Below are 264,886 nucleotides of genomic sequence, written 5' to 3'. Positions count from 1 at the left end.
CAGGTGGTGTCACATTGTTTGTTTGTGGGTGGTTGTCTCCTGTGTCTGTGTTTGTTTGCACCATACAGGACTGTTTCGTTCGTTCGTCGTTTTGTTTTGTAGTAAGTACTTGTTCGTTCGTTCTTCGTGTTTCATGTAAGTTCGTGGTCCAAGTCTGTCTACATTCGGTTTGTTATTTTGTTTAGTTGTCAAGTATAGTTCGTTTTGTCTTGTTAAATAAATTCATTATGTCAAATCACAAAGCTGCATTTTGGTTCGATCCCTGCTCCTCCTCTTCGGATGTAGAGGACGAGGAACGCCGTTACAGAACCACCCACCAATCCAGAACCAAGCAGCGTTTGTTCGAGCAGTGGAATACACAGGAATACTGGACTTGGGAGGACGAGCTGGATGGAAAAGGTCCATGGGCACAGCCGGGAGAATATAGCCGTCCCAAACCTGAGCTGGAGGCAGCTAAAGCAGAGAGGCGGCGATATGAGGAGGCAGCACGGAAGCAAGGCTGGAAGCCGGAGAATCAAGCCATAAACCGCAGATATGAAGGTACGCGGCTAGCAAGGAAGCCTGAGAAGAAACCCCAAAAATTTCTTGGGGGGGGGGGGGGGCGCTGGGAGGTGGTGGGCCAAGAGGTAGTGGGCCAAGGGCAGGTAGGAGACCTGCGCCCACTTCCCAGGCTAACCGTGGAGAGCGGGAGTACGGGCAGACGCCGTGTTACGCAGTAGAGCGCACGGTGTCTCCTGTACGTGTGCATAGCCCGGTGCGGGTTATTCCACCTCCCCGCACTGGTAGGGCTAGATTGGGCATTGAGCCAGGTGTCATGAAGCCGGCTCTACATATCTGGCCACCAGTGCGTCTCCTTGGGCCGGCTTACATGGCACCAGCCTTACGCATGGTGTCCCCGGTTCGCCTACATAGGCCGGTGCGGGTTATTCCACCTCCCCGCACTGGGTGGGCGACGGGGAGCATTCAACCAGGTAAGGTTGGGCAGGCTCAATGCTCAAGGGAGCCAGTACGCCTGCACGGTCCGGTATTTCCCGCGCTACCTCCCCGCCCCAGCCCAGTACCACCAGTGCCTACACCACGCACCAGGCTTCCAGTGCGTTTTCAGAGCTCTGTTCCTCCTCCACGCACTCTTCCTATGGTGCGTGTCTCCAGCCCAGTGCCTCCAGTTCCGGCACCACGCACTAAGCCACCTGTGCGTCTCCAGAGCCCTGTACACACTGTTCCTTCTCCCCGTACTCGTCCTGATGTGCGTGCCCTCAGCCCGGTGCCACCAGTGCCGGTACCACGCACCAGGCAAATAGTACGCTTTAGGAGTCCAGTGTGCCCTGTCCCTGCTCCCCGCACTAGCATGAAGGTGCGTGTCCTTAGCCCGGTGCCTACAGTTCCGGCACCACGCACCAGGTCTACAGTGCGCCTTATCCGGCCAGAGCCATCCGTCTCCCCAGCGCCATCTGAGCCATCCGTCTCCCCAGCGCCATCTGAGCCATCCGTCTCCCCAGCGCCATCTGAGCCATCCGTCTCCCCAGCGCCATCTGAGCCATCCGTCTCCCCAGCGCCGTCTGAGCCATCCGTCTGCCCAGTGCCGTCTGAGCCATCCGTCTGTCCCGAGCCATTAGAGCCGCCCGTCTGTCCCGAGCCGTCAGAGCCGATAGTCAGTCAGGAGCCGCTAGAGCCATTCGTCAGACAGGATCTGCCAGAGCCGCCAACCAGACAGGATCTGCCAGAGCCGCTAACCAGACAGGATCTGCCAGAGCCGCCAACCATACAGGATCTGCCAGAGCCGCCAACCAGACAGGATCTGCCAGAGCCGCCAACCAGACAGGATCTGCCAGAGCCGCCAGTGAGCCATGAGCGTCCAGAGCCGCCAGTGAGCCATGAGCGTCCAGAGCCATCAGCCAGCCATGAGCGTCCAGAGCCGTCAGCCAGCCATGAGCGTCCAGAGCCGTCAGCCAGCCATGAGCGTCCAGAGCCGTCAGCCAGCCATGAGCGTCCAGAGCCGTCAGCCAGCCATGAGCGTCCAGAGCCGTCAGCCAGCCATGAGCGTCCAGAGCCGTCAGCCAGCCATGAGCGTCCAGAGCCGTCAGCCTGCCATGAGCGTCCAGAGCCGTCAGCCTGCCATGAGCGTCCAGAGCCGTCAGCCTGCCATGAGCGTCCAGAGGCGTCAGCCTGCCATGAGCGTCCAGAGCCGTCAGTCAGCCATGAGCTGCCCCTCAGCCCGAAGCTGCTATTTATCCAGAACTGCCTCTCAGTCTAGAGCTGTCTCTCTGTCCGGAGCTGCCCTTCAGTCCGGAGTTGCCCCTCTATCCTGAGCTACCTCTCTATCCTGAGCTACCTCTCTATCCTGAGCTATCCCTCTGTCCTGAGCTACCTCTCTGTCCTGAGCTACCTTGTCCCGGAGCTGTCCTTTATCTTGGTGTTGCCCCTTAAATTAGGTGGGGGAAATAAGAGGGTGGTCAGTCTAAGGGGGAGACGTAAGCTGGGATTGACTATGGTGGGGTGGGGACCTCGCCCAGAGCCTGAGCCACCACCGTGGTCAGATGCCCACCCAGACCCTCCCCTAGACTTTTGGTGGTGCGTTCGGAGTACGCACCTTGAGGGGGGGGTTATGTCACGTTCCTGACCTGTTTTCTGTTAGTTTGTGTATGTGTTAGCTGGTCAGGACGTGAGTTTGGGTGGGCAGTCTATGTTTTCTGTTTCTATGTTGGTTAATGGGTACCTAATATGGTTCTCAATTAGAGGCAGGTGGTTTTCATCTCCTCTGATTGAGAATCATATTAAGGTAGGTGGTGTCACATTGTTTGTTTGTGGGTGGTTGTCTCCTGTGTCTGTGTTTGTTTGCACCATACGGGACTGTTTCGTTCGTTCGTCGTTTTGTTTTGTAGTAAGTACTTGTTCGTTCGTTCTTCGTGTTTCATGTAAGTTCGTGGTCCAAGTCTGTCTACATTCGGTTTGTTATTTTGTTTAGTTGTCAAGTATAGTTCGTTTTGTCTTGTTAAATAAATTCATTATGTCAAATCACAAAGCTGCATTTTGGTTCGATCCCTGCTCCTCCTCTTCATCCGAAGAGGAGGAGGAACGCCGTTACAGCTAGTGAGTTAAAAAAACAAAAATAAATCTAAAATACCCTGAACACAGTCGGGAAAGTTTAGGGAATAATAACTATTGATATGGCGACAAACGGCACCGTTTCTTCCTGTAATATGGAGCTAGAGGATTTTAATAAAGCCATGGAGGCGTTGAAATAAGCGCACCAGCATTCTACCAATTCGGCTCGAATATGGGGAAAGAATTGCAAATGGGATAAAATTGGGCAACATTTTCCTGCTGACGGAGAATTTAAATCAAATAAAGAATTCATGGAGGCAATTACGACTTGGCACAAAGACATAAAACCAGAATCAAAAGCTCAATATACCAGCGTTTTGATTTCAGCATTCTATCAGCAACATCACGATAAACCTGGAATGAGTACCAGTACCCTGCCACAGAAAGACTGGGAACGGGAGTGTATTGATAGAATTTGCACTTCTGTTTTGATGGCAGGTTTGAACCCTGTGATCATAATGGTAATTGCGGGGGTAGTGGATTTAATTCAAGAGGATGTTTCGAGAGTGGAATATAACACCGCTCACTTCGCAGACGTGCGATGGCTTAATAAGGCCACAGGGAAAAGCACTAACTATAGTTTCAATGACCAAGATAAGACAAAGAAACGTAGCGGAAAAGCATCAAAGCATAGAGAGACAGAGTCCTGTTTTAGGTGTGGGGCTATTGGTCATTGGAAAAGGGAGTGTAAAGTGGGTATGGAGCCTGCTGTATTCGGAGAAAATGCTGCCAGGCAAGCATTTGCATCGATTTCAAAAGAGCAACAACAAATCCTCCAGAAAGTGCAGGAATGGAACTTTCACCTAGCGGTGTATAGTCTCTGTTCGATCGATAAGAGGTTCATAGAGATTACAGTTTATATGTGAAGGAAGACATGAGATCACGTCTTACCTAACTTTTTAGCAGAGGCCAGGGATCAAATATTGCGGATTCCTTACGATGAGAAATTGGCTAAATTTGCCACAGGAATACATATTTTGGGTTGAAGAATCTAGGCGAAATGCCAGGGGAATGGATTCTAAAGGTAACACATTTAAATTATATGGCCAAACACTCCTTGCAAACCTGAAGGCATAGAGTCAGGTGAAGAGAGAGCGGGAATTGTCATGGTCTTAGACTTTGGTTTTCATGCATATATAATTATACATAGCTTATCACATTGTTAACACTGTTATGTTTTGTGTGTCATTTTGTTGCTTTCCAAGTCTTATGCTATCACTCTCTTAGGAACCAGAAGGAGGTGGAGAAACAAAAAGCGCTCCAACTGACACGGAACAAGATAGCAGATTCAGCTGGAATGCCATTTTGTTGTGTGATGAGAGATGTAAATAAAATTGTGTATTGTGTGATCATAGAACAGAGGCCATAAGTCTCTGAGTTTGTAAACCTCACGGTGAATGTTTGTTATCATTGTTTGTTCGTTTCTAATCATATTTTTTTTACTTTTTATTAATGTGTTATTATCATTGTTTGTTCATATATAATCATGTTTTATTTATTTTTTTCCACTGTCACTGATTTGAATATCCCCAGGCAGGGCAGACAGAGAAGAGGCATAGTCATAGATCATGTGCAGATCATACTGTACATGGTAGTTCTTCCCCATCATACCTACATTGACCTGTCACCTGCTGAGAACACGAATCTCACAGCAGCACAGAGGATTTCACCACTACAGTGGAAATACCCTTATCACTGACAGCACCAAACTGATATAGGAAAAACATATTTCCCCCTTGACAGGCCTTACGATCCCATATTGACTGTTTAAATGGAGAGGAAGAATAAACTGCTGTGTTTCATTTGCATAATTGGGCCTCATAAATGTGTTGGGGAAAGGGGAGGCCGCAGCAGTGCCAGTGGCTCATCTGAAATAGATGTGAGGCGCTAGCACGGTGACGGTGAAGGGCTCCTGAATGCTTCCTGTCCTCTGGGGCTAGACCTGTCAAACCAGCCCTGCCAGTACCAACACGCTGGCCTCAGCCCTGCCCGTCCAGCCACATCCATCCCACCACCCTGGGCCCAGCCCGGTGCTGGCAAAGTCACAGCCTAGAGGTTCCAGGCCTCTAATTGATTTCTACCCACCTGTGTTGTCGGTGCTTTCCAGAGACATGTCTCGAAAATTGAGTCTCCCTTTAAAACGATGTCGAGCCAAGCATTTTTCCTCTCTCTACCCGCCCTGGTTGTGTAAGTAATGTGCCCACAGTCAGATCAACGAGCACTGGCTGCTGCTGCCACACCAAAAGGATCTTCCTCTGTCACTGTGCCGGCCCGGTAGCATAGGCAGATATTCCCCTGGGAGAGAGTAACATGCAGGTAATCTCTGAAGAGACAGACACAGAATACTGTTCATCAGAGTGGCCGAGTTCATATCCACAATACACCTCTGATAGGAACAAATATACATATCAAATATGCATCATACATTTAGGCTACCACTCTCTAATCTACTAATATACATTCAGTGCCTTCAGAAAGTATTCATACCCCTTGACTTATTGCACATCTTGTTATGTTACAACTTGAATTCAAAATGGATTAATCCGATTTTTTTCTCAACCACCTACACACAATACCTAATAATGACAAAATGAAAACAAAACATTTGAGCAATTAAAAAAAAAATTACAATACAGAAATATCCCCACACCCCTGAGTCAATACTTTGTAGAATCACCTTTGGCAGCAATTACAGCTGTGAGTCTTTCTGGGTAAGTCTCTAAGAGCTTTCCACACCTGGAATGTGCAACATTTGCCATAATGTTTTCAAAATTGTTTAAGCTCTGTCAAATTGGTTGTCCATCATTGCTAGACAACCATTTACAGGTCTTGCCATTGTTAGGTGCCTCCTAAGAAGAGGTATGTGCAGGAGTCAGGAGCAGGAGAGCAAGGAATTCCAGTTGGCACAGTCGTTTATTATAAGTCCCAACACAACAACAACAGGTGGGGAAAATCACGAAACACACGGAGGAGAAACCTCTACTCCTAATACAGTACCAACGGTACAATGACTGTGAGGGAAAAAAAACCTGTTGCGCAAACACGCACCCCTAACAGAGCTAACACAGCAAAATAATCCCGCACAAAGACTAGCAGGCAGCGGAGGTTAATAAACCCACTGAAATTAACTAATCAGACACAGTTGATAACAAAAACAGACACAAATGAAAAGGAAAAATGGATCGGTGGCAGCTAGTAGGTCGGCAACGACGACCGCCGAGCACCGCCCGAACAGGGAGAGGAGCCACCTTCGGTGGAAGTCGTGACAGCCATATATTTCCTATGAGATTTAAGTCAAAACTGTAACTCAGCCACTCAGGAACATGCAGTATCTTCTTGGTAAGCAACTCCAGTATAGATTTGGCCTTGTGTTTTAGGTTATTGTCCTGCTGAAAGATGAATTCATCTCCTAGTGTCTGGTGGAAAGCAGGATTTTGCCTGTACTTAGCTCCTTTCCATTTATTTTATATCCTGAAAAACTCCCCAGTCCTTAACGATTACAAGCATACCCATAACGTGATGCAGCCACCACTATGCTTGAAAATATGGAGAGTGGTACTTTGTGGAGAGTGCCCCAAACATAACACTTTGTATTCAGGACAAAAAGTGAATTGCATTGCCACATGTTTTGCAGTGTTACTTTAGTGACTTGTTGCAAACAGGATGCATGTTTTGGAGTATTTGTATTCTGTACAGGCTTCCTTCTTTTTACTCGGTCTACTAGGTTAGTATTGTGGCATAACTACAATGTTGTTGTAGTTACTCCTATCACAGCCATCAAACTCTGAAACTGTTTTAAAGTCACCATTGGCCTCATGGTGAAATCCCTGAGCGATTTCTTCCTCTCCAACAACTGAGTTAGGAAGGATGCCTGTATCTTTGTAGTGACTGGGTGTATTGATACACCATTCAAAGTGTAATTAATAACTCCCCCATGCACAAAGGGATATTCAATGTCTGCTTTTCTTGCCCATCTACCAATAGGTGCCCGTCTTTGCGAGGCATTGGAAAACCTTCCTGGTCTTTGTGGTTGAATCTGTGTTTGAAATTCACTGCTCGGCAAAGGGACCTTACAGATAAGTGTATGTGTGGGGTACAGAGATGTGAGAGTCCTTCAAATATCATGTAAAAAAAATAGTCGATGCAACTTATTATGTTACTTGCTAAGCACATTTTTACTCCTGAACATATTTAGGCTTGCCATAACAAAATCAATACTTATTGACTCAAGACATTCCAGCCTTTCATTTTTTATTAATTTGTAAAAATTTCGAAAAACATAGTTACACTTTGACATTATGGGATATTGTGTGTAGGCGAGTGATAAAAAAATCTAAATGTAATCAATTTTACATTCAGGCTGTAACACAACAAATGTGTAAAAAGTCAAGGGGTGTGAATACTTTCTGAAGGCACTGGATACATTGATATGCATTACAATTCTGGACCATAATCTTATACATTTTCTGAACAACAAGACAGGTCTTCTGTACACAAATATAGTGAGCCATATGCACACAATGTGTATTCAATACAAATTCAATACAATGTGAACTCAGATTTTATAGGCTTATTGTTGGATGTGTAGTATGATTTATAACATACTCGTGTTCTTTCACCCTTCACTCACCCAGCTGTTTAAACAGCAGGACTAGTACATGTCACAGTTAATGTATGTAGTATGCTCCTTATTTGATATAAAAAGGAGGAGAATTAGGAGGACACCGATATGACTAATTACTTTACTGAAATCTCTGACTCACTTTCATTTTTTCTAGCTTTTGTTCATCAGAGGTAACCTGCCACCAACAGGCCAGAGCAGTCAGGTTGATTGACATTCTGACTGATTAACTTGAAAACTAAGTGTTTGCTTTTTTCACCTGTTTTTGGCTGAGTAAAAGCTCATTAAAAGACAGAAACTAACCTCTGCACAATAGCACAGCAACAATAATAATTTCACAGATGTATTCGACCCTGTTAGGCATATCAAATTAGTCCCCAAGAAGTCTGCAGGCTGGTGCTGTGTAGGCTGGGTGATATCTCAGCCAACCCTCTGCTGAGAAACTATACAGAATGTCAGGTATTTCAGTCCAAACATAGAACCAGACCTGGGCTCAAATACTATTTTAAATCTTTCAAATATTTTAAACATTTGCTGTTTGGGTGGGATTTTTACTTTTGGGACTTGTCTATTGTTTCCATTGAAACAGGCAAGGTCAATCAAACACAGCTAAAATATTCAAAATGATTTCAAATAGTATTTGAAACCAGGTCTGCACAAAACCTGATGTGCATGTATTTGACTTGCTCATAAATGTATTCTAACATACCGGTGTGACTGTTTATTTTCACTTCGTCAGCAGCAAACTAAATATATTACTCTCAGTTTCACAGAAATGTTGCGCTGTCAGTAGCCTGTTTAGCAGATATGAATTTGTTATTCATGCTGTTATTTAGGTTAAAACCCAGCTAGCACATTTGGTTCCTTGGAAGTTGTGGGAACTTATGTTTTTGGTTTCCTATGGTGTGGGAATGAAGCCATATATTTCCTGACCGGTAAAACGGAACGTTTTTTAAACCTCCTGAGAACAGACGTTAAAATTCCGCCTGGACACGCCATCATGAGGCCTCAAATAGTGACCCGAGTTACTTCCCTGACGACACAGACGGCTTCATCAACAACAACAGGTAATGTGTGTTACATGGAAAGTTGTATTAAAAAATACCCGGCTTGATAAACTACACTGAACAAAAAATATGAACGCAACATGTAAAGTGTTGTTTCATGAGCTGAAATAAAAGATCCCAGAAATGTTCCATATGCACAAAAAGCTTAATTCTCTCAAATTTGTGCATAAACTTGTTTACATCCCTGACAGGCATATCAAGAAGCAGATTAAACAGCATGTTCAGAACACAGGGGCACCTTATGCTGGGGACAATAAAAGGCCACTCTAAAATGTGCAGTTTTGTCACACAACACAATGCCACAGATGTCTCAAGATTTGAGGGAGCATGCAATTTGCATGCTGACAGCAGGAATGTCCACCAGAGCTGTTGCCGGAGAATTGAATGTTCATTTCTCTACCATACGCCTCCAACGTTGTTTTAGAGAATTTGGCAGTGCGTCCAACCAGCCTAATAACCGCAGCTCACGTATAACCACCCGAGCCCAGGACCTCCACATCCGGCTTCTTCAGCTGCGGGATCGTCTGAGACCAGCCACTCAGACAGCTGATGAAACTGTGGGGTTGACTTCAGTGGGCCAATGCTCATCTTCTATGGTCACTGGCACGCTGGAGAAGTGTGCTCTTCACGGATTAATCTCGGTTACAACTGTACCGGCCAGATGGCAGACAACGTGTATGGCATCGTGTGGACGAGCGGTTTTCTGATGTCAACGTTGTGAACAGAGTGCCCCATGGTGGTGGTGGGGTTATGGTATGGGCAGGCATAAGCTACGGACAATGAACACAATTGCATTTTATCGATGGCAACTTGAATGCACAGAGATACCGTGACGAGATCCCAAAGCCCATTGTCGTTCCAGTCATCCACCACCATCACCTCATGTTTCAGCATGATAATGCACAGCCCCATGTCGCAAGGATCTGTACACCATTCCTAGAAGCTGAAAATGTCCCAGTTCTTCCATGGCCTGCATATTTACCAAACATGTCACCCATTGAGTGTGTTTGGGATGTTCTGGATTGACGTATACAACAGCGTGTTCCAGTTCTCGTCAATATCCAGCAACTTCGTACAGCCATTAAAGAGGAGTGTGACAACATTCCACAGGCCACAATTTACAGCCTGATCAACTCTATACGAAGGAGATGTGTCGCGTTGCATTAGGCAAATGGTGATCACACCAGATACTGACTGGTTTTCTGATCCACCCCCCCTACTTTTTTTTAAGGTATCTGTGACCAACAGATGCATATCTATATTCCCAGTCATGTGAAATCCATAGATTAGGGCCTAATTTATTTATTTAAATTGACTGATTTCCTTAAATGAACTGTAACTCAGTAAAATCTTTGAAATTGTTGCATGTTGTGTTTATATTTTTGTTCAGTACAGTAGGCTAATTCCCCAGCCAAGCAGATACAACTGGTAGTCGTTTTTGTTGTGAAGTGCATTAGCAAAAAGCTTGGTCCTTTCTTTAGAACAAAATGCAATTTACCACTTGACTGTCTATTATATCACCCTGTCACAGGCCCTCCCAGTCAACACCACCTCATAAGATGGCCTGCTGCAGTTGTCCAGTTTGCAGCCGAACATGCATCATAGAGAAGACCAGCAAGAGAGCCCTCATCAGCATCATGCAGACATGCCCTTGCTGTGAGCATCACTATGAATGGAACAGTCAGTCACATGTTGGCAAGTATCCGGCCAGCAACCTTCACCTGTCAGCGGCAACGGCTTTCCCCAGCTCATCATTTGTACAAATACAGAAGGTAGCCCACTTCATTACTTTTATACATTTTATAACCCAATTATGAAACCTAATTGATATAAACTGACATTATTTGTTGCTTATTTTCTACTTCTTAAATGCATGTAGTGTCCAGAGCATAACCTAGCCTGGTGGAACCAGCCTGATCGGTGCGTTCACCATTCTATTTGAATTCACATATTATGATATCTGAAGTGAAATAGAAAGGTGAATGCAGCAATCAGGTTGGTTCCACCAGGCTATTCATAACCACCATTGATAATGTAATCAATGTTCTGTGTGTGTGTGTGTGTGTGTTTTGTGTGTGACCGACCAGTATCTTTGATGAGGGGCCAGGAGCTGATGATCTACTCTCCCATGCCTGACGACCATCATTGGGGCTCTGGCAAAGACCTCACCTCCAGCCTCACCTCTTACCTGCTCACCAATGGTCGTCGATGGGGAGACCAGAATTAGGTAGGTTTAGTCTGACCTGTTCAAACTTCAACATAGTATATTTTTGTTTGTCAGATATCACCTATGCTAACTGCCATTGGTAGTAGAACAGGGACTGTACTGTGTATGTGTTCACAGATGCATCTATGGAGCCAGCACTGGAGTCCTGCCCAAATGACAGGCTTGATACTGACGTCTCTTAATGGAGAGAGACCTGGTGCTCAACACATCCACAACATTACAGCAGAAATGTCCAGTATTTGTAACACACTTTTCATTCCATGTGTCAATGATTAACTCTGCCTATTTCTACAGATGGAGAGGACTGTATATGTTTTTGCAGATGCCAGTCTTGGTTGTTTGATGGGGAGGACCATAATTGGGTAGGTTTTATCTGACCTGTTCAAACTTCAACATATGACCTGTTTGTATGTTAGATATTACCTCTCCTAACTGCCATTGGTATTATAACAGTGACTATATGTGTATGTGTTCACAGAAACACATATGGAGCCAGCATGTGGAGACTTGCAAGATGATTTGATGAAGTCCACGCTGACAGACGGGCTTGATACTGATGGCTCTGAATGGCGAGAGACCTGGCACTCGGCATAAATGTTTAACTTGTCACAACATTTACTTGTATTGTCTTTTTTAATTATTGAATGGTATCAGTCAATATGGGGAGGGAGAAACCCTGTGTATTCTGCACCAAAATCAGGAAACTCCTGTTGTATACGGAACACAACATTGGAAGGTATGACCACTCTGACATGTTTGCCAAGGTAGCCCCATTACCACCAGACAACATGTTGATTGGCACTGTATCTGTATCGGCTGGGCATGACAAGGAAAGGTGAAAGGTGCGCATTGTTATATTAGCAGAACATTGCTTCTATGGTATGATGTAAGTGGTTGTTTATTCAACACGGACCTGTTGCTACATTTGAAAGTTAGCAAAACACTTAGTTTAGAATATCTACATAAATTCAGCCATTGCATTCTTTTCATATTACTCTGTAGGCTACTGACCTATTCAAAGCTTCCTCCGTCATCTCACCATACATCTCTGCCTGTAGTTATTGAAGTCAACCTGCAGGAGGTTTGTTTGTTATGATTGAGTGGAGGGAAACAGCTGCCGGAAAGGTCTGACAGATAGGTGTGTCTTGGTGATGGCAAGGACACACCCCCAAGAAACACAGACATCAAACCACACCCCCAAGCCAACTCACATTTGGCTTCTGTCATGGCCGCCAGCATTTCTTGAGAAGCAATCCAAGAAATGAGGCCAAATCAGCAGGTGCAGTTACCCTTTAAATACCCAGTACAACACCCCATGGCAAAATGGATAGAATTTCAGGAAATTACCTTCCAGACCAGAGTCCGGAATATAAATATACATTCAGTGGACAGTTTATTAGGTACACCACCCAGTTCACGAAAATGGTTCACTCCTACAGACAGTGAGTCACGTGGCTGTGGCTTGCTATATAAAGCAGGCAGAGAGGCATCAAGGCATTCAGTTACTGTTCAATTGAATGTTAGATTGGGCAAAACAAGTGACCTAAGCGACTTTGAGCGTGGCATGATCGTCGGTGCCTGCCAGGCACGCTGGTTCCAGTACCTCAGAAATGGCCGGCCTCCGTGGCTTTTCACGCACAATAGGGTGTAGGGTTTACCGAAAATGGTTTGACAAACACAAAACATCCAGTCAGTGGTAGGGTGAAAACATTTAGTTGATGAGAGGTCGAAGGAGAATGGCAAAAATCATGCAAGCTAACAGACGGGACGCAAACAGGCAAATAACGGCTCTGTATAACAGTGGTATGCAGAACGGCATCTCGCAATGCACAACTCGTCGGTCCTTGTAAAGGATGGGTTATTATAGCAGACGACTACAACGGGTTCCTCTTCTATCAGCTAAAAACAAGAAGTTGATCCTGTGGGCACGTGATCACCAACTCTGGACAATTAAGGAGTGGAAAAACAAAGCCTGGTCCGATGAAATCCGGTTCCTGTTTCGTAATGCTGTAGGCAGTGTCAGGATTTGGCTTAAGAGTCCATGGCCCCATCCTGCCTGGTGTAAACGGTACAGGCTGGTGGCGGTGGTGTAATGGTGTGGGGAAGGTTTTCCTGGCACACGTTGGGTTCCTTGAGTATATACATAGTGTTCAATGACTATGTACATAGGGCAGCAGTCTAATAGGCTGATCACAACGCCCGCGTCGCGTGCGCGAGCGTTGCAAAATAAATGTAGAAATCTATGTTATTCAATTATTGCACCCACACTGCTCGCGCGCGTCAACGAGCGTCTGCGTTGCCAAGTGCTAAAATAGAACTCCTTTCTATTTCTGACGCAGATCACGCTGCAAGTCCTGCCTCTCCCATCTCCTCATTGGTTTATAGAAGCAGGTACCCACGTGCCATCTCCTCATTGGTTATACCTACGTGGGTGATTGAAAAACGAACTGTGTTGCCGGTCAGTGTACTATGAAAGTTTAGATGCCAATCACCATTTAAGTTCAAAGATGAAAAAGCCTGGGAGGAGGAGATGACTAGAAACGATTCGGTTGACCGTTTTATGTGTGGATTAATTGTCGGAGTAGGGGACCTTGTGCATTTCAGGTAAAATAACAAATCAATGTTTATATCCCAGGACAAATTTGCTAAGCAACAGCAAGCTAGCTAAATAGGACAAATTAGCTAGCAAGTGCAAGCTAACTAGCTAAATTGCCATACATGTTTAATGCTTTTCGACCTGTACCCAAATGAATGTAATTGGTTCAGAGTTTGTTTTGATATTTGAACCTGCGTGTCGTGATCGCATTTGGTGTAGGGGGACAAAATAAATGTATGCAAGAGACGCACGTGCGCAGCCGGTTTGGGTTCCGTGTAAGGTTCAGAGTACTGGGCGGAGGCCGGCTAGTGATGACTGTTTTAACAGTCAAATCTGTTCTATGTGTGTTATTTATATGCTTGCCGTGCTTATGTTAAATTTTTGCATCTTTTTCTTTCGGTTTTGTACACCAGCTTCAAACAGCTGAAAATGCTACATTTTTGGTTATGAAAAATATATTTCACAGTGGTTTAGATGGTACAAGGATTCTCTACACTATACTTGCTGGTTGTCACAAACTGAAATTAGGAGAACTATTAGAATTTTAGCAACCAGGAAATGGTGGAGCAATTTTTGCATAGTGCATCTTTAAAAAGATAATAGAAAGAGTTTTGTTGATGCTGAGAATGGTATATGTTTTTAAATAACATTCTCTGAACATAACTGAAGTTCTCTTGTGGTTTTTATGGAATATTTTCTTAACGTCAAATTTGAGAACATGACTTTAAATAGAACCATGAGGAAACGTTATGCTGAAATAATACAATTCCCACAGTGTTACGATTTTCTTCCTGGGGTGAAAGAGAGGACCAAAATGCAGCGTAGCCAGTGCTCAACATGTTTAATATAACAACAAGTGAACACTACAAACAACAAACAAAATAACAAACCGTGAAAACCGAGACAGTCCTATCTGGTGCAGAACAAACACAGAGACAGGAAACAAACAGCCACAAAATCCCAACACAAAACAAGCCTCCTATATATGATTCTCAATCAGGGACAACGATTACCATCTGCCTCTGATTGAGAACCATATTAGGCTGGACATAGAAACAGACAAACTAGACACACAACATAGAATTCCCACCCAGCTCACGTCCTGACCAACACTAAACAAGCAAAACACATAATAACTCTGGTCAGGACGTTACAGTACCCCCCTCCTGAGGTGCGGACTCCGAACGCACCCCTACAACTCAAGAGGAGGGTCTGGGTGGGCATCTGTCCGCGGTGGCGGCTCCGGCGGTGGACGAGGACACCACTCCACCACTGTCTTTGTCCCCCTCAGCGTCCTTTGAGTGGCGACCCTCGCCCACGACCTTGGCCTAAGAATCCTCCCCAAGGCCCCCACATGATTTTGGAGGTAGCTCAGGACAGAGAGGTAGCTCAGGACAGAGTGGCAGCTCCGGACTGAGTGGCAGCTCATGACTGTAGGGCAGCTCATGACTGTAGGGCAGCTCATGACTGTAGGGCAGCTCATGACTGTAGGGCAGCTCATGACTGTAGGGCAGCTCATGACTGTAGGGCAGCTCATGACTGTAGGGCAGCTCATGACTGTAGGGCAGCTCATGACTGTAGGGCAGCTCATGACTGGCTGACGGCTCTGGACGCTCATGGCTGACTGACGGCTCCGGCAGATCCTGTCTGGTTGGCGGCTCTGGCAGATCCTGTCTGGTTGGCGGCTCTGGCAGATCCTGTCTGGTTGGTGGCCCTGGCAGATCCTGTCTGGTTGGTGGCCCTGGCAGATCCTGTCTGGTTGGTGCCCCTGGCAGATCCTGACTGACGAATGGCTCTGACGGCTCGGAACAGACGGGCGGCTCTAACGGCTCGGGACAGACGGATGGCTCAGACGGCGCTGGGGAGACGGGCAGTTCAGGCGCCGCTGGGCAGACGGGCAGTTCAGGCGCCACTGGGCAGACGGCAGACTCTGGCCGGCTGAGACGCACTATAGGCCTGATGCGTGGTGCCGGAACTGGATGTACCGGGCTGAGGGCACGCACCTCAGGGCGAGTGCGGGGAGCAGGAACAGGGCACACTGGACTCTCGAGGAGCACTATAGGCCTGATGCGTGGTGCCGGAACTGGATGTACCGGGCTGAGGGCACGCACCTCAGGGCGAGTGCGGGGAGAAGGAACAGTGCGTACAGGGCTCTGGAGACACACAGGAGGCTTGATGCGTGGTGCCGGAACTGGAGGCACTGGACTGGAGACACGCACCACAGGGAGAGTGCGTGGAGGAGGAACAGGGCTCTGGAGACGCACTGGAAGCCTGGTGCGTGGTGTAGGCACTGGTGGTACTGGGCTGGGGCGGTGAAGGAGGACACGCGCTCTTGAGCACCGAGCCTCCCCAACCTTACCAGGTTGAATGGTCCCCGTAGCCCTGCCAGTGCGGCGAGGTGGAATAGCCCGCACTGGGCTATGCAGGCGAACCGGGGACACCACCTGTAAGGCTGGTGCCATGCACGCCGGCCCGAGGAGACGTACTGGAGGCCAGATATGTTGGGCCGGCTTCATGGCACCCGGCTCGATGCCCAACCTAGCCCTCCCAGTGCGGCAAGGTGGAATAGCCCGCACTGGGCTAAGTACGCATACTGGGGACACCGTGCGCTCCACCGCATAACACGGTGTCTGACCAGTACGACGCCCTCTCACTCCACGGTAAGCCCGGGGAGTTGGCTCGGGTTTCCAACCCGGCTTCGCCACCCTCCCCTTTAGTTCCCCCCCAAGAAATTTTTGTGTGAGCCTCTCGGGCTTCCGTGCTAGTCGCGTACCCTCATACCTCCGGTTCCTCTCTCCGGTTGCCTTTGCTCTCCTCGCTGCCTCCAGCTGTTCCCATGGGAGGCGATCCTTTCCAGCCAGGATCTCCTCCCATGTGTAGCAACCCTTGCCGTTTAAGACCTCTTCCCATGTCCATTCCTCTGTCTGTCTCTGCTGCCCGTTGCCACGCTGCTTGGTCCTGGTTTGGTGGGTGTTTCTGTTACGATTTTCTTCCTGGGGTGAAAGAGAGGACCAAAATGCAGCGTAGCCAGTGCTCAACATGTTTAATATAATAACAAGTGAACACTACAAACAACAAACAAAATAACAAACCGTGAAAACCGAGACAGTCCTATCTGGTGCAGAACAAACACAGAGACAGGAAACAAACACCCACAAAATCCCAACACAAAACAAGCCTCCTATATATGATTCTCAATCAGGGACAACGATTACCATCTGCCTCTGATTGAGAACCATATTAGGCTGGACATAGAAACAGACAAACTAGACACACAACATAGAATTCCCACCCAGCTCACGTCCTGACCAACACTAAACAAGCAAAACACATAATAACTCTGGTCAGGACGTTACACACAGAAGAACATTGTTTCTTAATGTTTTTTTTTTAGAACATTCCCAATGTCAAACCAGTTGGCGAACGTTCCTGGAACATAACCTACATTTATTTTAAATGTAACCATGTTTGAACTTTTAAGAAACGTTCTGTTAAAGTAATGAAATTCCAAGAAAATAAAGTTTTTTGAAAAGTACCTAAATGGGCTAAGGATGTTCCAAAGCCAAGCAACTATCTTGTACCATTCCCAGAAAGTTGTGGGAAGATTGTATGCAAAATAACCATAGAACAACCGCGCTCTCACCAAGATGTAAGAGGTTCTCAGAATGTTATGTGCTAGCTGGGAAGCCTTGTCAGTATCAGCTGTGTTAAATTAAATGCAAATCACTGTCTGATATGTTTTATGGCTTTTATCTCTCACCGGGAACTCTCAATCCCTCTCCGCCCCCTCTATCTCGCAGTTTCCCTCTCCCTCTCTATATCTATTCTTTATCTAAATCACCATCTGTTTCTGGGATGATAATGGAACAATGTAATGCATTCACCATTGTTGCAGACTTCTAATACCTCTCCTGGTTTCTGTGTGTTGCAGACTTATTCAGCTGAATTGTGAGAAGAGAGAAAAACACGTGAGTGGAGGAAGAGGACAACCCTGAACATCCCCTGGCCCCCTTCTGAAACGCACACACACTCGCAATCATCGCGGACTGCTCGCACTCTCACACTAACTGTGGATGGACCGCAGCTCTAGAAAAAAAACACTACAAGCCTGAAAAGGGAGGACACTGATGCCCATGACCCCACACCTATCCTCCAGTCTGTCCTCAGGAACCCTGCCTCTCCTCTAAGTTCAGTGTGACCAGACAGAGAGAGCAGACAACATGGCTCCAAGCCCCCTCCTCTGGCCCCCGCTGGGATGGCTGTGTGTGGGGCTGCTTTTGCCCCTGGTGCGGGGCGGGGAGTGCCCGCGGCTGTGTGTGTGTGAGGTGCGCCCCTGGTTCACCCCCCAGTCCACCTACAGGGAGGCGGCCACGGTGGACTGCAACGACCTGCGGCTGACACACATCCCCTCTAACCTGTCTTCTGACACCCAGGTGCTGCTGCTCCAGAGCAACTCCATCGCCCACACCAGCGGGGAGCTAGAAGCCCTGTTCAACCTGACGGAGCTGGACCTGTCCCAGAACAACTTCAGCACAATGGAGGCTGTGGGCCTGGCCAACATGAACCAGCTTACCACCCTTCACCTGGAGGAGAACCAGATTAGCCAGCTTCCTGACCACTGCCTGCAGGACCTCAGCAACTTACAGGAGCTCTACATCAACCACAACCAGATCAGCACCATCGCCCCTGGGGCGTTCTCCGGTCTGCATAGCCTGCTGCGCCTCCACCTCAACTCCAACAGGCTCCGGGTTATCGACAACCGCTGGTTCGAGGCAACGCCCAACCTGGAGATCCTGATGATCGGAGAGAACCCTCTCATTGGCATCCTGGACATGAACTTCAAGCCCCTGGGGAGCCTGAGGAGCCTGGTCCTGGCCTGCATGGACCTCACTGACATTCCTGGGAATGCTCTGGTGGGCCTGGATAACCTGGAGAGCCTATCCTTCTACGACAACAAGCTGGTCCGGGTGCCCCAGCTGGCCCTGCAGAAAGTGCCCAACCTGAAGTTCCTGGACCTGAACAAGAACCCAGTGCACAAGATCCATGAGGGAGACTTCAGGAACATGCTGCGTCTGAAGGAGCTTGGTATCAACAACATGGCTGACCTGGTATCCATCGACCGTTACGCCCTGGACAACCTGCCTGAGCTGACCAAGCTGGAGGCCACTAACAACCCCAAGCTGTCCTACGTGCACCGGACGGCCTTCAGGGACGTGTCCTCCCTGGAGAGCCTGATGCTAAACAACAATGCCCTCAACTCTGTCTACCAGCACACCGTGGAGGCGCTGCCCAACCTCCGCGAGATCAGCCTGCACAGCAACCCACTGCGCTGCGACTGTGTCATCCAGTGGATGAGCTCCAACAGGACCAGCGTGCGCTTCATGGAGCCCCTGGCTATGCTGTGTACCTCGCCGCCCGAGCTCCGGGGCCAGCGAGTCAGAGAGGTGAAGCTGCAGGACTCCCCAGAGCAGTGCCTGCCCTTCATCTCCCACGACACCTTCCCCAGCCACCTGAGCCTTGAGCTGGGCATGAGTGTCAGCCTGGACTGCAGGGCTATGGCTGAGCCTGAGCCAGAGATATACTGGGTGTCTCCTATGGGGAGCAAGATAACGGTGGACACGGTGTCGGAGCGTTACCACCTGAGCAGTGAGGGCACCCTGCGACTGTCCCACGTCCAGGTGGAGGACTCAGGTCGCTACACCTGCGTAGCCCAGAACACAGAGGGCGCCGACACACGCGTCACCACCATCCGCGTCAATGGCACCCTGGTGGACAGCGCCGAGGTGATGAAGATCTACGTCAAGCAGACCGAGTCCCACTCCATTCTGGTCTCCTGGAAGATCAACTCCAACGTCATGACCTCCAACCTCAAGTGGGCATCGGCCACCATGAAGATTGACAACCCCCACATCACCTACACTGCACGCGTGCCCGTCGACGTGCACGAGTACAACCTGACCCACCTGCAGCCGGCCACCGAGTACGAGGTGTGCCTCACTGTGTCCAACATTCACCTGCAGACCCACAAGTCGTGCGTCAACGTGACCACGCGCAGCGTCACCTTCACCCTGGACGTGTTGGACCAGAGACCTAGCGCCGCCCTGCTAGCCGTCATGGCCACCATGCTGGCCTTCCTCAGCCTGGCTACTGTGGGGGTGTACGTGGCCCGGCGCTGGAAGAGGAAGAACTACCACCACTCCCTGAAGAAGTACATGCAGAAGACCTCCTCCATCCCCCTCAATGAGCTCTACCCGCCCCTCATCAACCTATGGGAGGCAGACAGTGAGAAGGACAAGGAGGGCGGTACAGAGAGCAAGCCCTCCCCCGTGGACACCACACGCAGCTACTACATGTGGTGAAGCGGGCCTGGCACAGGCCACCCCTCCACCAGCACACACAGACACACTTTTGCCATTTTGGTGCAAAAGTCGTATAAAAGTCATAAAACATTTTTTTTTGTATTTTTCAGCTTTGCTAACACATGGCAGAGTGATAAAGGACAGGATTTTTATTAGTATAGCGTATGCCCTTTGTTTGACTCTCTCTTTTTCTCTTTTATCGTTTGGACTAGTCCAAGATGGCAGCTGTGTCTAGCTTCCGGATTGTCTTAGTTGCTGCATTTTATTTCTGTGATGCGTTTTTGAAGGACAGCTTTTTGTCTTGTTGATGCAGCAGCAGGTACTATTAGTCGAGGTAAAGGTTCCTCTGGCAATGTTGTTAGGGATTGCACTGCTCATTCTCTCTTTTTGTAAAACAGGTGATCTGTTGTGCACTGAGTTGTAAAGGAGTTTGTATGGACTTCAATTAAAGCTGACTAAGGGGATTAGACTTCGTATACTGTCTACTGAATAACTCTAGCGATTGTACGGTAATGTTGTATCAACTATCATTTTAAACTTTTTTTTGGAATTAGTTTGCTGATAAATGTGCTGTAAAGCTAGAAATGTGAATGTTTGATAACATAACTAGGTACAGTAGAAGCTTTTTTATTTACTCTGAATTATTTATTTCTTATTTGCTCAAATCTGTTGCTGACCACTAACTTTTGTTGTGATTTTAACATGCAAAATGTTGTATATGAGGAAGAAGTTTAAATAAATAACATGTTTGTTTGTTTTATATAAATGTCTCTCAATCAGTTGTTGCATATTTATTTCAACTGTTATAGTAATTTCTCAGTAGAAATTATATTGTGCAGCCCATGACCTGTTACTATACCTCTGTTTGACCTCTGATCACTTGGCTCTGGTTATTTTTCCGTGAGGACATGGTTCCACTTCACCTCCAATGTGCTTCAGCAGAATATTAGCAGTATCTTAGCATGGAGCTCACGGCTCAGACTCACACTGTGCAGCAGAGCCCACTCCCCTGAGTCTAATCAGCCGTACAGAGCGCACTGTCAGCTTAACCCCCCTCTCAGTCTGCTCTACGTGTGTGTGCGTGAGTGAGTGCATGTGTGCACACTATATCAGAGTGAGAGAGAATAAACATGTTATTCCACTATATTACCCCATTACACATCATCAATCAGTGTTTCACTAGTGAAGGAACTGGGCTAATATCATACAACATGCCACCTTCACTCCACTACTGTTCCCTCCTGGTCTGACTAAATCACTCCTCTCACAACGCCCACATTATGAACATGCTGAGAGAAACAGCTATTAATATGCCAGGGGAGATCTCAGAGAGAATAGTAGTTTACCTGTAGAGAGGATGTGAGGGGGAGGTGAGGAAGGGTCTGAAGATGGATATGATCAGATTGAGGGTAGCAGGAGGTTGTAGATGTGGTGGGTTGTTGATGTAGGCCTGTGTCCTGTGTACTATGCACTAGTGGCACACCATCAATCCCCTTCTGTCTGTTTATAGGTGTCTTATTGCTCTGTGAGTTTCATACAAGCAGTAGATGAGGAGGCAATGTGTTAAGCGAGGGGTCATTACTTGACGGTGCAAGAAGAATAGCCAACACTGCTCTGATCTAAATGAAAGAGACCAGTGCAGCTCTTGATAATATCTTTCATACACCGTATCAAATAGACTTCTGAGTCTGTGCTGCTCTCTAGTGGGTGTTACAAGACAGCTCTAGTGGGCACTAAGAATTGACCATGAGAACTAATGTGCGACTGGGGATGTTTTAAGGCCTCAGAAATCCCTAAAATGGAAAACTTGACTAGGAGTGATTTTTCAGAACAACAATGAAGATTATTCAATAAATACAAATGATATTTAACAGCAGATATAAAGTTCTTACATGTTTATTTTTTTGGAATGGTTCCATCTGGGACGGTATGAGTAGGAGTCTGTTGATAACTCTGCTCTACTGATACATTAAGTTTTCTGTTTGTTTTTGTCACAGAATGGTGTAATAAAAGTTTTCCACACAGAAGAGGGAAACATATGACAGGAAAATATTGTGATGACGTTTACATAATTTATTCCCAAAGAAGGCAAACAGTGTGGATTTGATGTGTAAATTTGCACACAAACAACAGGTAATAGAACAGTTCATATCTTGCCCTTCTCATTTAAAACATCCTTTTTGTGTTCAATTAGATTAGAGAAAATATTACATGATACTCATAGTTATATAGCAATACAGAGACTCAAGGAGTGTAAACAAAAAGCTGTAATATACACACATCATGCAAAAATGTATAGAGGAAAGTGGGAATGAGTGGTAAATACTGCCACTGCAGTCCCATCACACTAAATCTATTAGTGACCATAAATGGCCCCAATATGACACAGTAACCTAAAAATACATAACACAACATCATTTTGGCCCCACAAAAATAACAAGTTAAAAAAGCTTTATAAGGCATTCATCATTTCTTCATAAGAACTGCATAGATGCTTAAATTATTTAAACTGTCACACTACATAGGGTGATATTAAGTCCTGACATCTGGTGCTTTTACAAATATGGCATAAACGTTTTAAATTGTATTGCATTTGCTTGACATTTGATTATGAATGAGACAAATACTGAATGAGACAAATATTGAATGAGACAAATCTTTCCCCCCTAAAATAGTTAATTTGAGTTCAAAAAAGAAAAAAAGGAAAATGGTTAATGGTTTGTTAATTGAGTATCCTTAAACATCTAATGTAACCTGCCTGACTGATTTTGTTAATCAGTTCCAGAGTTGTTTAAGCTCTGAACTTTTTTCTGAGCATCTAAGAAGGACAGGCGATGATCCCCAAGAAACGGTTCATCAGCCTCACAAGCAGTGAGGTTTTTGATCAGATTCTCTCTATCAACATTTAGGAGCAGGCCTTCTGGCAGGTGGAGCGCCAGGGTCACATGGTCCCACATGTACCATGTATTGTAAACATGACCATCTGTTTCTACTATTTTGTCCATGGCGTTTATGGTTAACCCAACTTTTTGTGTTGCTGACATGGCTTGTGCTCGCCAGACAATGTGTCCTTTTCCTTCCCCCTCTACATCGTTTTCCTTGTAACCACAGACAGCGTCATCACTACCATCACCAAGACATGGGTACTCCTCAAACTCATCCACACTTGGAGAGTGAACAAGCACAGAGTACATTATCTCCTGTTTGTAGACAGAGGTTTCATACACTTTCAGGACAGGCTTTTCTCCACCACATATCTGCTCTCTGTACATCTTCAGGAGATCAGACAGACTGAGAGTGAACCTGAAGTTCCCATAACGCGATTCCTGCTTAAAGGCAGGTGACGTGGTGAACTGATTCAGGAAGGAACCTATCTTTCTTTGCATCTCTCTCTGCTCTGGTGTTCTGTCTGGGAAGATCTTCTCCAGGTAACGGTCTTCTGCTGCTCTGATATCATCATGCTCGATGGCTAGGCTCCACCACAGGAGACTCCTATCCCCACCCCTAAATCCATTTGAATCCAAGATTTCATCGATTTTAGATTCATTGGTGACATGGGCCACTTTGGATATGTGAAACTCGGGTTCTTCTGGGTACTGTGGAATGGGATTATGAAGGTACCCATTTCTATTGAGGATCGCCTCATTTTTCAGTGTGGTGATATTCTTATGCTCTCCACTGAAAATAATCTATTTTTTATTTCTTCGATTAGTACGCTCCATTTCCCTAAGAAAGAAATAACACATTTATAAAAATTACATTCTGTACTCTCTTCTCTGAGGCTACAAATAAGGCCTCTCTCACACACACATGCACACTCATACATGCACACACACACTCACTCTTGAATTCGATTTTCATTGCTACCATGATACCATGATCTATGTTCTTACTGTCATCTAGACCCCTTGCAAGCTGGTGTAGGATTGGTATGGCACATTGACAATCTGTGCAAACCGCTTCAATTTCATCTAGGCAACAAGACCTGCCCGTATGCAGAAGTTGCTGGCGTACTTATCACCCTGCAAACTGAGGTGAAACACGACTTGTCAGAACATGCAATCTGCATTGACTCAAACTATGCCAGACTCACCTTCTTATGCCACTTGCCATTTTGGAAACAAAAGCACTTGACTACTTCAAGGGGCAAAGAAGTGAAGAACAAAGAGCTCATTCTAGCTTGTGACGACCTAGTAACCAAACATGACATACAGGTGTATTGGAAGAAAGTCGTGGAGACAAACTTGGCAACGACCATGCCGATAGCATGGCGAAATCTGATCGCTGGTGACCCCATGGTGTCTGTGGTCACGTGTAGCCATGTAGCAACGTGGGAAACGTCTTCGCGCTAACATAACGTGTCGCTAACCCATTCATTCCAGAATGGTGATCTGGTAGCAATGCAACACCAAGATGAGACCCTCGCCACTTTGGTGGCCTTCTTGTCTGATCACACAGTGACCGAGCTGGCTTTGGAAGGCTCACAGACTTGTGTTCACTGTACGCAACTAAACAACACCTCGCACTTGTAGATGACCTATTGGTATTTGTTTCGGAAACCGATGCCACACAAAGATGAGTGGTTCCCAAAACACATAGGGGGATAATGATAGCTCATGCCCACGATGAGCCATGCGGAGGCCAAATGGGGGTCAAGGCGACATGCGAAGCATTGCGACAGGTGGAACAAGACGTGGTCAGAACCACACGAGATTGTGTTCAAGCTGTCACCTGTGGCTTTTCAAATCAGAATCAGCAAAGGTCGACAAAACATCACATTCAACTAGGTCCAAAGGAACCAAATCAAGTTGTACACTCCCCCCATGGCAATAGAAGGGGGCCAGTCAGTCCCAAATATTGAAGCCTAGCAAATCCGAGGTACTAAATTAAAAAAATATAATAATAATTTTCAAGTACCCTCAGCTGATCCCTTCCAGGAGATCAGTATGTTGCACCTAATCATCTTTTATTTTCTTCCCAGCTACAAGACATACGTTCGTTGTCACTGTTGATATTGTCCTGCGTTTTGCTGTTCGAAATAGGAAAATCTGCTAAATTAGTTCTGTGAAAACGTTTTTATTTAACAAAAAAAATGACTGAAAAAAACAATATCTCTAATTATGTGTTTTTGTAGGATGGCGTTCCTTTGGCTGATCCTGACACTCTGCACCCTGGTCAAAACCAACCCAGCAGATGTACTCACGAGCGGACCCATACGGGAATCTCCACGATGATCCAGGACTTCTTATAACCAACTGCAGGGTACACACGCAGAGGGTCTATGCCCGCCTAGATGCAGAGAACGTGTACTGCCAACACATTTTGCCGTCAACGCAGTCAGCCTAGCCACAGTAAAAATAAACATTAGGGAGATTACTGAAGAGATGTAATTTATCCAGCAACAGATGAAATCACAGGCACTCAGGTTGCAGCATGTCTCTCCAGGACACTTTTCTGGTTGTAAACACACATGCTACTCTCCTGAACAAAAACCTCCTGCTGGTAGGAAAACTAGTAGAGGTCATGAACCATGACTATGCCCATGTCCAATTGGTTTGATTATTGTTGGAGGATTTTCTCTGTGAAGTTAGCTCTTCTATGGACCACTTGGCAATGAATAGAATCCCCTCATATCTAGTGCCCCTCTCCATGGTGGACAACATATTAACCTCAGCTACCACAACCACGATAAGGCCATTACAGTGACACCTGGCCTATAGTCTGGGGTCTGCAATTCCAATACACGTTGATGTTAATCGTAATGAAGTGGGATTTTTACTGACGCTGCCGATTGTTGAACTGGAGAATATCTATAGGTTGAAAACGGTTCTAAACATAGGATTTTGGTGCAACAACACCCATGTGAAAATCACCACACCCCAAGTTATAGCTTATCAGGAACACAATCCAGATTTCTATCTCACCCCTAACCTGTTAATGTGTACTCTAACCAAAGACGTCCACCACCTTTGCCCTAGCAAATCATTCGTCAGGGATAACACTGAGCACCTTTGTGGCCTTAAGCCTATCACCAGCGAAGAACTCTGTAGAGTGTTAAAGATCAGATGATATTTACTAGAAGAGAGAGACCAAGTTGAGACGCTAGACCAGGTGGATAAGGTATGATATTTAAGGCAGTTTAATAAGTTGCAAAGATATCTGACAACACGTGCACGGGCTCGTCCATTTAGCTCAGAGGGAGCTAGCAGGAGGAGCCCCGACTCATATTGTGCAATACATTTTATACAGTGAAATGACGTAGTTAGATTCTAGTAGTTCTGCTCTCCTGACTGGTCGCTGTGAGTGGAGGGCGGTCCCCTTCAGGCTGATATCAATGTTCCATTGGTTCTCAGTAGTGTTCTTTGTCCTTGGAACTCCCGCCTGAAACAGGGGTTTGTGTGTGTGTGTGTGTATATGCATGCGCATGCTCGTTGAGTGCCATGCCGGTCTGGGTTGTCTCTTGTATTGACAAGATGTTGAAGCAGACACCAGCAACTGGCGCCTGAGGTCAGAGCGCCCCCCTGAGGTCAGAGCGCCCCCCTGCCTTATCAGTGCTCATAAATGGTTTGTGTCAGCCATCTCTCTCTGTGTGTGTGTGGGAGTAAGGTTAGTATCTGGCACAGGCAGAACTGGTTCATCTGTGGGGTGCAGCAAAGTGTTACAACCACGTCTGCTTTAATAATGAAGGCATTATAACAATATTATAGCTAACAAGAGCCAAACTAACAGCAAGAGATGAGGTCACCACCACACAAGTGAAGGTATTAGGGAATCAATGGCTGGTTAACATCCCGTTTACGTTCGCTAGGTCCCGAGTGGAGGTTTTCCTCTGCGAGATCCAGGAGTGACAATACAGGGGAGGATAGGTTCCATATTAGGATAGGTCCCTAGTGGGGGTATTGCCCTGCGAGATCTGTAGAATGGACAAAAGTCCCAGTGAGTTTTTGTAAGAGGAGAGTTCTAGAAGCTAGTGAGTTAAAAAAACAAAAATAAATCTAAAATACCCTGAACACAGTCGGGAAAGTTTAGGGAATAATAACTATTGATATGGCGACAAACGGCACCGTTTCTTCCTGTAATATGGAGCTAGAGGATTTTAATAAAGCCATGGAGGCGTTGAAAGAAGCGCACCAGCATTCTACCAATTCGGCTCGAATATGAGGAAAAAAATTGCAAATGGGATAAAATTGGGCAACATTTTCCTGCTGACGGAGAATTCAAATCAAATAAAGAATTCAGGGAGGCAATTACGACTTGGCACAAAGACATAAAACCAGAATCAAAAGCTCAATATACCAGCGTTTTGATTTCAGCATTCTATCAGCAACATCACGATAAACCTGGAATGAGTACCAGTACCCTGCCACAAAAAGACTGGGAACGGGAGTGTATTGATAGAATTTGCACTTCTGCTTTAATGGCAGGTTTGAACCCTGTGATCATAATGGTAATTGCGGGGGTAGTGGATTTAATTCAAGAGGATGTTTTGAGAGTGGAATATAACACCGCTCACTTCGCAGACGTGCGATGGCTTAATAAGGCCACAGGGAAAAGCACTAACTATAGTTTCAATGACCAAGATAAGACAAAGAAACGTAGCGGAAAAGCATCAAAGCATAGAGAGACAGAGTCCTGTTTTAGGTGTGAGGCTATTGGTCATTGGAAAAGGGAGTGTAAAGTGGGTATGGAGCCTGCTGTATTCGGAGAAAATGCTGCCAGGCAAGCATTTGCATCGATTTCAAAAGAGCAACAACAAATCCTCCAGAAAGTGCAGGAATGGAACTTTCACCTAGCGGTGTATAGTCTCTGTTCGATCGATAAGAGGTTCATAGAGATTACAGTTTATGTGTGAAGGAAGACATATGAGATCACGTCTTACCTAACTTTTTAATAGAGGCCAGGGATCAAATATTGCGGATTCCTTACGATGAGAAATTGGCTAAATTTGCCACAGGAATACATATTTTGGGTTGAAGAATCTAGGCGAAATGCCAGGGGAATGGATTCTAAAGGTAACACATTTAAATTATATGGCCAAACACTCCTTGCAAACCTGAAGGCATAGAGTCAGGTGAAGAGAGAGCGGGAATTGTCATGGTCTTAGACTTTGGTTTTCATGCATATATAATTATACATAGCTTATCACATTGTTAACACTGTTATGTTTTGTGTGTCATTTTGTTGCTTTCCAAGTCTTATGCTATCACTCTCTAGGAACCAGAAGGAGGTGGAGAAACAAAAAGCGCTCCAGCTGACACGGAACAAGATAGCAGATTCAGCTGGAATGCCATTTTGTTGTGTGATGAGAGATGTAAATAAAATTGTGTATTGTGTGATCATAGAACAGAGGCCATAAGTCTCTGAGTTTGTAAACCTCACGGTGAATGTTTGTTAACATTGTTTGTTCGTTTCTAATCATACATTTTTTTTTACTTTTTATTAATGTGTTATTATCATTGTTTGTTCATATATAATCATGTTTTATTATTTTTTGTTCATGTTTTGTTATCATTGTTTGTTAATTTATAAGTAATTTCATAGCTTATGTAAATTGAACATTAGGAAGCTATTGTTCAACAGGGTTCTGAGAATTGGGTTCTGAGAATATGAAATGTTACTCATTCATGTCACTGATGGAGTGCTAAGGTTGAGGGTCTACACCAGAAGCTAAGGGTTATAGGAGGAAGGTATATAGTGGGTGCAACTAAGCTTGGAATGCGTTGAGTGCAGGGAAGCGATTACAAGTGGCAGGCATCGATAAGGGGAGATTCGTGGAGATCTTAGAAACAAACAAATGTCACTGAGGGAGAGAGGGTAATGTATAACGTTTACATTATGTCAGGATATGTTATTGTTAGCCATCAGGGTTCCTCTGGGAGGAGAAGAGACACAGTGTGGTATCAATAACATGACAGCCTTGAGTTGCAGAGGAGTGAGCACTTTGGGGTAGAGGTCAGGTCAGATGAAGTGAGGAAGAACAGATATCACTAAGGTTCTGTCTAGCAACATGGATGCATTGACTGTTCGGTTGGGTAGGAGGAGACTCAGCATAGGAGAAAGGGTTAAATATCAGTGCACGTGTGAAATGTTTTTTTGTTGTCTGAATTACAGCTGTAACGACCCTTTGGGAAGAATTAAGCTTGGTTAAGCTTCTCTAGTGTCCGTGAGTTATTTACTCTGAAAAATTAGAACCTAACAATAAAAAGTAGAAGATGATAAATAACATTAATCGCAATGGTTAGCCTATGCAAATTAATAGGAATACATTTAGCTTAATTGGTAATAAATACGACGTGGGGGAAAATTGAGATCCTAGTCAGGCTTTGTTTGTCAATTCCAGATTAAATATAGGTCTTCATGTGTATCAAATCTGTAGGCAATTGTGGGCTAAATCAATGAGAAACAGCTTAAATGTTCAGGCTTCATCATGATCAGTGCTCAAAACAGGCTGGGGTGTTTTCGGTTCCGTTTAGTCTAAGCATATGCGTAAGAATGCAACTGCACTGAAATTAATAGTCTGATTCAATGGGATTCTCCTGAATAATAAATGTTTTTATCTGTTAAGGTGTTTGTTTGGTCGACGCATAGATCCATACCGATTCTAACTTAGGTATTTTGCATTAGACATAGCTCTATATTGCAGAGCATTTAATAAACCAACCACATTTTCCTGTGATGTTTAGTCTGCGCAAGACCTTCGATAGACTAGTAGACTGCGAAATAATCGTGGAGTTTATCATTGTTATAGCCTAGATCGCTTTATAAAATCTGGACCGTTGCTTTTCCAATGGCTAAGCAAACAAGTGGTAGCATATGCTTTTGGCACGTCTCTATAATAAGGTCTATATCCTCACATACCCCCTAAATTCGAACCCTACTTTTAACCATGACTCATCTCCACAGAAATGGGGTGGCAGGTAGCCTAGTGGTTAGAACATTGGACTAGTAACCAAAAGGTTGCAAGATCGAATATATTATTAACATATTATAATCTGTGTGGTTTGAGCCCTGAATACGGATTGGCTGAAAACTGTGGTATATCAGATCGTATACCACGGGTATGACAAAACAAATATTTTTACTGTTTTAATTAGTGGGGCGGGAGGTAACCTAGTGGTTAGAGCATTGGAGTAGTGACCGAAAGGTTGCAAGATCGAATCCTTGAGCTGACAAGGTAAAAATGTGTTGTTCTGCCCCTGAACAAGGCAGTTAACCCACTGTTCCTAGGCCGTCATTGAAAATAAGAATTGTTCTTAACTGACTTGCCTACTTAAATAAAGGTAAAAAATTACATTGCTATTTTATAATAGCAATAAGGCACCTCAGGGTTTTGTGGTATATGGCCAATATACCATGGCTCATGGCTCGTGGTTGTATCCAGGCACTCCATGTCGCGCCATGAGTAAGAACAGCCTTTAGCAGTGGTATATTGGCACGGGCAAAAATCTGTTGTTCTGCCCCTGAACAAGGCAGTTAACCCACTGTTCCTAGGCCGTCATTGAAAATAAGAATTTGTTCTTTAACTGACTTGCCTAGTTAAATAAAGGTACATTTTTTTTACAAATAAATGTATAGACGAAGGATTGCATGGCAGTGATTGTGTCTGTTTATCCGGTAAACTGGGAATTGGGGGGAAAACGAGGTCAAATCATGACATCAGTGATTTTTCAGGTCAGAGAAAGATACCAGAGATTCCGAGTTGGATGACTGTTCAAAGAAAACTAAAATCCCAGTCTGAGCTCGCTTTTTCAGAATTCCCAGTTGTCTTGAACGCACTAAAGTCAGAGATTGCCGACTTCCGAGTTGTTTTGAATGAGCCACTAGAGACCTAGGCTACCTCCAACAAAGAAAAGGAAAGGGGGATACCTAGTCAGTTGTACAATTGAATGCATTCAACTGAAATGTGTCTTCCGCATTTAACCCAACCCCTCTGAATCAGAGAGGTGCGGGGGGCTGCTTTAATCGAAATCCACTTATTCGTCGCCTGGGGAACAGTGGGTTAAATGCCTGGCTCCGGCAAAACAACAAAAAAAGTTTATATTGTCAGCTTTGGGATTCAATCTAGCAACCTTTCGGTTTCCGGTCCAACGCTCTAACCACTATGCTACCAAGAAACCCTTGTGTTTGTATTGATGCAAGAAATAGGCATATCTACGCAGTAATGGTGGCTGTGATATCAACTAGCCTAATAATTTTTTGCATTGAGGTGATATGCCTATTTGAGCTAAATCGACAAATGAAATTGATGATCTAAACAGACACTTAAACTAACACGTAACACATGTAGACGTTTTTAAGGCGTTCATGGTAAGATCATTCATAATAAACTTACACGCAAACTGACACGTTACGTGACCACCATGTGAACACTACGTGTACCTGCGTCGGCAGTTTGACGCCTTAGAAACAAACTTGTCTCCATTGACAGTCCATGTTAATTCATGTCGTTATTTTATGGCGCTAGGAAGATGTTAGGTGACTTGGTGAGAGGTATCAGTAGCTTCACGAGGCTTAATGGATCACCCCCCATATGTCCTCCTGGCGGATGCACCACAACCCAGCTCCGACAGCAGTGGAGGATCATCGGCACTGTCAAGCAGGAACATCAGAGTCTACCAACAACAAACCATGGAACGAATGACAATGAGGAGGAGGATCACTATACTTCTCAGGGATCACGCCATTACAGACTTCCACAAAGACCCGGACCAGGTGAGGGTAGTGATGTGGAAACAAAGCTTCCTGAAGCATTGAGCATTTCCTTTGATGAACACAGTGTACACTAGTGGCACCCACTGGTCAAAATAATTTAGAACAGCCAAATTATTATAGATAACGTTGCACATGCGATAGCATGTGCACAGGGTAGCCTTTTGTCTTCTACCGAAACCAACACCAAACCAATCAGGTGGTTGTTCGACAAAACAAAACTTTGATCATGTGCTTCTGATAAAGTGATACAAGCATCGGCACACTGTTTCGAAGCAAACTTCTGAGTGATTTTGACGCATGACTCAGAGCTCAGATATAAAACATAACATCACTAGGCGAGGGTGGTATGGGGGGTGGCACGATGTAAGGACATCAACATCTTAACCACCCTCTGATCCGCCCAGACCAAGACCATCCCCAGACCCGTCCTACAGCCTTCAGCATCCAGCCTCACCGCCGCATCGCTCCTCCTCCATGCCACCGCCCACGCCTCCAGCACCAGCCAAGGCCGATGGACACATTCACTACCCCCACCCCCCCCTTTCTCTCTCCATTTCTCGTGTAAGTGCCCTTGTGTACCTGATTGTAAGTCAGTGTCCAACCTTATCAGTGCAGCCCAGACCAGCGCAGCCCAGACCCCACCCCAGACCAGCGCAGCCCAGACCCCACCCCGTGCTCAGAATTTACAAATGCCAAGAGCGGTCTGACACTCCAGATTGAATTAACAAACACACCCAATTGTATATTTAAATACTCCATATTTAGGCGAATTTCGTACGACATCCGGGAACTTTTGGCATACTAACTATATCCATACTATGACCAATAAGCATACTACATACTCAAATTACATCACAAATAGTATGATTAGAATGAGTATTCGAACACAGCTAGTGTCTTTTGGGACCGTCTCTCGGGCACTACTTTCCAGCAGTTTTGTTAACAACGGTGAGGGCAGGCGGGAGCGAAGGACACTGGAATTCGGTACACATCAGGCGGGAGGCGGGATACGTAGCTAGCTAGCTAGGACATCAGTAGACAGTGTTCTTCTGATATAGAAATTATATAAGTTAAGGGCTAAAAGTTAAAACAACCACTCAATGTATTGTGACATCTGTGAAACTGAGATCAGGAAGGGGGTCTCCTCACCTAGGGAGGGAAAGAGCCGTTAGGCTTGTGGTAGATTAGGAAACATGTTGAAGAATATGATAAGCAATGACCAGTTAGAGAATACTTCTACAAAAGCATTAATTTATTGAGTTAACGCCATATAATAGAAATGGACATTTAACATGTGTGTGTGTGTGTGTGTGTGTATTCAAAGTAAATTAGAGAAATATTAACAATTCTAGGATGGAACATGTCTGTAAGGATTTGACCTTATAGACTAGACTGTGTCCCGAGAAGAGAAGTAAGTCAGGCACTGGGTACATGTAGAGGAACCCGGTTAGACCGAAGGAGCTATCGAAGTTGAACATTGTGACAGAGTTAGATGAGAGGGGCATTTATAACGTGTATGTCATGACCAAATGTGAGGTATAAAAGGCTATGTGCATTGTATGATTTTTAGAACTCTCGTGAATAAACATTTGGACTATTGTAAGCTGGGACTCTGTCTGTTTCATTTAACCAGAATCTTACAAACTCTGGGTTGCAGACCGAGTAGTTTAATTGAAGTTCAGTTTTAAGAACATTGAGAACAAAATTCTCGTAACATCTTCGCACCCGCCTGTCGGGCACTGCTTTCCCACAGTTCTGTTAATGCAGAGGGCAGGTGTTCGGCAGGCGGAAGCGAAGGACACTGCGTGCTAGCTAGCTATCATGAAGGACTCCGGTACACAGCAGGCGGGAGTGACACCGGTAGCTAGCTAGCTAGGACACAGGTAGATAGTGTCCTTCACCCCTGAAAAACTTGGATAATACTATTTCCCTTTTGACCCACATTTTAATTGCTTAGACAATCAAGGGAAATCCAGAATATCAAAAGTCTCACACAAGCATGAAGATGGCGCGCTCGAGTGGGGGTGTTCATGCAGGAACCAATGCGATGCTTGAGGAGGGCGTTCTTGCAGGAACCAATGGGATGCTCGAAGGGGGGCCTGAATGTGAATGCCCACATTCAGGAGCGCCCCGAATTGCGGGCCGCAATCACACACTATTGGAGAGTTTTGCATCTGCATAGCACACGTGTACATGGAGCTAAATATAAATGAATCCCATTTCATTCTGAAATAAAACATTAAAAAAATTAAAAGAGGATGTTCAATTCCATTGATCACAGAAAGGCACAGACACAACAATTGAGAACTATTTAAATAGTGGCAAACTTCTACTGTCTAACAGAGTGGCTACGTAATGAGAGCATAATAAACAACAGTGTATTTTCACAATAGGTGATGGCAATTTTTGACGAATAATGTTAAATGCATTTGGTTCATTTGAATTATAATTGTACCAGATATTCTGTTCACTTGGATATAAAGAGCATAGGAAATATGTGAGTTTTTGTCTTTATTTCATAGCAAGAACAGGGGACTTGACTAAAGTTTACATAATAAGAGTTCTACTAAATCAATCTGTGAAAGGTCTTCATACCAAAACAATGTCACCTCACACATGTTCCTTTTGAATATTTATTCATTCACATTTTTTAAATATTTTACAACAAAATATATTCCATAAATCTCCAATTGTCACGCGGTAATCCTGCATTTCATGAACAACACTGACATCACTGGCTGTATGAAGAGGTGCACTTGATTTGTTTCGCCTGGCGGGCAAGGTAGGCAGAGTTAGCGCCCTAGACTAGAGCCAATGGGGAATGGTACAAAAAGGGAAAAGTCAGACTACCCATGTCAGGGTCAAGGGTGAAAGGTTACGGCTGCTCCTGGGAGACACAGCGGAACCCTAGGTTAGAGGCAGAGCTGTCAGGGGTGTTCTGACTCCGTGCTGCACACCTGTACCTGTAACAGTATGACTGGAGTGGCAGAGATAGAGAGAGAGAAACAGAAACAGAAAATCATACGTCAATGTACATTAGATTGATAGCAATGTGCATTAGATTGAAAGCATCCAAGACACAAAGAATACATATTTTTAAAGTGCTCATTTTGGAAAGTAGTGTTTCCTTTAGCATTCACCAATCCAGAGTTACGGCAAATCAGTGAATACTCCATAGAATATAGAACATAGGATGGGAAGGATGTACAGTACCAATCAAAAGTTTGGACACACCTACTCATTTGAGAATTTTTCTTTTCTTTTTACTATTTTCTACATTGTAGAATAATAGTGAAGACATCAAAACTTTTAAATAACTCATATGGAATCATGTAGTAACCAAAAAAGTGTTACACAAATCAAAATATATTTTACATTTGAGATTCTTCAAAGTAGCCACCCTTTGCCTTGATGACAGCTTTGCGCACACTTCAAATCAAATCAAATCAAATTGTATTTGTCACATACACATGGTTAGCAGATGTTAATGCGAGTGTAGCGAAATGCTTGTGCTTCTAGTTCCGACAATGCAGTAATAACCAACAAGTAATCTAACCTAACAATTCCACAACTACTACTTTATACACACAAGTGTAAAGGGATAAAGAATATGTACATAAAGATATATGAATGAGTGATGGTACAGAACGGCATAGGCAAGATGCAGTAGATGTATAGAGTACAGTATATACATATGAGATGAGTAATGTAGGGTATGTAAACATAAAGTGGCATAGTTTAAAGTGGCTAGTGATACATGTATTACATAAAGATGGCAAGATGCAGTAGATGATATAGAGTACAGTATATACATATACATATGAGATGAGTAATGTAGGGTATGTAAACATTATATTAAGTGGCATTGTTTAAAGTGGCTAGTGGTACATTTTTACATAATTTCCATCAATTCCTATTATTAAAGTGGCTGGAGTTGAGTCAGTATGTTGGCAGCGGCCGCTAAATGTTAGTGGTGGCTGTTTAACAGTCTGATGGCCTTGAGATAGAAGCTGTTTTTCAGTCTCTCGGCCCCTGCTTTGATGCACCTGTACTGACCTCGCATTCTCTCAACCAGTTTCATGAGGTAGTCACCTGGAATGCATTTCAATTAACAGGTGTGCCTTGTTAAAAGTTAATTTGTGGATTTTCTTTTCTTCTTAATGCGTTTGACCCAATCAGTTGTGTTGTGACAAGGTAGGGGTGGTATTTAAGAACAGCTCAAATAAGCAAAGAGAAACGACAGTCCATCATTACTTTAAGACATGAAGGTCAGTCAATCCGGAAAATGTCAAGAACTTTGAACGTTTCTTCAAGTGCAGTCGCAAAAAACATCAAGCGCTATGATGAAACGGTCTCTCATGAGGACCGCCACAGGAAAGGAAGACCCAGAGTTACCTCTGCTGCAGAGGATGAGTTCATTAGAGTTGCCAGCCTCAAAAATTGCAACCCAAATAAATTCTTAACAGAGTTCAAGTAACAGACACATGTCAAGACTGTGTGAATCACGCCTTCATGGTCGAATTGCTGCAAAGAAACCACTACTAAAGGACAGCAATAATAAGAAGAGACTTGCTTTGGCCAAGAAACACGAGCAATAGACATTAGACCGGTGGAAATTTGTCCTTTGGTCTGATGAGTCCATATTTGAGATTTTTGGTTCCAACCTCTGTGTATTTGTGAGACGCAGAGTAGGTGAACGGATGATCTCCTTGAAGCATGGAAGAGGAGGTGTGATGGTGCTTTGCTGGTGGCACGGTCTGTGATTTATTTAGAATTCAAGGCACACTTGACCAGCATGGCTACCACAGGACTCTGCAGCGATACGCCATACCATCTGGTTTGCGCTTGGTAGGACTATCATTTGTTTTTCAACAGGACAATGTGACCCAACACACCTCCAGGGTGTGTAAGGGATATTTGACCAAGAAGGAAAGTGATGGGGTGCTGCATCAGATGACCTGGCCTCCACAATCACCCGACCTCAACCCAATTGAGATGGTTTGGGATGAGTTTGACCGGCAGAGTGAAGAAAAAGCAGCCAACAAGTGCCCAGCATATGTGGGAACTCCTTCAAGACTGTTGGAAAAACATTCCAGGTGAAGCTGGTTGAGAGAATGCCAAGAGTGTTCAAAGCTGTCATCAAGACAAAAGGCTACTTAAAGCATCAAAATTATAAAATATATTTTGATTTGTTTAACACTTTCTTTGTTACTACATGATTCCATATGTGCTATTTCATAGTTTTGATGTCTTCACTATTATTCTACAATGTAGAAATTTTTAAAAATTAAGAAAAACCTTTGAATGAGAAGGTGTCCAAACTTTTGACTGGTACTGTATTTTGAAGTATTTAAACAGGGCCAACGTTTGTTTTACAATCACAAAGCCCGTTAGATTGAAGTCCTTTCCTCCTTCACATGACCCCCTCAGATGAAACAAACGCAGGTTGGTGCTTGGGAATCGTTTTGCATGCTGTCAATCGCAACACCAAGGCAACCAGAGGAGGCGGGGCTAATAGCTCAGTATACTGTGGAAGACAGCATATTGGGCCTCCCAGAGGATCACCTAGCAACTGTACTAGGAAAAGTAGAAGTATGTTTTTCCCCTTAAATCATTTCCCCCTTTGCTGTTAAGCAGGCGGAGGTTGTATACAGCTCCCTTTTGTTACAAATTACAACAGTACGTTGTGTAATTCAAGCTGCAAGACTCTCTCTCTAGCTGTGGTATCCGAGTCAGGCTATTCTACATGGGCATAGAAGTCAAACACACACCTACACACCAGAGCCGGTCTCTGAACCACCCACACACAGACAACACACCCCTCCATACAGAAAGGCCCACTGTACTTTTTTTGTGTGTGGGTAGATCAGCTTTAATATTGCAAATAGATTGTGGTTTCCATCAATGTAATTGTCTGCATCATTTCCAAACACCCATACATTTTTTTTGTAAATATATATATATTTTTGTATATATCTTATTTATCATTTCCCCTAACCCTACCACCCCTCCCCTAATTGGAGTAAACAAATGGACAAAAAAACTTAGGCTTCTACTTCCAGCTTATACATACTATATACATTTTACAGACACAGTATATTTTACAATAGTAATCTTATTCCCACTCCCATCTCTGAAGACCATCCAGTTTTGATTTCAATTTGCCATATGTTTTTCAACTATGCTTCGATATTTCACAACATTTCTGAACCTTTCTATTCTCATAGTTTTTACATATTGTAAATGAAAGATTTTTTTTTGATATGAGTATTATTATATTATTGATCGATTGACTATGACTTTTTAAAACCCCCCAGCAGTGCTATTTATAGAGTTACCTCTAGATAAATGTTGTAATTCTTCAGCCATTCCTTAACCTGCAACCAAAAACAAGCTACATATTGAACGAACCAAAACAAATGATTTAAGGATTCGGTCTCTTTGCAGCAAAATCTGCAGAGCTGGGATGGTTGTATCCCACTGTACTTGATTGCACTAGGCTAAAGCAGTGGTTCCCAAACTGTGGGAGGTGCGAGGTGTCGGCAAGTGGGGCTTGCCCCACAGTTTGGGAACCACTGCTTTTTTCCGAGACCGGCTAGGCTCTAGTATGTAGGTGTGTGTTTGACTTCTATAGGTGTAATTTTGAAATTGGTTAGTGCACCATTAGTTTTCCTCTTGTCATGTCAGTCATTGGATACCTTAGAGAGCAATTTATAACTTGTCAGAAATGTACAGATCAACTAGCCCATGTCAGCTAATTTTTTTTAGTTATGTTTTTTAGCCAGTAGATTTTGTTATAATGTTTGAGTCACTCAAATATCACATGAATACACATTAGACCTGGGAAAATGTATAGAATTGCAAGAAAATGAGCTTTAAACCTGCTAAATGTTCTATCCGCCATCAAAAGGGGTGTGAACAGTTTGTGTCATGAACAGTGCTTGTGGCCATAGAAATAGTAATTGCATGAAGGTTACCTTATGGCACATGTAGGAGCCTCCTTTCTTCACTCGGTCTGTGCCTGATGGTGGACCTGCCTGCAAAAGGGAGGAGAGAAAATATCAAAAAATCAAGAGGAAATCCTCACAGATGTGACATAAAAAGTGTGTGTGTATTACCGGGTTGTGCCGTTCATCTGTGGTGTGGTGTACAGTCCACCAGTCAGATGTCCACTCCCATGCATTCCCTACCATGTTGTACAGGCCATAGCCATTTGCAGGAAATGACTTCACCTGCAGACATAGAAAGATATGAGATAGATACTTTCACATTCTACACCATCAAATTGATCAGAAATACAGTGTAGACATGGTTAATGTTGTAAATGACTATTCTAGCTGGAAACGGCAGATTTTTTACGGAATATCTACACAGGCGTACAGAGAGCCTGTAATCAAACCCACAAATGCTGATGCTCCAGATACTCAACTAGTCTAAAGAAGGCTAGTTCTATTGCTTCTTTAATCAGAACAAGTTTCCAGCTGTACTAACATAATTGCAAAAGGGTTTTCTAATGATCTATTAGCCTTTTAAAATGATCAACTTGGATTAGCTAACACAACGTGCCATTGGAAGTGATGGTTGTTGATAATGGGCCTCTGTATGCCTATGTAGAATATGTAGATATTCCATAAAAAGAAATCAGCCATTTCCAGCTACAATAGTCATTTACAACATTAACAATGTCTACACTGTATTTCTGATTAATTTGATGTTATTTTAATGGACAAAAAATGTGCTTTTCTTTCAAAGACAAGGACATTTCTACGTTTTTAACGGTAGTGTATACGTCATAGAAAGTGTAACCCTGAAAGACCTGTAAAAGAATGGAGACGATAAATCTCAGCAGCCATTGAAGTGAGACAAATCATATCAAATAGTATAATTTCACTATTACTATGCAATTCATGAATGTTCTCAATGTTATTCATGTGATCTAGAGCAGCTGTGAGCTGCTGGTGTTGTGACATTCTTAACTTGATTATCTCTCTAATCTCCAATGACACACAGTTCCTGTTGGTAAGCAGTGGCTGAATCAGAGATCAACTTCCTGTTTCATCACAATGGATTGTGGGTAAGGGCCACCCTGCCTCCCTAACATGGGAGTAAACAGACTCACCTGAGCCCTTTGTTTTCACAGTCAAGTCAGACCAATTTTACATACTGTATTTAAGTCACATTCTTTCTCATTCTCTGTCTCGGTCTCTCTCTCTCTCAGTAACTGTCTCTCCCCATCTCTTACTGGTGAGGTTTTGGTGTACCCGTCCTCTTCTGAGTTGTGTGTGGGGAACTTTCCCTGCCAGAGGTTGGCGTAGTGCTGTCCTTTAGGTTTCAGTTTGTTCCCCCACGGGTAAAGTCTGAAATACAGGAACATATGATCAGGGCAGTGGATAAAGATAGGCACTACTAGAACTGTGCAAGGATTAAAAGGTGTACTGTAGGAATTGTGGCACATAACATATTATAATCTGTGTGGTTTGAGCCCTGAATACGGATTGGCTGAAAACTGTGGTATATCAGATCGTATACCACGGGTATGACAAAACAAATATTTTTACTGTTTTAATTAGTGAGGTGGCAGGTAACCAAGAGCGTTGGACTAGTGACCGAAAGGTTGCAAGATCGAATCCCCGAGCTGACAAGGTAAAAATCTGTCGTTCTGCCCCTGAACAAGGCAGTTAACCCACTGTTCCTAGGCCGTCATTGAACATAATAATTTGTTCTTAACCGACTTGCCTACATAAATAAAGGTAAACATTAAAAAAATTACATTGGTAACTATTTTATAATAGCAATAAGGCACCTCAGGGTTTTGTGGTATATGGCCAATATACCATGGCTCATGGCTGTATCCAGGCACTACATGACGCGCCATGAGTAAGAACAGCCTTTAGCCATGGTATATTGGCCATACACCACACCCCCCCAGGCCTTATTGCTTCAATATACTTAATCTTAATTTATATATATATTAGTAGTGGGGTTGTTCCCTCCCTCACACACACATTACACTACCTGTCCTGTAGGCCTCCTCTGCAGGCGTACTCCCACTCAGCCTCTGTGGGTAGTCTCTTGTGGGCCCAGGAGCAGTAGGCCACAGCGTCCTGCCATGACACATGCAGCACAGGGTGGTCCAGCCTGCTAACACAACCAGGTTATGGTTAATAATAACATCATAAGACATGGTAATTTAGTAGTATAGCAACACATACTGTATACTTTGTACATTTGGCTCAAGCAGGAACCAAACACACAACTTCAACATGAGTCATAAGAACCATCAGTTTATTAACAGACCTCTACACATCTGTGACATACAGATACTGGTAGACACTGGATCTCATTAGAATGAGCCAGTATAGCGATGTAACTCCTACCTGTCTGTGATGCTGGAGTCGGGGCCCTCAGGGTGCCTCCAGTCTGCTTCTCTGACAGGCAACCACCAGGGGGCAGCAGCCACCTGACAACCAGGAAGTCACAACAGCCGCTATGTCACACAGGTAGACAGAACACAACTTATCAGGAACTGATGTCATGGTGGTCAGGCCGAGTGTGCACTGGCGCACACACAAACAAAAACGCACAAACACACAGTCTAATAGTTGAGTGTGAAGGGGGGGGGGGGGGTAGTGCTACATTCCTAAGCAAGCAGTGTTTGTTTACACACTCTTTCGCCACCTCTAAAACACCCTCCTCTCCCAGTCCCCGCTTCAACTGAATCTGCACCCCATGTCTATAGTCCACCAACAGTCTACACATAACATATATATCTCTCCCTCCCCCGTCTCTCTCTCTCACTCCCCCCAAACTAGTTCAGAGAAATAGAAAGTTTGAATCAACATTGTGTGTGTGAAATGTTAACCCACTACACCACACCAGCCCAAAAGGCAGTGTTAGAGAATGGATACTTAAAGGAAACCAGACAGGTGCCACTTTGGCCTGCTCTGTGGCTGTTGCTCTGCATTTTAAAGCTCTGCCATCATACAGGGGTGTTTGTTTTCTTCATTTGACTCCCAAACAAAACAGTGTTTTTTACACAACTAAAAATAACAGTGTAAGATGTTGGTGTCTTGACTGGAAAAAGGTGTCAACAGCCTTCAAAAACACATGTGCTTTTCTAAGCCAATTCGCCAGTCACACTAAACAACTCAGCTTTGGGAGTACATCACAACAGGTTTGAATAAAACATGGAATAAATAATTGAATCCAACCTAATGCACAGGGATCTGTATAGTAATACTGAGGTAAAAGATACAGAGAAAAAAGCAGGAAGTTCAAACAGCAGTCCAAGTTCCAGAAGGAAAACAAAGCGTGTGAAGTAGTAACCTTGTTCTCTCAATCACCATGTTAACCAGTGAGCACATCCATCTGTGACTGATTACATACTAATGTGTGTGCCCCAATATCCTCCATCCCATGAGGACAACAGTAATTAACTTCCCGTTTTCAGAGTAAGACGTGTGCGCATAGGAAGTTGTTTGTAAAGACATATCATGTTTACAGTTGGCTATGTTGAAATCATACTGTAATTTAATTTGATGACATTGAATTCCAGTACGATGTGTGTGTGTGTGTGTGAGAACCTTTAACAGTTACTGGAATTATATCAAATAAAATCTTATTTGTCACATGCGCCGAATACAACAGGTGTAGACCTTACAGTGAAATGCTTACTTACAAGCCCTTAACCAACATTCAGTTTTAAGAAAATACAAATAATTAAAGAGCAGCAGTAAATAACAATAGGGGGGCTATATACAGGGGCTACCGGTACAGAGTCAATGTGACTCTGTTTAGAAGCCTCTTGGAACTAGACTTGGCGCTCTAGTACCGCTTGCCGTGTGGTAGCAGAGAGAACAGTCTATGACTATGGTGGCTGGAGTCTGACAATTTCTGGGCCTTCCTCTGACACCGCCTGGTATAGAGGTCCTGGATGGCAGGAAGCTTGGCCCCGGTGATGTACTGGGCCGTACGCACTACCCTCTGTAGTGCCTTGCGGTCGGAGGCTGAGCAGTTGCCATACCAGGCAGTGATGCAACCCGTTAGGATGCTCTCGATGGTACAGCTGTAAAACCTTTTGAGAATCTGAGGACCAATCATAGTGATTCCCTCTCGTATACTCCATGTTGAGAGAGTTCCACTATACAGCCTAAATGACCTGTACTACCCCAGGGAGAATTACTTGGCTGTCTGCTGTGGAGCGGAGTGAACGCTGCTCAATAATTAAACCAGAGGGCAGTCCCCTCTCTATACAGGCTTCAAAGCATCATCAAAGGAGACTGATAAATTGGGGGTCTATTGGAATGTCATCAGATGACAGAATGAGAAACCACAACATTGCCTCTCCATGGGCCGTAGACTAACTTTAGACACATGCTCATTGATGCAAAAAATTGGAGTAATGCAGATGGAACTCAAGTTAGGGCCCTGTGTGTGCAGGACTGAAACAGCTATGAAAACAAGAAGTAGGCTATACTAGCCTGGATGCCCGTATTTTCTTTAGCCAATTCCTGTATCGCTTTTGTCTAGGAAGAGGCATTGTTGAATGCAGAAACAGTCACGCTAGCACCTAGGTTAGATGTAAACAACACTTAAAGAAGTTTACAATAGAACATTGAATGCAGCCGTCAATTTCATCAGCATGATGGATGCACAATACATATCCCTTGCCTTGGGAGAATTAAATGTATCTTCCTATCTTTTTTGCTCTGAAGGGTACTTACTGCCTGGGATATCTGGCTTTTGACCTCCTCACTCAACACCCCCTCGAACACAAACGAATCTCCAAACCTCTCTGCCTGTAGGAACACAGAGTGGGGAGAGAGAAGTGAAAGCATCTTATAACAATAAATCAGAGAAGGGAGCAATCACTTCTATAGAGTGGCATCTGTCAGCATGGCTGTCTCAGAGTAAACCACAATTCCACATGTGTGAGGCAATGTATGTTTTCATGTTTGTAATTCATTTGTAACACTCCTGACACTACTTCTGTCTTTGACCAGCAGGTCTCCATTCAGAAAAAGAGACACTTGATATCAATAAGACTAATCTCAATAAAGTCAGTTACATTTTAAAAACCTACCTCAGTGATGTAGCCCGTGGCATTGATGAAGCTCTGGAAGTGGCGGTTGCTGACCTCATGAGCGTCCATGTAGAAATGGTCCAGGTGCACCCTCCTCTGGGGACCCTCCCCGTCCTGGGGGATGCCAGGGTTGTCTGTACCCATCAGGAACTCCCCTCCTGGGATCAGGACCATCTACAGGCACACAACAGGACCATCAGACAACAGACACACACATCTACAAACAACAGACACATCAGGACCATCACACACACACACACACATCAGGACCATCAACAGACACACACCAGGACCATCAACAGACACACACCAGGACCATCAACAGACAACAGACACACACCAGGACCATCAACAGACAACAGATACACATCAGGACCATCAACAGACAACATACACACATCTGGACCATCAACAGACACACACCAGGACCATCAACAGACACACACCAGGACCTACAACAGACACACACCAGGACCATCAACAGACACACACCAGGACCTACAACAGACACACACCAGGACCATCAACAGATACACACCAGGACCATCAACATACACACATCAGGACCATCAACAGACAACATACACACATCTGGACCATCAACAGACACACACCAGGACCATCAACAGACAACAGACACACACCAGGACCATCAACAGACACACATCAGTACCATCAACAGACAATAGATACGCATCAGGACCATCAACAGACAACATAAACACATCTGGACCATCAACAGACACACATCTGGACCATCAACAGACACACAACAGACACACACCAGGAACCATCAACAGACACACATCTGAACCATCAACAGACACACACCAGGACCATCAATAGACACACACCGGGACCATCAACAGAAACACACCAGGACCATCAACAGACAACAGACGCACACCAGGACCATCAACAGACACGCACCTGGGTAATCAACAGACACACATCTGGACAATCAGACACACACACACATCTGAACCATCAACAGACACACACCAGGACCATCAACAGACACACACCAGGACCATCAACAGACACGCACCAGGACCATCAACAGACAACAGACACACACCAGGACCATCAACAGACAACAAACACACATCAGGACCATCAACAGACACACACCAGGACCATCAACAGGCACACATCTGAACCATCAACAGACACACACCCGGTCCCATCAATAGACACACACCGGGACCATCAACAGACAACAGACACACACCAGGACCATCAACAGGCACACACCGGGACCATCAACAGACAACAGACACACACCAGGATCATCGACAGACACACACCAGGACCATCAACAGACACACACCAGGACCATCAACAGACAACAAACACACACCAGGACCATCAACAGACACACACCAGGACCATCAACAGACAACAGATACACATCAGGACCATCAACAGACAACATACACACATCTGGAACATCAACAGACACACATCTGAACCATCAACAGACACACACCAGGACCATCAACAGACACACACCGGGACCATCAATAGACACAAACAGGGACCATCAACAGACAACAAACACACACCAGGACCATCAACAGACAACAGACACACACCAGGACCATCAACAGACAACAGACACGCACCTGGATAATCAACAGACACACATCTGGACCATCAGACACACACACACAGCTTTGGTGGGGGTGAGGGCCACAAAAAATCTAACTCATCATGAGCGGCCGCAGTTGCTCGCAGGTCTGCATACCCACATTCACCCCCAGTCTTGACAGCGGATATCTTTTTTTTGGGGGGGGGGGGATTTCGTGCAATTCAACACATTCTGCCATGATGTTGCAGTTTTAAAGCAAGTTTGCTGCAATTCTACACATTTTGCCATTGGACGGAGAGTTCTTATAGGAGACCTTATAATTGGTGTTCTATGAGTCAATATCAGTCAGTTAACATGACCTTTATAAATTAGCTGATGACTCTTATATAACAAAATGTAAATTATCTCCTAACCCTGTGTTTACTACAGACCTTATTTTCGGCGTTAATCTAAAAACCCTACAAAAACGCCAGCCATTTCCTCATAGGCTTTGTCCAAAGAACCATTGTGGAGTTAGTGCCTACATAAAGAGGCCATTAGTATTTAACGTGAACGCTTGATATAATACCTGACTACGAGTATCAGATTCTTCTCCATTCGTCTGACTGTCTGTATGCCTTTCATTTGACTTTTTCGAGTATTTGACAGCAGGGTTTTCTGTTATTATGGAGCTTTCCTTCTCGATATCCACAACCGCATCTCTCTTCAGGTTGTGGCAGCCACAGCTCGAGCTCTCTACCGCCAGCGGAACGATCGTCTCAGGTTCTGCGCCGACGGAGAGTTCTGGCTTGCTTTGAACACACAGCACATCATCTTTGACATTCAGGGAAAATAAGAAAAACGCACAATAAAGCAACATTGTTGCACCATTCAGCTCAAAACCACTTGTTTGTGGACAGAGCCATGCTTCCGCATTATCAGTCACGTGATCAGTCAGCTGATAACTGTAAGGTTGCAACTCCATACCATAAACATGTAGGCTATCATTTCAGCATACTCATTATTTACAATGCGTGTCATAATGTTTGTGTATAGTTTTTGATTTAAATTTTAATTGCACTTCCTCCAGCAGTGTCTAAAGTTAGGATAAGTTTCTTTAAATAACGCGCAATGCTCACCACACTTTGGGAGTTGTAGTCATAAATATGCTTTCTGTTTTGTTAAGTATTCGAAGGAATAATTCAAGAAACATCATTTCCCAGAAACCAGTACTGGTATATAATTTTCTGAGGGGCTACAGACCTTCACGCGGGGACGAGCGCTCATGTAGCGAACGAACGGAAGGCAAGGTGATTGGATTGAGCTGTCAAAAAAATCGGACTCTACTCGCCGACTGAATCTCCGTGCTATGGATTAGTTGAAAGCGGCATATCGCTGCCATGCTCTCCCGTTGACCCAGCCAACCTCTTACCACAGCGAAGGTAAAGTTGACCACAACTCTGTACAGTTTGCGGGAGCATCCCCGCCTCTTAAATATGTATTGCTTGTGGCGAGGGAAGAAGCGCAACAATGTATCTGCCCTCCTCATGAACGGCCGGTCATGATTTTCTGCACCGACGCTGATTAAACTATTTTTTTCCCTCCCGAGCTGAGAAACACGGTTTTGACAGTCTGATATGAAATATAATATAATTGAACAATTGAAGCAACGCAAGTGTTCAAACTGTAGGCTACTCGTCTCATAGATGTGCTGAAGCTCAGTAAAGTTCAAGTGATTTCATACACTATCCCATTTTGAAAGAAGACAGAAATATGGATTTGTGCTGGCAGTTTGCCCAGTGGCTTGGGCATCATGTTGATTAACATAACAGTAACGTTATATCTATGTCGTGCACTACTGTTGTCTACTAAATCTTAGGCAATGTGGTTTTGAGGTAATATGATGGGGTGAATTGTTCACCATGTTTTTGTTTTTCTTTGAGTATGTTTCTAAGATGACTGCTCTGAAAATAGGCCTTGAGGTCAGCCTCATTATACTCACTCTTGGGGGATGTTGCAGTGTAGGCAAATAATACGTATGTGTGTAGGCTACTAGATTCGCACAGTAGGAACTCTGTAGACTGAAATGTCACCAATGTGAGTCGGGACTCAGTACGTGCAGTATGTTCCAGGGGTTTTTCTCTACCTCCACATAAACAGGAAAAACTCTAGGCCCCATTGACAGCCTATAGTTAGAGTCTGGAGTTCTTCCTGGACAGGTCAAATCAACACATACATGTGTTTAGCAGATGTTATTGCGTGCGTGTTATTGCGTGTGTAGAGAAATGCTTGTGTTTCTAGAGAAATGCTTGTGTTTCTAGAGAAATGTGTGTCTTTCTAGCGAAATGCTTGTGTTTCTAGAGAAATGCTTGTGTTTCTAGAGAAATGTGTGTCTTTCTAGCGAAATGCTTGTGTTTCTAGCGAAATGCTTGTGTTTCTAGCTCCAACAGTGCAGTAATATCTAACAATACACACAATCGAAAGTAAAATAATGGAATTAAGAATATATAAATATTTGGATGAGCAATGTCAGAGTGGCAGACTAAGATGCAGTAGAATAGCATAGAATACAGTATATACATATGAGATGAGTAATGCAGAATATGTATACGTTATTAAAGTGACTAGTGTTCCAATTATTAAAGTTATCAGTGATTTCAGGTCTATGTATATAGGCAGCAGCCTCTAATGTGATGGCTATTTAACAGTCTGATGGCATTGAGATGGATGTTTTTCAGTCTCTCTGTCTCAGCTTTGATGCACCTGTACTGACTTCGCCTTCTGGATCATAGCGGGGTGAACAGGCAGTGGCTCGGGTGGTTGTTGTCCTTGATGATCTTTTTGGCCTTCCTGTGACATCGTGTCCTGGAGGGCAGGTAGTTTGTACCCGGTGATGAGTTGGGCAGACCGCACCAGCCTGCAAATCCTCCTGCTACCTCTCTCTGGGATTTCTCCTCAGCTAACAACAAACGTTCCCACAAATTTAGAGAACATTCCCTTAAGTCTCATTAGGTAGCTAATTAATGTTGGCATATGAATGTTCCTGTGATGTGCAAGGAATGTTTCCAACAGACCATTCCCTGAGTGTCAAATATAACTTACCCAGAACATGGTTACCATGTTCTCAGAATTTAAGATAAGAATATTGTAGACGTGTTTCATGGGAGTGTTACAAGAACATTAATGCGTCCAGTTTTCTGTGGTCAGTAGCCTCAGTTTCCAGGCTTCCTCACTGTTCGTGATGTACTAGACGTGGGGGCATGGTAAGGAGGACTGGCTCTTAAGGGTATTAACACAGCATAGGACACAGCTTTACTCCCTGGGCACTGTAACACCTGCAGTACAATAACCATGCACTGCTAGGGTCTAGGCCATGTGTCATCCCAAGATGTCATACATTGTATTCTAACCACTGACCAGATTTGGGGTAACTTCCTTTACAATTCAGTCCAAGTCCAATAGAAAGTAATGGGCTGTTTTCACTTACTTCCCTGAATTGAAAGGGGATTGAATCCAACCCTGATTGTAATCCAGCCTGGGTCAGTGTTACAATAACACACAGTGACACCTTTGAATTTGTTGAACTGACGGGTCTGTCACTCCCTCCACCATCTAGCCCAGAGCAGGTCTAATAACCACAGGTGCATGGCCTTCCTGTTTCTCTCTCTGCCTCTCCTAATCATTAACTGTTTACCCCTCACCCACACACACACCAGGCTAGAGCATCAGATAGTGCCTGGCCCCATGCAAATCCTCCTGCTACCTCTCTCTCTGGGATTTCTCCTCAGCTAACAACAAACTTTCCCACAACTTTAGAGAATGTTCCCTTAAGGGTCTCATTAGGTAATTAACTAATGTTATCATAGGAATGTTCCTGTGATGTGCAATGAATGTTTCCAAGAGAGTATTTCCTGAGTGTCAAATGGAATATACCCAGAACATGGTTACAATGTTCTCAGAATATAAGATATTCATGTTCTAGACACACTTCATGGTAACGTTGAAGAACGTGCATGTGTTCAGTTTTCTGTGGATTAGGAGAATATTCCATCAACGTCAAACTAAACATACACAGAACATGGTTGCCATGTTCTCAGAATAAGATAATGTTCTAGACACTTTTCATGGGAAGGTTGCTGTGTATCAGTTGTCAGGATGTCGCCTGATGGTCCCCCCCCCCAAAAAAAATAAGTTGAATTACACGCATTGTTACGGTTGCTGAGTCAATCAAGGTCCTGATTGGTGGACCACTTATCCATTCATATCTTTTTGTCTTTTTGCAAGGTTAGGGATATCCACACACAGTGCTTTTAACATACATATTTGACATTGTGAATGTATTTATTTTTACTCCCTTTTTCAATCTTGTCTCATCGCTGCAACAGGCAAAGGTTGAGTCATGCCTCCTCCGAAACATGACCCACCAAACTTAACACACACCCGCCAGCCACACCAATGTGTCAGAGGCAACACCATTCAACTGACAACCGAGGTCAGCTTGCAGGTGCCCGGTCCACCACAAGGAGTCACTAGAGCACAATGAGCCAAGTTAAGCCCCCCCAGCCAGCCAGACCCTCCCCTAACCTGGACAATTGTGCGCCGCCCTATAGGATTCCGGCTGGTTATGATACAGCCCAGGTCTGTAGTGACGCCTCTAGCACTGCGATGCAGTGCCTTAGACCGCTGCGCCACTCGGGAGGCCCACATTGTGCATTTTCATAGTAATTATTATTCAACATGGCCTCACCTGGGATTTGATCTCACAACCTATTGATTCACTGTACTCCAATCATCCCGCTATGCCACCATGTCAGGTTTCGGTTAATCTGACTATTCTCATTATTTATTTGATTTACCTATTTCAGCAATTTTAAGAGCTTTCAGTATAGTTGTATAATGTTGGTGGGGCATGTTAACCTGTTTTTAATGATACTCTTGAATCACTATGATCAAATATATATATTTTTTTTCTTCAGTATACTTTTAACAGAGCTGAGATTTACTTTAAAGTGCATTCACCCTATTGCTTACTCCTATCAAGTGGTTTCATCGACATGAGGGGTTAGGGTTTCTTTTGGCCATGGCTGAAATATATTGGCCTAATAAGCACATGCCATAGAGAGATCCCTTATTGGGCATTCTTCATCATTGGTGCTGGTGGCCTTGGTTCAAGACCTGCTAGGGTAATCACCCTACTCTCACATTTTTAGCAATATACTATAAGTAAGTTAATGTCATTATTTGGAAACAGTTACAACACACCAGTCTGATACAGTTGAAGTTGGAAGTTTACATACACTTAGGTTGGACTCATTAAAACTCATTTTTCAACCCCTTCACACATTTCTTGTTAACAAACTATCATTTTGGCAAGTCGGTTAGGACATCTACTTCGTGCATGACACAAGTAATTTTTCCAGCAATTGTTTACAGACAGATTATTCCACTTATAATTCACTGTATCACAATTCCAGTGGGTCAGAAGTTTACATACACTAAGTTGACTGTGCCTTTAAACAGCTTGGAAAATTCCAGAAAATTATGTCATTGCTTTAGAGGCTTCTGATAGGCTAATTGACATAATTTGAGTCTATTGGAGGTGTACCTGTGGATGTTTTTCAAGGCCTACCTTCAAACTCAGTGCCTCATGGGAAAATCAAAAGAAATTAGCCAAGACCTCAAGAAAAAAAATTGTAGACCACAAGTCTGGTTCATCCTTGGGAGCAATTTCCAAATGCCTGAAGGTACCACGTTCATCTGTACAAACAATAGTACGCAAGTATAAGAACCATGGGAACACACAGCCGTCATACCTCTCAGGAAGGAGACGCGTTCTGTCCCCTAGAGATGAACATACTTTGGTGCGAAAAGTGCAAATTAATCCCAGAACAACATCAAAGGACCTTGTGAAGATGCTGGAGGAAACAGGTACAAAAGTATCTATATCCACAGTAAAACGAGTCCTATATTGACAGAACCTGAAAGGCTACTCAGCAAGGAAGAAGCCACTGCTCCAAAATCACCATAAAAAAGCCAGACTACGGTTTGCAACTGCACATGGGGACAAAGGTCATACTTTTTAGAGAAATGTCCTCTGGTCTGATTAAACAAAAATATAACTGTTTGGCCACAATGACCATCGTTACGTTTTGAGGAAAAAGGGGGATGCTTGCAAGCCGAAGAACACCATCGCAACCGTGAAGCACGGTCGTGGCAGCATCATGTTGTGGGGGTGCTTTGCTGCAGGAGGGACTGGTGCACTTCACAAAATAGATGGCATCATGAGGGAGGACAATTATGTGGATCTATTGAAGCAACATCTCAAGACATCAGTCAATAAGTTTGGTCGCAAATGTGTATTCCAAATGGACAATGACCCCAAGCATACTTCCAAAGTTGTGGCAAAATGGCTTAAGGACAACAAAGTCAAGGTATTGGAGTGGCCATCACAAAGCCCTGACCTCAATCATATAGAAAATTGGTGGGCAGAACTGAAAAAGCGTGTGCCAGCAAAAATGTGAGAGTAGAGTGATTTCCCCTAGCAGGTCTCAAACCCAGGCCACCAGCACCAATGACCAACACCCTAACCACTTTCCCAATAAAGGATAGGCTGTGCTTATTGGGCTAGTATAGTTATGCCCTGTCCTGTCCAGAAGAAGCACTACCCCCTCCTCCCTAGGTGCTTGTGTAGATCTGAAACAACTTGATAGGTGTAAGGTTGTAAGCAATAAGGTGAATGCACTTGGAAGTACATCTCAGCTTTGTTAAAAGTACACTGAAAAAAAACAACTTTTATTTATCATAGTGATTCAGGAGTATCATTAAAACAGGTTAACATGTTCCACCAACATGAGACAACTATACTGAAAGCCCTTTAATTGCTGAAATAAGTAAATCAATCAAATATGAGAATAGTCAGATTAAACGAGACATGACACTGACATGGTGGCGTAGCAGGAAGATCGGCGTACCGTGAACCAGGAGGTTGTCAGTTTTTAAATGCAGGTGAGGACTGTTGAATAATAATTACTGTATAAATGATCATGCACAATGTATTCATGTAGGTCAAATATGTAAATCGAAACACTATGTTCAAAGCTCTGTGTGAGTATCTCTATCCTTGCTAACAGACAAAGCTATGAATGGATCAGTTGTTCACCAATCAGGGCCTCAATTGGCTGGACAATAGTAACAAGGTGTGATGTTTAGTGAAACATATGGGAAGAAGCTTTGGGACCATCAGGCGACGTCCTGACAACCTATATATATATATATATCACAGCAAATTGGCCAGTCTTACCTAGTGTTGATTTGTCAGTGTAACATTTCAATTGTTGATTCAGCAGTTAAATTTAACTCTAAGACATTATCACTCAGTGGTGTAAAAGAACCCCATTGTTGGTGTTAATAACACGTGTTGAGTGTGAAAGTGCCATTGTGTCAGTTTTACTCTGTGGAGAGTAAAACATTCCCATCAAAACCATGGCCATCATTATCAAATTTGCCAGCATGCTGTATGTACTGCAAGTTAGACATTTTTAGGGTTGTTTTTAATATCTGTGTTTTTGCATTTACATTGATTGATTCATCTTATGTTACACAAATATAAATAACAAACATTTTTCAAATCTAGTCTAATCAGTTAGTTAGATTTATTGCACCCATTACTGAAATGTTTCCAACTGTTGGATGTCCTAACTCTGTCTGGATTCCAATAGGAATTATACATCACTTTGCAACCCTGCTTAATGTGTAAATCAGGAGGTTCCTAACACCGCCGTGTTAGGGTAAAACTTGGTCATCAAAGTAAGGCCTTATGATATATTTAATGTATTGTCCTAAAGAGTTTTAATAATGCATTTAATCTCCAGTAAGAACTCACTTGGTGAAGTCCACAGGACTGAAACTTCTTCTTCGGGTTTTATGGCGGACTACAACCCAAAAATGTGTAATGCAGCCACCAACTGGACAGGGTTGAGAAAAAAAATTACAAAGAAAAATCAAATCTCCATATTTCTCTTCTCAGCTCTAGGGCCTGAGAGAGTGGTACAGATTGTGACAATACTCCATGCAACTCCTCTGCCGAGAAGTTTTTCAGTCCCAGGAAACCCTCCGCTGCATCCACAATGATATCTATTTTTCTGTACTTCGTCTCCACCTTGGCAGTGCCATTAATCTCCATAGCTATAAAGGCCACAAAGTCCACCTTCTTAACCTCCTATAATATCTGTGTCCTACTGGTAAAAGGCAACACGTGAAGTCCTATCCACCACCATGGATTCTTTGGGAGCACCATTTGAACCCTCAACCCTTTTAACAGCTGATGCATAAGAAATGCTCTGGACAGCCCTTGCTTTGGCAGAACTGAAAATGAACAAGTTCAACAAGCATGTCTCTGTCACGAACAAGTACATGTCATGGGTGGTAACTCTGCAATTGACTCAAAGGCGCACTTGGAAATGATATTGGGGCCGTGGTTTCATGTTGTTATGGCCACCCGTGAGTGGAAGTGTTGTACCAGTTTAAGTGGTCTATGGTTATGTTAACTGAAGTTTGAGCCTGTCTACTGTCAGTCCTGAAGTCTTTGTAAATGATTACATAAGAGCATTTGGCAGTAAAGACTTGTACCTATTGTTGCAATGTCCTTAATTTAACATTAGTGATATTGTGAAGTGATATGGACCTCTTTACATAATTGTAAAAAATACTATGTGAGGTGTTATTGCATAACACCATTGGTGTAAACTATATACACTTCCTAGTGTTCAAAATTCTATATGAGGTGTTCTTGCATAACACAGTGTTAATTCCCAAACACTGGCAAAGTGTAACAGCGTCAGCACTAAGCACAGTGTTAATTTAACACTGAAAAGTGTGGACCCATATAGACACTGATCAAGTGTTAAATTTAACACTGTCATAAACCAGGTTTCCATCCAACCTTTTTATGCGAGTAAAGTACATGTCGGATAAAAAATGTCATGACCGGCCTGATGGAAACAGAAGACTTTTCGCTAAATTTTCCAAATGTCGACAAAACAAAATATTCTAGGCAAGGTGGGATCTTTTTGTCGGTAAAATTAATTATGTGAGAAATGTTGGTGGAAATACTTATATGCAAATATTGATATATAGTAATCATCATATCGAAATAATAAACTTGGAGTCACACGATGACGTGTGGTCCTTCAACTACGACTGGTCAGGAAATCATGCTGTTTATTAGGCTACAGAGGAAATAAGTTCTGATGAACTTCGCAGGGTGGTGAAAGTGCAAGGTTATGAGTTTGTTGCTTCTTTCCAATACATATCGAGGGTTTTATTTTGATGACATGATAATCTGTGCTTGGCTGCTGTTTGACAAATAAAAATATTCTTAATCGTTTGTCCATAATAATAATCTCATCATTTTGGCTATATATTTGAGCTCTAGGCTGGAGTGCATGTGCCAATACCAGAATGGGCACACTTGCTATATAACACACTTTTTTTGTGAGAAAATCATCAGTAGAGTGAAAATGCAATAGAAACCCATTTAATTTGTATCTTTTTATATGGTACATGGGAATTTAACCTCAAGTTATTCTTATGTGCACTACGTCATTACTCACAGCCTTTTATCTGCAACAAGTCAGTTTGATGGGAAAATGTGCATATTATTTTTATGCGGATTTTAGAATATTTACATGAAAATCAGTTGTCAATTGGATGAAAACCTAGCTAGTGTTGATTTAACACTGGAGAATTTTCTGTGCAGAAATGTTCTTGAAATGTGTCTATTTTTAATATCTTATGTTCTGAGAACATGGTAACCATGTTCTGTGCATATTTGTCGGGAATATTCTCCTAACCCACAGAAAATTGGACACGAATGTTCTTGCATTGTTCTCATGAAACGTGTCATGAACAATATCTTATGTTCTGTGTATGTTTGGCGGGACGTTGATGGACTTCTCTCCTAACCCACAGAACTGGACACGTGAATGTTATTCAAAGTCCCATGAAATGTGTCTAGAACATTCAAATTGTACATTCTGAGAACATGTTCTGGGTCTGTTGTGTTTGACATTAAGGGAATGTTTTCCTAACTCTAATGCCAAAACATGCTAAAAAGGTTCCCAGAAGGTTTTTACAAACATATATAGAATGTTCCGCTAACTAATGGAAAACTGGAAACTCAAACATTAGGGGAACATTACGGGTTAACATTACAAAAATGTTCTCTCTGCCTAAAATTGTTAGCTGGGAAGACATAACAGAAATTAAGACTCACAAATATCACTCTTTGGGTCCTGGATTATTCCTGACCGTGTGACCTGCCCAGTTCAGAAATGTTTTTTTTCTTCTCCATTTAAAAAGAAAAATGTGTGTTGTGATTGTATTTGTAGCAGTACTTCTCCTTGCCTCTCCTCTCCTCCAGGTGTGGCCCTGTGTGTGTGAGACATGTCTGATAAGATGTCCAGTTTCCTACACATCGGGGACATCTGCTCCCTGTATGCAGAGGGCTCCACCAACGGCTTCATCAGCACTCTGGGGTGAGTTCATTTCACCTATCCCTTTTATCCTTTAGCTATTATCACTGATTGGCAAACATGGATACCATCTATTGTAGTCATTTTAGATGGTGCCTATATCTTTCCCATTCATTTGGGATGGAGGAATCACTGAAATGTGGCTACAGGAACATTAGATCATTTATAATTTACTAATAATTTACTAATTCATATCTAATCTAAGTCAACACAATTTTTCACTTTGAGCACCTGCCCCTCCAAAGGTCTGTGCACGGCCCTGAGTGATCAAATCAAATTGTATTTGTCACATGAGCCGAATACAACAGGTGTAGACATTACAGTGAAATGCTTACTTACAAGCCCCTAACCAACAATGCAGTTGGAATAAGAGATTAAAGTAACAAGTAATTAAAGAGCAGCAGTAAAATAACAATAGCGAGACTATATACAGGGGGGTACCGATACAGAATCAATGTGCAGGGGTACCGGTTAGTTGTAGTATGTACATGTAGGTAGAGTTACTTTAATAACTATGCATAGCTGACAACTGAGAGTAGGAGTGGTGTAAATGTCTAGTAAATGACTAGACATTTAGGAGTCTTATGGCTTAGGGGTAGAAGCTGTTTAGAAGCCTCTTGGACCTAGACTTGGCGCTCTGGTACCCCTTGCCGTGCGATAGCAGTGAGAACAGTCTATGACTCGGGTGGCTGGAGTCTTTGACAATTTTTAGGACCTTCCTCTGGGTTTCTGGGATGATGCTGTTGATGTGAGCCATGACCAGCCTTTCAAAGCCCTTCATGGCTACAGACGTGAGTGCTACGGGTCGGTAGTCATTTAGGCAGGTTACCTTCGTGTTCTTGGGCATAGGGGCTATTGTGGTCTGCTTAAAAACATGTTGGTATTACAGACTCAGAGAGGTTGAAAATGTCAGTGAAGACACTTGCCAGTTGGTCAGCGCATGCTGGTAAAACGTCTGGCCTTGTGAATGTTTACCTGTTTAAAGGTCTTTCTCACATCGGCTGCGGAGAGCGTGAACACACAGTCATCCGGAACAGCTGGTGCTGTCATGCATGTTTCCGTGTTATTTGCCTCGAAGCGAGCACAGTTGTTTAGCTTGTGTCACTGGGCAGCTCTCGGCTGTGCTTCCCTTTGTAGTCTGTAATGGTTTGCAAGCCCTGCCACATTCAATGAGCGTCATAGCCGGTGTAGTACGATTCGATGTTAGTCCTGTATTGATGCTTTGCCTGTTTGATGGTTCTTCGACGGGCATAGCGGGATTTCTTATAAGCTTCCGGGTTAAAGTCCCACTCCTTGAAAGCGGCAGCTCTAGCCTTTAGCTCAGTGCGGATGCTGCCTGTAATCCATGGCTTCTTGTTGGGGTATGTACGTACGGTCGCTGTGGGGATGACGTCATCGATGCACTTATTGATGAAGCCTATGACTGTGGTGTAATGCTCAATGCCATCGGCGGAATCCGGGAACACATTCCAGTCTGTGCTAGCAAAACAGTCCTGTAGCTTAGCATCTGCTTCATCTGACCACTTTTTTTCCTGACCGCGGATGCCGTTCAAAAGCAGTCCCCTGATCTATTCAGCAGATGCCATGGGACTTGAACTTGTCTGGGCATTAGGCCAGTTCTGAGTTCTGAAAATGTCTGACAGACTTTCATTTGGGAGGGAACTATCCCTTTAAGGGTGAATTCATAGCTTCATCTAAACTTGAGAAGGTCATAAAGGTACTGCCATCAAAGCTCTGCAGTGCATATATAAAGGACTTTTGTCTGTGGTGGATGTGGTGTGTGTGAGTCCCCATATTAAAATGAGTGTGTTTGAGAGACTGTGTGTCAGTTAACCTCTTGGGGAAGTTTATTGTGGCTGGGAGGTACTGGCACGAAGGGTGTGTGTCAGGTGGAGGGGTCTTTACTTTGCTGCTCAGGGGCCCCTCTGCCTTTGGCCATCTGTGGGCCACTGATAGAGAGTGGTTTGGAAGAGTTTGATAAATGACATTCCCACTTTTCCCAAAGCACAGGGCTGGGAGAACTAAGCCCTTTGAAGTGGAAGTGGAGGTCTGGTCCTGGCTTGCTCCATGACCATGATAGTATGTATAATTTACTGGGAGACTGGGACAAATTAGAAGTAAGTGGGAAGCAATGAACACAATGATAAGATGTTTGTGTGTGTATGGGCACCAGCATGCTTGTGCATGTGGACGAGAGAGAGAAAAAGTACATTGGACCATAATACCAGTGATTATCGACCGCGAGAATGAATGGTTCTAGTCAAGGAGCAATTGAAGCCTGGAAAAATATGCTTGACTCTGTAAATAATCATCTCAGCTAAAGCCCAACACGTACAAATAACAATTTATACAGCCTAACACATACAAACAATTGGATTGGATGGAGACATCTTGGCTGGTTGGGGGAGTGGGATGGGAGGTTGGAGGTGTAGACACTACTTTTTTTCCCCTCTTGTATATATTCAATATATTATCACTTAACTTTATGATCAACACACACACACACAACTTCTCCATAACATCAATCCCACCCGACTTCTAGAGGCTCGGTATCCCTGGAACCCCCTGCTGCTCATGAAAAATGGATCAGACTGAGTCACAGCAGAAAGAGACATCACTGCCTCCACTGAGTTGTTTTACTATTCTTGTGGGGACCAAACAATTGATTCCCGTTCAAAAATTTTCCTTAAGCCTAACCCTAATGTGAATTGTAACCCTAACCTTAAACCTAACCCCTAAGCCTAAAATATCCTTTCCCCTTGTGCAGTGTGGCACAGCTCCTTCACATAGAGTTGATCAGGCTATTGATTTTGGCCTGTGGAATATTGTCCCACTCCTCTTCAATGGCTGCGCGAAGTTGCTGGATATTGGCGGGAACTGGAACATACTGTTAAACACGTAGATCCAGAGCATCCCAAACATGCTCAATGGGTGACATGTCTAGTGAGTATGCAGACCATGGAAGAACTAGGACATTTTTAGCTTCCAGAAATTGTTACAGATCGTCGAGACATGGCCACGCATTATCAAGCCGAAACATGAGGTGATGGCAGAGGATGAATGGTACGACAATCGGCCTCCAGGATCTCTTCACAGTATCTCTGTGAAATCATATTGCCATTTATAAATGAAATTGTGTTCATTGTCCGTAGCTTATGCCTGCCCATACCATAACCCCACCGCCACCATGGGGCACTCTGTTCACAACGCTGACATCAGCAAATCGCTCGTCCACATGATGCCATACACGTGGTCTGCGGTTGTGAGGCCGGTTGGACGTACTGCCAAATTCTCTAAACGACATTGTAGGCAGTTTATGATAGAGAAATTCATATTATATTCTCTGGAAAAGCTCTGGTGGACATTCCTGCAGTCAACATGCCAATTGCATGCACCCTCAACTTCAGACATCTGTGGCATTATGTTGTGACAAAACTGCACATTTTAGTGGCTTTTTATTGTCCCCAGCACAAGCACAATTACACAACTGTGAAATGATCATGATGATTAATCAGATTCTTGATATGCGACACCTGTCAGGTTGATGGATTATCTTGGCAAATGAGAAATGCTTTTTGTCATATGGAACATTTCTGGTATATTTTATTTCAGTACATTAAACATGGGACCAACACTACATGTTGCTTTTATATTTTTGTTGAGTGTACTTTTTACTCCATACATTTTTCCTGTACAGGACAGGAAAATGGTCCTCATCGAGAGAACATCCCTGGTCATCCCTAATGCCTCTGATCCGGCGGACTCACTAAACACATGCTTCATTTGTAAATTATATCTGAGTGCTGACTATCCGTAAATTAAAAAACAAGAAAATTGTGCCATCTGGTTTGCCTAATATAAGAAACATATAATACAACATATAATACAACTTCAAACGTCAAAGAATTGGAGCTTCAGGCTTTAACATGACCTACACATCTACAGAGCTGGGAACCTAATGCTGCAGCTTATGGAGAAATTCCTTTTCAAATTCACCATCCGTGTGCTCTTTAGGGATAGGATGGTAGGGAGAGCGGTGAGGGTATTGACATAGACCCTCTTTTCTTACAGGTTACTATTATACAATAACTCCTGAAATGAACCCTAAACACACAGGTCATGCTCTGATACCATGTCATTATGACAAATGCACACGGTTGACATCACTTGCCCTCTCCAAGAACCATCTGGTGCACTCACGCACACACACACACACTGCAGTAATCACACTCAAAAACCATGATGCATACATACATGCATGCAATCACACTCAAACACCAAGATGCATACATACAACACACCATTAGAAGTGTGGACCCAACAGATGTCCTTCTCCAACTCTCACAAACTGTAGTAGAAAGCCTGAGGGGACAAATCAAAAGTTAGAATTTGAACAATGCAGTATGATTCCAGGGCTTTAGTCTGAGAATCCTCTTGTCTTTTAGGATGCCTGTTCTCTTGTCCTGACGAGCAGCTGTTAAAGTAGGAGGAATGTACAGTAACTGGAATTGGACAGTAACGAGGGTCAGACAATCACATTTTAATCAGTTCTCCACAAGATAAACATGTTTACTGTCAGTGTCTGTGTGTGATAAATCTTGCTCACATTGATCTAACAAACCCAGGCTGCACATTAAGTAAACGTCATTCAGAATGCTCAGTATAGCTATGCTGTATAATGCTCTGCAGAGATTGACACGGTAGACAGGAGCCTCGGTGTGTTGTCATGTTCAGAGAGGTTTATCCCTGGTGCAGACAGACAGGTCCATGTGTAATACGACTGATCATGTGTGTGGACACTCCACGAGTCCACATGAACACAACTAGGATGGATGTGGGATCTGGCTGGAGTCCAGGCGATCTTTATTCCGAGCCAGTAAAAAGCTAAATTTGTCACCGACAGGAATGCTAGCTTGTCCACCCACTGGCAGCAGCCAACTAATCCTAACACTCATTTCTTCATCATTGTGTGGACTGTGGAAGAGCACCGGCGAATCAAGAAACATCACAGTGAAATCACAAGTATGTGATTGGTTTAACAATAGTGACTAAGGGAGTCAGGATAAACAGTGCTCTGTAGTTGAACGTTTTGAAAACAGTGTACTTTTTATGGGGTCCAATGGTGCTTTATTGCAGGATCTCGTGCTGACAATGTGCTTAGATCAAATCAAAATGTGTTTGTCACATGCGCCCAATACAACAAGTGTAGACCTTACCGTGAAATGCTTACTTGCAAGCCCTTAACCTGTAATTAAGGTAGTAGTTGTGGAATTGTTAGGTTAGATTACTTGTTGGTTATTACTGCATTGTCGGAACTAGAAGCACAAGCATTTCGCTACACTCGCATTAACATCTGCTAACCATGTGTATGTGACAAATAAAATTTGATTTGATTTGTAAACTTCTGACCCACTGGAATTGTGATACAGTGAAATAATCTGTCTGTAAACAATTGTTGGAAAGATTACTTGTCATGCACAAAGGAGATGTCCTTACTGACTTGCCAAAACTATAGTTTGTTATCATGAAATGTGTGGAGTGGTTGAAAAATGAGTTTTAATGAATCCAACCTAAGTGTATGTAAACTTCCGACTTCAACTCTGTCTGTCTGTCTTTCGCCCGCATGGTGCACAAAGAGATTGCCATGCAGTTCTCCAGCTGTATCCACTGAAAGCGCGCAAGGTTCAAGGCACAGAGCCGCGCACAGAAGACAGACCTAGCCCATGGGGAAGGGGGGGGGCCCACCGCGCCACACTGGGTAGCACAGGGCAACACTTTAAGGGGCATTGCACTAATAATGGCGCTGACTAGGGAAATGTTCCCGCTGTTCTTAGTGCCAGTCTGCACGTTCAAACTAAAACAATGTAGCTAATAATGGCATCTTTATGCTTTCATTAATAAAATAATGATACAAATATTATTTAAAAATGCCGACATTTATTTAGTTATGGATCCATAATGAATTACTATGGGAGTAAATATCACTGATTTACAAAAATATCCTCCATATGTAATTATTGGCGGAGAGTCATGTCATATTTTTCGATGTAGTGTAGGCCTATCGTAGGCAACATGAGTTTCACTGGTGTTGAGTAATGTGCTTTTAAAAGTGGTGTAGGTCTTATTTATTTAAAGAGCATTTTGAGGTTAGAAGCAATAGGATTTGAAGCAATAGCCTACAACTATTTTACTGGTCTTGATAAATCAATGAGATTTTTATTTTGACTGAATCTCCGTTTGGGTATTGGTTACACTACAATTCGGGTGTAGAAATGTTATGCTCTTAGTGCAACCTTTATTTAACTAGAAAAGTTAGTTAAGAACAAATCATTTTTTACAAGGACCGCCTACTCCTTCCTCCCCATTGGGGAATTGAATCCCGGTCTCCCGCGTGCCCGCATGACACAGGGATTCTTTAGCAAAATAGCCCAGTACTGTAGCCTACTGCCGACCATCACATTGTGCAGCGCCATATTTTCCATTCCATCCTAACGGAAACCCAGAGTTTTTTTAATTTATTTTTTCTTGGAATGGAAACACCATAATATTAAGCAAATTTAATTAAGCAAAATTTCTTAATCCGTCCCATATACTATGTTCTTACAAAAACATTTTTAAATTCTCTAGTACAGCCACTATTGAAGGCTATCAAATGCTTCTCAAAGATGCCATCTGGTGGTAAAACTAGCACTAACTAGCATTAATGGTAAGTGGTTGGCACTTAAATAACGTGTCATGGAATTATGCGGCACCATGCAAGCTGTGCCGCATTACGCTGCAACTTTTAAAGGACGGACCACTGTAACTGGTGTATTTTAACACCAATAAACCCACCCGTTTTTAAGAATGAATTTAGTATATATCAGTCTAGCAAACCAGGCAACTAAAAGCAACTTTCTGAACTATGTTTTGGTTCGTTTCTAGCTTGTTACCTGCATTCCAGTTCAATTAATGACCATATCTTATAGCTGACAACGTCTTGACTTGTATTCGTATTACAGGAAAATAAACTCGCAACAGGATCATTATTTGCAAGTTAATGGCGAGCTAAGTATAGAAAATAGCTTACGGTTGTGAGTGGGAATAAATAAAAGCAGGGCATTCTACCAGAGAATTTTAGAACTTGGACACTGTCTTGTTGTCCTAACGTTATATCCTAATTTGACTTTAGTGCAGGTCATGTTTTTCTTCACATTACCATCTCTGGTAAACACACACTATATAAAATATACGTTTATTTGTCACATGCACAGGATACAGAAGGTGTAAACGGACAGTGAAATGGTTACTTGCATATTGTAGTCTTTTGTTTAGACATGTAGATGGCTAAACAATGAACCATAATCCCAACTCATAATGTTACTACCCTACATGAATCTGCAGGTAGCCAAAACTAACCAACAAGGTTCAATGTTAGCTAGCTAGCTAACATTAGACTAATAACTAGCAATGCAAATGACTAGCAATGCAAATGCCTCTGAGATACGAATAATATTACTACACTGATCATACACGTAAAGTTAGCTAGCTAACAGTACGCTTTAACTTGCAATGAAAACAACTTTCTGAGAAAATTAGAAATGTATAATATCTGAAAATGTAGCTAGCTAGACTCTTACCTGTATGCATGGATGAACGCTTCTCTGTCACGGATGCCATGGTTGCCCTTAGTTTAAAGATGTAATCCAAAGACAGGTGTTTTATACAACCGCTTTCTGTGTGTTCTCTTTTTGACTCCCTCCGCATATTTGCAATCAAAAACCAGAATTTTCTCCTTAGCTATCATACTCTGCTTCCACTGGACATTCCACTGATTTCAAAACTCGGTCCTCCATAAAGTGGAGCGGATTAGCGACACTTTTGCAGTTCTTTGTGATATCTTTCAAAAAAGCTGCGTTAGAAAGGATTACCTACACATACTGAGAAGTTATAGACAAGTGTGCTACATGGCAGACCAATCCAAACTCAACTTTTGGCATGTCCAGCCCATCCATTATCTCAGCCAATCATGGCTAGCGGGAAAGTTCCTGTCTTTTTTCCGTGGCTAAACTAACTAGGCTCGTAATTTTACTATTTTATTCATATTTACAAGTTTGTTATTAAGGCATGAAAATTCACATTTTCCAGAAGACATTTCTACCAAAAAACACATTTTGATAAAAAATACATGTTTACCTTCAAATGCCTCTCCTGTGAAGTAGTGAGGTGCGACATACACCTAGTTTCCTGAAATGAGACACATTTGTTTAGAGCCAGGGGGTTATATATTAAAAATAAAGAGAGCTGTGTGAGTGCACATTTGAATGTGTGCATGAACATTTCTAGTATATTGAAATGGTTTATGTTCATTGGCATGTTAAGGGTGTGTGGACTATCTGTGTTTCTGACTTGTCCATGATTGACATCCATCATTATCTCTTCTCTCCACAGGCTGGTAGATGACCGCTGTGTGGTACAGCCCGACACAGGGGACCTAAACAACCCCCCAAAAAAGTTCAGAGGTAAGAGAATGGTTTACTCCCCTCTCATTCTACTATAGCAGTTTACGCAGCACCACGTCACCTCAGTAAATCCAGCCTGTTTACACAGTGTTTTCCACTGGAGATGTATCTTCTTGTATTACACTGCGTTTCTCTGGTGATAGCGCCAGTATCCCTCCCTGTCCACATAGATTTCAAAAAGGGCTGCTCTCTTTGACACTGTTGTGTGTGTGTGTGTGTTGTGTATCATCTTGTCTATGTTTCCTGCTCAGATGTGATTCTGTGAGAATAGGAACATATTGAGGCTCATGAAGGGAGATGTGTCTCTGGCTGTTGGGTTATTTCTATCCCCATAACAGGAAGTACAACTGAACTCACAACCTTTAAGTCTCAGGTCAGGGGTCGTTATCAACCATGGAACATTTTTGGCCTACAAACATGATGTGCAATGTGAGTGTGTCAGGCTGTGACTGTAGCCTGTGTGTCTTTTATACCACAGGTGGGTTTAATCCTGAATGCTGATTGGTTAAAACAGCATTCCAGCCGGTGTCTATTCCACATGTTACCACCGGCTAAATCTATGATGTTAAAATGTATATTTACTCTGATCCATCTGACTGTGCAATCCAGTGCCTCGTCAGCCCAGCCAGGCAATTTTATAAACTTGATCTCCGATTTTTTTTAAAGTATCTAGACATTATTTCACATTTCTGTCGGGGCGAGACAGGCAGGCAGGCAGCATTTCTCAGCCAGTCAAAATCATGAATCAGCTGGCATCGTTTTCTTGGATATATGTGGACTGATTCAGGAAACTAGGCGTATGTCGCAAGTCACGAATTCACAGGAGAGCCGTTTTGAACATAATTGTTTTAAATCAAAATGCGGTTTTTGCAGAAATGCCTTCTCGAACATTTGAACTTTCATATGCCTTAATAACAAACTTTTATGCCATCTGTAAATACGAATAAAGTTGTTAACTTAAGAGCGTAGTTGGTTTAGCCAAAGAAAAAGCAGGAACGTTCCCGCTAGCCATAATTGGCCGAGATAATGAGTGGCTGGACATGCCGAGAGATGAGTTTCAGATTGTTCTGCGGTGTAGCATCTTGTGTCTACAAAATGAGCTGCTCATTATGCGTAGATAATCCTTTCTACTGCATTTTTTTTCTAAAGATATAACGTTAGCCATGGAGAACTGCAAATATGCTGCTACTGCTCTCAATAACATTGCTGCCCTGAATTTATCAAGCGCTATCGACAAAGGTCAGTGTGAAAAAGTTGTGATGAGCTTCTTTCTGGAGGACGATCGTGCCATGCTGACTCTCTCTGACTCTGAAAATGAATCAGACGATGAGGAAATAAAACATTTTCATTGAAGAATACATTGTAGAGTCTTCTGATGACGGTGATGGGGAAGAAACGGCGATCAACAGTGTTGTCACGGAAGAAGTTGACAGAGTTTTGAAATCAGTGGAACACAACAGGCCAAACAAACTGCAAACTAAACGGAAATGACACAGGATGTCTTATTTAATGAAAGGGGTTGCAGTCTGCCGTGAAGCTTTCATCCATGTATACGGGTAAGAATCTAGCTACAGTTTCAGATATTATACGTTTCTAATTTTGTCATAAAGTTGTTTTCATTGCAAGTTAAGGCTTGCTGTTAGCTAGCCAGCTGGAGTTCGATGGCTGGCTTGCTAGCTAACGTTAACATTGAACCTAACATATTTGGTAAACTTTAGCTATGACAATTGGTTTGTATTGCTAGTAACGTTACTTTATGGATTGAGATTATAGTTCATTGTTTAGCTAGCTAACATTAACGTGACATGTCTAAACCAAAGACCCCAAGTTAAAACTTGCTGTTAGCTAGTTAACGTTAGCTGAGGTTAGATTGCTGGCTTGCTAGCTAACATTCATTTATGTGTATGAATTGTGTGTAACGTAAGTGATGTTTTCTCAGAATGCCATTTCACATTGCTAGTTATAGCCTAATGTTAGCTAGCTAACATTGAACCTATTTGGTTACCTTTAGGTATCTATGACAATCGGTTTGTATTGCTAGCTAAAGCTTGCAGTTAGCTAGCCAGCTGACGTTAGATGGCTAGCTATCTATCTAACGTTACGTGTATGAAGTGTGTGTAGCGATGTTATCTCAGAATGCCATTTCTCATCTATTGTATAATAATGCTCAAAATTTGTCTTTCAACATCAGTAGAACCAGCCTTACTCTTCTCCACCAGTCATACAAGGAGAACGGTCTAATGCCTTCCATCAAAAAGAGAGCTGGCCCAAGCAAGCAAAGGCAGCAGCGCAGGTATCAACTACATGCACCATTTCTTCACCAACTACAGAGTTGGGGAACAGCGTGTGTACCTGAATTGTGATAACTGCAGTGGCCAATACCAGAACAAGTTTGTGCTCTGGTATTGTGCCTGGTATGCACAAGCTCCACCAGTCTGGACCTTCACTACCTGATCACAGGCCACACCAAGTTTGCCCCCGACTAGTGCTTCGGCCTCATCAAGCATTGCTTCAGAAAGACCAAAGTGGACACGGCTAGACAAACTTATTTTTTGGAGAAGATCAGGGAGTTTTGCGACAGAGGCTATGGACATCACATACCCTACACCAAAGTCAAGGGCAGAACCAAAACAGGCTCTCCGAAATATAGATTCCCTTGTTCATGCATGGTTCGGACGAACCAGTCATCAGCAGTATCTGCAGTGCCTCTATTCAAAGGACTCTCTCCTAACACACACGCCATACGTTGCTGCTACTATTATTATTATTTTTTATCCTGCTGCTCAGCCACTTTACCCCTGATTGTATGCATATAACCACCTCGTCTATCACTGATATCGTTATTGATCTTGTTCTTGTACATACTGTATTTTATTTTGACACTATTTCTGATATTGCTACTATGCAAGTAACCATTTGTCTGTATCGTTTGCACCTTCTGTAGAGACCCATCCACTTAGCAAGACTTAGCAAAATATTGATATATAAAAGTAATATTGATATGTGTGGTCGTAACATGATTTTGTTACATACCACAACAATATCATGTGACTGTATCAATTGTTCACCACATAAATATATGGCGCATGCATCTGTTTATGTACTGTACATGTGCACCTCACTCAAGTTTCAACTCAGGTTGCACAGCCTTACCTTGTGTATGGAATACTATGTGATAGGTGCGTGTGTAACAGTATATAAAGTATGCTAATGTACTGGTGTGAAGGCATTTGGGCAGTGGTCAAAAGTACTTAAGTAATACTTTAAAGTACTACTTAACTATCTTTTGGGGTTATCTGTACATTACTTTGCTATTGATATTTTTGACAACTTTTACTTCACTACATTCTGAAAGAAATGTACTTTTTACTCCATACATTTTCCCTGATACCTAAAAGTACATTTTGACATTAAAATTGTCCAATTTACACACTTATCAAGAGAACATCCATACTGCATCTGATCTGGCAGACTCACTAAACACACATGCTTCGTTTGTAAATTTTGTGTGTTGGATTGTGCCCCTGGCTATCCTAAAAAAAATTAAAGAGAATAATTGTGCTGTCTGATTTAATATAAGAAATTTGAAATGATTTATACTTTTACTCAAGTATGACAATTAAGTACTTTTTCCACCACTGGATGTGGCTGGGGGTTATAGCATTTCTTTAACATGATCCATCAATTTAGACAAGTGTCTCTGGGTAAGCATCATCTAATATTTATAAAATATTTTTATCTGGATACATTCAGTTTACCTGGAATTTTTCCTTGTTGTAGGCTACTACCACTTTTAATCTTAATTCTTTACTACACTACTCACTGTTTAGCACATGACCCCATGTGAATCCTTAAAGAGAAGGGCTGGCTTAAGAGGGTGTGAACAATACTGAATGGGCGTAGACAAAGGAGAGCTCTGCAGTAGTCACCAAAACATTCAAAGGCCCTTTTTAATCAAAAGTGAGTTTACAAGTGTATCACCCCTCAAAGCAGAATTACTTTCCCATTGTTCCTCAAAAATGCTGTGTATGATATACCATTTTGTAGCTCTGAGTCTCTACTTTTATCCAATGTTAAAAATAAAAATGTTACATTTTGCTACATAGGACTGGATCCAGGTGGTGAGTCAAATATACAAAGGTTTGAAGTGATTGTGTTACCTTAGTTGTTGGCTAGCTCCTCCGAACAAAAGTGTCCTGACGAGAGAGTACATTTTTCTATGCCATGTGAAATCGCACCTCTTTATCTCATTGTAATGGGGGCATCCAAATAAAGGTCACTAGAAAACAGCTTATGCAAATGCAGCTACTGCTGTTATTCTGGCTGCACTGTTTGAAGTGACTGTAATTTGGTTAGCTAGCAAGCAAGGGATAAGAACGTTGCCAGCTAGTATGGCTATGGAACAGTTAGAACAAACAACTGGGTCGTGTCCGTAGATAAAGAACAAAAAGACTGAATGACTGGGTCGCGTCTCTGGCAACATATAGAACAAACGACTAGCCGGCTTGTGTAGAAACCATAGATTAGTATTTCACATCCGTTATATCAGGACTATATTTTGTGGAAGGATGAAATAGTATGAATACATTTATCAAAATAACGTTTTTAATGGAAATATGTCAATCATTATTTGAATAAATATGTTGGTAACCCGTTGTATTGGCACGGTTTGCCGGTCCTCGACTTGATCTTGGTTCTAACAACACCGATGCCAATATTCTCCCAACACCGGCTTCCTATAGGGCATTATCACTTACATGTACACCACAAAATCTGTCTAATAAAATACAGTATGTTCATCATTTTAGTCTGGATTTAGTTGGATGTTCCATCTATTTATTTTAGGTTTTAGCATTCGGCTGTGTTAGTGTCTAATTATTGCAGAGGAGGTGAGAAAAGTATGATGTAACTCTGCAGTAATCAAAGGATTGTATAAGTAAGTGTCGCCCCGAGAGGAGTTAATGAGGATGTTTCAGCATGGCTGTAAGGCATTGAGACTAACAAGCATTCCACTCATACTGGGAGTTAGTTGCTACATTACATGATGTGGTTTAATGCGAGTGGGGCTCTGTCTATCGTACATTGTGACCATTAGCTGCAGTCTAGAGATTTGTAGTGTATTTATAACCCATAAAGCTTGGGTCTCCTCAGAGTACACTGAATGACAATTGTGTCTTTGATGTCCCAGGGAAGTTCTCTGAGTTTATCTCCTCCTAGGAGACTGTTACCAACACAAACCCAAGCCAGCTTCTGTCTATCTGTCTGTACAGTAAAGTAAGTGTTTTTTTTGTGTGTGTGTTAGTCTGTATGTGGAGTCAAGTTATCTTTGTGCATGCTTGTGTCTGTGTGTGCACTCCCACTAAGTGGTCAAAGTGGCCATGGTAACCCCTCCTGCATGGACTCATCTACTGGTGGTGATGACATGTGTTGGCGACACTTGTTATCATGAGAGAGAGGGAGAGAGAGAGAGACCAAACAAACAACACAAAGAGTTATCTATCCAAAACTGAATGTATGGGTAAGCCACTTCTTCAATCTTTCTGGCCCTATAAGAAAGAACATACAGCAAAAACATATACATGATCAAATACAAATCTTAGAATCAAATATTAAAGACTATCAGAACCCACTGGACTCTCCAATTTATATTGAATGAAATACAGGACAAAATACAAACCCTCCAACCCAAAAAGGCCTGTGGTGTTGATGGTATCCTCAATGAAATGATAAAATATACAGACCACAAATTCCAATTGGCTATACTTAAACTCTTAAATATCGTCCTTAGCTCTGGCATCTTCCACAATATTTGTAACCAAGGACTGGTCACCCCAAGCCACAAAAGTGGAGACATTTGACCCCAATAACTACCGTGGGTTATGCGTCAACAACAACCGTGGGAAAATCCTCTGCATTATTATTATTAACAGCAGACTCGTACATTTCCTCCATGAAAACAATGTACTGAGAAAATGTCAAATTGCCTTTTTACCAAATTACCGTACAACAGACCACATATTCACCCTGCACACTCTGAACAAAGGCAACGTTGATTTCAAAAAAGCTTTTGACTCAATTTGGCATGAGGGTCTGCTATACAAATTGATGGAAAGTGGTGTTGGGGGGGAAACATACAAGATTATAAAATCCATGTACACAAACAAGTGTGCAGTTAAAATTGCCAACAAACACACACATTTTCTTTCCACAGGGCCGTGGGGTGAGACAGGGATGCAGCTTAAGCCCCACCTCTTCAACATACAGTTGAAGTCGGAAGTTTACATACACTTAGGTTGGAGTCATTAAAAATCGTTTTTCAACCACTCCACAAATTTCTTGTTAACAAACTATAGTTTTGGCAAGTCGGTTTGGACATTTACTTTGTGCATGACACAAGTCATTTTTCCAACAATTGTTTACAGACAGATTATTTCACTTATAATTCACTGTATCACAATTAGAGATCCACCGATTTGATTAGGGCCAATATCAAGTTTTCATAACAATCTGCATTTTTGGACACGTTTATGGCCGATTTACATTGGCAGGCTGACTATATGTTACGCGAGTGCAGCAAGGAGCCAAGGTAAGTTGCTAGCTAGCATTAAACTTATCTTATAAAAAACAATCAATCTTAACATAATCACCAGTTAACTACACATGGTTGATGATATTACTAGTTTATCTAGCTTGTCCTGCGTTGCATACAATCAATGCGGTGCCTGTTAATTTATCATTGAATCACAGCCTACTTCGCCAAACGGGTGATGATTTAACAAGTGCATTCGCGAAAAAAGCACTGTCGTTGCACCAATGTGTACTTAACCATAAACATCAATGCCTTTCTTAAAATCAATACAGTATATATTTTTAAACCTGCATATTTAGTTAATATTGCCTGCTAACATGAATTTCTTTTAAATAGGGAAATTGTGTCACTTCTCTTGCAATCTGTGCAAGCAGAGTCAGGGTATATGCAGCAGTTTGGGCTGCCTGGCTCGTTGTGAACTGTGTGAAGACCATTTCTTCCTAACAAAGACCGTAATTTATTTGCCAGAATTGTACATAATTATGACATAACATTGAAGGTTGTGCAATGTAACAGCAATATTTAGTCTTAGGGATGCCACCCGTTAGATAAAATACGGAACGGTTCCGTGTTTCACTGAAAGAATAAACGATTTGTTTTCAAAATGATAGTTTCCGGATTTTACCATATTAATGACCTAAGGCTCGTATTTCTGTGTGTTATTATATTATAATTAAGTCTATGATTTGATAGAGCAGTCTGACTGAGTGGGGATAGGAAGCAGCAAGCTCATAAGCATTCATTCAAACAGCACTTTCCTGCATTTGCCAGCAGCTCTTCGCTGTGCTTCAAACATTGCGCTGTTTCTGACTATCAACTCACGAGATTAGGTTGGCATACTATAGTGCCTAATAAGAACATCCAATAATCAAAGGTATATGAAATACAAATGGTATAGAGAGAAGTAGTCCTATAATTCCTATAATAACTACAATCTAAAACGTCTTACCTGGGAATATTGAAGACTCGTGTTAAAAGGAACCACCAGCTTTCATATGTTCTCATGTTCTGAGCAAGGAACTTAAACGTTAGCTTTTTTACATGGCAAATATTGCACTTTTACTTTCTTCTCCGACACTTTCTTTTTGCATTATTTAAACCAAATTGAACATGTTTCATTATTTATTTGAGACTAAATTGATTATATTAAGTTCAAATAAGTGTTCATTCAGTATTGTTGTAATTGGCATTATTACAAATTATTTATATATATAAAAAAATCGGCCTATTTTAATCGGTATCATCTTTTTTTGGTCAATAATTGATATCGGCGTTGAAAAGTCATAATCGGTCGACCTCTAATCACAATTCCAGTGGGTCAGAAGTTTACATACACTAAGTTGACTGTGCCTTTTAAACAGCTTGGAAAATTCCAGAAAATGATGTCATGGCTTAGAAGTTTCTGATAGGCTATTTGACATAATTTGAGCCATTTGGAGGTGTATCTGTGAATGCATTTCAAGGCCTACCTTCAAACTCAGTGCCTCTTTGCTTGACATCATGGGAAAATCAAAAGAAATTAGCCAAGACCTCAAACAAATTGTAGACCTCCACAAGTCTGGTTCATCCTTGGGAGCAATTTCCAAATGCCTGAAGGCACCACGTTCATCTGTACAAACAATAGTACGCAAGTATAAACACCATGGGACCATGCAGCCGTCATACCGCTCAGGAAGGAGACGATTTCTGTCTCTTAGAGATTAACGTACTTTGGTGCGAAAAGTTTTAATCAATCCCAGAACAACAGCAAAGGACCTTGTGAACATGTTGGAGGAAACGGGTACAAAAGTATCTATATCCACAGTAAAGCGAGTCCTATATCGACATAACCTGAAAGGCCGCTCAGCAAGGAAGAAGCCACTGCTCCAAAACCACCATTAAAAATAGCCAGACTATGGTTTGCAACTGCACACGGGGAAAGAGATCGTACTTTCTGCCCATAATGACCATCGTTATGTTTGGAGGAAAAAGGGGGAGCCTTGCAAGCTGAAGAACACCATCCCAACCGTGAAGCACGGGGGTGGCAGCATCATGTTGTGGGGGTGCTTTGCTGCAGGAGGGACTGGTGCACTTCACAAAATAGATGGCATCATAAGAAAGGAAAATTGTGGATATATTGAAGCAATATCTCAAGACATCAGTCAGGAAGTTAAAGCTTGGTCACAAATGGGTCTTCCAAATGGACAATGACCCCAAGCGTACTTCCAAAATGGCTTAAGGACAACAATGTCAAGGTATTGGAGTGTCCATCACAAAGCCCTGACCTCAATCCAATAGAAAATTTGTGGTCAGAACTGAAAAAGTGTGTGTGACCAAGGAGGCATACAAACCTGACTCAGTTACACCAGCTCTGTCAAGGAATGGGCCAAAAGTCACCCAACTTATTGTGGGACGCTTGTGGAAGGCTACCCGACACGTTTGACCCAAGTTAAACAATTTAAAGGCAATGCTACCAAATACTAATTGAGTGTATGTAGACTTCTGACCCACTGGGAATTTGATGAAAGAAATAAAAGCTGAAATCATTCTCTCTACAATTTTTCTGACTTCTCACATTCTTAAAATAAAGTGGTGATCCTAACTGACCTAAAACAGGGAATTTGTACAAGTATTAAATGTCAGGAAATGTGAAAAACTGAGTTTAAATGTATTTGGCTAAGGTGTATGTAAACTTCCGACTTCAACTGTATATCAACGAATTGGCGAGGGCACTAGAACAGTCTGCAGCACCTGGCCTCACCCTAGAATCTGAAGTCAAATGTCTACTGTTTGCTGATTATCTGGTTCTTCTGTCCCCAACCAAGGAGGGCCCACAGCAGCACCTAGATCTTCTGCACAGATCTGTCAGACCTGGGCCCTGACAGTAAATCTCAGTAAGACAAAAATACTGGTGTTCCAAAAAAGGCCCAATTGCCAGGACCACAAATAACAATTCCATCTAGACACCGTTGCCCTAGATCATACAAGCGATACATACCTCGGCCTAAACATCTGCACCACACGTAACTTCCACAAAGGGACTTCTATGCCATCAAAAGGAACATAAAATTCGACATACCGATTAGGATCTGGCTAAAAATCCTTGAATCTGTTATAGAACCCATTGCCCTTTATGGTTGTGAGGTCTGGGGTCCGCTCACCAACCAAGAATTCACAAAGTGGGACAAACACCAAATTGAGAATCTGCATGCAGAATTCTGCAAAAAATATCCTCTGTGTACAACGTAAAACACCAAGTAATGCATGCAGAACAGAATTAGGCCGATACCCGCTAATTCTCAAAATCCTGAAAAGAGACGTTAAATTCTACTATTACGATTCCTGAACTTCACATAACAAAGCCATCACATACAGAGAGATGAACCTGTAGAAGAGTCCCCTAATCAAGCTGGTCCAGGGGTTCTGTTCACAAACACAAACAGACCCCACAGAGCCCCAGGACAGCAACACGATTAGATCCAACCAAATCATGAGAAAACAAAAGGATAATTACTCGACACATTGGAAAGAATTAACAAAAAAACTGAGCAAAGTAGAATGCTATTTGGCCCTAAACAGAGAGTAAACAGTGGCAGAATACCTGACCACTGTGACTGACCCAAACTTAAGGAAAGCTTTGACTATATACAGACTCAGTGAGCATAGCCTTGCTATTGAGAAAGGCAGACCTGGCTCTCGAGAAGACAGGCTATGTGCACACTGCCCACAAAATTAGGTGTTAACTGAGCTGCACTTCCTAACCTTCTGCCAAATGTATGTCCATATTAGAGACACATATTTCCCTCATATTACAGACCCACAAAGAATTTGAAAACAAATCCAATTTTGATAAACTCCCTTATTTACTGGGTGAAATACCACAGTGTGCCATCACAGCAGCAAGATTTGTGACCTGTTGCCACAAGAAAAGGGCAACCAGTGAAGAACAAACACCATTGTAAATACAACCCATATTTATGTTTATTCATTTTCCCTTTCCCTATTTGCACATAATATAACATTTGAAATATCTTTTATTCTTTTGGAACTTTTGTTAGTGTAATGTTTACTGTTAATTTTTATTTATTTCACTTTTGTTTATTATATACAGTGGGGAGAACAAGTATTTGATACACTGACAATTTTGCAGGTTTTCCTACTTACAAAGCATGTAGAGGTCTGTAATTTTTATCATAGGTACACTTCAACTGTGAGAGAAGGAATCTAAAACAAAAATCCAGAAAATCACATTGTATGATTTTTAAGTAATTAATTTGCATTTTATTGCATGACATAAGTATTTGATACATCAGAAAAGCAGAACTGAATATTTGGTACAGAAACCTTAGTTTGCAATTACAGAGATCATACGTTTCCTGTAGTTCTTGACCAGGTTTGCACACACTGCAGCAGGGATTTTGGCCCACTCCTCCATACAGACCTTCTCCAGATCCTTCAGGTTTCGGGGCTGTCGCTGGGCAATACGGACTTTCGGCTCCCTCCAAAGATTTTCTATTGGGTTCAGGTCTGGAGACTGGCTAGGCCACTCCAGGACCTTGAGATGCTTCTTACGGAGCCACTCCTTAGTTGCCCTGGCTGTGTGTTTCGGGTCGTTGTCATGCTGGAAGACCCAGCCACGACCCATCTTCAATGCTCTTACTGAGGGAAGGAGGTTGTTGGTCAAGATCTCGCGATACATGGCCCCATCCATCCTCCCCTCAATACGGTGCAGTCGTCCTGTCCCCTTTGCAGAAAAGCATCCCCAAAGAATGATGTTTCCACCTCCATGCTTCACGGTTGGGATGGTGTTCTTGGGGTTGTACTCATCCTTCTATTCCTCCAAACACGGCGAGTGGAGTTTAGAGCAAAAAGCTCTATTTTTGTCTCATCAGACCACATGACCTTCTCCCATTCCTCCTCTGGATCATCCAGATGGTCATTGGCAAACTTCAGACGGGCCTGGACATGCGCTGGCTTGAGCAGGGGGACCTTGCGTGCGCTGCAGGATTTTAATCCATGACGGCGTAGTGTGTTACTAATGGTTTTCTTTGAGACTGTGGTCCCAGCTCTCTTCAGGTCATTGACCAGGTCCTGCCGTGTAGTTCTGGGCTGATCCCTCACATTCCTCATGATCATTGATGCCCCACGAGGTGAGATCTTGCATGGAGCCCCAGACCGAGGGTGATTGACCGTCATCTTGAACTTCTTCCATTTTCTAATAATTGTGCCAACAGTTGTTGCCTTCTCACCAAGCTGCTTGGCTATTGTCCTGTAGCCCATCCCAGCCTTGTACAGGTCTACAATTTATCCCTGATGTCCTTACACAGCTCTCTGGTCTTGGCCATTGTGGAGAGGTTGGAGTCTGTTTGATTGAGTGTGTGGACAGGTGTCTTTTATACAGGTAACGAGTTCAAACAGGTGCAGTTAATACAGGTAATGAGTGGAGAACAGGAGGGCTTCTTAAAGAAAAACTAACAGGTCTGTGAGAGCCGGAATTCTTACTGGTTGGTAGGTGATCAAATACTTATGTCATGCAATAAAATGCAAATTAATTACTTAAAAATCATACAATGTGATTTTCTGGATTTTTGTTTTAGATTCCGTCTCTCACAGTTGAAGTGTACCTATGATAAAAATGACAGACCTCTACATGCTTTGTAAGTAGGAAAACCTGCAAAATCGGCAGTGTATCAAATACTTGTTCTCCCCACTGTACTTCACTTGCTTTGGAAATGTGAACATATGTTTCCCATGCCATTAAAGCCCTTAAATTGAATTTAGAGGCATAGAGAGGGGTGTTGGCATGCTCCTGTGATGGCTGTGGGCTATAGTGGCTCCCTCAAAGTTTTTGAATAGGATTCATTTAAAGACTGTAGCCCAATTCCATTTCTCCTCTCTTCTTTATGAAACACATTTGCTCACTTACCCTTACAGATTGGAAAGCATTGTATTACCGTGTTTTATTTGTGGGTTTTCTACACCAATCCAATGTTTGCCAATCCTTGAGGGTGAGGGAATGAGTGCACTCACTTCAGGAAGAATTGGCTTGTGTGTCATGTAAGGCTTCAACCAGTGCTGTGACCTGATGTAGCCTGTATTCCAACAGTAAGTGCATTGTTGTTGTAGAATAATATATGGTAGTCAGGAGAGATGTAGCCTGCTTGTCTAACGCTACTGTGACCCCAAAACTGATTTAATTATTATACTCTCATTTCCATTCTGTCTCTACCTTGGCATGACCTATTTATTTATGGGCTTATTATATATTTTTTTCAGATGTTAAAATTAACAAGAGACGGTTTCTTCCTATTGTTTTTAACATTAGCCAAATACCTAAAACCGCTGTATACCCTCTGTGGGAGATACTGTACTTCCTTTTTTCTCCCCAAACGTCGAGTTGGGAAGTGCTTATTTAAGACTTCCTTGGGGAGGTATCGTGTGTCTGCCGGATGGCCTCCGGTGTAGGATGGTGTTACCCTGAGACAGACACTGATCTTAGGTCAGTTTCACATTTCCCCTTCTTAATGGTTATGGTTAGGATTTGAAGAAGGTGAGCTGATCCTAGATTTCTGCTGAAGGGGAACTTCTGCACTCCCCACTTCTGTGTCATTTTTTGGAGAGTTCTTCCTCAGAGAAAATAATAGTAAAAAGTAAATGGTGTGTTGTGAGGGATGCAGCGTTGTTGCTCTGAGAGACGGTGGAGATAATCCTCCTTACTTTAGCCTGCTGCTGGCTGAGGGCCAGACTAGCCCTGGCCACCAGGCCTCACTGCCGAGGTATGCATACCATTTCCTCCCAATGTAAGCAGAAGCACTTTACACGCACTCCCTCACCTAAGTGCACACACACATTCACGCACGCACACACGTATGTAGGCAAACACACACCACACAAGTGCACACATCTGCAAGCATGGCGCACACACACAGTTAGAGACACACAGACTCTAATGTGTGCAAGGGCATTCATTTGACACACACTCATGCACTTACACAAACATACACCCATGTCATAATCTCCCGGGTGGCGCAGTGGTCTAGGGCACTGCATCGCAGTGCTAGCTGCGCCACCAGAGTCTCTGGGTTCGCGCCCAGGCGCGAACCCAAATGACTAAAATGTAAAATGTAAATGTCATACATTATGCCCATGTTCGCTGCAGCTCAGCAAACCATACACGCTCTGGTCCTGAAACGGCTGGGCTACTACATCTCAAAGTGACCATGTTAGAACTCCTTTTCCTCCTCTTCCATAACTGCTAAGAACTTCAGCCAGGCGTGATTGCAGGGTTGTGTGTTTTGGAACAAATTAGGTGTGGGATTGTTGTGTTGACAGACACATCTTTATTCCATTTAAGTTGCAGACTAAACTACATTCCATCATGTGACAAACCCATCTCATACTGTTCAGTTTTCCTTTACTCAGTGAATGGTCTGTGCTGTGTAGACCTAGGTCTGTAGCAGTTCAAAATGTTGTTGTTGCCTGAGATGACCCATCCATTCCTCTCGTGAACACAGTTATAATGTCCAACTTTGTTGCAGTATATTAAGCTAGCTCCATTCCACAATGATCTCTCTCAAAACTCTCATTACCGTCTCCTAAGGAGAAACGTGTTCTCTACATCAGGACAGACTCTGTTTCTAACGTAATTGACAATGAACAAGATTAGAAACTTTTTGTTCCACCTAAAATACCAGAGAAGGGCCAGAGCCTTCTCTTTGTGTGCTTTTTTTTAATAGAAGTTATTAAGTGCCATTTTTAAAACATTTGTTGGTGAACAACAATGTGAGAGCATGTGGAAGACATTAGTGGGATCAGTGTCCGTGGCTGGTTTTGTCTGTTTCACTCTCCTCCCTTCATCCTGCTTTCTTCCTAGTCACAGCTAAAGTTGTTTACATGGATGTGTACTAGGTCATTAAGCAGCTCTTCACAGGCTCAAACCAGACATTTAGAATACAGGGCCTAGCTACCAGGTGTGTTGTGGTAATGTCTTCAGCATATGATTTTCACCTGGCAGTGAGGTAAAGGAGAGGTTAGGCAAGGGAAGGAAGCTATTGAATAGCTTCAAGACTCATCCATTGCCTGAGAATAAAACAAATATGGATACCGCCTAACCCTAGTATACACATTAGTTGTTACTAAGGCACAATAGGGTAAATCCATTTGAATTTAATCACTTTTTGACAGCACCCTTTTTGATTTGAACAAAACCTTCCATACATATTTTCCCACTGTAGTACTGCTCAGAAAGTGACTTTCTGGACCTGAATGCCATAACATTCAAGAGATAAAGGTTACATTTAATCAAAGTCTACTAGAGGACAAGTTATTTTTAACTAAGACAAAATAATTTATAACTGAATTTTTCCAGTACAATATACAGTGCATTTGGAAAGTATTCTGACCCCTTGAGTTTTTTCACATTTTGTTACGTTACAGCCTCATTCTAAAATGTATTAAATCGTTTTTTCCCCTCATCAATCTACACCCAATACCCCATGATAAAAACGTAAAAACAGGTTTCTTGAAATGTTTGCAAATATATTAAAAATACAAAACTAATATGACATTTACATAAGTATTCCGACCCTTTAAATCAGCTCTGGCTGGGCTTCTCAAGGACATGAACCCTTTCATACGTGTGATAGTTCTACAGTGGTCTCTGAAGCGTATGATCACACCCGTGTGATTAGAACACTTATTTAAAATGCTTATTTAGAACGGACAGTTTCAAATGACGCAACAATCATCAATTGAGCTGGCCACACTTTTTTCAGAAACTATTTACACAAACACGGTCCTTACAAAGTTAAGTCCAGAATATGAGCAGTTTATTTTTGGATGCGATGTTCACAGAAGTATCTATAGCATAACACAATCATCTAAACCGAAAAAAATGTAGGCTACATTTGTTCTAGCGCTAACTGAGGAAAGATTGACACAACCAAAGCGGTCATATTTTCTAACTCTCGGCTGACATAAACTACAATATGAATTAGCTAATAGCAATTACTATGTATAATTAATCACATCACGGGTGAGCTCACCATTGATCGAAATAGAGTAAAACACTTTCTAGAAATCGAAAGTAATCCGACGATGATTAGTTTCAGCGTGCAGCCATGCTTTTTTTCCTCACAGCAACCAAAGATAATAAGAGAAGACAAGATGAGTTTGGTCTGTTTATAGTATGCATGTTGAAGGGTGTGTCATCTACCATCGTTCACATCCCACCATTCACTTCCTGAAGTTCTCAAAAAATTTGTGAACCCTTACTCTCCTCATTTTGTTATAGCATCTTTGGTCTGACAGAAGATCATGTGAAACCCAGAATGCATTGTATGTCAACAAATATGGCTCCACACATAGCTGGAACTAGCTTAGCTCATAATAATCAGTACAACCTTCAAAAAAGTATTTTACACACATACAGTCGTGGCCAAAAGTTTTGAGAATGACACAAATATAAATTTTCACAAAGTCTTCTGCCTCAGTTTGTATGATGTCAATTTGCATATACTCCAGAATGTTATGAAGTGATCAGATGAATTGCAATTAATTGCTAAATCCCTCTTTGCCATGCAAATGAACTGAATCCCTCAAAAACATTTCCACTGCATTTCAGCCCTGCCACAAAAGGACCAGCTGACTTCATGTCAGTGATTCTCTCGTTAACTTCTCTAGGATAGGGGCAGCATTCGGAATTTTGGATGAAAAGCATGCCCAAATTAAACTGCCTGCTACTCATGCCCAGAACCTAAGATATGCATATTATTAGTAGATTTGGATAGAAAACACTCTGACGTTTCTAAAACTGTTTGAATCATGTCCGTGACTATAACATAACTTATTTGGCAGGCGAAACCCCGAGGACAAACACATTTTTTGAGGTCTCTCTTTTCAATGGGTTTTAATTGGGAATCCAAATTTCTAAGGGACCTTCTTGCAGTTCCTATCGCTTCCACTGGATGTCAACAGTCTTTAGAAATTGGTTGAGGTTTTTCCTTTGAGAAATGAAGAAGTAGCACTGTTCAGAATGAGGCTCGAGGGAAGTGTACTCTGTTACGAGGCGCGTGACCTGAAAGCTAGCTACACTTTGTTTTCCTCCGGTATTGAACACAGATCATCCCTTCAATTTTATCGATTATTTACGTTAAAAAATACCTAAAGTTGTATTACAAAAGTAGTTTGAAATGTTTGGACAAAGCTTACAGGTAACTTTTGTAGTCATGTTGCGCGAGTTGGAACCGGTGTTTTTCTGGATCAAACGCGCAAAATAAATTGACATTTTGGATATATATCGACAGAATTAATCGAACAAAAGGACAATTTGTGATGTTTATGGGACATATTCATATTGGAGTGCCAACAGATGAAGCTCGTCAAAAGTAAGGAATGAATTATGTCTTTATTTCTGCGTTTTGTGTCGCGCCTGGGGGGTTGAAATATGATGGTCTGTGTTTGTTTGCTTGGGTGCTATCCTCAGATAATAGCATCGTTTGCTTTCGCCGTAAAGCATTTTTGAAATCTGACACGTTGGCTGGATTCACAACAAGTGTAACTTTATTGTGGTATAATGAATGTGTGATTTTATGAAAGTTACATTTTTATAGTAATTTATTTGAATTTGGCGCTCTGCATTTTCACTGGATGTTGGCCAGTTGGGACGCTAGCATCCCACATATCCCAGAGAGGTTAACACAGGTGTGAATGTTGACGAGGACAAGGCTGGAGATCACTCTGTCATGCTGATTGAGTTCAAATAACAGACTGGAAGCTTCAAAAGGAGGGTGGTGCTTGGAATCATTGTTCTTCCTCTGTCAATCATGGTTACCTGCAAGGAAACACGTGCCGTCATCATTGCTATGCACAAAAGGACTTCACAGGCAAGGATATTGCTGCCAGTAAGATTGCACCTAAATCAACCATTTATCGGATCATCAAGAATTTCAAGGAGCGCGGTTCAATTGTTTTGAAGAAGGCTTCAGGGCGCCCAAGAAAGTCTAGCAAGCGCCAGGACCGTCTCCTAAAGTTGATTCAGCTGCGGGATCGGGGCACCACCAGTACAGAGCTTGCTCAGGAATGGCAGCAGGCAGGTGAGAGTGCATCTGCACGCACAGTGAGGCAAAGACTTTTGGAGGATGGCCTGGTGTCAAGAAGGGCAGCAAAGAAGCCACTTCTCTCCAGGAAAAACATCAGGGACAGACTGATATTCTGCAAAAGTTACAGGGATTGGACTGCTGAGAACTGGGGTAAAGTCATTTTCTCTGAATCCCCTTTCCGATTGTTTGGGGTATCCGGAAAAAAGCTTGTCCGGAGAAGACAAGGTGAGTGCTACCATCAGTCCTGTGTCATGCCAACAGTAAAGCATCCTGAGAACATTCATGTGTGGGGTTGCTTCTCAGCCAAGGGAGTTGGCTCACTCAGAATTTTGCCTAAGAACACAGCCATGAATAAAGAATGGTACCAACACATCCTCTGAGAGCAACTTCTCCCAATCATCCAGGAACAGTTTGGTGACGAACAATGCCTTTTCCAGCATGATGGAGCACCTTGCCATAAGGCAAAAGTGATAACTAAGTGGCTCGGGGAACAAAACATCGATATTTTGGGTCCATGGCCAGGAAACTCCCCACACCTTAATCCCATTGAGAACTTGTGGTCAATCCTCAAGAGGCGGGTGGACAAACAAAAACCCACAAATTCTGACAATCTCCACGCATTGATTATGCAAGAATGGGCTGCCATCAGTCAGGATGTGGCCCAGAAGTTAATTGACAGCATGCCAGGGCGGATTGCAGAGGTCTTGAAATAGAAGGGTCACCACTGCAAATATTGACTCTTTGCATCAACTTCATGTAATTGTAAATAAAAGCCTTTGACACTTATGAAATGCTTGTAATTATACTTCAGTATTCCATAGTAACATCTGACAAAAATATCTAAAAACACTGAAGCAGCAAACTTTGTGGAAATTAATATTTCTCATTCTCAATTTTTGCCCACGACTGTACTATGTGCCCATTTACAATCTATGCAAGAATCCTGATGCATGATTCATCACCGGAAATTGAAAAACGTGAATAAAACAGTAAATTTATCAATAATTACCACAAAACATTTTCTGATAGTGATTTATTGATACAAATGGTGCGTGCAGGCAGTCAATCACGTAACCTCTCACTCCCACTCTGAGCCATTCAGTGTTGTTGTTTATGTATGTAGCTAGTGAGCTAAGCTGTAGCATTAGCAATGTCTTTCAAAAGGAGACAACTCACAAATGTGGAAATTCTGGAGATGAAATTTTTTTCTGACAATGAGTCAGTCAGGAATCAGATTCTGACAGTGAGGCGCTGCCCCCCAGCCATTGAGAACCCTGAATCGGGGGACCCCTTGTCCACTGACAAAGTCCTAGTCCCCTTTGAAGATGGTGGTGATGGAGGCAGACCGACAGTGGATGAAGTACAGGAGTTCTGTGGTAGCTGGAAGGCTGCCAGCCATTTCACCCCTCCTGCCCCTGCTGTTTGCTTTGATGAGTCCCAGTCTGGAGTGCAACTGCCCTTGCCATTTCCATCTGAGGCAGAGTGCTTCAAGTTGTTTCTGACAGAGGAGCTGGTGGGAGACATAGCAGAGACCTATTGCTATACCTTGGAGCTACAGGAGAAGAGAGAGCCAGGAGTGGGGGGGGGGGACCACAATTAGTGAAATGTATACCTTCTTGGTGACAGTCCTTCTCATGGGGATAGTAAAGAAGAACTTCCTAAGGATCTGTGCTCCAGTATTCTCTATGTTTGCAACTCCTTCCTTTGCGACTCCCTTCTTTGCCACCCTCTTTTCCCAAGATGGCTTCCTAGTTCTGCTGCGATGACTGCATTTCATCAACAATGCTACTGCCATCCTAAAATGACCCGTTATACAAAATAAGACATGTCAACAGCTGGCAGTAAAGTGGCATGACAAACGAGACATCCATGTCCTCTCCGCTGTCCATACAGCAACCATGTTAGCGACAGGGAAGGTGGACCACCTGATGGGAGAGAGAGAAATCAAACCAGACTGCGTGCTTGACTATAACCTCAAAATGGGGGCAGTGGATAAGGCGGACATCATAAACAGCTTTGTGGAATCCACTCAGAAAACGACCAAGTGGTATAAGAAGATGTTTTTCAAGGGTATCTTCAAAATACAACAAGCCAATACTTCTGATGCAATTAGCATTGTTTTACAGAGCCAATAGAATAATGTACTTAGCTACATAAGCACGATTGAATATAACACCACCATAAAGGTTATGAAATGAGTAACGTTACCTCGTGTGTCCGCGGTTATAAGGAATATACACAAATATATTATGCTCCATACACACAGTGAGCTACAGTAGAAACGGTATAACACGACATACAGAAACTATTGTAACGTAATAAGACTTACACTTACTTTGAAAGAAAGGCGGTCTGGATTTGAACATGGGTGTCTGTAGTGACGCCTCTAGCACTGAGATGCTGTGCCTTAGACAGCTGCGCCACTTGGGAGGCATAAGGCCAGGGTACCTTCAAAATACAATACATGCTGATACTTCTCTGATGCAATTAACATTGTTTTCCATAGCTAATAGAAGAATGTAGCTAGCTACCTAAGCATTGAGAATAACACCGTAAAGGTTATGAAATGAGTAACGTTACCTCGTGTGTCCGCGGTTATAAGGAATATACGCAAAAATATTATGCTACAGTAGAAACGACATAACACGACATGCAGAAACTAATATAACATAATAAGGCACTTACTTTGATAGAAACGCATACATTTCCAAAGTTATTATTGGTAACAAAAACAACTTTGACTGCGATGCAGGCAACAGACGGAAAATGTGAACACGTGTGTGCAGGACGGGAGATGAGCAAATGTCTGCAGACTTGAACTGCACAAATAATTGGGAAGTGTTTGGGGTATTTTGTCCAGGGCAGAAATGTCCAAAAATGTCATTGGTCCACAAAAGTAAAAATGACTACTTTTATGTGAATGAATGAGGCGGAACACACCTCAATTCAAACTGTTCTTAAAAAATAAAAAACTTGTTAGAAAATAATTTGAAATTGACAAGTTGAAAACAGCCTATAAATAAAAACAGGCTGCGTGCTTTGGTTTGAGGGCAGCGTGGATGAAATGTACTGTTGCGTAACAATCACATTCTGGAATGGAGAGAACGTTCTAACATCACGTGCATAAAAAAACTCACGCTGGGGCGACCGTTAGAGATATTTGGAACTCACGCATGAAAAGGTTAAGAGACTTGTTCTGAAGCTACCCCTGCGTTGTCTTGGCTGTGCGCCTAGGGTCGTTGTCCTGTTGGAAGGTGAACCTTCGCCCCAGTGTGAGGTCCTTAGCGCTCTGGAGTAGGTTTTCATCTAGGATCTCTCTGTACTTTGCTCCGTTCATCTTTCCTTCGATCTTGTCTAGTCTCCTAGTCCCTTGATGCTGCCATCACTATGCTTTGCCATCACAGACATGATGTTTGGCATTCAGGCCAAAGAGTTCAATCTTGGTTTCATCAGACCAGAGAATCTTGTCTTTAGGTGCCTTTTGGCAAACTCCAAGCGGGCTGTCATGTGCCTTTTACTGAGGAGTGGCTTCTGTCTGGCCACTCTACCATGAAGGCCTGATTGGTGGAATGCTGACGATATGGTTGTCCTTCTGGAAGGGTCTCCCATCACCACAGAGGAACTCTGGAGCTCTGTCAGTGACCTTTGGCCTCATGGCTTGGTTTTTGCTCTGACATGCACTGTCAACTGTGGAACCTTTTATATAGACCGGTGTGTGCCTTTCCAATCAATCGAATTTACCCCAGGTGGACGCCAATCAATTTGTAGAAACATCTCATGGATGATCAATGGAAACAGGATGCACCTGAGCTATGCAAACATTTATAAAAATCTGTTTTCGCTTTGTCATTATGGGGAATTGTGTGGATTGAATACTTTTTAGAATAAGGCTTTAACATAACAAAATGTGGAAAAATGCAATGGGTCTGAATACTTTCTGAATGCACTGTAGGTTCAGAAAATCCCCTTATTGTTTGGGATACCTTTTAAATGTACTTTCAGAGATCTTTAAATATTCATCAATAATAAAAAAGGAGTTTCTGTCTAAAGAGACAGGACTAACAATTGAAATAAATAAACTAATAGTACAGGTAGATCGCAATAAAAATAATACTACAGAGATACAAAATAAGTTAAAGAAAAAACTAAAAGAACTGGAGGAACTGTTTCAAGAACGATCTAATGTATTCTATTGCAAAAATAAAGTGAACTGTATGGAATATTGAGAAAAATGCAGCAAATTCTTCCTCAATCTCCAACACAGGAACATAAAAAATAATTTGCACAAACCCATTACTAAAGATGGAGTCATCTATGATTCTCTGAATTATATTTTAAAAGAGGAAGCTAAAAATTTTAAGCAGATGTTTTCACCCTCTGAATCAAAACAAATCAACAAAAGAAATGTCACAGGTGCCAAATATAGACCTTACAGTGAAATGCTTACTTACAAGCCCTTAACCAACAATGCAGTTTTAAGAAAAATAAGTGTTAAGTAAAAAAAAATATGTAATAAATAAAAGTAACAAATAATTAAAGGGCAGCAGTAAAGTAACAATAGCGAGGCTAGATACAGGGGCTACCGGTACAGAGTCAATGTGCGGGGGCACCGGTTAGTCGAGGTAATATGTCAATTTAGGTAGAGTTAAAGTGACTATGCATAAATAGACAGAGAATAGCAGCAGTGTACAATAGGGGGGGGGGCAATGCAAATGGTCTGGGTAACCATTTGATTAGCTGTTCAGGAGTTTTATGGCTTGGGGGTAGAAGCTGTTAAGAATCCTTTTGGACCTAGACTTTGCACTCCGGTACCGCTTGCCGTGCGGTAGCAGAGAGAAGAGTCTATGAACAATTTTTAGGGCCTTCCTCTGACACCATCTGGTATAGAGGTCCTGGATGGCAGGAAGCTTGGCCCCAGTGATGTACTGGGCCGTTCGCACTACCCTCTAGTGCCTTGCGGTCAGAGGCCAAGCAGTTGCCATACCAGGCAGTGATGCAACAAGTCAGGATGCTCTCTGGTGCAGCTGTAGAACCTTTTGAGGACTTGAGGGGTAATCGGTTTTGTCGACTGTCTTGGTGTGCTTGGACCGTAATAGTTTGTTGGTGATGTGGACACCAAGGAACTTGAAGCTCTCTACCTGCTCCACCACAGCCCCGTCGGTGGTGGCAGAAACAAAATAAGTAAAAAAAAACAAAAAAAATGCACAATTGGTTAGGGGATCGTAAAATGCCAGCCATCCTCTCCGGCGCCATTCTTGTTGATGATGATTACTGTAAGGAATTCTTTCCAAATAATTCCAAATATTGAAAATTAACAAATCAGAAATAGAATTGTGGTCAGATTTTCCAAATGTAGGGCAAGGGAGAGCTTTGTATTAGTCTCTGTCTGTGGAGCAAAGGTGGTCTAGAGTTGGAAAAAAAGTATATATATATATTTTTTTTTTCGCCACTGGTTACACATGTGACATGTTGGTAGAAATTAGGTAAAACGGATTTAAGTTTTCCTGCATTAAAGTCCCCGGCCGCTAGTGGTGCCGCCTCTGGATGAGCATTTTCCTGTTTGCTTATGGCCCTATACAGGTCATTGAGTGCTGTTTGTGGTGGTATATAGACAGCTACGAAAAATATAGACAAACTCTCTTGGTAAATAGTGTGGTCGACAGCTTATCATGAGATACTCTACCTCAGGTGAGCAAAACCCTCGAGACTTCTTTAGATATCGTGCACCAGCTGTTGTTTACAAATATACATAGACCATTGTCTTACCAGAGGCTACTGTTCTATCCTGCCGATACAGTGGATAACCCGCCAGCTGTATGTTATTTATGTCATCGTTCAGCCACGACTCTGTGAAACATAAGATATTACAGTTTTTAATGTCCCGTTGGTAGGTTAAGCGTGCTTGTAGTTCATCTATTTTATTATCCAATGATTGTACGTTGGCTAATAGGATCAACGGGGAAGGCAAATATCTGTGATATCTCTGTCTCTTTCTCCTGCGAATGACGGGGATGAGGCCCTTGTCGGGTGTCTGGAGTAAATCCCTCTCGTCCGACTCATTAAAGAAAAGTCTTCCTTCAATACGAAGTGAGTAATCGCTGTCCTGATACCTAGAAGTTATTTTCAGTAAGAGACGGTGGCAGAAACGTTATGTACAAAATAAGTTACAAAAACCGCAACAACAAAAAAACGCACAATTGGTTCGGGGATTGTAAAACGCCAGCCATCCTCTCCGGCGCCATTCTTGTTGATGATGATTACTGTAAGGAATTCTTTCCAAATAATACAAAATATTGAAAATTAACAAATGTACAAGATCAGTGTGAATGTCAAATTACAGAGGAATAACTTTTTGAGGCTATTAAATCCGTTGTCTGGAAAAACCCCAGGGCTTGATGGCAACCCTTTTTTAAATATACTCAAAGCTACATTTAATAGCTTGTTTTAACTACCCTTATAGAAATAGTAGTCTGTCAGGTACTCAGCAGGAAGGTCTGATGTCACTATTATTAAAACAAGACCCAGATGGCAAATATAAAGATCCAGTCTATCTAAAAAGTAAAATAAAAACTGGAGGTCTCTTACAATGTTGTGATGCAAAAATACTAGCAAAATGCATAGCACTTTTTTTTTACCAGGTATTGTTCATCCTGATCAGGCAAGTTTTTTTACATGGACGATACATTGGAGATAATATACGACAACCACTAGAAATAATAGAACAACATGAAACATCTAAGAAGCCAGGCCTAGTATTTATAGTGGATTTTGGAAAGGCCTTTGATAAAGTAAGACTGGATTTTATTTATAAATGCCTGGATATTTTCCATTTCGGTGATTCTCTTATGAAATGGGTAAACGTAATGTATAGCAACCCCAGGTGTAAAATAGTGTCTATTTCTGAGTTAATTGTCAAAAGGATATAAACAAGGGTGTCCGCTGTCACCATATCTATTCGTTATGGCCATCGAAATGCTAGCTATTAAAATCAGAATATTATAAGATTAGAAATCAAAGGTGTCCATGTATGCCGATAACTCAAGTTTATATATTAAAAGTTTTACTTGAACCCTACTTGGGTCTCAAATAGATTACTAAGAACAGCTCATCCATTGTTGAAAAATTGCCTTTTTGCCTTTGTGCAGATTGCCAAGACTAATTTTCGATTAATTGAAAATGAAACATTTTTCAAAGTATCTCTCTTTTTCAAACAAGCATTGCAGAGCTAGTTACAATTTCAATTACATCCCCCTGAAAAGAAGCAACACATATTAATCCTGAACACAAATGTGTTTGTCTATAAAATACCTGTATTTATGGAAAAGATGTTTGAAAAGGGTATTTTGTTTTTAAATGATATTGTAAATTGGAATGGTAGAGTTATTTCTTTCATGGAGTTATCAGAATTGTATGGGAAGGTCTGCTCAATCCAAGATTACAACCAATAGCATTACCCCAAATATGGAGGAGGCTGGTGGCAGCGGGAGAAGGTAGTGAACTGGTCTGTCTGCCCAATATAAAGGATCAAAACTACCGGATGAATACATTTAGCATAAATAGGAAAGTATACCAGTTTCATTTGAGGACCAGGATGTTGACAGCTGTGCCATACAGATTGCAAATTAGATGGGAAGAGATTTTTGATCTACCAATTCCATGGTACAGGCTGTATGAGTTGATTCAAGACTTTCAGCTGAAATGATTGTACAGAATGAAATTTAAATTTTTCTCGTGGGGGGGAGGGGTCAGACGGTTGAGGGGCAGTTCTCGGGGAATTGTGAGGCGGCATCTTGGAGGGCTGGTGTCCTGGTGGTTGGGAGCTTGGGCCGGTGGCTGATAAGGTTACTGGTTCGCGTCCCCATTCTTGATTGACCTTGAGGGAGATCTGTCGACGTGCACTTGAGCAGAGTGTTGACCCTGGTTGATTCTGTGGGTCGCTCTGGATGGTAGTCTGTTAGATGATTGAATGTGATGTAGATAAAAAAACATTAAAATAAAAGGGAGAAAGGTGCTCAAAGTTGACCCATTTTGCATACTCCACCATTCCATGAGACATCCATGTCATCATACTGGAAAAAGTAAATGGTTTAAATTGATATCATTACCTTGGTATATGGTGTGTATTATTTATTTATATATATATATATATATATATATATATATATATATATATATACAGTGGGGAGAACAAGTATTTGATACACTGCCGATTTTGCAGGTTTTCCTACTTACAAAGCATGTAGAGGTCTGTAATTTTTATCATAGGTACACTTCAACTGTGAGAGACGGAATCTAAAACAAAAATCCAGAAAATCACATTGTATGATTTTTAAATAATTAATTTGCATTTTATTGCATGACATAAGTATTTGATCACCTACCAACCAGTAAGAATTCCGGCTCTCACAGACCTGTTAGTTTTTCTTTAAGAAGCCCTCCTGTTCTCCACTCATTACCTGTATTAACTGCACCTGTTTGAACTCGTTACCTGTATAAAAGACACCTGTCCACACACAATCAAACAGATTCCAACCTCTCCACAATGGCCAAGACCAGAGAGCTGTGTAAGGACATCAGGGATAAAATTGTAGACCTGCACAAGGCTGGGATGGGCTACAGGACAATAGGCAAGCAGCTTGGTGAGAAGGAAACAACTGTTGGCGCAATTATTAGAAAATGGAAGAAGTTCAAGATGACGGTCAATCACCCTCGGTCTGGGGCTCCATGCAAGATTTCACCTCGTGGGGCATCAATGATCATGAGGAAGGTGAGGGATCAGCCCAGAACTACACGGCAGGACCTGGTCAATGACCTGAAGAGAGCTGGGACCACAGTCTCAAAGAAAACCATTAGTAACACACTACGCCGTCATGGATTAAAATCCTGCAGCGCACGCAAGGTCCCCCTGCTTAAGCCAGTGCATGTCCAGGCCTGTCTGAAGTTTGCCAATGACCATCTGGATGATCCAGAGGAGGAATGGGAGAAGGTCATGTGGTCTGATGAGACAAAAATAGAGCTTTTTGGTCTAACTCCACTCGCCGTGTTTGGAGGAAGAAGAAGTATGAGTACAACCCCAAGAACACCATCCCAACCGTGAAGCATGGAGGTGGAAACATCATTCTTTGGGGATGCTTTTCTGCAAAGGGGACAGGACGACTGCACCGTATTGAGGGGAGGATGAATGGGGCCATGTATCGCGAGATCTTGGCCAACAACCTCCTTCCCTCAGTAAGAGCATTGAAGATGGGTCGTGGCTGGGTCTTCCAGCATGACAACGACACGAAGCACACAGCCATGGCAACTAAGGAGTGGCTCCGTAAGAAGCATCTCAAGGTCCTGGAGTGGCCTAGCCAGTCTCCAGACCTGAACCCAATAGAAAATCTTTGGAGGGAGCTGAAAGTCCGTATTGCCCAGCGACAGCCCCGAAACCTGAAGGATCTGGAGAAGATCTGTAGGGAGGAGTGGGCCAAAATCCCTGCTGCAGTGTGTGCAAACCTAGTCAAGAACTACAGGAAACGTATGATCTCTGTAATTGCAAACAAAGGTTTCTGTACCAAATATTAAGTTCTGCTTTTCTGATGTATCAAATACTTATGTCATGCAATAAAATGCAAATTAATTACTTAAAAATCATACAATGTGATTTTCTGGATTTTTGTTTTAGATTCCGTCTCTCATAGTTGAAGTGTACCTATGATAATAATTACAGACCTCTACATGCTTTGTAAGTAGGAAAACCTGCAAAATCGGCAGTGTATCAAATACTTGTTCTCCCCACTGTATATACACACACACACACATACACTGTTTGGTGCCCAAGCCTAGCTCTCTCTCTCTGTCATCTGGTGGTCAAACCAAGACTGAAAACAGTATAGACCTATCTCTGTCTCTGTGTGTCTCGCTCTCTCGCTCTCACACTCTCTCCCTCTGTGTGTGTGTGTCTAAGGCCATGTTTATTTAGGAGTGCTGTTTGATGTGGAGATCTGAGGTGTGCATGTGTCGCTGGTTTGGTTCTTTCAGTTTTCATGACAGAGGAACAGCTTGAAGCCGACACAGTTTAACACATATATTGGGTGGTAATGAGAGGGGAAGAGCAGCGTTGTCTGTCTGTGGTTGTCATGGTTTTAGTGGGATGCCTCGCAGCCTGTCTTTCCGAGCAACACATTTGAGCTCTGTTGCAGCGCTTCAGGGGCCTTTGAGCCCCGATTAGGGGGGAAAAAATTGAGGGGAAAAAACTACTTAGTGTGGTCGTCTAGCAAGCTCCACTTTGGTCTACATTACGATTCCTTGACTGAGCTCATGAATTGAGTCGGTGGGTCATAGTCCTGTTTTGTGATGCGTATACAGTATTTCCTTCTAATAAAGCGCAGAGCTCCAGCTAAGATCAGGAATGCCAAACAATGTTTCAAATCATTAAATGCTCTAGTTTACCAGGTCACCCTCTGAGCAATCTCTCCGCGCCTTTTCCCAGAGTCCGAGGGGGAATTCTGAGAAGGAGCGTACACAGAATTCCCTGATGTCTCCCACAGCTGACTGACTGAGGAGCAAACTGGAGAGAACGTTCACCACAGGCTGTTTACCTGTCAGACACACAGAGAGAGAGAGAGATATTGTATGTGTGTTTACCAGGGTTTCCGTTAGCCGTTAATTGCCAGCTTTTGAAAAATAATGCTTTTTATTAAGTGATGGAAATACCAGTCGAGGTAAATACATTTGACCGTCATGCTTATCGGTCTAATAAGTTAATTTGCATAATTTAGTGGAATTAAATTGTCCTGTGTATTTTCGTTAGTCGTCATGTATCTTATTTATCCAACACCGCTATCACATGCGCACAGCATAGCCTATTTTGATCAGGATTTCTCCTGCAGCTCCTCAGCTGGTTGCTGCTGGAGTAAAATGTGCTTTTATAAGACCATTTATTGCGCAACAATTCTAAATGCAATTGCGTGTTAACTGTTTTGGTGCATGATTAAAAAGAGCCACTTTTTATTTCTCAACTGGTAATTGAATCGCACCTCCATTCACCATTCAAGTGCAGGCAACAGGCTATCAGCGCATCACCCACCACAATGTGAGCTGGAGGCAGCATACATTTTGAAAATGTACTTAATTGTTTGAGACCTGAGTGTTTTATTTCATATTATGAAGCATGTCTTACCTTGCATCAAAGTAACCTATTGGCAAAATCTGACCATGGAAAACGTGGAGGCATTTATTTTATAAAGACCTCATAGGCGATGTGTGAGTTTTAAGTTTTGGAAAACGTACAATTTCTATCACCATTTCTACCATTCTGCGTGCCAGTTAGGATTTTCGTATGCGCATTTTTGTGGAACAGTTTCATTTAAATAATAACGTTCTCGTTTCTCAAAATCATTGTCACGTGGTTAATCATAAAATTCAGAATTAAAATGATAAAAATATAAAAGTTAAGTCAATTAATGCGAGATCACCAGCCTCATTGATACACCGTGATTTATTGGTGGCTAGAGAAACGAGTGCATGGTTGGAAAGATTGGAAAGATTTTTATAATAGCTTACTGTGAGGAACTATAGTTGTAATATATTATAATTCTCAATGGATGGTTAAAAAAACACTTTTCTACATTTCAGCGCAGCAGGCCAGGTACTTCTATGCGTGCTCAGGTGCACACGATTCCTCAACATTATCAGGACAGAAACCAGACACATGCTCATTGCTCACATGGAGCACTCCAAACAAAAGACAATGAACAAATTGACAAATCTCATAAATTACAGTTATAAAATAAATCAGAACTTGTTTCTCACAAGTGTAGCAGATTGTTAACTCTGCAAACAACGTTTCCACTTCAAGAATGAGAATGGTAAAAGATGAATTAATACAAGCACTAACAGAAATTAATGTAACCAAATGACAGGAATTAACAGTATATTTACTACTGGTGACATATGTAATGGGGAAGTGATGAAAATTAAAGGGCAAACAATTCACACAATACAACAATGAATGTGCAAGAATTGGCCGGAGACAGCTGACCCATTCTGGAGAGAGACTTGCCACACACCCCTCCCCTTCTTGTCTCAAAATTTTATTATGCTCAAGGCACATTATCTTCACACATTTTAGATGCTTTTCAATGACCGTCACAACTCAATAATCAGCTAGGCCTATTGCAACGCTCGCTGCCCATATTGCAGGCTTCCCAAATAGGCACAAGCCTATGAGCTTGTGATTTGAAACAATCCACAGCTATTTTTTTTTAAAGAAGCTAATGACCCTTGGTTCCTCTGTGGCTAAGTCATGCTTTCTGGTGAAGTATTTTTATTTTTTTGTATAGACAGGAGTAATCATATCATTTTGGCAAATTGATTTCCATTTCCTTCCGTATTGGAACAACCACTATGCCATTTCTCTCCTTTTGTATTGGTTTTCATATCAACTTTCTTTCATTGCCCAGTAGCCAAAGGCACAATCCTAGTCATATTAGCAACCCATCCTAGTTGTTGCACCTTTAGATTCCCCTGCTTTCTTCATTTCTAACAGAGATTTTCATCGGTCCTCTATCAGGTGTGCTGTTTAGAAGGGTGTTTCCCAGGTGTGCTGTTTAGAAGGGTGTTTTCCGAGGTGTGCTGTTTAGAAGGGTGTTTTCCCAGGTGCGCTGTTTAGAATGGTGTTTTCCCAGGTGTGCTGTTTAGAAGGGTGTTTTCCGAGGTGCGCTGTTTAGAAGGGTGTTTTCCGAGGTGCGCTGTTTAGAATGGTGTTTTCCGAGGTGCGCTGTTTAGAAGGGTGTTTTCCGAGGTGCGCTGTTTAGAAGGGTGTTTTCCGAGGTGCGCTGTTTAGAAGGGTGTTTTCCGAGGTGCGCTGTTTAGAAGGGTGTTTCCCAGGTGTGCTGTTTAGAAGGGTGTTTCCCAGGTGTGCTGTTTAGAAGGGTGTTTTCCGAGGTGCGCTGTTTAGAAGGGTGTTTTCCGAGGTGCGCTGTTTAGAATGGTGTTTTCCCAGGTGCGCTGTTTAGAATGGTGTTTTCCCAGGTGCGCTGTTTAGAATGGTGTTTTCCGAGGTGCGCTGTTTAGAATGGCGTTTTCCCAGGTGCGCTGTTTAGAATGGCGTTTTCCCAGGTGCGCTGTTTAGAATGGCGTTTTCCCAGGTGCGCTGTTTAGAATGGCGTTTTCCCAGGTGCGCTGTTTAGAATGGCGTTTTCCCAGGTGCGCTGTTTAGAATGGCGTTTTCCCAGGTGCGCTGTTTAGAATGGCGTTTTCCCAGGTGCGCTGTTTAGAATGGCGTTTTCCCTGGTGCGCTGTTTAGAATGGCGTTTTCCCGCAAATTGCATTTTGGCAAATGTTTCGAATGTGGGTGGACATCCTAATGGGTTATGCACCCAATGCATATGGGTCTGGTAAATTTCTCAGTTGGACAGTAAATGCAAATCTTCCTAGTCAAGTTGTCCGGCATAACATTTTCCCTAACGGAATCCCTGGTGTGTTTGTACAATATGTCTGTGTGTGTGTGTCCAGTTACCACTTAGGTATTTGTATGTCATGTAAACAGACAAGACTGTCTGTGTTAATATAAGCTACTTGTTTTGTGTTAAAGGAGTTGTATTTCTCAGTCGGTCTGTCTGCTCCCCTGTGGTATCCTGCATTCCTCTGCCGTTTGACTCCATTTTGACTCCTAGTTTGATCTGATCCTGGTGGACGTTTTTTTCTTTCTTTCTGCCCCATAGCCAGAGATGGAACATCTTTTTTCGACGGACACACACACACGCGCACACACACGCTACACATTACAAAGGGCCGCTCTGTCCAGAGAATTGTGCTCTAAGGGAATAGATCAAAGCTCCTCCCTCTATGTTCACTCTCTACTTTCTTTTCTTTCTCTCTCACACTCCCTCCCTATGTTTTCCTTTTGCGCTCTTTCTGTCTTTCTCCACAACCACTTCCTCTTATTTGTTTGTCTGACCCTGTTTTTGGACTGCATGGTGTAAACCATATCAGAGAGAAAAGGGGGCAGAAACAGCTATTAGCTTGAGGAGAGCTTAGAGGAAGAGAGGGAGGGGAGGGTTGAGGAGAGTTGGAGTCCCCACCTCTCTCTTCCCACTCCCCTGCTCTGGCTAGCCTTATTTGGTCACTTTACTGCTGCTACGACTGGAGAGAGAGAAAGCGGGAGGATGACACATTGTTCTTTTTTCAAATTTCCCTTTGAGGAGAGAGAGAGCTCTCATATAATCTGAGGTCAAAGAAGAAACCAGGCCTGAGAGACAGGGGGCGTGGGTGGCCCGTATGGTGGCATAGCACGCAACCCAGCATCCCCCATAAGGTGGGGGTGTCCCCAACCGTTTTCTTTTTTTTACGGTATTGAAAATCAGACTGTCAGTATTTCAAAATACCCCGGTATACGGTATAAAAGCCTAGTTTGGGATTTTCACTCTATATAGACTTCTGAATACAAGTTCCGTATGAAGTTGGCCCCGATAAATGGGATTTGGTACTGACCATAGATACTTTGTACTGTTATGAGCTGAGGTGCAGTACAAAGAAGTGTAAGTTATATCATATCTACAGTATGTAATATCTCCAGTATGCAAATACATTTTTATGGACTCTACTGGTTATAATACCCCTATCTAGCGGAAAGGATTGACGTACTAAGTACTTGTGTATTTTGGGTTCATCAGTGGAGCCCTTTGTCACTGCAACAGTACAGTACGTTTGAACAGTTTGTTGATTAGGTATTCCAGAAGAGGAACTCTGCTTGGTTGGGTTAACTGAAACCACATGCAAATCTGAGGAGCTGTTTCTCTCAGCCTGCTTCCTATCGTGGCTATGGAAATGAAAGGTAGAATCACAGTACTATCAGGACTGGCCTGTTGTATGGCGTTATGTACAGTGACTGATCACTGCCTGTCATATCTCAGGATACACTACAGTACTCAAATCAAATTGTACTAGTCACATGCTTCGTAAACAACAGGTGTAGACTAACAGTGAAATGCTGACTTAAGGGCCCTTCCCAACAATGCAGAGAAAGAGAACATTTTTTAATTGAAAAACAGAAAAATAACACATTTTAATAAATACACGATGCGTAACGATAACTTTGCAATATACACAGGATAGCAGTACCAAGTCGATGTGCAGGGGTATGAGGTAATTTAAGTAGATACAGTTGAAGTTGGAAGTTTACATACACTTAGGTTGGAGTCATTAAAACTTGTTTTTCAACCACTCCACAAATGTCTTGTTAACAAACTATAGTTTTGGCAAGTCGATTAGAACATCTACTTTGTGCATGACACAACACCATGGGACCACGCAGAGACAACAAAGTCAAGGTATTGGAGTGGCCATCACAAAGCCCTGACCTCAATCCTATAGAAAATATGTGGGCAGAACTGAAAAAGCATGTGTGAGTAAGGAGGCCTACAAACCTGACTCAGTTACACCAGCTCTGTCAGGAGGAATGGGCCAAAATTCACCCAACTTATTGTGGGAAGCTTGTAGAAGGCTACCCAAAACATTTGACCCAAGTTAAACAATTTAAAGGCAATGCTACCAAATACTTATTGAGTACATGTAAACTTCTGACCCACTGGGAATGTGATGAAAGAAATAAAAGCTGAAATAAATCATTCTCTCTACTATTTTTCTGACATTTCACATTCTTAAAGTAAAGTGGTGATCCTAACTGACCTAAGACAGGGAATTTTTACTAGGATTAAATGTCAAGAATTGTGAAAAACTGAGTTTAAATGTATTTGGCTAAGGTGTATGTAAACTTCCGACTTCAACTGTATGTAGATATAGGTGGGGATAAAGTGACAAGGCAAGAATATAGACAATAAACAGTAATAGCAATGCATGTGTTGAGTCAAAAGAGTTGTGTGGTCCGGGTAGCTATTGTTTAACTATTTAACTAACTATTTAGCAGTCTTATGGCTTGGGGGTAGAAGCTGTTTAGTGTCTTGTTGGTTCCAGACTTGGTTCATCGGTACTGCTTGCCGTACGGTAGCATAGAGAACAGTTATGATTTGGGTGGCTGGAGTTTTTGACATTTGTAAAGGCCTACCTCTGACACCGCCTCGTGTATAGGTCCTGGAAGGCAGGAAGTCTTCTTGGGTATGACACTACAAGCTTGGCACAACTGAATTGGGGGAGTTTCTCTTATTCCTCTCTGCAGATCCTCTCAAGCTCTGTCAGGTTGAATGGGGAGCGTTGCTGCACAGTTATTTTCAGGTCTCTCCAGAGATATTTGATTGGTTTTAAGTTCGGGCTCTGGCTGGGCCACTCAAGGACATTCAGAGACTTGTCCCGAAGCCACTCTTGCGTTGTCTTGGCTGTGTGCTTAGGGTCGTTGTCCTGTTGGAAGGTGAATCTTTGCCCCAGTCTGAGGTCCTGAGCTCTCTGGAGCAGGTTTTCATCAAGGATCTGTCTGTACTTTGCTCCATTCATCTTTCACTCAATACTGACTAGTCTCCCAGTCCCTTCTGCTGAAAAACATTCCCACAGCATGATGCTGCCACCACCATGCTTCACCATAGGGAGGGTGCCAAGTTTTCTCCAGACGCTTGGCATTCAGGCCAATCAGACCTGAGAATCTTGTTTCTCACTATTCTGAGTCTTTAGGTGCTTTTTGGCAAACTCCAAGCGGGTTGTCACGGTGACTTTTACTGAGGAGTGACTTCTGTCTGGCCACTTTACCATAAAAGCCTGATTGGTGGAGTGCCGCAGAGATGGTTGTCCTTCTGGAAGTTTTTTTTAAATCTCCACGTAGGACCTCTGGAGCTCTGTCAGAGTGACCATCGGATTCTTGGTCACCTCCCTGACCAAGGTCCTTCTCCCCGATTGCTCAGTTTAGCCGGGCGGCCAGCTTTAGGAGACTTGGTGGTTCCAAACTTCTTCCATTTAAGAATGATAGAGGCCACTATGTTCTTGGGGACCTTCAATGCTGCAGACATTTTTTGTTACCCTTCCCCAGATCTGTGCCTTGACGCAATCCTGTCTCGGAGCTCTACAGACAATTCCTTCGACCTCATGGCTTGGTTTTTTCTCTGACACACACTGTCAGCTGTGGGACCTGATATTTATATACAGGTGTATGTGCCTTTCCAAATCATGTCCAATCAATTGAATTTAACACATACGGAATCGAATCAAGTTGTAGAAACATCTCAAGGATGGTCAATGGAAACAGGATGCACCTGAGCTCAATTTCGAGTCTCATAGCAAAGAGTCTGAATACTTATGTAAATAAGGTTTTTCTGTTTAATACATTTGCAAAAATGTCTAAACCTTTTTCACTTTGTCATTATGGGGTATTGTGTGTAGATTGCTAAGGACATATTATTTTTTTATCCATTTTAGAATAAGGCTGTAATGTATCAAAATGTAGAAGTCAAGGGGTCTGAATACTTTCCGAGGGCACTGTATATACACACACACACACACACACACACACACACACACACACACACACACACACACACACACTGTGTTTACATGCTTATCACTGACAACTATGAGACAGCCTATAGGGAGGAGGTCAGAGATTTATGGTGCCAGGAGAACAACCTCTCCCTCAACGTGATCAAGACAAAGGAGCCGATCGTGGACAACAGGAAAGGAGGGCCGAGCACGTCCCCATTACATCGATGGGGCTGTAGTGGAGCAGCTTGAGAGCTTCAAGTTCCTTGGTGTCGTTCACATCACCAACAATCTATCATGGTCGAAACACACTAAGACAGTCATGAAAAGGGCACGACAACACCAATTCCCCATCAGGAGACTGAAAAGATTTGGCATGGGTCCTCAGGTCCTCAAGAAGTTCTACAGCTGCACCATCGAGAGCATCCTGACTGGTTGCATCACCTCCTGGTATGGCAACTGCTCGGCATCCGACCGCAAGGCGCTATAATGGGTAGTGCGTACGGCCCAGTATATCACTGGGGCTAAGCTTCCTGCCATCCAGGACCTCTATACCAGGCAGTGTCAGAGGAAGGGCCTAAAAATGGTCAGACTCCAGCCACTCTAGTCATAGACTGTTCTCTCTGCTATCGCACGGCAAGCGCTACCAGAGCACCCAAGTCTAGGTCCAAAAGGCTCCTTAACAGCTTTTACCCCCAAGCTATAAGACTGCTGAACAGTTAATCAAATGGCTACCCGGACTATTTGCATTGTCCTCCCCCCTTTTTTTTTTTTTTTTTTTTTAACATTGCTGATACTCGCTGTTTATTATTTATGCATAGTCACTTTACCCCTCCCTACATATTACCTCAATTACCTTGACTAACCTGTACTCCAGCACATTGACTCGGTACCGGTACCCCCTGTATATAACCTCGTTATTGTTATTTTACTGTTACTTTTTTACTGTAATTTTACTGTTATTATTTTGTTTTTGTTACTTTTCCCCCTTTTTCTCCCCAATTATGTGATATTCAATTGCAATCAAATTACGATCTTGTCTCATCGCTGAAATTCCCCAACGGGCTCAGGAGAGGCGAATGTCGAGTCATGCGTCCTCCGAAACATGATCGCCAAACCGCCCTCCTTAACACCCGCCCACTTAACCCAGCTGCACCAATGTGTCGGTGGAAACACTGTTCAACTGACGACGCCCGGCCCACAACAAGGAGTCGCTAGAGCGCGAAGAGTCAAACCCTCCCCTAACCCAGATGAGGCCCTCCCCCGCCCTCCTTTCGGAAAAGCTGACCACAACTCCATTTTGTTGCTTCCAGCCTACAGACAGAAACTAAAACAAGAAGCTCCCGCGCTCAGGTCTGTTCAACGCTGGTCCGACCAATCTGATTCCACACTTCAAGACTGCTTCGATCACGTGGATTGGGATATGTTCCGCATTGCGTCCAACAACAACATTGACGAATACGCTGATTCAGTGAGCGAGTTCATTAGAAAGTGCATCGGCGACGTTATACCCACAGCAACGATTAAAACATTCCCAAACCAGAAACCGTGGATTGTTGGCAACATTCGCGCGAAACTGAAAGCGCAAACCACTGCTTTTAACCAGGGCAAGGTGACCGGAAACATGACCGAATACAAACAGTGTAGCTATTCCCTACGCAAGGCAATCAAACAAGCTAAGTGTCAGTATAGAGACAAAGTAGAGTCACAATTCAACGGCCCAGACACAAGAGGTATGTGGCAGGGTCTACAGTCAATCACGAATTACAAAAAGAAAACCAGCCCCGTCGCGGACCAGGATGTCTTGCTCCCAGACAGACTAAATAGCTTTTTTGCTCGCTTTGAGGACAATACAGTGCCACTGACACGGCCCGCTACCAAAACCTGCAGGCTCTCCTTCACTGCAGCTGAGGTGAGTAAAACATTTAAACGTGTTAACCCTCGCAAGGCTGCAGGCCCGAACGGCATTCCCAGCCGCATCCTCAGAGCATGCGCAGACCAGCTGGCTGGTGTGTTTACGGACATATTCAATCAATCCTTATCCCAGTCTGCTGTTCCCACATGCTTCAAGAGGGCCACCATTGTTCCTGTTCCCAAGAAAGCTAAGGTAACTGAGCTAAACGACTACTTCCGTCATCATGAAGTGCTTTGAGAGACTAGTCAAGGACCATATCACCTCCACCCTAGACCCACTCCAATTTGCTTACCGCCCCAATAGGTCCACAGACGACGCAATCGCAACCACACTGCACACTGCCCTAACCCATCTGGACAAGAGGAATACCTATGTGAGAATGCTGTTCATCGACTACAGCTCAGCATTTAACACCATAGTACCCTCCAAACTCGTCATCAAGCTCGAGACCCTGGGTCTCAGCCTCGCCCTGTGCAACTGGGTACTGGACTTTCTGACGGGCCCTACCCCGCTGATCCTCAACACTGGGGCCCCACAAGGGTGCGTTCTGAGCCCTCTCCTGTACTCCCTGTTCACCCACGACTGCGTGGCCATGCACGCCTCCAACTCAATCATCAAGTTTGCGGACGACACTACAGTGGTATGCTTGATTACCAACAACGACGAGATGGCCTACAGGGAGGAGGTGAGGGCCCTCGGAGTGTGGTGACAGGAAAATAACCTCACACTCAACGTCAACAAAACAAAGGAGATGATTGTGTACTTCAGGAAACAGCAGAGGGAGCACCCCCCTATCCACATCGACAGGACAGTAATGGAGAGGGTAGTAAGTTTTAAGTTCCTCGGCGTACACATCACGGACAAACTGAATTGGTCCACCCACACAGACAGCGTTGTGAAGAAGGCGCAGCAGCGCCTCTTCAACCTCAGGAGGCTGAAGAAATTCGGCTTGTCACCAAAAGCACTCACAGACTTCTACAGATGCACAATCGAGAGCATCCTGTCAGGCGGTGATACAGCCCGGTAAGGCAACTGCTCCGCCCACAACCGTAAGGCTCTCCAGAGGGTAGTGAGGTCTGCACAACGCATCACCGGGGGTAAACTACCTGCCCTCCAGGACACCTACACCACCCGATGTCACAGGAAGGCCATAAAGATCATCAAGGACAACAACCACCCGAGCCACTGCCTGTTCACCCCGCTATCATCCAGAAGGCGAGGTCAGTACAGGTGCATCAAAGCAGGGACCGAGAGACTGAAAAGCAGCCTCTATCTCAGACTGTTAAACAGCCACCACTAACATTGAGTGGCTGCTGCCAACATACTGACTCAACTCCAGCCACTTTAATAATGGAAATTGATGGAAATTGATGTAAAAATGTATCACTAGCCACTTTAAACAATGCCACTTAATATAATGTTTACATACCCTATATTACTCATCTCATATGTATATGTATATACTGTACTATATATCATCTACTGCATCTTGCCATCTTTATGTAATACATGTATCACTAGCCACTTTAAACTATGCCACTTTATGTTTATATACTCTACATTACTCATCTCATATGTATATACTGTACTCTATACCATCTACTGTATCTTACCGTTCTGTACCATCAGTCATTCATATATCTTTATGTACATATTCTTTATCCCTTTACACTTGTGTGTATAAGGTAGTAGTTGTGGAATTGTTAGGTTAGATTACTCGTTGCTAAGTACTGCATTGTCGGAACTAGAAGCACAAGCATTTCGCATTAACATCTGCTAACTATGTGTATGTGACAAATAAAATTTGATTTGATATGACGTTAAGCCAATTGTGCTTCGCCCTATGGGACTCCCGGTCACGGCCAGTTGTGACACAGACTGGTATTGAACCCAGGTCTGTAGTGACACCTCAAGCACTTAGACCGCTGCGCCACTTGGGATGCCTTTACTTATTTTGTAAATATTTTCTTAACTCTTTAAAAAAAAAATTTTACTGCATTGTTGGTTAAGGGGCTTGTAAGTAAGCAGTTCACGGTAAAGTCTACACCTGTTGATTTGATTACCCTATCCATATTTCCTCCACTAATGGAGGAAATACACACGTCACATCCTCTCTTGATCTGAGCTCAAAAGATTTATCTGGATATTAACCTGATTTTAAACTGTGTGTGTGTTTTAGCATGTAACTTTGGGAGAATGATGATGCAAGTGTTTTGTGCACGTATGGCTTTGTCGGTGTGTGCATCATTAGGCACCTCACTTAGCATTGTGTATTTATTTACATCGATCAATTGGAAGTTCATCCTTAGTTATTGTTTCAGCAACTTCAATATAGCTGCATTGACAACACCTCAATCCTAACCATCCTTCACCTCTGAAACTGTTATTCATTATCTACTTACAAACACACACACACAGCCAACTCCTATGTACAGTGGGGAGAACAAGTATTTGATACACTGCCGATTTTGCAGGTTTTCCTACTTACAAAGCATGTAGAGGTCTGTAATTTTTATCATAGGTACACTTCAACTGTGAGACACGGAATCTAAAACAAAAATCCAGAAAATCACATTGTATGATTTTTAAGTAATTAATTTGCATTTTATTGCATGACATAAGTATTTGATACATCAGAAAAGCAGAACTTAATATTTGGTACAGAAACCTTTGTTTGCAATTACAGAGATCATACGTTTCCTGGAGTTCTTGACCAGGTTTGCACACACTGCAGCAGGGATTTTGTCCCACTCCTCCATACAGACCTTCTCCAGATCCTTCAGGTTTCGGGGCTGTCGCTGGGCAATACGGACTTTCAGCGCCCTCCAAAGATTTTCTATTGGGTTCAGGTCTGGAGACTGGCTAGGCCACTCCAGGACCTTGAGATGCTTCTTACGGAGCCACTCCTTAGTTTCCCTGGCTGTGTGTTTCGGGTCGTTGTCATGCTGGAAGACCCAGCCACGACCCATCTTCAATGCTCTTACTGAGGGAAGGAGGTCGTTGGCCAAGATCTCGCGATACATGGCCCCATCCATCCTCCCCTCAATACGGTGCAGTCGTCCTGTCCCCTTTGCAGAAAAGCATCCCCAAAGAATGATGTTTCCACCTCCACGCTTCACGGTTGGGATGGTGTTCTTGGGGTTGTACTCATCCTTCTTCTTCCTCCAAACACGTCGAGTGGAGTTTAGACCAAAAAGCTCAATTTTTGTCTCATCAGACCACATGACCTTCTCCCATTCTTCCTCTGGATCATCCAGATGGTCATTGGCAAACTTCAGACGGGCCTGGACATGCCCTGGCTTGAGCAGGGGGACCTTGCGTGCGCTGCAGTATTTTAATCCATGACGGCATAGTGTGTTACTAATGGTTTTCTTTGAGACTGTGGTCCCAGCTCTCTTCAGGTCATTGACCAGGTCCTGCCGTGTAGTTCTGGGCTGATCCCTCACCTTCTTCATGATCATTGATGCCCCACGAGGTGAGATCTTGCATGGAGCCCCAGACCGAGGATGATTGACCGTCAGCTTGAACTTCTTCCATTTTCTAATAATTGCGCCAACAGTTGTTGCCTTCTCACCAAGCTGCTTGCCTATTGTCATGTAGCCCATCCCAGCCTTGTGCAGGTCTACAATTTTATCCCTGATGTCCTTACACAGCTCTCTGGTCTTGGCCATTGTGGAGAGGTTGGAGTCTGTTTGATTGAGCGTGTGGACAGGTGTCTTTTATACAGGTAACGAGTTCAAACAGGTGCAGTTAATACAGGTAATGAGTGGAGAACAGGAGGGCTTCTTAAAGAAAAACTAACAGGTCTGTGAGAGCCGGAATTCTTACTGGTTGGAAGGTGATCAAATACTTATGTCTTGCAATAAAATGCAAATTAATTACTTAAAAATCATACAATGTGATTTTCTGGATTTTTGTTTTAGATTCCGTCTCTCACAGTTGAAGTGTACCTATGATAAAAATTACAGACCTCTACATGCTTTGTAAGTAGGAAAACCTGCAAAATCGGCAGTGTATCAAATACTTGTTCTCCCCACTGTATATAAAGACATGAAACATTTATTTTGTGCAGTTTTTCACACTTTGCATTCATACTGTATTCTTCACATATTGTAGCTCACTTATATATCTACTGCTGTACATATCATTCTGAGTATATACACTGAGTGTACAAACCATTAAGAACACCGTGCTAATATTGAATTACACCCCCTTTTGCCCACAGAACAGCCTCAATTCGACAGGGCATGGACTCTACAAGGTGTTGAAAGCGTTCCAACAGGGATGCTGGCCCATGTTGACTCCAATTTTTCCCGCAGTGTTGTAAAGTTGTCTGGATGTCCTTTGGGTGGTGGACCATTCTTGATACACATGGGAATCTATTGAGCATTAAAAAACCAGCAGCAATGCAATTCTTGACAGGCGCCTGGCACGTACTACCATACCCCATTCAAAGGCACTTAAATATTTTGTCTTGCCCATTCTCCCTCTGAATGGCGTACACACACACACAATCCATGTCTCAAGGCTTAAAAATCCTTATTTAACCGGTCTCCTCCCCTTCATCTACACTGTCACATGAAGAAGGGATCATAGCTTTTACCTGGATTCGCCTGGTCAATCTGTCATGAAAAGTTCCTAATGTTTTGTATACTCTGTAGTTTTGGTGGATATACGCATAGATTGCAGTTAGATTACTGATAGTGTTATTTGTGTTAACTGGATTCATACTGACATTCGTGATTTCTTGTTTTGAACTATTATTTGTGTACTTGTTTGACATTTTTGCTGCAATTAGTAACAAAACGCATTTCACTGGGCCCGCTATAACATCTGCTAAACTGTGTACGTGACCAATACACTTTGATTTGATTTGTCTCTCTGTTCAGACTGTCTGTTCAGGTTGTGTCCAATGAATCGGTACTCTGCTCAGAAACAGTTCTGGAAGGCAGCGAAACCTGGAGGAAACAGCACCACGGACACGGTCCTCCTCAACAAACTCCATGTGAGTGACTCCTCCACCTGACCCCTATACAACTGTCTTAACATATTACTGTATTAAATTATTGATTATATACATTATTCAGTGGTATAATGACTCGTCATCTCATATCCAACGGAATGAAGAAGAGTAACAATAGATGAGCCCTCTGTGGATAACTAATTTAAACTAAACTCTAAACTAGCAATACTTTTAAAATCCAATACAGCTACATTACATTAGTAAAGCACTTACACTCATAGTTTTTCTTTGACTGTGGTAATCCCTCGTACAAATGTGAAATACTACATCCTGCAGTTCCCTTTAACAGACTTGTCTAGTTTGACAGGTACAGTAGCAGTCTTGGCCTCACCACCACTGTTTGAGGAGCTCTCTTAGAGAGGATAGGTTTTCTGTCCCCACACTCGTTTGAGGGTATTCTTATGGAGGATTATATATTTGCTGAGGTAATGTTCAGGTCCTTTTATAGACATTTCTGAAGCATACTTTAGTTTCGCTACTCCCGTCCCACATTTCTCTCTCTCTCCTAAAACAAAACCATTTAAAGCCTTCTGGAATCTAACTACAGTCATAAAATGATAGATTCAAATCTCTCCTGTGTTACCATGGTGATGTGATGTTTTAGGTTCTAGCATTCCAGTTGACGCTTGCAGGCAACTGCACATGCCGTTGCTACATTCTTTTTATTTGAGATTTCTGTCATAGATTTCTGTCATATTCCCTCCTACACAAGTCCATATGTATAATTATTTGTGCAAAAGCAGCAGCAATGTTGGTAGTAGCAATAATAATGGTCTGTAACTCTTCACTCTTTCCTTCACTTATGTAGCATGCAGCAGATTTGGAAAAGAAGCAAAACGATTCGGAAAATAAAAAGTTGCTCGGAACGGTGATTCAGTATGGGAACGTCATTCAGGTGTGTGTGTGTGTGTGTGTGTGTGTGTGTGTGTGTGTGTGTGTGTGTGTGTGTGTGTGTGTGTACATATTCATGGTCTGCAAGACCGATGTCTGGCTTGTACTCACGGCTGAAAGTCACTTCATCAATGAAGCCAATTCATGTCATAATGAGTAACCGTCTCAACACATTCAGTTACAGCTCACGTCTCATATTCCAAATTTGAGGCCAATAATGTCATCGTAGCCCACATATTTCTATGGGGTTTTAAAGTGAGGAAAGCATTTTGAGGCTTTCCATCCAATATATTTTGCTGGTTCTTGGTGAGGAGAGACTGGGAGCCCTGGAGGCATCCATGTGGTTTCTGTGTGTTTATAAATAGAACAGTAACGTGGGAGGATCTAGATAGTGTTTTTCTAGCTTCAGAATTGAGCATATTCTTTTCTCAGTCATAACCATTCAGTCGTAGACTGCTCTGAGAGACTAAAATGTTTTGCATGCTCATAAGGGCAGAGAAAGCCCACACAACACAAGAATAAATCATATGATGATGATGAAGTGCACAAGCAAAACTGTTCAGTATGTTTATCACAAAAATGACAGACATAAGTTATTGTATCGTATAATATTGTATGTTTGCTGTTTTCCCCCAGCTCCTCCATTTGAAGAGTAACAAGTACTTGACTGTGAACAAGCGTCTCCCAGCGCTGCTGGAGAAGAACGCCATGAGAGTGATGCTGGACACGGCCGGGAACGAAGGCTCCTGGTTCTACATTCAACCCTTCTACAAGTTGCGCTCCATAGGAGACAGTGTGAGTTCTATATGGTTCTAAAGCTCCACTTCATAGGAGATAGCGTGAGTTCTACTGTATCTATATCATGGTTCTACAAGCTGCGGTCCATAGGAGACCGTGTGAGTTCTATCTACAGTATATGGTTCTACTAGTTCTGCTCCATAGGTGTTAGTGTGACACATAGTGTGACACATAGTGTGAGTTCTATCTATTTAAGCAATAAGGCCAGAGGGTATATGGCCAATATACCACGGCTCAGGGCTGTTCTTACGCACGACGCAACACAGAGTTCCTGGATACAGCCCTTAGCCGTGGTATATTGGCCATATACCACAAACCCTGAGGTGTCATACCCATGGTATACGGTCTGATATACCACGGCTGTCAGCCAATCAGCATTCAGGGCTCGATCCACCCAGTTTATAAATGTTTATTTATATACATCGATCCCTTCTACAAGCTGCGCTCTATAGGAGACAGTGTGAGTTACACCTATGGAAATTGTCACATACTGTATGTAGGAATCGCTTGAATCTTATGGGGTAAGTCAACTTAAACAAGTCCTCAGACTGAGTGAATCAAATGTGTAAGGAAATCTAATATGGTCACAGATAGGGCTGTTATGGTGACCGTATTACTGCCACACCGGTGGTCACGAGTCATGACCGCAGTCAAATTCCACGTAATCATTTAGTCACGGTAACTGGTAACTAGGCTTCTCCAAGCTCTGATGTTGCTGATGGTCATTAGTAGCCTCCCAAGCTTGCTAACTGCCTGGTACTCAGCACTCTATTGTCCCTCTAATCACTCTAACTTCAATGCAAATGTTTTCGAAAATCTAATCAAACACTTCATGAGAGCCCGTGTTGCGCAACATTTCTATGCAATTGCGTGAGATAAAACAGTTTTGATGGCCTCTATAAGAAAGAGGATCCCATCAGCTTTCTATAGGCTAGGGCTACTATATTTATTTCTCAACTTTCCTGATAGTAAGCACATTGCTTCTCTTTACAATGGGAGTATAGCCTACCTGGCTGGCATGAAAATGAACCACCGGAAAATACGTCCTCCATTCGCTATTTAAGTCCATAGATGTATTTTTTGCCCCTATTTCGAGACAAGGGTGTGATAATGGTCCATTCTAAATAAAAACAAATTTCACATACAGTGGGGAGAACAAGTATTTGAAACACTGCCGATTTTGCAGGTTTTCCTACTTACAAAGCATGTAGAGGTCTGTAATCTTTATCATAGGTACACTTCAACTGTGAGAGACGGAATCTAAAACAAAAATCCAGAGAATCACATTGTATGAATTTTAAGTAATAAAAAATCAGGCCCGTCTGAAGTTTGGGGAAGACAATTGTTTCCATAAAAAATTGCACCTTTATAATAAAGCATTACATGCATAATCACATTTTTGTTCATTTTTGAGAATGGTGTTTACCCGCTAACTTCTCTAGGGTAGGGGGCAGCATTGGGAATTTTGGATGAAAAGCGTGCCCAAATTAAACTGCCTGCTACTCAGCCATAAAAGCCAGAATATGCATATAATTAGTAGATTTGGATAGAAAACACTCTGAAGTTTCTAAAACTGTTTGAATGATGTCTGTGAGTATAACAGAACTCATCTGGCAGGCAAAAACCTGAGAAAAAATCCAACCAGGAAGTGGGAAATCTGAGGTTTGTAGTTTTTCAACTCTTTGCCTATCGAATACACAGTGTCTATGGGGTCATATTGCACTTCCTACGGCTTTCACTAGATGTCAACAGTCTTTAGAACCTTGTTTGATGCTTCTACTGTGAAGTGGGGGCGAATGAGAGGGGATTGAGTCAGAGGTCTGCCAGAGAGCCACGAGCTGACCATGCGCGTTCACGTGATAGTTAGCTTGCGTTCCATTGCATTTCTGAAGACAAAGGAATTCTCCGGTTGGAACATTATTGAAGATTTATGTTAAAAACATCCTAAAGATTGATTCTATACTTCGTTTGACATGTTTCTAAAATTCCATGCTTAACAGTTGTATCTTTTAGCAATGTTTATGTGGAGTATTTCTGTAAATTGATGTGGCTCTCTGCAAAATCACCGGATGTTTTGGAACTACTGAACATAACGCGCCAATTTAAACTCAGATTTTTGGATATAAATATGAACTTTACCGAACAAAACATACATGTATTGTGTAACATGAAGTCCTATGAGTGTCATCTGATGAAGATCATCAAAGGTTAGTGATACATTTTTATCTGTATTTCTGCTTTTAAAGACTCCTCTCTTTGGCTGGAAAAATGGCTGTTTTTCTGTGACTAGGTACTGACCTAACATAATCGTTTGGTGTGCTTTCGTCGTAAAGCCTTTTTGAAATCGGACACTGTGGTGGGATTAACAACAAATGTATCTTTAAAATGGTATCTTTAAAATGGTGTGAAATACTTGTATGACTGCTTGCATGATGACAGGTTTCTCACACGACTGCATCAGCCTCATTGGTTTTAAAATGTTTTATGGATGCTCGTGGTTGTATTAATTTGGGATCTATTGCATCAAACAACTGTCCCAGACTATGTTTGGAACATTTCTTCCTCGCACAGAAGGACGAGAAAGTAATAATAATAATATATTGACATAGGCTAGTACTTTTGCTGTTTGTTAGGCCTACTCATCTTGTTGGCTGACGAAAAGTAAATGTGGATAATTCATCCAACATCTTCAATATGTGCCTCGGAATTCAATAAGGACGTGCGCAGTTGCCTCCACGATATGTCTGTCTTCACTTGTAGCCTGTGAGAAGGACCCGATCACGTGATGGGCATTGGCTAATAAGAATTAAGATATCTGAGAGAGCCATGCGAGTGAGAGGTGCTTTGGCGTGCACAGCTGATAATTATTATATTCAACCCAAGTGCACAACGGTAACTGGCCACAAAAGGCATGTCTTTTTTTAGGGGGCGTTACGCCCACACAAAGGGGATGCCGCCGGGAAATTGGAGGCATTATCAAGTGCTTGTCCAATTGTGAATGAGAGACTGATGAAGTGTGTACAGCCTGTGAAAAAAAACAAAGCAGAGCTCATGCCTTTCATGCAACTTTTTTCAAATCATCATTAGTCGCATCATGCAGCCTTAGAACGTATTAAATATCAAAACATATAGCCCAACATTTGTATCACCACTAAAGTTGCATAAATAACTGTAAATTAAGCATTTAGGAGGACCTGTTTCTTTATTAACCGCTCAACACAGAATAGACACGTGCACACTCCCTCAAATCGTTTGGAGAAAATGTTCTTTCTATTTTATTCAGCTATGTTCAATTATATTATTCATATTATAAAATAATGCCATGGAATTCTAAGCAAATCTTTTCTGCTACATAAACTAGTGTATCCCACAACCATAAGGCATAGCCAGATCAGGACCTAACATAAGGACAACCAGAGTATGCTATTCTGTTCTTCTGAAATAGACTACATTTTCTTTATATCATGTTTCTTTAGACCTGTCTAAAATAAAGATTAGATGTATTGTGATGGTGTAGGCTATAGTAAATGGATTTATTAGACTTTTTAAAATGTAGATGTTCCAAAGGTCTGCATCAGTGGCTTGTAGGCTATGCCTGGAAACCAGGAGATGCTAAATGTGTTTGTTAATTAACGGTTATTTGCTTGACAATCCCCAGCTGACAAAACTTCATGACCGCCACAGCTCCAGATTTTTTTTTGTAAATGTTTTGTTTTTTTGCAACACGCAGCTTGCAAAACCCTATGACAAAACGTTTGCACAGTGGCACAGCACATTAATGTCAGTTTTGGGTTGGCGGAATCAAGTAGGCGGGAGGCAGTAGCAAGAAAAATGTTTTCTGTCCAAGATGGTGGCTGTGCATGTGCTAAAAAACACCATTTTACTTTGCTAATAATGAAATAAATATGCATGTTTTCTGAATGATACACACAGTTTGTGTGTGTAATTCTCCACAACTAACTAGGTATTCATTTTGTAGCTTAAGTAGCTATGTTTGCAAAGTTTGTTTACCAGGTTCGCTAGCCTACCAGTTAGCTAGCTAGCTGGCTAAAAGTACTAAATGGTGCATCTAACTACACTGAACAAAAATCTAAACGCAACATGCAAAAGTTTCAAAGATTTTACTGAGTTACAGTTCATATAAGGAAATCAGTCAATATTAAATAAGTTCATTCGGCCCTAATCGTTGGATTTCACATGACTGGTAATACAGATATGCATCTGTTGGTCACAGATACCTTAAAAGAAAAGGTAGGGGTGTGGATCAGAAAACCAGTCAATATCTGGTGTGACCACCATTTGCCTCATGCAGCGCGACACATCTCCTTCGCATCAAGTTGATCAGGCTGTTGATTGTGTCCTGTGGAATGTTGTCCCACTCCTCTTCAATGGCTGTGCGAAGTTGCTGGATATTGGTGGGAACTGGAACACGCTGTTGTACACGTCGATCCAGAGAATCCCAAACATTCTCAATGTTTGACATGTCTGGTGAGTATGCAGGCCATGGAAACTGGGACATTTTCAGCTTCCAGGAATTGTGCACAGATCTTTGCGACATTGGGCCGTGCATTATCATGCTGAAACATGAGGAGATGGCGGAGGATGAATGGCAGGATTGGCCTCAGGTTCTCGTCACGGTATCTCTGTGCATTCAAATTGCCATCGATAAAATCTGATTGTGTTCGTTGTCCTTAGCTTATGCCTGCCTATACCATAATCCCACTGCCACCATGGGGTACTCTGTTCACAAAGTTGATATCAACAATCTGCTTGCACACACAACCCCATACACGCTGTCTGCCATCTGCCCGGTACAGTTGAAACCGGGATTCATCTGTGAAGAGCAAACTTCTCCAGTGTGGCAGTGGCCATCGAAAGTGAGCATTTGTCCATTGACGTCGGTTACGAACTGCGGTCAAGTCAAGACTCTGTTGAGGACGACGAACATGCAGATGAGCTTCCCTGAGACCGTTTCTGACAGTTTTTGCAGAAGTTCTTAGGTTGTGCAAACCCACAGTTTCATCAGCTGTCCAGGTGGCTGGTCTCAGACGATCCTGCAGGTGAAGAAGCCGGATATGGACATATGGTAGAGAAATAAAAAATTAATTCTCCGGCAACAGCTCTGGTGGACATTCCTATAGTCTGCATGACAATTGCACGCTCCCTCAAAACTTAACATTGTGTTGTGTGACAATACTGCATTTTAGAGTGGCCTTTTATTGTCCCCAGCACAAGGTGCACTTGTGTAATGATCATGCTGTTTAATCAGCTTCTTGATATGCCACTCCTGTCAGGTTGATGGATTATCTTGGAAAAGGAAAAATGCTCACAAACAGGGATGTAAACAAATTTTTGAACAAAATTTGAGAGAAATAAGCTTTTTGTGCATATGGAACATTTCTGGGATCTTATTTCAGCTCATGAAACATGGTACCAACACTTTACATGTTGCGTTTTATATTTTTGTTTAGTGTTGTAAGTACACTTACTGATATGGAATAATTGCTGATGATCGTTGGTTTTACCTTTTTTTTGGTTGTTTTGTGAGCTAACATTAGCTTGATTTAGACTTTTTAGCACTCTACTTTTCTGGAGAGTCACACTAGGTATTCCACGAGGCTCATCATCGAGTTGTTATGGATGGATCTCTTTCTCAGGTAACTCTGCCTTCCCTGCCTTCACATTAGCGCTGGTACCTACAACAGGTCTTGCACTCGTCTACATTTGGCTCAGCCAATCACACTGCACGTTCTAAACTACAGCTCCTGAACATTTATATCTTGCCCCAATATCTCCTAGGTTTATTATATTCGCCTCCCGCACTGCGCCTCACTTATTTTTGGTGATAAGTAGCTCGCCCGCCAGTTGCTCAGTTGTGTTCCAGCCACCTGAGCTATATATCAGTTTGCAACAGTCGCTCTCAGTGGATTAAAGCAGCAGAGGCTGGGAGTCATTCTACAACCACAACACATATGACTGAGCCCAAGGACCAGGTGACCGCAAGTGGAGCCATGACTCGGTTGTTCTAGTAGTAATACATCTAATGAATAGCCCCTGTGGATGAATGATTTAGTTTGTGATTCTGAGCTTCACATAGTATCCTGTATTTGACTGTGGACAGACACATGCAAATAAGTCTTGTTAATGTTTCTTAGCAGCTGACGTGAGTGTGTGTCTCTGTGGGCACATAACGTATGAATAAGTGTGTGCACACGTGGAATAAATGCATACTAAATTGTAGTGTGTGTATGTTTCATTGCAGGTGGTGATAGGGGACAAAGTGGTCCTGAACCCAGTGAATGCTGGCCAGCCCCTACATGCCAGCACCCATCAGCTAGTGGACAACCCAGGATGTAACGAGGTTAGACCCTTACCCTGTCTGCAGCTCATCTCTATGTTTTATAGATGGCTGTGTGGGAGTGTACTGTATGTAGAGTATTTATAGGAGTCTGTGTAGTGTGTACTGTTATTGGGCCCCTCCTACCATATTAGACAATACCCCACTGTGCCATGGTCCTCCACATTTGCATCAATTATTTCTAGGATTTGCGTTAAGCTCTAGCCTACAGCTCATTCTGTGAGAATGGTGTGCTGCTCTGTAGTTATTAGAGTACCAGTGATAATGTGTTTCTGTTATTAAAGGATTAAACTGGTAATCCTGTGGAACTCTTTTTGCCTGTTTTGTGTTTCAGGTGAACTCGGTCAACTGTAACACCAGCTGGAAGATTGTGCTGTTCATGAAATGGAGTGACAATCAGGAGATCATTCTAAAAGGGGTTGGTTTTATCACAGTTCTCAACCAATCAGGCCTGGTTTTCACAGTTGACTTTTCCTTGATTTGCCTTGATTTGGACCATCATCCAATCAATATGAATGAGAAAATAATGGTTCAACGAACCTGGTATCCCAGTTGAAGACAAAACACTGTTAATTGTTAGCCAAACAATCTAGCCCAAGGCAGAATGACACTTCCCTAGCAGTCTCTATGGTAACAACCTTCCTGTCTGTTTGTTGCCAGGGCGACGTGGTGCGCCTGTTCCATGCGGAACAGGAGAAGTTCCTCACCTGTGACGACCACCGTAAAAAACAATATGTCTTCCTGCGCACCACCGGACGTCAGTCGGCTACCTCGGCAACCAGCAGCAAAGCCTTATGGGAGGTGGAGGTGTGGAGGAAGTGCACATGGAAATAGAATTTGTAGAAGGCCCCTCAGATCATGGCAATTTGACTGCTCCCTCGCAACTGCCAATTTATGGTCACTAAAAGTTACATTTGACTTTAAAGATTATATGGTCTGACAAGTTGTTAAAATGTGCATGTACACAAATCCAGCGTGAGATATGACATGTGACTGATGCCTGTGTTTCTCCTCATGATAGGTGGTGCAGCATGATCCATGTCGAGGCGGAGCTGGCTACTGGAACAGTCTGTTCAGGTTCAAACACCTGGCCACTGGACACTACCTGGCTGCAGAGGTCAGTAACACTGCCTTTACAACACGCACGCACACACACACACACACACACACACACACACACACACCCCCTTGCGGTACCTACAAGACAGGTCAAAATCAAATTGATCTTTAATTTTTACCAGGGAAGTCATCTCTAGCTTGCTCCTTATATGTATGTACTCTTGTGTGTGTTTTCCAGGTGAACCCTGACTATGAGGAGGAGTGCCTGGAGTCCCGCTCCTCAGTAAGTCACATTGTCCTGTTCTGGTAGCAGTGGGCTCTGAAGGGTGTAGAGGAATGATGAATACTGTGGATCATCTGAACCAGTCGTTCCCAGATACAGTATTCTGCTGTGACCGTGTTTTCCTGTGTCCCACTGAATGAACCAACCCAACGTCTTCAGTCACAACCCAACGTCTTCAGTCACCGTTGACACAATGTGAAATGAATCAGCCACATACCACTAGTGTGTCCCAGGAAACAATGATCATTGTAACTCTTCTAACTTGTGTACCTCCGCTTGAACACCATGTCACAGTAACGAGCACTTCCCCAGTACCACGATTAGATGGCGGTGTCTGCATAGAGAAGTCTGATGGAACTGGGCTGATAACTTTGCCTGGCTACCCAAACTCCTTGCTCTAGCCAATCGCTACGCCACACCCATGGACCTTGTTTTTTTTATCCACAATGAGCCTGGATCTGAGTACCTTGCCGCCTATTTCTATAAAGCAAACATATTCTAACCGTTCTGATTGGTCCCAGAAACCGATGGGTTGGGCTAGAGCCAAAGCACACGTGGGTAAAGCCACAGAGTTTCTAAACCCAGGGGCGCAACATCGCAAGACTTCTGGGAAGACTTTGTTTTGTACAACACCACTCATTTTGACGTCACCAAAAACAAATTCAACGATGGCAGTCTCAGGCTGAAGTATGTAGCGAACATAGAGCAGCGGAAGAATTCAGTTTGAGTCGTCAGGCAACTGTTACCTGCCTTTAGCCAACAGATGGCAGTCTACCACTAGGAATGATCTCAATTGCACAATTGTCTCTACAAAACACAGGACTATATAGTAAGTACTGATGCACTAGTCACATTAGTCCGCGTTTACACAGGCATCTCAATTCGTATCTTTTTTCACTAATTGGTCTATTGACCAATCAGATTAGATCTGAAAAAAAGATATGTCAAAAGATCGGATGTGATTGGTCAAAAGACCAATTAGTGGAAAAAAGTTAAATGCAGCCTTTTGTCAACACATGGTAGAACAAGCTTGTATGACTATCAGAGCAGGGAGCTGAGGGCTGTCTCCATGCCTGGAGGTGTGTGTCTGTCCCTGGCTCTATGGGGATGGACATACAGTTGAAGTCGGAAGTTTACATACACCTTAGCCAAATACATTTCAACTCAGTTTTTCACAATTCCTGACATTTAATTCTAGTCAATATTCCCTGTCTTAGGTCAGTTAGGATCACCACTTTATTTTAAGAATGTGAAATGTCAGAATAATAGTAGAGAATGATTTATTTCAGCTTTTACATTCCCAGTGGGTCAGAAGTTTACATACACTCAATTAGTATTTGGTAGCATTGCCTTTAAATTGTTTAACTGGGTCAAACGTTTCGGGTAGCATTCTACAAGCTTCCCACAATAAGTTGGGTGAATTTTGGCCCATTCCTCCTGACAGAGCTGGTGTAACTGAGTCAGGTTTGTAGGCCTCCTTGCTCGCACACACTTTTTCAGTTCTGCCCACAACTCTTCTATAGGATTGAGGTCAGGGCTTTGTTATGGCCACTCTAATACCTTGACTTTGTTGTCCTTAAGCCATTTTGCCACAACTTTGGAAGTATGCTTGGGGTCATTGTTCATTTGGAAGACCCATTTGCGACCAAGCTTTAACTTCCTGACTGATGTCTTGAGATGTTGCTTCAATATATCCACATAATTTTCCTGCCTCATGATGCCATCTATTTTGTGAAGTGCACCAGTCCCTCCTGCAGCAAAGCACACCCACAACATGATGCTGCCACTCCCGTGCTTCACAGTTGGGATGGTGTTCTTCGGCTTGCAAGGCTCTTCCTTTTTCCTCCAAACATAACAATGGTGATTATGGCCAAACAGTTATATTTTTGTTTCATCAGACCAGAGGACATTTCTCCAAAAAGTACGATCTTTGTCCCCGTGTGCAGTTGCAAACCATAGTCTGGCTATTTTTATGGCGGTTTTGGAGCAGTGGCTTCTTCCTTGCTGAGCGGCCTTTCAGGTTATGTCGATATAGGACTCTTTTTACTGTGGATATAGATACTTTTGTACCTGTTTCCTCTCAAGGTCCTTTGCTGTTGCATTTTTCGCACCAAAGTACGTTCATCTCTAGGAGACAGAACGCGTCTCCTTCCTGAGCGGTATGGCGGCTGCATGGTCCCATGGTGTTTATACTTGCGTACTATTTTAATGACTCCAACCTAAGTGTATGTAAACTTACAACTTCAACTGTATACCGAAGCTGAGCCAAGTTATACTGCGCTGGCCTGGTTATGAATCCACCATGTAGTTGCTTGATAGGATGACGTAAAAAGAAAATCCCCAAGCCAGAACAGTGCGGTTCGGGTCAATACCATAAAGTCAAAAGGGTAATGCGTTACTAGACAATCATCCACTCAACAATAGTGACCATCTGAACACAGCGGAAGACCCAAACTTATAAAAGAGCTGCAGTTTAACCAGATAATTATACTAAATTACTTATTACTCTAATTACTGAAATTAATATTTATACATAATTGTTGATATTTGAGTGATAATACTGATTTGATACTTCACAATACACTAAGATGTCTCTTTTGGCCTGTAAAACTTCATACAATTAGTAGGTCATGAGGTTTAGTGCAGTATATTGAATTAAGCCTATAGAGTTCTATTGGCCTAAATTAGATAAAAAAAACAAGAAATTGGATCAAATTGATGTTCTCACATTGTGGTGAATGAAAAGATCCCTTTGAGTTGTGATTCTCTTATCTTTTTCAGTCAGTTCCTGCCCAGGATTTGAGCTTTAGGTCATTGTCTAGGAATTTCACAGGAAGCTGACCCATGTGTGTGTGAACTGACCTTTTAACGTTTCTATTACTAAAACTTAACCCATATACAGTGAGTATACCAAACATTAGGAACACCTTCCTAATATTGAGCCCCCTCCCCCCTCAGAACAGTCTCAATTTGTCTGGGCATGGACGCTACAAGATGTTGAAAGCATTCCATAGGGATGCCGGCCCATGTTGACTGCTGGCCCATGTTGACTCCAATGCTTCCCACAGTTGTGTCAAGTTGGCTGGATGTCCTTTGGGTGGTGGACGATTCTTGAAACACACGTTGCAGTTCTTGACACAAACTGGTACGCCTGGCGCCTACTACCATACCTTATTCAAAGGCACATACATTTTTTGTCTTACCCATTTGTCCTCTGAATGGTACACAATCCATGTCTCAATTGTCTCAAGGCTTGAAAATCCTTATTTAACCTGTGTCCTCCCCTTCATCTACATTGATTTGAAGTGGATTTAACAACTGACATCGACAAGGGATCATAGCTTTCACCTGGTCAGTGTATTTCATGGAAAGAGCAGGTGTTCTTAATGTTTTGTATACTCAGTGTATATTGATGGTCTATCAATTATTTTAATCGTCATAATCATTGATCCTGGTCTTCAGGGCCCATGTCTATGTTGCTCTGCAGTGATCTGACAAGACTGTGTTTCCATGTTGTGTCTCCAGCTGGACTCTGAGCAGGTCGACCTCCGCGCCCGCCTCAGGAACCCCCAGGAGAAGGTCATGTATACCCTGGTGTCTGTCCCTGAAGGCAATGACATCTCCTCCATTTTTGAGCTGGACCCTACCACTTTGAGAGGGGGGGACTCCCTGGTACCCAGGTAGGACTTTGAGCTGGAGCCTACCATGCTAAGAAGGGGGGATTTCCTGGTGCCCAGATAGGACTTTAGGGCCACTTAGTCTGCCGCTAAGCAGCCCCTGCAGTTCACATTGTGCGAAAAGACCCTATTACTCATAATACTTTCAGAGGAATTTACCATTTTTCTAATAAGAAACCTCTCTTTTTACTACGTCCATGAGAATTTGTTGATTTTAAAATACATCCTGTGTTGTTGTCATGTGCAAAGGGGAGTGACCATGCTGTATTTGTCTGGGTTGGGGTCAATTTGAGGTGAAGTTAGTCAATTAAGGAATTAAACTGAAATTCCAATTCAATAATTGAAACATTTTCTGATGACTGTGTGTCTGGAAAGTCCTAAAAAAACAATGACTATATAGCCCACTGTTGATGCAGATCAGATTCTAATGAAAATGTTGCAATATGAAAAGTAAACAGTCATGTTCCTCCCCCTGGAAGGACACACACACACACACACACACACACACACACACACACACACACACACACATATATATATGTATATATATATATATATATATACTGCTCAAAAAAATAAAGGGAACACTAAAATAACACATCCTAGATCTGAATGAATGAAATATTCTTATTAAATACTTTTTTCTTTACATAGTTGAATGTGCTGACAACAAAATCACACAAAAATTAACAATGGAAATCAAATTTATCAACCCATGGAGGTCTGGATTTGGAGTCACTCAAAATTAAAGTGGAAAACCACACTACAGGCTGATCCAACTTTGATGTAATGTCCGTAAAACAAGTCAAAATGAGGCTCTGTAGTGTGTGTGGCCTCCACGTGCCTGTATGACCTCCCTACAATGCCTGGGCATGCTCCTGATGAGGTGGCGGATGGTCTCCTGAGGGATCTCCTCCCAGACCTGGACTAAAGCATCCGCCAACTCCTGGACAGTCTGTGGTGCAACGTGGCGTTGGTGGATGGAGCGAGACATGATGTCCCAGATGTGCTCAATTGGATTCAGGTCTGGGGAACGGGGGGACCAGTCCATAGCATCAATGCCTTCCTCTTGCAGGAACTGCTGACACACTCCAGCCACATGAGGTCTAGCATTGTCTTGCATTTGGAGGAACCCAGGGCCAACCGCACCAGCATATGGTCTCACAAGAGGTCTGAGGATCTCATCTCGGTACCTAATGGCAGTCAGGCTACCTCTGGCGAGCACATGGAGGGCTGTGCGGCCCCCCAAAGAAATGCCACCCCACACCATGACTGACCCACCGCCAAACCGGTCATGCTGGAGGATGTTGCAGGCAGCAGAACGTTCTCCACGGCTCCAGACTCTGTCACGTCTGTCACATGTGCTCAGTGTGAACCTGCTTTCATCTGTGAAGAGCACAGGGTGCCAGTGGCGAATTTGCCAATCTTGGTGTTCTCTGGCAAATGCCAAACGTCCTGCACGGTGTTGGGCTGTAAGCACAACCCCCACCTGTGGACGTCGGGCCCTCATACCACCCTCATGGAGTCTGTTTCTGACCGTTTGAGCAGACACATGCACATTTGTGGCCTGCTGGAGGTCATTTTGCAGGGCTCTGGCAGTGCTCCTCCTGCTCCTCCTTGCACAAAGGCGGAGGTAGCGGTCCTGCTGCTGGGTTGTTGCCCTCCTACGGCCTCCTCCACGTCTCCTGATGTACTGGCCTGTCTCCTGGTAGCGCCTCCATGCTCTGGACACTACGCTGACAGACACAGCAAACCTTCTTGCCACAGCTCGCATTGATGTGCCATCCTGGATGAGCTGCACTACCTGAGCCACTTGTGTGGGTTGTAGACTCCGTCTCATGCTACCACTAGAGTGAAAGCACCGCCAACATTCTAAAGTGACCAAAACATCAGCTAGGAAGCATAGGAACTGAGAAGTGGTTTGTGGTCACCACCTGCAGAACCACTCCTTTATTGGGGGTGTCTTGCTAATTGCCTATAATTTCCACCTGTTGTCTATTCCATTTGCACAACAGCATGTGAAATTTATTGTCAATCAGTGTTGCTTCCTAAGTGGACAGTTTGATTTCACAGAAGTGTGATTGACTTGGAGTTACATTGTGTTGTTTAAGTGTTCCCTTTATTTTTTTGAGCAGTGTATATATATCTATCTATACAGTACCAGTCAAAAGTTTGGATTTTCTTTATTTTCTACATTATAGAATATTAGTGATGACATCAAAACTATAGCATAACACATATGGAATCATGTAGTAACCAAAAAGTGTTTTATATGATTTTCCAACTGTCTTGAAGGAGTTTCCACATATGCTGAGCACTTGTTGGCTGCTTTTCCACTCTGTAGTCCAACTCATCCCAAACCATCTCAGTTGGGTTGAGTTTAGGTGATTGTGAAGGCCAGGTCATCTGATGCAGTACTCCATCACTCTCCTTCTTGGTCAAATAGCCCTTACACAGCCTGGAGGTGTATTGGGTCATTGTCCTGTTGAAAAACAAATGATAGTTCCACTAAGCACAAACCAGATGGGATGGCGTATCGCTGCAGAATGCTGCAGTAGCCATGCTAGTTAAGTGTGCCTTGAATTCTAAATAAATCACTGACAGTCACCAGCAAAGCACCATCACACCTCCTCTTCCATGTTTCACGGTAGGAACCACTCATGCGGAGATCATCCGTTCACCTACTCTGTGTCTCACAAAGACATGACGGTTGGACTCATCAGACCAAAGGACAGATTTGCACCGGTCTAATGTCCATTGCTCGTGTTTCTTGGCCCAAGCAAGTCTCTTCTTATCATTGGTGTCATTTAGTAGTGGTTTCTTTGCAGCAATTCGACCATGAAGGCCTGATTCGCGCAATCTCCTCTGAACAGTTGATGTTGAGATGTGTCTGTTACTTGAATTCTGTGAAGCATTTATTTGTGCTGTAATCTGAGGTGCAGTTAACTCTAATGAATTTATGTTCTGCAGCAGAGGTAACTCTGGGTCTTCCTTTCCTATGTCGGTCCTCATGAGAGCCAGTTTCATCATAGTGCTTGAAGTAATGATGGACTGTTGTTTCTCTTTGCTTATTTGAGCTGTTCTTGCCATAATATGGACTTGGTCTTTTACCAAATAGGGCTATCTTCTGTATACCACCCCTACCTTGTTACAACACAACTGATTGGCTCAAATGCATTGAGAAGGAAAGAAATTCCACAAATGAACTTTTATCGAGGCACACCTGTTAATTTTAATGCATTCCAGGTGACTACCTCATGAAGCTGGTTGAGAGAATGCCAAGAGTGTGCAAAGCTGTCATCAAGGCAAAGGGTGGCTACTTTGAAGAATCTCAAATATAAAATATAATTTTGATTTCTACAATGTAGAAAATAGTAAAAATAAAGAAAAACCCTTGAATGAGTAGGTGTGTCCAAACTTTTGACTGGTCGTGTGTGTAATCTTTAGATTTGTGTGGTGTTTGTTCGTTATCAGACACATTTAGTTGATTTCAAGTGGAATTCCCCCATTAAAACACATTTCTGTTCTCACTTTCAGTGGAAAGGGTGAGTGGGCTGTGTTAGGGTCATGGAGTGTTCAGAATCTGTTGACATAGGACAGGTCTGAGCCTGTGTTTTGGAGAGGGTAGGGAGGGTTTCCGTCTTGGGAGAGTAGGTGAGGGAGTTTCATGAGGTCATGAAGCAATAAAGTGTGTGCATGTGCGTGTCTGTGTCTTGTTTTTGACTTCCAAGCTGACTACAGTAGGGAGGGTTTGACTTGCAGTAACCAGTGTTACTGTTTCATGTTGGTTGTGAGGGTGCAAGGACTGGTGACTTTGATGAAGGAGAAGATGTTTGGTTTTATTTTTGTTGAGATTTATTCAGATACTGTAAGATGTTTGGTTTACAGTAACCACTATTATTATGATATCCCTCTCTGTACTGGAATACATCAGAAAATATAAATTTTTCAATATTTAATCAGAGGCACATGTCTGTTCCCCTGTTTGGTATGGGACTTCTTAGTATGTGCTATAGTGGGCCTAGCCCAATAATGACATTATTTCTTGACTCACAATGCTCATTGTGTGTGTGTGTGTGTGCACCCAGGAACTCGTATGTGAGGCTCAGACACTTGTGCACCAACACATGGGTCCACAGCACTAACCACCCCATCGACAAGGAAGAGGAGAAACCGGTCATGTTACGTGTGAGTGACAGCTCAACCAGCCAATCTCCATTTAAGACCAGACAGTTTGAGACCTTACCAATAGTCTGTCAAATCCAATCTTTAACTACTTTATATCATGTTTTCTGTGTGTCCCACTTAAAACTGTCCAACACAAACATTGCTCAATAATATAATAATACCCTCACATTAGATCTGACCACCGGATGCACAAATGATTCATTTTCTATTTGTGAGTTTTACTTACTAGAATTCACTTAATTTTACAATCCTAATTAACTCATCAGTTTCTCAGAATGTTGTTATTTTTTAGATCGGCACATCTGCACTGAAAGAAGACAAAGAGGCGTTTGCCATCGTACCCGTCTCGCCCGCTGAAGTCAGAGATCTTGACTTTGCCAATGATGCCAGTAAAGTTTTGGCGTCCATCGCAGGCAAACTGGAGAAGGGCACCATCACTCAGAACGAGAGGAGGTACACGGCAGCCATTTTGGTGCTCACTATGTATTCTTTACCTCTTCAATGTAGGCACCAAACCATTCCAGAATGGAATGTCCTTGGAACTCTGGGTATCAACATGGCCCTCATTAAGAATTCTAAATCTCAAAGAATCTTCCTGTGTGCTCCTGAGTGGCGCAGCACTGCATCTCAGGTCTCAAGGCTTCACTACAGACCCTTGTTTGATTCCAGGCTGTATTACAACTGGCCGTAATTGGGAGGGAGTCCCATAGGGCGGCGCACAATTGGCCCAGCGTCGTCCGGGTTAGGGTTTGGCCGGGGTAGGCTGTCATTATAAATAAGAATTTGTTCTTAACTGACTTGCCTAATTAAATAAAGGTTAAATAAAAAAATGACTTCCTGTGTGTCCTCCAGGGCGGTGACCAAGCTTCTGGAGGACCTGGTGTTCTTCGTGGTGGACATCCCCAATAATGGCCAAGATGTTTTGGAAATCATGGTCAACAAGCCCAACCGAGAGAGACAGAAACTCATGAGGGAACAGAATATCCTCAAACAGGTAGAGGACAATGTCATTCATAAGGGAAAACTAGAACGTCCACAGACTGAAGGGGTGAAAAAGGCTTAGGCCGCCTACTTAATTCCTTTTCAATGTGGATCCATTGTGGATCCACAAGTTCCTTTGTCTTCTATTAACCTCTGTTGAAGTTCAACAAAGTATAACAAACTGTCATACTTCGCCAAACATTTTTCCAAACAAATGTATTTTCTTAACCTGATGGACTATCATCCAATGGGTGGAATTTCTCTCCAGATCTTCAAGCTACTGCAGGCTCCATTCACAGACAGCGGGGATGGGCCCATGCTGCGATTGGAGGAGCTGGCTGACCAGCGCCACGCCCCTTTCAGGCACATCTGCCGCCTGTGTTACCGTGTGTTACGCCACTCCCAACAGGACTACCGCAAGAACCAGGTACGCAGCGCGGTAACTGTCAGGCCTACTGGTCTGGGCCTACGACAGCCACACAAGCACACACATGACAGTTCACATGACTGGCCTGGTCCCAAGACAACCACTACCCCAACCTTATCCCTAGCCCCTTAACCTAACCCATACTCTTTCAGTGTTTGCTGATCTGAAGATACTAAATGAGCGTGTAAGCAGTATGATGGATGTTCCCCTAATTCAATTGGAAGCCTGAGTGGAGCTATATCCATTTGGCTTATATACACCAACAGTATCTGGTTCGATTAGACCTGCAGACCCTAGTGGGCTTTAGTAGAGGAATGGCATAGGGGTTGTTTTCACATGGTGTTCTGGACCGTGTGTTCCAGCAGACAGGGACTTAACCTATAGCCAAAATATCAAGCCACAGCACTTATACAATTAGCCTAAACTGTATGATGGCATTTAGCTGTAATTGAATGTGCTGTTCAGTCAGTGTGTCAAGTATTCTCAAATCTAATTTTATTAGTCACATGCACCGAATACAACAGGTGTAGATCTTACAGTGAAATGCTTAATTACGAGCCCCTAACCGACAGTGCAGTTTCAAAAGATACGGATAAGAATAAGAGATAAAAGTAACAAGTAATTAAACAGCAGCAGTAAAAAATAACAATATATACAGGGGTGTGCCAGTACAGAGTCAATGTGCGGGGGCACTGGTTAGTTGAGGTAGTATGTAGATGTAGGTAGAGTTAATTAAAGTGACTATGCATAGATGACAACAGAGAGTGGCAGTGGTGAGGGGAGGGGGGGGCGATGCGAATCGTCTGGGTAGCCATTTGACTAGATGTTCAGGAGTCTTATGGCTTGGGGGTAGAAGCTGTTTAGAAGCCTCTTGGACCTAGACTTGGCGCTCCGGTACCGCTTGCCGTGTGGTAGCAGAGAGAACAGTCTATGACTAGGGTGGCTGGAGTCTTTGACAATTTTTAGGGCCTTCCTCTGACACCGCCTGGTATAGAGGACCTGGATGGCAGGAAGCTTTGCCCCAGTGATGTACTGGGCCATTCGCACTACCCTCTGTAGTGCCTTGCAGTCAGAGGCAGAGCAGTTGCCATACCAGGTGGTGATGCAACCAGTCAGGATGCTCACGATGGTGCAGCTGTAGAACCTTTTGAGGATCTGAAGACCCATGACAATTTTTTTTTGTCTCCTGAGGGGGAATAGGTTTTGTCATGCCCTCTTCACGACTGTCATGGTGTGCTTGGACCATGTTAGTTTGTTGGTGATGTGGACACCAAGAAACTTGAAGCACTCAAACGGCTCCACTGCAACCCCGTCGACGAGAATGGGGGCGTGCTCAGTCCTCTTTTTCCTGTAGTCCACAATCATCTCCTTACTCACATTCTGCCTTCATCAAACTTTCAGCAGCACAACGCTCCCTTCCGGGCCACAAGACACGCACCCTCACTCACACACACACACACACACGCACACGCACGCACACACACACTCACGACCACATTCCTACAGAAACATGCATTGTCCGAACACACAGACAGGCAGTCCACTGTCACATACTGTGTGTAATTGTTGGAGTGGTGGCTGGATTCAACTGAAGGAGGAAGCTGCCTGGTGCCTGTGGACAGCCTCTGTTCTCCCAGTCTCAGATTTGTATTTATTTGTATTTATTATGGATCCCCATTAGCTGCTGCCAAGGCAGCGTATGTTATCATGTGTGTGTATGCATGTGTCTGTGACTATGTTTGTGTTGCTTCACTGTCCCCGCTGTTCCATAAGGTGTATTTTTATGCGTTTTTAAAAATCTGATTCTACTGCTTGCATAGAGTTCCATGTAGTCATGGCTCTATGTAGTACTGTGCGCCTCCCATAGTCTGTTCTGGACTTGGGGACTGTGAAGAGACCTCTGGTGGGATGTCTTGTACGGTATGCATAGTGTCTGAGCTGTATGCTAGTCGTTTACACAGACAGCTCAGTGCTTTCAACATGTCAATACCTCTCACAAATACAAGTAGTGAACTTTGAGCCAGGAGAGATTGACATGCATATTATTGTTTCCTCTCTGTGTACCTGCCCTGTTCTGAGGCAATTGCAATTTTCCTAAGTCCCTCTTTGTGGCACCTGACCACACGACTAAACAGTAGTCCAGGTGTGACAAAACTAGAGCCTGTAGGACCTGCTTGTCGATAGTGCTGCTAAGAAGGTAGAGCAGCGCTTTATACTGGACAGACTTCTCCCCATCTTAAACTTCTTAGGGCTGTGATCCCGTTAATGGGATCGATATGACAACAGCCAGTAAATGGGCAGGGCGCCAAATTCAAAACAACAGAAATCTCATAATTATAATTCCTCAAACATACAAGTATTTCACACCATTTTAAAGATACACTTCTTGTTAATCCCACCACAGTGTCCGATTTCAAATAGGCTTTTCGGCGAAAGCACCACAAACGATTATGTTAGGTCAGAGCCAAGTCACCGAACAACACAGCCATTTTTCCAGCCAAAGAGAGGAGTCACAAAAATCAGAAATAGAGATAGAATGAATCACTAACCTTTGATGATCTTCATCAGATGACACTCATAGGACTTCATGTTACACAATACATGTATGTTTTGTTCGATAAAGTTCATATTTATATAAAAAAATCTCAGTATACATTGCCGCGTTATGTTCAGTAGTTCCAAAAACATCCGGTGATTTTGCAGAGAGTCACATCAATTTACAGAAATACTCATCATAAATGTCGATGAAAATACAAGTGTTATACATGGAACTTTAGATACACTTCTCCTTAATGCAACCGCTGTGTCAGATTAAAAAAAATCTTTACGGAAAAAGCAAACCATGCAATAATCTGAGTACGGCGCTCAGAGCCCAAAACACACAATAAATGTTTGTTTTGTTCGATAATTTCCATCATTTATGTACAAATAGCTCCTTTTGTTATCACGTTCAGTTCACAAATCAAAAATCATGACGCGTGTTCACTAGGAGCAGACGAAAAGTCAAAGTTCTGTTACAGTCCGTAGAAACATGTCAAACGAAGTATAGAATCAATCTTTAGGATGTTTCTAACATAAATCTTCAATAATGTTCCAACCGGAGAATTCCTTTGTCTGTAGAAATGCAATGGAACAGAGCTCGCTCTCACGTGAACGAGCGTCACGAGCTCATGGCATTCTGCCAGACACCTGGCTCAAACAGCCCTTATGAGCCCCCACTTCACAGTAGAAGCATCAAACAAGGTTCTAAAGACTGTTGACATCTGGTGGAAGCCTTAGGAAGTGCAACATGACCAATATCCCACTGTATCTTCAATAGGGAATGAGTTGAAAAACGACCAACCTCAGATTTCCCACTTCCTGGTTGGATTCTTTCTCAGGTGTTTGCCTGCCATATGAGTTCTGTTATACTCACAGACATCATTCAAACAGTTTTAGAAACTTCAGAGTGTTTTCTATCCAAATATACTAATAAATATATATTAGCAACTGGGACTGAGTAGCAGGCAGTTTACTCTGGGCACCTCTGGGCACCTTATTCATCCAAGCTACTCAATACTGCCCCCAGCCATAAGAAGTTTTAACTGCTGTTGTATCAATATGTTTTGATCATGACAGTTTACAATCCAGGGTTACTCCAAGCAGTTTAGTCACCTCAACTTGCTCAATTTCCACATTATTAAAAAAAATATTTAGTTGAGGTTTAGGGTTTCGTGAATGATCTGTCCCAAATACAATGCTTTTAATTTGAAATATTTAGGACTAATTTATTCCTTGCTACCCAGTCTGAAACTAACTGCAGCTCTTTGTTAACGAAGTGTTGCAGTCATTTCAGTTGCTTTAGTAGCCGAAGTGTATAGCTTTGAGTCATCCGCTTATATAGACACATTGGCTTTACTCAAAGCTAGTGGGATGTCGTTTAGTAAAGATAGAACAAAGGGGCCTAGACAGCTGCCCTGGGGAATTCCTGATTCTACTTCTACTTGACCTTTTTTGGAGATGCTTCCATTAAAGAACACCCTCTGTGTTCTGTGTTCGACTCTTTATCCACCATATAGCAGGGGTGTAAAGCCATAACACATACTTTTTTTCCAGCAGCAGGCTATGATCGATAATGTCAAAAGCCGCACTAAAGTCTAACAAAACAGCCCCACAATCTTTTTATCAATTTCTCTCAGCCAATCATCAATCATTTGTGTAAGTGCTGTGCTTATTGAATGTCCTTCCCTATAAGCGTGCTGGTAGTCTGTTAATTTGTTTACTATTGAAGATATTGCAAATAGGAGTGGTGATATTGTCTGCTATTATCCTCAGTAATTTTCCTTCCAAGTTGTCAGACCCCGGTGGCTTGTCATTGTTGATAGACAACATTACTTTTTTCACCTCTTCCACACTTACTTTACGGATTCAAAATTACAATTCTTGTCTTTCATAATTTGGTCAGAAATACTTGAATGTGTAGTGTCAGCTTTTTTTACTGGCACGTCATGTTTGCTAATCTTGCCGATGAAAAAATTATTAAAGTAGGAAATATCAGTCGGTTTTGTAATGAAGGAACCATCTGATATGATGACTGATGCAGCTGAGTTTGTCTTTTTCTCCCCAAATGTCATTAAAGGTGCTCCAAAGCTTTTAACCTCTTGGCGCACGGATCCCTTTAACGGGATCATTTTCGTAAACAACCGCCAAATAAAAAAAATAAAAAAATATTTATTTATTTTCATGAAATCACAAGTGAAATATACCAAAACACAGCTTAGCTTGTTGTTAATCCACCTATCGTGTCAGATTGTGAAAATATGCTTTACAGTGAAAGCAATCCAAGCGTTTGTGAGTTTATCGATCACTAGACAAAACATTACGAACAGCTAGCAGCAATGTAGATTGGTCACGAAAGTCCGAAAAGCAATCAAATTAATCGCTGACCTTTGATGATCTTCGGATGTTTGCAATCACAAGACTTCCAGTTACACAATAAATGTTCCTTTTGTTCGATAAATATTATTTTTATATCCAAAAGCCTCCATTTGGGTTGTGCGTTCAGAAATCAACAGGATCCAGCAGTCATGAAGGGAAGACGAAAATTCCAAATAGTATCCGTAAAGTTTGTAGAAACATGTCAAACGTTTTTATAATCAATCCTCAGGTTGTTTTAAACATAACTAATCGATCATATTTCAACCGGGCGGTAAACTATCAATACTAGAGAGAAAGAATGAACTAATCAAAGGACACCTGGCCATCCACTGACGCGTTTTGATAAATCTCGCTCATTTTTCAGAATAAAAACTTGAAACTATGTCAAAAGCCTGTTCACAACATGTGGAAGCCATTGGGGAAGGAATCTGGTTGATATCCCTTTAAATTGAGGATAGGCAGGCAATGGAACAGGGATTTTTCAAAATATGAGCCACTTCCGGGTTGGATTTCCTCAGGTTTTCGCCTGCAAAATCAGTTCTGTTATACTCACAGACAATATTTTGACAGTTTTGGAAACTATAGAGTGTTTTCTATCCTAATCTGTCAATTATATGCATATTCTCGCTTCTGGGCCTGAGAAATAGGCCGTTTACATTGGGAACATTATTTTTCCAAACATAAAAATTCTGCCTCCTAGCGTCAAGAAGTTAACTATCATTCTTTATGTCATTTATCTTTGTTTCATAGTGTCTTTTCTTCTTTTTATTCAGTTTAGTCACATGATTTCTCAATTTGTAGTATGTTTGCCAATCGGTTGTGCAGCCAGACATAATTTCCATTCCTTTTGCCTCATCCCTCTCAACCATACAATTTTTCAATTCCTCATCAATCCACAGGGATTTAATAGTTTTTATGGTCATTTTCTTAATGGGTGCATGCTTATTAGTAACTGGGATAAGCAATTTGATAAATGTGTCAAGTGCAACATCTGTTTGCTCCTCATTACACACCAGGGATCAACACATGTTCTTTGCATCAACAACATAGGAACCACTACAACACTTATTGTATGATCTCTTATAGACAATATTAGGCCCAGCCTTTGGAACTTTGGTTTTCCTACATATGGCTACTATATTGTGATCACTAGATCTGATGGATCTGGATACTGCTTTCAAGCTAATTTCTGCAGCATTAGTAAAGATGTGATTAATATATGTTGACGATTTCATTCCTGTGCTGTTTAACTACCTTGGTAGGTTGACTAATAACCTGAACCAGGTTGCAGGCACTAGTTGCAATTTGAAGCTTTTTCTCAGATGAATGGCCTGGAGGCCTTTGATATGGCCACACTAATACTGTGTCTCTGTAGTCTGACGTTACACTGGCCAGTTGAACAAATCCAGGAAAATTTGGAAGACATTTGGGAATTACCCATGGGAATTTGGGGAATCTTATATTTTATCTACCTTTTTTAAATCCACCAACATGTCATTAGTTTTGCCTGTGTTACAGTAAATGTGTTGTTGTTGAAGTAATGAGTGGGAATTATAGGTAAGTAATACTGAGGCAACAATACAGAAACTATTTTGTGTGTAACTTTTTTTAAACTAGGCAAGTCAGTTAAGAACAAATTCTTATTTACTATGACGGCCTACACCGGCCAAACCCAGATGACGCTGGGCCAATTGTGCGCCACCCTATGGGGACTCCACAGCCGGTTGTGATACAGCCTGGATTCGAACCAGGCTGTTTGTAGTGAAGCACAGAGCTGCAGTGCCTTAGACCTCTGCGCCACTCGGGAGCCCTGAACTAAACTCAGCAAAAAAATAAACGTCCTCTCATTGTCAACTGTGTTTATTTTCAGCAAACTTAACATGTGTAAAAATTTGTATGAACATAACAAGATTCAACAACTGAGACATAAACTGAACAAGTTCCACAGACATGTGACTAACATAAATGGAATAGTGTGTCCCTGAACAAAGGTGGGGGTCAAAATCAAAAGTAACAGTCAGTATTTGGTGTGGCCACCAGCTGCTTTAAGTACTGCAGTGCATCTCCTCCTCATGGACTGCACCAGATTTGCCCGTTCTTACTGTGATGTTACCCCACTCTTCCACCAAGGCACCTGCAAGTTCCTAGACATTCCTGGAGGGAATTGCTCTAGCTCTCACCCTACGATCCAACAGGTCCCAGATGTGCTCAATGACCCCTGTGAGACAAAACCGTGACTCGTCAGTGAAGAGCACTTTTGGGACCACCGACAGTGGGTTTGTGCCCATAGGCGGCGTTGTTGCTGGCGTTGTTGCCGGTGAGGACCTGCCTTACAACAGGCCTACAAGCCTGTCCAGCCTCTCTCAGCCTATTGCGGACAGTCTGAGCATTGATGGAGGGATTGTGGACAGGTGTCTTTTATACTGATAACAAGTTCAAACAGGTGCCATTAATACAGGTAACGAGCGGAGGACAGAGGAGCCTCTTAAAGAAGAAGTTACATGTCTGTGAGAGCCAGAAATCTTGCTTGTTTGTAGGTGACCAAATACTTATTTTCCACCATAATTTGCAAATAAATTCATAAAAAATCCTACAATGTGATTTTCTGGATTTTTTTCTCTCATTTTGTCTGTCATAGTTGAAGTGTACCTATGATGAAAATTACAGGCCTCTCTCATCTTTTTAAGTGGGAGAACTTGCACAATTGGTGGCTGACTAAATACTTTTTTGCCCCACTGTACATTAGTGAGTGCATACATTTTCATATGAGTAGCCCCAGTGGAAATCAAACCCACAACCCTGGTGTTGCTAGCGCCATGCACTTACCAACTGAGACATAAAGGACCGCAGTCCCAATGTTGTGATAATGTTTGACTATGATCAGAGCCTGTGTTTGTCCCACAGGAGTATATAGCCAAGCAGTTCCGCTTCATGCAGAAGCAGATAGGTTATGATGTCCTGGCTGAGGACACTATCACAGCTCTGCTCCACAACAACCGCAAGCTGCTGGAGAAACACATCACCGCTGCAGAGATAGACACCTTTGTCAGCCTCGTCAGGAAGAACCGGGAGCCCAGGTCAGTGTGTGTGTTTGGTTTTACTATCCTTGTGGGGGACCAGAAGTCCTCACAAGGATACTTCCCCATAGCGAAAAAGGCTATTTTAGGCTTAGGGGTTAGGGTTCCAAATTCTCTAAAACAACGTTGGAGGCAACTTATGGTAGAGAAATTAACATTACATTTTCTGGAAACAACTCTGGTGGTTGCTCCCTCAAAACTTGAGACATCTGTGGCATTGTGTTGTGTGACAAAACTGCACATTTTAGAGTTGCCTTTTATTGTCCCCAGCACAAGGTGCACCTGTGTAATGATCATGCTGTTTAATCAGCTTCTTAATAGGCCACACCTTTCAGGTGGATGGATTCTCTTGGCAAAGGAGAATGCTTACTAACAGGGATGTAAACAAATTTGTGCACAAATTTGGGGATCTTTTATTTCAGCTCATGAAACATGGGACCAACACTTTACATGTTACGTTTATATTTTTGTTCAGTTAGGAGTTAGGTTATGGGGTTAGGGAAAATAGGATTTTAAATGGGAATAAATTGTTTGGTCCCCACAAAGATGGTAAAACAAACATGTGGGGGTGGCTGTGTGACGGAATGTGTTAGTCGTTTGCCACATCAAGGGAGTAAAGACGTGTGGACCACAGGAAGTTGGTGGCACCTTAATTGGACAGGACGGGCTTGTGGTAATGGCTGGCGCAGAATAAGTGAAATGGTATCAAATCCATGGTTTCCATGTGGTTGATGCCATTCCATGTGCTCCGTTCCAGCTATTATTATGAGCCATCCTCCCCTCAGCAGCCTCCTGTGGTGTGGAGTGTATTGTAAGCTGCTCGAGGGCAGATGCTATGTTTTCATGTGTCATTTAATTGTGACGTGTTTGGGGAATTTTTCATTGGGGACATCATGGGTCTATAGAAATGTGTTTTTGTGCACTTGTGAATGTCGTTGTCCATATGAAAGGAGCAGTTGACATTGAATGGTGTGTGTATTCCAGGTTCCTGGACTATCTGTCAGACCTGTGTGTGTCTATGAACAAATCCATCCCGGTGACACAGGAGCTCATCTGTAACGCAGTCCTGGACCCCACCAACGGAGACATCCTTATAGAGACCAAGTAAGCCCTCTCCTCTCTTTTATACGAGATTTCAATTAATCAATATCTTTAAAATCTAAGTTCCCCTAAACATTTAACAATAATAGTCAATGGTTGTCTAGGTCTATGGTCTGTTACAGGCTGTTCTAGTATGGCAGATAAATAGCTCTTCAGTGTACTGAAGAGTAGTACTGCTCTCTTTATTGAAGTGTATTCAGTAGGAGCCCTTTCAGTCATACAGATCAAGCTGTTCAAGGTGACTGCATGATGGAGTGTTTACTCCTGGTGGATCCTCATGCTTGTCCTAATGGACATGCCTATCTAGTACAACATGTAGCCATTCAGTAAACATCTGTTCTTTCAGACAGAAAATGCTTTGATTGCAATGCACTTAATATCTCCATGTGTCCATTACAAAATTATATAGTAAGCACTACACGATCGAGGGATACTACAATGTGTAGTATTCTACACTATACTACAAAATTCTATAGTAAGTAGTACATATGATCGAGGGATACTACAGAGTGTAGCATAGTATTCTGCTGTATGCTACAGTTTACTACAGAATACTATATAATTCTATAGTCAACTGTAATATTTGTTTATGACGGAAGGCTTGCATTCATTTATACCTATGTGTTTTGTTCTCAGTGCTACACAAACACAAGAGGCAGTTTTACTCCTTGTGTTCTCAGAAATCCATGTGATGCTGTTTGGTTCAACCACACTGTGTGTTCAAATAGCTATAAATGTGTCAGTCACGTGTATAGCCACGCTAACATGTTTGTATGTACCTCTGGGATGGTCAACCGGCTGTGCGCAGGAATTTGTTCTAGCCCAGCTCCAAGACATCTGATTTAACTAATCTGCCATTTCTCTTCAATTTGGACCACTGTTAGCTGAATCAGGTGTGTTAGAGCAAGACTGGTGTTGTCCAGGTTTGAGATCAGATATTGTTTCCACCCCTGAATGGTCAAGGGTATGATTGTTGATAGTCTACTCTGATCCTAAATCTGTGGAGTAATACAGATTTGTCTCCTCCCCAGACTGGTGCTGTCCAGGTTTGAGATCGAGGGAGCGTCCATCGGGGAGAATTCTGTGGAGTCTGAGGAGGACGAAGAGGAGGTGTGGCTGTTCTGGAAGGACCGTAGCAAGGAGATCAGAAGTAAGAGCATCAGAGAGCTGGCCCAAGACGCCAAGGAGGGCGCCAAGGAGGACCAAGAGGTGGTCAGCTACTACAGGTCAGAAACACCACCAGGCTTTCTCTCATCTTTACTGTGTTATCTGTAAAAGATGAATAACTTCTGTCTCTGTTGATACTCGTGTGTGTATATGCTTGGTTTCCTCCTTGCTTTTGGAAATGGGGGTGGGTCCTACACATTGGGAGTGGATGAGGTGCGTACCCACCCCCCTCATCCCTTACACATGACTACTTGGAAAAGGTCCGATAAATTAAATCAATTATAGTCCACTTTATTCTGCAACTAATGACATTAATTGATTAATATAAAGTACCAGGAAGTAGAGAGAACCAGGCGGCGTCACTAACCTTGAAACTTTAATTTTCTGTTTGTTCCTGGTCTCTGTGTATCTTAATGTCTATGTCCCTCTCTCTCTCGCAGGTACCAGCTGAACCTGTTTGCGAGGATGTGTCTGGACCGTCAGTACCTGGCCATCAATAAGATCTCTGGCCAGTTGGACGTGGATCTGATCCTGCGCTGCATGTCTGACGAGGATCTGCCTTACGACCTGCGCGCCTCCTTCTGCCGCATGATGCTGCACATGCATGTGGACCGCGACCCCCAGGAACAGGTCACGCCCGTCAAGTATGCCCGCCTCTGGTCCGAGATCCCCTCCGAGATCGCCATTGACGAGTGAGTGGCAGGGCCGACGGCCTATCAGGGTTGAGGAAAGGAGTTAGTGACATGTTCAATGGCCAATCAGAAAATACATTAGTGCAATGTATACAGTTTGTAGTGAAGGTTTGAAAACAATGTGCCATAGCCTTGTCTGTCTTACATGTACATTTTTTGAACTTAGGTAAAACAAAACAAAATATTCTTAGTGGAGTATTTAGAGAAGCATTAACATGGTAAGAGTTAGTCGTAAGTACTCACCTGTCCCCTACCTGTGATCTGTGTCCCTCTGGTCCCAGCTATGACAATGACGGGACGTCCAAGGATGAGATCAAGGAGTGTTTTGCCCTGACCATGGAGTTTGTCGAGAACTATCTTAGAGACGTGGTGTGTCAGAGCTTCCCATTCGCCGACAAGGAGAAGAACAAACTCACCTTCGAGGTCAGTCCCATCTGGAAGCTCAGTCCCTATTGGTCAAATCAATATGAGACCCAGTCCATATTGGTCAAAGGCAAAAAGCAGTATTAGGCTCAGTCACTATTGATCTAATCTGTATTAAATTCACTTCCTATTGGTAAAAGAAGAATGAGTTTCAGTATGACATGGATTTACTAAGCACTAGCTTTGTTCTCTCTTCCCGTCTCTTTTTGTCCATTCCCAGGTAGTGAATCTATCTAGGAATCTCATCTACTTTGGCTTCTACAACTTCAGTGACCTGCTGAGGCTGACCAAGATCCTGCTGGCCATCCTGGACTGTGTCCACGTCAGCACCATTTTCCCCATCAACAAGCTGGAGAAGGGAGACGATACTAAAGGTAGGACACAGTAACACACTGCCCCGCAGAGGGGTGAAGGTCCATACATCAGTGGGGCTTTAGTAGGGTTGAAACTTTTCTAAAGTTCCCAGGTTTTCCCCAGAAATTCTGCTTGACTTCTGGGATTTTGGAACCCTAGGCTTGAGCATTATTCACCCCATGGCCAACAAAGGACAGAGCAATTGTGCTCTCACATACATGATGGTTGACGCAATCATGTGTGCTTCTAGGCAGTAACGTGATGCGCTCCATCCACGGGGTGGGGGAGCTGATGACTCAGGTAGTGCTCAGAGGAGGGGGGTTCCTGCCCACCACTCCCATCAACCCACCCGACGGGGACCAGGTCAAGACCCAGACAGAGCCAGAGAAACAGGACATCCTGGTCATGGACACCAAGCTCAAGATCATAGAGATACTACAGGTAGAAAGGCCCACACACATGCAGTACACTGTATATACAGTACAGTACTGTATATACCCGTACACCCATTTGCAAACGCCCTTCCCCCAAACTTGGTTACTCTCCTTAACCCCAACCACTCATCCATAACCCCCAATGCTTATCCTAATATGATCCCTCTACAGTACAATAGTCTTACTTATTCAGTATGTGTCATGTTCCTCTCTGTCTCTCTGCAGTTCATTCTGAATGTGCGTCTGGACTACCGGATCTCCTGTTTGCTGTGTATCTTTAAGAGGGAGTTTGATGAGAGCAACTCCCAGTCAGATCTGTCTATAGCAGGAACCCATGAGGGACCAAACAACATGCCAGGTGGGAGGAGAGCTCAGGTCATGGCACCCATCACTTGGCATGTCACCTCTTTGTGTGTTACTAAGGTCACTCTGAATTGTTTTCTCAGGAGCTCTGGACTTTGAGCACATAGAGGAGCAGGCAGAGGGGATATTTGGTGGAAGGTAACTGTTGTGATACACTAAACCTGCAGCAGTTTAGTTATTGTTTGATACTTGACCGTGTGCGCGTGTGTGCGTTTGCCTCTGTGTGTGCATGTGCGTTCGTTTTACATATGTTTGCTTGTGTGTCCACATCCAGTGAGGAGAACACCCCGTTAGACCTGGATGACCACGGTGGTAGGACCTTCCTGAGGGTCCTTCTCCACCTGACCATGCACGATTACCCTCCCCTGGTGTCCCGAGCCCTCCACCTGCTCTTCAGACACTTCAGTCAGAGACAGGAGGTCCTACAGGCCTTCAAACAGGTACACTCCTACTACCCACCCACTGTATATACTAGTGATGCGTGGGTCAGCTGTTTTCTGACCTGCAGTTTTTTTTAAACTAATTAAACAGACCTTCACTTGCCTAATGTAATATTATAGAAACCATGACCTACATCTCATTCAAAGTTGCCAATTCCAAATGCATGAGTAGATTGTATAAACATTTCTCAGAAAGACTAGGGTTGAGTTTATCTGCATCACAAAAGCATAACCATTAGCTGTAATTATATGCCCTTATTATAATGCACTTATTGTATGTCTGTCAGAATATGAATGCCTGCTAAATGACTACAATGACAAATGTACTGTTGTCTTGTCATACATGCAGAATAATAATACATATTCACTTTCCTAGAAGTTACTGTACTCATTGTCCATATTTTCCATTACAGTATGTGGTCTACCCATGACCCATCACTCACACTTACGTAATATCCTTAGAATTATACAATTATCCAAGTACCACTTAGGCTTTTAGTTTAGCTTGACCAGGAAATGGCTGCATGACTTGACCAGGAAAACCTGCAGTTATAACCTCCGAGGGCCCAGAGTTTGTCCTAGTCAAGGCACATGGTCAGTAAAACTATTGTTCGACTCTAATCATAAACAACCATCCCACACCTGGTATCCTCTATACTGGTGTCCTACTGGTCTGTTGTCCATGCATCCAGGTCCAGTTGCTGGTGACCAGTAAGGATGTAGAGAACTACAAGCAGATCAAGTCAGACCTGGACCAGCTACGCTCCATTGTGGAGAAGTCTGAGCTGTGGGTCTACAAGAGACAGGGGCCAGATGAGGGCATGGACGCTGGGGAGGGCTCTGCAGAGTCTCAACACAAGAAGGTACAGTAGTAGGCATCCACAGACCAGGAGTTAGCCACCTAGCGCTTAACTCTCTGCAGTGGTGTATAGTACTTAAGTAAAAATACTTCAAAGTACTACTTAAGTAGTTTTTTGGGGTATCTGTACTTTACTATTTATGTTGTTTGATAACTGTACTTTTACTTCACTACATTCCGAAAGAAAATAATGTACTTTTTAATCCATATATTTACCCTGACACACAAAAGTACTTGTTACATTTTGAATGCTTAGCAGGACAGGAAAATGGTCCAATTCACACAATTATCAAGAGAACATCCCTGGTTATCTCTACTTCCTCTGATCTGGTAGACTCACTAAACACAAATGCTTAGTTTGTAAATTATGTCTGAGTGTTAGTGTGCCCCTGGCTATCCGTAAATAAATAAACACGCAAATTGTCGCAAATTGCCTTTCACTTTGACTTTAGTAATTTTCTATTAAGGTATCTTTACTTTTACTCAAGTATGACAATTGGGTACTTTTTTTACCGCTGGCTCTCTGTGTTAAACTATGGCAATATAGCTTTATTGTTAGCTAAGCTCGCTATCCTTTGTGAGAGATGCATTGGCTAATGGTCTTGTTCTGTTTGTTCGTTAGGGTGACTCCAACTCGGGTGGCTCAGACAAGCCAAAGAAACCAGAGAGCACCAGGAGCTACAACTACAGAGTGGTGAAGGAGGTGAAGTCTAAACAGTCTTTTCAACTTTTCAGTATACTGTATTATCTCTGGGATGGATAGGGCTATGGTTAAAGGGATACTGCAAGATTCTGGCAATACCTTTTTACTTACCCAGAGTCAGATGAACTCGTGGATACCATTGTTATGTCTCTGTGTGCAGTATGAAGAAAGTTAGAGGAAGTTTTGCGAGCCAAGTAAGTAGAACAACGGCTAAATTGCCCAGAATCTTGCAGTTTCCCTTTTTACCCCCTTTTCTCCCCAATTTTCGTGGTATCCAATTGCTAGTAATTACTATATTGTCTCATCGCTACAACTCCCGTACGGGCTCGGGAGAGACGAAGGTCGAAAGCCATGCGTCCTCCGAAACACAACCCAACCAAGCCGCACTGCTTCTTAACACAGCGCGCCTCCAACCCGGAAGCCAGCCGCACCAATGCGTCGGAGGAAACACCATGCACCTGGCTCCCTTGGCTAGCACGCACTGCACCCGGCCCGCCACAGGAGTCGCTGGTGCGCGATGAGACAAGGATATCCCTACCGGCCAAACCCTCCCTAACCCGGACGACGCTAGGCCAATTGTGCGTCGCCCCACGGACCTCCCGGTCGCGGCCAGCTGCAACAGAGCCTGGGCGCGAACCCAGAGTCTCTGGTGGCGCAGCTAGCGCTGCGATGCAGTGCCCTAGACCACTGCGCCACCCGGGAGGCCCTTGCAGTTTCCCTTTTAACATAGTTGAGCTAGACCCTCTCTCTCCACTTGTTTGTCTCCCCCGTGTGTGTGTATGTGTGTAGATTCTGCTGCGTCTCAGCAGGCTGTGTGTTCAGGAGGGTCTGTCAGGCAGGAAGAGTAAGAAGCAGCAGCAGAGACTCCTCAGGAACATGGGAGCTCACACCGTGGTGCTGGAGCTACTACAGATCCCCTACGAGAAGGTACTGCTGTTTGTGTGTGTGTGTGTGTGTCTGTGTGTACTCGCAATCCTTTCATCCTCTGTGTTATCTCCAGGGGGAGGACGTGCGTATGCAGGAGATCATGAAGCTGGCCCACCAGTTCCTGCAGAACTTCTGTGCAGGGAACCAGCAGAACCAGGCTCTGCTCCACAAACACATCAACTTGTTCCTCAATCCAGGGGTGAGACAGACCGCACTGACCCACCATGACCTCACCACTGTTATTACTTTAACCATGGCATTAGCACTGTCTTCCTCTAATAAAATAAAACGTTTATGTACATCAAGATTTCTGAAGATGTACCAATTCAATGTTGATTCAGAATTAACTCTTTCTCTATCTTTTGTATCTCCCTCCCTCCCTCCATCTCTCTCTTTCCTTCCCCCTCCTTTCTCTCTCGCCTATCAGATCCTAGAGGCTGTCACCATGCAACATATCTTCATGAATAACTTCCAGCTGTGCAGTGAGATCAACGAGCGCGTGGTACAGCACTTTGTCCACTGCATCGAGACGCACGGCCGCAACGTCCAGTACCTCAAGTTCCTGCAGACCATCGTCAAGGCCGAGAGCAAGTTCATCAAAAAGTGTCAAGACATCGTCATGGCTGAGGTAACTATCTCATCATCACCCTGTTGTCTCATTGCCAATTTTTTATTCTGCCCAGCCAATCGTATGACACATTTGTCATTGAATCAAATCATAACCACACAATGAAATCATATTGTATCCTACACAGTTTGTTGTATTTTTCGATCCCTTTCCACACATAAAATACCCGGCATTCAACTGTTCCATAGTCTATTTCGTTCCATTGACTTAGTATATGTTTCTTCTCTGTCCCTTTCTTCCCCTAGCTGGTGAACGCTGGCGAGGACGTGCTGGTATTCTACAACGACCGTGCGTCCTTCCAGACCCTGGTCACAATGATGCGGTCGGAGCGAGACCGTATGGATCAGAACAGTCCTCTGATGTACCACATCCACCTGGTAGAGCTGCTGGCTGTCTGCACTGAGGGAAAGAATGTCTACACTGAGATCAAATGTAACTCTCTGCTGCCTCTGGACGACATAGTGAGGGTGGTCACCCACGAGGACTGTATCCCTGAGGTGAGCTGAGGAGATTCAGGATGGAAGATGCAGAGTTTAGGGCTAGGGAGAAGGGTGGGGCTTAAGGAGTTAGGGTTAGACTTGAAGGTGTAGAGCAGAGGGCTGTGGATCCTCAAGTCTTCACAGGCCTGCCATTCATCATCTAGCCGTCCCCATAATGGCCTGTCTGCCCTTGTTCCCGTCTCACTCTTATGGACAAGTCATTGTCCACTATCTGTCATCTTTTCGGTCTTAGACAGTAGTGAGCCCTACTCTACAGGGACAACCTCAGAACAACCATGGCCCCTAGTTGACTAATCTAACAGGCCCCAATCACTGTGCCCTGCCCTGAGGTAGAGTCACATCAGGATGTATTCATCATCATTGTAAATCAACTCCTTGAGCTATGGACAGGGTGTAATGAGTGTGCTCAACGCTGTCCTCTCCAGGTGAAGATAGCCTACATCAACTTCCTGAACCACTGCTACGTGGACACGGAGGTGGAGATGAAGGAGATCTACACCAGCAACCACATGTGGAAGCTCTTTGAGAACTTCCTGGTGGACATCTGCAGGGTGAGAGACTTATACAAGACAGGAGCTGTGTTTGAATACTCCCCATACTAACTGTGCTATTTGTGATGTGAATTGAGTATATATTATGCTTACTGGTCATAGTATGTTGTACTAAATTCTCCAAAATATTAAGTATATACGCAGAGGACACTATTTCCGTACTTTAGGGCCCTTGATGCAATTCTTCAGGAAATGGGAATGATATCACATTGTTTTCAGGTTTCAAGAAAATGGTGGAAAATATGCCACCGAAGTCCAACAATAGCGGATACTAATTATGACAAATGCTAACAATGTTGAGCAATGTAATAAAGTAATTACTTTTCAAATAAGTTACCTTACATGTTATGTTGGCTGACAATTTGTTAGCTACGCTGTCCTTATGAACCACATAGCATATCATTACAGCAGTATGTACCGGTATGTTAGCTAGCTACCTAAAGTTAGTTGGCTACTTATACATCAAACTTGCCAGTATATTAACTATAGGCTATCTAACTAACTACCCAATGTTTATTGATTTGATTATTCCTGTCATTCTTAGGTTAGCTAAATGGTCTAGTCGTTGTGCGTTCTCAATGGACATTCGGGTGCTTTCGTAAGTAATTAATTTACGAGTAATCAACACTGGTTGAATATGGCCGGTGTCAGTTAAGTCGGCAAAAAAGCGTAATTAAATTGTTGCCAGCAACACAGTTAGTCACCAACGCTCTGGATAACACGGAAACTGCCTAACCAGCTCTGCTAGGGCGAGTACAATGGTCAGATTGGTCACTCTCATTTGTGTCTGGAAGTAGCTAGCAAGCTAGCCAACGTTAGCTTGGGTGCTTGACTGCCAGTGTAAGGTCAGATCGCTCAAATCAACCATACTCCTCGGCCCGAGTGTCCAGTGTCCGCTCCGAGAGCGAAACGCTCTGAATATACAAATGGACAATCTGACAACGCTCTGAATTTAAGAGCACACTCTGGCACTCCATATTGAATTTAAGAAAAAAATGTCTAACTATTTAAAAAAAAATAACATCATAAATATTCCCTTACCTTTGATGATCTTTCATCAGAATGCAGTGCCAGGAATCCTAGTTCCACAATAAATTGTTGTTTTGTTTTAGAATGTCCATTTCTTCTGTCGAATTAGCAACTTTGGCTAGCATGGTGTTGCTCACGTGTCCATGAAGATTTTATGCATGAACGAAAAATTCAAAAAGTCATAATAATAGTCGAATAAACTGGTCAAACTCAGTTGATAATCCATCTTTAGGATGTTTTTCAGAAATATATCCAATAACGTCCCAGACGGAGCATTTCTTCGTGTCTACCTAACGCATTGCAGAAAACGATATGACAAACCCAAGTGCGTAGCCAGGTACTACCAATATGGCTGACCTCTCACTCCAACGACTCCCATCCGGTCCCAGAGAAGGCTAGAGACTTCATTCCACGTTTTACTGCCTGTTGACATCTAGTGGAAGGCGTATGAAGTGCATACAGATCCATAAATAAAAGACAATTGAATAGACAATGCCTTTCACAGAGACCCATTTCAGAATTTTCACTTCCTGTTTGGAAGTTTGCTTGCCAAATGAGTTCTGTTTTACTCGCAGATATAATTCAAACAGTTTTAGAAACTTCAGAGTGTTTTCTATCCAATAGTAATAATAATATGCATATCATATGATCTAGGACAGAGTACGAGGCCGTTTAAATTGGGCACGATTTTATCCAGAAGTGAAAATGGCGCCCCCTATTTCCAAGAGGTTAAGTTTAATGCTAGCTAGCAACTTACCTTGGCTTCTTGCTGCCCTCGCGTAACAGGTAGTCAGCCTGCCACGCAGGCTCCTCGTGGAGTGCAATGTAAGGCAGGTGGTTAGAGCGTTGCACTAGTAACCGGAAGGTTGTAAAAACGAATCCCCGAGCTGACAAGGTAAAAATCTGTCATTCTGCCCCTGAACAAGGCAGTTAACCCACCGTTCCTATTGAAAATAGGAATTGAAAATAAGAATGCGTTCTTAACTAACTTGCCTAGTTAAATACAGTTGTAAAAAAAAAAAAAAAAATACCGATTACCGATTGTTATGAAAACTTGAAATCGGCCCTAATTAATCGGCCATTCCGATTAATCGATCGATCTCTAACGTCAAGCGTAAAAAATAGAACCAAGTTCTATTTTAGCGCCTGCCTACGCAGATGCTCGTTGACGCGCGCAAGCAGTTTGGATGAAATGATTGTGTAAATTTATTTGATTGTGTGAATTTATTCTTCACACGCAAAGTGCTTCACACGGGTGGCGTGGTCAGCATGTTAGGTGGCCCATCCAAGACTTTTCTAAGTAGAAATAACCAGGCAAGAGTTATACGTCTGAATGACTGATGAGAATGGATCAGAGATTCAATCAAACTTTTTATAAAAAATATTAAGGAAATTTAGCACAATAGCATAATTATTAGCATAAATACAGTTTATCCTCCCTATACTAAACTATAATATACTTGTAATAAATCCGCCCCTTCTGAAAACTCATTGTTCCTTCACTATACTATACAAAGGCCTGGATTTCCTACAGTATTCAGAATGTATAGATGTCATAAGTGCAGTACAACTGCAGGTGAAACGGGAATGAGTTGTGTTCACCTTGTGACCTCTGCAGGTGTCCAACAACACGAGTGACCGCAAACATGCCGACACGGTCTTGGAGAGCTATGTGACCGAGACGGTCATGAGCATCGTGACCACCTTCTTCAGCTCACCCTTCTCCGACCAGAGCACCAGCCTGCAGGTAACCAACGGCCACCCACATCCCTACCCAGAAAAGAGAGGGACGTTCTGTCAGAGGAACCAAGGTCTTTCGGAGAAAGCCAGTACAACCTTCCTTCCTCTCAGTTTTCACAATCTCATTTGCCATTTATGTTATCTTTCTATCTTGGAACATGGAGTTTGTCATAATCCCGTAGAGCTAGCCTTAGAGGGCTGTAGCCTACTCCTGTCACAGTCTATAATGATTGTTATCATGGTGTCACTGAGTGATGTTTTCCTGTTGTACACGGGAGTCATAACCTTGGTAGAGAGCATTTAGGACAGGGACAGTGGTGGACATCTTGAAACATGGAGATCAGACTGGGACAGGGAGAGGTTGAATATATCTGCAAACACTCCAGCCAGCTGGTATGCACATGCTCTTGAGGATGCGGCCGGGGATACCATAGGGGTCGGCTGCCTTGTGAGTATTTACATGCTTGAAGGTCTTACTCACGTTTGCCACAGTCCTCTTCAGTAGCAGGGGCTCTCGTAGGAGGATCGGTGTTGATTAGCTCGAAGCGAGCATAAAAAGTGTTTTGCTCGTCTTGGATAGAGGCATCGTGTTCTCCACGCAGCTGGTTTTCCTTTTAGAATCCCCAATGGTTTGAAGTTCTTGCCACATGCATCTTGCGTCGAGGCCATTGAAGTGTGATTCCACTTTGTCCTTGTACTGTCTTTTTGCGTCCTTGATTGATTTCCAGATTGCGGCCACCATGTTGTTTCACAGGGCTAGGTGGAGGTATGATTTGTAATGGTGGAGCCTTAATAGTTAGTGTGAGTCGGAAGCATCCATGTCAAGTATACAATAACATGGTTATATAAACCTTATAGTATAATCTAGTTAATCAGTTTTTTATAACTCAATTATTCTACCTCTCACTCCCCACTCCCCTCTGCCCTCTCCCCTCCTCTCCTCTCCCTCCTAACCCTCCTCAGACCAGGCAGCCAGTGTTTGTACAGCAGTTACAGGCAGTGTTCAGAGTGTACCACTGTAACTGGTTGGTCCCAATCCAGAAGGGCTCAGTGGAGAGCTGTATCAAGGTGCTGTCTGACGTGGGTAAGATGTACAACACATTCATTACATTAACCCCCAACACTACTGTAGCTCCGATTTACATCTCCAACAAAGACCCCTCAAAATAACCTGGCTTCTATTAACTACTCTACTGTATGTATAGATTTGACCAACTGTATAACACTTTATATATTGGGGTTGTCAAAGAAATCCAACTTGATGTTAGCCATTTGTTGGTCATTTGTTAGTCAAATTCCCTGATGAGGCAGTGCTATTATGATTGGGATGTACTCTGGAGATGAGTGTTGTATAACATCTTCCTTGGTTGTGTGTACAGTGCCAGTCAAACGTTTCGACACACCTACTCATTCATTGTAGAATAATATTGAAGACATCAAAACTATGAAATGACACCAAAAAGTGTTTAAAAAATCTAAATATATTTTAAAGTAGCCACCATTTGCCTTGATGACAGCTTTGCACACTCTTGGCATTCTCTCAACCAGTTTCACCTGGAATGTTTTTCCAACAATCTTGAAGGAGTTCCCACATATGCTGAGCACTTGTTGGCTGCTTTTCCTTCACTCTGCGGTCCAACTCATCCCAATTGTAAAGGGAAAGTGGGATACCTATTCAGTTGTACAACTGAATGCCTTCAACTGAAATGTGTATTCCGCATTTAACCCAACTTAACCCTCTGAATCAGAGAGGTGCGGGGGTCTGCCTTAAATCGAAATCCACATCTTCAGTGCCCGGGGAACAGTAGGTTCACTGCCTTGCTCAGGGGCAGAACGACAGATTTATTTCCCCTTGTTAGCTCGGGGATTCGATCCAGCAACCTTTCGGTTACTGGCCCAATGCTCTAACCACTAGGCTGCCTGCTACGAATTGGGTTGAGGTCGGGTGATTGTGGAGGCCAGGTCATCTGATGCAGCACTCCCTCACTCTCCTTCTTGGACAAATAGCCCTTACACATCCTGGAGGTGTGTTGGGTCATTGTCCTGTTGAAAAACAAATGATTGTCCCACTAAGCACAAACCAGATGGGATGGCGTATCGCTGCAGAATGCTGTGGTAGCCATGCTGGTTAAGTATGCTTTGAATTCTAAATACATAATCGACAGTGTTACCAGCAAAGCACCATCACACCTTCTCCATGCTTCACGGTGGGAACCACACATGCGGAGATCATCCGTTCACCTACTCTGCATCTCACAAAGACACGGCGGTTGGAACCAAAAATCTCACATTTAGATTATCAGACAAAGGACAGAGTTCCACCGGTCTAATGTCCTTTGCTCATATCTCTTGGCCCAAGCAAGTCTCTTCTTCTTATTGGTGTCCTTTAATAGTGGTTTATTTACAGCAATTCAAGCATGAACGCCTGATTCACGCAGTCTCCTCTGAGCATTTGATGTTGATGTGTCTGTTACTTGAATTCTGTGAAGCATTTATTTGGGCTGCAATCTGAGGTGCAGTTAACTCTAATGAACGTATCCTCTGCAGCAGAGGTAACTCTGGGTCTTCCTTTCCTGTGGCGGTCCTCATGAGAGCCCGTTTCATCATAGCGCTTGATGGGTTTTTGCGACTGCACTTGAAGAAACTTTCAAGGTTCTTGAAATGTTCCGTATTAACTGACCTTCATGTCTTAAAGTAATGATGGACTGTCGTTTCCCTTAGCTTATTTGAGCTGTTCTTGCCATAATATGGACTTGGTCTTTTTCCAAATAGGGCTATCTTCTGTATACCTCCCCTATGTTGTCACAACACAACTGATACCTCCCTATGTCAACACAACACAACACAAGGCACACCTGTTAATTGAAATGCATTCCAGGTGACTACCTCATGAAGCTGGTTGAGAGAATGCCAGAGTGTGCAAAGGTTGGCTACTTTGAAGAATCTCAAATATATATATATAAAATATATTTTGATTTGTTTGACACTTTTTTGGTTACTACATGGTTCCATGTGTGTTATTTCATCGTTTTGATGTCCTCACTATTATTCTACAATGTAGAAAATAGTAGAAATGAAGAAAAACCCTTGTATGAGTAGGCGTGTCCAAACTTTTGACTGGTACTGAATGTGATAGCTAAAGGGCGGGCCATAGCCATCCCAGTGGATCTGGACAGCCAGGTGAACAACCTGTTTGTGAAGTCCAACAACATCGTTCAGAAGACAGCCATGTCCTGGAGAATGTCTGCCCGTAACGCTGCACGCAGAGACTCAGTACTGACCACCTCCCGAGACTACAGGAACATCATCGAGAGACTGCAGGTGGGTACACTGTTTGTGAGTCTGTCTGTGGAACGAGGCTAGGGAAATGTAATCCCTCCTAAATTCATAGATATTGCTCTACACGTGCAAGGACTGACAGACCATGACATCCAAGCGATCATTTTGAAGCTATACATTGTTTGTTTACATTCTTGTTGTTTGTGATTAATAAAACCTTATATTTTGGATTATGATAAAGACAGACAGTTGTGTTAAGCTCATTAGCCCTTTATAAGTTATATTCTTCAAGAATCAGTGAGTGAAAAAAGAATTGAAATGAAAGTTATCAACTTCACAAATCCCAGACCAGCTTAAATTTTTTGTACCTCAGTGTGTTAAAGAGGTAGTGCGAGATTTTGGCAATTAAGCCTTTCTCTACTTACCCAGAGTCAGATGGGCAGTTGTGAACTAGCACAATTGCTAGCTATGGCTCACAAAATGACCTACACCTTCCTTCAAACTTCAGTCAAAGACACACAAAAGGTATGAGTTTCTGACTCTAGGTAAGTACAAAAAGGGCTTCTTTGGCAAAATCTTGTACTATCCCTTTACCACATTGAGGCACAAAAAGTTAAAGCTACAGTCTGGGATTTGTGAAGTTGGTAACTGTCATTTAAATTCTTTATATTTACTCATTGATTCTTGAATAATATAACTTATAAATGCCTCGTAAGCTTAGTACAACAGTCTTTATCATTAATTACCAAAATCTTGCACTATCCCTTTAACTCGCTCCCTTTTTCTCTGCCCCTCTTTCTCTCTCCCCCCTTTCCCTCCCTGTCCCTTTGTCTCTGTAGGACATAGTGTCAGCTCTAGAAGACCGCCTGCGTCCGTTGGTCCAGGCTGAGCTGTCTGTCCTAGTGGATGTACTGCATCGGCCCGAGCTACTCTTCCCTGAGAACACTGACTCCCGCAGGAAGTGTGAGAGTGGCGGCTTCATCTGCAAGTACGTGTGTTCACACTAACAATCCCACCCCACGCTAAACAACGTATACAGTGTATGGGATAGTATGTAGCAGAGGTGGGACCAAGTCATTGTTTTACAAGTCACAAGTAAGTCTCAAGTCTTAGCACTCAAGTCCCAAGACAAGTCCCAAGTCAAGACAGGCAAGTCCGAGTCAAGTCTAAAGTGAAGACGGTCAAGTCTCAAGTCTTTAACTTTGAGTTTCGAGTCCTAAACAAGTCATTATGTGCTTTTTCTCACCTTTATTTAACCAGGTAGGCTAGTTGAGAACAAGTTCTCATTTACAATTGCGACCTGGCCAAGATAAAGCAAAGCAGTTCGACACATACAACAAAACAGAGTTACACATGGAATAAACAAACATACAGTCAATAATACAGTAGAAAAGGTCTGTATACAGTGTGTGCAAATGAGGTAAGATAAGGGAGGTAAGGCAATAAATAGGCCATGGTGGCGAAGTAATTACAATATAGCAATTAAACACTGGAATGATAGATGTGCAGGAGATGAATGTGCTATGCGTGCTCTTCACCAAATGTAATACCATTTCATAATTCTAACAAGAGTAATAGTTAGTATATTACATTTAAGCAAATCATGAATGCTTTTAAAAATATCTATATATTTATTACTTTACAAATAAATGTTATATTTCTATGGAAATACATGGGTAGCCATGAGAAAGACACCCCCCCCCCCCCCAATAGTGATCGACTATTGAGGATCGCTATGGGGTGCAATCGGCGATGTAGGCTTGTACACAATCGCCCAACCTTGTTTTAGGAACGTCAGGCAGGATTTAGGCTACCAACCGCCTAGCCATTTGTAGCTCAATCTTGGGTGCAATGATCACGTTCCCACACTGACTGACTGTGTGGAGGCTCATTGATTTAACTTTACGCTAGCCAACATGATACACTAGTAAAGTAATAAAATATATAGCTGTCTGCTATATTAGCCACGACTTATTGTTTTTTGTGCAGCTTCAAATGTCGAATGTGGAAATGTGGACTTCAGTGCACAACACATCAGCTGTCTGTGACCAGGTGAAAAACATTTCTAAGCCAAACCTTCATGTCATAACTGCTAACTGCTACACATAGCCTACTTTGTTACCATATTATCGAACATCATAGTCAACATAGAATAGAAGTAACGCATTAGTAAACCCGCTACAATTACAGTACAGTGTACAGTCAGCAAGCAGTTTAGCAGTTACACCGGCGGGCCCCGGTGGCAATAAACTATTAAAACCAAAAGCTTCCTTGACTTGGAAGGGTTCTCGTGTTGGATAGCCATAGCCAGCTAGCTAACATAGCATCCTTCTCTGTTTGAGCCGGGTGTTTTGAGGAGGCGAAACTAGCTAGTGAAAAGTAAAATACTACGAAATATAGCTCTATCTCTCTCCCTCTCCCTTTCTCTCTTGCTTCTCCTTCAAATTTGAAGAAATGTATTTGTTGAAAACTGTTCAACTGTTGTCTTTCTCTCTCTCTGAGTCAACTACTCACCACATTGTATGAACTGCAGTGCTAGCTAGCTGTATCGTAAGCTTTCAGTTCTAGATTTATTCTCTGATCCTTGATTGGGTGGACAAAATGTCAGTTCATGCTGCAAGAGCTCTAATACAGTTGAAGTCGGAAGTTTACATACACTTAGGTTGGAGTCATTAAAACTTGTTTTTCAACCACTCCTCAAATTTCTTGTTAACAAACTATAGTTTTGGCAAGTCGGTTAGGACATCTACTTTGTGCATGACACAAGTAATTTTTTCAACAATTGTTTACAGACAGATTATTTCACTTATAATTCACTGTATCACAATTCCAGTGGGTCAGAAGTTTACATACACTAACATGCTGACCAGACCGGACACGTCGCGTGCGCGAGCGTCGCAAAATAAATTTAGAAATCCATGTTATTCAATTATTGCACCCACACTGCTCGCTCGCGCCAACGAGTGTCTGCGGGCTAAAATTGAAGTCATTCCTATTTCTGACGCAGATCGCGCTGAAAGTCCTGCCTCTCCCATCTCCTCATTGGTTTATAGAAGCAGGTACCCACGTGCCATCTCCTCATTGGTTATACCCACGTGGGTGATTGAAAGATGAACTTTGTTGCCGGTTGTCGTGGTAATACAATGAAAGTTTAGATGCGATCACCATATAAGTTCTAAGATGAAAAAGCCTGGATGGAGAAGAGATGACTAGAAACGATTCTGTTGGCCGTTTTATGTGTGGATTTATTGTCGGAGTAGAGGTCCTTGTGCATTTCAGGTAAAATAACAACTCAATGTTTATATCCCAGGACAAATTAGCTAGCAACAGCAAGCTAGCTAAATAGTACAAATTAAAGTTAGCTAGCAAGTGCAAGCTAACTAGCTAAATTGCCATACATGTTTAATGCTTTTCGACCTGTCCCCAAATTAATGTCATTGGTTCAGAGTTTGTTTTGATATTTTAACCTGCGTGTCGTGATCGCGTTTGGTGTGGGGGGGCAAAATACATTTATGCACGATAGTGCACGATGGCGCACGCGCGCAGCTGGTTTGGGTTCCGTGTAAGTTGACTGTGCCTTTAAACAGCTTGGAAAATTCCAGAAAATGATGTCATGGCTTTAGAAGCTTCTGATAGGCTAATTGACATCATTTGAGTCAATTGGTGTACCTGTGCATGTATTTCAAGATCTACCTTCAAACTCAGTGCCTCTTTGCTTGACATAATGGGAAAATCAAAAGAAATCAGCCAAGACCTCAGAAAAAAAATTGTAGACCTCCAAGTCTGGTTCATCCTTGGGAGCAATTTCCAAATGCCTGAAGGTACCACATTCATCTGTACAAACAATAGTACGCAAATATAAACACCATGGGACCACGCAGCCCTACCACCATATCGCTCAGGAAGGAGACTCGTTCTGTCTCCTAGAGAGTAATGTACTTTGGTGCGAAAAGTTCAAATCAATCCCAGAACAACAGCAAAGGACCTTGTGAAGATGCTGGAGGAAACAGGTACAAAAGTATCTATATCCACAGTAAAAAGAGTACTATATCGACATAACCTGAAAGGCTGCTCAGCAAGGAAGAAGCCACTGCTCCAAAACCGCCATAAAAAAAGCCAGACTACGGTTTGCAACTGCACATGGGGACAAAGATTACTTTTTGGAGAAATGTCCTCTGGTCTGATTAAACAAAAATAGAACTGTTTGGCCATAGTCACCATTGTTATGTTTAGAGGAAAAAGGGGGAGGCTTGTGTATGTAAACTTCCGACTTCAACTATACACACACACACACACACACTTCCGTTCAAAAGTTTGGGGTCACTTAGAAATTTGCTTTTTTGAAAGAAAAGCATATTTTTTGTCCATTTAAAATAACATCAACTTGATTAGAAATGCAGTGTAAACATTGTTAATGTTGTAAATTACTATTGTAGCTGGAATCTGCTGATTAAAAAAATATATAAAAAAAATAAAAAAACATTTAATGGAATATCTATGTAGCCGTACAGAGGCCCATTATCAGCAAATCATCAAATCAAATTTTATTTGTCAAATACACATGGTTAGCAGATGTTAATGCGAGTGTAGCAAAATGCTTGTGCTTCTAGTTCCGACAATGCAGTAATAACCAACGAGTAATCTAACCTAACAATTCCACAACTACTACATTATACACACAAGTGTAAAGGGATAAAGAATATGTACATAAAGATATATGAATGAGTGATGGTACAGAACGGCATAGGCAAGATGCAGTAGATGGTATCGAGTACAGTATATACATATGAGATGAGTAATGTAGGGTATGTCAACATATAAAAGTGCATAGTTTAAAGTGGCTAGTGATACATGTATTACATAAAGATGGCAAGATGCAGTAGATGATATAGAGTACAGTATATACAGTGAGGAGAACAAGTATTTGATACACTGCAGATTTTGCATGTTTTCCTACTTACAAAGCATGTAGAGGTCTGTAATTTTTTTTATCATAGTCACTTCAACTGTGAGAGACGGAATCTAAAACAAAAATCCAGAAAATCACATTGTATGATTTTTAAGTAATTAATTTGCATTTTATTGCATGACATAAGTATTTGATCACCTACCAACCAGTAAGAATTCCGGCTCTCACAGACCTGTTAGTTTTTCTTTAAGAAGCCCTCCTGTTCTCCACTCATTACCTGTATTAACTGCACCTGTTTGAACTCGTTACCTGTATAAAAGACACCTGTCCACACACTCAATCAAACAGACTCCAACCTCTCCACAATGGCCAAGACCAGAGAGCTGTGTAAGGACATCAGGCATAAAATTGTAGACCTGCACAAGGCTGGGATGGGCTACAGGACAATAGGCAAACAGCTGGGTGAGAAGGCAACAACTGTTGGCGCAATTATTAGAAAATGGAAGAAGTTGAAGGTCAATCACCCTCGGTCTGGGGCTCCATGCAAGATCTCACCTCGTGGGGCATCAATGATCATGAGGAAGGTGAGGGATCAGCCCAGAACTACACGGCAGGACCTGGTCAATGACCTGAAGAGAGCTGGGACCACGGTCTCAAAGAAAACCATTAGTAACACACAACGCTGTCATGGATTAAAATCCTGCAGCGCACGCAAGGTCCCCCTGCTCAAAGCCAGCGCATGTCCAGGCCCGTCTGAAGTTTGCCAATGACCATCTGGATGATCCAGAGGAGGAATGGGAGAAGGTCATGTTGTCTGATGAGACAAAAATAGAGCTTTTTGGTCTAAACTCCACTCGCTGTGTTTGGAGGAAGAAGGATGAGTACAACCCCAAGAACACCATCCCAAACGTGAAGCATGGAGGTGGAAACATCATTCTTTGGGGATGCTTTTCTGCAAAGGGGACAGGACGACTGCACCGTATTGAGGGGAGGATGGATGGGGCCATGTATCGCGAGATCTTGGCCAACAACCTCCTTCCCTCAGTAAGAGCATTGAAGATGGGTCGTGGCTGGGTCTTCCAGGATGACAACGACCCGAAACACACAGCCAGGGCAACTAAGGAGTGGCTCCGTAAGAAGCATCTCAAGGTCCTGGAATGGCCTAGCCAGTCTCCAGACCTGAACCCAATAGAAAATCTTTGGAGGGAGCTGAAAGTCCGTATTGCCAAGCGACAGCCCCGAAACCTGAAGGATCTGGAGAAGGTCTGTATGGAGGAGTGGGCCAAAATCCCTGCTGCAGTGTGTGCAAACCTGGTCAAGAACTACAGGAAACGTATGATCTCTGTAATTGCAAACAAAGGTTTCTGTACCAAATATTAAGTTCTGCTTTTCTGATGTATCAAATACTTATGTCATGCAATAAAATGCAAATTAATTACTTAAAAATCATACAATGTGATTTTCTGGATTTTTGTTTTGGATTCCGTCTCTCACAGTTGAAGTGTACCTATGATAAAAATTACAGACCTCTACATGCTTTGTAAGTAGGAAAACCTGCAAAATCAGCAGTGTATCAAATACTTGTTCTCCCCACTGTACATATACATTATATTAAGTGGCATTGTTTAAAGTGGCTAGTGATACATTTTTGATCAATTTCCATCAATTCCATTATTAAAGTGAGCTGGAGTTGAGTCAGTATTTTGGCAGCAGCCACTCGATGTTAGTGGTGGCTGTTTAACAGTCTGATGGCCTTGAGATAGAAGCTGTGTTTCAGTCTCTCGGTCCCTGCTTTGATGCACCTGTACTGACCTCGCCTTCTGGATGATAGCGAGGTGAACAGGCAGTGGCTCGGGTGGTTGTTGTCCTTGATGATCTTTATGGCCTTCCTGTGACATCGGGTGGTGTAGGTGTCCTGGAGGGACAGCAACCATTACTCCTGTGTTCCAATTGCACGCTAATCCAAGTTTATCATTTTAAAAGGCTAATTGATCATTATAAAACCCTTTTGCAATTATGTTAGCACAGCTGAAAACTGTTGTGCTGATTAAATAAGCAAAAAACTGGCATTCTTTAGACTCGTTGAGTATCTGGGGCGTCATTATTTGTGGGTTCGATTACAGGCTCAAAATGGCCAGAAACAAATAACTTTCTTCTAAAACTCATCAGTCTATTCTTGTTCTGAGAAATGAAGGCTATTCCATGCGAGAAATTGCCAAGAAACTGAAGATCTCGTACAAGGCTGTGTACTACTCCCTTCACAGAACAGCGCAAACTGGTCCTAACCAGAATAGAAAGAGGAGTGCGAGGCCCCGGTGCACGTCTGAGCAAGAGGACAAGTACATTAGTGTCTAGTTTGAGAAACCGATGCCTCACAAGTCCTCAACTGGCAGCTTCATTAAATAGTACCCGCAAAACACCAGTCTCAACGTCAACAGTGAAGAGGCGACTCCGGGATGCTGGGCTTCAAGGTAGAGTTGCAAAGAAAAAGCCATATCTCAGACTGGCCAACGAAAAGAAAAGATTAAGATGGGCAAAAGAACACACACTGGATAGAGGAATTCTGCCTCGAAGGCCAGGATCCCGGAGTCACCTCTTCACTAGACCCTGCCACATCTCGTGCCTGAGCCGTTGAATTGTTACTCCACTTTGTCCCTGTACCGGCATATTATTTTTTTTGATTGCCTTGCAGCGGGACTAACTATAAACTAACTGTTTATATTCAGCCATGTACACATGTACCCAGCTGTGACGATAACTGACAATAATTATTTTGGGAGGTAATTTGGCCAGCATTTGATTGTAAGGAATTCTAGATCAGGTGAGCAGAAGGACTTGAGTTCCTCTCTGTTATGATTACACCATGAGTCGTTAATCATGAAGCATACAACCACGCCCTTCCTCTTCCCAGAGAGGTGTTTATCTCTTACTCTCTTAGGCTGATACAGAGAAACTCATCCATGCTTGACTACTGTAATGCTCTCCTGTCTGGTCTACCCAAGAAAGCCATTGGTCAATTGCAAAACATACAGAATGCTGCAGCACGGGTACTGACCAAGACCAGACGGAGAGCGCACATTACACCGGTTTTAAAGTCTCTGCACTGGCTGCCTATGAGTTTTAGAATTAATTTTAAGATTCTTCTATTGGTTTTCAAATGAATCCATGATTGTGCACCCCGATACATATCAGACATCCTTTTAAGTTATGTAACCAAGAGGTCCCTCACGTCCTCTGGCACTGGCCTTTTAACTATCCCAAAGTCTAGGACCAAGAGGCATGGAGAGGCCTCTTTTTTTAGTTACTATGCCCCTTGCCTCTGGACTACCCTGCCAGAACCTGTGGGGGGCTGAAGCTGTGGACATATTTAAAGGGATCTTAAAACAAACCTTTTTAGCTTCACTTTTCCTTAGGATGCTTTTTTTAGTCTTTCAGTTTTAAATTGTTATTCTTTTGTTTTTTATCCTCATGTTTGTTGTGTAGTAAATATTTGTTTTTATTTTCATTTTTTGTATTTGTTTTTTTCCTGTGAAGCACATTGTGTTGCATTCATGTCTGAAATGTGCTGTATAAATAAAGCTTGATTTAATAACGGGATGCAATTTGGATACCCAAGCTATAGGCTTCTGTAGCTATGCGCAAATGACAGTTATAGCGCCAAACCTACCAAGTTGATTTATGATTTCTAGATTTTTAATTATATGCCCGGACTTTTCACTGTGTTTTCTACAATTTGTATCGTGTTAAATATTTGCCACTATAGGTAGCCACCGTCAGTTATACCCACATACATGTATAACTGTCACTGACTTTAGTGTTAGTTTCTTTAAATATTTTGTTTAAATCAAATCAAAGTTTATTTGTCACGTGCGCCAAATACAACAGGTGTAGGCCTTACAGTGGAATGCTTACTTACAGGCTCTAACCAACAGTGCAATTTATATATTTTTTAAAGGTATTAGGTGAACAATAGGGAAGTACAGAAATAAAAACAACAGTAAAAAGACAGTGAAAAATAACAGTAGACTCGCTACTTGTTTACCTGTCACGTTTGTGTGGTTGTTCCTGAGGATCGCTAGCAATAGTGGATCATATTAGGCCAACGTATTACAAGTTGGGACATGTAGCCTATTTGAATCATTATGGAACACAGACAATACATAGCAGTTTAAACCTGGAGCCTGGGCCACGCTTCATGACGAATGGACCGCTGTCATCAAAGTTCTATGATTAGTTAGGATTATTATGGTAGGTTTATAGGACTACTGTTCAACCCCTATTGTACATTATTCTCACCTTCCAATATTTCATGAATTGAATATTGTAACTTTTAGGATGAATCAAACCAATATATTTCATGTGTAAAGGCTTTCTAAACTTTTAATTTGTATTGTTCATAAATACTTTATGAGCCCTAAATAATATACAAGATCAGACTATTTTTGTATCTACCAATTGGTGCTTAAAATGAGACCAATATGTATGTATTTACATGGCTTTCTTTCTTGGTCCCTAATATTCTGAACTGTCTGTCGAGAAAATTCTAATTAAATTGGATAAAAGTACTGAAAACGCAATTGCATGAAAACTCCAGCAGATAATCTGTTGGCCAGCAAGTGGGAGGATTTTCAGCGGTTAAATAAATTCTATTCAATGCGCGCAAGGGAACCATGCCTGAAATGCTTGTTACGCACCTACATACAATGCCTTTGGAAAGTATTCAGACCCCTTGACTTTTTCCACATTTTGTTACGTTACAGCCTTGTCCTAAAATGGATTAAGTAAAACAAAATCTACACTCAATATCCCATATATGACAAAGCGAAAACAGGTTTTTAGAAATGTTTGCACATTTATTAAATGTAAAAAACAGATACCTTATTTCCACAAGTATTCAGACCCTTTGCTATTTGCCTTGAAATTGAGCTCAGGTGCATCCTCTTTCCATTGATCATCCTTTAGATGTTTCTACAACTTGATTAGAGTCCACCTGTGGTAAATTCAACTGATTGGACATGATTTGGAAAGGCACGCACCTGTCTGTATATGGTCCCACAGTTGACAGTGTATTTCAGAGCAAAAACCAAGCCATGAGGTCGAAGGAATTGTCCGTAGAGCTCCGAGACAGGATTGTGTTGAAGCACAGATCTGGGGGAGGGTACCAAAACATTTCTGCAGCATTGAAGGTCCTCAAGAACACATTGGCCTCGATCATTCTTCAATGGAAGAAGTTTAGAACCACCAAGACTCTTCCTAGAGCTGGCCGCCCGGCCAAACTGAGCAATCGGGGAGAAGGGTCTTGGTCAGGGAGGTGGCCAAGAACCCGATGGTCACTCTGACAGAGCTCTAGAGTTCTGGTCTGTTGAAAGCAAGATAGGCCAAAGAGTTCAGAGTGCCAACGTCACGTCTGGAGGGGACCTGGTGGTGGCAGCTTCTTGCTGTGGGGATCTTTTTCAGTGGCAGGGACTGGGAGACTAGTCAGGATCGAGGGAAAGATGAATGTAGCAAAGTACAGAGAGATCCTTGATGAAAACCTGCTCCAGAGCGCTCAGGACCTCAGACTGGGGCGAAGGTTCACCATCCAACAGGACAGTGGCTTCGGGACAAGTCTCTGAATGTCCTTGAGTGGCCCAGCCAGAAACCGGACCTGAACCCAATCGCACATCTCTGGAGAGACTTGAAAATAGCTGTGCAGCAACGCTCCCCATCCAACCTGACAGAGCTTGAGATGATCTGCAGAGAAGAATGGGAGAAACTCCCCAAATACAGGTGTGCCAAGCTTGTAGCGTCATACCCAAGAAGACTTGAGGCTGTAATCGCTGCCAAAAATGCTTCAACAAAGTACTGAGTAAATAGTCTGAATACTTATGTGAGTGTGATATTTAAGTTTTTGCTTTGTCATTATGGGGTTTAGCTTGATGAGGGGGGGGACTATTGATTCAATTTTAGCATAAGTCTGTAACAATGTGGAAAATGTCAAGGGGTCTGAATACTTTCCGAATGCAAGTCTGAATTCCAACTACTGAGAAGTGTGTAGGAAAGGCTCACATTTCCTAAGTCTGAATCGGGCCCAATATGGTTGCTGTGGTGGATAAAGTAAAAAGATTATGCAAAGTTTTCACATTACTGTACCCATGGCATTACATATGAGAACTAGTAATTATTAAATTAATAGGGTCTTTGTGACTGTACCGTCATTCTCCTTCCTGATCCCCTCCGTCTGGTACTTGGTGATGTCAGCTCCACTTTCAGATCAACCAACTGGCTCTTGTAGAAGGATAGTTCAGTCTGTGTTGCTCAGCTGCTCTCCCTGCTTCAACACGATGACCCACAGGTTGTGCACAGTGTCTCTGAGGTCTTCCAGTTTAGTCCAGATGTCAGGTTGGGTGGTGGTCTGTGTGTCGGTCTCTCCCTGAACCCAGACACACAGCGGCAACACCAGTGGAACTACAGACGCCCTCATTCTGACAGTACCAACACCGTCTAGTGTACCTTCTAGTGTCAAATTGATTTCAGCTCATGAAACGTAGGACCAGCACTTTACATGTTGCATTTTCTATTTTTGTTCAGTATAGTTGGGTGTGGCCAAGGCCTTCAAAAAGAGAACATTTGTGGATAAGATTATTGGTCATGGGAAACGTGAAGCTGTTTTTTATCTTAAGTTATGTGTCTGCGTGAATTTCTATTTCCACTTGACAGACTTCATCTGAAAAGAAACAAAATTAAGTGTTTACTTGCAATGACTAATATGTGATTGTTTTCCAATAAAAAACCTAGTTGAATGCACTGACTAAGTCGCTCTGGTTAAATGACTTAAATGAAAATGTGTGTACAACACCCACCACCCCACCTTACAGTGAGCCCCAAACCCACCCATCCAGTCAATCCTTGTGAACTCAACCCCACCATGACCCCATGGTTAGTGACCCCACGGTGACCTTTGACACTGTATCTCCCCAGGCTGATCAAACACACCAAGCAGCTTCTGGAGGAGAATGAAGAGAGGCTGTGTATCAAGGTCCTGCAGACCCTCCGAGAGATGATGACCAAAGACAGAGGATACGGAGAGAAGGTAGGACACGAGTCACAACACAACACACCTTACCTTACCTCCATCAGCAGCCCCGAACCTCGAATACCACTGCTTCTCTCCATCACAGTATAGTGGTGTCGATGACCAACCTAGTTTCTACCCTTCTCTTTTTAGGATCGCTCACATTGTACAACTCATCAACCATCTTTTTATTATGATGTGATACGGAATGATATGGATCTACATGATGAGTACACACACACAGACACACACACACACTGAGCTGGTCCAGGCTAGACTGACCTCATGAATACTTGGCTGGACACTAACTCACCAGCACGGTCCAATGAAAGCATTCATGTCTGAGGTCAAGCAGGGAGATATAACCCCCGATCTTCCTAGAAAGGGAATTGGCTCAGAATGGATGGATCTCGCCTTTACTATTATACCAATTCTTTCCGTTGTGTGTCAAACACCCTTTACTAATGAACGTATTTTCTAAAGTATTAAATGTGTACTAAGATGCACATCACATGAGTGCTTTAAAGACACTCTTTATATACCGTCTGACTAAAGTTTGTGTATGCTTCCTAATGTTGTGGTGTGCCCTGTTCACACTGATACAGCAGCAGCCTGTATCCTCCCTATGCTAACCAATGGCTGACAGTACCTCCGTCATTACGTAAGAGCAGTCATAGCTTTTAGGAGGTATAGTTGATTCGGGGCAGCAGATAGCCTAGTGGTTAGAGAGGTGGCCCAGTAACCGAAAGGTTGCTAGATTGAATCCCCGAGCTGACAATGTAAAAAAATGAATCTGTCGTTCTGCCCCTGAACAAGGCAGTTAACTCGCTGTATCTAGGCCGTCATTGTAAATAAGAATTTGTTCTTAACTGACTTGTCTAGTTAAATAAAAAAATAAAAATCTAAATTGTAAAGCCTTCAAAAGAGATCAGTAGGTTAAGATTATTGGTCGTGGGAAGTGTGAACCTGCTGTTTATCATGTGTCTGCGTGAATTTCTATTTTCAACTTCCCCTGAATAGAAAAGTCCAATAAAGAGTTAATGAGCACAAGGGTCTACTTGCTAAGACTGTGACATTTCATTTTTTTTGTTCCATCTAATGATGTGGTGTGCCCTGCTCACACTGACACAGCAGCCTGCATCCTCTCTATGCTAATCCATGGCTAACCCTCCACCCCTCTCTTCTCTTTCAGCTCAGGGCCTTTGATGATGAGATGGATATGCCTGAGGTTGTCCCTCTTTTTCTTCTACTTCTCTCTCCCTCTTTCAGTTGTTCTGTGAATATGCCTTGTTCTCTTAAATGTAGGTCTGTGATTGTAGTTGTGGCTGTATGTGGTGGTGAAATGTGTCTGTAGGTAGTACGCCTGGGGTTGTAGTGGTAGTTTTGGGTTGCTTTCTCTGTCACCCTCTCTCCCGCTCATCCACCCGCTCTCCTCACCCTCCCAATCAGTAAGTACAGGTGTGGGTGGGTGGGTGTGTGCGCGCTCCCATACGTGCACGTGTGTGCGCTTTACCCAGTAGTGTTGTGCTGTTCCAGGGTGAGTCCCATGCTGGTAGGGCAGGCTGCCAGTATGTGTGTCCCAGTCAGTCTCTCTAAGGGCTGTGGAATGTGTGCACTAGTTCCATTTTGGAACATCCCTCCCTATTTCACTAGAAGGATGAATGGAGCTTTCAGGAAGAGCTTTAGTCAATGATATTGCAGCACCATGCTGTCATGGACAGGACCAGGAGTTCTTTCTGTTCTGGTCAAGTGTGCAGAGAAAATCCCTGGCCCTAGTCATGGACCACTAAGATGAGAGTGTGAGTTTGATAGAATATTCTGACACTTTCTGTTTGACCTGAATGCATTTGTGACCAGAAATGTTGGCTTCTCATATGTGTGCCATTTATTTATCTTCTCTTCCTCTCTCTCTTTCCCTATGCATTCTTCTTTCTCTCCATTCTCTACTTTCTATGTGCAGTCTGAGCTCATGGCTGTTTTAGGGTGTTTCCCCTGCCTTTCCCCAGGGTGTCAGTAGGAGGCACTGTAACAGTGTATCTAGGACTAGGAAGGTGTGTGTATGTGTGTGTGTGTGGCTGCGTCCTAGTTTTCCCTGCCTGTGAGCTGCACGATCCCTGGGCCGCTGCCAGCTCTGGGGCGGTGGTTACATAAGAACCGGGTCGGCTTTTTTACCTTTTTCCTGGAACCCAGCCTGCCTCTCTCTCCCTTCCTCTCTCCTTGATTCTATCCCTCTCTCTCATTGCTTCTCTCTCTCTCTCCTTGCTTCTCTCCCGCTCTCTCTCTCCTGCCCTCCACTGATGTGTGACCTTCAGAGGTAATTGCCAATAACAGTGTGGAGGAGCTGTATACCCAAAGACGCAGGCTGTGCATTCGCCGGAGGGGGCCAAGAGGGGATATGGGGGGGCTATATGGGGTACAGGGTTGAGGGGGGGTATATATCTGTCTACAGCCCTCCCTATCCACACCGGTTTGATGCCCCTCCCTCCTCACCGCTAGCTCTGATGTAATAACGGCAGTATGAGGAAAACAAGCCAGCCAACCTCGCCCACCTTCCCTTCTCTCGCTAATACCTCTCCCTCTTTCTCACTGTTTCCTTCTCTCTCTCCTTCCTTTTCCCCTCTATTTATCTTTCTCTGTCTCTTTCTCTCACTTTTTCTCAGTATCTCTCTCCTTCTTTCTCTCACACTCGGTACAGTACTGCAGACACTTACACTGTGTGTAGTCTAAGTGGAGTTGGCAGAGGTTGTTTCCGTGGGGTGTTAGTGTTGGAAGAGACTCCCCACACAGCACAGTGCAGACACACACTCCTCTCTGTGATTAAGCAAGAGGAATATATGTGGGTTAAAATGTAGCTTGTCTTTAATGCACATGAACATTATATGTGTGAGCTGCTCTAGAATATCTATGTTATGTATTCTTAATTCTGGTAGGACCGGCAACTCACAGGGGGACCATGTCTGTTCTAACCGAGCACTAACTAACTCAATTCAACACATCATGGGCTTGATGATAAGTTGATTAGGTGAAGCTGAATCATGTGTGTTGGTGTTGGGCCAGAACAAAAATGTTCTCATTCTGGTTCCCCACTGGTTCGCCACTAAATAAGCGTGTATTTTTGGTTCTGATGGGGTGCGACAGTTGAACTAATAGAGGCATCCATAAGTGATATTCTTCTAGAATCAATGGGTATCAAATGGATAAAAAATACAAATGGATGTAATAAATAATAAAAATGGATGTAGCCATCTCAGATTTCCTCTTAACACCTGGGCCCATGATTTAAAGAGGAAGGCGGCAAATCAGTGAGAGGGACTTAGTTCAGGAGGGTGTAGCATCACAAAACCGTCAGATATAAATGTTTTAGAGCAGATATGATACTCTGTCATGTAGAATATGTAATTGTGTCAGCTCTATACATTACATATCTGCAACATTCTGAACTGTGATTTTAGCTGAATAGATCCTTTATAGATGACTGTGACTATGTGCAATAGTAGTTCCGGTCACTTGTTGACACTCACCTGACACTTGGTTGGTATTGGCCTTGGCTCAAGAGCTTGGTTGGACTAGATGGATTTCATTTTACATCTGAGAAAAGTCTGAGAAAAGCAGGTTAGTTGCAGCGATAATGACAGAGAGCAACAGACATTTTATTAAGTTTCCTCAATGTCTTTATTGTGTTTGGAGAACTTTGGACAGTGGGCAGCCAAGCGGCAAACCCCAAGATCCATTTCAGTCAGCAACGGGTCTAAATATGACTGTCTCCCTCCGCCTGCTAAAACACAAACACATGGACATGCACAGCACACACACCAAAAAAACACCTAAAAGGGGAATGTTTTTGCATGTGTTTTCTCTTAACGTGGAATCTGGAGATGTGACAGACAGCAGGGGCTTGCCGCGGGGAGATTCCAGCTCAGTGGAACGATTGTTGGGGAGGATGTGGTGAGCATGAGGGGTTGTTGTGCGGTCGCTGTGGTCGGACCATGGGCGTTGGGGAGAGAGCGCAGATATGCTCTGATCAGCAGGCTGTGTGACGGTGGCTGTCTGGCTTTGATGTGGTCATACATTTTGAAGGAAACAGTATGATTATGTAAACTTAACTTTTTAAGTTAGATTTAAATATTCTTAAGTCTTTAAGTGATGTGTAAAAGGTAACAATCACTGAAAGTTTTAAGGTGACACAAACATGCTAGTCTCTATACAGACACATACCAGATATTCTCAGGCTTATCTACCCTATATTGGATATACAGTAGGAAAACAGTACACTATTCCAACCCTACACACACACACAGGCAGGGAAAACTAGGACACAGCCACACACATACACACACACACACACACACACAACCTACACACACAACCTCTCTAATGTAGCCAGTTATAGGCCTGCCCTCAGCCGCCCTTTATTCCCTCCTTCCCTGTCTGACCTTGTTTCAGGGGGGCCATGGTTGTGCTGGCAGAACCCTGTGTTGTGATTTGTCGTGTTATTCTCTCTCTCTCTCTCTCTTGTTATGGTGACAGATGGGGTTTCTAAGCTCCTGTGTGTCACTGAGCTCCATTATGTAACTCCCTCTCTCTCTCTCGCTCCCCTCCACCCCTCCCCCATCCACACCTCCGCTCCCCTTCTAGTGTATCTGCATCTTACGTAATTAACATGATTGCATGGGAGCGTGATCGGACTCCAAACAGTTGTAGCTAGCTAACAGGTATCCTGTACATCCCACTATGTGCCCGCACCTCTCCAAAAGGCCAAGGATCCACATGAAAGAGAAGAGAACCATGGATTACTTTTATTTGTGCTGTCATTTGTACAGTAGTATTGTACTTTGCTGACTGTAACGTTAGTCTGCAATTCGTTATATGCAGTGGTTCCAGAGTGAATTGTTGATTCTCTCCCCCACCCTCCATTTACTTCCTGATTGATAGTCATCATCGTCGCTGCTGACCCCTCCCTTTGCTTTGACCCCTCCATAACCTTCACACCACCCCGCTCTAACCAGTCAATGGCATGGCACAACCCTATAGCTGCCCTTTGCAAGTCAATCATTTATAAAATCATTAATAATCTGTTATAAACCCTGTGTCTTTCTATGTTGGCCGTACCAATGCTGCATGAGGAATAACCCTGTGTTTGTTTCTGTTGGCCCGCTATGCTGTGCTAACCCACCTCACTGCACCAGCAGCTGGATCTCAACCAGCCACAGAAAATACTGGATGACCAGAGGAGGGTAGGTACTAATCCTGACTGTAACATGAGCACAACCATAAACCCTTAACCCCAATTTATAACCTTAATAAACTACTGGTGGATCCTAGCATGAACATGAGCATAACATCAGAAAAGGGTAGGTACTACTGGTACTACTGGCCAGGAACGTAACTCTAACCTAACAGAAGCTCACACACATTCTACGATCAAGACCGACCGTAGAGATGGCTAGGCTTTCACCCTAGCCTGAACCCTTAACCCATCACTGAACTCAACAGATTACGAACCCCACTGCAGCCCTTACCCTACAGTTGTGGTTAGCTGACTTGGCGTCCTCCATATAATCACGGTTGGCTTAGTGTGTCTGTGTGTGTGGAAAGGATAAGCACAGGTGAAGCCTGTATTTCAGTGGCATTCTCTTAGCAGTTAGTTTGTCTCTAACATGAACTGGGTACTGCAATTGAACACAGATGGACCAACTCACACAACATATGCTACCTTCCCACCTCCACACACTTGTTGTCTCGAAGGAAATGGGGAGTGGAAGACAAAGATGTGGAGCGGGATTGGATGTTTGGCTCTCGATGTGTGATTGTGTAGTTTGTTTCACACAATGCCCAAACAATGTCCATTTATCTGCCCCCTGCCGATGACAGATAAGGCTCTGTTCTCCGTACTGCGTGGGTTAGCCCATCTCTGTTAGCTGGAGCATTACCATGGTAGCAGGCTTTATGTAATGTCGCTCTCATTCTCAAATGCACACCCACGGCTGACTTTAACACACACACACACACACACACACACACACACACACACACACACACACACAAACTCTGCCACCTCTCACTCTTTTCCCTCCGTTCCCCTCATGGGAGGTCTGTCAGGTAACGTGTGCGCTGCAGTTGCCGTGGCAATGGCAGAGTCGTGCAGACTCCCATTGGTGGCTGGATGAGTCATCATTGCTACGTCTTGGGAGGGCAGGCCTGTCTGAAAACAGCTAGGTCCCAAACTCCCAAAGCAGGACGCAGGCTCACTTTTACCAGGGATAGAGATATAACAAGCTTGATGACTTATTTTTTACCTGTGTTATTGAGTGTTTATTCGATATGTGAATGAGAATGTTGGGAGAGTAATAACAATATGGACATTTAGCAGATGCTTTATCTACAGTGATGTAGGTAGCCCTTTGCTGAAATCAATTCCATAACCCTGGTGTTTTCAGAGCCCTATTCCAACCAAAACCATCAAGCCATCTGAACTCTAATCTTCATCCTTGCAGGACTATGTGGGTAACTTAGAGCAGTGCAGTTCATGCACACAATGTTTATTTGGATTGGCTTGTCCTGAACCTGGGAAGTTGCCATATGTCCCTTCTCTCTTCAAACCACTTTAATCAATTCAACTGGGCCTCACTGGCATGATGATGCATATATGGTGCCCATAATGTACACTGTATAATAAACTCCCTCTCAAGTCTCCTCTCTTACATCATCACACTAATACACCTCCATTTTCTTCTCTCTGTAGGGTGAGGCGTTGAGGCAGATTCTAGTGAACCGTTACTATGGCAACTTCCATAGTAGGAGTGGTGGGCGGAGGGACAGCCTGACTGCCTTCAGCAACGGAACCCTGGTTCCAGTAGGGCCCAGCAAGAGCCAATCAGGTGAGAGCATCTCTCTGAGAGCATCCCCTATATATAGTATCTAGTATATAGTATCTCTATCTGTCATCTCCCCTGTCTGTCCTCTTCTCTGTGTCATCTTATTTGTCCCTCTGTTTGTCATCTTGTCTGTCTGTCTCTGTCTATCCTCTTCTCTGTCTCTCTGTCCTCTTCTTTGTCTCTCTGTCTGTCTTTCTCTCTGTCTCCCCATCTTCTCTGTCTGTCCTCTTCTCCATCTGTCCTCTGCTGTCTCTCGGTCTGTCTGTCCATTGTTTTGGACGAAAAGGTTAACTCTCAGGTAATTTTTATCCCATGTTGCATAAATCACCCCACAATCAAATTAGCTTGTTTTGTACATTTTTATGTAAGTTGTCACAAACTGTTATGAGTAATTTGCCAGATACAAATGAACAAAAAAATGAAGAGTTTCTAGAGCACACAGAAACCAAGCATGACAACGTTGCATATTCTTCTGACCTAATTCTGAACTCTGGACCTCTGCCCCCTTCCAAAGAAAAGTATCATTATTTATCTTTATTTGTCATGCAGATAGCACAACTTTGAGAGGTGAAAGTCTGTGCATGGTGGATAGGGAAGTTGATATTGTTCTGCTAAAGAAGTGTATGCATGTCAAGGTTTCTCAAACAGACCTGCTCACTCTGTTATATAACCAGGAGGCCTATCTCTACACACACACACACACACACACACACACACACACATAATCCTTTACTACTGAGCTGTAGAGATGTCTAGCTCTAGTCCAGCCCTGTGAGTGAGCACAACACTGTTATTTCCTCATGATGAGTAGGTCACTGTGTGATTGATCTGACCACACTATTTCAAGTAAAAACATTGACGCGATTTATCTCTTCACACAGCTTTTCTCATACTGCTCAGTTGAGGAGAACTACTCTGGCTTTTTGGGGAATGAGGCCTGTTGAATAAACCATGATAAGAGTGTGGCTTATTTCTATGTAGTATTAAGAACATTTATGAGTCAGTCACCAGGATGCAGAAGAAGTGTATCACACTTAACATGGTGGCAGCTGTACACGCATATGGAATGATGTCATATTACCCAGTTATAGCAGTTTTTAGTGCCCATTTTCATGTCAATCAATGTAATATGTAAGTACTGTTACACCACTATGCCTCTTATTGGAATGAGTAATAAGCCAAGTTCTTGGGTCCCCCCTCCAAGCCTTATTACTGTGTGTGTGAGTGCAGTGTGTTTACATGTGGGTGTATGAGTGCAGTATGTTTGCATGTGTGTGTGGGTGTATGAGTGCAGTGTGTTTGCATGTAGTGTGTTTACATGTGTGTGGGTGGGTGTATGAGTGCAGTGTTTTGCATGTGTGTGAGTGCAGTGTTTTGCATGTGTGTGAGTGCAGTGTTTTGCATGTGTGTGAGTGCAGTGTTTTGCATGTGTGTGAGTGCAGTGTTTTTGCATGTGTGTGAGTGCAGTGTTTTTGCATGTGTGTGAGTGCAGTGTGTTTGCATGTGTGAGTGCAGTGTGTTTGCATGTGTGAGTGCAGTGTGTTTGCATGTGTGTGAGTGCAGTGTTTTGCATGTGTGTGAGTGCAGTGTTTTGCATGTGTGTGAGTGCAGTGTGTTTGCATGTGTCTGGGTGTGTGATTGCAGTGTGTTTGCGTGTGTGTGAGTGCAGCGGGTGTGTTTGCATGTGTGTGAGTGCAGCGGGTGTGTTTGCATGTGTGTGTGAGTGCAGCGGGTGTGTTTGCATTTGTGTGAGTGCAGCGGGTGTGTTTGCCTGTGTGTGAGTGCAGCGGGTGTGTTTGCATGTGTGTGTGAGTGCAGCGGGTGTGTTTGCATGTGTGTGTGAGTGCAGCGGGTGTGTTTGCATGTGTGTGTGAGTGCAGCGGGTGTGTGTATGAGTGCAGTGGGTGTGTTTGCATGTGTGTGTGAGTGAGTGCAGTGGGTGTGTTTGCGTGTGTGTGTGTGTGAGTGAGTGCAGCGGGTGTGTGTGTGAGTGCAGCGGGTGTGTTTGCATGTGTGTGTGAGGGCAGCGGGTGTGTGTGTGAGTGCAGTGGGTGTGTTTGCGTGTGTGTGTGAGTGCAGCGGGTGTGTTTGCGTGTATGTGAGTGCAGCGGGTGTGTGTGAGTGCAGTGGGTGTGTTTGCGTGTGTGTGTGAGTGCAGCGGGTGTGTTTGCATGTGTGTGTGAGTGCAGCGGGTGTGTGTGTGAGTGCAGTGGGTGTGTTTGCATGTGTGTGCCACTACTAAAGGCTGCCATGGGTGTTGTCATTGATACTGGTGTTAATCGCTCATAAGAAGCATAGTAGGCCCTCTTATACATTCAGGAAAGCCCCTCTTGATGTTTTCTTATGAAATAAAAACATCATTATTTGAAATGTGGCTAAAACTTGAATTTACTTTCTAATTATATATGCAATTACATTGTACATTTGTATGTAAAGGTTTCACAATGAAATATACATGTAGGCGACTGCCTGGATGAGTGCACTTCCCTATTTTGCACTCATATTTCGCCAGACATTCCATTGTGAATTAGTCATTTAGAGGTATCTATAGATGACTGTGGTAGTAAGATGTTAGATATAAGATTTGAAACCTCTCCTTATCCTTATAAATCAGTAGATCAGGGAAAACCACATTCATAATCCTGACCCTCCCTTCAGGCCTAGGTGGTCCGGGAGCCCTGAGTCGAGGGGAGATGAGCCTGGCAGAGGTGCAGTGTCACCTGGACAAGGAGGGCGCCTCCGACCTGGTCATCGACCTCATCATGAACACCACCAGTGACCGTGTCTTCCAGGAGAGCATCCTATTGGCCATCGCCCTGCTGGAGGGTGGGAACACCACCATCCAAGTGAGTCAGAGCCAGCTGCCAATCATAAGGTTGTGGGTTTGTCAGGAATGACTGAAGCCTAATAAATACCTGAATGATAAATCAAACCAAACATTATTTAAAGTGCATTTCGCTACCATAAATAACATACATCATTGGTCCCAACATCCAACACACTTCATAGATGAGGGAAAAAAAGAGAAAAAGAGAAGTCCTTGGATAGGGACAGTACCAGGGTCCATCCAGGTACTGGCCTGCTCTGACCCTGTACAAGGCAGCCATTTTGCATGTGTCCACACCCCTCCCTGCTGCCTTAGAAGGGGTGGCAGGTAGCCTCAAGGTTCGAGCGTTGGGCCAGTAACCAAATGGTTGCTTATTTGAAAACCGGAGCTGATAAGATGAAAAATCTGTCGCTGTGCCCTTGCGCAACGCATTTAGCCCTAATTGCTCTAGGGGCGCTGTGCAATGGTGACCCTGGCTGTGACCCCACTTCCTGCGGGTCGCTCAGGGGAGTTGGGATATGCAAGAAACACATTTCCAATACACACTTGTGTGTAACAGGACAAATATAAACACCCCCGAAATTATTATTATTGTTATAGAAGAGAATAACTCAGCATGCCCCACAACACTGCTCTACTTCTCCTGACAGAGCTGAGCACACGATAAAGACCGAGTTTACTGTCAACTTCAAAACAGTCCCATGAGGCCAAGGGGAATGATTGAACTGAAACTGTGAGGCACATGACACCTGCTCCATAAAGCCCTCTGGATTGTTTACAATGGAGAAATATGATACATCTCTGCAAACATAGGAGACATTTAGTTACGTGTGTGTGTGCATATAATGTGTGCACAAGCCCGCTGCATTTATGTTTGCTATCAATCTGTCTGTCTGCTCCTCTCTGTTTGTGTGTCTGTCTCTGTCTGCCAGTGCTTGCGTAAGCAGGGGCAACTTGCGTAATCAGATTGGGAGGGAGGAAGCCACTCTAGCAGAGACAATGTCCTGACTTCCCACGGCTGCAGGCTGTCTGCCTGTATCCCTCTTTGCCTCCCTCCCTGCCTGTTAGCCTGGCTGCTGCAGAGAGAGCACAGAGTATCACGTGACCAGCGTTACATAAGGCCTGTGTGAATGAACAATGAGGAATGTCTCGGGCTTAAAAACATTCCAGCCCTCCCTCTTTCTCTCTTTCCCTCCCTCTCTTTCTTTCTCGACCCAGACTGGGTCATGCTGGGCCTCTGGAAGTGGGGCAGTAGGGAGAGTGGTGGTGGGACTGGAAATAGTCTGCCGCTCTTTATTACATAGTTATTTTGTTCTGAAACACTGAGCGAAAATTTAGAGGGGGAAATACTGAAGTATTACCATTTAATGCTAAAAAGGGAGACATTTTCTCTTAAGTACTTCATAACTTAACATACTGTAGCATTTCATGAATGTAAACCAGCTTGCTAGGCTAGATAATTTGCTTTCTGACCCGGATTCTTCTCCAGATCACCAACTGTCACCTCTACAAATAACCGCTTGACGTCTCTGCAGTTGTCCTCTGTGGTGTTTGGACTGTCCAGTCTCCCAGTAGATTATGAAACCTGAGGACACACTAGAATAGGTCTTTCTTAGAAACCTCCAGGTTCACTTTTCATACTGATGAGCTGGATAATAATTGTCTTTGAACCCTGGTCTTTGAAGATATATATTTATTTTAATTATGATGAAAAGTGGATTTGTCTCTCAAAGAATATTAAGACTATACAAATAGTAATGTACATTTTTTAGATTAATTTGCTGGAGTCCTGACCTCATATTATTTCTATGAAACACAAACTAACAGCAATGCGCATGTTTGTTGGTGTACTAGCACTCCTCGTTTTCAATGTATCTTTTTAAGAATGGATCCACTCTGAGGTGTCTTATCTATGTTGACGTGTCTATCCCAGACAAGCTTTTCACTACACCCGCAATAACATCTGCTAAACACGTGTATGTGACCAATATAATCTGATTTTGATTTGACAACTCTTCTGGATGGAAGCCTGAGATAGCACTCACACGGTTTACCATTACCCCCTGATCTACATACCACACAGAAATAAACCTGACCATGTACTCACTCACCCACTCCCTCACTCATGCTCAAACTCCTTACTTATTCACTCTCCTGCCAGCTTCTAGGAAGGAAGTTAGTAAGTTAGGGATGGTGAGGTTCCTCTCTGGGTTTTAGTCCTGAGTTACTGTGTAAGGTGATAGACAAGACACAAGGTCATCTGTTCTATTCTGTCTAGTCTGTGATTTTATTCAAGCTTCCATTGTCATGGGAGGGCCAGAGTGACAGAGAACAGAGGATAAGGAAGAAGAGTAGAAGATGAAGGAACAGGGAAGAGATAAGACAAGAGTTCAGAGAGGAGGATAGCGGGAAGAAGGAAACTAGAGGCTAGTTTGGGGTAAGAGAGGACAAAAGGCTGTAAGTGAAGAAAATGATTCAGTGAAGAGAGAAGGCAAAAGGAAGAGAGGTGAGCTGCAGTTCCAGTTAGTCTGTGTGGCGCTGCCTGACGTGAATTGGGGAGAGAGAGAGTGGGAACGAGAGGGAGCGCTGTTATAAATAGCTGTTATATAACATCCCTTTGTTGATGCCAAGTGGCGGAACGGAAGGAGAGCAGGGAAAGCGCTGTGACCTTGTTTTTCAGAGCCCCCGCCTCGCCCTGCCACGCCTAAATCTCATTCCGCTTGGGGTTAGTCTCCATGGTTACAGACAGTCTCTCTGTTTACCCAACACTCCAGGGGGCCCCTGAGACTCCCATCCCTCACTTCCCTCTCTCTCTCTCTCTCTCTCCTCTGCCCTCCTCACCATCACTCCATTTTCTACTCCTCCACCACCATGTCTTACTTAACATCCTCAACATCAATCTGTCGAGCGTTGTCTCTTTTCCAGAACTATTTTTCTAAGTCCGGTCTAAACACAGATGTCTTTTTAATACTCCTGCCAAAACAGTGTACTTGGAGGAACACTATATCTCTCTATTCTACTAATGTCTTCTAATAATAGGGGGATGTTTTGACCACGCTGAAATGCAGAAGAAAGAAAGACCATATTACTTCTACCATCATGTTGTTGCAACGTGCATGGTTAGGCAACAACAAGTGTGTACAATGCATACAATGCAATCACACACAATGCAAACTTTGTTTTGAATCAATTGTGGCGAGGGAGACCCTTTAGGACCCTCTAGGATTTAGAAGAGCTCAGATCAAGTCAGCTCTTAGAAAGGGTCTAAGCCTCTGAGTGAGTGAGATCCATCACAACCAAACTGTAGCGTGAACATTACCTCACAAAACTAAACCGAAACCAATGTAACTCGACCCAGATGCCCAAACTCCACCAGGCCTGTTATACAGTATATGGCAACACCACCAACTTTGAGTCCCATTTGCTCATAGATGGGGATGCCCTAGTGAGAGGAAGCATGTTAACAAAAAGGTGGCGAGAGAGTGGAGAATGAATGTGGTTATTATATAAGAGAAATGTAGTTTGAGAGCATTTGTGTATGCGTGACACAGAACATTTCACACTGTCCTTCAAAGCTGGTTTGTTTTGATGGAGACAGCTGACCAACATTTCAATACATTTTTATTTATTTATTTAACCTTTTATTTAACTAGGCAAGTCAGTTAAGAACAAATTCTTATTTACAATGACTGCCTACCCCGGCCAAACCTGGACGACGGCGGGGCAATTGTGTACCGCCCTATGGGACTCCTGCATCTCCCAACTGAGATGCAGTTCCTTAGACCGGTGTGTGTGTTATGTAAGCTATCCAGGGTTAGAGGCAGGAGGGGAGGAGTAGGGGGGCTGTGAAGAGCTCTTGTCTCCGCTAGGATCAGTGTAATCGCTGTGTGTGTTATCCTGGCCAGGGCCCCACCGGTGAAGCCTCCCCCCTCCTCCCTCACCCCCTCCTCAGGCCCCAATGTCCCACCCACGCCTGTGTGAGAAAGAGAGATGGGAAGGAGAGTTTTTTTTTACGGTCTCTGGGAGAGATGAATGTGGAGAGAGACAGGCATGAACACTCCAGCCCCCCCCCCCCCCCCCCACACACACACTTCTGTGGGTTGCCAGGTTGTGAGGCTCAGTTAATCCCCCCTCTCTGCCTCTGCACTATCCACTCTGTCATCAAGTTATTTATTGCACTGGATCTTGCTGGATAGCACGCACACTCCCCCACACCACCACCACTACTCTCCTCCATCCTGACTGGTGGCAGAGGGTGTACGTGCGAGTGGTCTGGTGCACAGTGGTGGGGGTAGGGGTGGGTGGGGCCTGGGGGATTTGGAGTCTGCTGCCCAGGGGGCATAAGTACACAATGATGTCATTGTTGATTTCGAGTAGAAGAGGGTGTAGGGAGAAGTCACTGATTTGGGGTTTAAGCTGGGCAGATCTGTCATTGGAAGACCTGATGACACAACATAATACTGTTTTTATTCAGACTGCATAATCCTTTGATACTGAGGAAAGACTGCTGGCTAGACACTAATATGTTATCAGTTTCACTAAACTATAGATATACTTTTTGATAGTAAGTCAGCAAGGTACTATCCCATTAAATGTTGGCTTGGAAACTTGGAAAATGCTATCTTTACAACCACACTGATTCGTTGTGACCTACATATTTGAGAAGACATTATGTATGTGACTTATGACAATGTATGTGAGCAACATTGTAACATATTTTGCCCAAGCTTTTAAGCAGAGTTTATTAATGCTGCAGATTACTCCACTACTGTGTGTGTGCATTGTTGTATGATTCCACATTCTCTGTGGGTGCTTGTGTACAGTATGGTGTGTCAGTGGGTTCACTTAGCTATCCCCTGTAGTATGAGATTCCCTTCTATTCAGAGAATTAAGGTTAGCAAACTCAGGGCTCTTTACCAAGGAGGAGTGGCATGTTTCATTAATTTCACATGTCTAACATTGTGTTACTGAACGCCCTCATGCCAGCAAGCGTTCCATACACATCTCTCTCTTTAAATATGACATAAAATGTAGTTTGTCCTTTTTGTTTAAACTAATTACAACTATTTGTTTTTCAACCTCGCATGTCAACACGCGCGCACACATGCACACACACGCTTAAACCAGCCCTAAAGCACACAAACACTACCCCAGTTTAAGACTTCACACCTAACCTAGAAAAAAAGCTAGTTCTGCAACAAGCTTTTTAGAGCTAGCCTAGATACCAGCTCTGATAACATTACCTCCCCCTTCCTCAACCACTCGCTCACTCATCCCCATTTCTCCCTACCTCTCTTACTCGATTTCCCTTTCTTATTTATTTTTTTGTTAATCTCACCCCTTTTCTTACCCCTTTTTCTGCTCCCTGTCTTTCTCTCTCCCTCTCCTATTCCCTTCCTCTCTCCTTCTTTCCTCCCTTCCTCCCTCTATCTGTGTAAGTAGGGTAGGCGTCTCCCTCTCGTGTCACATTCACCCTGAGCATTAGGCCTGTTCTGCCACTGGGTCAGAGTCTCTCCTCCTCTCCCTCCAAGTAGACTGTGACCAGATAACAGCTCTTACCAAAACACCCCCCCCCCCCTCTGCTCCAGGGAAATAGGACAGCACAGATCTCATTGCAGTCAGGGGTTAGAATGTGCTCCCATTTAGCTTGAATGTGACCCCCACAGAATATAGAGTCCAAACTGTGGTCTCTCCACTGAGGTTTTGTAACCACATGACATAATAATAATAATCCATGTATTTTATATTGCAATATTCATTACAAGAAGAATCTGTCGCTTTAAAAACAGAATAAATAAACAATTTAACAAAACATATGTATGGATCTGGCAGTTCTTTGGCAATGATCTTCCACAGCTTTAGATGACAGGCAGTTCAGAAAGGGTAGTATCTTGATGGCACAGTCAAAGCCTTAACAGGTTTTCTTTCCTTCCCTTCTTTAGTGTTTGCTGAGGCTGACTGTGGTCATGGTGTAATGGTGTTTTGCATGCATGGGGCACACTGAGATCGAGACAGAGTGAGAAAGAAAGAGGAGAAGTCCCATCTTGATACACAGTGTTGTTAGACCAGGGATTTCTCAGCTAGTTTTAGCCGTGGGACAACTTTTTCTTGAGCGGATGGTCGGAGGGCCAGAACATCATTACAAATAATTTGTAGACTACAAATTGACCGCAAGAAGCCCGAACATATAATATTTGACTAAAACTCAAAAGTTTGGACACACCTACTCATAGTGAAGACATCAAAACTATGAAATAATACATGTAGAATCCTGTAATAACCCTCTTTTTTTTTAACAAATCAAAATATATTTGAGATTCTTCAAATATAAATATTGCCTTGATGGCAATGCCTCTTGGCATTCTCTCAATCAGCTTCACCTGGAAAGCTTTTCCAACACATTTTAATGTTTGTGCTTTCCTTATAACTAATTTCTGTGTTCTATTCATGTACTGTTCTATAAACAAATATGTGTTCATGCAAGTGGCTGACTCACTATCAGTAGCTGCAATTTGGCAGTACACCCAGACCTTGTTTTGAGAACGAACAAAATATATCTTAGTTTCAAGGTCTCAGCTTAGAGAGAAGAAACCTGGTGAGATATTGCTCAGTCACATGTTATGAATACTGATTGGTCTGTCACATGAATGAAACATCATGCAAATATAACTTGTCTGTGTATAGCCGTATATAAGACAACTGCTGGGACTGCCCAGGCAGAGCTTCTGACACATTCAGTATGGTGCATTAAGTTTGTTGGAACCTCTCCAGCGCGCTGACAAATAAACAACGATTAATTTAAGATTGACTTCGAGTGTCCCTGTGTAAGAATTTCCACGACAAACTCTTGAAGGAGTTCCCACATATGCTGAGCACTTGTTGGCTGCTTATCCTTCACTCTGCTGTCCAACTCATCCCTAACCATCTCAATTGGGTTGAGGACGGGTGATTGTGGAGGCCAGGTAATCTGATGCAGCACTCCATCACTCTCCTTCTTGGTCAAATACCCCGCTTCACCATTTGGCAGTCTGACAGACACATTTGGGTTGCCCGAATCAAACAAGTTGTCTAAATAGGCGACTTTAGGTCATCTCCATGGTAATATTCAGTGTTACAGTAACTACATACATTACCAGAATTTCCCTTGTAGCAGAAAGTTTATACGTTTATGATATGTACTTGGTGGTACTGTATACACAGTAGTGCAGACCTGTCTTATTTTGATCAATTTAAATTACCTGAAGCTTTGTTTAGCGAAAGGGACATTTAGCAGATGCTTTTATCCAAAGCTGTCTTGCAGTTATCACATGTATTGTTGTCATGCGGGAATCGAACCCAGAACTGTGGTATTGCGAACGCTATATGCTGCAAGTAACCAACTGAGCCATCAACAATAACGCCTATTGTACTCAGTTTGGTGAAGTAGGCTACACACAACAATACACAAGCATTCACATGACTGAAATGAACATTCCTTCCTTGTTATTTACAACAAAATGTTACGTTACTTCCCAGTACCTTTACTTGACTTCCTTTGTACTAGCGTTCCTTCTTCTGCCGTCTGACGGAGGACAAGAAGTCTGAGAAGTTTTTCCGGGTGTTCTACGACCGGATGAAGCTGGCCCAGCTGGAGATCAAAGCCACTGTGACAGTCAACACCAGCGACCTCGGCAACAGAAAGAGGGACGACGACGCCCCCGACAAAGAAGTGCCCATCCGCAAGAAAGGTCAGAGGTCAACCTCTTTTATTGTCAGTTATTGCATTTTAAGAGAGTAGGATGAAGTTACCCCTAGACACTGATCTAAGGTTTGTTTTTCTCTGAACACGTTAGCAATAAATACTAGCTGCCACAAAGAAGTATTTATTTTATCCCCAGTACCTAGTTTGGTTCATCTGTCCTCCCTGTGTCTCTGCAGCCAAAGACTCAGCGGTGGTGGTGACAGAGGAAGCGAGAGAGCAGCTGCTGGAGGCCTCGTCGGCCACTAAGAAAGCCTTCAACTCGTACCGCCGTGAGGCTGACCCAGAGGACCACTTCTCGGCGGCCGACGGCACGCCCAGCGCCGGGAACAAGAGCCAGGAAGACGGAGAGATGAGCTTCATCATTGTCATCATGCAGCCTATCCTGCGCTTCCTCCAGCTGCTCTGTGAGAACCACAACCGAGACCTGCAGGTCAGTTATTCAGCCAGCCCAACATCAGGGGAGCTAGCCCTCACAGCTAGCCTCTTCGCAGGACAAGTCATGTTCTATGGCAATAGTTATGAAGTTCACCGCTATGTCTTTAGTTCGCAATGGTCTATTGTGTAAGTCGCTCTGGATAAGAATGTCTGCTAAATGACCAACATGTCAATGTTAGGACTTTCTGCGTTGCGTTCTATGAGCCATTTAATTTTGCTGTGAATGAACATAGTCGGTACATGATATGGGGTATATTCTCCCCTGGGCCAGAGGTGGTGGAAGGATCATCAGTAATGAGTAATGAGATAGATGGTTCTATTCACTAATGTAGGCCTGGTGGTCACGTCTCTAATCTAACTGTTAGCTCAACACTATGGCGCTGATTACCCAGTGACTCATGGATAGATATTATCTGTGTTTTAAGGAGTCAGGGTCATCCTGTCCTCATTTTGAACCTTTTGTCAATAGGGGGAGCTGTTAGCATTTTTTTTTTTTTTTACATTTCCAAATTAAACTGCCTCGTACTCAATTCTTGCTCGTACAATATGCATATTATTATTACTATTGGATAGAAAACAATCTCTAGTTTCTAAAACCGTTTGAATTATGTCTGTGGGTGAACCAGAACTCTTTCTACAGCGAAACTCATGACAGGACATGCGAAGCTCTGAAAAATAGTCTCTGATCTCGGATCAGTTTAAAACTCTGTGTGTGCACTATGGCTTGACATGAACTGCACCCGCCTTCCCCTGGATGTCAGTAACCAATGAGAAGTGGAATGGTGTCTCTACGTGTTTGTCAGAGTTTTTAAAAGGGAATGGAGTGAGATGTCCCTTCTTTTCGACGCTTGCCAGGACGCAAGGGAGGACATCAGAATCGCATGCTCAAAAGCTCTCGTTATTGATCAAAGATATATCCGTCTGTGATTTAATTCGATATAGGTGTTAGAAACATCATAACGAAGTTATTTGAAACCGATTTATATCAGTTTATGCGAGTATATTGCTATTTTTCTGAATTTCCTTAGTATTGCGTTTGAGGATTTGGGCATGTGTGTGCCGTGTAGCTATCGTTAGCTGTTGTTGAGGAGTTGAGGAGGTCGTTTTACAACAAAGCAACGATTCTTTTGGACAAAGGACACATTGCCCAAGATACTGATGGAAGCTCGTCCAAAAGTAAGAGTTATTTATGATTTTATTCCGTATTTATGTGGAAAAATGTAAACGCAGTTGTCAGCCATTTTTTGCGGCACTAGTCTGGCTGTAACTCACAATGTATGTCTAGTAACGTAAATTTAAAAAATCTAAATCAGCGGTTGCATTAATAACCAATGCATCTTTCATTAGCTGTCCAACCTGTATTTTTTTAGTCAATCTAATCGATAAATAATCGTAAACATAGGTGCCTTTCCAAGATGGCGCCAGCCCGAATGCATGCCATGTTTTGACAGATTACATTGCATAACCACGATTTGTGATGCTAAATATGCACATTTTCGAACAAACTCTATATGCATTGTGTAATATGATGTTACAGGACTGTCATCTGAAGAATTCTGAGAAGGTTAGTGAAAAAATTAATATATTTTGGTGGCGATAACGTTATCGCCCCCTTTGCCTTGATTTAATGCTGGTGTGATGTTAGCTCATGTGGTATGCTAATATAACGATATATTGTGTTTTCGCTGTAAAACACTTAGAAAATCTGAAATATTGTCTGGATTCACAAGATCTGTGTCTTTCGATTGCTGTAGGCTGTGTATTTTTCAGAAATGTTTTAGGATGAGTATTTTGGTAATTGACGTCGGTCTCTGTAATTATTCCGGCTGCTTCCAACGCTATTTCAGATTGCAGCTGCAATGTACAACTGTGATTTATACCTGAAAAATGCACATTTTTCTAAAAAAACATATCCTATACCATAAATATGTTATCAGACTGTCATCTTATGAAGTTGTTTCTTGGTTAGTGGCTATATATATCTTTATTTAGTCGAATTAGTGATAGCTACTGATGCAGGAAAAAAATGGTGGAGAAAAAAAGTTGTGTCTTTTGCTATCGTGGTTAGCTAATAGATTTACATATTGTGTCTTCCCTGTAAAACACTTAGAAAATCTGAAATATTGTCTGGATTCACAAGATCTGTGTCTTTCAATTGCTGTAGGCTGTGTATTTTTCAGAAATGTTTTAGGATGAGTATTTTGGTAATTGACGTCGGTCTCTGTAATTATTCCGGCTGCTTCCAACGCTATTTCAGATTGCAGCTGCAATGTACAACTGTGATTTATACCTGAAAAATGCAAATTTTTCTAAAAAAAACATATCCTATACCATAAATATGTTATCAGACTGTCATCTTATGAAGTTGTTTCTTGGTTAGTGGCTATATATATCTTTATTTAGTCGAATTAGTGATAGCTACTGATGGAGTAAAAAACTGGTGGAGTAAAAAAAGTGGTGTCTTTTGCTAACGTGGTTAGCTAATAGATTTACATATTGTGTCTTCCCTGTAAAACATTTTAAAAATCAGAAATGATGGCTGGATTCACAAGATCTGTATCTTTCATCTGGTGTCTTGGACTTGTGATTTAATGATATTTAGATGCTTGTATTTACTTGTGACGCTATGCTAGGCTATGCTAGTCAGCTTTTTTACTGTGGGGGGTGCTCCCGGATCCGGGATGAGTACCAAGTAAAAGTTAACTGGAAAGTTCTTCAGTTCAGAGTCACACTTTCAATGCACATTTGCCTTTCAATACGTAATGTATTTTTTTCTGAATGAAATAAAAAATATTATGTATCAAATGTGCAAACAGCTGTATTCTTACCCTCCCTTGGTCCCTCTCCAGAACTTTCTGCGGTGTCAGAACAATAAGAACAACTATAATCTGGTGTGTGAGACGCTGCAGTTCCTGGACTGTATCTGTGGCAGCACCACGGGAGGCCTAGGTCTACTGGGCCTCTACATCAATGAGAAGAACGTGGCTCTCATAAACCAGACAGTGGAGAGCCTGACCGAGTACTGCCAAGGACCCTGCCACGAGAACCAGGTACTGGGATGGGTACTGGCCTTTAGAACCACAGCTATTTATGGGCTCTTGTCATTAGAACCAACTAACTGTGGGTCTTTGTCATTTTGTCATTAGAACTACAAACAGATACAGTGGGCCCATCCTGTAAGAACTAGCTACAAGCACATATGCATACCATACGAAGCAGTTATGGACTCCTATCCTGGGTCCACTTCTATTGTCATTCATACTACTAATACTGTCTATGGATAGGTTGAGGGCCCTGACATGGATAACTAGTGACCTAGTGTAGTCCATGCAGCGCATTTATAAAATTGACCTAACTTATTGTTTCCTTGCAGAACTGCATCGCCACCCATGAGTCCAATGGCATTGACATCATCATCGCCCTGATCCTGAATGACATCAACCCACTGGGGAAGAAGAGGATGGACCTGGTGCTTGAACTCAAGGTGAGGCCTCCCTCGCAAAGGGTTTTGGTCACAAGTAGTGTGCTATATAGGGAATAGGGTGCCATTTTGGACATAGGCTGGGTCTCCACACTGGACCGAGTAGTAAAGCTACTTTACTCCCTACTCTAGTAGCTACTCTATCCCGGAGTGGAACTTCACAAACAGTGTGCTGCTGCTTTTGAAACCTAGACAACTCATGAATCTCTCCTAAGCTAGCTCCTTTGGTGCCAAACCAAATATCTGCAGATTGCATTTTCCCCCTAAGCCTTGTGGATTCTGCCTGTTTTCTTGGAAGGAGGAACAGAAACGGCTTAGAAAAGATTTGATCTTCAACTTTATACGCATCTCATGACTATAACATAAAGTTTACATGATAACAAACCATTATCTCCGTACTTTCTCCATTTCTCTCTTTCTCTCTCTGTAGTGTTTTTAGTGTAATTAGGATGTCTTATTAAAGACAAAACATTTTTTTTTTATTGTCTCTCTCTCTCTCTCTCTCTCAGAACAATGCCTCCAAATTGTTGTTGGCTATCATGGAGAGTCGCCATGACAGTGAGAATGCTGAGAGAATCCTGTACAACATGAGACCTAAGGAGCTGGTGAGCCCGTTGTCCCCACAAGACTATGTGTGCACACAAGTCCCCCCAAAAATCAAAATTGCACCCATAAGTCTCCCCACACAGGTATAGAGCGATGAAGGTAATGGTTGTCTGTGTGGTGGTGAGATCCTCAGGTGGAGGTGATCAAGAAGGCCTACCTGCAGGGAGAGGTGGAGTTTGAGGATCCCGAAGAGGACGACGACAGCGGGGAGGAGGAGGAGCATGATGCTGCCTCCCCCAGGAACGTGGGCCACAACATCTACATCTTGGCCCACCAGGTAGAGGACAGGGCCTAGTTTACCATAATGACACATTTAGATGCACATAGTTTTTTGAATAACCAACCATTTGATCCACAATTGATTGATATTACATTCAACTATCGGACTCAACCATTTGATCCAACCATTTGAGGCTCTCACACAACAGTCAGATGTTGTGTGAGAGAGCGATGAGCGATTTGACCCCTTACTTGACTTTGACCCCTGTAGTTGGCACGCCACAACAAGGAGCTGCAGGTGATGCTGAAACCAGGAGGGACCAACGGAGAGGGAGACGAGGCTCTGGAGTTCTACGCCAAACACACTGCTCAGATAGAGGTAAGTGACATTAGTCAAACACACTCACACAGTGTATTAATTGGATATCTTTAACTGTCATTGAAAAAGAAAAATGCTTTTGCCATAGGGAAGTGTTTCATAATACTGGTCCTGTTAGTGCTAGTGCAAAAAACAAAATATGCACCCCTTTGGGTCCCCAGGACCAGCATTGGGGAAACTGCCATAGAGGGATTTCAGTTCCTCTTAATCTGATGTGGTTTAATTGGAATACTCAAAAGCCTGGAGCTAAATTACACTGTCCAGGCACATGAGTGCTCTCCAACCAGGGGCTAGGTGGCTGGTCCACTCCACACCCATAGAGCTGACATTGACTGAGTGTGTTCCTGTGTGTCCTCCTCTCAGATTGTGCGTCATGACCGAACCATGGAGGAGATAGTGTTCCCTGTGCCCAACATCTGTGAGTTCCTGACCTGTGAGTCCAAACTCAGGGTGTACTACACCACTGAGAGGGACGAGCAGGGCAGCAAGATCAATGACTTCTTCCTCAGCGCAGAGGACCTCTTCAATGAAATGAACTGGCAGAAGAAACTAAGAGGTAGCTAGCTCTTCCAAATGGCTTCTCAGGACTCATTTATATTACTCTACTTCCACTGAAATTTGACTGCATTAACTAGATGCAGTCAAAAGAAAACATTTAGTAAGAAGTTATGCCAAAACTTCGTAGTAATTCCTAGTGATCTAATGATGTGACCCAGAGGAGCTGTCGCAGGGCTAGTATTAAGAGAGCCAGTGTCATCCTCTCACTGTTTCGACAGAAGTTAGTGTTTCACTTTTGCGTAATTCCTTTTGAATTCAATCACTTTTTGACAGCATCCCTTTTGATTTAAACATAATTTTACATACATGTTTGCCTATGGAAGAAGTGGTCAGAAAGTGACTCAAAGTTGACACATTTTTCACACCATACCATGAGACGTCTTAATCACTAGAAAATATAAACGGTTGAGTTTGATATCATTTAAAATTAGTTTTAAACCTTTGGGATTTTTGCAATGAGGCCCATTATCTACATGCCCAGAGTCAGATGAACTCGTGGATACCATTTTTATGCTATCCACTGGAAGTCTATGGGTATCAACTAGCATGCTATCAGATACCCGTAGACTTCCAGCTAACGCTAGTTAGCATTGGCTCGCAAAACTACCTCCAACTTCCTTCATACTGGACACAGAGACATAAAAATGATATCCACGAGTTCGTCTGACGCTGGGGAAGTAGATAAAGGGCCTCATTCTGTCTGTTCTAATATCTATATTTCTATGAGATTTCAATATGTTTCCTTTTTGTAGGATTGACAGTATATAATTTAAAACCACAAATATTCCCATTCAAGTCAACATTATCTGATATGTGGACCTCAACCATCTTTGTGGTTAGAGACAGTTTGCGCCGTTCTGTGAAGGGAGTAGTACACAGCGTTTTACGAGGTTTTCAGTTTCTTGGCAATTTCTCACATGGAATAGCCTTCATTTCTCAGAACAAGAATAGACTGACGAGTTTCAGAAGAAAGGTCTTTGTTTCTGGCCATTTTGAGCCTGTAATCAAACCCACAAATGCTGATGCTCCAGATACTCAACGAGTCTAAAGAAGGCCAGTTTTATTGCTTCTTTAATCAAAACAACAGTTTTCGGCTGTGCTAACATAATTTCAAAAGGGTTTTCTAATGATCAATTAGCCTTTTAAAATGATAAACCTGGATTAGCTAACACAACATGCGATTGGAACACAGGAGTGATAGTTGCTGATAATGGGCCTCTGTTTACGGAATATCTACATAGGTGTACAATCTGCCGTTTCCAGCTACAATAGTCATTTACAACATTAACAATGTCTGCACTGTATTTCTGATCAACTTTGTGATATTTTAATGGACAAAAAATGTGCTTTTCTTTAAAAAAATAAGGACATTTTTAAGTGTCCCCAAACTTTTGAAAGGTAGTGTATATCTTATCCGTTTATCATTTCCAGTGATGAAGACATGGATGTCTCATGGTATGGTGGGGTATGCAAAATAGATACGCCCTAAGCACCTTTATCTCTTGAATGTTTTAGCGTTCAGGTCCAAAAAGTCACTTTCTGAGCAGTACTACAATGGGCAAATATGTATGGAACGTTTTGTTCGATTCAAAGGGGCTGCGGTCAAAAAGTGATTGAATTCAAATGGATTTACCCTAATAGCTCTTCTTTCCACTGTCTGTCTGTCAGTGGGCTGTTGGGGAATTTCCACTTAGGTGTGAAACATCTGTAACTGTATGAATCACTACTAAGTACACACACACACACTGAGCATCCACACAAGCACACACAAACACACACACTGAGCATCCACACAAGCACACACAAACACACACACTGAGCATCCACACAAGCACACACAAACACACAGCCTGAGCATCCACACAAGCACACACAAACACACACACTGAGCATCCACACAAGCACACACACTGAGCATCCACACAAGCACATGCCTAAACACTTTTTCCTCACTGTCATACAAGCAAGAAAAGTCCCTCATCTATTTCTTATTTTCCAATAAAACCAAACTGAATCAGAATAGCGACACACCAATAGCGTCTATAAACTGTGCCAACAGGCCAGATTGATTGTCAGCTGTGGGGAGGGTACAGCCAGCCTCAGTAGAGGAAAGGTTACAGTGACATGTCTAAAGGTGCTCCTCAACGGTGTCCTAAACCAACATGAACAGCAGTAAAATTATCAAATTTGTTCATTTAATGTTTCATTCTATTATAAGAATGTATTTGTGCTTTAGTACTGAGCCGTTCTATTGTTTCACACTTACAGTGTATCAGTGACTCGTACTGTATCACACAGCGCTTAGCCACACACACACACCACTGGCCTTCAGCTATACATACTACAGATATACAGAGCCTGCTGTACAGTTTCATAACAAACAAAGAAATGTCCAATAGATTCACTCTTATTGGTAAAATGTGTAACTTCATGTTCATTCCCTCCTCTACCTCTCTACCTCTACCTCTCTCTCTCTACCTCTCTCTCTCCCTCTACCTCTCTCTCTACCTCTACCTCTCTCTCTACCTCTACCTCTCTACCTCTACCTCTACCTCTACCTCTCTCTCTACCTCTACCTCTCTCTCTACCTCTCTCTCTACCTCTACCTCTCTCTCTCTACCTCTCTCTCTCCCTCTCTCTACCTCTACCTCTCTCTCTACCTCTACCTCTCTCTACCTCTACCTCTCTCTCTCTACCTCTCTCTCTCTACCTCTCTCTCTCCCTCTCTCTACCTCTACCTCTCTCTCTACCTCTACCTCTCTCTCTACCTCTACCTCTCTCCCGCTCTACCTCTACCTACCTCTCGCTCTACCTCTATCTACCTCTCGCTCTACCGCTACCTCTCGCTCTACCGCTACCTCTCGCTCTACCGCTACCTCTCGCTCTACCGCTACCTCTCGTTCTACCTCTCTCTCTCTCTACCCCTCTCTCTCTACCTCTCTCTTTCTCTACCCCTCTCTCTCTACCTCTCTCTTTCTCTACCTCTACCTCTCTCTCGCTCTAACTCTATCTACATCTACCTCTACCTCTACCCCTCCTCTCGCTCTACCTCTACCTCTCGCTCTACCGCTACCCCTCGTTCTACCCCTCGTTCTACCCCTCGTTCTACCCCTCGTTCTACCCCTCGTTCTACCCCTCGTTCTACCTCTCGTTCTACCTCTCTCTCTACCTCTCTCTCTCTACCTCTACCTCTCTCTCTACCTCTCTCTTTCTCTCTCTCTCTACCTCTTTCTCTACCTCTCTCTCTACCTCTCTCTCTCTACCTCTACCTCTCTCTCTCTACCTCACTCTCTCTCTCTACCTCTCTCTCTACCTCACTCTCTCTACCTCTACCTCTCTCTCTACCTCTACCTCTACCTCTCTCTCTACCTCTACCTCTCTCTCTCTCTACCGCTACCTCTACCTCTCTCTCTCTCTCTTCCTCTCTCTCTCTACCTCTATCTCTCTCTCTCTCTCTCCCTCTCTCCTCTAGCCCAGCCCGTGTTGTACTGGTGTTCCAGGAACATGTCATTCTGGAGTAACATCTCCTTCAACCTGGCCGTCCTCATGAACCTCCTGGTGGCCTTCTTCTACCCCCTGGAGGGTTTGCGTGAAGGTCAGTCACCTGCCAGCGACCCTGACCTTTGACCTGACCTTTACATTTTTTATAAACTTTACGGTAATATACTTTTAAACCAAAGTTTCTTTGGAAATTATGGTAACATACTGTACTTTTTTAAACAGTAGCTTACAGGTCCTTACTGGCTACCAGTAAGATACTGTAAAAACAACAAGATTTTTTTTACAGTGTATATGCGTGTAGTGTTGGTAAGAAAACACTTTTACAAATAAACCATTGTCTACACGTACTGTAGCTGGTCACTAGTGACATCATCTGTATCTTCAGTCAGTGCTAAGACTCTTCCCTGTACATGAAGGAGTTAAGAGATTTCAGGTTTCCGCTGTTTCCATTGCTGATTCTTTCATGTGTGTTGAGCCATGGTCTGTTTATGTGGGCACTCCGGCCACGGCTCTGTTCCCCTCAGAGAGATCAAGCAAGTTTGTATGTCCCTTTGAGGTGCTGCTGTAGAACATAGGGTCAGAGGAAGGTTGCGTGAGCCGCACACACAACACTGAGGGCCAAAAACAGGAAGAACAGACGGCTTTGGTCTCTGTGGTATGATCCAGCCCAGTTGCACTGCATCACTTGGACTTCTACATGTATCTCAGTGCAACTGGATTGCTAAGATTTTCTCCTTAGTGCTCTTTTGTAAGTGTTTGTAACACAGCTACTTTTGCACTATGGAACATTGAGTGCACAACAACAGTAAATATTTCCAAACGGTGTACCAGTAAGTGTATATATTGGGCATTCTGATCTTTGTGGTTCAGAAATAAAAATATTTTTATTGTGACATTTTGGCCTCAGAAAAGTCACCCACAATCCTTTGCCTGGCCTACCCTTCCCAAAGTTCCCCCGACCCAATAATCTCCTACCTTCCTTCCCCTTTGATCCGTTGCCCTGCTGAAATAAAACAGCATAGGCTGGTGACCAGCCTTCGTTGTGTGTTTGCCGGTGACCAGCCTTCACTGTGTTTTGGACACTGGGCGTACCAGCATATGCTGGTCACCCACAAAACCAACATCAAGTCACATTATGCTCGCTTGCAAAGTGATGTCTCATTCCTATTAGATTCTAACCTGAGTGAGGATATCCAACAATTTTGAACTTTGATTCACCCAAAATATTTTTAGAATGACTACTGGGGATAGATGGTGAATGAATGAGACAACCTAAACTGGAACAACTATTTCAGTAACGGGTACAATAAATCCAACTAACATATTGGATTAGTTTAGAAAAATGTATGTTATTTATCTTTGTGTACCATAAGATCAATGAATTGATTAATTCATCAATCAATGTACATGCAAAAACACAGATATTGAAACAAATAATTCTACAACTCAATCTGCAATAGAGCATGCTGGGAAATATCATAATGATGGGCATGGTTTTGCAGACCAGCTTGACCAGCTACTAGACCATGCAGCATATACAAAATATTTTTTTAGGGGTTCCTTGTCAGGGGTGTGGGTGATATGTATAACCATTATTATTGTATTCATTTTTTTGAGTGGAAGGTTTCATTACTGCTGTGATGGTTGTGAAGAACCATCCTGTTATTTCCCTCTCCACCATGTTTTCCTTTTTATGCAATGAAATGCTATACTGTTAAAGTTCCTGTAATTGTATGGTATAACACAGGCAACTGGTTGCAGTGAAAGTAAGGTAAACAACAACAAGTTACTGAATTTTTACAGCTGAATAAAGGTGTTGCTGTAAAATGCTCGTTACTTGAGACGATAACTCACTTGGGATTTAAACTCACAACCTCTCGGTTGCTATTGACCAGAATTTCCTGCTACGCCACCAGGTCTGTGGGTATGACAGAGATTTGCCCACACATTTAATGGCAAGAATACATTTCTGCACTTTGCTAAAATGTGCCCAGAATCAAGTCAATAATTTTCTGATTATCTGACAACACCAATGTAAAAATAGCAGTGCTTGGGAACACTTGATGTAAAGTGTGCATAAAAATTTTGGGGATTTGAACTTGCAAGCTTTTAGGTGGAAGTGCATTACTGTTTTAGCAGTGCCACCAGGCACATCTTTATTACCAAGAATGTATATCCACACACTCTCAATATTAGGATACAGTTAGGATACAGTGTTGTTCCCTGGGGTACAAAAAGGTCAAAGGTACACATAAGGTACCTTCAGAGGTACACATAGGAACTCACCGGGTACTGGTTGGTTCCTTTTAGGGTACATGTGTGGATAATCTAGTATAATGGTTCATTTTTTTACCCAATATTTTGAATATAAGGTACTATCACCACTGCATTTTGATATGTAGGTGGGGGCAATGTATGAATGGGCTATTAGCATATTTGGGCGGCTTTTTGTAATATATTTTTGACGACTGTCAGTGGAAGTGTAGTACCAGTTTAGGTGGTTAATGGTTATGTTGTCGAAGGTTGAGTACCTCTTTAATCACTGTCAGTTCTGCAGTCTTTGTTAGAGCTTGTGACATTAAAGAGCTGCACTGTTAAGAGGTTACTGTTTAAGTTAGGTGCCTGGAAGTTGCTGTGAATTTTGTGTTACCCAATTGGCAACCAGATGTCAGTAAGTTATTGTAAAATTCACAGTAACTTAATAGCCAGTAACAGCTAGTATCTCACTGGCACCCAGATGTCGTTAAGTTATTGTCAAATGCACAGTAACTTACTTGCAACTAGCTGCCAGAAGATCAGTGTACCTTCACCGAACTTTCCTGATTACAAGAAAGCTTCTAACATTAGTTGACAACTACTAAGCATTCTTTGTGATGAACACACTTGGCACCCCACCTTTCCTTGCCTCAACCTCTTGGTTGGCAGCAAACTGACCTTCCTGCCATACCATCAGGTCAGTGAGCGTGACAGAGATCAGCCAAAAAAAACACAATGAAGGCTGGTCACCAGTGAAAACACAACAAAGGCTGGTCACCAGTGAAAACACAACAAAGGGTGGTCACCAGTGAAAACACAACAAAGGCTGGTCACCAGTGAAAACACAACAAAGGGTGGTCACCAGTGAAAACACAACAAAGGGTGGTCACCAGTGAAAACACAACAAAGGGTGGTCACCAGTGAAAACACAACAAAGGGTGGTCACCAGTGAAAACACAACGGAATTTGGTCACCAGGGAAAACACAACCAGGGCTGGTCACTAGTAAAAACACAACGAAGGCTTGTCACTAGTAAAAACACAATGAAGGCTTGTCACTAGTAAAAACACAATGAAGGCTTGTCACCAGTGAAAAAACAATGAAGGCTGGTCTGCTAGCATAAACAGCTAGACCATGCTGTTTTCCCAGCAGAACAAATTAGACCATGCTGGTCAGACCAGCTTGGCCGGCATGGACCATCTTAAAATGTGTGCTGGTCTATGCATTTTTTTTCTCCAGCAGAGTGACCTCTAGTCACTTGACTGGGATCAGGACTCACTCACTGTCCCTGTTCCTCACTGAGCCATTTAAACACTCCAGCACAACCTTTCATTGGCTTCCGTAAAGCACAACTTAAAGTTAACCTCTTTTGATGCACCCAGTTCTGTTAAAATACTTGAAGAAATGCATAACACTCAAAAACTTCCAAAGCCCTCTCTAATGTGTAAAGTTCATATACATTGGCTCATTGACATTAGTGTTATCCAGAGACTGCTGCTATACAGGCCAGAGATTAGGTAATTACTGGGGCGGCAGGTAGCCTAGTGGTTAGAGCGTTGAACTAGTAACCGGAAGGTTGCAAGATCAAATCCCCGAGCTGACAAGGTATAAATCTGTCGTTCTGCCCCTAAACAAGGCATTTAACCCACTGTTCCTAGGCTGTCATTGAAAATAAGAGTTTGTAAAAGTATAAAGGTAAAATAAGAAAACTGAGTGGAGCAGAATGGCTGTGGGTGAGGCCTCTCCTGTTGACTACAGCAGTATTACAGCATAGTACAGTACGTGCCTGTGTGTGCGTTTCCCTCCCTACAGTACAGTAGAGCTGTGTGAAGAGGGAGAGGGTATCACGTGACACCCCACATACCTTTGGCCTAGTTCTTGTGTGTTTACAAATACACACACTATTTTTGGGGGTTGGACACACACACACCCCTCCAGCAGCCCCCCAGGCAGTCAGTCCAACCCTCATGAATCTTTCAGTATAATATTTTTAGAGGCAGTGGTAGTTATGTAAGTGGCACCTGTCATGTGAGAGGGGGGAGTTACTTTCATTCTCTCTCCTTTCTCTCTCCTCTCTCACTTTCACTCTTGCTGTCTCCTTTCTTTTTCTTTTCCATTTTTGCTCCTCTTCTTCCTTCTTTACCTCTGTCTTCCCTCTCTCTCATGTCGATCTACCTCTTCTCTCTACTTTTCCCTCTCTCTTTCCCCAATTTTCTTCTGCCCTAATTTCCCACCCCCGTTCCTACGCACGCACAGTCACACACGGGCTGGGAATTGCCAGGGACCTCATGATACAATATTATCACTATACTTAGGTGCCGATACGATATCTATTCCGATTCTCATGATTCTATATGTATTGCGGTTCAATATTGCAATTTAATGTTCCAAACATATTGCTCTCTACATGGCTGCTGCAGAGAGACGAGAGAGCATAAGAAAATGAGTTTTGGTCAGTCATGGAAATAAAACTACTGCAAACATATTGGCTCACTATAAAATGGAGGATGAAAAAGTTTTGGCGCAGCTACTTTTTATTTATTTTACAAATCGATACAAAGTATCAATATACTGTAATATCATCCAAATTGTATTGCGATATGTAAATATCGATTTCACCCACTCCCCACTCCCCCCTCATCACTAACACAAACATACACACACCTGCCAGTAGTAAGCTCCTGGTTTAGTGAATGGGGCTGGTTACAGTACCAGGTCTTTGCGTGGCCCTTTTTTACACGCCTAGTTCAGGTTGGGGTAGAGGTGGGGGGGGGTGCTGCTGGTGCTGGTGGGGATGCGATTGGTTCGGTAGTAGTGACGGCAGAGCCACATGAAACCCTGTGACTGTCACGTTAATCCAGGATTTACCCCTGGATCAAGGGGAGCATCAGGTAGGCTTCTCTCTAAAGCCCCGCTAAGGAAAACACACTAAAAGGTGTGTCCTACTTTTTTAGGGTGATGTAACATGCTCTGTTTGAGTTCAAAGTGCAGCTCCTCAAAGCCCCCAGCTGGCTGCTGGTAGTCAGAGATCAGGGAAAAGCCTCTTGGTCTTAATGTGCACGGTCATTTTCATTCTCAAGTGCCTTTCAGTATAACTATGAGGTAACGTTATTGCATTATTTATTACATCATTCTTATGTGGAGAGATTGTTGTTTGTAAATGGGGATTGTAGGCTGACAAGGTAGGTGTTTAATGTGTGTGTGTGTAAGTGTGTAAGTGAATGCTTAATGGCCCAGTGTACTCAAAATTCAGATTTCCTGTGTTTTGTATCATACATCATTGTACAACCAGTGTTGGCAAAACATTTTCAGTGTGATCCGCTATTGGCTCCTTGTTTTGTCGCTAGAAGTCAATAGGTGACGTTTTGTCAAGGTCACAGCACCAATTGACCAAATTTGCATTTTTGCCCCTCTCACGCATCACACCCCCTACCCTTGTGCTTCTCTGCCTGTGTGTGCAGTTGCTGTGACGCATGTTACACAAACAGATTCTCCTATTCTCGTTTGCGGAAGAATTGAGTGGGGAAAAGTTGCTAAATGCTATCAAAACCATAGAATCTCTCGGTGTCCAAACTCCCCAAAAGCAGCCTGAAAAGTAGCTGAATTTATCACTAGTCTTTTACCAATAAAAGTTGCTGGAGGGTTCTGAAAACTCGCTAAAAAAGCAACAGTCGCTAAGTTAATAGACCAATAACAAAGAGTTCCAAAACTCTGCAAATAACAGCTATTTTTCAGGTGACATATCCCTCCCATTAGGCCCCTCCAAGTAGATCTCTCACTCTGTCCTAGATAAAAAGCTAATTATTTATGTTTCTATTTGACAATTTGTGAAGTCCACAAAGCATATTGCATGTACCCCACTATATAGATTTAGAACCACGGAGAGTTACTGAAAGTCGCAAAGAAAACAGAAGCTCCCGCATCTATTCCAGCACCATTTCAACTTCAACATTTCAACATCATATGAGACCTATGTTAAGTCTTATACAGTGACATCTAAAAGATACAAAAAAAAAGTAGTCTAATCAAAGTAAGCTAAATATGTGGGTGTCCATGGTACTGATTTGTGTGCGTGCGTGCAAGTAGAAAAAGCATGTTGACTCACCCAACTTGTAGAGAATCTCCGATGCCATCCTCCTCTCTTTTTAACGTTGACGAAACGGTCTATGACTCTGTCATACAGTATACGTTTTTTATTTTATGTTGTCCTAGGCTACCTGGCTATGCTTGCTCGCTAGGCTAACTTCCTTTCATGGGCAACATTAGCTAGTTAACATTAGCCTTCTACATCTAGTTACATATTGAACTTCCATCCTCTCAGTCAAGGGGCACAATGTATGGTTGGATCAGAATCACCATTATAATCAATGGCCAGTATGGAGAATGAAGTAAAAGTCCAAATCCCTATCTTCATCCATGGTTAATTTAGGAAAGGGCCAATTTTAGCTAGCTAGCTAACGGAGGACAACAACAAAATGAGATGCAACAATTCAAGTTGTTTCTGTCATTGACGTAGTTCTCTCTCGACGCGATGTGATAGGAGTGAAGCCAAATTATTCTCTTTTCACTTTTTTGAGGGGTGTGCCAGGACCATTCGGTTGCGCTCACTCAGCTTAGCTCAATGTTGATTGTCGTTATATTTATACTTTTTCTTTTATCAAGGGAGGCCAAATGCTCGCTGGCTTCCCTTTCATTCAATGCTACAGGCAGCAAAATTGTCATACTCTTTTTGACCAGACAGCATCAGACAGATGGCCTACACATACAGAGACAGAGGGGCGATGTTGTGTGCTTTCTCCAGTGAGATACATTCAGCCTCTTGTGAATTGAAGAAAAATTATGAAAACAGAGAGACAAAAGATACATTTTCATTAAAAAAATACGTTTTTTGGGTTGCCTGGCCTTCGCATCCATTTTTTGGGAAGCCTTCCCTTCGCATCCATGAACACACTCCACTGGCGTGTGTGTGTATGCTTATGTGTGTTTGTGTCCTCGGCAGGTACCCTGGAGCCCCGCCTGTCTGCCCTGCTGTGGGTGGGCATGTTGGCATTGTTGGCCATTGTGGTGGCCATGCCCCAGCCCCTGGGGGTCCGAACCCTCATCATCGCCACCATCCTCCGCCTCATCTTCTCCGTGGGCCTGCAGCCCACCCTGTTTCTGCTGGGAGCATTCAACGTATGTCTGCATGGGGAAACGTGTGCGAATGACTTTATTGTATCATAAGTCACACACGTCATCTTTTTTTCTGTGTGCTCCAATGTGAATGGCCTTGCTAGTCTTCAGTAGCCTCCCCCCACTCCTCCATACCCCCAGCCACACGTACTCCCTTCACGCCTCACTCAACAGCCCATACCCACCCTTCTGCCCAGTACCCACATACATTGTCAACATGCCCCCTCCATGTAGACCTCTCTCCAGGGCTCAGTCTGCCTGTGGTGTCAGTCCCTGGCGTGGCTCGCTCACTGGCCTGGCATGGCTTGAGTGTTTGGTCGGTCAGCTGGGAAATGCGCCACTAGACGCTGGAGGCTGACACCCCACCTGCAGCCACCAAAAATTCCTTGGAACGGCCCCTTTCACACGGCCTGCTCCCCTTGTGTCCTCAAATGGGCTCTTCTGCCTTCCTCTCCTCCCTCTGTCTGTCTCCCTTCGCTCCCTGTAGCTGGGAGACAGCTACCCCACACTCATCTACTGAACCTCAGTATTACTAAAACCTACTATACTAAGAACAATCCAATGCTAATCCATGAAATGCCTGTCCTATAGTATCACGTTGTGTCTTATGGTCATCATGGATCATCATGTAGTGCATGTCCAAGGAGAATATTGACAATTTATGTAGAGAGAGACCTAAAATATTCTAAGCCTTGTTTTATAAGACATAATGAAGGCTTATACATGCTTACAACAAGTTATAAAGCATTATGGCTGGATACTTTAAGTCAAGTGTTACCTCCTATTCCATTAATGGTGAGGTCTCACTTGTGAAGGAGGTCTTCTGACCTCAATGTGGGATTTCCTGATTTAAATAAAGGTTAGATAAAATAATGATAATAAATATGAATCTATCCTGTCCCTGCAGGTGTGTAATAAGACCATTTTCCTGATGAGTTTTGTGGGGAACAGAGGGACGTTCACACGGGGCTACAAGGCCATGATCCTGGACGTTGAGTTCCTCTACCACCTCATGTACCTCATCATCTGTAGCCTGGGGGTCTTTGTCCATGTCTTCTTCTACAGCCTACTGGTGAGCACATCTATACATTTACATATATATTCTGTATATTAATATATATCTGCATGGGGTCTTTGTCCATGTCTTCTTCTACAGCCTACTGGTGAGCACATCTATACATTTACATATATATTCTGTATATTAATATATATCTGCATGGGGTCTTTGTCCATGTCTTCTTCTACCGCCTACTGGTGAGCACATCTATACATTTACATATATATTCTGTATATTAATATATATCGCTGATGGTGAGCACACAGTTACACTTAATAGGAAGCTGTCCAGGGCCATTAGCGTATGTTCTGGTACAGTCTCAGGACTCGTACAATGTGTGCATGCAGGCGCGAACACACGCACACACACACAGGGTATTTAAGGACAGTGGCTTTTAATGAACAGAAACTGGCTTAGGTTATGTAGTTGGGGAGTTGAGTGGTGCTTGCTGGTGTTTTATGTGTCAGGCGTACTGCATGTGCCAGTCTGGATGATTTCCATTCAGTAACTAACTCTGAGGCCCAGGGGCTTTTATTTTTTTATTTAACTTTTATTTAACTAGGCAAGACAGTTAAGAACAAATTCTTATTTACAATGACGGTCTACCCCGGCCAAACCCTCCCCTAACCCGGACGATGCTTGGCCAATTGTGCGCCGCTCTATGGGACTCCAGATCACGACCGGTTGTGATAAAGCCTGGGATCGAACTCGGGTCTGTCGTGATTTCTCAGTGCCTTAGACCGCTGCGCCCCTCAGGATGCAGAAAATGTCCATGTGAATGACAGGACTTACATAACTTACTAACTTTTCAGCAGTATATCCTATCATAGAGAAAATGGCTGGGAATCTGCTCAGGAAAAAAGAACAGCTATGAAAGAAAATAGGAAATTATTTATCCAAATGATTCTGTTTTTGGACAATTGTATCAATCCCTCTTACACTTTATCTTTCTAAACCAGAATATATTTATCTGAATACATTTATCGAGGTCACAAAAAAGTATAATTCCAAACAGATATTGAACAAATAATAATTCCTAAATGCTTCCATGCTGTTTCTATATTAGGTCTAACTATAACTCTGTGTTAACTCTGTATTGTGCCTCTCGTGCAGCTCTTTGACCTGGTGTACAGGGAGGAGACTCTACTGAACGTGATAAAGAGTGTGACCCGTAACGGTCGCTCCATCGTACTGACAGCAGTGCTGGCCCTCATCCTGGTCTACCTGTTCTCCATCGTGGGTTACATCTTCTTCAAGGATGACTTCATCCTGGAGGTGGATCGCATCCCCAACACCACCCTGGGTGAGGACAAGGAGGAGACCATAGAAATATAATTACTTTTTGTTTTACTGCTATGGGGACACACAATATTGCAGCCAGTCCACCCATTATGGCATAATTAATCTGAATGGGGATGCCCATTCCATTCCTTCCAATTCTATAGAGGAGACCAGGAATGTTTATTAGCCTGGTCCTATATCTGTTTGGGCCGTCTAAGGAGTTGGAAAAACAGCGAAAACAGATCTGGGACCAGGCTAGACGTTTATGGTCTGTTGATAGGAGTTGCACATAGTTACACAACAACCAAACTTCCCTTACACCCTGGAAAGCCATAACCGTACAGGGACAAGGAAAACAATATAATAGTGTTATCTGGAGGTGTTGTTCATCTAGTTGCCATTAACACATGTTGCTACCTAACCTGATGTCTTTTATAGAGAACGAAGCCAGTTTGGCCAATGAGCTGGTGTCTGCTGGGATGTGTCTGTCTGAGACTGGAGAGAACAACTGCACCACAGAGCTCCAAGTGGAAGGTACCGTACAATACAGTAAAACTATATACAATAATAATAACCTATGACTTATACAGTGTAAGGTGAAAGGGCAATTAGATATGTTCTGCCTGACTGTGCAAAAGTTCCAGTCAGCCAAAATCATTTCTTAAAGGCCTTTATCAGATTATTGGAACGCGATCATCATCAAGGTGCTTATTTTGTGTGTGTATTAACTCTCTTCCCTGTCACTCTCCCTCAGACTTTGTGGAGGACATGGAGGATGGCAAGGAGCGTACGTGTGACTCTCTGCTCATGTGTATCGTCACTGTGCTGAGCCATGGCCTGAGGAGTGGAGGGGGGGTTGGAGACGTCCTGAGAAAGCCCTCCAAAGAGGTAAACACACAGACCAGACACCCACCAAGCGGGGGGGGGAGGAATTCAGAACCGAGATATACAGTACCAGTCAAAAGTTTGGACACACCTACTCATTCAAAGGTTTTTCTTTATTTTTATTAAGAAGGAAATTAATTATTTTAAGAAGGAACACCTGTTAATTGTGACTAACTCATGAAGCTGGTTGAGAGAATACCAAGAGTGTGCAAAGCTGTCAGTAAGGCAAAGGCTGGCTACTTTGAAGAATGTAAAATCTAAAATATATTTTGATTTGTTTAACACTTTTTTTTGGTTACTACATGATTCCATATGTGCTATTTCATAGTTTTGATGTCTTCACTATTATTCAATTAATACTATTATTCAATGTAGAAAATAGTCCAAATAAAGAAAACCCCTTGAATGAGTAGGTGTGTCCAAACTTTTAACTGGTGCTGTACGCGTACGTAAATGGAACTTAATTCCCTTTTCACACACTTTCCTCTGTGCGCATTCTGACCTTGAATTTAAGCATGGGGAAACGCATGTGCCAGCAACCTATGCGTTTGGGGTGGAGATCACAGAAATGTAAGTGTGTCTACAGATATGCTTATTCTGACCGTGATTTAATTTCTTCATAAATACATCATGTTTTTTCACAAGGAAACCATGAATAAGGTGGCGCGGTGGTCTAAGCCACTGCATCGCACTGCTAGCTGTGCCACCAGAAACTCTGGGTTCGAGCCCAGGCTCTGCCGCGACCGGGAAGTCCATGGGGCGACGCACAATTGGCCTAGCGTCGGCCGGGTTAGGGAGGGTTTGGCCGGCAGGGATATCCTTGTCTCATCGCGCACTAGCAACTCCTGTGGCGTGCCGGGCGAAGTGCACGCTGACCAGGTCTCGAGGTGTACGATGTTTCCTCCGACACATTGTTGCGGCTGGCTTCCGGGTTGGATGCGCGCTGTGTTAAGAAGCAGTGTAGCTTGGTTGGGTTGTGTTTCGGAGGACGCATGGCTCTCGACCTTCGTCTCTCCCGAGCCCGTACGGGAGTTGTAGCGATGAGACAAGACTGTAACTACTAATAATTGGATACCACGAAATTGGGGTAAAAAAATATATATAAAGGTCTAGCAAACCTGTCGATTCCAAGTGGAAAAACATCTACTTTATTTTTCCCAATACAAATAACACTATTCTTCATGCACTGTAATTTATAAATTGATGTTATTGATTGATAAGAGCTAGGTAAATGGGTAATTTGTTTGGGTAAGGGGATTGTAAATAAACATAGACATTTTTTCAGATTACTTTTCCTTATGTACACTCGAAATGAACGTGAAACCAGTCGTATGGCAGCAAACTGAAAAACATAGCAACATGACACGTATTTCCGCAGTAACAGTTTGAACATGACACATGCTGCAATACTTGGCCATTGTCATCACACAGTTCCATAGTCAGTGCAGGCAATAGGGCTATACTATTGTACTGTCCTCCCTATTATAATTCTATGTACACCAGTCTTTCAACATTAGAATAGGTTGAAGAACTCGATGTTACAATTTTCGTGCGTAAAGGCTCTCCAACCTGATTTTTTTTCATAAAGTAGCTTAGGGTTCTTGAAAACTTCCCTAAATGTACATATTGTGAAATATCAGAAGGCCTTTTAATCTAAGCATGGCTTCTGAAACAGAGACGAATATGCTTATGTTTTGATGGCTATCTTTCACTGATCTCCATTCTGAACGCATTCTCCATAGGCTACATTCTAATGTTGCGCCAATCAAATGAAAGGTACACAGTAAACCTGATCAAATTGGTAGGCCACCCAGTGGGTGTGTTTTCTGGGATTGAAGAGTAGGATAGCTAAATAAGAGGGAGGACCTGATCCTAGACCAGCACTCCTACTTTGAGATGCTTTGTGAATGTCCAGACCCAGTCAGGTCCAGTTAGACTATAGAGCTCAGTATCTTCTGTAGGGTTAAGCTGATGTTTCTGTATTCTGTATGTTCTGTATTGAAGCTGGTGAGTCATGTCATTACCATCGTTACCAACACAATGTGTTTTCTGAAGCCAGTTAGATAAGAACCATTAAAGTGCTGCTGGTATATAGACTGGAGTGGCTGCGTAACCGGATTCTCTGGACACCTCTTCCTGTAGCTAAACAACTGTACTTTCTGCACATGTGTTATATACAGTAAAAGCATGTTGTACAAACTTCTTGTGTGCTGCAACTATAAACAACATGATCGACATGTTGTACAAACTATGTCAGTATCTAGCTACAACATAGGTTACATCAATTGATGGGAAGTTACAGACCATATAAAACCAAGATCATGTCTTAAAATACATTCAACATAGGCTACCGGTAGACTGATTTATGCATTATTTAACACATGTGCAGAACTTGATACGGTTGTTTAGCTCTGGGGAAGAGGCGTTCTGAGGGGTGAAACGGGGCAGTTCGATACGGTGGGATGGAGGTAGATTCTGGGGGAGTGCCATCAGCAGTCATTTGCGGTGGTCATGGGCCTACCCCCAACCCCACATTGAGGTTTTGCAATAATTTCCTCAGAACCCCCTCCATCTGCTTGGCCTTCTTCCCTGTGTGGGAATCAGTAGGGTCTGGAAATAGCTTTTCTCTGAACTCTGTCAGACCAGGGCTGATGACATAGAACATCGTGGAGAAAGTCTGCTCCTGTCATAAACTGGTACACACACACTAGGTGCCTCCCAAGAAGATCATTTGACCTGTAGCCTACATTTGAAATGAATGTCTGTTTTTGTTTCTTTATAAAAAAAAGCTTCATCCAGAAACTCTGAAATCTATAGCTTTTCTAAAGTTTTCCAGAGGTTTTATGGTGCAGAACATTTTAATCTTTGCCTCTTGAGCTATAAAATGCTTGTTACGGTCCAAAAGAGGTGCTGGAAGAGAGAAGAGCCTGTGTTAGGTTACCGACATTATAGCCTGTTTGCGTAACTGTTTCTTGTTGTTGTAATAGTGTGGCATCTGGCCGCTTGCACTTGTGTTCTTATGTTTCACATCAACACACATGATACATGGCAGATTAGGCTATACCCCTGTTCATAACCAATGCTCCCGTTCTGCCTTTATGTAAAAGCCTGGGCCATGTTCATTATAGGCACCAAATGGAAGAAACGGACTGAAACGAAGAGGGACTACCTGGACCTGTCTAATAACGAATTTCCACTTTCCATTGCAAAATGTTTTTAAATGTTTTTAGTTGTTTACTCAAATGAACACATCCCGGGCCATCACTATAGCTGTGTTGACATTGGCAGTTTGAAGTGACTAAAATCCCATTTATTTGCATATCCAACTCAATGGATATGCACAGCCAAAAAGCACATGGAATCGAATATTTCAAGCCACATATCAAACCACCTTTGTAGGTGGTTTGACATCAGATACAAATCTGATTCCTGGCGATGTGACTTGTGTCTGAACAGTCACATCTGATTTATTTGCCCTCAAGTGGTTTTTAGACTGTTGTTTGGCATTGTTGTTGCTAGCTAGTTACTCTGTTGACAGTTTGACAAGAACATGTGGTAGCTAATTAGCTTGTTAATTGTTTACAAACAAATAAGTGAATGTGCTGGAAAGCTGAACAGCTACCTAGTTAACTAACTTAGTTGACAGCCTTGGCTAGCCAAAAAGGATTTGATTTGAAAGTTGGATCACCTTATCCTTCGAGGCTTTAAAAGTGTTCTTACACTAGGATTTTGAACATTCAAAGCAACTGGGAAACATCCATGGCAGGCATTGTTGTCACCTTAGCTTGCTATATAACTTCTGAGTGATAGGAAGCCTGAGCACACCACCTGCGACTTTTTCTAATCATAGTCGCACAAATCATGTAGCCTAGCCCAAACGCCTATATGTTTTGATAAGGTTTGTCCAAATAACTTAAAATTAAGCACATTAATCCGCTTTACAAGAGGTGTTTAGCCTAACTAGCAGAGTTTCAAGTTTGGGGAAGATAATTTTCACCATTAAAAATGCACCTTTTATAATAAAAGCATTACATGCATAATTGCATTTGCGGTCCTTTTTGATCATGGCATTTTCCGCCAATGGAACATTCGTGCTTATAGCCTACTACCATGTGCGCATTGCTACGCTTATAATGTGAAGAAATAGCCTAATAGTGTATGAACATTTTAAGCTAAATGTTCTGATCTGTTGCGTCAGCCACACTGCGTAAAAAAGCTTTTTTGATGCTAGTGGTTGTATTCATTTGGGATCTATCGCAAATTATGTTTGGACTATGTTTGGAATATTTATTTCTCAGAATAGAATAGGTCGACTTTTGTACTATGGGGATAGTAGATTGACATAGGCTAGTGCTTTTGCTGTTCGTTAAAATATCCTTTCTATTTTATTCAGGTTTGTTCAATTGTGTTCTTCATACTATAAAATAATGCCATGGAATTCTAACCAAATCTTGTCTGCTAAATGAACTAGTGTAGCCCATAGTCATTTGGCATAGCCAGATAAGGACCTAACATAAGGAAAACTCAGAGTATGCTATTCTGTTCTTCTGAAATAGACTACATTTTCTTCATATTATATTTCTTTAGACCTGTCTAAAATAAGTAATGGATTTATTGTGCAGGTGTGGGCTATATTACATGGATTTATTAGACTTGTAAAATGTAGATGTTTCAAATGTCTGCATCAGTGGCTTGTAGGCTATGTGTGGAAGTCAGGAGATGCTACATGTGTTTGTTAATTAACGGTCAATTACTCTGAGACCGACCAGTTATTTGCTTGACAATCACCAGCTGAAATTTCGTGACCTCCACAGCCCTTGTACAGTACATGTCGTGACCTGGAGTTTATAATGCTTCCTAACATGTATTATAAGTTATAACCTCTCCTCTCCCTCAAATCCCCCCCTCTCTCTTTCTAGGAGCCTCTCTTTGCGGCCAGGGTGATTTACGACCTGCTCTTCTTCTTCATGGTCATCATCATTGTCCTCAACCTCATCTTCGGAGTCATCATCGATACCTTTGCAGACCTGAGGAGTGAGAAACAGAAGAAGGAAGAGGTCTTGAAGACCACCTGCTTCATCTGTGGTGAGGAGAAATAGCTGCACTGTCTCTAGCCTGAGAAGAACAGAACTACTAGCCATTTTACTGGGGTAGACATTTAGTCTGAATAGTTTTGTTTTCAGTTTGTTAGTAGAAAATTGGCAGATTCGTGCAGAATTTAGTTCTACTTTACAAGATAATCTTAAATGGTTACTTTTTTCTATTTCTAAATAAACTACATGGTGTCACGGTGGTTGAGCATGACCGGAGTGTGTAGGTAGTACAGACACACATATACACACACACACACACACACACCCTCATGAGTAAGCACAAGTTCTGCAGACACGTCCTTAGCTTGACCTTCCTGTATGAATGTTAGTTTACTGCTTGCATCACCTCTTTCCTCCCTCTTTCTCTAGAAGACTGAGTCATGGAGGATTCCTTCCTGCCCATCACGCATTTATTCTCTCTCAGGCAGTCAAGTAGTGGGGGCCCAGTGGGCAGCAGATATAATTAGTCCAGGGCCAGTTCTCACACAGTATGATCTTGGATCAGTTTTCCAGGCACAGGCCCTGATCTGTTTCTGAGCTGTATGTATGTGGAGCTGGTCTATGACTCACATGCGTTAGATGAGGCCTGACCAGAGTGGTTCACCATCGCCATGGTTTCCTGGGGGGAACGGAGACAAAGAAGAGACGGGAGAGAGATTAGAAAGATGGTATCCCATCACAGTGCGCGAGGTGGTTCCTCAAGCCATTGACCTGGTCCTCCTCTCAGCCGCTGAAGTAACAGTCAGACTTGCCTTTTGTTCCTCTTCCAGTATACAGTATGTCCATGAATAGAATCCCTATTCTTTACTTCAATGACAATACACCTACTGTAGTAGCAGGACCTAAACAGGTGTCGGAGGATTTTGCCTAGTTAGATCAAATCTAAAATGACAACACTTTCCCACACATTCCTTAAATTCACATGATCATTTTCATATTTTGGAGATTCTGGGAATATGGCCAGTCTGTCCAGGAAGACTAATGTTGTTTAGTCATCAGACTGAGAGAGGGTTCTTTGTTCACAGGAAAGGTCAAAATGCTTCTGCCAGATGCTTGTTAAACACAACACTATATCACAGGATTGAAAGTGCTCCTCTGCTTTCAGGAAGTCACATTTTCCTTTTCTTGGAAGGTCGACAATGGCTTACCCTCGATGAATTGATTTACGATCTTTATCGTAACCCGAACCCTATAGAATAACTATCTTCAAAGTAATAACTCGGGACGTCGGGTTTGAAATGAAAGCTTCTTTTAGTAATACTACTTGTTCACGTTACATTTAACAACTTTTAGATTCTACAAAACAAAAGAAAGTTGCTAGCGAAAGTCAGGATAATCACTTGTCACTTGTACATAACTGCCGCGTTCTCTTTAAACTTCCTGTCGCAAGGCATTCTGGAACTTGCAGTCAAAAGCGTAATCCAATACTAACCAATACAACAAAATATGTATGTAGTTCTCTCAATCTCCAACACACAAATTCTAATACAATTACATATGTAAATAACTAAAGAAAATATCTGTAGATACAGCTCAATGAATTAACTGTAAACATTAACTCTGTAACCCATTAAAGTTGCAACAAACCCCTAGTTTATCCTAGAACCCTTATTAATAATACCCCTAGCATTCACCAGGTCTTCTGTCATATTGACCTAATTGACAGCATTCCTGTGTGTGTGTGTGTGTGTGTGTGTGTGTGTGTGTGTGTGTGTGTGTGTGTGTGTGTGTGTGTGTGTGTGTGTGTGTGTGTGTGTGTGTGTGTGTGTGTGTGTGTGTGTGTGTGTGTGTGTGTGTGTGTGTGTGTGTGTGTGTGTGTGTGTGTGTGTGTGTTTTATTTACTCACAGGTCTGGAGAGAGACAAGTTTGACAACAAGACGGTGACATTTGAGGAGCACATCAAGGAGGAGCACAACATGTGGCACTACCTGTTCTTCATAGTGCTGGTCAAGGTGAAGGACTCCACAGAGTACACCGGCCCCGAGAGCTACGTCGCTGAGATGATCAAGGTGACAGACACACAAACACACACCAGGCCTTTGCTGGCTCTGGACTCAAACCACAATGTCTGACAGGTCATTTGATACAGCATATAACCAGGCTGCCCCACTTACATGAGTGCATAGGGTACACTACAACATGCATCCTATCCTGGGGGTAGACTGAAGTTTGCATGGTTAGGGTATACTGTATTATAGTTGTGATATATAGAGTTGTTATATAGAGTTGTTGTTTGTTCAGGTAAATCCCTTGACTAGCTGCTGACCTTGGCCGCATATTTATCCTCCCTGACTCTCCTTTCAGCACCTAAATGCCTCCTCTGTTGACCTTGTGTGTACGTAGTTGTGTGTATGTAGTGTGTACTGAGTCAGAGAGAAGAACGTGACACATACACACACACGCCTCAACGTAGCTATTTGCCCTTCCGCCCTCAACTGACAGAGATGGCACGTACACACTGAATGACACTGAGTGACTGAATGACACAAACACACTGGATGACAGACACACATTTACATTTTAGTCACTTAGCAGACGCTCTTATCCAGAGCGATTTACAGGAGCTATTTAGGGTTAAGTGCCTTGCTCACGGACACATCGGCAGATTTTTCACCTAGTCGGCTCAGGGATTCAAACTAGCGACCTTTCGGTTACTAGCCCGACACTCTTAACCGCTAGGCTACCTGCCACCCTCTCACACACATTGTGATCTCACAGGATGAGACAAACAGAAATGCAGAGGTACAAGACTTAACTGTTGTCAAACCCCAAAACAGATTAAGCTGTGACAATGAAAACACTTGAAAGGGAATGGGGTTAATTATTGTATTCCTTTATGATAGACCTGAGATGCCATTAATCAGCTCTTAGAGAGTCATAGGTTTTAATGTTCGGTGTACATTGTTATTTTTGGTCATCATACCTTTTGGTGTCCTATTCAAATCAAAGTGTAGAACACAAATACAGTACAAGGGAGGATTCTGTTGCTAACCCTTTCTCTTATGTTTCAATGCCTTCAACGCATTTCTATGATTCAGAGGCGTTGGGTTAAACATGGAAGACCCATGTCATTTGAATGCATTCAGTTGTGCAACTAAGAGCAAATTCTTATTTACAGGAGCACAACCTGGACTGGTTCCCACGGATGCGTGCAATGTCGCTGGTGAGCAGTGATGCGGAGGGCGAGCAGAACGAGATCAGGAACCTGCAGGAGAAGCTGGAGTCGGCCATGAGGCTGGTGTGTAACCTGTCAGGACAGCTCACGGAACTCAAGGAGCAGGTGAGTCATCTGCACAGAGACACACAGAGAGATGTCTGTCAAATCCCCCATTGTCTCCCAACAGCTAATTGGCTTGGCATTCATATAGATCTGAGATGACTGGATAGGTTACTATTGCTTATTAAACTGATCCAATCCTTCTATATTTACAAGTGCCTGTGGATAGGGGCCATTTTGAATTGACTAGAAGGTATGTTTGAATCTCACTGCTCCAGGCTGTTGAGTGGTTGTGGAGAAAGGTTTGTGGAGTTGGGGTTGGATGTGATGGGTGGAGTGGGTTCTCAGAGTTTATAACCCTTGTCACACCTCCTACCCCCAACCCCCTTGGCAGATGACGGAGCAGAGGAAACAGAAGCAGAGGATTGGGCTCCTGGGCCACCCCCCTCACATGAATGTCAACCCCCAGCAGCCAGCCTGAGGAGGACCGTTGTGGAAACAACCACCACCCACCACCTCCCAGGACCCTAACCCTAACCCAGGACCACTCACACAAAGGAGAGGCCGACCTTAAAAGTGTCTAAGAACTTATTTTTCGGACAAACTACGAAGGGTACAGGAGTATGCCAAAGTTTATAGTGTCCCTGACACTACTATGGGCTTTATGTGTATGAAGGGATTTATGTGTGAATGTGTGCAGAATGCCTTAAAGGGCCAATCTGCAGTTGAAACAATATCAAAGCTGCCACCCCAACTCTGTTTTGGTAAAAAGCTGAGGGATACATGCGGTAAAGAGGTCAATCAAACTTGACCAAAACAATAGAAATGCCACTGAAACGCGTGGGGGAAAGATCCCAAATCCCCTCATTGCCTCAATCAAAATTAGCCTAAATTTAAGCTATTGTTTACATGTGTATTTCACACTATGTTTAGGTAAAAATCTGAGTATAATGCTTGTATGGCTGTCAACCCCAATACTTGTTTATGTCATTGTCTCGAATCAACTGCATTACAGTTAAAAAGGACTTTGACTACCACCACTGATTTCTGTATGCTAGCTATGCTGCCAGCTTATACGAACAGTAGTTAGCGTTTAGCAGTAGCTTCTTCTAAACCTGAAAAGGGACTATTTCTAAATATTATGAGGCGAAAACAGCCAAATATATCCAAATGGCACTTTAGTAAGCACATTGTGGGCCTGTTACAATGCATAAATCATGACGGATTTGACGAATATCCACTTTGCTAGATCAGATTTGTTGGATTTGCGCCAATCCAGCATCCTTCTATCCCCCACCATCTGCATTCCATTGACCTCTTTACTGCATCTATGGGCCTGGAGAAATGTAACCTCTCTTAAATTCATAGACAGGGCTATGGATTCAAGGACTGACCATCAATGATATCAAATGTATGTTTTGAGGCTACACAGTGTTTGTTTACATTTATATTGTTTACAAACATTGGAGTAAAACAATCTGATATTTTGGGCTCTTTACGACCGTTGGGGTACTAAGCTCATGAGGTATTTATAAGTCATATTCTTCAAAAGTCAATGGGTTTATACCATTAATATAGGAGTCTAAAAATGGATGTAGCAACTGCAGATTTCCCCTTTAATCAACACTAAGTTATGAAGTTAGTACACATTAGGAGATGGGGTATATGCATGTAGTGTACTGAGTATGTACTGTGCATAGTGCACATGAGTTTGAGTGTGTGGATGGGGAATATATGGAGTGTGCCAGAGTGCCCTTGAACTTAAGAAGAAGGAACCAGTTATGTTAGTTTAGGTCGTAAAAAGTGAATATGCCTTAGGTTGTCATACTACCCTTAATGCCTTGTCCATCTTCCTCACCACTTGGAATGGGTGACTATGGTTCTGCTCTCCCATGGCCTTGATGTATTTTGTGAACTTGAAGTCTCAGACAATTGCACAATAGGACTCATGAGAGCACTGGGACACTCGTGTTGAAGGATGCTTTCCTGTTGTTTTGTGTTTGAAACCTGGTGGGCAAACAATAATGAATATCTTATTTTTGTACGAGGTGCGATATGAATACTTTACAATATGCAACCACAAATTTGTTTTATGTGTACATAATGTCTGAGGGAGATGGAATTCTTATAATTTTTTATATATAAAATAATGGTGGAATAGAGTTGTGATCACCTTTACGATTTTTTTCCTCAATATATTTAGACCAATGTTGTCCCACAAATGAGACAATTATATATGTTTGTCAAAAGATAATTCAACCCAAAATCCATTGGCACAGCATGGGTATTTTGCTAAAGCCAGGAGTGTTGGCTTTCAAACACTTTATATGAGTGTGTGCATATATACTATATATGTTTATTTTCTTATATTCGGATTCGAAGGTATCTGAACATTACAGGAAGCTTTAAGAATGAGGCATATGTTTGAGGTTATGTATTTGTGATGTCCTCAGGCTCCTGAAGTGTATTTGCCTGTTTGTACGTCCCCTGAAGATGGTTCTTGTGAGCACTGGTATGTACTTGAGCACTATGGGGGGGGTGTACACCCATATAGCAGTTGATGTGGAAAGCCAAGAAGGAGTCACACTGAAGACGTCACCACATGTAAAAGTGTTGGTATTGCTTATGTCATACATTGGGAGCACACTAAACAACTAAGTGAGAATGTTTTTTTCTCCTTGTTTTGATATGTTGGCACTGAATGACATTCTGACAGTCTCTTATATTTTCATCAATTTCTACTATCAATTCAGTGCTGATTTTTGTTATTATCGCTAGTTTCTTAAGTCTACTTGTCACTTTGTTTTGTGAAGGGCCTTCCGTGAAGAGAGGTGTCCTGGTTTGATTGCAGTGTTCATGTAAAGAAATCAGAGTACTAATATAAAAGATTTTGAGTGCTGTTTGACCAAAGTCTCATTTAAGCCTTTAATACTACTATATAAAACAAGCTGTCTAAAATGTACATTCCATTCTTTAAAAGTCTATTTAATAAAGATGTGTGAACAAAATCACCCTCTGTCTATCTGTATGGAATATAACAGCACAGAGAGAAGAATTGTGACATGTATTACACAGAATCAGTATCAGAATCTAATGATTGGTGTCCCCCAGTGATCAATAGTTGGTCCATTACTCTTTTTACTAGGTTAGGAGTTTTTCCTGAACACTTCACCTGACCAGGGAAAACTCTGAGCCCTATAGTCTACAACTAGGTCCCAGAGTTTGTCTTCGTCAGGTCACATGGATGGAAAAACCTCTCTAACATAAGCATTTTAGAGAACATACTATATAGTCTGAGATTTGTTCTTCTAAGTTCTTTAGCTTTTCATAGATAGAGGCATCATGATGAAGCTTGTATAGGAGGTGATTTCTCCCCACTAATTAGAAGTGAATGAGGCATTAACGACGGACACGGGCTAGATTGCTGTGTGCTGTTAAATGTGTATCATGCGATGCACATAACTGGTTATCCACTTATGACTAGAGTAGTGCCATTCATGCAGAGTGCTGCTCACTGCAGCCAGAGCTGAATGAGTCCTCTGACACACAGGAAGCAGGGGAATGCCACCAGATAGTGTGAAATGTCCTCTGGATGCTCTCTCACTTTAACACTATTTAGGAAATGCCCTGCAGTTTATCTCCTGCTGTTTTTTAGGTTGCTTTATTGAAAGAGTTCCAAAAGTTTCAGGACAATACAGAAAATGGCAGATATCCCAATACAGTAAGAAGACTGAAGAAAATAAAACTAAGCAGTAGAAGATCAAATTAATATACAGCTACAATGCAGATACCCTTTAGCAGGAATATAAAAAATACCTAAAATAAGCGATAAATTAATAAAGATGAGGGAAAAAGGGTCAGATTGAGTCAAAACGTCAGTCTCCTTTTCTTAGTATGGAACAACCTGGAGAGCTCAAAGGGGTATTAATAGTTGTCCCCATTATCACGTTACATGGTTCTTCAGGTCAGTCAGGTAGTGCCATTGCCATGGCACCTGGACCAGTCGTTAGGTAAGTATTCTCTTACCACAGCTCCTGTTGTCAAGTGAGTGTCCTCTTACCCCATTCAGACTGCCATCGGCAAATAATTACCAGTCACTGTTCTGTAACAGTGCTAGTAGATGATGCCAAGAGGTCCATTAAAGACCCACTCCATCCTTTCGATCACCTCATTTGAAAAGGGCTTTTTACAGTATGTGCAGATTTTTGCATTTGTCTGCAGAACAGTCAACCACGAGCAATCAAACTACATCATATAGCGTGCAGTTATGCTAGTGTTAGCAGAAGGTGAATCCAAAGCATGTGATGCATTGTGATTCTCTCCTAATTTAATCCACCCATAGGCTACAGGACTAGTTCCTGTTATTTACGAGCAGTAACCAGGTGAGAATGAGTTTGTGGTTTGACTCACTCATTACAGAGGCAAACACTACAAAGGCTGACCTGAAGCCAGTGCCATAGAATGAAGAATCATGAATCATTCTTATTCTATGGGCAACACAGACTGCAGAGAATAATGGTGAAACAAAGTTGATCAAGAAATGGAGTGCTGTTTGAACAGATTCTCAATCAATGTGTATAAAATATCCATTATTTACAGTCTATTTGAAAGATATGTGAAGACCTTCACCCTCAGTAGGGCGTCACATCTATATCTGTATGCGGTATTTTATTTCATTTATTTATACAATTTAGTTGACAGGTACAATATGTCACACATCAATATTTCAAATATAACATTTAAAGTGTGGACTTATTTCTGGTCATTCATTTTATACAGAGGCGCCATGCCCCTAATGTTGAGTAAGGGACTGATGGCCAAATTTCTTTGAAATAATTGTGGAAATAAACTTCTAAAACATTGAACAAATTGATGAGCATGACAATTAGGATTTTTATTCCCCCCAAAACACACACACACACTGGCTTAACAATCTTTTTTGGGGGGGAGGGGCTTTTACCCCTTTTTCTTGTCCCATCGCTACAACGGACTCGAGAGAGGCGAAGGTCGAGAGCCATGCGTCCTCCGAAACACGACCCTGCCAAGCCGCACTGCTTCTTGACACACTGCTCGCTTAATTCGGGAGCCAGCCGCACCAACGTGTCGGAGGAAACACTGTAGAACTGGCGACACGAGTCAGCATGCATGCACCCGGCCCACCACAAAGAGATGCAAGAGCACGATGGGACAAGGACATCCCGACTGTCCAAACCCTCCCCTAACCCAGATGCCGCTAGGCCAATTGTGCGCCGCCTCATGGGTGTCCCGTTCGCGGCCGGCTGTGACACAGCCTGGGATCGAACCCTGGTCTGTAGTGATGCCTCTAGACCGCTTCGCCACTCGGGAGGCCCTGATTTAATCATCTTAAACCTGTTTGTGTCCCTAAAGTTAATCTCTTTGGTAACAAAATGTATTGTGAGTTGATGAGGTGTGTACTCAATCTTTATCTACACTGAAATAAATGAAGAGTTCTTAAATGGTTCTTTCTCAACTCTTAAAGATCCTTGGAGAACTCTTGCCCGATTTAAGTGAGTTAAGTGCGTGGTTCTTGACGTATCTACGGTTCTTCAGAATTCCTAAAGGTTCTTGAAATGCAGATGCATCCCTTTAATAGCAGGCAGCAAATTGGCCAGTGTTAACTAGTGTTGATTCAGGAGTTAAATTAACACTCAGTGTTGTAAAAGAACCCCATCCACTGGGCACACTGGTTGAATCAACTTTGTTTCAACATAATGTCAATGAATTTACATTCAACCAACGTGGGACATCAAATTGACATCTGTGCCCAGTGGGCAGTGTTTGTGTTCATAACTAGAGTTGAACTAAAACCAAGTCCATATCATATTTTCCAGCATGTTCTATTGCAGGTTGATTTGTAGAATTGTTTGCTTCAATATCTAGGTTTTTGCATGTACATTGATTAATGAATGAATCTTATTCTACTCAAATATAAATAACATACATTTTTCTAAACTAATCCAATCTCTTACTTGGTTTTATTGCACCCGTAACTGGTTGTTCCAGTTTAGATTATTTAGGTAGTCTAATGTCCTAAACGTCCCAACCCTGGCAGTCATTCTGAATGTTGCGGGTGAATAAAAATGCAAAATGTTGGATATCCCTACTCTGGCTGGGTTCCAAGAGGAATTACACATCACGTTGCAATCCAGCATGATATGACTTGCAGGCCTGATGTGGCCTGTGAACTACGAGTTTATTAAATATGTATTGTCTAAAATGTATTTTTAATGAAAACATTCATTTTGAATCTCACTTGGTGAAAGCCACGGTAATTAATATGATGACTGCAACAACCATGTCTCTGTCACAAGCAAACACAGTCATCGGTTGTACCATAGAGATAGATAGAGGACTCTAGTGCTCAAAAGCCCATTTTAACATAGGCAGTGCCATTGAGCACTTTCACCATTTTGAAATAGTCAACTGGGTGGAACTTCCTTTGGGTTAAGGAAGGATCGCATAATTCAATCCAGGTCACCAGGAGGATCAGCCAATGAATTTATACTTGTGAGCAAACATTGCGTAACTGCAGGTGGCAGTAAATCGCCAACCTTGGCTCTATACCTGTTCAAACAACACACTCCAAGTGGTCGTATACACCCTTTCAGTTTGTTTGGCAAGTCATTGAAGTAGTAGAAGAAGAAAATGTACTTAAAAATGGAGATGTCTTCAATGGAGCTGCCCGTGCTCTCAGAGACGGCATAATCGGACAGATACAATGTCGATCTAAGTATATGGATGGTACTGGTCACTCTAAACTTCACTCGAAAGGCAACCAGGGAAATATGAAAATAAGGCTCAACACCCTATAGCAGGGCTATTCAATTCCAGTTCTGGAGGGCAAGAACAGTGGTTCTCAAACCTGTCCTCGGGGACCCCCAGACATTTCACAATTTTGTTGCAGCCCTGAACTAACTCACCTGATTCCCTTAGTCAAGGGCTTGATGATACGTTGAGAATTTGAATCAGTTGCGCTAGCTGTGGAATAGTTAAAATACATGGAATGGCTGGGACTCCCCAAGGAGAGGTTTGAGAACCTATGGCATCGCTCTGAAAAAACGTATTTGGTTCCAAATCAAACTTTTATCTTTAAGAAGTTAATTGTAGGTTATTATGTGTGGCAAAAACATTAGCCAATAAAGGGGTTCTGATATGGTTAACTAGCCTATATGTTGTCCTTCTGACCTGTTTTATTTCTCTATGAATGTCACAATATGTTGTTTTTTCCCTCAAATCCGGATAGTGGGGAAATAGGATTAAATTAGCTTTATTTGGTTATGCCGGTATATAATTGGTCCATTCAGTCTAAATGATTCAGGTCTGTGGGGGCTTCCATATTAATTGTCCGCATTCCAAATGTTAAATATTTTAGTAATGGTCGGAATGCGTAGTGTGACGTGCGTGTTGTTGGTAAAATTGAATTACTTAAACCCTTAGATTTCAACTAATGATACTAAGTGGTATGTCGCAAGCTTGGGACTTTCTTCAAGATTTTTCAGATAAATCAATGAATTTGGTGGGCAATGTAGGCCAACAGCCTCTTCAAGCCAAGGCTGTATAGACTTCTATGATAGAAGTCTATTTAATAGACAGCCGTCGGAGTAATTGACAGAAGTCACCAGAGTATGGAGCAGGCAGGTGCATGTTAACCTGTTCAACTCTGACACCCTCTGGTGGCATTTTATAAAATACACATAATATTGTATACTACCCTCGTAAAGTACATTTCGGTTTTAAAACTATAAGTTCTACAAACCAGGGGTTGGAACCAGTTCAGGGACCCGAAATGAAAATGGGTAAATGTATTTTTTAAAGTACATAATCAGAGCTGGGAACTAACGTGATCTACACTGTTCCAGAACAGAACCGTTATTTTAAAAGCATATGCACCGGTTAATAACGTTTTACATTCCAAGATTTTTTTTGCAGTCCCCCCCAAAAAAACGCATCAAAGCACCTATGCAAAGCCCTCACTCTGTCACTTGGAAATGTATTCCAGTGTCTGCCTGCCAGCTGAAAATCTTTGCGTGTGTAGGCTACAGTGCCTTCGGAAAGTATTCAGACCAGTTGACTCTTTCCACATTTTGTTACATTACAGCCTTATACTAATGTATTACATTTAAAAAATCCTCAGCAATCTAACCACAATACCCCATAATGACAAAGTGAAAACAGGTTTAAGAAATGTTTGCAAATTTATAAAAAATTAAAAACGTAAGTATTCAGACCCTTAGCTATGAGACTTGAAATTGAGTTTCCATTGATCATCCTTGTGACGTTTCTACAACTTCATTGCAGTCCACCTGTGGTAAATTCAATTGATTGGACATGATTTGGAAAGGCACACACCTATCTATACAGTAGGGCAAAAAAGTATTTAGTCAGCCACCAATTGTGCAAGTTCTCCCACTTAAAAAGATGAGAGAGGCCTGTAATTTTCATCATAGGTACACTTCAACTATGACAGACAAAATGAGAAAAGAAATCCAGAAAATCACACTGTAGGATTTTTTATGAATTTATTTGCAAATTATGGTGGAAAATAAGTATTTGGTCAATAACAAAAGTTTATCTCAATACTTTGTTATATACCCTTTGTTGGCAATGACAGAGGTCAAACGTTTTCTGTAAGTCTTCACAAGGTTTTCACACACTGTTGCTGGTATTTTGGCCCATTCCTCCATGCAGATCTCCTCTAGAGCAGTGATGTTTTGGGGCTGTTGCTGGGCAACACGGACTTTCAACTGCCTCCAAAGATTTTCTATGGGGTTGAGATCTGGAGACTGGCTAGGCCACTCCAGGACCTTGAAATGCTTCTTACGAAGCCACTCCTTCGTTGCCCGGGCAGTGTGTTTGGGATCATTGTCATGCTGAAAGACCCAGCCACGTTTCATCTTCAATGCCCTTGCTGATGGAAGGAGGTTTTCACTCAAAATCTCACGATACATGGCCCCATTCATTCTTTCCTTTACACGGATCAGTCGTCCTGGTCCCTTTGCAGAAAAACAGCCCCAAAGCATGATGTTTCCACCCCCATGCTTCACAGTAGGTATGGTATTCTTTGGATGCAACTCAGCATTCTTTGTCCTCCAAACACGACGAGTTGAGTTTTTACCAAAAAGTTATATTTTGGTTTCATCTGACCATATGACATTTTCCCAATCTTCTTCTGGATCATCCAAATGCTCTCTAGCAAACTTCAGACGGGCCTGGACATGTACTGGCTTAAGCAGGGGGACACGTCTGGCACTGCAGGATTTGAGTCCCTGGCGGCGTAGTGTGTTACTGATGGTAGGCTTTGTTACTTTGGTCCCAGCTCTCTGCAGGTCATTCACTAGGTCCCCCCGTGTGGTTCTGGGATTTTTGCTCACCGTTCTTGTGATCATTTTGACCCCATGGGGTGAGATCTTGCGTGGAGCCCCAGATCGAGGGAGATTATCAGTGGTCTTGTATGTCTTCCATTTCCTAATAATTGCTCCCACAGTTGATTTCTTCAAACCAAGCTGCTTACCTATTGCAGATTCAGTCTTCCCAGCCTGGTGCAGGTCTACAATTTTGTTTCTGGTGTCCTTTGACAGCTCTTTGGTCTTGGCCATAGTGGAGTGTGACTGTTTGAGGTTGTGGACAGGTGTCTTTTATACTGATAACAAGTTCAAACAGGTGCCATTAATACAGGTAACGAGTGGAGGACAGAGGAGCCTCTTAAAGAAGAAGTTACAGGTCTGTGAGAGCCAGAAATCTTGCTTGTTTGTAGGTGACCAAATACTTATTTTCCACCATAATTTGCAAATAAATTCATTAAAAATCCTACAATGTGATTTTCTGGAATTTTTTATCTCATTTTGTCTGTCATAGTTGAAGTGTACCTATGATGAAAATTACAGGCCTCTCTCATCTTTTTAAGTGGGAGAACTTGCACAATTGGTGGCTGACTAAATACTTTTTTGCCCCACTGTATAAGGTCCCACAGTTGACAGTGCATGTCAGAGAAAAACCCAAGCCATGAGGTTGAACGAATTGTCCGTAGAGGCACAGATCTGGGGAAGGGTACCAAAATATTTATGCAGCATTGAAGGTCCCCAAGAACACAGCGGCCTCCATCATTCTTAAATGTAAGACTTTGGAACCACCGAGAATTTTCCTAGGGCTGGCCTCCCGGCCTAACTAAGCAATCTGGGGAGAAGGGCCTTGGTCAGGGAGGTGACCAAGAACCCAATGGTCACAGAGCTCTAGAGTTCCTCTGTGGAGATGGGAGAACCTTCCAGAAGGACAACCATCTCTACAGCACTCCACCAATCAGGCGTTTATGGTAGCGTGGCCAGACGGAAGCCACTCCTCAGTAAAAGGCACATGACAGCCCGAATGGAGTTTGCCAAAAAGCACCTAAAGACACTCAGACCATGAAAAACAAGATTCAGAAAAGTACTGAGTAAAGGGTCTGAATACTTATATAAATGTCATACTTTAGTTTATTTAAAAAAAATGTTTTTGCTTTGTCATTATGGGGTATTGTGTGTAGATTGAGGAGGACATAAACAATTTAATCAATTTTAGAATAAGACTGTAACGTAAAACTACATGTGGAAACAACTGTCTTGCTTGCCCGCTCCATTAAGCTGCTCTATCCGCACTGATTGGTGAAGTAATTTAATGTTGAGGTAAAAAAAAAAAGCATATGTATGATTACTGAGGTTTAAAAAGGAACAGAAAGGAACAATATAAACTAACTTTGTTTTGCTGGTCAGAAACAGTGGAACGGAATGAAAAAAGGTTTTATTTTCGGAACGAAACAGTTGGAAAATAATTTCAGTTCCAACCTGTGCTGCAAAAACATGCTTAGTACTGTTATAAAGATAAGAACTGTGGGATTCTGATAAAAGTGGCAGAAACAATGTGACTACTACAGAGCCCGAGATACAGCAGAATTGTCCAGGTTTTTTAATTTTTATTTTTGTTTGCTCCCCCAATTATCAATGTTAGGGAATAAGAGTTTTGAAAATTTAGGTTTGACATAAAATATGTCACCAATTACTGTTCCAAAAGGATTTAAAAAAATAAACTCAGCAAAAAAAGAAACGTCTTCTCACTGTCAACTGCGTTTATTTTCAGCAAACGTAGCATGTGTAAATATTTTTATGAACAGAACAAGATTCAACAACTGAGACATAAATTGAACAAGTTCCACAGACATGTTCCACAGACAGAAATGGAATAATGTGTCCCTGAACAAAGGGGGGGGGGGGGTCCAAATCAAAAGTAACAGTCAGTATCTGGTGTGCATCTCCTCCTCATGGATTGCACCAGATCTTCCAGTTCTTGCTGTGAGATGTTACCCCACTCTTCCACCAAGGGATCTGCAAGTTCCCGGACATTTCTGGAGGGTATGGCCCTAGCCCTCACCCTCCGATCCAACAGGTCCCAGACGTGCTCAATGGGATTGAGATCCGGGCTCTTCGCTGGCCATGGCAGAACACTGACATTCCTGTTTTGCAGGAAATCACGCACAGAACAAGCAGTATGGCTGGTGGCATTGTAATGCTGGAGGGTCATGTCAGGATGAGCCTGCAGGAAGTGTACCACATGAGGGAGGAGGATGTCTTCCGTGTAACGCACAGCGTTGAGATTGCCTGCAATGACAACAAGCTCAATCCGATGATACTGTGACACACCGCCCCAGACCTCCATCTCCAAATCGATCCCGCTCCAGAAAACAGGCCTTGGTGTAATGCTCATTCCTTCGACGATAACCGCAAATCCGACCATCACCCCTGGTGAGACAAAACCGTGACTCTTCAGTGAAGAGCACTTTTTGCCAGTCCTGTCTGGTCCAGCAACGGTGGGTTTGTGCTCATAGGCGACGTTGTTGCCGGTGATGTCTGGTGAGGACCTGCCTTACAACAGGCCTACAAGCCCTCAGTCCAGCCTCTCTCAGCCTATTGCGGACAGTTTGAGCACTGATGAAGGGATTGTGCATTCCTGGTGCAGGTGTTGTTACACGTGGTCTGCCACTGCAAGGACGATCAGCTGTCCGTCCTGTCTCCCTGTAGCGCTGTCTTAGGCGTCTCACAATACGGACATTGCAATTTATTGCCCTGGCCACATCTGCAGTCCTCATGCCTCCTTGCAGCATGCCTAAGGCACGTTCACACAGATGAGCAGGGACCCTGGACATCTTTCTTTTGGTGTTTTTCAGAGTCAGTAGAAAGGCCTCTTTAGTGTCCTAAGTTTTCATAAATGTGACCTTAATTGCCTACTGTCTGTAAGCTGTTAATGTCTTAACGACCGTTCCACATGTGTATGTTTATTAATTGTTTATGGTTCATTGAACAAGCATGGGAAACAGTGTTTAAACCCATTACAACGGTTCTTCTTTTGATGAGTTTAGATCCAGTTGTGGCGTGTTATGGTGAATCCGTTAAGGCGGGTTTCAGAGCTCTACGTGATTTTCTGTGATTTAAAAAAAATATATATATATACACACACATACACACACACACACTGTGTCTCTCTCTCTCTCTCTCTCTCTCTCACACACACACGAGTCAATGTGGAGTGACACAGTGTGGGGTTTACAGACACACAGAGATTGCAATAGTTACCGGCGTTCAAACCATCAAAGAACCGTCAGACCTAGAGCTCTGAAACTTTATAAAACTGTTCTAGAGATTAAGTCACTAGTGCACGGTGAGTTATGTGGCTCTAGAAGGTTCTCAGGCCGAGAAACAGCCTTGTCCATTTGCTATAACTTCAATTCATTGTTAACGTTGTGAAAATTATAACATTTAGAAAAATCCCAGAATTACAAGACTAGGTGCATTGAAACCGCCTCGGCGCATAGAGACGGGTCCTAAAATATCTGTCCGATTGCTCTTTCAGGGACCCCGCAACAATGCCCAGAAAAAGTGAAATTTCAGCACCAATTAAGGTCGCTGCTCGGGCTCCGAATGACCTATCGAGCCGAATCTCGGGATTTGGGGTCGCCGTAGCGAGGTTTGCAGCTAGAACGTAACTACGTGTTTTACATTGTTTTTATGGTTTAACAGAAGGCTCTGTGAATTTTGGGCCAGCTCTGAAATATGTGATAGTTGGCTTCTAAACGAGTTGGACAATGTGGGTTTGGTGTCAGTATGTATCAGTTTGGTATCAGAATGAGATCTTATTGACTAATGGACGCTGACTTGATGGCTGACTTTTGTCCATTTCCAATAAGTTTAAACAGTGATGAACAATCACCAAATGGACAGGCTGAAATCAACACTGAAAGTGTTGGCAAATGGCATCACCGTAGTCTCTAGGCCGTGCCGTGTCCAACGAGGTGCCACACTTGACCGTAGCTCGCTCGGTCTGACCGCAATGACCGTGCAAAAAGTAGGCCCGGAATGAAGCCTGACTAGTAGTTGTTAACCCCAATGAGGATATATGTTTACTTTCAGCTTCCTGTGACAACCGGAAGTGCCTTAAATTGGGGTCATAGGGTCTGTTTCGAAGGGTTAAAAAGGTCACATCTTTCTGAAATGTAATTTGTGTGATTAGGCAACCCTCATGAAATTATGTAGATATGAGGAGAAAGCAAAAGTCTCTACCTATCCATTGATGTAAACATATCCCCTGTCTGATTCACATGATGTTTCTTGGCCACTTGAAACAAGTTGTGTCATGTTTGGGTAGTGATTCACTGTGCCAAATTTTTTCAAGATTGTTGTCTTGGCCTACTTTGCATTGATAACCAAATATAATCTCAGCGACTGTTCAAACAATAAACTAAACTGTAGCCTGTTCAAACAATAAACTAAACTGTAGCCGTAGAAGGGCAAAAATGACAAAATACAGATACAAAATACCATAAAGATTAATGTATCAAAATTAACAACAACAAAAAAATATATATATTTTGCAAGTAGCCAACCCGAACAGCAACATTTTCAGTAATGGTTACAAAAACCTTTTTCTTGCTATGACTGTGATATGTTGTTGTTTATCTACCTGAGTTGACCAAGTCACTCTGGATAAGAGTGTCTGCTAAATGACCAACATGTAAATGTATACAGTGTATGTGAAAATGAACATCCCAAAATGAACTACAAAGCACACTGGGTATTATCATTGCCCTTGTTTCGGGGGCGGCACTCATTGGAATAATACTCAGCGTGCTTTGTTTTGTGATTGTTCATTTTTACATTTACATTTACATTTGAGTCATTTAACAGACACTTTTATCCAGAGAGACTTACAATTGCATTCATCTTAAGATGGCTACACGAAACAACAACATTTCACAATTGTATTAAGTACATTTTCCTTCAAAGTATTTATCAAAAATGTTACAATTATATTGAGTTCATTTAACAGACGCTCTTATCACACCACCATGCTATCCGACTTCTGATACCAATGCAGGCTGGCACAAAATGTAAACCGCTCTAAAAATTGTTATGGGAAAGTGTTTTGTGTTTAGAAAATACAAATTACAGAATTTTGAAAATACTAAATACATTGAAGTTTAGTTCAGCCCAGTGTAATTCAAATTACAAAATACTCAGAAGTAATTAATTAAAATATGTAAAATATGCTCCCTTTTGAAGGTTCTAAAGATTTGGTTGTCAGGCAAACATTTTAGTGGCCCCTCTTAACTGTGGAGAGAGAAGTACATTTCCTGCAATTCTACGCATTTTGCCATGGGGAGAGAAAATGCTGCAGTTTTAAAGCAAGTTTTCTGCAAGTCTACACATTTTGCCATGGGGTGAAGAGAAATGTTAGTTTTTTTTTCCAAATTTCATGCAATTTATTATTTTTCCCATGGGAAAATTGCCGTTTTAAAGCTGATTTCCTACAATTCTACCCATTTTGCTATGGGGTGGAGAAGAATCTTTGCCGTTTTAAAACAAATTTCCTGCAATTCTACACATTTTGCCATGACTTATGCCATGATAATAGGATATCTGAGTGAGAGTGACTAACAAAATCAATGTGGGCCCCCTTTAGGTCAGAGCCCCTGGGCACGTGCCCTGCTTGCCCGGTCGGTATTCGTCCATGATAACTACAAGTTTTAATAGTTGGCTAGACTAATTTACCAATCTAAAAATTGTTAGCTGACATGGCTTATTGAGTTACTGACATAACAGGAGAAAAACTGCTGATGCACAACCAAATCTCAAAATTGCACCTTGTGTATACTACATGAAATGTGTGATCTTTTGTAGCTCAGTTGTTGGAGCCTGGTGCTTGTAACACCAGGGTAGTGGGTTTGATTCCCGTGGACCACTCATACATAAAATGTTAGCACATAACACTGTAAGTCGCTTTGGATGGAAGCATCTGCTAAATGGCATATGTTATATATTCTAACTTTCAACAGTAATTTAAGACCCCAACTGAGTTCCTAATATAATTGTTTTAACATGTCTGCGACCCATACTTAAAAAATGCTTTAGACTGTCAGAATGGTGAAAACAATGAATGCTGAGGGCAAATAGAAAGCCACAATTATCACAAATCCAAACAATTTTAATTAACCCCCTAACTAATAGTGAGCATGCAACTTCAGATTATTTCCCCCACTCTTCCCTACCAGCCAATTAAGGAAGTTCTGAGGAGTGCAACCAGGGCTGGATGAAAAAATCATAGGCTCAGAGGCTTTGTTGTTTTATAGCTCCTTAATTTCATGCAATTCTATGTCACTTACATGACAGAATACATTAGCTGAATCTTTTGTAATACCACACAAATGACCGAAATGACACTCTGACACTGACAAACGGAGATCAATCTGGTCTTGAATTCAAACAAACAATAGCCCAGGCCACTGAATCAACACACACATTGTACAATATTGGGAGGCAATATACACTGAACAAAAATATAAACGCAACAGGTAAAGTGTTGGTCTCATGTTTCGTGAGCTGAAATAAAAGGTCCCAGAAATGTTCCATACACACAAAATTCTCTCAAATGTTGTGCACAAATGTGTTTACATCCCTGTTAGTGAACATTTTTCCTTTGCCAAGATAATCCATCCGCCTGACAGGTGTGGCATATCAAAAAGCTGATTAAACATCATGATCATTACACAGGTGCACCTTGTGCTGGGGACAATAAAAGGCCACTGTAAAATGTGCAGTTCTGTCACACAACACAATACTAGACATCTCAAGTTTTGAGGGAGCATGCAATTGGCATGCTGACTGCAGGAATATCAACCAGAGCTGTTGTCAGAGAATGTAATGTTAATTTCTCTAACATAAGCCGCCTCCAACTTTGTTTTTTATTTTATTTGGCAGTACGTCCAACTGGCTCAACAACCGCAGACCATGTGTATGGCGTTGTATGGGCGAGCGGTTTGCTGATGTCAACTTTGTGAACAGAGTGCCCTATGGTGGCAGTGGGGTTATGATATGGTCAGGCATAAGCTACGGACAACGAACACAATTGTATTTTATCGATAGCAATTTGAATACACTGTGATGAGATCCTGAGGCCCATTGTTGTGCCATTCATCCTCGCCATCACCTTATGTTTCAGCATGATAATGCACAGCCCCATGTCTCAAGGATCTGTACACAATTCCTGGAAGCTGAAAATATCTCAGTTCTTCGATGGCCTGCAAACTAAGCAGACATTTCACCCATTGAGCATGTTTGGAATGCTCTGGATCGGCGTGTACCACAGCATGTTCCAGTTCTGCTAATATTCAGCAACTTCGCACATCCATTGAAGAGGACTGGAACAACATTCTACAGGCCACAATCAACCTGATCAACTCTATACAAAGGAGATGTGTCGCACTGCTTGAGGTAAATACAGATCACACCAGAGATTGACTGGTTTTCTGATCCACGCCCCTACCTTTTTTAAGGTATTTGTGACCAACATATGCATATCTGTATTCCTCGTCATGTGAAATCCATAGATTAGGGCCTAATGATTTTCTTAAATGAACTGTAACTCAGTTCAATCTTTGAAATTGTTGCATGTTGCATTTATATTTTTGTTCAGTGTCTTAGTATTCAGACCCCTTGACTTTTTCCACATTTTGTTACGTTACAGCCTTATTCTGAAATGGGTTAAATAAATAAAAATCCTCAGCAATATACACACAATAACCCATAATGACAAAGCAAAAACAGGTTTAAGAAATGTTTGCAAATTTATAAAAACGAAAAACCTGAAATACCTTATTTACATAAGTATTCAGCCCCTTTGCTGTGACATTTGAAATTGAGCTCAAGTGCATCCTGTTTCTATTGATCATCCTTGAGATGTTTCTACAACTTGATTGGAGTCCACCTGTTGTAAATTCAATTGATTGGACATGGTTTTGAAAGGCACACACCTGTCTATATAAGGTCCCACAGTTGACAGTGCATGTCAAAACAAAATCCAAGCCATGAGGTCGAACGGAATTGTCCGTAGAGCTCCGAGACAGGATTGTGTCAATGCACAGATCTGGGGAAGGGTACCAAAACATTTCTGCAGCTTTGAAGGTCCCCAAGAACACAGTGGCCTCCATTCTTAAATGGAATAAGTTTGGAAGCACCAAGACTCTTCCTAAAGCTGGCTGCCAGGTCAAACTGAGCAATCGGTGTAGAAGGGCCTTGGTCAGGGAGGTGACCAAGAACCCGATGGTCACTCTGACAGAGCTCTAGAATTCCTCTGTGGAGATGGAAGAATCATCCAGAAGGACAACCATCTCTGCAGCACTACACCAATCATGCCTTTTTTTGGTAGAGAAGGCCAGATGGAAGCCACCTAAAGACAAGATTCTCTGGTCTGATGAACCCAAGATTGAACTCTTTGGCCTGAATGCCAAGCATCACATCTGGAGGAAACCTCCCTGCAGCATCATGCGGTGGGGATGTTGCAGCATCATGCGGTGGGGATGTTTTTCAGCAGCATGGACTGGGAGACTAGTCAGGATCGAGGAAAAGATGAACGGAGCAAAGTACAGAGAGCTCCTTGATGAAAATCTGCTCCATAGCGCTCAGGACACAGCAAAGACAACGCAAGAGTGGCTTCGGGACAATCAGAGCCTTACAAGCGTGCCGCGGAAAGGCCCAACAGCATTCCTAAGAAGGCCTGGTTCTGAAAGAGATACACGATAAACGAAGGCATTTACACGTAAATACAGTCATGATTTCTTGCTCCAAACAGGCAGCGGTTCGTGTGCAAAGTACATGATTACTGTCAGAGTACTTCCTAAAATGTACCAATGATAAGTGTCTCTTTCTCTCTCGCTCTCTCTCTCCCTCCATCTCCTTTGTAACAAGCGACCATAAATTGTCAGTCCGTTAGGGACCTTTTTCTAATGTTTTAAGCGTGTTTTTTCCCCATGTGTTATCATTTAGTTAGCTAGTAAATAAATAATTAAACCAATTTGTGTAGTACTGAATCATAAGGCTGGGTTTTTTGCAGATGCAGGAAATTACGACTGTTCGGAATGATATTATACGAGGTTATGATTAATACGTTGACTGTTTTATGGATGTGATAGGTAAGAGTTTAATTCGGGAGTTGGTAACTCTTTAAACAACCGCTCTCGTGGTGCTCCAAATCCTAATGAGTTAATTGTTACATGATTAATTTAATCATAGTTGGTTGATTAGATAAATAATAGTCATTAGATTAATGAAAGTAAAGTCACGACAGGATTATGTCTATGGACACAATGCAACAATCTGTACACTATATTTGGCACATATGCTGTACAAACTAACTGTAGGCATACCGGTAAATGTCAAAATAAAGGAAACACTTGAGAAAACAAGGTATACAAAGTATATGTTATGGTGGGGAGCGGGGTGCATTTTCCTGGCATGGTTTAGGTCCACTTGTAGAATCTATGCCAAGGCGCATTGAAGCTGTTCTGAAACACCCTTTTAAGACACTTTATGTTGGTGTTTCTTTAATTTTGGTAGATACCTGTATGTGCTTGTGATAAAACCTAATCCACAGTTATTTTTATAAACTATTGATCCTCTGTGGATAAATTATGCTCTCTGGTGTATTTTGAGGGGGGGGGGGGGGGGTCTGCCTTGATTGGGTAACTGATTAATACAAATAAAATGCATAATAAATAAATGTGACTGTTAATTTGTGACCAACCAGTTACTCACGTGGGCCTCATACCTCCTCTCCTCCCCCCATCTGATATTAGCAGAGCAGCAGCAGCAGCAGCAGGCTGTCTACAGTACACTCATTGAGTGGGCTCTTGAGTCTTCCTGTGGTTGGCGGTTGCATTAAAAAAAATATATATATATATACTACATACAGTATATAATATATAGCCTACAGTACATATTTACTTAATAAATAAATAAAAAATTGTGCTGCCTATTGTGTACCCCACGGGCCTGGGCCCAGAGGCTTCAGCTCCTGTAAGCCCCTGCATTAATCCGTCCCTCCTGCATTAATCCGTCCCTCCTGCATTAACCCGTCCCTTAGTGCGACGAAGTTTGAGGATATTTTTCAATAAAAGTAAAGGACAGTAATGGTATGAGTAAGGTAGGAAGCCCACCCCGGTTTTGATAGGCAATAAGATACTAATGTATCATGAAAGATTGTGGATATTTGGTCTGGTAAAGCGGTTTTATGCTCTGACTGAATGGGAGCTAATAATTATGAGGTTTTTAAATCTGCTGGTCTCGGCTATCTCGGGAAGAAATGACCAAGACCGAGGCTGTGTTCGAATACCCATACTAATATTCTAACATACTGTACACTACATACTTAATGAGTATATACTATATACTATTAGTTCCTTTTAGTATACTGTAAACGAACGGTTTCGTTTCAGTTGAGCGTACTATAGCTTCGCCTGTCTACCGGAAGTTGATGCTGTTGCTACGCAACCTCTTGCTAGCTAAACATTATATGATTTTGGGTGTGTTTGTAAATTCAATCTGCAGTGCTGTTGTCAGATTGTAAATTCAGAGCGATTCGCTCTCGGAGATTTCACACTGGACGCTCTGGCCGAAGAGTAGGGTTGATCCGAGTGTTCAATTGCAGTCAAGCACCCAAGCTAACTGGCTAATGTTGGCTAGCTACTTCTAGACACCAATGAGAGAACACCTCACTCTGACAATTTTACTCGCCATAGCAGAGCTGGTTAGGCTGTTTTCATGTTATCCAGAGCGTTGGTGACTGTAACTGTGCTGCTGGCAACAATTTATTACTCCCTTTTTTTGCCGACGTTTACTGACACCGGCCATATTCAACAGTGCTCTTAAATCGGAGTAGATAGCCAGAATTAACAATGTCCATTGAAACGCACAACGACTATACCACTTAGCTAAGAGTGATGTGAATAATCAAGTCAATAAACGTTGGTTTGTTAGATAGCAGACAGTTAATATACTGCCTGGCAAGTTCGATGTATTTGTATCCAACTAACGTTATGTAACTAGCTAACATGCCGGTACATACTGCTGTAATGCTATGTGGTTTGTAAGGATAGCGTAGCTAATAAATTGTCAGCCAACATATCATGTGTAACATAACTTATTTGAAAAGTCATTACTTTAATACATTGCTCAACATTTTCTTTACATTTGTCATTAGTTAGTTCAATGAATTGGTATTTGCTCTCGACGAACTTCGGCTGCATATTTTCTGCTATTTTCTTCAAATCTGAAATCTGAATTTAGTACATCCGGGAACTTTTGGCATGCTAACTATATCCATACTATGACAAATAAGTATACTATATACTCAATTCACGTCACAAATAGTAAGGTTAGCGTGGTTAGTATGAGTATTCGAGTCTTTAAGACCGAGTAAAAATGTACAAGACATTGTGACAAGACCAAGGCCAGGGTTGCCAGGTCAAGCTAAAATATCTAGTCCATTGACCACTCAAAACTCACCCAAAAGGCCTGAAAACAAACCCAATTTTTTTGTTTACAGCAAGAGAGGAGTTGCTATATCTGTACAATAAACCCTTTTTCCATAACGTTATCAAGCCTATTAAGAAGGAATATCATAGTAACTTGTAATGACGTTAGAAGCAAAATTCGCATTTCCTCAAAATAAGAATTATTGCAAGCTATGACATTGCTTAATCATAGCAGTCAAACGAGTTAAATCGACATCCACTGATGGAAAATTGTATGGCGAATTTAATAAGGGCAAATTAGATTTTCTCTTGCCCCATATTCAAATTCCTTTATTATGTCATAAGAAGTGGAAGCTGCTGAGGGGAAGACGGCTCATAAAAATGTCTGGAATGAAGTCAATGGAATGGTATCAAAAACATCAAAGACGTGGTTTCCATGTGTTTGATACGATTCCATTGACACCATTCCAGCCATTATTATGAGCCATCCTGCCCACTGCAGCCTCTACTGGTCATAAGGCACAAGGGGTATGGTATATGACCAATATACCATGGCTAAGGGCTGTTTTTAAGCACGACGCAACGTGGAGTGCCTGGATACAGCCGTTAGCCGTGGTATATTGGCCATATACCACAAACCCCTGTCGTGCCTTATTGCTATAAACTGGCTAGCACTGTAAGTAGAACAGTAAAAAGTCATATTTTTTCATACCCGTGGTATATGGTCTGATATACCACGGCTTTCAGACAATCAGCATTCAGGGCTCGAACAAGGTTTATAAATCTAAATGAATCCCCTTTGCGCATGTGCATAACTATACATAAATCCCACAGAAGAGTGATGAAAGTTGGACAGAGGATCTCGAAATCTCTGCGGAAGAAACACTTGGATGAACATAAAAAAACTAATGTTAGGCTATTTTCTGGCAATTGTGCCGTTATTATGTGCCATATGTTAAAACTACAAACCGTATAAAATGGCCCATTTGCGAGATTGACTTGTCATTTCAATAGGCATAGGCTACAGACTAAAATCTGGGTTTATGATTGTAATTACATTTTGCCATAGTTTGCTTAGCTAAAGGCAGGTAGCCTATAGCCCCTTCAGGCCTACATCTAATTTCAGATAGTCTACAGTAGCCTGTAGTTCAAATTAGCAAACTAATTTATGAATGAATAGCGAGGCAATTTTGTAAAAAGAGATGCTGTGTTTCCCAATAGCCTGCTGGAATAGGCTACTGAGGATGGTGTCATAATTTAAATCACTGAAATAAATATTAATAATGGAACTGAATATGCTTGTCAACAACAACCAGTTGTATTTTTTCTAGAAATAGTTTTACCTGTAGCCTAATCTGACTATTGTTACCGTCAATCTAATGTGTTCATAATAACACGAGGCTACAACAACAAACTGAAGTAATAGGCTATTTATTAAATTGGTTTGCCAGGTCTCGGTAGGCTACACAAGTGGCACCAATTGATTCGCAATGACTCCAGTGATAATGTTCCACATAAAAACAACCACGTGTGTCACACCCTGATCTGTTTCACTTGTCTTTGTGCTTGTCTCCACCCCTCTCCAGGTGTCGCCCATCTTCCCCATTGTCCCCTTTTCTGTTTGTCTGTTGCCAGTTCATCTTGTCTTGTCAAGCCTACCAGCGTGTTTTTTGTACTTCTGTTTTCTAGTTTTCCCAGTTTTGATCATTCTGCCTGCCCTGACCCTGAGCCTGCCTGCCGTACCTTTTGCCACTGCCCTGGATTACGGACCTCTGCCTGTCCCCGATCCTGAGCCTGCCTGCCGCTCTGTACCTTACAGACTCTGCCCTGGACTACCGACCCCTGCCTGGCTTTGACCTGTCCTTTGCCTGCCCCCTGTTTATATAATAAACGTCCGTTATTCGAACTGTCTGCATCTGGGTCTTTTCCTGAGCCGAGATAACGCGAGGGAGTTCCATAACTTCCATTTCAAATTTCCTCTCGGGCTGACCCCGAGACCCAAGAACAGATCATGCATAAAGCCCTTTGCTTGATACCATTTTCTTTAAGCAGCCAACATTAGAATGCAGTTTAAACCACCTCTGAGTGAATTTATGTAATGCACTCGTGCGCCAAAAGTCATTTTCCAGTGCTTTGTCTCCATTATTTATTTAGTTCTAGCATATTATTATTATGTTTTATGGAAAAAGGGTTGGAAATAGGTGTCTCCATAATGACAATCTTTATAGCCCACCTACAACTAGTAAAAAGTTGTCACAACCGTGCACGCGTGCTGCTCTCTCTTTCAATTCAATTTAAGGGGCTTTATTGGCATGGGAAACATATGTTTACATTGCCAATGCAAGTGAAATAGATAATAAACACTTGACTCCCAAGTGGCGCAGCGGTCTAAGGCACTGCATCTCAAATCCAGGCGTGATTTGGTATCCCATAGGATGACGCACAATTGGCCCAGCATCATCCAGGGTAGGCCGTCATTGTAAATAAGAACTTGTTCTTAACTGACTTGCCTAGTTAAATAAAGGTTACATAATTTTTTTTAAATAAAGGTTACATTATTTTTTTAAATATTTTTTTTATATTCAACTTTACATTAAAGTTCCAAAAGAATAAAGACATTTCAAATATACAGTGTTGTAATGATGTGCAAATAGGTGCATACAAAAGGGAAAATAAATCAACAGGTTGTATTTACAATTGTGTTTGTTCTTCACTGGTTGCCTTTTTCTTGTGGCAACAGGTCACAAATCTTGCTGCTGAGATTGCACACTATGGTATTTCACCCAATAGATATCTCTCTGGCTCCTCTCGCTCATGTGACTCAGTCAATAACTGTAGCGCTCTCTCTACACACACACACACAAACACCTCTGGCCCTCCCCACCAGTCACTCACTCAGCAACAGCACTGCCTGACAGTCAGTAGCAGGTCACAGTGAAATACATATGTTTTAAGAGAAAAGTGGTGCAACTTAAAATAGCCCAAAAACCCGCAACATCATTTTCGAAGTAGCCCAATTTCGCGGGAAAATCTACGAACATGGCAACACTGACCATATAAGGTCTCGAGCATGGACTCTCCTCGAGTACTGGGCCTTAAAAACTGCTGGCAAGTAAATAATATTTGCTCGGGCACATTATTTAATTATAAATCTGATTCTTTCACATGGGGGGAGATGTGGGAAACTAAAAGGCTTGCTTGCTGTTTACCCAGCTAGGTAATACGCTGCTAGTGGAGTAGCCTACAGCAAATTAGTTGTAAATGGTAGCCATGTGCTGGATGTGCCCTCAGCGCACAGGGGCGGGTGAGGCCATGAGATCAATTTGACAACGGTTGTGGCACACTTGATAACAAAGCAGCCAGTCTTCAGACACATTTCCAGTCTGAACTAGCAGATGGTTCTGATGGCGCAAAATAACATTATGGCCCTTCACACTTGTTGAAACCAAAGCAATTAGTCTGGTTGTCTCTAAGCAATGAGATCTCTTATAAAACATAAATGTCTCAAGCAGGTGCACTTTTTTTCAACCGGGTCCTCCTAATGCAAAATAAATATATATATATATAATAAAAAAAATATCAGAGGTTATCAATTATACTGCATGCTTGAAGGATAATTTATCATTTACAAAAAATATGTAGACTATTACATTGAATTATAATGTTAAATTGTGGGCCTATGAATCTATGGATTCATTCCAAGTTAACCATTAATAATAGGGCTAGCCTACATTTCCAACATTTTACATTGTGGCATCACATGCACTTTTACTTGGTTTTTACGCACATTCTCTTTCAATGATATGCACAATGTTAAGACATTGTGCTACACAAGGTAAATGGCAAGCCCCCTATTATAAAACCCTATGCAATAGGTATATTAACTTATCACAGTGAAGAGGTACAAATTAGAGTATGACAATTTAATAATGCATTGCAATTGTGAATTACATGATTATGCTGAATTGAATTATTTTTATAAAGTTATGGCTAAATTGTGTTGTGTATGTCGCAACAGGTGGATGAGTCCCATGGATGTTATAGCCTAAATAAACGGATTGGAATAAGATATTATCACGTTTAAACTCCCCAATATTTGCAAAGTTATTCCCATATCAATATTATTATTATTACCATGATGTATTGTCAGTAGTGGAACCTGCTGAGCATTACTGGAGAGATGCGTAGCTCTGTGTTGTGTGAAGCTACTAGCTTGACTATATTAGCCAGGTACACTGGACGCGAGATTCAGCCCTCCGGTGTGACGTGCGCCGACGTCCGCCCCCAGATCCTCATTATCAGTAGAAAATGGGCAGTCCGAGAAGACAGCGCCGTCCAAAACGTGAGACTCATGTGACAGAGGTAGGTCATTGCGAGCGAGAGTCAGGGGTTTATTTAACACGTAGCGCTGTCCTCCCCCACTTTCCCAACGCGCAACCAAGACTAGTGCATCTGCGGGACTCCCTCTTGACTGACTACGTGGAGATCTCCGGGACACTGCTCCCATTATGCGATAAATAATCATAACAACAACAATGCAAATGTAAAATAGATTACTTATCTCTACAAATTGGAGGAAATAGTGAAATATTTTTGTGAAAAATTTCAAGGACTATTTACTTTCATTCAATTTCATATGCGTTCTTGAGTGAAAACATTGGGAAAACAAGCTTGCCCTTTCCTGCGTCATTTGGAGTAGCTTAAAGAGAATGGAAATGGAAAGGATTCCAAGTGCGCAACCCACCCCCAAGCACCAGCAGGCTGAGCTGTCTGACATGCAAGGGTAAGTTGCTGATGATTCTTCTTGTGCCGTATGCCATGCTTGCCCTCGTCATATTGGCATACATTTGCGTCTCCTGACATTGAGTGCGCAACCTCACCAAATCCACATCTCATTGACTGTCTTCTGGTTTTCTTTAGGATGGATTTCCCTATGTATGTATACAAATCCCGTCGGGGAATGAAACGAGGAGATGATAGCAAGGTTGGTTGATATTTTATATATTTTTTTTATAGAAACAATATTGGTGTTTATTCACTTAATTAACTGTTTGTAAATATGATTACAATAGAATAATATTATGATTATATACAATGCTATTGAAACAGTGATTTATTTAGATCAATTAGTTGGCCTGATCATTCCGATCATGTGGTGACCTATTTTCCCATATGATGTAATCCTTGGAGTCCATGTTACTGTTCACAGTGCTGCTTGTCAAACTGCTGAGGTTGTTATATAACCTCAATATCACCCCTGCCTTTAGGAAACCTACAAACTGCCTCACCGACTAATCGAGAAGAAAAGGCGTGACAGGATAAACGAGTGCATCGCTCAGTTGAAAGATTTATTGCCCGAGCACCTGAAACTTACAGTAAGTTCCTATTTATCTTGAAGTAGCACATTACTTAAGCGCGATCAAGTGGTTGCTTGGTGGTACTTCAGGTTAAGGTGACAGCCTGACTAACAGGTGAGATCTGTAAAGGAATTTTAAATTAATGAATGTGAATACTTAAACAAATGGCATCTTTGAGATGTTAACTAAAATTGAACACATTTCCTCTGATTTGTATTTTTATAGATTAAAGAATGTAATATTACACATTACACTTTTGTATTTGAGTAGATCTACTTAGTTTTTGCTTTTGATTGTTGTTGTTGTTGTTGAGAAAGTTTGTGTGCATGTGTGTGTTAGTAATCCATAAGAGATGAGCCCGTGCTGAAAGTAGTGTGTGTTCTTCCATAGACTCTTGGCCATCTGGAGAAGGCTGTGGTTTTGGAGCTCACGCTTAAGCATGTGAAAGCTCTAACCACTCTACTGGAAAACCAGCAGCAGAAAATCCTCAGTCTGCAGAATGGCATGCAAATCGGTGAGCAAACACACACACAATAAGATGATTATGCAGAAGCGCATACAAATCAGTGAATTTAAATATAGCTTGTGGTCTCTTGCCTTGGCTAGCTTCAATTTGGATGCAGACCACATCCTCACTAATTCTCAAATGCAGCACAGTGCATTGCTCATCTACTGCATTATAATAACATAATAATAGAATAAGGAACTGAGTCAGAATAACTGCTAAGTTTAGTTTGGATGTGGTTGCGTAGAATGGGAATTTATACCCATATTAAGATATATTACATACGAGAATCATGTAAATACGATGAAAGTAGTTTGGTAGTTTCCATAATAATGCATTGTGGTAGATCTGTGTTTGACAGCGTTTGTGGTGTTGTTCATTCCTGTCTACAGAGCAGTCCTCTCCCAGCCAGGAGAACAGTGAGGAGATCTTCCGCTCAGGCTTCCATGTCTGTGCCAAGGAGGTGCTGCAGTACCTGGTCAACCAGGAGGGTCACGGTGACCTTACACCCTCCCACATGGTCAACCACCTGCACAAGGTGGCCGCTGAGGTCCTCCAGGGTCCTCCCCGTAGCCCCTGCAAACCCCGGCCTGAAGAGACCACCATCCACTACCAACATCATCAGGCCCACAGGGAGAAGCCTGCAGGCCAGCCCCCCAAGCCCAGTGAAGGGCATGGGAAGAACTGCGTTCCCGTCATCCAGCGGAGGTATGCCCATGCGGGCGGCGAGCAGAGCGGCAGCGATACAGACACAGACAGCGGCTACGGTGGCGAGCAGGTTGAGCATCTGGCGTCGCATGCAGGGTACTACGGCCAGGAGAGACAGCTGAAGAGGGCGCTGGGCGAAAAGAGGGCATCATTTTGCATTAAGCAGGAAGATGAGGCGTGCCACAAACGCAGCCGGGTCGAGTCATCCGAGGACGAGTCTCTCTCAGGCGGAGAGTCGTCCTCATCCTCCTCCAGCGGCCACGGCAGCTACATGAGCGCCTACTCCCCTCACCAGGCCCAACCTCATCCCCTCTGCATGCCCTTCTACCTCATCCCCCCCTCTGCCGCTGCCTATCTGCCCATGCTGGAGAAGTGCTGGTACTCAGGGGCCATGCCCATGATTTACCCTGGCCTGGGGGGCTCTGCGCAGGGCATGCCTAGTGACAGGCATGCCCCCTCTCCCTCGATCATGATGTCCCCCAGGGGGCGCTCTCCCTCTCCCCCCACCGTAGCCCAAAGCCCCATGGACTCCCCAGCCTTCCTCCAAGTGTTAAAGCAGGTACTTCCCATGAACCTGGAAACCAAAGACTGAGAGACCACTGAACACTTACACAGAAAAATTTTATTGAACATAGACTGCTATGCTGAGAGGGTACACGGAGGAGAACATGACCGGACAGTCAGATCACCCACCACCACCCCTCTCCCCTCATCCCAGAAGTCAGAAGACAGAAGGGAGACAGACAGAGTGCATGCAGAAGGTCTGGTCCCAGACCGGTGAGGCATAATCCACAGCTGCAAACAGAAAAAGAGAATAAAAGAAAGAGGGAATGTGTGGATGGAAGACAGCTCAACCTGTTTCCTAACCCTCTCTGAATGTTTGACTTTATACCCCCACCAGATTGCTGAGTGCAACATTGACCCCACTGATCTGGATACACACACACACACACACGGTTGAATGTATAAATGTAAAAAAGTGGCAATCCCGTAGATGCTGCTGTTGAGGTTTCTACATGCTGTGGACACTGACAGGGCTCAGCTGTACACACACCGTCCTTGTAAACCATGTCACACCAAATGTCAATAGTCACCATTCACCCAAAGGTTGCTGTCTATTTACCTTAGGTCACCATTGCCATCACTGACAATGCGCTTTGCCCCATTCCCTATGACAACAACAAACATCCTGAGTGAAATTATTTCCCTACTGTATGGAGTTAGTGAGGTCATCATGTGACCATGTCAAGTTGGGAATTCACTGACATTTTAGAGGGACTCTTTGTAATTATTGTTTATACTTCTTGTACATCTCTATTTTTGATACGTGTCCTTGCGCTCGAACCAGAGAGAAAGGTTGGACAGTCGTTTTACCGCATAATAACTCAGAAATCATGTACATACTGTAGCCCTGTGCTGACCCTGATCTGCAATCTGATTATGCTCAAGTCAAACCTGGAGTTTATCATACTGTTGCCTTTTACTTGTGAACCACTGATAAAAGAAAACATCAGATGTTTATGAAATGTATTTGGGAGTTGGCGAGAAGTGAATGTATATGTTTTAACAGAAGATTCGTTTTCTATAGAAAGAGGTACTTTGATATTTTGGGACCTACCAGAAAGATGTTTGATGTACATATTTTGTCTATAAATGTTGACATACATTATATAAGCGTATTAATAAAGTATTTTATCTGCTTGGTTCGTCATGAGTGAGTAGAGTGCATGTTGCGGTGAAATGTATATTCTGGGATCAAGTTCTGCCACAAACACAACAGCTCTAATGAGGCCCGCTAATCGTTAGCTGTCTTATCGGCTGCTATCTGAACAAAACCCCACTACACGGAACCCCACTAACCTACCGACGGAAACCGACGGAAACGCACGAGGTATCTACAAACAGACCTCCATCCTATGCTGCTACCGATAGCCATATACCCGGCCAGCTGTCTGGATCGCCACGACCCCAACCAACCTCTACTCACTGGACCCTTATTGATCACTCGATTAAGCATGCCTCTCCTTAATGTAAATATGCCTTGTCCATTGCTGTTCTGGTTAGTGTTTATTGGCTTATTTCACTGTAGAGATTCTAGCCCTGCTCTCTATACCATATCCAACCTCTCAGTTCCACCACCCACATATGCGATGACATCACCTGGTTTCAATGATGTTTCTAGAGACAATATCTCTCTCATCATCACTCAATACCTAGGTTTACCTCCACTGTATTCACATCCTACCATACCTTTGTCTGTACATTATTCCTTTAAACTATTTTATCGCCCCCAGAAACTTCCTTTTACTCTCTGCTCTAGTAGCTCTAGGCGACCAATTCTCATAGCTTTTAGCCGTACCCTTATCCTACTCCTCCTCTGTTCCTCTGGTGATGTAGAGGTGAATCCAGGCCCTGCAGTACCTGGCTCCACTCCTATTCCCCAGGCGCTCTCTTTTGATGACTTCTGTAACCGTAATAGCCTTGGCTTCATGCATGTTAACATTAGAAGCCTCCTCCCTAAGTTTGTTTTGTTCACTGCTTTAGCACACTCTACCAACCCGGATGTTTTAGCCGTGTCTGAATCCTGGCTTAGAAAGACCACCAAAAATTCAGACATTTTCATCCCCAATTACAAGATTTTCAGACAAGATAGAACGGCCAAAGGGGGCGGTGTTGCAATCTACTGCAAAGACTGCCTGCAGAGTTCTGTTATACTATCCAGGTCTGTTCCCAAACAATTTGAACTTCTACTTTTAAAAATCCACCTCTCTAAAAACAAGTCTCTCACCGTTGCCGCCTGCTATAGACCACCCTCTGCCCCCAGCTGTGCTCTGGACACTATATGTGAACTGATTGCCCCCCATCTATCTTCAGAGCTCGTGCTGCTAGGCGACCTAAATTTGAACATGCTCAACACCCCAGCCACCCTACAATCTAAGCTTGATGCCCTCAATCTCACACAAATTATCAATGAACCTACCAGGTACCACCCCAATTCCGTAAACACGGGTACCCTCATAGATATCATCCTAACAAACTTGCCCTCCAAATACACCTCTGCTGTTTTCAACCAAGATCTCAGCGATCACTGCCTCATTGCCTGCATCCGTAATGGGTCAGCGGTCAAACGACCTCCACTCATCACTGTCAAACGCTCCCTAAAACACTTCAGCGAGCAGGCCTTTCTAATCGACCTGGCCGGGGTATCCTGGAAGGATATTGATCTCATCCCGTCAGTAGAGGATGCCTGGTCATTTTTTAAAAATGCCTTCCTCACCATCTTGAATAAGCATGCCCCATTCAAGAAATTTAGAACCAGGAACAGATATAGCCCTTGGTTCTCTCCTGACCTGACTGCCCTTAACCAACAGAAAAACATCCTATGGCGTTCTGCATTAGCATCGAACAGCCCCCGTGATATGCAACTTTTCAGGGAAGCCAGAAACCAATATACACAGGCAGTTAGAACAGCCAAGGCTAGCTTTTTCAAGCAGAAATTTGCTTCCTGCAACACAAATTCAAAAAAGTTCTGGGACACCGTAAAGTCCATGGAGAATAAGAACACCTCCTCCCAGCTTCCAACCGCTCTGAAGATAGGAAACACTGTCACCACCGACAAATCCACTATAATTGAGAATTTCAATAAGCATTTTTCTACGGCTGGCCATGCTTTCCACCTGGCTAACCCTACCCCGGACAACAGCACTGCCCTCCCCTCTGCTACTCGCCCAAGCCTTCCCCATTTCTCTTTCTCCCAAATACAGTCAGCTGATGTTCTAAATGAGCTGCAAAATCTGGACCCTTACAAATCAGCCGGGCTAGATAATCTGGACCCTTTCTTTCTAAAACTATCTGCTGAAATTGTTGCCACCCCTATTACTAGCCTCTTCAACCTCTCTTTCGTGTCGTCTGAGATCCCCAAAGATTGGAAAGCAGCTGCGGTTATCCCCCTCTTTAAAGGGGGGGACACCCTTGACCCTAACTGCTACAGACCTATATCTATCCTACCCTGCCTTTCTAAGGTCTTCGAAAGCCAAGTCAACAAACAGATTACCGACCATTTCGAATCACACCACACCTTCTCCGCTATGCAATCTGGTTTCAGAGCTGGTCATGGGTGCACCTCAGCCACGCTCAAGGTCATAAACGATATCGTAACCACCATCGATAGGAAACAATACTGTGCAGCCGTATTCATTGACCTGGCCAAGGCTTTTGACTCTGTCAATCACCACATCCTCATTGGCAGACTCGACAGCCTTGGTTTCTCTAATGATTGCCTCGCCTGGTTCACCAACTACTTCTCTGATCGAGTTCAGTGTGTCAAATCGGAGGGTCTGTTGTCCGGGCCTCTGGCAGTCTCTATGGGGGTGCCACAGGGTTCAATTCTTGGACCGACTCTCTTCTCTGTTTACATCAATGATGTCGCTCTTGCTGCTGGTGATTCTCTGATCCACCTCTACGCAGACGACACTATTCTGTATACTTCTGGCCCTTCTTTTGACACTGTGTTAACAACCCTCCAGGCGAGCTTCAATGCCATACAACTCTCCTTCCGTGGCCTCCAACTGCTCTTAACCCTTTCATGCGTGAGTTCCAAATATCTCTAACGGTCGCCCCAGCGTGAGTTTTTTTATGCACGTGATATTAGAACGTTCTCTCCATTCCAGAATGTGTTTGTTATGTAACAGTACATTTCATCCGCGCTGCCCTCAAACAAAAGCACGCAGCCTGTTTTTATTTGTCAATTTTAAATTATTTCTAACAAGTTTTTTATTTTCTAATAACAGTTTGAAATGAGGTGTGTTCCGCCTCATTCATTCACATAAAAGTAGTCATTTTTACTTTTGCGGACCAATTAATTTTTTTGACATTTCTGACCCGGACAAAATTCCCCAAACACTTCTCAATTGTTTGTGCAGGACATTTACTCATCTGCCGTCCTGCATACACGTGTTCATATTATTCCACCTGTCGCCTGCATCGAAATCAAAGTTGTTTTCGTTACCAATAATACCTTTGGAAATGTGTGCGTTTCTATCAAAGTTCCTTATTACGTTATAATAGTTTCTGCATGTCGTGTTATGTCGTTTCTACTGTAGCATCATGTTTTTGTGTATATTCCTTATAACCGCGGACACGCGATGTAACGTTACTCATTTCATAACATTTATGGTGTTATACTCAATGCTTAGGTAGCTAGCTACATTCTCCTATTAGCTCTGGAAAACAATGCTAATTGCGTCAGGGAAGTATTAGCATGTGTTGTATTTTGAAGCTACCCTGGCCTTATGACTCCCAAGTGGCACAGCGTCTCAGTGCTAGAGGCGTCACTCCAGACACCCATCTTCAAATCAAGACTGCGTTTCTATCAAAGTAAGTGCCTAATTACGTTATTGTGTCGTGTTATACCGTTTCTACTATAGCTCACTGTGTGAATGGAGCATAATATATTTGTATATATTCCTTATAACCGCGGACACGCGAGGTAACGTTACTCACCTTTTATGGTGTTATATTCAATCGTGCTTATGTAGCTAGTTACATTATTCTATTAGTTCTGTAAAACAATGCTAAATGCGTCAGAAGTATTTGCATGTTGTATTTTGACGCTACCCTGGAAAAATTGAAAAATATCTTATACCACTTGGTCGTTTTCTGAGTGCATTCCACAAAGCTGTTTATCATCCACTGCCCCCATTTTGAGGTAATAGTCAAGCACGCAGTCTGGTTTCATGTTTCTCTGTCTGGTTTGTTTCTCTCTCCCGTCAGGTGGTCCACCTTCCCTGTGGCCGACATGGTTGCTGTATGGACAGTGGAGAGGACATGGACGTCTCGTTTGTCATGCCACTTTACTGCCAGCTGTTAACATTTCTTATTTTGTATAATGGGTCATTTAGGATGGTAGTAGCGTTGATGAAATGCAGTCATAGCAGCAGAACTAGAAAGCAGTCTTTACTGTCACCAGGAATGTATACATTTCACTAATTGTGGTTGTCCCCCACTCCTGGCTCTCTCTTATCCTGTAGCTCCAAGGCATAGCAATTGGTCTCTACTATGTCTCCCACCAGCTCCTCTGTCAGAAACAACTTGAAGCACTCTGCCTCAGTTGGAAATGGCAAGGGGCGTTGCACTCCAGACTGGGACTCATCAAAGCAAACACCGGGGCCAGGAGGGGTGAAACAGCAGGGCCAGGAGGGGTGAAATGACTGGTGGCCTTCCAGCTACCACAGAACTCCTGTACTTCATCCACTGTTGGTATGCCTCCATCACCACCAGCATCTTCAAAGGGAACTGGGACTTTGTCAGTGGACAAGGGAAATTCAGATTCAGGGTTCTCAATGGCTACAAGGTTGGGGGGCAGCTCCTCACTGTCACTGTCAGAATCTGATTCCTGACTTTCATACTCAGACTCATTGTCAGAATTTTAAAAAATCTCCAGAATTTCCACATTTGTTTGTTGTCTCCTTTTGAAAGACATTGCTAATGCTTCAGCTCATCTCACTAGCTACATACATAAACAACAACACTGAATGGTTTAGAGTGAGAGGGTACGTGGTTGACTGCCGGCACGCGCCACTTGTATCAATAAATCACTATCAGAAAATGTTTTGTGTGGCAATTATTTGTGTATTTACGGTTTTATTCACATGTTTTCAAATCTAGGTGACAAATCATGCATTCCGATTCTTGCACAGATTGTAATGGGCACATATTATGTGTGTAAAATACTTTTTTGAAGGTTGTACTGATTATGATGAGCTAAGCTAATTCCAGCTGTGTAGTCATGTTTGTTGACGTTCAATGCATTCTGGGTTCACGTAATCGTCTGTTTGACCAAAGATGTTATAACAAAATGAGGTGAGTAAGAGTTCACTCGTTTTTTGAGGACTTCCGGAAATGAATGGTGGGATGTGAACGACGGTAGACGACACACCCCTTCAACATGCATACTATAAACAGACCAAACTCATCTCGTCTTCTCTTATTATCTTCGGTTTCTGTGAGGAAAAAAAAATGCATGGCTGCGCGCTGAAACTAACCGTCGGATTACTTTCGATTTCTAAAAAGTGCTTTACCTAATTATTTCGATCAATGGTGTGCTCACCCGTGATGTGATTAATTATACATAATAATTGCTATTAGCTAATTCATATTGTAGTTTGTCAGCCGAGAGTTAGAAAATATGACTGCTTGTGTTGGGTCAATCTTTCCTCAGCGCTAGGACAAATGTAGCCTACATTTTTCCGGTTAGGATGATTGTGTTATGCTATATATTCTTCTGTGAATATCTGAACATTGAATCCAAAAATAAACTGCTCACATTCTGGACATAACTTTGTAAGGACTGTGTTTGTGTAAATAGTTTCTGAAAAAAGTGTGGCCAGCTCAAACGCTGATTGTTGCGTCATTCGAAACTGGCCGTTCTAAACGAGCGTTCTAAATGAGTGTTCTAATCACACGGGTGTGATCGTAAGCTTCAGGGACCACTGTAGAACGATCACACCCGTGTGATGGTACGTGTGAAAGGGTTAAATACAAGTAAAACCAAATGCATGCTCTTCAACCGATCACTGCCTGCTCCTGCCCGCCTGTCCAACATCACTACTTTGGACGGCTCTGACTTAGAATATGTGGACAACTACAAATACCTAGGTGTCTGGTTAGACTGTAAACTCTCCTTCCAGACCCACATCAAACATCTCCAATCCAAAGTCAAATCTAGAATTGGCTTCCTATTCCGCAACAAAGCATCCTTTACTCATGCTGCCAAACATACCCTTGTAAAACTGACCATCCTACCAATCCTCGACTTCGGTGATGTCATTTACAAAATAGCCTCCAAAACCCTACTCAATAAATTGGATGCAGTCTATCACAGTGCCATCCGTTTTGTCACCAAAGCCCCATATACTACCCACCACTGCGACCTGTACACTCTCGTTGGCTGGCCCTCGCTTCATACTCGTCGCCAAACCCACTGGTTCCAGGTCATCTACAAGACCCTGCTAGGTAAAGTCCCCCCTTATCTCAGCTCGCTGGTCACCATAGCAGCACCTACCTGTAGCACGCGCTCCAGCAGGTATATCTCTCTAGTCACCCCCAAAACCAATTCTTCCTTTGGATGCCTCTCCTTCCAGTTCTCAGCTGCCAATGACTGGAACGAACTACAAAAATCTCTGAAACTGGAAACACCTATCTCCCTCACTAGCTTTAAGCACCAGCTGTCAGAGCAGCTCATAGATTACTGCACCTGTACATAACCCATCTACAATTTAGCCCAAACAACTACCTCTTTACCTACTGTATTATTTATTAATTTATTTTGCTCCTTTGCACCCCATTATTTCTGTCTCTACTTTGCACTTTCTTCCACTGCAAACCAACCATTCCAGTGTTTTTTAGTTTTTATTTTACTTGCTGTGTTGTACTCACTTCGCCTCCATGGCCTTTTTATATTTTTATTTATTTATACATATATTTGTTTGCCTTCACCTCCCTTATCTCACCTCACTTGCTCACATTGTATATAGACTTATTTTTTTTTCACTGTATTATTGACTATATGTTTGTTTTACTCCATGTGTAACTATGTGTTGTTGTATGTGTCGAACTGCTTTGCTTTATCTTGGCCAGGTCGCAATTGTAAATGAGAACGTGTTCTCAATTTGCCTACCTGGTTAAATAAAGGTTAAATAAATAATGGGGAGAGTTGCTGCAGTCTATCTGCTTGTCTGGCCCGGCTGGTCATAAGGAGAGACACATTGCTATGGATGTTCTCTCTGCTTCTGACATACATAAATAAACACACACACAGAGACCGTGGTGGTCCCTCAACAATCTGTAAGCTCCAAAGGCCATTTTTTATATTTATCTGGAGGTCATTTGGATGCCGAAGCACAATAATGTAAATAATACAAATACTGAGCTAAATTATATTGCAAAAAGAAATTGGGAAATTATATTATTTTATATTAATACAATTGCTTAGAGAAAGAGATTTTGTTTATCAAGCAATATTGTTATTCTCTCAAAAAGATGGGGGTTTTAAGAGATTGGAGAACACATTCCTCCCATACAGTATCTTTCCAGATCCTAGATATCCTTCTACTGCGCTTATGGACTGCCCTCTTCAATTCAAACTACAGGTTTTCAATGGGGTTAATGTCTAGAGACTGAGATGGCCACGGCAAAATGTTGATGTTGTGGTCAATAATTTCTTTGTGGATTTTGATGTGTGCTTGGGGTTATTGTCTTGCTGGAAGATCCACTTGTGGGGAGGTTTCTGCCTCCTGGCAGATGTAACCAGGTTTTTAGCTCAAATATCCTGGTAGATAGTTATAATCATAATGTTATCACTTCATAGTCCAGTCTATATAGTTTATGGACAACAAAGAATTGGGCATTGGGTCAAAGATCCTGGTGCAATGATGATTATTAATAAACTGGGATCAAGGTTTAAAGAACTGGTGTACATTTAAGTCAAAGCTGTTCAGTTTAACAACCATCTCAGGCTGATCAATATTGTCCAATAGGAGAAGATAAATGTGGAAGCACATAATAGACAGACACAAAGTAAATGCCAGCAGACACGTCATTTTTACAGCTACCTATGATTTTGATCACACACGGCTGTCACATGTGCAGCCACACTGCTGTCCCTGGGTAGCGCTGAGCTGTGATTGGTGAGTTGATGGGACCAGGAAGGGAGAGATGCTCGGCGTTCAGGCATGGTCACTGCTCTTCATCACAGACACACCAACCTTCTCTCATATATGTTTACAAATACAGCTCATTTAAAATGACTCTAATAGAAAGCCTCTGATAGGCCACTGATAAGCTCGGTTTCCATCCAATTGGTGACAGCTTTTCATGCAAATATTTTAAAATCCTCATTAATATGCTCATTTTCTCAAGAGAGCTGTGTTTCCATCAAATTGACTTGTTGTGGATAAAAAGCTGTGCATGATGACATAGTGCACATAAAAATAACTTTTGCAGTTAAATTCCCATGTACCAAGTAAAAAATACTAGTTGAATGGGTTTCCATCGCATTTTCAACTCTACTGATGGTTTTATCACAATGTTGCATTAATAGTGAATGTGCACACTCTGGTATTTCCACGTGTGCTCTAGCCAACAGCTTGCAGTAGATAGCCTACCGTGCAGGTAGGCCTATAGCCTAAACTATGAGATTATTATGGACAAAAGAGTGAGAATATTTTTGATTTGTCAAACGGCAGCCAAGCATCGATCATTATGTCACAAGAATAAGACCCTCAATATGTATTAGAAAGGAGCATCAAGCTCATCACATTGCACTTTCACTACCCTGTGACAATCGTAATTTATTTAATCTGTAGCCTCATAAACTGCATGCTTTCCCAGAGTCGTAGTGGGAGGATCACATGTCATTGCGTGACTCCAAGTTTACTTCGATATGATTGTTATTATATCAATATGTGCGTATAAAAGCGTTTCCAACGACATGTCTCACATTATTAATTTTACCAACACAAAAACAATCCACCTTGTCTATCGTATTTTGTTTTGTTGACATTTGGAAAGTTTACCGACAAATGTGCTGTTTCCATCAGGCCTGTCGTGACATTTTTTATCCAACGTACTTTACTCGCCTAAAATGTTTGGATGGATAACTGGTTATAGACACTATTAAATGGCACATACCTACTAGACTTTGTTTGGTGTCTTCTCTCCCTAGTGTGTAGATATGATACTACATTTGCTATTAATCTATCATGTTTTTCTGTGCTGTTATCCAGTGGAGAACCTCAGCCCTGTGGGGGCCCCTGCTGGTAAAATAAGGAACCCAAACCTCATTGATATGATAAAAGAATGACCTCAGCAAAACATAGAAATGGTTGAGGCAATAGTTAAGGCAAATATTTATTAAAACAAAGCAATCATTTCATACTTCCATAACAATGTTTTGCTTATGGGTCAATACACATACTTAGATTTGCCCTCACTGTCCTGCTAGTGGGGGTTTGGTAAAAGATTCTGGCTGCGTTTGGGGCTCATCTTTAACTCCAGCCCCTAGATGTATTTCGTAGATCTGTTGTATTGGCCGATGTTGTTGTTACAGTTAAGCAGATTCACAGCGTCTGGGTTCCCATAGAGTTCCCCTAGTTTGGCTTTGAGCTTGGGGACCGTCAACATGTGACTCTGCCATTGGCCACATTCTGCCCCACGTAGCCCAGAGCAAAGGATTTATTATTATTTTTGTTGTTGTTGTCGTATAAATCAGATCAAAGCAAATTTTATTAGTCACATACACGTGTTTAGCAGATGTTATTGCGGGTGTAGCGTAATGCTTGTGTTTCTAGTGCCGACAATGCAGTAATATCTAACAAGTATTATAACTGGGTGGTTCGAGCCCTGAATGCTGATTGGTTGACAGCCGTGGTGTAACATAATGTATACCACGAGTATGACAAAACATATATTTTTACTGCTCTAATTATGTTGGTAACCAGTTTATAATAGCAATAATGCACCTCAGAGGTTTGTGGTATATGGCCAATATACCACGGCTAACGGCTGTATCCAGGCACTCCGCTTTGCGTTGTTCATATACCACACCCCCTCGTGCGCTATTGCTTAAATATCTAACAACTGTACAACATATACCCAATACACACAAATCTAAGTAAAGAAATGGAATTAAGAATATATAAATATATGGACGAGCAATGCCAGAGCGGCATAGACTAATATACAGTAGAATAGAATAGAATACAGTATATACATATGAGAAGAGTAATGTAAAATATGTAAACATTATTAAAGTGACTAGTGTTCCATTTACTAAAGTGGCCAGTGATTTCAAGTCAATGTATATAGGTATCAGCCTCTAATGTGCTAGTGATGGCTATTTAACAGTCTGGTGGCCTTGAGATAGAAGCTGTTTTCAGTTTCTCGATCCCAACTTTGATGGACCTGTACTGACCTCACCTTCTGGATGATAGCGGGGTGAACAGACTTGGGTGGTTGTTTTCCTTGATGATCTTTTTGGCCTTCCTGTGACATCAGGTGCTGTAGGTGTCCTGGAGGGCAGGTAGTTTGCCCCTGAGGATGCGTTGCGCAGACCGCACAACGCTCTGGAGAGCCCTGTGGTTGCGGGTGGTGCTACAGCCTGACAGGATGCTCTCAATTGTGCATCTGTAAAAGTTTGAGGGTTTTAGGTGCCAAATTTCATCAGCCTCCTGAGGTTGAAGAAGCACCGTTGCGCCTTCTTCACAACTGTGTGGGTGGACCATTTCAGTTTGTCAGTGATGTGTACGCCGGGAAACTTGAATCTTTCCACCTTCTCCACTGCGGTCTCGTCGATGTGGATAGGAGGGTGCTCCCTCTGCTGTTTCCTGAAGTCCACGATCATCTCCTTTATTTTGTTGATGTCTTACTCACGTCGGACCAAACACCTGTTGTAGGAAACAGAGGCAACAAACAGGGCCCAGACCCGCCTGGCCACGGAGCACTCAACAAACAGATGGTATATGTTTTCAGTGTCAGTGCATCCGTGAGGGTAGCTCTCTGTACATGCTATGTGCCGTCTATACATACATTCCCTAGTGGGGACGAAACCATGAACAGCCATCCATGCAATGTCTTTCTGTTTGTGATGCGGTGCTGAATGACGTTTCACCATACCTGTTGCGGTCTACGGCTGAAATGGCGCTTAGGTGGGCGATGATGTCCTTGTACTTCCAGGATGCCAGCCCAGCCGTGGGCAGACGTGTCCTGAACCCCAAATCTCTCCACGTCTTGTCCACTGGTGGAGAGTCCCAGCACAGTGTTCTCGATGGTGCTGAGTCCGAGGGTTCTGAGGATGGGGGTGGCAAAGTATCATTCAACGTGCCTGGCTTTCCTGACTGTCTTGCGGATGTTGGTGACCAAGTTGGATAGTCCCTGTGCCCTAATGATGTTAAGGATGTCTGTGACCCCCTTCCCCATGTTCTCAACTGCTTTGTACAGGGTGCTGCGCTTGAGTCGTTCCATCTGGCTCCCCCAAAGGTGAACATCATGCATTCTATCTTCTTCCTGGTTGCTCTGTCTGGGGGAACACCCTGCCTAGGTACAGGAGAATGGGGAGAATGTTTGCCTTCAAGACCAGGATCATTCTGAGGGACCATGCGTTCCATTCGCAGATCTTCTGTTGGATGTGGCGGATTATCTCCCCTTAGCTGACGGAGCCACCTCCATCCCTCTGGAAGGTGACCACAAGCAGCTTGATGGTCTATGTTTTGATAGGGAATGAGGTAGGGAGAGTCTCATGCCAGTCCTGTGACAGGTATAGTTCACTCCCTTGTTGACAAGGGCACCAGTGGTTGCACAGAGTCGTCCACCACTTTTGTTGCTGAGGCGATGGAGCGACTATCTGTGCCGATGTTGGTGATGTCGTCCATGTACGCCGCCACTTTAAGCCTCTCCCCCAGTATCTGGTAGCCAGGGATTCCTGGTGTTGACCTGATCTTCTGGAGAAAAGGCTCTAGGTAGAGGATTTACCCCAGAGAGGCCAAGGGGCAGCCTTGGTGTATGCCGGATCAGATAAGGAATGGGTCTGTGATGGTGTTGTTTACCAGAACCTGCTTGTGATGTTCTGGTAGCAGTGGATGAGATGTTGAGGGAAGTTCATCTTGGTTAGCACCATCTGCAGGATGCCATGGCTAACCCTGTCAAAAGCTTTCTCATGGTCTAGAATGAGAAGGCCCAAAGGGGACCGCCACTCCTGGGAGTGCAGGATGAGATCTCTCACCAGGAGCAGGTTGTCCTTGATGGACCTACTTGGAATACAAGTCTGGTCTGGGGCTATTACTATTAATATGCATGTAAATCTCTCATGGCTCAAAGTGGTGGAGAGATTGACTTCATCGCTACTTGTTTTTGTAAGAAGTGTGGATATGCTGAATGCACCGAGGTGTCTGGTTAAATCTCCTGGCACACAGCTCGGACACCCATGCATACCCCACAAGACATGCCTCCAAAGGTCTCTTCACAATCCCCAAGTCAACAGACTATGGGAGGTGCACAGTACTACATAGAGCCATGGCTACATGGAACTCTATTCGACATCAGGTAACGGATGCAAGCAGTAGAATCAGATAAAAAACATTTCTGTTTGTGATAAATATATATAAAAAATATACCTTATGGAACAGCGGGATCTGTGAAGAGACACACACACACAAGCACAGACACATGATAATACACGCACTCTACACACACGTACACATGGATGTTGTATTGTAAATATGTGATAGTGGAGTAGTGGCCTGAAGGAACACACTAAATGTATCTGATAATGTGTTATGAAATGTAATACTTCATAAATTGTATATACAGTGCATTCGGAAAGTACTCAGACCCCTTTACTTTTCCCACCCATTTACTCACTTTAGTCTTATTCTAAAATGGATACCACAAAAAAAATCCTCAATCTACACACAATACCGCATAATGACAAAGCAAAAACAGTTTTTTTTGCAAATGTATAAAAGATAAGACTGAAATATCACATTTACATAAGTATTCAGACCCTTTACTCAGTACTTTGTTGAAGAACCTTTGGCAGTTATTACAGCCTCAAGTCTTCTTGGGTATGATGCTACAAGCTTGGCACACCTGTATTTGGGGAGTTTCTCCCATTTTTCTCTGCAGATCCTCTCCCAGGTTGGATGGGGAGTGTCGCTGCACAGCTATTTTCAGGTCTCTCCAGAGATGTTCGATCAGGTTCAAGTCCAGGCTCTGGCTGGGCCACTCAAGGACATTCAGAGACTTGTCCCGAAGCCACTCTTGCGTTGTCTTGACTGTGTGCTTAGGGTCGCTGCCCTGTTGGAAGGTGAACCTTCGCCCCAGTCTGAGGTCCTGAGCACTCTGGAGCAGGTTTTCATTAATGATCTCTCTGTAGTTTGCTCTGTTCATCTTTCTCTCAATCCTGACTAGTCTCCCAGTCCCTGCCGCTGAAAAACAACCCCACAGCAAGATGCTGCCACCACTATGCTTCACCGTAGAGATTGTGCCAGGTTTCCTCCAGATGTGATGCTTGGCATTCAGGCCAGAGTTCAATCTTGGTTTCATCAGACCATAGTCTGAGAGTCTTTAGGTGCCATTTGACAAACTTCAAGCAGGCTGTCATGTACCTTTTCCTGAGGAATGGCTTCCGTCTGGCCGCTCTACCGTAAAGGCCTGATTGGTGGAGTGTTGCAGAGATGGTTTTTCTTCTGGAAGGTCCCCCATCTCTCCAGAGGAACTCGGGAGCTCTCTCAGAGTGTACATCGTGTTCTTGGTCACCCCCCTGACCAATGCCTTTCTCCCCCGATTGCTCAGTTTGGCCGGGCGGCCAGCTCTAGGAAGAGTATTGGTGGTTCCAAACTTCTTTCATTTAAAAATGATGGAGGACACTGTTCTTGGGGACCGTCAATGCTGCAGAAATGTTTTGGTACCCTTCCCCAGATCGACACAACCTGTTTCGGAGCTCTTTGGACAATTCCTTCGACCTCCTGGCTTGGTTTTTGCTCTGACATGCACTGTCAACTGTGGGACCTTATATAGACAGGTGTGTGCCTTTCCAAATCATGTCCAATCAATTGAATTTACCAATCAAGTTGTAGGAACATCTCAAGGATGATCAATGGAAACAGGATGCACCTAATCTCAATGTTGAGTCTCATAGCAAAGGGTCTGAATACTTATACAAATAAGATATTTACGTTTTTTATTTTTAATACATTTGTGAACATTTCTAAAAACCTGTTTTCGCTTTGTCATTATGAGTATTGTCTGTAGATTGGGGCGGCAGGTAGCCTAGTGGTTAGAGGAGGCAGGTAGCCTAGTGGTTAGAGCGTTGGGCCAGTAGCTGACAAGGTAAAAATATGTCGTTATAAACAAGGCAGTTAACACACTGTTCCTAGGCCGTCATTGTAAATAAGAATTTGTTTTTAACTAACTTGTCTAGTTAAATAAATGTGAAATAAAAAAATTGATGGGGAAATTACCTTATTATAAAATGATTAAATTAATGTAACAAAATTAGGAAAAAGTCAAGAGGTCTGAATACTTTCCGAATGCACTGTAACTGCCTTAATGTGGCCCACTCTCGACCACCGTGTTGGACTTGATGGAGGTAGGGGTTGGTCACCAATATGTTGACCCTGTCAGCTCTGGCGGTGTTGGAGCCTGACCAAATAGAACCCTCCAGGGTCCACTCCTCCTCCAGGAGCATGTATATCTCCTTGTATGGGATGCCGCACACCTGGAGGAGGTAGATGTCTGCAGAGTTATTGGAGAGGTGTCCCAGGACAGTCTGTCGTCTGTCTGGAAACAGGAAGCTTCCGGTGTTGAGGGTGAATAGAGTCAGGGACATAATGGGTTATTTATACGGTCCAGTTCTGGTTTTGGCCATGTCATTGCAGATTTGGATGAGGGATTCTTGCGGAACGGTGGCACTGGATGGCAAGGTCAGGGGCGAGGAGTCAGGGGCAGTAGGAGGTATGGTAGTGTGATCAGGGGCAGTTGGAGTGAACATTTTATTCACCTGCATTCAGAATGACTGTCAGGGCTAGAAACATTGATAAAAGGAGACTACCTAAACTGGAACAACCCTTTCAGTAACAGTGACATAAATGTAACTGATTGGATTACCTTATAAAGAACATATGTTTCTCTTTCTGTAGCATAAAATTGGTCAATCAATCAATGTATTTGCAAAAACACAGATGTTGGGAAATGATAATGATGGGCGTGGTTTTGATAGACATATTTTAAAACCAATTTATACATGATCCAGAGGCTTCGTGGTCAGAGGCTTCGTATTGAGGGTTTGACACAAGTGCGGAGCATCCCGAGGCATGCAGAGTCCAAATCAATCTCTGTACTGCATCGCCCTGCGAGGGCTCCGTATAGCTCTGCATTGACATGATTGGTTGACGGTAGGTGGGGGTGGTGACGTCCTGTAAAACACAAGCTCACTTCCTTGATAACTTCCTTCACAATAGCTCTGTTCTGTTCCGCTAAGTGCAAGAAGTATGAGCGCCCTGACGTTTGCTGAGGCTGCATTGCAGTAAATGCTGTACGGCCACTTCAGTTTTCGGATTGACCATGCAGAGCCTTTTATTCTCCACAGAGTAAAATTGACACAATCACACTCTCATACTCAACACTGGTTATTAACACCAACACTGGGGTTCTTTTACATTTCTCAAACATACAAGTATTAGACACCATTTAACAGATAAAATTCTCGTTAATCCAACCACAGTGTACGATTTCAAAAAAGCTTTTCGGCGAAAGCAGAACATATCATTATGTTAGGTCAGCGACTAGTCACAGAAAGCATACAGCGATTTTCCAACCAAAGAGAGGAGTCACAAAAAGCAGAAAGAGATAAAATGAATCACTAACCTTTGATATTCTTCATCAGATGACACTCCCGGGACAAAATGTTACACAATACATGTATGTTTTGTCCGATCAAGTTCATATTTATATCCAAAAACCTCAGTTTACATTTGGCTTTGCCTCCAAAACATCCTGTGAATTTGCACAGAGCCACATCAATTTACAGAAATACTCATAATAAACATTGATAAAAGATACAAGTGTTATTCACAGATTTCAAGATATACTTCTCCTTAATGCAACCGCTGTGTCAGATTTAAAAAAAACTTTACGGAAAAAGCAAACCATGCAATAATCTGAGTACGGCGCTCAGAGACCAACACAACCCAAAAAGATATCCGCCATGTTGGAGTCAATATAAGTCAGAAATAGCATTTAAATATTCACTTACCTTTGATGATCTTCAGCAGAATGCACTCCCAGGAATCCCAGTTCCACCAGAAATGTTTGATTTGTTCCATAAAGTCCATAATTTATGTCCAAATAACTCCTTTTGGTTTGCGCATTCAGAACACAATCTAAACTCACGACGCACGGGCAGGTCCAGGCAAAAGTTCAGACGAAAAGTCATATTACAGTTCGTATAAACATGTCAAACGAAGTATAGAATCAATCTTTAGGATGTTTTTAACATAAATCTTCAATAATGTTCCAACCGGATAATTCCTTTGTCTTCAGAAAAGCAATGGAAAGCAGGTTGCTCTCATGTGAGCGCGCATGGCCAGCTCGTGGCTCTCTGGGAGAGACCTTACTCAATCCCCTCTCATTCACCCCCACTTCACAGTAGAAGCATCAAACAAGGTTCTAAAGACTGTTGACATCTAGTGGAAGCGCAAAATGACCCCATAGACACTGTGTATTCGATAGGCCAACAGTTGAAAAACTACAAACCTCAGATTTCCCACTTCCTGGTTGGATTTTTCTCAGGTTTTCACCTGCCATATGAGTTCTGTTATACTCACAGACATCATTAAAACAGTTTTAGAAACTTCAGAGTGTTTCTATCCAAATATACTAATAATATGCATATATTAGCAACTGGGACTGAGTAGCAGGCAGTTTACTCTGGGCATGCTTTTCATCCAAACGTGAAAATGCTGCCCCCTAGCAACAAACTCTGCTTAAAGTGAGCTGAATTTGAACAAGCTTGTTGAGTAAAATTACAAATTCATGTTTGCTCAAAACCAAACCCATCATTATCATATTTCCCAGCATGCTCTATTGAGGTTGATTTTCAAAATTGTTTGTTTCAATACCTGTGTTTTTGCATGTACATTGATTGGTTGATTAATCTTATGCTACACAAACATAAATAACATAACATTTCTAAACTAATCCAATCTGTTAGTAGTTGGACTTGGAATGGAAATCCTGACAGATAATTACCATACCGGTGAGACTTTGCCATGGAGGTGAGATATAGGCATCTTCTGTGGAAGTGTGAAAAGCATGTTTGCAATTTCCTGAAAAGAAAGGTATCAAGGCTGGTGGTAAGTGGATAGGAATGCCAAGACCTGTGAACAATCAAGAATTATACAAATGACCTGCCAGAGGCTCTCATCCAAATCTGCAGTGAAATGATCAGACTTTGACCCTGACAACACACTACGAACAGAAGGACTTTCCTCTGATGACTGTCCATGGTTTCCTCCCCACTAGGGAATCCATCTATAGATGGCGCATACAGAGAACTGCACCCAAGGAGGCACTCACGCTAAACACAAGTATTAACACAAGTATTAAGTATTAACTACAGACCCATATCCTGACCCAGCACCTGCAGCAGCCCCAGTTCTAATCCAGATCCCCGGTTCCAATCCCAGCACTAGACCACCAGTCAAGGTGCGGAGGAGGGACCAGACCTTCACCCGGAGCGAGCAAGCCACAGGGGAGTCCTACCATTGACCTCTGGGGCTCCCTGGTGGGCCTGCTTGCTCCGCAGGTTGTCCTTCCTCTTGTCTACAGACACAGATCCTGACCCAGCACCTGCAGCAGCCCCACTTCTCAGTTCCCGGTTACTGTTTTTCCTGTTCCCCAGTCCCAGCATCAACACCTGGTCTCCAGTCCTGGCCCCAGCACAGTTCCCAGTTTTCAGTCACTGACAACCCTGGACACAGCAGCAGCCACCACAACGCTCACCCCATCCAACCGCTGCCATCCCAACTCAGACCTCACCCCCCAATAAAGAGACACAGACAGACTGCCAACCAGACCAACCACTCAATAATTTAAAAAAATAAAATAAACTTAGACAGGCAATATCTACATTCAGCATTCAGACAGGCAAGATTTACATTCAGCATTCAGACAGGCAAGATTTACATTCAGCATTCAGACAGGCCATATCTACATTCAACAACCATTGTTAAACAAAGAAACAAAAGTTGTGATTTCTTTTGTAATCTGCTTTTTTTCCTTGTGTATTTTTGAGTTAACTGATTGGTTGCTTAGGATGTATTGACTAGATATTTCCTGAAATGGTTGAATACCTTGTTTTAAACTTTTCATTTGAATGTCATTTGAATTATGTATGATTTATGCATAACCAAATACAATTACCAATACAGGAAGAACCCAGTTAACAAAAACTCATCTTTAGGATCACTGATAGTTATGTCTGCAGGCGGTCCTGTATGTGTAGTCTAACACTGAATACAAGACACATTAACTTCACAGATGGAAAGTCTTTATTTCATGTTCAATTTCATTTTACTTTCAAGACAAATAAAATTCCAAAAGTGAGTAAGTAACACATGATGACAGTTCAAGAGATCGTTTCCCCCCCTGCAAAGCCCCGTCTGTCAAGTACATTACGACGTTACCCATAGATGCTAAGCCAAAGTCAGTTTTGTGTTTTCCCTTGTGTTTCAGATAAGGCTTTACATCAAGAGGATTTGGGTCCTCCGCCGGCGCAGTCTCCTTTATAGGTGGCCATAGCCTGCCTGTGGAAGTGGGGGAGGAACTGGTGTATGCGGAGGCCAGGGTCGGAGGCCAGAGCTGGACAGGGCCCAGATAAGGGTTCTGTCAGTGGGCTGGGGCGCAGGCCAAAGACCTCCAGGCCTGGGATGGGGCCGTAGAGGGTGGGCAGGCTCCGGGTTGGAGCCTTGCGTGGGGGTCCCAGGGAGGACTGGGGGAGGAAGGGCCGGTTGGTGCAGGGTCCTGGGGCAGGCCTGGGGTGGGCTTTAGGGTGAGAGGGGTGGGTGTCACCTCCTAATATGCCACAGGGGGTGCTAAGGGAGTGTGACAGAGTCCTGGGAACCAGGCAGAGAGGCCAATTTCTGCTCAGACTCATCCCCAGGCAACAAGCCCTCTTCGGGTGCTCGCTGTGGAGTGCCAGAGGGCGCTCTGTTGCCATTCTCTGAGACAACCTCAGAGTAGGGGTGTGCTGGCGCCCCAGAGCTCCACCCTCTTCATCTCTTTTGTGGAACCTATTCCCCCTTAACCCTGATTGGTTCTCTTTGCCCGAGGGGCGGCGGCATGGGGATGGTCTATGACTGGAGGCTTTGTCCTCTGTTTCTGGGGCTGATTGGTTGGTGCGGGTATGAATGTGTGTGGTGAGAGGGGGGTCAAGGATGACACGGATTCTATGTGGGGGCAGTCGGGGTCGTCTTAGTGGGGCTCCCTCCACCAGCAGGTTAACTCCCATGTACTGAGGGACTTCAACTGTAGCCTGGGAGAATGAGGAAAAGAGATATGTTCACACACTCCTGATGGGGCCTGGGTATTATTCATGCCTTATAGTACCTGGGAATGCTTTGCATAGTCTGCATAGACTCATCATATGTGATCATCAAGCTTGTGTCCGAATTATCTGCATGTATGTCTGTCTATGCATATATCCTTGGCCTCACCTGTTTGTAGATGAGCTGAAAGCCCCCTGTATAGGCACCAGGGTCCGCCCGTCGGTCCAGCACCACCTTGAGGGTATCCAGCTGCACGGCAGGGCAGAGGCGGGCGGTGACTGCCGTGGAGGGGGCCATCGTGGGGCTGGCGTTGATCTCCAGTAGCCAGGGCCTCAGGTCCCGACCCAGTATGAAGTCTGCCCCGTAGAGCTCAAAGCTGCCCCTGCGCCCCTCCACCAGGTCCTGGGCTGTCTGGAGGGCGTGGACCACTGCCCGCTGCATCCCAGGCACCACCAGCGCCCCCCACGATGCCCCCTGGCCCTGGGCATGCAGGAAGGCCCGGAACTGGGAGCACGACCACATGTTGTCCTTGGGCACCTCCGGGTGGCGCCATTGAGACGGCTGGAAATGCTTCTGAATGGAGTTGTTGCACAGGTGGACCGAGCTGATGGAGGCGGAGAGAGAAAGCGAGAGATGGACAGAATGGACTATTGATATTTTTGGTATTACTGATCTAGAATACCTCTTGATAAAGGAAAACTGATGTGGATCAGGTAAATAAGCAAGTTCTTTCTCATGCCTCCCACTCCTCTCTCTCTCTCTCATTCATTCATGCATTCATTCTCCCCCCTCCACACTTCTCCCCCCCTTCTCTCTTACCTATCCAGGGTCTGTGTGGAGTAGGGTTGGGTGGAGAAGCGCAGGTAGCACTCGCGGTAGAACCACACGGTCAGGGGGTTCCAGTCTGTGACCAGGAACCACTGGCGCAGGTCGAACTTGGTGGCATAGACCAACAGGGGGCGCTCCAGGTACTTCTGCACCACCCACTTACTGTCCTTGATTAGGGATGGGTCACTGTCCACCAGGCTCAGGATCTCCTCCAGGCGATTCATACACATTATACCTGGAGGGGAGTGGGAGGAGGAGAGAGAGGGTGATTGAGAGGGAGGGAGAAAGGGGGGAGAAACAAAAAGAGAATGGCATATAAGATAGGAAAGAGGGACAACAACAACGAGAGGGAGAGAGAGGAGTACAAGGAAAGAAAGCAGGGGAATGAGGGTGTAGGGGTAGACATTAATAAGATATGAAAGGGAAAGAGTTACAAAAACACATGAACATTAAAATACACATTAACATACGCAGCAAACCCTATGACACACACCCAACCTGCCCCACGAATCATATCAACTTGTCCCTCAGAACACACACACAGACAGACAGAGCCAGCCTCACCCCTGCCCCGTGACTTGGCCCCTGGTTTGATGATCCAGATGTTGTGGAGGCCATCCGTCTCCAGCTGTGGACACACCTGCAGTCTATTCAGCATGGCCTGACAACGCTCCACATACACACCACTGCCCTCGATCCCCACACCTTCACTACACACACACACACACACACACACACACACACACACACACACACACACACACACACACACACACACACACACACACACACACACACACACACACACACACACACACACACACACACACACACACACACACACAGAGAGAGGGAGAAACACAGAGGGGGGTATTTGAACCAAATACCTTAGTTGAGTGCTAGTATGTACCTATGGGTTAGCTGAGCAAAGACAATGAAGCTATGAATGACTAACTAATGACCCTTGACTACACACAACACACTCACTGGACGACCAGGTAGTAGTCATGCATGAACTTGACCCACTGCTGTTCTGTGAGGGAGGGTGGCGTTTCCATGGTGACATCAATGTCACTGTGGTCCAAACTGTTGAGAAACTCCTGGCATACGTGCAAAGCCCTGTCAATCATTCTTGGACTGACCAATCGAGTTGCTCTGCGTTTCCTAGGGCCTGGGGAAGACTTATTGGCTTGACATTGAGAATGGCACAATGTATTGCAATTTATTGTGTGTGTGCAGTATATCACTCTGATACCCTCGGATTGTGACAAGTTCTCTTCCACCTTTTCTTCCTCTGCCTCTACTTGCTCTCTTCCCTCTCCATCACTCCTTTCCACTATGTGCTGGAGCAGACTAGTACATGCGGTCCTCCTGAAGTCTTCTAAAAAAGTGGATGAGAGAGAAGTGGAGCGGGGCCAGAGAAAGAGAGAGAAAGGATAATGAAAAATATGACTTTTCTCAATTAGACATTCCTAATAAACATGTACTATACAGTAATGTTGACTGTGAATTGGGGATGGAGAGCTGCTTGCAGAAGGACAAGTGCCTTCAGGGAGAAGTGGGTAGAAGGTCCCTCTAACCACTGATACAGGATCAGATACTGTTACATACCTTTAATGGTTAAGGTTAGAGACTTTGGGTTAAGGTCATCTGATCCTAAGGGAAACTACTACCTTGAGCTATCACAGAAAGAAAGACATGCATCTTGGGGTGCAGGACAGAATGACAGTTAGAGAGTGGCCTGACCAATGAAGGCATGTTTCTCATCATCTGCCCCGAGCCTGTAGCATCGTGGGAAGAATGTGTCTGGGTTTGTAGCATCAAACCACTGAAGGTTCCTCAAGTTCACACACAGACCCACCTGAGAGAGAGAGAGAGAGAGAGAGAGAGAGAGAGAGAGAGAGAGAGAGAGAGAGAGATTATAATTACTCATATTATGTATCCCTGAATAAAATAGAGTAAAGTAGAGAAAAGAATAGTAGGATAATAGAATAAAATAGAAGGGAGGGGGAGAGAGGCACTAGAATGTAGCTTGAGTATTCCCGTTATTTCCTTAAGTGAATTGAGTGCAATCTGTATTCAGACTGTGACCTTGGTGGTGAAAGTGCCCGACTTTGCATAGTGATTGGTCATCTGGTCCTTCCGTAACGAGCGGCAGTCAATCTCATCCCTCCGTGTCGTCCAGTAGAAGTATGTTGTTTCATTTCGCACCAGACGAGACTGGGGGAAGAAAGGGTGAGTGGAAGAGTGACAGGAAAGGGGAAAATCTAGCAGTGACGCCACATCAAACAGCAGCTCACCATGAGGTCATGCATGTCATCAGGGTCGTGCCCCCTCGCCCCCTCCACCCCTCTGTCTGAAAAAGAAGAGAGAGAATAAAAGTATGTAGTACATAGGAGTAGACATGGGAGAAGGTTGTTGCTCCTAACCACTGATACAGGACCAAATATTTTCTAATCCCCCTAATAGTTAAGGTTAGGTTTTTAGTAGGCTAATCTGATCCTAGATTTGCGGTCGGGGTCAACCTCTCACTCGAGCGATGACAAGCTCTGTTCTGACAGGAGAGTGATGTGTGCGGTGTGACATATCTTGGTTGATGTGGTATGGGCTCAGGTTGTATCTTATTCTTAGGACTAGGAGCATCCTACCGGTGCTCCCATTACATTTATACTACAGCTATTAATCTAAGTGCCCTATCCATACCATTAGCAGGGATTCTGCTTTACCTTATACAGTATGAGTAGTCGCAAACGTAAAACTGTTGAAGTCTCTCTTACAGCCTTTGTGGACTACAGAATACCTCACAAGAGCTAGTTTCTTCCTTGAAAGTTTCCTTGCCACTGTCTGATTGTGGGTTGACAAATGTATTCAAACCTAATGTGCTTGCTCAATGAAGAGCTTCCGTCTTACCATTGTCATCATTACTGTCATCCCCATCCTCTTCACCATGACAATGGCTTGCTGGTTTTGGGGCGGGGCGTGGCAGTCGACGCTCCACCCAACCTCTGGCCTGCAAGGCAGCACGGATCACAGGATAGGGGCCCTGTACAGAGAACACCCTCCGCAGCTGAGAGAGAGAGAGAGAGGGTAGGAAAGTGTCTTTAGGTCAGTTGGTCTACAGCCCTGGTCAAGGAGAGCTGCAGTGTATGAAGGCTTTTTCCTCTAGCCTTTGGATCAGGTGTGAATCAGGAGCCTTAGTGCTGGGCTGGAGCCAAACCCTGCATACCCTGTCGCTCTTCAGTGTGGCCAGGGTTGGTGACCACTGCTGTAGGTAATGTGTTGGTTGTGGTGTGTCTGCTGTAGGCCCAGACAGTGGTTGTGTGGAGAGAAGAGAGAGAAAGAGACCAGGGGCGTCATGCACCCCAAAAATCTAAAGGGGCCCAAAAAAGTATGTGAGGATGGCTGAGGGGCTTCTCTGCTAAAATATGGCTATTTATTTTTAAAGGAATGGGAGTCTTATTCATTACATTTAGTTTGCCAGCAGCATACCACCATGCATCCCACTGCTGGCTTGCCTTTGACGCTAAGCAGGGTTGCTCATCGTCTGTCCCTGGATGGGAAACCAGATGCTGCTGGAAATGGTGTTGGAGGGCCAGTAGGAGATGCTCGTTCCTCTGGTTGTATGCCCCAGGACAGTGATTGGGGACATTTCCCTGTGTAAGGTGCTGTCTTTTGGATGTCCTGACTCCCTGTGGTCGCTAAAGATCCCATGGCACTTATTGTAAGAGTAGAGGTGTTAATACTGGTGTCCTGGCTAAATTTCTAATCTGGCCCTCATACCATCATGGCCAACTAATCATCCACAGCTTCCAACTGTCTCATTCCTCCTCTCCCATGTAACTATTCCCAAGGTCATTGCTGTGAATGTGTTCTCAGTCACATTACAGGGTTAAATATAGAAATATAAGTTATTGCTTGCTTTTCTAAAGTCTACCAACCTTGCCAGCGTGCAAGATAGTTAGACAAGCTAGCTACTCTAACTTGATTGATAGCCTGAAATGGCTTCTTGGTAGCTAGTTACGAGGTTGGGAAATTGGGAACCTAACTTTATGCCCCTGTGCTCCCTATGGGCATGGCGCCTCAGAGAGACAACTGTCTTACCTGGACAGCCTTCTCCACCAGAGCCTTGGCAGTCTTCAGCCTGTCTGGGTTTATCTCTGGCAGATTAAATGGACTGCAACGCACCCTCCCCTCTATGGGGGAAAACAGGCATACATTTAGTATACAGTATGGTGTCAGTGGCATACCGCAGTTTGGTGGGGCCCCCCGCAAGGTCTGAGAGAAAATGTTGCTGTTTTATTGTCAGTAGGACTATAAAAAAGTATTAAAAAGTAAAGTAAAATAAAAACACGACAAATAGAAATAAGAAGAACACGAGAAAGTAAGTAAGCTATATACAGGGTCAGTTCCAGGGTCAGTGTCAATACCATATTTACAATGTGCAGGGATACTGGAGTGGTAGGGTTAGATATGTATAGGGGTAAGGTGACTAGGCATCAGGATATACTGTATGATAAACAGAGTAGAGGCAGCGTATATGATGATTGTAGGTCAATGTGTACGTGCGTGTGTGTAGAGTCAGTATGAATGTGTGTGCGTGTTGTGTGTGTGAGCAAATTAGGTGTGTGTGTGTGTGACAGTGTGAGATCAGACCTCCCCAATAAACCATCATCATGACCCTGACAACACACTCCGAACAGAAGGACTTTCCTCCGACGACTGTTCATGTTTGCCTCCCCACGAAGGAATCAATTCATAGATGGCACAAGGTACGTACAGAGAACTGCCCTCTCGGAGGCACTCACACCAAATACATGTACCACCTGTTGGTGAGTGTGCCGAGGCCATGTTCCCACTATCGTCCAGCCTTGCCGCCACATCGCTCCTCCTTCAGCACCAGCCCAGGCCAATGAAAATACTCTCTACCACCTCCCTTCTCCCTCTCCATCTCTCTCCCCTTTCCTCGCTCTACACCTATCCCTCTCACAGAAACAGACCAGAACCAGGAGCCATTTTTCACCACACCAGAAGAGGCGAGGAGGAAGGACCAAAGCTCTAGACCTACACACGGAGCGAGCATGCCACAGGCGAGTCCCATCACTGATCTCCGGGTCTTGAGTGTCTGCTGGCTCCTCAGGTTGTCCTTCCTCCCCTCTACAGAACCAGATCCCGACCCAGCACCAACCCAGTACCCATTTTGCAGCACAAGCCCCAGCTCCAGATGAGGCGGGAAGGAAGAACCAAAGATCAAACCTTCACCCGGAGCGAGCAGGTCACAGGGTAGTATCACCATTGACCTCTGGATCTAGGGCTCCCTTGTGTGTCTGCTGGCTCCTCAGGTTGTCCTTCCTCCCCTCTACAAACCCAGATCCAGACCCAGAACCTGCAGCAGCCCTGGTTCCCGGTTCCCGGTGCCTAGTCCCAACACCAGACCCAGCATCAACCCATGGTATCCAGTCCCGGCCCCAGCAATAGCACGGATCCCAGTTTCTAGTTCCAGCACCAACCCCTCTCGTAGCATAGCCTCCGATTCGGATGACCATTTCCCAACGGAGTACTTCCTGTTTAAGCTTCTGCTTGTACAGTATAGAGTTATGATCTGATTTGCCGAAAGGGGGGACAAGGGAGGGCCTTTATGCTTGCTTGTGGGTAGAGTAACAGTGGTTTTTATTGCTCCTAGTGACGAAAGAAACATGTCGATGGAAGTTGGGTGTTACATGTCTTAATGAAGTGGAATTAAAATCCCTGGCAACAAGAAAAGCAGCCTCCGGGTTCATGGTTTACCGCTTGTTCATAGCCTCGTACAGTTCGTTAAGTGTCAGCTTGTTTTTTTCTTGACCTAAGGAGGAATATATACAGTAGTCACGATAACAGATGAAAGCTCTCTGGATAGGTAGAAGGGTCAGCATTTGACCATCAGGTATTCCAAGACGGGTGAACAATGGATCGGGACTTCCACTGCACTAGAGCCAGCACATTATTTGCTGTTGCTGAAGAAGCATACCCCTTGTTATAGGTTTATTTTTTCCATGTATGTTTTGAGGTTGGACAATAGCATGTATAGCATGTTTTTTTATTTAACTAGGAAAGTCAGTTAAGAACACATTTTAATTTTACAATGATGGCCTAACACCAGACGGCGCTGGGCCAATTGTGCATCGCCCTATGGGACTCCCGATCACAGCCGGTTGTGATGCAGCCCGGGATCAAACCATGGTCTGTAGTGACGCCTCAAGCACGGAGATGTAGTGCCTTAAACCGCAGCGCCCCTTGGGAGCCTCGTTAGCACATAGGGTGCACCGATTGGTGTCACCTCGTTAGTGATCGGCAGTGTTGAGGATGTGAGCAATCCCACCATGGTTGATCTGACCGAGACATTTATGGGTGATCCTGATTTCGCTAAACCTCCTGAGTTGACCTCTCCTTTGAAAACCCCAAAGGTGAGCGAGTTTGTAGGACCACTGAAGGAAGAGAGGGTTCCTACAGTTGACACTTCGATGTCTAGGAAGCAACCGATTGCTGAACAGAGTAAAGATGTTTCCCTCTCTCCTCTTTTTGCTGAGATACGTCCGGAGGAGTTTGAGGAAGTTCATGTGGGTTACTTTGACCGAGATGGTGTTCTAATGAGGAAATGGCATTCTCGCACCACTTCTGGGCAAGACGATTGGCCCAGTGTATCTCAAATTGTCATTCCAGTTATACTTCAACAAGAGATACTGAGGATGGCTCACGATGGTAGTATAGCAGGCCATCAACAGGGCGTATGACCGTATCTTGCATAACATCTTTTGGCCTGGTCTGAAACAGGATGTTGTGGCTTACTGTAAATCCTGTCGAGTTTGCCAGCGGACGGATAAACCTAACCAAGCTGTGCCGGTTGCACCTTTGCAGCCTATTCCTGGTTTTGACTAACCTTTCAGAAGGGTTCTGGTGGATTGTGTTGGTCCTTTGCCCAAAGCAAAGAGTGGTAACCAGTTTCTCTTAACCATCATGTGCGCTGCCACTCGTTTCCCAAAGGCTATTCCACTGAGGAATATCACGAGAGGAAAGTCACTACGGATATTGCAGGAGTTTCCCCTTGAAATCAGACATGTCCGTGGTAAGGACAACTTGGTAGCTGATTGTCTTTCAAGGGTGGGCAGTCAATTGGTTTTGTGTTTTGTGTTTAGCCAGTGTGTTGCCCTGGCTCACAATTTAGTTTGCCTGCATGTTTTGTCGTTTTGGAGAGGAGTTTGGTTTTGGTTGCACTCATTCCAAGGGGACGAGAGTTATAGAAGCATTAGTGAGTTTTTCAAAACTTGTGAGGTTTAGGCATCTATTAAAATAATATAAAAAGACTGTAAAAAAAACAAAAAAAAACATTTTTTAAACGCCATGTTTACATTGGAGAAGGTGACGCATTTAAGTAATTTATAATTACAGTAGTTAACTGAAAGTTTTGCTATAAATGTACAGCAATTTGTTACAGTGCATGTTACAGAAAAGCAGAGAATATTGCAGTTACGAGAGTCCCGTTGATAGCAAATCCGCGAAGGGAGTTCATCCGTTTTATTATCAATAGACTGTACATTGGCCAATAGAATGTGACCGGTTTTCCCTCCACCTCTTTTCACCAGCGTTTCCTCTTGGATAGCCCGAAAAATGGGTTGTAATTACACAAAGAGCCCGGGGCAGAGTCGAAGTCGAAGCTGGAATTCAGGTTAATAACGGTCGATCTGATGTTTAAAAGTTTTAGTTGATCATAAGAAATGATAGAGGATATATTTAGTGCAAAACAAGTAAAGATAAACACCAAAATTATAACTAAATAGCAAAGTGGCAGCCATACAGTATGCTGCCAACATCGTGTGTGTGTGTGTGTGTGTGTGTGTGTGTGTGTGTGTGTGTGTGTGTGTGTGTGTGTGTGTGTGTGTGTGTGTGTGTGTGTGTGTGTGTGTGTGTGTGTGTGTGTGTGTGTGTGTGTGTGTGTGTGTGTTCTTACGAGGCATGTGCTGCATGCTGCTCTCAGGGTTGGCTAAAATCTGTCACTCTGGTGTCCCCTTCTCTCTGGTCATCTAAGAAGAGAATAGATAATCATCATGCTGTAGTTAACCTACTATCAGCCAATAGGTCTGGACCTTTATGGCACAGGCAACCGCTAGCTCCGCTCCAACTGTTACTCCTAAATCGCCTAATTTTTTGAATTGTTTTTGCATTGATGGATGAATTAATCTTATGCTACTCAAATAAATAACAAAAACAATTCTAAACTAATACAATCTGTTAATTGGACTTGTTGCACCCATTACTAAAATGTTTGTTTCAGTACAGATGGTTTAGGTAGTCATCATTTTATCTTCCCAAACCCGGCAATCATTCTGAATGCAGATTGGGGTTCGATATCCTCACTCTGGCTGGATTCCAATAAGAATCACACATCCCTTCACAGTTCATTAGAATGTGACTTGCAGCCTTGAAAACCACAAATGTCAGGCCACTGCATTAGGGTAACATTAGACTCTCAAAGTAAGGCCCTAAAAATGTGTTGTACTGTTATTTAATTAATGACAACATGGAGGAGCTCACCTGGTTAAGGCCAGAAGACAGGAAATAGATGAATGCAACAACCACATCTCTTTCCCTAACAAATACAGCCAAATACAGCAAGGCACTCTGGGAAATATGCAAATAAGGCTTTACACTAAGCAGTGTGTTAATTTAACACTGAAAAGTGTAGACCCGTATAGACACTGGACCAGTATTTAAATGAACAGAATCTGTGTTTATTTAACACTGGATCATTTGCTGTGTATGTATACACAAAAATGATATCCTTTTGTTTTTAAAGTAACTTACTGGCAGCCAATTACCTGTAAGTTACTGTAAAGAAACAGGTTCAGTATGTTACCATAAATTCCAAATAAACTTTGGTTTACCAGTACATTACTGTAAAGTTTCTAACATACTGGACTTTTTTTTCAGCAACTTACAGGTAACTGGCTGCCAGTAAATTACCGTAAAAACAACATGATTTTTTTTACAGTGTAGACTAAGCAGTCACTTCACAGAGTGAAGCCGACAGTGAAGGCAACTGCCGACTGATTGATCTACAAATCACCTTGCATCATAAATAACTACTTATTAATATTTATAGATCAGTCAGTCACCATTTACCCACAATGCATCATGAATTTTACACTTTCAAACACAGCCACAGGTTCTGCTGTTAGCTGTCTGTGGGGCAGGTTCTCTTAAAATGACACAGCTAGTGGGTAGTGTTCTGGGTCAGGTGGTTGTTAATCTGTGGCGAGCCGAAACAAACACTGTCACCTGTTTTGCCCAACCCCCATCCACCCACCCTCTCTGGAGTGAATTACATATACATCCCTCCCACATGCACCTGAGGCTTTTCACAGACTGTGGTCATGTTCACCAAATAAACACATGCACACAAACACAGGGCAGAAATCCCAATGCACAATGTTGACATGCAATTATTTTTACCTAGTTACAGCTACCTCGTCACCTAGCCCACTCAATAATAGAAATTAAATATGTACTGTCACATCTGAGGCTAGACAAGTCTACAATAATTAGTTCATTATCAGGTATGAAAAGACACTCACAATATCCTCTCTCCCAATGAGCAATGAAGTGCAGTAATCTATACAGTCTATAGTTAGACAGTGAGTAGCCTATGGGCAATTCCATGGTAACGGAATAATGCTGTATGCCAAACAAAAACCATTGATTGTAAAGTATATCAAACCATACAACTATATGGACAA

General features: G+C 43.0%; 5 protein-coding genes and 2 long non-coding RNA genes across 9 annotated transcripts in view; 5 read left to right on the top strand and 2 right to left on the bottom strand.

Moving 5' to 3' along the window:
• The first annotated feature begins 9,489 nt into the window (after positions 1–9,489).
• Positions 9,490–11,970, top strand: LOC139560351 (uncharacterized). The gene is made up of 4 exons (XR_011671923.1): positions 9,490–10,565; positions 10,881–11,020; positions 11,138–11,382; positions 11,499–11,970. It is a non-coding gene; the product is annotated as an uncharacterized lncRNA (long non-coding RNA).
• A 5,032-nt stretch (positions 11,971–17,002) lies between these two features.
• On the top strand, positions 17,003–20,754 carry LOC139560345 (leucine-rich repeat neuronal protein 1-like). The gene has a single exon (XM_071377028.1). The coding sequence runs from the start codon at positions 17,837–17,839 to the stop codon at positions 19,973–19,975; it is 2,139 nt and encodes a 712-aa protein (XP_071233129.1). The 5' UTR covers positions 17,003–17,836; the 3' UTR covers positions 19,976–20,754.
• A 13,552-nt stretch (positions 20,755–34,306) lies between these two features.
• On the bottom strand, positions 34,307–46,300 carry sumf1 (sulfatase modifying factor 1). 2 transcript variants are annotated; one of them, XM_071376996.1, is made up of 9 exons: positions 45,929–46,300; positions 43,770–43,943; positions 43,411–43,485; positions 41,065–41,147; positions 40,703–40,828; positions 39,930–40,044; positions 38,806–38,919; positions 38,665–38,724; positions 34,307–34,664 (listed from the first exon to the last, which is right to left on the bottom strand). In XM_071376996.1, exons 1-9 carry the CDS (start codon positions 46,217–46,219, stop codon positions 34,563–34,565), a joined length of 1,140 nt encoding a protein of 379 aa, XP_071233097.1. In that variant the 5' UTR covers positions 46,220–46,300; the 3' UTR covers positions 34,307–34,562. The 2 variants fall into 2 exon arrangements, with proteins under 2 accessions (XP_071233097.1, XP_071233104.1); XM_071377003.1 differs by having other exon boundaries at positions 40,703–40,825; positions 45,929–46,299.
• A 306-nt stretch (positions 46,301–46,606) lies between these two features.
• On the top strand, positions 46,607–208,783 carry LOC139560316 (inositol 1,4,5-trisphosphate-gated calcium channel ITPR1). Of its 2 annotated transcripts, XM_071376979.1 has the most exons (60): positions 46,607–46,781; positions 55,760–55,874; positions 64,302–64,372; positions 106,247–106,362; positions 107,189–107,275; positions 107,908–108,066; positions 114,332–114,430; positions 114,762–114,845; positions 115,088–115,234; positions 115,449–115,544; positions 115,725–115,769; positions 119,295–119,449; positions 123,535–123,634; positions 123,927–124,087; positions 124,487–124,628; positions 124,884–125,042; positions 132,864–133,036; positions 134,021–134,140; positions 135,169–135,363; positions 135,745–135,996; positions 136,278–136,419; positions 136,640–136,793; positions 137,024–137,214; positions 137,433–137,565; positions 137,654–137,708; positions 137,845–138,010; positions 138,703–138,873; positions 139,492–139,572; positions 140,362–140,499; positions 140,573–140,698; positions 140,927–141,127; positions 141,373–141,624; positions 142,053–142,178; positions 144,826–144,954; positions 145,911–146,031; positions 148,084–148,268; positions 149,066–149,214; positions 160,096–160,207; positions 161,382–161,417; positions 165,379–165,423; positions 166,932–167,067; positions 169,723–169,910; positions 177,435–177,618; positions 177,809–178,062; positions 180,917–181,117; positions 181,441–181,551; positions 182,058–182,153; positions 182,288–182,431; positions 182,645–182,752; positions 183,116–183,308; positions 186,783–186,905; positions 194,067–194,242; positions 195,147–195,311; positions 196,410–196,599; positions 197,016–197,111; positions 197,332–197,465; positions 202,382–202,547; positions 204,404–204,564; positions 205,674–205,835; positions 206,167–208,783. In XM_071376979.1, the coding sequence occupies exons 2-60, from the start codon at positions 55,783–55,785 to the stop codon at positions 206,251–206,253; spliced, it is 8,241 nt and encodes a 2,746-aa protein (XP_071233080.1). In that variant the 5' UTR covers positions 46,607–46,781; positions 55,760–55,782; the 3' UTR covers positions 206,254–208,783. The 2 variants fall into 2 exon arrangements, with proteins under 2 accessions (XP_071233080.1, XP_071233087.1); XM_071376986.1 differs by lacking the exons at positions 161,382–161,417; positions 165,379–165,423.
• A 22,201-nt stretch (positions 208,784–230,984) lies between these two features.
• Positions 230,985–234,890, top strand: LOC139560305 (class E basic helix-loop-helix protein 40-like). The gene is made up of 5 exons (XM_071376958.1): positions 230,985–231,403; positions 231,541–231,604; positions 231,888–231,995; positions 232,368–232,491; positions 232,875–234,890. Exons 1-5 carry the CDS (start codon positions 231,330–231,332, stop codon positions 233,780–233,782), a joined length of 1,278 nt encoding a protein of 425 aa, XP_071233059.1. The 5' UTR covers positions 230,985–231,329; the 3' UTR covers positions 233,783–234,890.
• Positions 234,891–238,428: 3,538 nt separating this feature from the next.
• On the top strand, positions 238,429–239,799 carry LOC139560311 (uncharacterized). Its single transcript, XR_011671910.1, has 2 exons — positions 238,429–238,566; positions 238,963–239,799. It is a non-coding gene; the product is annotated as an uncharacterized lncRNA (long non-coding RNA).
• A 13,478-nt stretch (positions 239,800–253,277) lies between these two features.
• Positions 253,278–264,886, bottom strand: part of LOC139560295 (tubulin monoglycylase TTLL3-like) — a 12,076-nt gene continuing 467 nt past the window's right edge. The window contains exons 2-13 of the mRNA XM_071376947.1: positions 263,101–263,173; positions 259,221–259,312; positions 258,030–258,186; positions 257,420–257,475; positions 257,211–257,339; positions 256,866–256,980; positions 256,375–256,500; positions 256,107–256,290; positions 255,684–255,829; positions 255,111–255,354; positions 254,460–254,895; positions 253,278–254,278 (exon numbers count right to left, since the gene is read on the bottom strand). Coding sequence (XP_071233048.1) covers positions 253,493–254,278; positions 254,460–254,895; positions 255,111–255,354; positions 255,684–255,829; positions 256,107–256,290; positions 256,375–256,500; positions 256,866–256,980; positions 257,211–257,339; positions 257,420–257,475; positions 258,030–258,186; positions 259,221–259,312; positions 263,101–263,116 — 2,487 coding nt within the window. The 5' untranslated portion in view covers positions 263,117–263,173 and the 3' untranslated portion in view covers positions 253,278–253,492. The remainder of the gene's footprint in view (positions 254,279–254,459; positions 254,896–255,110; positions 255,355–255,683; positions 255,830–256,106; positions 256,291–256,374; positions 256,501–256,865; positions 256,981–257,210; positions 257,340–257,419; positions 257,476–258,029; positions 258,187–259,220; positions 259,313–263,100; positions 263,174–264,886) is intronic.

This window comes from Salvelinus alpinus, chromosome 2 (assembly GCF_045679555.1).
Source record: "Salvelinus alpinus chromosome 2, SLU_Salpinus.1, whole genome shotgun sequence".
Lineage (NCBI taxonomy): Eukaryota > Metazoa > Chordata > Actinopteri > Salmoniformes > Salmonidae > Salvelinus > Salvelinus alpinus.
The sequence above is the reverse complement of the archived record's forward strand: the minus strand, read 5'-3'. Positions and strand labels throughout refer to the sequence as shown.

What these genes read in the sequence shown, in the direction of transcription:
- LOC139560316 (XM_071376979.1), top strand. Translation starts at nt 55,783, where the DNA reads ATGTCTGATAAGATGTCCAGTTTCCTACACATCGGGGACATCTGCTCC. An exon ending in ACCTGGTGCTTGAACTCAAG is followed by an intron (nt 181,552 to 182,057) that starts GTGAGGCCTCCC and finishes TCTCTCTCTCAG; the next exon opens with AACAATGCCTCCAAATTGTT. An exon ending in CACAGAGCTCCAAGTGGAAG is followed by an intron (nt 197,112 to 197,331) that starts GTACCGTACAAT and finishes ACTCTCCCTCAG; the next exon opens with ACTTTGTGGAGGACATGGAG.
- sumf1 (XM_071376996.1), bottom strand. Translation starts at nt 46,219, where the DNA reads ATGTTGCTTTATTGTGCGTTTTTCTTATTTTCCCTGAATGTCAAAGAT. An exon ending in AATCTGATACTCGTAGTCAG is followed by an intron (nt 43,944 to 45,928) that starts GTATTATATCAA and finishes GTGTGCCTGTAG; the next exon opens with ATGGTCCTGATCCCAGGAGG. An exon ending in AAAGCCAGATATCCCAGGCA is followed by an intron (nt 41,148 to 43,410) that starts GTAAGTACCCTT and finishes CCTGGTTGTCAG; the next exon opens with GTGGCTGCTGCCCCCTGGTG.
- LOC139560305 (XM_071376958.1), top strand. Translation starts at nt 231,330, where the DNA reads ATGGAAATGGAAAGGATTCCAAGTGCGCAACCCACCCCCAAGCACCAG. An exon ending in GAGCTGTCTGACATGCAAGG is followed by an intron (nt 231,404 to 231,540) that starts GTAAGTTGCTGA and finishes GGTTTTCTTTAG; the next exon opens with GATGGATTTCCCTATGTATG. An exon ending in GCAGAATGGCATGCAAATCG is followed by an intron (nt 232,492 to 232,874) that starts GTGAGCAAACAC and finishes TCCTGTCTACAG; the next exon opens with AGCAGTCCTCTCCCAGCCAG.
- LOC139560345 (XM_071377028.1), top strand. Translation starts at nt 17,837, where the DNA reads ATGGCTCCAAGCCCCCTCCTCTGGCCCCCGCTGGGATGGCTGTGTGTG.